Consider the following 287,004-nt stretch of genomic DNA (forward strand, 5'->3'; position numbering starts at 1 on the left):
GCGCGGAGACCGTGTCAGCAGTGCGCAATTGCGCATGCGCGCAGCTTAGAGGGAACAGTGGCAGGCACCCACAGCAACCCTATCATGCCTCCAGCCTGCTCAATTCTATACAACAGAGTGAGAAGCTCCATCACCAAGTCTGGTCGGGCCCCTGGATTGTTATCTCTCAAAGTCATTAGGACTGAAGCTGAGTCTGAGCATATGACTACCCTCCTCAGCTTGACCTCCTCCACCCACTGTAGAGCCTATACTATGGCAACTAACTCTGTTGTATACACCGACACCCCCTCAGCCAGTCGCTTGAGCTTAACAATTTTAAAATCCGGGATGAAATAAGCAGACCCTGATATTCTTGTTTTGGGATCTTGGGCCCCATTTGTATAGATCTGTAGATAATGCTTCCAGTTGCTTTTTAGTCTTTCCTTTACCAAGTCTGAGCCAACAGCACTTCCCTGTTTTTTTATGGTTTCCAGTATGCTGAAATCTATTTCTGGTGTTGGTAGGAGCCATGAAGGCACAGCTGGCCAGAGAACTTGAGGGGCCACCCCTACCTTTTCCAACTCCAGCTTCTCCACTCGTTTACCCATATTAAAAATGAGACTTTTTTTGAGCCTTTTCTTCCACTCCCCACTCCCAGGCATCATCAAGTACAGACTTTGCTGGGTGCTCTCCTTGATGTGCCTGCAGCTTAACAACATAATGCATTGCCAGTTTAGCCCACCGAATTCTATCACCAGTTCATCGGAACACCAGTTAATCTTGAACACCGGCAGAGCTGCAGTCCAGAAGAATCTCTGTGTTTGTGTCTGAACTCAGTTCAGCTGTTGTTCCTCAACCAGTGACTCAGATTGTGGTAAGTACAGCTGACAGGACGTCTGATAGTTTGTTAGTGAATTAAATCCAAAGAGGCAGAGAGCAGCAAATACCATGTTTCCTCCTTTCTAACTGCCGCACCAGAACAATCTGACTGGATGTGCTTTCTGCTTTTAATGCTTTTCTTTGAATTTGAAAACAAAACTAAATCACCTGCTCTATTTGTTTCTGGTTTCCACGTGAGAAACCATCAAAGTGAACTCCTAAACTTTGTAATTGTGGATTTTTCACATTTCTTTTTCCACTTGGTGTGGACAGTAGAGCGGTGGACAGACAGGCAGCAGAAATGAAATGGAAAAATGTCCAAGTAAAAGCAGCCAGAATGATGTGTGTAGAAAAGTGTGACTTTCTCCAAACTCAGGATCTACAGCAGGACTCTGTTCCAGAAAGCAGGTTTCTGGTTCTGAGTTTGTTGTTCTGAGATGAGGCAAACTCTGAGTTTTCTGATCCACTAATAGTTTGTGTCTGCAGAGTCGGAGGCTGCACTTCTAGGGCCGCACGTTTAGAGACTTTTATTTCTAGACGGCGCCACCTACCGCCATGGATGATCACTGAAATGCACAAGTTGTGCTTTTAAAGGAGGATTTCACTCCAAATATACTGAGAATTTAAAAGCTTTATTCAAGCAGTAGAAGTTAGAAGTAGGAGCAGCAACATTTGGATTTATTATCAGAGGTGAAATCTGACAAGGACAGAAGGAAACAGAGGAAACACAATGTGAGGAAATGTGAGCTGGTAGTTTTGGTGAAATCCTGACAAACAACAGTGATCTCAGAGCTCAGGAGGAGCAACACAGCAGGAGATCCAGAAACATGAGAACAGGGAGGAAACACTCCAGCTGTCGGCTAGTTCAGACTCAGTCGGAGGAAGAAACCTGGTTGTGGAGGCAGGTGAGAGTCACTTTCTCTCTGAGGACTATTTTCAGAGTTCACTTCTGTGGACAAAGAACCTGAATGAAGACAAATCTGAACTTGTGTGTTCCTTTGACTTTTATTATTTCCTCTTCATGTGTCTCTTTTATAATTCCATCTGTGTTATATGTTGTTGATTTTAGTCGGTAGATTGAAATGTTTTCATGACACAAATAGAAATCCTTTGTCCTGTTTTCCTCTCAGTATCCTCAGTAGAAAAACTGTAATCTAATCAAAGAGGGCGACTGCAAACATGAACCTTCTCATCATCTTGTGTTGTTTCTACTCTCAGATGGACGTCGCTTTGGATAAAAGCTTCTGCTAAATGAAACTGTAGAAATGTAGAATCATCTGCAGTTTAAACTATGTGTATAATCAGAGAATTGATCAGTAATTGATGAGAGAACAAACGTGTTTCAGCAGACAGAGAGCAGAGTCTGCAGCCTCCAGCTGTCTGTCCATGAAGAGTGACTGGTCCAGTGATGCTCCTCCAGAACATCCAACACACACAAACATCAGACAATAAAAATAAAGACATAATCACCATCCCATATATCTGTGGGATAACAGAACCCATACAACGCATAATGAAGAAACATAACATTAACACAGCAGTAAAACCACATACAAAGCTCCGGCAGCTATTAGTCCATCCAAAAAACAAAACAGAACTGGACAATAAATGCAACATCATTTATGAAATTCTGTGCAAATCATGCAAAAAAACATGCACTGGAGAAACAGGCAGATCATTCAGCACAAGAAGAAAGGAACACCAGACAGAATGTGAAAAGGAAACAACTGGACGACTCACAAGAACACAAAAAGAAAAAGCTGATCAAGAAAACAAAAAATCTGCCATCAGGGACCATTGCAAAAGAACTAACCACATCATGGACTGGGACAGGGGGAGGATTGTACCATCAGAGACCAGTAAATACAAATGATGGATTAAGGAAGTCATCGAGATCAGGAAGCGGGCGAGCTGCTCCATAAACTGGGACGATGGGGCCTACACCCTCTAATACCTGGGACTCCATCCTCCAGAGACCACCAGACGGCGGGGGGCGTGGCCTATCTGACAGATTCTGACAGACCTGTCAGATCGGCCACGTGATAAAAAAGGTCACGTCATCACACGTCAGATGACGCTCTGATGAAGACGGCAGATGCCGTCGAAACATGTCAGCAAGGTAAAACATCTTTTCTTACTGAATTGTCAGTTCAAAAGTAATGCTATCCTATAATAACAACGACAAAATGAACATAATCCAACCTTCAGTAAAGAACCTGAATCCTCAGACACAAAGGAAGAAAGTGTTTCTGCTGTAAAGTGACCTGATGGAAGATGAAGGTTTTAGGATGAAGGAACAAGTTCTATATAACATTATTAGCTTTATATGCTGATATTTTCAGAGTAAAAGAATGTTCTCCAGATGTGTAGCTGATGTTTTCGTTGGTCTTCAGTGGTTCCTGGTTGTGATGATCCAGATGTTTGAAATATTTGCTGAACACCGTGTGTCTGAGGCTGCTGCTCTGTCACAGTTTCTCCATGATTTCTACTCTGAGTTACAGTGAAGTGAGCTGAGCTGAGCTGGCCAAAGTGAATGTAAAGCAGTGAAGAACAGAGCAGCTGTCTGTGATGGAAGGTTGTTACTGTGAAGCTGCTGCACAAAGTGTTGAGTCTGTATTAACAGCAAACTGCAGGCGGATGAGTGAGAGTTTAATCAGACAGCTGATGGGAAAAGAAGTGAGTGGAGTTAATAATAAAAGGAAGCAACTTTTTATCAGCGGCTGAACTCAGAACAGTAGCCTCACTTTTACTGTTCTGTTCTGCACTGTGGAGTCAGATGTGGATATTCTCCTCCAGATGATGTAAGTGATGAATGAATGTGTTGACAGAGTGATGAAGAGGAGGAGAGTTTGTGTGGAGGAGCAGCCGTCCTGCTGTGCTTCCTGTCAGGACGTCCTGAAGGATCCAGTCTCTAGCAGCTGTGGACACTGGTTCTGCAGACAGTGCATCAGCTCATACTGGGACCAGTCTGCTCCATCAGGACACTCCTCCTCTCCCAATGTGGAGAAAGATGCAGAAGCAGAGCTGGACTGCAGACAGCCAGTCAGAGCAGCTGTGGACAAAGTAAGATCTGCTGGTGGACTGATGTGTAGAAACTGACCTTGTTGTTGTGCTGTGTTGTCCAGACATGAAAGATGTTTGTGTTTGTTGAGTCTGATTGTTTGTCTGGTCTGTGAGCAGGTATTGGTCTGCAGGAGGTTCTGCAGGAACATAAGATGAGTCTGAGGAGGAGATGTGAACATGTGACTGAAGGAAGTGATGAAGCAGAAGGTGGAACCCTCCTCAACAGGATCTACACTCTGAGCTCTACATCATAGAGGGACACAGTGGAGAGGCTGATACCTACCACGAGGTGAGGCAGCTGGAGACAGCTTCCAAGAAGAGCCTCCATGACACTCCCATCAGGTGCCAGGACATCTTTAAAGCCTTACCTGAGCAGCAGAGAGCCATCAGAGTGGTCCTGACCAACGGCGTGGCTGGCGTGGGAAAAAAAATCTCAGTGCTGAAGTTCACTCTGGACTGGGCAGAGGGCGGAGAAAACCAAGATGTCAGTGTGGTGGTGGTGCTTCCGTTCAGGGAGCTGAACTTGATCAGAGATGAGTAGCACAGTCTTCTCACGCTGCTCCATGTTTTCCATCCAACATTACAGAAGGTGATGGCAGAGCAGCTGGCTGTCTGTAAACTTTTGTTCATCTTTGATGGTCTGGATGAAAGCAGACTTTCACTGGATTTCACCAACAGGAAGGTTGTGTCTGACGTCAGCCAGAAGTCATCGCTGGACGTTCTGCTGGTGAACCTCATGGAGGGGAATCTGTTGTAAAAGTAATTTAACAATGTGAATTGTATGTATGTTGCTGCCCTCTGGTGGCGCAATTGTGAAATATAATAAAAAACGATGTGAAACGACAGGTTATGGGCCCAGAGGTCGCTGGAAAAAGGCTGCTAAACACGGATTTTGTGCATCAAAAACAGTGTTGTGGGATTCACAATGGAAGATAAACTGTTTATTGACAAGCTGAGCGGACCTGAGAACTGGGCAACTTGGAAATTTCAGTTGGAACATCTACTGAAAGCAAAAGGACTGTGGGGTATGGTACAAGAGACAGAACAGCTAGCTGCAGATGCTAATGCTAACACTCGAGCAGAGTTTGAAAGAAAGAAGGAAAAAGCATTTTCAGTGTTGGTGCTAAATGTGAGTACACCCCAGTTATACTTGATTACAAGCTGTCAGACCCCCAAGGAAGCATGGGAGACATTAAAAGCACAATTTGAAAAAGACACTGTTGCTAACAAGCTGTTTCTGAAAAAAAAGTACTTCCGATGTGAAATGAAAGAAGGAGAAAATCTTAGTGATCATTTGAAAAGAATGAAAGAGCTTACCGACCAGCTAAGTGCAATAGGTTCTGTGATTAAGGAAGAGGACCAGATTGTCACTCTCGTAGGGGCCTACCACCCAGCTATGCAACAGTTGTTACAGCTGTGGAGACAAAAAGGGACAATTTAACACTAAAGTTTGTCCAACAGGCACTGATAAACAAAGAACAAAAGCAAGAGCATGCTGACAAAAGCACAGTAACCAGTGGTGCATCAGCCATGTCATCTCCGGTGTGTGGAAATGTTCAGGATAAGTCAAAAGCAGTGGGAGTAGATAGCCCCAGCTCATGGAGATGTTACAGATGTGGGAAGGAGGGACATATCAAGCGTGACTGTCCAAGCACAAAAAGAAAGTACAAAACGTTGATGTGTGAGGATGCAGAGGACTCATATGAGGGTGCCTTTCTTGTAAGTGAGTCAAGTAAAATTGAGCTACAACAAGGAGACTGGTTGATTGACTTTGGAGCATCAAAACACATGATATGGAACAAAGATGGACTTCAACACTACCAGCATTTTTCAGAGCCACAATCTGTAAAACTTGGTGACGGCAGAGTGGTTGAGGCTCTTGGACTGGGAAACATAAAACTGAAAATGTCATTCAGAGTTAGTGATGCAGAAAATGTCACTATGTATGATGTGTTGTATGTTCCCAAACTGTATATGAATCTTTTCTCAGTGGGAGCTGCTGCCAAGAAAGGCAATACAGTGAAGTTTAAAAAATCTCGCTGTTACATACGAGGAAAAGATGGAACTCTTCATGGAAAGGGAACACAGAGAGCTGACGGTCTGTATCAGCTGGACATCGAAGAAAGCGACACAAGTTGTCATGAAGCGTCAAGTGCATCGGTTGCATCAGCGATTCTGTGGCATCAGCGCTTGGGCCATACAACAAAGCTGAAAGAACTCAAAAACCTGACAAAAGGAGTGAACTTTGCTGCTGAAGATGGGGAAACCTTCTCTGAAGCTTGTGTTGAGGGCAAAATGTCAAGAAAGCCTTGCAAGCCAGTGGGAGAAGTCAGATCAAAACGCAAGTTGCAACTAGTACATAGTGATGTCTGTGGTCCTATGCAGACTGAATCACTTGGTGGGAAAAATTACTTTGTAACTTTCATTGATGACTACTCCAGATGCTGCAAAGTGTATTTTATGAAAGAGAAAAGCGAGGTTCTGAGCAAGTTCAAGGAATTTGAAAAAACTTTCTCAAACGAGTGTGGACAGAAAGTAGCAAGACTCAGAACAGATAATGGTGGAGAATACACATCAAGAGAGTTTCAAGAATATCTGAAAGCTCAGGGCATCCATCATGAAATGACAGTACCACATACACCTCAGCAAAATGGTGTTTCAGAAAGAAAAAACAGGACTCTCGTGGAAGCTGCTAGAAGTATGCTGTTTCATGCAAGACTACCAAACACGTATTGGGCCGAAGCTGTCGCAACTGCAGCTTACATACAGAACAGATTACCCACGTCTGCTCTAAAGAAAGAGACGTCCTATCAAAGGTGGTATGGAAAATGACCGGACATAAGTCTCATGAGAGTATTTGGCTGTGCTGCTTATGCACATTTCCCAGACACAGAGAGAAAGAAGCTGGATAAAAAGGCTGTAAAGCTTCGCTTCATTGAATATGCAACTAACGCCAAAGGTTATCATTTGTAGGACGAAGAAAAGAGAAGAGTACTCATTCGTAGAGATGTTGTATTCAATGAAACAGACCTTGGATGCAAACAGGGTGAGAAAAACTCCTGTTCAGAGAATGAGGTAACACTAAACACGGATGGAAGACAAACAACTACTGAGAACACTACTGTCAGTGAGGCTGTGAGAGAAAGTCACAGGATCAGAAAACCTCCAAAAAGATACGGATATGATGAGTTTGCTGATGTAGCAACAGTTGAACATTATGCTAACATGTGTTGTGTTACTGAGCCAAGCACACTAAACGAGGCAATGTCGAGTCCAAATGCAAAGGAATGGCAGGAAGCAGCTGATCTGGAATATGAATCACTGCTGGAAAATGACACATGAGACTTAGTGGATTTACCAAAGGATTGGAAAGCAATTGGATCAAAATGGGTGTTCAAAGTCAAGCATCATAGTGATGGACGAGTAGAAAGATACAAGTGCAGACTTGTTGCCAAAGGCTACTCACAGGTTTACGGTGCTGACTATGATGAAACATTTTCACCAGTAGTACGGTTCAGCTCAATTCGTACAGTGTTATCCTTCACTGTGCAGAACAACCTAAAAGTACATCAAATAGATGTTGTGACTGCTTTCCTAAATGGGCACTTGGAAGAGGAAATCTACATGGAGCAACCAGAGGGCTACATTCAGCCAGGACAAGAACATCTGGTGTGCAAACTGAACAAATCGATATATGGACTGAAGCAGTCTCCATGCTGCTGGAGCAAAGCCTTTACAGTATTGGTTTTACACAGAGTACTTCAGACCAGTGTGTATTTGTCAGATCAGGTCAGGAGTTGGAAATATTGGCTGTGTATGTTGATGATTTGATTTTGATTACAGAGTCAACAGAAAGCATGAACAAGCTGAAAAACACTCTGAAGAAGCACTACAAGATGAAGGACATGGGTGAGCTGTCCTACATTCTGGGCATCTCAGTGATTCAAGACAAGGCAAGAAACCATGTTATACTTCATCAGAGACAGTACATTGAGAAGATCTTGCAAAAGTACGGGATGGACAGTGCCAATCCTGTTTCAACCCCAGCTGACACAAACGTGAAGTTGAACAAGAATGATGATGTCAGTAAGTCTGTAAATCCAAGTACCTATCAGTCAATGGTTGGAAGTTTACTGTTGCTGCCATGGCGACAAGACCAGACATAGCACAAGCAGTGAGTGTTGTTTCAAAGTTTAATGCAAACCCAAGCAAAATCCATGAGTGAAGAGTTTGTGCAGTAATGAAGCTTGATGACTATCAGCAGTATGTTTCCACTGTGGACTGCAGTGAAATGTGCAGAGAAACACACCTGATACTAACAGTGTGTGCAGGTGTGTGAGCTTGGAGCTCAGTGTGTTCACTCCAACACGTTAACATGAAGCTGCTGCTCTGAACACGACTGAAGTCCTGATGAGCTGCTGATCAAACTAATTGATCTCCTCTGCTCTTTATTCTTCTCTCTGCAGATGGCTGAGAGGATGAAGTGTGTCCTGATGATCCAGCGGTTAAAGCAGCAGCAGCAGCTGGTGTGTAGAGACTGACTGGACCATGTTACTGGGAGGTGGACTGGGAACCAGTGTAAAGTGTGTTGTTATCACTGTATAGTTTAGTGTTGCAGCTCCACACTGTGAATGATGGAGAAGTACAGTTAATGTTGACATGATCCGTTGCAGGTCGATGTCAAGTTGCAGAGTGTGCAGTAAGTTTCAGGATGTTTGTGTCAGTGCAGGATTATATTCCAGTTGACTTTGTATTTCCAGCTGCAGTCAAAGTTGTTGAGCTTCTCTACCTGCAACACATTGAGCTGATGAGAACAACGTGTCCTGGAAACATGTCAGCTGAAGACTTGGAGCCCAGAGTTTAATGAAGCACATTGGAGTCATTTTGATCACATCATGTTGAGGCCACAAACTGAAGATAAATCCAGTGTAGTCGTCAAAGGTCCAGAAGCAGCATGTTGAGCTCAGAGTTCATATTTAATCTGAACATCCTTTGACCTTTCTGGGCTCCTCGCTTCATTTTCTATCATTAATTTGACATCAGATCATGTTTATTTTTCTAATGTAACGTCTGGAATGAGATGAGAATCTGTCATTTCATGAAAAATCCTTCAAACCTCAGAACTGTATGTAATGAATTGTATGTAATTCTATGTTTTAGAAATATATCGAAGGTAAATTTTACCGTTTCTATTAAATAAAAGGAGATGTTTGTGAAATGTTGATAAAATTGGTGTTAAATATGTTTTAACAGTTCAATATTCTTCAGAGATGGAAACTCTCAAATCATTTAAAGTTCTAGCTTTGTAATGTTCTTTTACATGAGATGTTTAATTTCAGTCTGTTTTTATCATTTTATTCATATTTTCATGTATTTCAAGCACGTGAAAAATAAACAGTAAAATGTGTAAAAGTCCAGATAGTTTTTTCCCCAGAGTGAATGCTTGTATTGCTCTGCTCTGGTCTCTCTAAGAAGAATCACTTTTAGCTGCTGTGGAGGAATCCTTTGAGTTCTAAACACTTCTTTGATGAACCCTCAGAAAGGTTCTTCAAAGAATCGTTTTAAGGTGTTTTGGTTCCAGTTCTACTCGTTATTGTTATTAGTTATTCTGTTCCCAAACCAAGAAAATATATTGGACAGTATTGTCTAAAATTGTTTTTGTTTGGCAGTCAATAAAGCAATAATAATTATCAGTTTAAAATGGAAGCAGAAAGTCCACAAAACGGTTCTTTGAAGAACTTTTTCAGAGGTTCCTTCAGGAAGTGTTTCAAAGTGAGGTTCCTCCTCAGTGGTGATAGTGAGGAACCCCAGAAGGTTCCTGGAGGTTCTTCTTCCACTACGAATCTTTACATGAAAACTAAAGTCAGAAGAAAAGCCCACGGTGAGGCAGCCTTTAGTTGTGTTCCACGTCTCTGGAACGTTCTTCCTGATCACCTGAGGGCAGCAGAGAACGTGGATATTTGAAAAGTCCAAACTGCCTTTTAGTCTGGCTTTAAGTGATATTAGTTGTATTTTATTCTGTTTATTCTTTCAGATGTTTCACTAATTTGTCTCTTTATTTCTCTGCTACCACTGATGTCTCCTCATTGCATTTATTTCTGACAGCGTTCCTTCACTCCCTGTTTTTATCCACTCCTTCGTTTACACTCCTTGGAAACAGCTGTTCATGTGTTTTCATGTTCAGAGAACATCTGGAACACTTTATGTTCCATGATAAAAGAGGAACGTTCTCAGACTTACAGATGACTTCCAGATGTTATGGAGGCATCAGATGACAACATTTTTAGAATATTCCTAGGATCTGATTTAGTGAAAGTGGAATATTCTGCCTTTTTGTTGATTAAACACAATATAGAACGTTCTATGAAACGTTAAAGGAACCTCGGATGACAGAATGTTCTTCATAAAACGTTCCTGTAACATTACATATTAACAGAGGTGGAACCTTCTGCCTGCAATGTTTTAAGGATGTTGTCAAGGAAACGCATTAGAGAACCTATAAAACGTTCCCACAACATTCCATGAAAACAGAGGAAGAACGTTCTCGGTGCAATATTCAGTTATGAGAACGTTGGAGCATAACATTCTGACAATGTTATCAGAAAACCTTCTTAGAAGGCATGTAGTCATCCTACCTTTAAGAAGAATGTTCTGGGAACCAACAGAAACTTTCCTGCTGAAAACAGAAGTATGCAGAACGTTCCAGCTGTGGAAACAGAACATTGTTTGTGAGAACCACTGCAGAATGTAGTGAGTGTAAGAAGACAAAGTCCTGAAGCATCTGACTGCACCTCGTCACTAAGTTTGGACAGAACATTTATTGGATCAATCATTAAAATCCATCCTTCCACAGCAACACGAGCAACAGAGGCGGGAATCTTTCCACACAGCATTTAGTCTTTCTAGCAGACGGTGACCGAACGTGGAGCAGCTGCTGCTCGCTGTCCGAACATCTCCTGCGAGGCGTAGGTCATGTAGAGGAAGCCGTCCTCGTCCTGGTGGTCCTTGTACACCTGAGCCATGGTGAGCGACATGCTGGGCAGCCCGCTGTTGTTGATGAGCAGGTAGAAGGCCTGACTGGGCAGCAGCGCCATGCGTTTCCTGAGACACAAAGACAAGGAGCTGCTGTTAGCGGGAGGCATCCTGCACAACACTTTCCATCTACAGCTCCAAGCATTTCACACATTTACTGCTGGATGGAGACAGAAACCTTCATGGAAGTGGCCAAGGAGTTGTCTTCATCGTAGCAACGTCCCACAATGCATCGCTCGGCTCCACAGCTAAATACGAGGAGAAAAACTGTTCTGTTCAGAGTCAAAAGATGAACCCAGATCACATTTAAACAACCTTTAACCCTGAAAGCCCAAAACAGCTTCTGGTGTCTCATTTTAATCTAAAGTCCTGCAGCTCTGTGGAATCAGAACATCATGAAGGAGGAGAGAGAACTCAAAGATGTCTTCTGGCAGCAGGACTAGACGAGGCTCAGAATTTACAGAAAGCAACTGAAAATTAGGTTAAAATGACTAAATCTTGTCTAAAATTACAAAATAATGTGTCCAAACAGATTCAAAAGTCATCCAGAATTACTCAAAACGTACTTAATGTCAAGATTTTGTCAAAACATTTTAAAAATGTCTTCAATGATAAAAGAAAATCATCCAAAATGACTAATAGATTCTCTGAAACAACTCAAAATTAGTTTAAAATGATGGAAAAAAAAAAAAAAAACACACAAAGACAAAATGGTTCCAATGATGGATGGAAGAACTAAAATGATGAAAAAAAAAAGACACAAAACAAGAAACACTTAACTCCAAATGAGGTTAAAATAACTCTCTTCCAAAATGACAAAAAATTGACCAAACTGACTGAAAACCATCTAAAGTGGCTCAAATGTCTGAAGCGAGTTAAAACTTAGTTTACTCAAAAAAAAAGTATAAAATGACAAAAAAAAATATCATCCAAAACGACTATTAGATTCTCTGAAACAACTCAAAATGAGTTTAAAATGAAATTTGTCTTGTTTTGGTTCCTTATTTGTTTAAAAATTGTGTTTAAATGTAAAAAACAGACACAAAACACAAAAACACCACAAAATGGTTCCAAAGATAAATGAAAGCACTAAAATGACAAAAAAAGACACAAAACAAGACAAAAAAAAATAAATAAATCAACTCCAAATCACATTAAGACAACCAAATCTTGTCTAAAATGACAAATGTGTCCAAACTGACTGAAAATTTGTCTAAAGTGACTTAAAAATGTCTGAAGTTACTCAAACCTTTACTTAAAACATAAATTTGGTCAAAAAATGCGATAAAATGTCTTATAAGATAAGATAGTCCTTTATTACTCCCCAAGTCAGGGGAAATTATAATATTAAACCTGTCAAAAATGACAAAAGAAAATCATCCAAAAATGACTAAGATTCTCTGAAACAACTCAAAATTAGTTTAAACTGAAATTAGTCTTATTTTGGTTCTTTATTTGTTTAAAAGTTTAGTTTAAATGTAGAGAAAAAAAAAAGACAAAAAACCCCCACAAAATGGTTCCAAAGATGGATAGAAGACTTAAAAGGACAAAAAAGACAAAAAATGAACTCCAAATGAGGTTAAAATAACTAAATCTTGTTCCACCGCCGAGGCTGCTGGGAGAGGGGAGTCTTTGGAGCAGCTTCCTGTTTCCCTCCAACATTTCTTTAGAAACTAGACGTTCTAAAGATTTCATTTTTAAATTCCTCCTACAACTTTTAGATCTGCTGATTTTACAGGTTTCTGGTGTTTCTGTTGCTGCTCTAAAACATTTGATTTCTTATCGCTGGATGTTGATGGTTTCAAGATGTTGCTGCTGAACGTCAACAGTTGGCAGATGGTTCTGAAATGGTTCTACAGAGAACCTTCACCGGCTGAAGGACCTCCTCATCAGGAAGATGGTTCTGGGAGTAGTTCTGGGGTTCTTCAAGTCATAAAATGGTTCTCTGACAGGAAATTATCATTTTCATGACGGATTCATCAGAACACAGCAAGAACCATCCACCGGTTCTCCCAAATCCTCAACCACCATCTTGTGACGCGTCGTTCTGCCCGAACCAGAACCCAAAAGATTAGATACGTTCTAATGGAAGGAACCCAGAAATGATGCAAATTCAGGATTCCCCAAAGTCCAAACCTGTCAGAACAACTTCACGTTCCGTTTCCGGTGAAAACAGGAAATGGTAGAACTTTAAAAGTGTGACGTTTGCTGGAAGTGACCAGTGTTTGGGTCGACACCGGTACCAGAAGTCCCCGGACCTGATGTTGGCGGCCTCCGCCTTTTACCGGACCAGTTTCAGTCAGACAGTTTTTCTACGGACCGATCATCATCACAGAACAATTAATCCTATTGTTGTTTGATAAAAAATAATATTTTAAAACTGTCCTAAATGAATGAAATTACTTTATTACTAAATATGTATTTAATTTTTGTTCTGTCTCAGATTCTCCCTCTTTTTCCAAGAAGACGTTTGTGTTTTTTAATATAATTTCTTTAATTCATTTTGTCAGATAAACGGCTTCATTTAACGATTCAAGTGTAAGAAAACGGGCACAGACGGAAGTGAGGGGAGGACGACCGAGTCGTTTTTTCAAAATAAAACACGCTGCAGACTCCGCCGAAAATAAATAATGCATTTTTAAAAAAGTTTTAATCCTTTCTAAATAGTCCGGTACCAAACGAGTCACGGACCGGTTTCAAGTCGGATCGTTTTTCTACGGAACGATCACTGAGCACATAATAGGTGTTTTTTTTAATTATTTTAAAATGTGTCCTAAACGAATAAAATTACTTATTCATTGCTAAATATGTATTTTTTCCTTTCGTCTCAGCTTCTCCTTACTTCAAGCATATATATATATATATATATATATATATATATATATATATATATATATATATATATATATATATATATATATATATATATATTTGTATTTTTTTAAAATAAACGTCTTGCTAATTTTCATTTTTAAAATTAATTTATTAATAATTTGGTATTAAGTTTGGCAGATGAAAGGCTTCATTTAACGGACGACGCAAATGCAAGAAAACGAGCACAGACGGAAGTGAGGGGAAGACGATCGAGTCATTTCTCAAAATAAAACATGCTGCAGACTTCCCTGGAAATAAAATAAATAAAACGTTTTGATTGTTTCTGCGCGGACCGGTACCAAACGATTCACGGCTAGGTTTCAAGCCAGATAATTTTTCTACTGACCAGTCATCCAGCACATAACAAACATCTTTTAAAAAAATGAAACGTGTCCTAAAGGAATAAAATTAACTTTTTAAATTACTAAATATGTATCTTCTCCCTCCCCCTCCAGTCTGTCTCAGCTTCTCCCTACTTCTAAAGAAGCTCTCCAGAGACGTTTGTATCTTAGTGTTTTTAGAATTAATTTCTTATTAATTTTTTTACTAATTTTGTCAGATGAACGGACGAGTCAAGTGCAAGAAAACGAACGGAGACGGAAGAAGTGACGATAGGACGCGCGAGTCATTTTTCAAAATAAAACATGCTTCACACTCTGCCGGAAATAAAAAAAAAAAATAAGACGCTTTCATTCATTCCAAACGAGCCACGGCCCGGTACCGGCAGCTGTCCGTCTCACCTGATGACGGTGACGAACTGCGTCATGGTGAGCTCGTGGGGAACCAGGAACTTGGTCTTGTCCAGCGGAGGCAGGAACTTCTCCCGCTCGTAGCGCTCGATGATGACCTGCGGGGCGGACAGGAGCTCAGAGGGGGGCACACAGCGGCCCGCGGCCCCGGGCACCGACCCCCACACTTACCGGCACCTTGTTGGGGAACTTAGACCGGATCCCCGCCACCTCCTGCCTGCGTGTAGCTGCGCACAAACGACAGAAGAGCGGTGAGTTTCTGCGGCTCTGCGCCACTTTTCCTGCGTTTTTGCGACATTTACCGAAAGTCTTGCGCTGCTTGAAGCGTTTGTTGTTCAGCTGGCTTCTGTCGAATGGAGGCATCCTGTCGGTGTGTCCGTCTGTCGATCCGTCCTCAGATCTTTGCGCCGTGCGGAGGTTAAATAGCGGCTGTGGCGCATCAGCTGATTAGCACATGTCCACGGTCACGGCGTGGATCATCCGCGGATTTAATCAGGGAGCTCCGATTATTCTGATTCCCAGATAGATCCAAGTTTCCTCCACAGGAGTTGGAGACGAAGTTAGTTAAACAGGAAGCATAAAATAAATAAAATAGAATAAAATAAAATCTGTCCTCAGGCTTTATTCAGCCGGATCCTGAAAGATTCTGATGTCTGTCAGTCCTCAGAACCTCCCAGAACCTTTATCTCCGCTAACTTTATTCATGGTCAGAGTTCTACCTTCATACTGGGAATATTTCCAGAGTTCCAGGTCCTTGGGGTCCATAGACATCTCCTGGAGAATGTTCTAGAGTAAACCTACTGTAGAACTTTCTCCAGGAGACGTTCTCCTTTTCTGCTTCCAGTCTTTAAGTTTAGTCTCACTTAGAACATTCCAGGTCATTGAAGTCCATCCAGATTTACTACTTTTTAATGGACTTTTTCCATCATTTCTGAGCCTCAGACCTTCTTCAGTCCAGCAGATACATGGATGGCAAAACTACCCCAAAGACTGAAATTCGGCACAAAAAAATGAGCAAAATCACCACAAAAACAGCCAAAATCACCACTAAAACAGCCAAAATCACCACAAAGAGACACAAAATCACCAGAAAAAGACCCCAAATCACCACAAAAACACAAAGTCACCCCAAAACAGCCAAATCACCACAAAAGGACCCAAAAGTATCCTTAAAGGTTCAAATTTTCCACCAAAATTAGCACAATGTGACAAAATGGTCACAAAAAACATACAAAATCTCTCCAGGAAGGGTCAAAATTTCACACTTTCATTTTTTCCATAATTTCTGAGCCTCTGATAAAAACTGACACCAGATCAGTTTAAATCCATCTAGGAGTCACAGTCTGGACACTGAATCTGAAAGAACAAAAAAAATTCTCAAACCTTGGTCTAAATTAGTTTAAATTGAACTGAAATACAGAAAAAGTGTTAAAAACCGCCTGGAAAATCTTTCCAAAACGACCCCAAAGTGCTCAGAATTTATTTTAAAAAATACCTCAAAGTTTCACAGTGATTCAAAAATTAAAAATAAATTTGAAAAAGGCTCCGTTTTCCAAAATAATTCAAAACTTGAATAAAGTCTGAACCTCTGACAAACTGTGCTCTTATTTACAACCAGCTGAGAATGTGTAGTTGTGTAATGATCTTTGATTTTTTTTTATTTTGCTAAAAGCTAAACACACCTGAATGAGTCCACATGAGACTTTTTACAAGTCATCCTTTGTTTCTTTGTCCAAGCCGCTTTTCAACCGTAAAACTGTGTTTTGGCGGCCAAATGTGCACCATCAAGCTCCTGTAAAGTGTTTTTTTTTTCAGAAACAGATGACAACACATTTTTTTTTTGCTACTATTTTTATTATTATTATTAGCATTATATTATTATCATTGTTATTATTATTATTGGTATTATTGTTATTATAACTATTGCTATCATTATTATTGTTATCATTATTGCTATTAATATTATTATGTATTTTTATTATTACTGTTATTATTTTTATTATTTCTGTCACTATTGCTGTTGCTTAGAGTCCCTCGCGGTGGTTTTACTTTGAAAACCCGGAAGCTCTCCGCGGTGTTTCCGGGTAGCTTGACGGATCCTCCATCATCTGACAGCCGCTTCGGACCGGAGCTCAGAGGACCGTGCATGGACTCCGTTTCCCCGCGGAGGGGATCCTACTGACCGTTCCAGAGCCCCCCAGGTCCGGTCCGGTCCGGCCATGGACGAGCAGGTAGGCCCCGGTGTCTTCTTCAGCACCACCCCGGGATCCGGGGCCGGCAGCATCAAAGCCCCGGTACCTGGCGACGTCGGCGGCGGAGAGGCGGCCCGGGCTCAGTACAGCATACCGCGGATCTTACACTTCCTCCAGCACGAGTGGGCCCGGTTCGAGGTGGAGCGGGCCCAGTGGGAGGTGGAGCGGGCCGAGCTGCAGGTGAGCCGCCTTCTGGTCACGGAGGTTGTGTTGTTTTTGCTGGCTGCGCTGTGCCGAATCGCGCTGACTAATGTAGGGATTTAGAGTTGCCCCGCTGCTGGGTAAATATTTACAGCCGGCGAGGCAACAGATTGGACTGATTCTGACCCGGGAAGACCCGATATTTAATTCGGCTTCGGTGAAATCCGCCAGGCGAGGCGCGTTTTGGCATAGCGGCACTTTATTTGGGTGCTTTACGCTGTTTGCAGCGGTTTGAGCGGTGTGTTGCTGTGCGCTGGGAATGACGCACATTGATTAAGCGGCGTGGAGCTGTGCTGCCGCTCTGCTCCTCTCTTTAGCGCCGAATTAAAGCCCGACTGGACCCAAGTTCTGACACGGTGCCGGTCGTCGGTCCTGAGGTTTGTGCGCCAATGTCAAGCGAGACGACGTAGAATTGCGTCATGTTTAAATGGCTGTTTCGGCTGACGTTGTCTTCGCTCTTATCTAAGCAGGTTAGCAGCGACCGGTGTGTCCCTGCGGGCTGCCGTTGCTGAGCTCACCTGCGTCGTGTCACCGTCTCTGGATCCATTATTGGACAGACTGCGAAGCAGTTAGCGCCTGGCTGTGTTTTGGCGTTTTCTCCTCCAGCAGCACAAACACACCTCAGCCCTCTGTCCGATAACGGACGCACTGTGCACGTCCACGTCGTGCGTGATGTCTTTGAATCACGGAGCGCTGTCGTGTCGATGTTTTCCTCAGTTTGGACCGCAGAGCTTCCGTAGCTGTTTCCAGGAGATGGATTGAACCAAACCAGTTAAACTTGTAGGAAGCTGAAAACCTGCAGATGAAACATGATTTACACGTTTAACTCATTCTGTCAGCAGAAAAACACTCAAAATAAATCCAATTAAAAGAGCAGCTGAGGCTGTCTATAGCTGGGAAATAAAACACTAAAAACTGAACCATCGTTTTAATAAAGAAATGATTCAATTACATAAATCATAAAGTCACAAAGACCAGTAGGAATAAATGAGGTCTGTGGATCCACCGACCAGGTGAGATCTACAGACTACAGTTCATGTTAAAGCAGAGAGCATTGTAGGAGTTTAACAGCAACGGGCACCACGACAACGACTAATGAGAAGGTTCATGAGTGTATTGATTTAGCCAGTTTATTTCTTGGTCATCTCATTTTTCTAAATATGCATTTAATTTTTCTAATTATGTGTCTTGTGTCAAAGTTTTGTCTTTTCGTGTTTTGTTCTTGTCATTTTGGGTGTTGTTTTGGTCATTTTGGGTCTTGTTTTGTTCATTTTGGTTGTTTTGGGTCTTGTTTTGGTCATTTTAGGTATTGTTTTGGTCGTTTTGGGTTTCACTTTAGTCACTTTGGGTCTCATTTTGGGTCTCATTTTGGTCATTTTGGGTCTTGGTTTGGTCATTTTAGGTTTCATTTTGGTCATTTTGGGTATTGTTTTGGTCATTTTGGGTCTTGTTTAGGTCATTTTGGGTTTCATTTTGGTCATTTTGGGTCTCATTTTGGGTTTCATTTTGATCATTTTGGGTCTTGTTTTGGTTATTTTGGGTCCTGTTTTAATGATTTTATTGTCTTATTTTTGTCATTTTGTTCCTTGTTTATCTTGTTGTGTTGTGTGTCATTTTGGACTATGGACAGTTCATGTTAACAACCAGAGAGCATTGTGGGGGTTTAGCTAGCATCGGACACCATGAGAAAGACTCCTGTGACGCTTCATGATGACACAGCAGAAACGAACTGACTCTATGATGCCTTGAATAAATGATTACTGCTTGTGTCTCATGAGCTTCACGTGTTGTGTAACACGTGTCCTGAGTGATGTAAGTCATGTGACACATAATGGGTTCACCCAATGCTACCGATCAGCTAGTTATTGATTGATCAGGCTGCTGGCTGTCGGTAGAGGAAGTGACATGGATGTTGTTCAGGGGTCCGTTTCACGAAGCAGGTTTAGTGAAAACTCTGAGTTTGTTAACCCTGAAATGAGGGAAACTCAGAGTTTTCCGTTTCACAAAGGGAGGTAACTCAAACCAGAGACAGAGGGGTAACTAGCCTGTTTCACAAAGAGGGGTAACTTAAACTCTCGGTCAGTTACCATAGTAACAGACTCTATGACTCTAACCTGGTCGGGACCAGGTTTTTCTCAGTAAACCTCGAGTTTCTCTCAGTCTCCGCCCTCTTTCAGTCACATACGCCATTTCATTTCCTCATTCATTCAGTCAGCTGGCGAGTTTTTGCGAAGTCTAGTTCTGCCGTGTGTCAAAATAACGTCCTTTTATTAACGATCCAGTAGATGAAGGAGCAATATTACTGTGCAGAGAATTAAATATTCGTCGGGAGATTGTTATCAGACCGCGCATAGATGTTCTCGCATTTCTCGACAAGTATCTTTTAGAGAGGTACCGTTTCACGTCACAGTCCATAATCTACATACAACCTAATCCGTCCTTACATTTACAACATCACCAACCGCAGTCATGCTCTCACATCCCAGCAGATATTGTGTGTTGCGCTCCGGTTCTTTGCAAATGGAAGTTTTTTTTATATAATGTAGGAGATGCAGAACACTTCAGTAAGACAACTGTATGCAGGACGGTCAGAAATGTGTGTCTGGATCTGAAACGACTTTTACCATCTTTGTCGTTTTCCCTGGACATAAACCTGTCAGAGCCATCAAGGCTCTGTGTGTGTGTGTGTGTGTGTGTGTGTGTGTGCGTGCGTGCGTGCGTGCGTGCGTGCGTGCGTGCGTGTGTGTGTATATATATATATATATATATATATATATATATATATATATATATAGTAGGCAGAGTAGAAGTCTGTTAGTTTAAATAGGCTTAATTATTTAACAGAACATGATATGGATGCAGACATTTAGGCTGTGTGTGGGATAAAACCACTGCACAGTCAAACAGCCACTTAATATTTAGGCTACTTTACAATGTAAAACATGATCAAAATGAGGTAGCTCCATGAGATTATGCCGACTTCTTACCTGTTTTAAAAATGTTTTTATATTTCATCTTCAGCTGCTGCCACATGCGTTTCTCCCCTGCAGGATTGCACCTAAATGAAATAACTTAATAGGCTACTATTCAAACAGTTTTCCTGTAATATTATTGTGATTTAAACTTACGCATTGACCCAGGCAGCAATGTTCTCCCACACCGTCTCCCTCTCTTTTGCAGCTGCAGGTGTTGCACTTCTTTCTAAAAACGTGTTCACACTCGCTATATAAGCGCATTAAGATTTTCAGTTCAAACGGTGGAGTCCTCTGCTTCCCCGTTGCCATGGTGACTCGTCAAATCGGCACTCCATTGATACTGGCTTTTCAGAGTTGTGGTGCACGTGCTTAACTCCGGGTGAAACTACTCCGAGTTGATTAAACCAACTCAAATCAGCCGTTGTGAAACCGAAAACTCAGAGTTTTCTATCTCAGAGTAGATCAACTCAGAGTTCAGGGTTAAACTCAGAGTTTGTTGAACCTGCTTCGTGAAACGGACCCCAGGTGTTTTTGTGCTCGTTGGTCTGATTGGACCAGACGGTGCATAGGAGCCATGATCAGCTGTTATTGACAAGCTGCTCTCTGTGGTCCTACATAAACCAGAAAGAATTAATGATGTGGCACCGTTAAAGCCTCCCAGCCAATCACAGCGCAGCGTCCTCGGCTGTTTGAGGACGATGGTTTTCCCTCCACAGGTGTGTTCAGGTGTTCACAGGAACCTTATTTACATTTTATTAGGTACACCTGTTCACCTGCTCGTTAACTCAAGCCGCTAATCAGCCAATCACATGGCAGCAATTTATTCATGTAGACAAGGTCGACACAACCTGCTGAAGTTCAAACCAGCATCAGAATGAGGTTTCCACATATCAGCTGATCCGTGTCTTTGACTGAACAACGTCTCTGCTCCAGAAGTGAGACTGAAGCGTGTTTTCCTGCAGAAGGCTGCAGGTTGTCCTGTGATCTGGGTTTTACAGGTCACATGTTCGTGTTGGGCTGGTTTTAGCTCGAAACTTAGTCTAAAACTAGTTTACAACTAGTCCAGAACCTGTCTAAAACTAGGTCTAAAACCAGCTGAAAAACCAGTCTAGAACCAGTCCAAAACTTGTCTAAAAAACTAATCTGAAACCAGTCTAGAACCTGTCTAAGACCAGTCCAAAACCAGTCTAAAAGTAGTCTAAAACCTTTGGAATGGCTTGGGTTTGGTTAACATTTGTTTTGGGGTGGTTTTAGACTGGTTTTAGATCAGTTTTACATTGGTTTTGGACGAATTTTTGAACTGGTTTGAGACTAAGTTTAGACTGGTTTTGCTCTTGCTTTTAGACTGGTTTTGTTGTTGGTTTAGACTGGTTTTAGACTGGTTTTGGGCTGGGTTTAGCCTGGTTTAACCTGTCTGCATTGTGCAAGGATGGATTAGTTAATTGTGTATCAGGGCCAGATGACCTCTCTGGATAAACCTCCCACTAACAGGCTTCATGGACGTTACCTCTGGTCATTTACCGCCAATCTAAAAAGTGTTTTTTGCCCTGGAGGGATGTCACACTGAGGAGAAGTCATGCGTGAGCTTTGTGTTTGTTCCACGCTCACGGAGGATGTTTGCCGCTTGGCTTCCTTCCTGTCCGGCTCAACTATAAATAACAAAACGCTCCGTGAGGTGGACTCACCTCCGTTTAAAATCTGTCTGGAGCTTCAAACTGTTTCACATTCACTGATTAAATTCACTCTCTCAACTCCAAGCTGCACTTTCTGGGTGTTGTTCACTCCTGGTTCATTTGAACTCACTGTGGTTCGTTTTAAAGTCCTGCAGCTCTGTGGAACCAGAACATAATGAGGAAGGAGAGAGAACGATGGAGATGTCTTCTGGCTGTAGGACTCAGCTCAGAATTTAGCCAAACCAACTGGAAATTAGGTTAAAATAAGAAAATCTGATGTAAAATGACTTGAAGTTTGTCTAAATTGACTCAATAATAATCCAAAATTGGTGAAAATTTTGTTAAAATGTGAAATGTTTGTCAAAAAATACAAAAAAATCTTAAATGATGTGAAATTTTCCTAAAATTACAAAAAAAACCATCCAAAGTGACCAATAGATGGAAACAACTCACAATTAGTTTAAAATTAAATTTGTTGAAAATGACTCAGTTTGTTTATTAACCAAAAGCCAACTTAAAACTTTGTCTAAAACCAGTTCAAAAACCAGTCCAAAACCAGCTTTAAACTTACTCTAAAACCAGTTCATAAACCAATCCAAAACCTGGTTTTTGGAATGGCTTGGAATTGGTCAACATTTCAATGGTTTTAGACTAGTCTTAGACTGGTTCTTGACTGGTTTTAGACTAGTCTTTGACTGGTTTTAGACTAGTCTTAGGCTGGTTCTTGCCTGGTTTTAGACTAGTCTGGTGGTCAGATCTGAGAAAATTAAAATCCTCAACATCCTCATTTATGCGTTTTTCTGTTTCCAGTCTGGACGGAGCTAAAGCAGAACATTTGAGACTTTAAAGACGTGGTGTCCTCCTGCTTCATGGCCCCTGAGACACTGAATTTTCCTGACAGCGTTTAAACGTATCACACCATCCCCCGTCTCCACCAGCAGCTTATCGTCTCCTGGAGGAATAATCCCCTCACTGCTCCAGATGTAGGAGGTGAAACGTCCTCTGTCCTTCGTTCTCCATCCCCAGTCCTCCATCCCCCGTCCCTCCGTCCACTGACCCCTGTCCCTCCGTCCTCCGACCCCCGTCCTCTGTCCTTCGTCCTCGTCTCCTGTTCCCCGTCACTCAAACCCCATCTCAGAATACCTCTGTAACCTTCATGGTGCTCCAGAGAGGAGATGTGGAGGCCGATGCTCCGAGCATGATGCATTCAGGTTCTGGAGGGAAAAATCTGACAGAAACATTTTCTAATGCAGACAGTGAACTACCCACTGACAGTCTGTGGTGAGTTCACTGTCTGTAGTAACTGCAGGACAGTCTGTGGTGAGTTCACTGACTGATATAACTGTAGGACAGTCTGTGGTGAGTTCAGGTCAAATGTTTATCTATATAAATAAATAATTATTTTGTGTTTCTTTCTGGTTGTTTTTCTTCTCTTCGCAGTCGTTTCAGTTCAGTCAAGTTCTAAAAGTTCATGATTTTTTCTCCCATGATCCTTTGTTGCAGCTGAGTCACTAATGACATCATGGTTGCATCACAGAGCTCTAAATGTTTAGTTTTTTACAGAATGTGTTCCTGTAAATCGGGTAAAATGAAGTGATTTTAATGAAGTGATGTGTTTAAGGTCACATTTATTTTTGCAACGTGTCACTGATAGACAGATGGAAGTTCATCCATTTTCTCTGTTTTTATTTCCTGGCTGATGAATTTGTAGTTTTTTAGGGGATCATGGGCCTTTGGAAGCCGTCGACGGTTCAGTTAGGTTTGAATTTTTAAAAACTCCATGCAAGTCACTTTTCTTCTCAGTCATGACATCTGTTCCCACGGAAAGACAGACGGTCACACGGTTCCCATCCGTCCTGGAGACACCCGGCACATTTCCCAGGAGGCTTTGGGGCCTTGAGCGGTCGTTCGGCAGCAGTCAGCTGTCGGATTTAAAGCTGCAGACGCTAACATGTGGCTAATGGTGGTGGTTAGCGCTGCGTTCAGGGCTTAGTTCAGCTCGGCTCAAGATTGTTCCCCAAGAATCTGAGGGATTTTCTGATTCTTTGAGGTGTTTCTGAGTGTCTTTGAGATATTTGTGAGTCTCTTTAAGGTGTGTTTTAGTGTCTCTGAGGTGTTTTTGAGTCTCGTTAAGGTGTTTTCTGTCTCTTTAACGTGTTTTTTAGTGTCTCTGAGATGTTTTTGAGTCTCTTTGAGGTGTTTTCTCTCTCTTTAGGGTGTTTTTGAGTGTCGCTGAGACATTTGTGAGTTTCTTTAAGGTGTGTTTAAGGGTCTTAGAGATGTTTCTGGGTGTCTTTAAGGTGTTCTTGTGTGTCTTTAAAATGCTTTTGGGTCTGTTTGAGGTATTTTTGGCTGTCCTTGAGTTGTTTTGAGTCTCTTTAAGGTGTTTTTCATTTCTTTAAGGTGTTTTTGAGTGCAGTTGAGACGTCTGTTGGTCTCTTTGAGGTGTTTTCAGTTTCTTTAAGGTGTTTTTGAGTGCAATTGAGATGTTTGTTGGTTTCTTTGAGGTGTTTTCTGTCTTTTAATGCATTTTGGAGTGTCTTTAAGATATTTTTGAGTCTCGTTAAGGTGTCTTCTGTCTCGTTAAGGTGTTTTTGAGTGTTTTTAAGATGTTTTTGCATCTCTTTGAGGTGTTTTTGGGTCTCTTTGAGGTGTTTTTGGGCCTCTTTGAGGTGTTTTAAGTCTCTAAGATGTTTTTGCATCTCTTTAAGATGTTTTTGTGTCTCTTTAAGATGTTTTTGGGTTTGTTTGAGGTGTTTTAAGTCTCTCTAAGCTGTTGTGTCTCTTTAAGATGTTTTTGGGTCTCTTTGAGGTGTTTTTGTGTTTCTTTAAGGCGTGTTTGTGTCTCTTCACGGTCATTTTACATCCCGTGAGGATCTGTGTGCCCAGTGGAGCTGTTCAGTGATCAAGACAAATAAATTGTCCTTTCTGCTGTGTGTTTGCTATGTTGCTGCAGGCTCAGATTGCCTTCCTACAGGGCGAGAGACGAGGCCAGGAGAACCTGAAGAAGGACCTGGTTAGGCGGATCAAGATGCTGGAGTACGCCCTCAAACAGGAGAGGTGAGCTCAGACCTTCCACCGTCCTGTGGCCCTTAGCTGTTTCAGTAGTAGCAGTAATGTATTGAACAGCTTACCGTGTTGACCAGATGGTGGTGCTTGCAGCTGCACCTGAGGAGAGCAGCAACGTCTCAGATTCCTACACAAAACATTCGATGTTGTTCACATATTTCAGTCACAAATGAACCCTCTAAAGCCCAGAGTTTGGAAGGACCACAAAGAGACACAAAACTACCAAAAAAAGACACGAAGCGACCTCAAAAAGACACAAAACAAACAAAAAGACACAAAACCACCACAAAAGATGTAAAACTACCACAAAAGATGTAAAACTACCACAAAAAGATGCAAAACTACCACAAAAAGACACTAAACCACCACAAAAAGACACGTCATGACAAAACCAAAATCACAAAACCACCAAAAAAAGATGCAAAACTACCATAAAAATACCCAAAACTACCACAAAAAAAAACACTAAACCACCACAAAAAAATAGTAAAACCACCACAAGAAGACGTAAAGCCACCAAAAAAGACACACAATAACCAAAAAAGATGCAAAACCACCACAAAAAGATGTAAAACTACCACAAAACCGTTCTGTGATTTCAGCTTCTTCAGTGTGAATATTTTCTGGTTTCTTTCTTCTTCAGAAAACTGAGCATGTTTGGTAAAAACAAGACATTTGAGGAAACTCTGATCCACATTTTTTAACATTTTCTGACATTTTAGAGACCAAAGAAATGGATGGATTAATCAGCAAAGACAATAATGATCAGTTTTAGTTTAGTTTTCAGTTTTTCTCTGGAGGAAACCTGTGATATAGTTCTAGTTTAATCAAGTAAAGTCTGGAATGAAGTGTTTCTTCTTCGTTCTGATCAGATGTTTGTTGATTTGAATCACTATAATGTCATTAAAAAGCAGGAGAAGCCCAACATGTTCACTGTTTTAATGCAGTAAACAAACTAACCTGCGTCTGAAAACCTGCTGCATCAAAAGGCTCTTTCAGGTTCGAATGTGAGACACAGTTACACAACTTTGCCTGTTCAGATCTTGTGATAACCGATTTGTGTGTTTGTATTTGTCCTCAGAGCCAAATACCACAAGTTGAAATACGGGACGGAGTTGAATCAGGGAGACATCAATCCTCCGAGCTACAATTCAGGTAAGACTGACTTCTCTCTCTGTTCAGTGGACGACCACAAAAGACACTAAACGACCACAAAAAGACACTAAACGACCACAAAAGACACTAAACGACCACAAAAAGACACTGAACAACCACAAAAAGACACTGAACGACCACAAAAACACACAAAACTACCACAAAAACACACAAAACATCACATAAAGACGTTAAACCACCACAAAAGACACAAAACTACTACAAAAAGACACTAAACTACCATAAAAGAAACAAAACAACCACAAAATGATCACAAAAAGACACTAAATGACCACAAAAAGACACAAAACTACCTCAAAAGACACAAAAAGACACAAAACCATTACAAAGACACAAAACCACGAAAAATAGACACAAAACTACCATAAAATAAGCAAAAAACCACAGACACTAAATCACCACAAAAGATGCAGAATTACCACAAAATGACACAAAACCACTACAAAGATGCAAAACTACCAAAAAAATGCAAAATTACCACAAAAAGACACAAACCCCCCGGATATAGACACAACGTCAGAACAAAAAAGCACTAAAATAGATGGAAGATGACCACATAAATGCACAAAACCACCCAATAGATGAAAAATTACCAGAAAAAGAGGCAAAACCATTAAAAAGAGATGCAAAATGACCTCAGAGACGCAAAACCACCAAAAGCAGACACAAATTGACCACAAAGAGACACACAACCACTGAAATAGATGCAAAGTGACTGTATAAATCCACAAAACCACCACAAAAATATGCAAAACAACCACAGAGGCACAAAAAGGTTGAGAAGAAGAGAAGGAATACCACCACAAAAAGATGCAAAAGTGACACAAAACTGCCTAACAAAGGACAGTGAAACACCACAAAGAGATGCAAAGTCACAACAAAAGACACAACACCACTGAAATAGATGCAAAGAGATGTATAAATACACAAAACTACCACAAAAAAGTCAACAAAAATAGATGCAAAACTGTAAGAAAGAGATGCAAAATGACCGCAAAGAGACACACAACCACTAGATATAGATGCAAAGTCATGACAGAAATACACAAAACCATCAAAAAGAGACACAAAATGACCTCAGACATAGAAAACCACTGAATGCAGACATGAATTGACCACAAAGAGACACACAACCACCACAGAAAGATGCAAAATTTACACTAAACTACCTAAAACAGACAAAAAAACCCCACAAAGAGATGCAAAGTCACAACAAAAAGATACAACACTCCTGAAATAGATGCACAGTTACGTGTAACTACACAAAACCACCACAAAGGATGCACAACCAGCGAAATGGACACAAAAGGACCACAAAGACACAAAACGACCACAAAGACACATAAAATCGACAGAAGTGCAAAAAAAAAAAAAAACTGACACAAAATGACTACAGACACACAACATCCATAAAAAGACGCAAAACAACTGCAGAGACACAAAATATGCGCAAAAAGATAAAAATGACTGGACTGTGACAGACTGGGGAGGTGACATCACAGTGACATCACAGTGAAAGGAGGCGCTGCTGCTTCCTGTCAGCATTGTGTACATATTGTGTACATACTGTGTAAATATTGTGTACATACTATGTACGTATTGTGTACATACTGTGTACGTATTGTGTACATACTGTGCAGGTGTGTGTGTGTGTCTGTGTGTCCAGATGACGGCGCCGACAGAGAGCTGCCCAGTCCTCCCAGCAGCAGCCATCAGCTCAGCTGGAAACAGGGACGCCAGCTGCTGAGACAGTGAGTCAAACACAATGCATCATGGGACGGCAGGTGTGTGTCTGAGGGTGTGTGTGTGTCGCACAACAAAGGACAGTGAGACTGGAGGTTAACACTCTGAATGGAAACCACACACACTAATCTACTGGGATCACTGGAAGCACTGGGAGAGCAGAGAGTGGGAAAGACATGAGAAACAGACGGTGAGTTCACTGTCTGCAATAACTGTAGGACATTCTGTGGTGAGTTCACAGTCTGTAATAACTGTAGGACATTCTGTGGTGAGTTCACTGTCTGATATAACTGTAGGACATTCTGTGGTGTGTTCACTGTCTGATATAACTGTAGGACATTCTGTGGTGAGTTCACTGTCTGATATAACTGTAGGACATTCTCTGGTGAGTTCACTGTCTGATATAACTGTAGGACATTCTGTGGTGTGTTCACTGTCTGATATAACTGTAGGACATTCTGTGGTGAGTTCACTGTCTGATATAACTGTAGGACATTCTGTGGTGAGTTCACTGTCTGATATAACTGTAGGACATTCTGTGGTGAGTTCACCGTCTGTAATAACTGTAGGACATTCTGTGGTGAGTTCACTGTCTGATATAACTGTAGGACATTCTGTGGTGAGTTCACTGTCTGATATAACTGTAGGACATTCTGTGGTGAGTTCAATATCACAACGTGTTGGCTATGTTAACGTTCCTAGAGCGTTGTCAGAGAACATATTGGTTGTTTTAACGTTCCCAGAGCGTTGTCAGAGAACGTTGTATTGTGTTAACGTTCCTAGAGCGTTGTCAGAGAGTGTGTTGGTTGTGTTAACGTTCCTAGACCGTTGTTAGAGAACGTGTTGGTTGTTTCATTGTTCCCAGAGCGTTGTCAGAGAACATTGTGTTGCGTCCTCTGGGTGTGTTTGTGCCTCAATGAATGGAGGATTGTGTTAACGTTCCCAGAGCGTTGTGTTGCATACTCTGGGTGTGTTTGTGCCTCAATGAATGGAGGATTGTGTTAACGTTCTCAGAACGTTGTGTTGCGTACTCTGGGTGTGTTTGTGCCTCAGTGAATGGAGGATTGTGTTAACGTTCCCAGAACGTTGTGTTGCGTACTCTGGGTGTGTTTGTGCCTCATTGAATGGAGGATTGTGTGGGGATGTGGTGGAGGCTGGTACTGAGGGAGGCTCTGAACAACTCTGTCTGGACGCCGTTCAGGACAAACCTCTGATGAAACGCTGCTCTCAGGTCAGCAGGTTCCTCCGGTCTGAAGGTACAGTTCGAAGGTTTCAACTTCACTTCCACCTGCTGTAGAATTAACTTCTGACTTCTTTAAAGTCATCGTTTGTTCTATGAAGTGAGTCGTTTTCAGACGGTGATGTCGTTCCATCGTCTCAGATCCTGATCAGAGTTTATTTCATTGTTATTTGGGACCCAAAAGTCAGAATATTTTTGAGAATTTCATTAGAATCAGTGGGTGTTATATTCAGGGCTCAATTTTGGACGTATTTTTAGTCATAATGGACTTTATATGGATCCTATTGACAGCTTTCACGTCGTTTACAACATATTTCAAATCAATTTGGGAAATTTCTGAGTCATTTAGGACATGATTCAAGGTGTTCGGACAGTTTTTTAGTCATGTTTCAAGATATTTGGGAACAATTTTGAGTCTTTTTGTCGAAATTTCAAATAATTTTGGACGTATTTTTAGTCACTGGACTCTTTTTGAGTCATTTTGACAGTTTTTAAGTCGTTTACAACATATTTAACACCAGTTTGGGCAATTATTGTGTCATTAAGGACATATTTCAAGTTATTTTGGACATTTAGATCATTTTTATCATTTTTTTTTGTCATTTCGAACATGTTTCAAAGTACTGTTGAAAAGGTTCAAATCATTTTTGACCAATACTGAGTAATTTTGGACATTCTGCACCATTTTTACCTTCTTTAGGTCATTTAGGACTTGTTTCAAGATATTTTGGACAGCTTTTTAGTTATTTTGGACATTTTTTTTCGTTATATTGGTCATTTTGATCATTTTTAAGTCCTTTATATTTCAAATCAATTTTGGCAGTTTTTGAGTCATTTAGGAGATGTTTTAATTTATTTGGGAATAATTTTGAGTAATTTTGTAGAAGTTTCAAAGAATTTTGGACGTATTTTTATTCATATTGGAGTCTTTTTGAGTCATTTGGACAGTTTTTAAGTTGTTTCCGACATATTTCAATTCAATTTTTTGAGTCATTTAGGACATACAGTGACATGAAAAAGTATCTGAACCCTTTGGAATTTGTCACATTTCTGCATAAAATCACCATCAAATGTGATCTGATCTTTGTTAAAATCACACAAATGAAAAAACAGTGTCTCCTTTAACTAAAACCACCCAAACATTTACAGGTTTTCATAATTTTAATGAGGATAACATGCAAACAATGACAGAAGGGGGAGGAATAAGTAACTGAACCTTCTGCCTAAGGAGACTTTGAGAGCAATTAATACCAATTTTTACCAAATAATTTAAGTCAGGGGTGTGTCCAATCACTGAGGAGTGGCTTAAAGCTGCCCTTTATAGTGATAAAACACACACCTGGTAAGAATTGTGTCTTGATGAGAAGCATTGTCAATGTGCACCATGGCTCGCTCAAAAGAGCTCTCTGAAGACCTGTGACCAAGAATTGTTGATTTGTATAAAGCTGGGAAAGGTTACAAAACCATCTCTAAAAGTCTGGATGTTCATCAATCCAGTTAGAGAAACTGTCTACAAATGGAGAGAGTTTGGCACTGTTGCTTCTCTCCCAAGGAGTGGCCGTCCACCAAAAATGACAACAAGAGTTCAGCACAGAATGCTCAGAGAGGTAAAAAAGAACCCTAGAGTGTCTGCTAAAGACTCACAGAAATCACTGGCACAGTCCAGTATCTCTGTGCATACATCGACAATATGTAAAACACTGGCCAAGAATGGTGTTCATGGGAGGACTCCACGGAGGAAGCCACTGCTGTCTAAAAAAAAACATTGCTGCACGTTTAATGTTCGCAAAAAGGCACTAGGACACTCCACAGAACTTCTAGCAAAATATTTTGTGGACTGATGAAAGGAAAGTTGAATTGTTTGGGAGGAACACACAACATCATGTATGGAGGAAAAATGGAACAGCTCACCAACATCAACACCTCATCCCCACCGTGAAGCATGGTGGAGGGAGCATCATGGTTTGGCTGTTTTACTGCCTCAGGGCCTGGACAACTTGCAATCATTAATGGAAAAATGAATTCAAAAGTTTATCAGGATGTTTTGCAGGAAAAGCTGAGGCCGTCTGTCAGACAGTTGAAGCTAAAAATAGGATGGATGCTGCAACAGGACAATGACTCAAAACACAGAAGTAAATCAACTTCAGAATGGTTTCAGAAGAACAAAATACACATTCTGGAGCGGCCAAGTCAAAGTCCTGACTTGAACCCCATTGAGATATATATTCATGCCAGACATCCCAGGAATCTGACTGAACTGCAGCAGTTTTGTAAAGAGGAATGGTCCAAGATTGATCCTGATCGATGTGCCAGACTGATCTGCAACTACAGGAAATGTCTGGTTGAAGTTATTGCTGCCAAAGGAGGGGCAACCAGATAATAAATGCGAAGGTTCAGTTACTTATTCTTCCCCCTTCTGTCATTGTTTGCATGTTATCCTCATTAAAAATATGAAAACCTGTAAATGTTTGGGTGGTTTTAGTTAAAGCAGACACTGTTTTTTTCATTTGTGTGATTTTGACAAAGATCAGATCACATTTGATGGTGATTTTATGCAGAAATGTGAGAAATTCCAAAGGGTTCAGATACTTTTTCATGCCACTGTATTTCAAGTTATTTTGGACATTTAGAGTCATTGTTACCATTTTTGAGTCATTTAGGACGTGTTTCATTGAGTAGTTGTGGCTGCAGCAACATGTCTAATGATCTGAGCTGGTTTCTGTGTCATTCTGTGTTGCCCTTTAAGGATGCAGCTTCAGTCATATAATCGTGCTGTTGTTGGTTGGAGGGTATAGCAAGGCACGGCTACTGCTGATGGATGGAGGGTTTTATGTTCAGGAATCCACTTCATTTCTCTGATTTTAGGCTGACTGCTCATAGAAATCAGCCATGATGAGCCCAAAGCCATGTTCTCATGTTAAAGCTGCTCCATGATGAAGTTTGACAACATATGTGGCCGATTTTATCTTAAAATGAGGAAAACTTACTGGAGGTTGTTCTTGTTTAGAGACTACTTAGATTTGGTTCCAGATGATAGTTAAAGTAGGTGAGGAAACTCCTAGTCTAAGGCGCGGATGTTGGATGTGTTGGTTCTAGATTTCTGAAAAACAAATTAAGAAATTAAACTTCTTATTTTTCTTCTGGTGTTGGTCTGGTTTCTAACTGGGTTAGGGTTAGACTACATGTGGGCCAGGTTTTGAACGGTGTTTTTTAACTTGGGTTTAGACTGTTTTTTAGACTGGTTTGGACATGTTTACAGGCTGGTTTTTACTTTGTTTCTCTGGTTTCCATCATTCTAACAGTCCTACTGCCAGAAGACATCTCTGACTTCTCTCTCCTTCTTCATGATGTTCTGGTTCCTCTGGGCTGCAGGACTTTAGATTAAAAATGAACCACAGTGAGTTAAAAGAAGTTAAAAACACCCAGAATCTGCTCAAAGTTGAACCAGTTTTAAAGGTTTTTCCAGAATTTGTCCTGAGCACACAGAAAAACATTTTCCAGCAGACTTGAGGCAAATTGTGGATCTGCAATAACCACAGAAGAGGCGTTTCTTGAAGACATCAGAGATCATGTTCTGGTTCTAGTAGGACAGAATTCTGGTTCTTAAAGACCTGCGTTCTGTCAGATACCTGCAGGAGGTCGGATACACCGACACCATCCTGGATGTGAAGTCCCAGCGGGTCAGGGCGCTGCTCGGTCTGACAGGAGACTCTGGAGACAAGCCTTCGGACGGGAGGACCGAGCTGATGGTCAACGGCACCGAACCGTCCTCGCTGAAGGACAGCGGCGTGGTCAGGTAGACACCCGGCCACCTGAACCCTGACCCTAAAAGCTAACCTCAACCTTAATCTTTAACCTCATCCCCTAACCCTTACCCTTAAACCTAACCCCAACCCTAATCGTAACCCTAAACCCCAACCCTAACCTTAACCCTTAATCCCAATCCTAACCCTTAAACCTAACCCTAACCCTTAAACCTAATGCCAACCGCAATGCCAACCCTAACCCTTAAACCCAACCTTAACTCTTAGCCCTAACCCCTCAAACCTAACCCTAGTCCTTAACCCTAACCCACACCAGGGTTTTTCACGTCATCCCTCAGAAGCAACACCCTGCATCTTTCCTTCCAGTAAACCTGACATGTCCGACTCGGCCACCGTGTTGGAGGCCTTCAAGTTCATCGAGAGCGCTGCAGCGGAGTTCAGCGACGAGGACGAGGACAGCGACGGGAGGGACAAAACCATCCTGGACTTGGCGGTGGTAAGAGATCTAATTCTCAACTAACTTACCAAAGTTAAATAAATAAAGACAGCGGCAATCTGGACCTCCTGGTTCCTGCCAAATAACCGGAGGTTTAATATAACATGATAGATTAGCTTCAGTGTTGTTGGATCTGAAAAAGATTTTCTCCCTGACACCTGCTGGCAGCTTTGACAGGTTGTTTTCTTTATTTAGAATGAATGCTTTCTGAATGTGTGACGTGTCAATCTGTTGGGAAAAGTATCCCAAAATAGGCTTAAAAGTGTGAAATTCACCAAAATCACTTCATGTTTTGTCCTGAAATTCTCAATAAAATGAACAGTTTGCACCAGATGCTGAAAAAAGGAGGAAATGACAACAAGGAAAAATTCAGATAGTTTTCAGGTTGAACTGCAGGCAGTGTTTCCTCAGAGAGACTGAAACGAAAACCAATAAAATAAATGCAGCAGAAACAGAAAACAGAGGAGCAAGTTGTTGGAGATCCATCCAGCATGGAGAAACATCTACAGATGATGAGCAGGTAGAGAGAAAACATGGAGAATTACTCAAAATGTTTTCAAAACAACAAAATGAGACACAAAATGACAAAAGCAAGACTCAAGATGATAAAAACGACACAACAGACTAAAACGAGACACAAAACGAGACACAATAGACTAAAATGAGACACAAAATGACAAAAACGAGACACAAAATGATAAAAATGAGAAACAAAATTACAAAAAAACAGACACAAAACGACAAAAATGAGACAAAAAAATGGAAAAAACAAGACATAAAATGACAAAACAAGACACAAAATGACAAAAACGAGACAAAATGACAAAAGCGAGACACAAAATGATAAAAACACGACACAAAATGAAAAAATGCAACACGAAACGACAAAAACAAGGCAAAAAACAACAAAAATGAGACACAAAATGACACAAAATTGTCTGGAGAGGAAACATGGGGATATTCATGTTCAAAATGACTCAAAGTTTGTCCAAAACGACATAGACTTGAAAACTCAAAAAGACACAAAAATGAGCCACATTAAGTAAAATCTTACCCACAATGAAGTAAAAATGAACCTATAATGAGGGAAAATGAGGGACAGTTACCAAAATGAGCCCAACCTCCGGGACCCGGTGTGGATGAATCTGTGTTTTCATAAATTAAAAACCGTCTTCCTGCTGACAGTCCTGCTTTTTTCCACCCAGATGGTGAAGAAGAAACAGTTGTCCACTCCGTCCTCCACCATGTCCGACCTCAGCGATGACCCCGACACCGAGGAGGCCCTGAAGGACTTCGACTTCCTGGCGAGTCCGGAAGAGTTGGATGGGTCTCCAGAGTCCAGCAGGGAGTGGGGTGAGTCGGAATAAAGGAGTTAGTGTTAATGAAGAGCAGAGACTCCACAACGACCTTTAACTCTTTGGATAATTTAAAGTGTCAAAAATAAGCTTTTATTCTTTCAGACACGTTTCCAGTTACTTTGAAGTATTTTTCAGCCATTTTAGGCAAGTTTCATGTTTTTTTTGGCCAAATTTGAATTCCTTTTGCATCTTTTTTGGTAATTTTTTCCCCATTTTTCTGTCATTTTGGACATTTTGAGTCATTTTGACAATTTCTGAGTTATTTAAGAGACATTTAAAGTTATTTGGGAACAATATTCAGTCATTTTGTAGAAGTTTCAAAGAATTTTGGATGCATTTTTAGTCATATTGGACTCTTTGAGTCATTTTGACAGTTTTTAAGTCAACATATTTCAAATTGATTTGGACAATTTTTGAATCATTTAGGAGGCATTTCAGGTTATTTTGGACAGTTTTTTAGTCATTTCAGACATGTTTCAAGGTATCGTAGAAAAGGTTCAAATCATTTTGACAAATACTGACTAATTTTGGACATTCTGCACCATTTTGACCATTTTGAGTAATTTAGGACATGTTTCAAGATATTTTGGACCTTTTTTTTAGTCATTTTGGATGATTTTTAAATAATTTTGGACGCATTTTTTTTTGTCATATTGGTCATTTTGATCATTAGTAGTACTACTCAGTACAAGGTTTTATTCGTTTCACCACCATCTCCATTTTGTTTGCTTTGAAATGATCTTCACGTTGTCACAGTTTTTATTTTACACTTCTAAAGAGCAGATCCTCACCATACGGGACCTTCATATGCGACTCTAGAAACTGAGTTTGAATTAATGAGATTAGATTTGATGTCTTTGGTGGAAACATTTCATTCATAGAGCAGAAAATTCTGCAAAGTTCAGATAGGGGTCAGCTTGAGGTTCAACGCTTCATCGTCCAGATCGCTGTTGAGCAGGTTCTCCTCACATCGTGGAGAAGCCAGACAGACAAGGTTCCCTCTGAACCATGTTCTGGGTTCGTTTCTCACATCAGCAGCCGGTTAGATGCAGTCTGTGTTTGGCTGCAGTTATGAAACAGATTTGTCATCTCTCTTCTCTCTTTCTTTTCGAGCCCACGCCACCTCCAGCTGGCCCCCGGGCCGCCAGGAGGAGGATGGGGGTCGTTCTTTCTCTCAGCTCTCGTCTCTCAATTTATTTTTGTCACCGTTAAAACAAATCCTCTCTCTGAGGTGAGCAGCTTCTCCAGCTTTAATTACTGACATAGCGCCTGATGTCAACGCTCCACACGCCTCAGTTTATCATTTACACATTACACCTACAGATCGCATCCAGTGGGCCGGATTAGACCCTCTGGTGGGCCAGTTTTGGCCCATGGGCCACTTGTTTGACACCCCTGCTCTAAAACAAAGGGAAACATTTGGAGTTGTGGCTATTTGTAGGTTACTATGCTCTGGTTTTACTGATATCAGGAGAAGTGACACCGACAGAGCAGCAGTTCATGCAAGCAGTGCCAGCATCAGTTCTGAGGATTCTCTCTGATCTTTGGGTTTATATTGTAGTTGGGAGAAGGTCAGATTTAGATTACAGAACAATATGGAGACAACTAGTCTGCTTAGTCATGTCAGAATAGAGAATATCTAATCCTGACCAGAGCAGAGAGTTCTGGTATATCTTTCCCCTACAGCGTCTGCCTGTCTGAAGACAGTTTGGGATTACATGGAAGCACTTTAGAAAAGGGAAAGAGTCATTTTTCATTCACAATGTCTCATGTTTTTCTGTATTTTTGTTGACTTGGATTCTCTCCTATGTTGATGCTCCTCACATTTCTCTCACTGTACGTTTTTATCTACCATAGTCAATTCAATTTTCAATTCAGTTTCAATTCCATTCATTTATATGATGCCAATTCCAATTCACATTGTCTCAAGATGCTTTACAGAGCCCAAATGGCCTCAACCATACTTACCATAGAAGCAACATGACATGACACCAGAGTAAATAAAAAAAATAGAAAAATGACTGTTAACTCAAAGGCAGTGTTAATTTTGTCAACGAGAACTTAAACAAAAACTTTTCGTTGACGATCCTTTTTCCGTGACTAATTTGTGAGGAGAACGTAAATTTAAGAAGCACTGACAACAAAAATTAAAACAAAATCTCTGTTCATTATCAACTGACGAGTAAAGACGTGATGAACAAGATGAAGCTGGCCGGCCGGACAATCTAGATTACAACCATCCTCTATGCCTTGGTTGTTTTTCCTTTTAACCAGTTAATTATCTTAACGATCTTAATTATCTCAGTGTATCTTTATGATTGGCACTCCCTCACCCTCACCCCCCGCCACGCAGTGATGGTGCACGTCCAGCTCTGCCACACAGAGGCCTTGGCTCCATAGCTGGGACGCAGCAATTATGACGAGTGGATTATCAACTTCACGTGCGGCTGCTACTTGTCAAGTGGGAAGAAAAAGAAGAGAAGATTTATGGACACACTTCTGTTACCTTCCAGCCGAACGAAAGACTGAGTGTATCGTTCCTAACGAGGATGGAGAGCCTTGTGGATTTAAGTTTGGCGGAAAAAACACGACAAATTTAAAAAGACACCTGAAGGCCCGCCATCCTGTAGTATCTGACAAGGTAAATATGAAAATGGAGATTGCTACGACAGCATGTGCAGTGAGTTTTAGGATTAAATTACATGTAAATCTAAGTAACCTTAAGCCAGTGGTGAAGCTGAAACTTAATATGCGGGTGTGCTTACACTATTTGAGAATAAGCTAGCAGTTAACTTAAGCTAATGTTAACTTTTTGTCTAAGCTAGCATTAATATTTTTAGCCCGCGGCTAAAAATATTAATGCGTTAATGTGTTGCTGTAGTGGAGAGAGGTATGGAGTGAATGGAGGGAGCGGTGACGGTAAGAAAGCTGTGAATCAGATAAATAACGGGTTATTAACCCCGCCAAGGAGGTTATGTTTTAACCGGCGTTTATCTCTCTGTCTGTCTGTTAGCAAGATACCTCGAAAAGTTATGAACGTAATTTCATGAAATTTTCAGGAAATATAGATTATGGCACAATGAACAGATGATAAAATTTTGTTTACGTTCTTAACTCCATGTGTTTAGACATTGTACCAGATGTTTTTTACTTGTTCTACAACGTTATGGCCTGCACTACAAAATTCTCAGCTACCCCAGCACTAGTGTAATGGTTAATGGTTGTAATCTTATTTGAGATGACTGTGTTCTTTGCTTTAGGCCGCAACTCAGATTGCTATAGTGTACTACATAGATATGATTATGAAATAATTCAGGCAGTACAAGTAACACCTTTTTTCCTCTCGGCCCTTCAGATTCCAGAGACTCTGACTGTACCTGTACTACAGAAAATGGATAGTGAAAAGGAAAAACAACAGCCAAAACAGACAACGATTCCAAACATGTTCACTTCCGCATTAAAGTACCATCCAGATAGTAAAGAACAAAAGACAAGAGAGAGAGCTCTGGCTTTGTGGATAGGTCGTTCTGGTCTTCCAGTTCGTACAGTGGAAGACAAGGACTTCATTAAAATGATGGAAGTGGTTGACAAGAGTTTTGTGATCCCCAAAAAAACAAAACGAACAACCTCATTGAGAGTACTTACAAGGATGAAAAGGAGAAGTATAAAGAGAGACTGGCTTCTGCCTTGACATTTGGACAACCAAGGGACTTAATGCTTCCTTCCTTGCTATAAGTGCATCCTATTTTTGCACTATCCTGAACAAACCTGAGCACATACTACTAAGTCTCGAACACATCTCTCATCCACATACTGCTAGTTCTATCAGAGCATGTGTTGACAAGTGCACTGAGATGGGGGATACCAGACAACAAGATCCTTACAGTGATCACAGACAATGGGAGCAACATGGTTGCTGCACTTAGACCAGAGGAGGAAGAGGTGCCTAGCTCTGCAAAAAAGGAGGAGAGGAGCAGTGACGGAGAGCAAGAGGAGGAAAGGTAAGACATTATGGAGTTAGTCTTATCACTTCAGTTCATTGTATTGTTTCATGAGAGAACATTTGTTTTACAGTAAAATACATAGAACAGAATAAAATCAGAAATACAAGACTACTCATGCAATACTTAGTGTGGTCACAAAATATTCCTGAACAGATTTATCAGTATTAGTTAATAATTAAATAATTAATTAATTAACTAATTTAATTAAATTTTGTATATCTTTGTTAGTCAAAATACTCAGATGTTGTACTTGGAGGTATGTGTACACATTTTCCATTAAATAAATAAATACTGTCTGTTTTTCAGGTATGGAGGCGTTACGGCACAAACATGCTGCTTTGTTCACACCCTACAACTGGTTGTCAACATGATCCACAAGGACGCTTCCGTTATTCGTCTGTTGGAAAAGGTAAAAGCCATTGTGAAACAGTTTCGTAGGTCTTCAGTTGCAACGGAGAAACTTCACCACCTCTGTGGACTTGCGCTAATTCCCAGCTGTGTGACAAGATGGTCCAGCACATTTCAAATGGTTTCACGCCTTCTTCAGGTGAAGGATTCTGTGGCCCAGGTTGCAGATGAGATGGGATGGGATTGTCTCCTCCCAAGTGAATGGATCAGGATAGCTGCTGTCAGAGATCTGTTGTTGCCCTTTGCTGACCACACAAAAACACTTCAGAGTGACACAGTGTCGCTGTCTTTGATTCTGCCAGCCCTACTGGATTTGATAACTCACCTCTCCCAGTTTGCTCTGGAGTCTTGTCACAGAGACATGTGTGGACTGGCAAACAAAATGAAAGCTGACCTGGAACGAAGGTTTAGCTGCTTCCTACATCCTAGTGAGGCCAGATTCTCTCCACTTGCAGCTGCAGCCTGCTTCCTTGACCCAACTGTGGCTGGAGAAACACTCATTGAACACTCAGATGATGGAGTCCAGGAGGAACTTTTGAAAGAAGCAGAAAAATACATCTTAAGTGCCACTGCCTCCATATCAGCAACACAGAGGGTGGATGAGTTGAAGAGGGATGATGGGGAGCCATCGAGGGATGTCGAAGAGGTGCCCCCAGAACGACCACGATTTAAGTTTTTGGCCACCAAGTTGTCATCCTCCCATCAGTCAAAACAACCCAAGGCCAACTGTGCTCAACAGGAAGTGAGGAAATACAAAGATGAGCTTTTGTCTCAGCAGATCCCAGATTTTCAACATGGCTTGGACTTTTGGTTGGCACAGACCTCAGTAGCGTATGTGACTTTGAAGCCTCTGGCTCTGGATTTACTTGCGATGCCTGCATCTCAGGCTTTTGCTGAACGAGTGTTCAGCATTACGGGTGACTTGACAAGGGCCTGTCGCAACAGGGCAAGGGTCATCTTGGAGAGAAGTGCCTTTCTAAAACTAAACCGGGATAAGATAGGATAAAACCAAGACACAGATTGATAATTGTTAGGCCTCTGTGCCTCACTCATGTCCCTTTTTCCTTTCTCAATGCTTTTATATTTTTCTACACTGTTTTATATGGCGTACTTTTGAAAAAGGTTTATATAAATAGTGAAAACGGGTTTTGCACAGTTAAACGGTTTGTTATTTTGATGGCCCATTAATTTCCTTATAACAAATACTGATTAGTAAAAGTGGGCATGCAGTTAAGTTTTGATGCCTTTTAACAAACACTGAATTAAAATGGGTGTGTGATTAAATGTGCTGGCTAGGTTTTGATGCCCTTGTAAGAAAATACTAAATTAAAATGGGCATAACAGTTAAGCTGTTATGATCTTCTTTTGATGTCATAACCCTTTGAACCCGATGCAGGGTCAAAAGTCTCCCGGATTCATTCTCCATGTCATGAAGTGTGGTTATCTCTCCGGTGGAGAAATTCTTCTTCAGGCTCGCTCCATGTTATGCCATATATGGTATTTTGAGCATGTGCTAGACAGTCGGTCAGTCAGTCATGGCACATACTGTTTCAAGTCAGTGTACATTCTTGGAGGACTGCTCAGATGTAAGTTTTTCTTTTTACAGCCTGAGTAAATATTTGACTACATTTGTGACAGATAACTGTAGATAAAATGTATTTAGGTCCAGGTTACATCGAGGAGTTAGGGTTGAGCAGTTAGCCTAGCCTAGCCTAGCCTAGCCGGAGCACTCCAGCCGGTCCAGTTTAGCCATGCCATTTAGCCAAGACACAAATGTGAAACTTTGTGTGTTCATGTGCACCTGAAAACTTTATTGTGTTTTCCACTCTGTTTATACAGAGCATAGCTGGTCCCAGCTCTTCAGCTGAGAGTGCACGAGTGAGGCTTCCGGAAGCACAAGAAGAGGTGGGTGGTGGTGGTGGTAGTGACCGAGAAGCTCTGCCACAGAGTCAAGCAGAATCTGTTGGGTCCTCTGACGTTGAAGCTCAGACTCAGGCCGAGAGATTGAGTAAAATTGGATCTTACTGGCGTGAGAATCCATCCGCCCATGGCAGAAGAAGACAGGATAGCATTCTGCAGAGCCATCCAGAACCTGCATCCACAGCTGTTACACGAAAGACGCCTGGAAGATGTTGATGACTGATGACATCATTGACAAGGTTGTAAAATAGCAGTAAAGTAGCAGAGCAGCTCCCTCGCTGCGATCTATTGAAAGTCATCCCTTGATCCAAGCTTTTATGTCTGGCCGAAAGAGCGCGGGCGCTGGGCCCCCTCCAGCCCGACACGACCGCCGGCCGGGACGCCGGGGTACCAGGGGCCCAGAGGCAGAGACAGTGAGGGAGGGAGAGGGAGAGAGAGAGAGAAGGAAAGGGAGAAAAAAGAGAAATCTCTCCTCGAGTGAAAGACGGGGCCATGGAGGAAGAGAGAGAAAATCTGCCCCTGAGTGTGAGACGGGGCCGTGGAGGAAGAACTTCTCTCCAAGCGAGAGCCCGCCACATCATCACACCATGGCCGCAAAGGGGTGGGCGGGTGGGTGGGTGGGGTAGGAATACCAGGGGCACAAAGAGTGACTTAGGAAGCTAAGACTGACTCGGGACACCAGCGGCACGGAGGACTGCAGGGCTACCAGGGGCACGGAGAATGCTCAAGGGGTACCAGGGGCGTGAAGAAGCTCCGGGCGGGAGGAATACCAGGGGCACGGAGGGCTGCAGGGCTACCAGGGGCACGGAGAATGCTCCAGAGGTACCAGGGGCGCGAAGAAGCTCCGGGCGGGAGGAATACCAGGGGCACGGAGAGCTGCAGGGCTACCAGGGGCACAGAGAATGCTCCAGGGGTACCAGGGGCGCAAAGAAGCTCCGGGGTACCAGGGGCACGAATAGTGAGTTGGGATTGCTGGCTCTGCATGGCTCGTGATGAGGGGGTTAGGGTTGGAGTTAGGGTTAGGGTTAGCCCCTGGAGGGTGGGGGGGGGCTTAATTGTGGGTGAGCAGGCTGCAAGGGAGAGCTGGGTCGAGCCACGGGCCCGGCCCGGCCCCCGGCCTTCAGCCTAACCCCAACGCCCTGCTCTCTGCATGGCAGGGGGCCCAAACAACCCAAGACCCAACAACCCCCCGACCCTGGCCAACCGGCCGGCCAGCATGCCCGTGCATGGCTGCATGGCAACCCCGGCCGAGACCGGGGTGCAAAGCGTGGCTTTAGGGTGAACGGACACAGATGGGCTGGCGCCCGCCGAATGTGGCTGGAGGAATGATCATGTCGTCTGGAGAGGCAACCGCTGCCTGAGCGGGATGCGGCTGCCACCATTGTGGGGTGGGTGGGCCGCCAAACCCAGCAACGGGCTCCATGGTCGGGCAACTGGGGAAGATGGGGCATCTCGGTCTCGCCGCTGAGAACCAGACACTGTCCACGGGAGGTGCAGAGGGGGGCCACCCCGCGACCCTTCCCTCAGTCGGGTCGCAGTGTAGAGGCGGGCCTGAATGGGCTGGAGGAACCATCCACCAGTAGCACCCAGCGCTCTGGCTGAGGCCGGCAGAGGCCCTCCGATGGCAGGCCACGAATGCCAGTCGGTCGGATGCAAAGTTTGGGAAGCCGCCGGGCCAGCCCTGGCACGAGTGAAGCTGAAGGGTCGGTGTCCCTTTCTGTGTCTGTGGGTGATCAGGGTCAAACGGAGAGCCGGGTAGAGCCAGGATGTCACGGAGAGCAGGGGGCTCCTGCCGTTGTGGGAGCTCCAGCCATGAGTGGCATTTTCCATGCTGCCGAGAGCTGGGCCAGCCTTGGCACGGGTGAAGCTGAAGCGTCGGAGTCCCTTTTTTTGTCTGTGCATCAAAGGGTTAAGAAGATTGGAGTTTTACTCTTGTCGGTTGTAAGTGGTCTGTTCAGATATACAGAAAATAAATAAGATCTTGTGAAGAACATGGTTATGTATTGCACTTTTTCTGACAGGCCTGAGACATTTTTTATTATGCAAGAGTAATATGGTACATTGTTAGTTTAGATGATTAAACACATAGTTGTAGGTATGCTTACAATGGAGTTTGTACCATGACAAACATCCTTTTGCAAAATCTATTACAGTATAGCAAAATTGTCAAAAGACGAAAATAAGGCTAAAAATGAGACTAAAACTAAAACTTATTTCCATGGACTAAATTTTAACTAAAACTAAATAAAACTACAAGACTAAAATGTGACATTAACTAAATCCAGTCTTTGGTGAGTGACTAAGACTAAAATTAAATTTTAAAATTCTTGTCAAAATGAACACTGCTCAAAGGTGATGCAGGAATCCCTCGTAGATGGTTTTAAAATGACACCAGACACTAATTAGAAACCCTCTAAAATTAGATTAGATCAAACGTTTTGCAGATGATGTTCGATTGTATGTTTTTAGTATTGATCGTGAAAAGTCTTTTTTTTTCCAGTGTCGTGGCTAAAAGATACAACTATCGGTCAAAACAGGCTCATGGTTTTTTTTACTCTTCTGGATAAATGTGTTCGATACTCATGCTCGATCCAATCAGAGAGGCGTGCTCCATTTTTTCTTCTGTAAATAAGCTGAAAATAATCTGAAAAAAACACAGCCAGGACTTTTAAAAGTTCCGATTCATGTTTCTCAGCCAAAACCACTTTGAGGACTAAAGAGACGAGGGTTTATTCATTCTGTTCTGTTAAAAAATTTCAGGTTTTATTCCGATTCTTTCCCTCTTTGGTTCATTTCTCTTGTTTTCTTCTTTGCTGTTCCTCGTTTTTATGTGAACTGTAGTCACACATTCACTGCTGAGAAACACCAAATGGCACTTCTTGTTTTGTGTCAGATATTATATTTTTGGCTTTTGTTTAAGGGTTGAAAGGTAGGACATGTGTTTGGAACGTTAAACCTTCTACTGCAGTTGTCTAGATGAGTTTTCAGGTCGTCCAGCAGCTTCTTTACCCACCTTCCTCCTCCTCCTCTTCTTTCTGTTGGCCTGTAGAGAAGGAAGACCAGCCTCCTCTGGGGGACCTGGCCTGGGACGTTGACCAGGGACTCATCGCCCAGCTCAAGGAGCAGTACCGGAAGGAACGCAAGGGCAAGAAGGGGGTGAAGAGTAAGTCCTCTCTGCTGTCGTTCAATTATCTACCGACATTAATCAGCTTCAGATCCATATTTCTACTAAAATAGAGTCTTTGGTCCACATTTCACCAACTTTTGAGGCTCTAACATCAGTAGAATCTGATGGGTTAAAGTTGGACCAGACAAGGTTCCAGTTTTTACATGTTTAGACTAAATGTTGACATGGACTAACTTTAACAACATATGAGGATTATTGCACTTCAACAAATATGGTGAATTATCATCACCGTCTCTGTTCAGCATTCATTTAAAGTATATGTATGAGTTCAACATGAAGCAGTTCTGCACATAGAACACCAATGTCTAGACCTCTATGAACATCTAGACCCCATAAAACACCAACATGTAGACCTCTATGAACACCAACTTCTAGACCTCTATGAACACCTAGTACTCTATGAACACCTAGACCTCTATGAACATCAATGTCTAGACCCTATGAACATCTAGACCTCTATGTACATCTAGACCTCTGTGAACATCTAGACCCCATAAAACACCAACATGTAGACCTCTATGAAGACCAACATCTAGACCTCTATGAACACCTAGACCTCTATGAACACCTAGACCCCTATGAACATCTAGACCTCTATGAACACGAACGTCTAGACCTCTATGTACATCTAGACCTCAATGTACATCTAGACCTCTATGAACATCTAGACCTCTATGAACACCAACATCTAGACGTCTATGAACATCTCGACCTCTATGAACATCTAGACCTCTATGAACACCAACATCTAGACCTCTATGAACACCAACATCTAGACCTCCATGAACACCAACATCTAGACCTCTATGAACACCAACATATAGATGTCTATGAACATCTAGATCTCTATGAACATCTAGACCTCTATGAACACCAACATCTAGACCTCTATGAACATCTAGATCTCTATGAACATCTAGACCTCTATGAACATTTAGACCTCTATGAACATCTGGACCTCCAAAAACACCAGGTTCTGGTTCCTACCAGTGAGTCCACATTAACATTTACACTGAACATCTAAAAACTGGAACCTTGTCAAACATTCCACACATCAAATTCTACTGATGTCAAAGTTTTTCACTTTCTCCAAACTTTAAGGGTAAATAATTAAAAGTTTGTCCTCTTCTGGAGCCTTTCAATCATTTGGATCTGTTGGAACAGAATGACTTGAAACTGAAATTTGTCCAAAATGATCCAAAATAAGCTGAATCTGAAATCACTGAAAATTGTTTAAAATGACTCAGTTTGTCCAAAGCGACTGAGAACGGTTCAAAATGGCTGAAAAATGATCTGAAAGACTTAAAAAAAATAGTCCAAAACAACTTCAAATCTGTCCAAAATTATCCAAATGGACTCATTCTGGTAAATATCTAAAAACTGGAACCTTGTCTGGTCAAACTTTAACACATCAGAGTCTACTGATGTTAGAGCCTCAACAGTTGGTAAAATGTCCCCCAAAGACTGTATTTTAGTAGAAATATGGATCCATCCATAGATATACATTTACATGAACTTTATGGAGACACTAAACCAGTATTGCTTTAAAGTTGTGAACATTTTTGTGTTTTAAAATACCAGTAGTCAAGGAAAGTGTCTTGTTCTTGAGCCATTTGATTATTCAGATCGGCTGAGTCATGTCCTCACCACATTTCACGGCTGTCGGAGTTCATTTTCTGGAGACATTGAACCTTTAAATTGCTTTCTAAGTTCTTTCTGAGGGTGAAAATCTGCTCTGAAGATATTTAAATTTCTCACTACTGAGCGGAGCAGTGGTGAAATTGGCGAAGAAGAAACTCTTTATTTGGTTTCTCTGCTCTGTCTGATTTTTATTCCTCGGAGGGCTTTAAAAGGGTTTTTGTGTCACTCTCTGTAAAACCTCCCTCCTTCTTGTCTCTGTGTCCTCGTTCTTTTCTGGTTTTGTCTTTTTTGAGTAAAGCCTCAAGCCTTGTTTTCTCAAACATAAACTGAAAACCCGTCTTTACTTAAAACACGTCCTGGGTGAAGAAGATCTTAACAGGACAGTAGAAACGCCTGAAGAACCACACTGAGGAGTGAGATTTATTAATGGAATATTTCTTATTTTCTCCTCAACACTGACATCTGTTCAGGTCGTCCAGGTCATGGTGATCTTTAGTGTTTCATGAAAAATCAAAGACTGGAGGTTGAATCTCCTCGTGACATGGAGCTAAAAGTACAACCAGTAACTTCTAATTCAACATTATCTGTAAACTCAACCTGAGGAGGCAGAATTCCATCATTCTGACCAGTTCAAGCTTCATCTAAGACTCTAAAAGGGACAGGGTTGACCTGAATTAAAGATATCTGGAAGTAGAATTAAACTGTAGACATCTCAGATTGAACCTACAACCAGTAGGAAGCAGCAGGAACAAGCAGGAACCAGCAGCAACCAGCAGGAACCAGTAGGAACCAGTAGGAACCATAGATACCTGCAATGAGGAACACATGAAAGGTAAAAGTTTAGTCTCTGCAGCTCCACGAACGTCCCAAAGCAGCAGATGTTTCTGTATTTTAGTGTAAAAACTTAGTAACTGGCTTCATGAGGTGGATTGAGCTGTCTGAGTTTCAAATAGGACTGTTTGTTTCTTCAAAATCATTCAGAAACTGTCCAGGATGTCTCAACGTTTGACTAGAATGACTCCAAATTAATAATAATAATAATAATAATAATAATAATGGATTAGATTTATATAGTGCTTTTCAAGGCACTCAAAGCCGTACAATGGATCCATTATTCATTCACTCACACATTCTCACTGTGGTGGTGGTAAACTACATTTGTACCCACAGCTGCCCTGGGGCAGACCGACGGAAGCGTGGTTGACAATCCACGCCTACGGCCCCTCCGACCACCACCAACATTCCTACTCCAGTGTGAGTAGCAGCACTGGAGGCCAGGTGGGTAAACTGTCTTGCCCAAGGACACAACGGCACATGACTAGGACAGAGCGGGAATCGAACCGCCGACCCTTCGATCATTGGACGACCTGCTCTACCACCTGAGCCACAGCCGCCAAATTAATACTTAATGACTCAAAATGTGTCTTAAAATCATGCAAAATTTGTCCTAAAGGACTCTACATTTGTCTAAAATTATTCAAAACTTGTCCAGAATGACATTAAATGGATCCTAAATTACTGTCAGCTTCTCCAGAACAACAAAAACATTCTGAAATGGCTTTGTCCAGAATGGCTCTAAATTTATCCTAAATTCTTCAAAAATTGTCTAGAATGATTAAATTTGGTTAAATTAATACTTAATGACTAAAAATTTGTCTTGACATGAGTCAAAATTGGTCTAGAATCACAAAAACTTTCCAAAACATATCAAAATTTGTCCAAAATGTCTCAGAATTTGTCCAGAATGACTCTAAATGGATCCTAAATTACCCACAATTTCTGCAGAAGAACAAAAACGTTCTAAAATTTCTCCAGAATGTCTCTAAATTTGCCACAAAAAAACATTCAAAAATTGTCCAGAATGATTAAATTACATTAAATTAATACCTAATGACTTAAAATGTGTCTTAAAATCATGGAAAATTTGTCTAGATCTAGATTCACAAAAACATTCTAAAATGACTGAATTTGTCCTGAATACCAGAACGTATCTTCACATCTTCACAAGTTCTGTTGTTCCTCTGGTTCTATTGTTCCTCTGGTTCTTTAGTTCCTCTAGTTCTATTGTTGTTCCTCTGGTTCTATAGTTCCGCTGGTTCTATTGTTGTTCCTATGGTTCTATAGTTCCTCTGGTTCTATTGTTGTTCCTCTGGTTCTATAGTTCCTGTGGTTCTATAGTTCTTGTGGTTCTATAGTTCCCCTGGTTCTATAGTTCCTCTGGTTCTATTGTTGTTCCTCTGGTTCTTTAGTAACTCTGGTTTTATAGTTCCTCCGGTTCTATTGTTGCTCCTCTGGTTCTATAGTTCCTCTGGTCTATTGTTGTTGCTCTGGTTCTATAGTTCCTCTGGTTCTATTGTTGTTCCTCTGGTTGTATAGTTCCTCTGGTTGTATAGTTCCTCTGGTTCTATTGTTGTCCCTCTGGTTGTATAGTTCCTCTGGTTGTATAGTTCCTCTGGCTCTATTGTTCCTCTGGTTCTATAGTTCCCCTGGTTTTTTAGTTCCTCTGGTTCCATAGTTCCCCTGGTTCTATAGTTCCCCTGGTTCTGTAGTTCCCCTGGCTGTCCCTCTGGTTTTTTAGTTCCTCTGGTTCTATAGTTCCTCTGGTTCTATAGTTCCTCTGGTTCTATTGTTGTTCCTCTAGTTCTATAGTTCCCCTGGTTCTTCAGTTCTTCTGGTTCTATTGTTGTTCCTCTGGTTGTATAGTTCCTCTGGTTGTATAGTTCCTTTGGTTCTATAGTTCCTCTGGTTTTATAGTTCCACTGGTTGTATAGTTCCTCTGGTTCTATAGTTTCTCTGGTTCTATAGTTCCTCTGGTTCTACAGTGCTTTTTATCCTCCCGTTTCCTCATGACTTCTTCGTCTCTTCCATCCTCCAGGACCGAACCGGTCCAAGCTGCAGGACATGTTGGCCAACCTGCGTGACGCCGAGGATCTTCCCTCCGTGACGCCGACTGTGATTCCGCCCTCTCGGCCCAGCGTTTCCCGGCTTGGCGAGCAGGAAGTGGGCCGCCCCGACGATGGTAGCCGCCTGCCCTCTCAGCCCGTTGGTCCGCCTTCCTCAGCAGCTCTGAGTAAACATTGGGCTTTCCGTTTGGTTCCACAGAGGCAGCCACGTTCCTGCCGTTGGCGGGGAAGTCCTTCATCCTGGGCCGAGTGGACGAGGCAGTCTCCAACGAGCTGGGACTGGGAGAACTGGCCAGACTGACCGTCACCAACGAGGCCGACAACCTGGCCTACGACGTGAGTGGTCAACGAGGAAGTTACTGATCTCTCTTTGGACCAATCAGAATCATCGTGGCTCCATTTGGACCAGTCAGATTTTGAATCAAAAGGGTTCAAACCCTGTCCTGAATTAGATAAACATGAAACAAAATGACATAAAAGGGTTCACAGTAACTTGAAAATTGTCCAAATTTATTTTTAAAAAAATCTCTAAAATAACTCAAAAATAATTCAATTAATTTCATAACCAACTTTGATCATCAGTATTATGAGATGTATCCTAGTGTGAATGGTTTAGAGTGCTGGAAACAATCATTGGTACCTGGATGTGTTTCTGTTGTGTTTGTCCACAATGAGCCAAAAAAATTACCAAAATACCTCCAACTTATTCAGATTTTTTCAAAATCTTCCCATAATGACTGTAAAACTGTCCATACCTGAATACCTGAAACTTTTCTGAAATTTAACGAAAACTTGTCAAAGTGGTTGAAAATGACTAGAAAATTCACTAAAAACACACAAAACTGTCCACAAATGTTCTCAACATGTCTGAAAATGAGTTAAAAATAAAGCAACATTACCAAAAAGTGTCCACAGTGACTGGAAGATTGTTCAAACTGAACCAGAAATTTACCAGAATACCTCCAACATATCCAAGTTGCCTTGAAAGCTTCCTCAAATGACAACAGAATTCCTCAAAATACCCAAGATTTATCCAAAATATACTGAAAAATCATCCAAAATGACTCAAAAATAGAAGAAAATGACTCATAATTTCACTTAAATAACAAAAATCTGTTCTGAAGGATTCAAACTGTCCTGAACTAGTCAAAGATGAGCTACGATTACAACAAAGGGTTCACAATAACTTGAAATTTTTTCAAAATTATCCAAAAAACAATTACCCAATTAATTTTATAATCAACTTTGATCATCAGTATTATGGGATGTATCATAGCGTGAACAGTAAAACTGCTGCAGTTGTAGTAGGATACATCCCATAATACTGATGATCAAAGCTGGTTCTAGAGAAAATGAACAGAAATGGAATGCTCTAAGTGAGACTAAACTTAAAGACTGGAAGCAAGAAAGGAGAACATCCCCTGGAGAAAGTTCTAGAGAAGACCTACCGACAACTGGAGAAAGTTCTAGAGTAGACCTACCGACAACTGTAGAAAGTTCTAGAGTAGACCTACTGACAACTGGAGAAAGTTCTAGAGTAGACCTACCGACAACTGTAGAAAGTTCTAGAGTAGACCTACCGACAGCTGTCCAGTTGTCGGTAGGTCTACTCTAGAACTTTCTAAGGGGGACGTTCTCCTCTATAGACTTCAAGGACGTGGAACTCTGGAAATATTCCCAGTATGAAGATAGAACTCTAATCATTAATAAAGTTATGGTTCTGAGGAGGTTCTGGGGGGAACCTTTGTCCAGATTTGGTTGACTCTAGATGGAATTTAAACGGTTCCTTCCTCAGATCACCAACAACAAAGACGCTCTGAGGAAAACCTGGAACCCCAAGTTCACCCTGCGGAGCCACTTTGACTCGGTCCGGAGTTTGGCGTTCCACCCGGTGGAGCCAGTTCTGGTCACGGCCTCCGAGGATCAAACCCTCAAACTGTGGAACCTGCAGAAGATGGCGCCAGCCAAAAAGTGAGACTTTACTGTTTGATATAATCTGAAGAAGTGTTGGATCATTATTTCAGTGTTTTGTTGGTTCTTTACCCTCAGCTGGTTCCAGACTCACCCTGTGATTAATTAGGTTTAAAACATGAAACATTTTATGTACAGATGGTAGAAAAGATTGTTTTTATACTACTTTAATTTTAAGTAAAATGTACAGCAGTGTGTAATAACTTTCATGAATATTTTACAGTCTGCTTGATGATGATTGTAGGGATCAGTGGTGCCATTTCCAGTGTGACCTGATGGTGGCAGTGTTGTCTCTGTTCTAATGGGTAAACCCAGACGGGTCGCTTTAGTCGCTATAAACATGATGGAGCTCCTGGTGGCAGGTTTAGTGTTCTGCAGATACATCGGTTCTGGACCAACGTTTGTCCAAAATAACAGATATTTGTCCAAAATTTACCAGAAATGATTCAACATTTGTGAAGAATTGCACTACATTACTCCTAAATGACTCAAAATCTGCCCGGACCTGTCCAGAATGACTCTAAATGGATCCTAAATTACTTAAAGTTTGTGCAGAATAACAAAACAATTCTAAAATGATTTGAAAGTTGTCCAGAATCACTCAGAACATCTCCAAAATTGCTTTAGATTTATCCAAAATTATTCAAAAATAGTTCAAAATTAACAACTTGTCCAAAATGACTCTAAATTCATACTTAATGATTTAAAATCTGTCCAATATTATGTAAAAATTGTCTAGAATTATTCAAAACTTGTCTAGAATAACAAAAACTTGGCAAAATTACTCAAAATTTGTCCAGAATGACTCTAAATTTGTTCAAAATTATTTAAAAATTGTCCAAAATAACCAGAATGTCTCAAATTTATCCAAAATGATGTAAAATTTCTCTAGAATGACTCTGAATGTATCTGAAAGGACTCAAAATTTGTCTGAAATTATTCAAAACTTGTCCAGCATTTCTCAAAATTTCACTAGTGACTCCAAATTCATATTTAATGATTAAAAACTTGTCCAAAAAGATGTAAAATTTGTCCTAAGGACTCAAAATTTGTCCAAATAAATAACATAACTTGTCAGAAATAACGGAAACTTGTCCAGAATGATTCTAGATTAGTCCATAAAGATTCTAGATTAGTCCAAGATTATTCTAGATTAGCCCAGAATGATTCTAAATTAGCCCAGAATGATTCTAGATTAGTCCAGAATGATTCTAGATTAGTCCAGAATGATTCTAGATCAGTCCAGAATTACTCTAAATTAGTCCAGAATGATTCTAGATTAGTCCAGAAAGATTGTAGATTAGTCCACAATAGCAGAAACCCTCCAGAGTGAGTCTTTAATGGTCCTGCTGAAAGTCTTTAATGGTTCTGCTGCATATTTTCATCTTCCAGCTGCAGTCTGATGCTGTGTTTGCTCTCTGCTCTCACCTTTGTCCAGGTGTGCTGCTTTAGACGTGGAGCCCATCTACACATTCAGAGCTCACAGGTGAGTTCACCTGAGGAACATTTTCCAGCTCGGGACGGGAGCTAATCTGACGTTAGTTAATCTGGTCCACATTCTGAGTTAATGATGAGGAAACAATGTAAAGATTTCTGACTTACTCATCCGCCTCATGGCTCCAGCTGAAGGTTTGATTCTCAGAGACGTCAAATTGAAGCGTTTGGGTTTTAATGAAACTGAAATGTCCATGCAGCGGCGCTGTCCTGAGCGTCACCATGAGCTCCAGTGGTGAGCAGTGCTTCAGTGGAGGGATGGATGGAACTATTCAGAGCTGGAACACCCCCAACCCCAACATCGACCCCTACGACTCGTATGGTACGTCCCAGTTCACCTGTTGGCTTCTGAACACCAACACGGATGGAGCTTTTAGACACACGTGACCAATCTCTCAAGTTCTTTTATGGGTCATCAATTTAAGAATCTTCTGTCTGAAAAGATGAAAAAAAGTGTCCAAAATTTATCCAAATTCATGCAAGTGTTGTCTGAAATGACTCAGAAATTGGCTGAATTATGCAAACGATTTGTCCAAAATCACAGAGATTTTGTCGAAACTGACTCAAAATGTGTCCATATTGACAAAATTTGACCTGGTAGTCTCATAATTTGTCCAAAATTGCTCAAAATGTGTCAAAATTCATGACCAAAAATTTGTCCAAAATGACTCCGCAAATATCTGAATAGATGAAGAAACTGTACAGAATTTTTCCAAAATGACAAAACTTGACTTGATTTTTTCAAAATTCATGCCAGTTTTGTAAGGAAAAATGACAAAAGTCGACCAAATAGACTCCTAATTTGTTCAAAATGACTACATTTGACTAAATTCATGCAAACTTTGTCCAAAATGACTCAGCAAATGTTTGAATACATGAAAATTTTGTCCAAAATTTATTCAAAATGTGTTCAGAATGACAAAACTAGATCAAATAGACTCACCATTTGTCCAAAATGACTCAAAGTGCGTCCAGAATGGCAACACTTGACTTGATTTTTTTCAAAACTCATACCAATTTTGTAAAGAAAAATGACAAAAGTCAACCAAATTAACTCATAGTTTGTCCAAAATTACTAATTTTGACTAAATTTGTGCAAATTTTGTCCAAAATGACTGAGCAAATGTTTGAATAGATGCTGATTTTGTGCAAAATGTGTCCAAGATGACAAAGCTAGATCAAATACACTCAAAGTTTGTCCAAAATGACTCACAAAATTGTCCAAATTCATGCAAATTTTGACCAGTATTATTCAGAAATTGTCTAAATTTGTCCAAAATGAGAAAACTTGACCAGGTAGTCTCATAATTTGTACAAAATGACTCAAAATGTGTCCAGATTCAGGCAAGTTCTGTCCAAAATGACTCAGCAAATGTCTGAAAATTTGTGCAAAATTTGTGCAAAATGACAAAACTTGACCAGATAGTCTCATAATTGGTCCAAAATATGTAAAATTTTATGCCAATTTTGTCAAAAATTACTCAAAATTTGTCCAAAAAGACTCAATTTTGTTTTTCCAAAATGGCAAAACTAGACCAGGTAATCTCGCAATTTGTCCAAATTCATGCAAATTTTGTCAAAAAGGACTAAAAATCTGTTGACCAAACAGTTTTTCCAGAGCGACACTTCTGTCAGGTCCATCAGATGTACTGTGGTGTTTTCCCTTGTTGCTATAGAACCCTCCGTCCTGAGGGGGGCGCTGTGCGGTCACACCGACTCGGTGTGGGGTCTGGTCTACAGCTCGGCTCACCACCACCTCCTCTCCTGCTCGGCCGATGGGACAGTCCGGCTGTGGAACGCCGCCGACGCCTCGCCGTCTCTGGCTGTGTTCAACGATGGAGGAGGTAAGATGGAGGGAGCCATCAGTAGAACCGACTGGTTTTATTTCTCAGAGATGTTTCACTTGTTAGATGATGGATTTTAGATCATCTGCAGTCCTGGACTAAAGGTTCCATCTATAAAGTCCATGTTTATCATCAGTCGCAGCCTCCAATGACTCCTAGAACTCTGGATTTATGATGGAACCTTTGAAACATGAGTCTTTGTCACTAAAAACAATTCTGTATTTTGGTTCTTTCATAGATTTATTAAAGATCTTCTGGAAATATGACAACATCTACTGCATCAGAAATGTTAATATTTGGTCAAATTTGTCCATTTTCACCTCAGTTCAGTTCTTCTGGTTTCAATCTTATGGTTTATCTTTGACTGCTCAGGATTCTATACCAACCGTCAAGCATGGAGGTGGCAGTATCATTACACTATCAATTTAACTGACTCAAATCTGAGACAGAAAGACAACAAATGTAGTTAAACGGCAACAATTCTACAACTACATTTGTTGTCTTTCTGACTTGGTTCTTCAGGTTCTTGATGGGTCTAAGTCAGGACTTTGGGGAAACCAGTCTAGAAACTTCATTCCAGCCTGATGGAACCATTTCTTTACCACATCTGATGTGTGTTTGGGCTCATTGTCTTGTTGAAACATCCAGCTGTGTCCAAGATCAACCTTCTGCTGATGGTTTTAGGATTTCCTGAAGAACGTGGAGGTGATCCTCCTTCTTCATTATTCTATTTACTTTGTGGAAAGCTCCAGTTCCACAGAGCATGATACTGCCACCACCATGCTTGATGGTCGGTTTGGTGTTCTCCGGGCTGAAAAATATCTAAGGCCTGCCCGAGACAGTCTGAAACCAGTCCTAAAAAAAGTCAAAAACCAGCACAAAATGAGGACCAAACAAAACCTAAACTACTCCAGATGTCCCCCCAAGTCCGTCTGAACCCAGTCCTCATCCAGGACCAGATCCAGAGTCAAATAAATTATAAACCAACTTTAAATCACATCCAAAACCAGGAGAGCCGAGACTGGAACCAAACATAAACCAGTCCCAAGAAAGTCCAGAACCAGTCCAAAATCCATTCTGAAACCAGTCCAGAAGTGCTTCTAGAAAGCCCCAAAGCATGATACTGCCACCTTCATGCTTGATGGTAGGTTTGGTGTTCTTGGGGTTAAAAAACAGACCAAGATAATCTGAAACCTGTCTGAAACCAGCCCTAAAACGGTCTAAAACCAGGACCAAAATCAACTCTAATCCAGTCCAAAACAATGTTTGCAACCAGTCAGACTGAGTTGTTCCTGAAGTAGAAGACCTCTGGTGTTGCTTCATGGGTCATGTCTGGATGTGATGTTTCTGCTGTGTTCTGCCTCAGAGCTGGGAGTGCCAACCTCAGTGGACCTGGTGAGCAGCGAGCCGGCCCACATGGTGGCGTCATTCAGCACCGGACACATCGGACTCTTCAATATGGAGACGCAGCAGCTCGTCCTTAAGCTGGAGTCGGCCGGACCGCCAGGTACGACCTCAAATTACTGATAACTGGAGGCCCATGTGAGGCTGGACACACCAGGTTCTGGTTCCTACCAACATCTAGACCCCTATGAACATCTAGACCTCTATGAACACCGACATCTAGACCTCTATGAATATCTAGACCTCTATGAACATCTAGACCTCTATGAACACCAACATCTAGACCTCTATGAACATCTAGACCTCTATGAACATCTAGACGTCTATGAACACCAACATCGAGACCTCTATGAACACCAGGTTCTGGTTCCTATCAATGAGTCCACATCAATATTTAGTCTAAACATCTAAAAACTGGAACCTTGTCTGGTCAAACTTTAACACGTCAGATTCTACTGATGTTAGAGCCTCAACAGTTGGAGAAATGTGGACTAAAGACTGTATTTTAGTAGAAATATGGATCCATCCATAGATACACACTTACAGGACCTTTATGGAGACACTAGACCAGCCTGGATTGAAAACTGCACTTTTTTCCATTTTAAAAGTCCATTAATGATTCATTATTGTGATTTTGGATCATTCTAAGTCATTTTAAACCAATGTTATGTTATTTTGAACAAATTTTAGTCTCTTTTGGACACGTTTCAGGTCATTTTGGACAAATTTTGAGTCATCATGGACAGGTTTCAAGTCTGAAGGACATCTAAAAATATGTCCAAAATGACAAAACTTGACCAAACATACTCACAATTTGTCCCATATTACTCAAAATTCATGCAAAAGTTGTCTAAAATGAATCAGAAATTGTCCAAAACAACAAAACTTGACCAGATCCAAACAACAATGTCCGAACTGAAGTTAATTTTTTCTGAATTGATGAAAACGTCTCCAGATTTGTCAGTGATAAAACCTGATTTGGCAAAGACCCGACCAGTGAATTTAAAATTTGAAGAACCTTGAAGGTTTCTTACGTAGCTGCTCCATATTGTCTCTTTGTAAAGAGCCAAAGGAACTATTTTCAGCAGTGGATGAATCTGATTTGTGGTTCCACAGATGCTCCCTGCAGGATCAACAAAGTGCTGAGTCACCCCACGCTGCCCATCACCATCACCGCCCAGGAGGACCGACACATCCAGTTCTTCGACAACAACACAGGTAAGAACCAAGCGTCGCCTCGACTGCTCTCAGAGAGAAACCAGCTCACGGTCTGTTTCCTGTTTCAGGTAAACTCATCCACTCGATGGTCGCCCACCTGGACTCGGTCACGAGTCTCGCTGTGGATCCAAATGGACTGTACCTCATGTCAGGAAGTAAGTTTCTTGGTTCTCCTCAGGGTTTCCTCTGCAGCTCAGTGAGGAACCAGACAGAAACGCCAGGAGAAAGAAAACAGATGTCTTTGATTAGCTTTTAAAAATGTCAAACATCTGGAGCCATGTGAAGGAATCAGGAGTTGACATGATATGGGAATAAAAAGATGCTCTTTAGATATTTTCCATTCATGAATCCTCTACAGCAGGGCTTTCCAACATGCGGCCCCTCGGGCCAAAAGCGGTCCTCCAGAGGGTCCAATTCAGCCCTCAAAGTGTAAAAATTCCAGAGAAGACATTAACTGCAGATTGTAAATTAGTAAAACTATAAATTTAAAATCATTTCTAGACCATGACAAGTTGTTTTGATCATAAAGTAAAATACTAGATTGTTCATTGTTCTTTTGTCATTTTGCGTCTCATTTTTTGTAATATTTTGTCTTGTTATTGTTGTTTTTTGTTCCCTTTTTGTCTCGCTTGTGTTTTTTGTCTTATTTTTGTCATTTTGTATTTTGCTTTACTCGTTTTGTGTGCCATTTTGTGTTTTTTTGTCGTTTATCCATTCTTTGGTCGCTTTGTAACTCTTCTGATTTTTTTGTCTTGTTTTTGGTTTCATTTTGTGTCGTTTGTCTCACGTTTTTGACGCTTTGTGTCTCATTTTTGCAATATTTTGTCTTGTTTTTGTTGTTGTTTTTTCTTTTTTTATCTGACTTTTGTTGTTTTGATCATATAGTCAAAACTGGTCCGGTCCACTGGAGATCAAATTGGGCTGAATGTGGAACCTGAACTAAAATGAGTTTGATGCCCCTGCTCTACATTCTGTTTTCTGGTTAAATTGAAGCTTTATCTGCTGCTGTTCGTACTCTGTTAGAACCTTAAAGGTCCTGCTGGTTGTTAAACGTTGTCTCTGTCATCCTCTCAGGTCACGACTGCTCCATCCGGCTCTGGAACATGGAGACCAAAACCTGCATCCAGGAGTTCACCGCCCACCGCAAGAAGTTTGACGAGTCCATCCACGACGTGGCATTCCACCCCACCAAGTGCTATATCGGCAGCGCCGGCGCCGACGCCCTCGCCAAAGTCTTCGTATGACGGACCGGCCAGGCCTCCTGGACTCGGATTGGGCCTCCTGGACTCGGACTGGGCCTCTTAGACTCCTGGCCTCCTGGACTCGGGCTGGCCCGGTCCTCCTAACAAGCTCAGTACTGTAATTGAACCTGTCGGTCTCCTCTGCGGAAACATGAAAACGTGCCTTTTTACTTCAGAAAGACGAAAAGGAGCCGTCGGGTTCGGAGGCTGAGGAACGTTTTTCTTCTGGTTTCTTTGAATCTCCACATCGGAGGCGTTTTCTGTGACGTCCAGAGACTCTGAAGCTGAATCTCACCTGAACCTGACTCCAGGTGTTTCTTCTCCTGAAACAGTTTTGGCTCCACTCTGCTGCCGTATTTACACACGTGGACAAAATTGTTGGTACTCCTCGGTTAATGAAAGAAAAACTCACAATGGTCACAGAAATAATTTGAATCTGACAAAAGTAATAATAAATAAAAAATTCTATGAAAATTAACCAATGAAAATCAGACATTGCTTTTGAACCATGGTTTAACAGAATTATTTTAAAAGATAAACTCATGAAACAGACCTGGACAAAAATGATGGTACCCTTAACTTAATATTTTGTTGCACAACCTTTTGAGGCAATCATTGCAATCAAACCATTTGTGTAACTGTCAGTGAGACTTCTGCACCTCTCAGCAGGTATTCTGGTCCACTCCTCATCAGCAGACTGCTCCAGTTGTCTCAGGTTTGAAGGTTCCTTCTCCAGACACCATGTTTCAGCTCCTTCCACAGATGTTCTATAGGATTTAGATCAGGGCTCATAGAGGCCACTTCAGAATAGTCCAATGTTTTCCTCTTAGCCATTCTTGGCTGTTTCTAGCTGTGTGTTTTGGCTCATTATCCTGTTGCAAGACCCATGACCTGCGACTGAGACCAAGCTTTCTGACACTGGGCAGCATATTTCTCTCTAGAATACCTTGATAGTCATGAGATTTCATTGTACCTGCACAGATTCCAGACACCCTGTACCAGATGCAGCAAAGCAGCCCCAGAACATAACAGAACCTCCTCCATGTTCCACAGTAGGGACAGTGTTCTTTTCTTGATTTGCTTCATTTTTGCATCTGTGAACATAGAGCTGATGTGCCAAAAAGTTCCAGTTTTGTCTCATCTGTCCATAGGACATTCTCCCAGAAGCTTTGTGGCTTGTCAACATGCAGTTTGGCAAATTCCAGTCTGGCTTTTTTATGATTTGTTTTCAACAATGGTTTCCTCCTTGGTCGTCTCCCATGAAGTCCACTTTGGCTCAAACAATGATGGATGGTGGGATCTGACACTGATGTACCTTGACCTTGGAGTTCACCTTTAATGTCTTTAGAGGTTGTTCTGGGCTCTTTTCTTACCATTCGTATTATCCCTCTCTTCCATTTGTCATCAATTTTCCTCCTGTGGCCACGTCCAGGGAGGTTGACTACAGTCCCATGGATCTTAAATTTCTGAATAATATGTGCAACTGTAGTCACAGGAACATCAAGCTGCTTGGAGATGGTCTTATAGCCTTTACCTTTAACATGCTGGTCTATAATTTCCTTTCTAATCTCCTGAGACAACTCTCTCCTTGGCTTCCTCTGGTCCATGTTTAGTGTGGTTCACACCATGTCACCAAACAGCACAGTGACTACTGTAACCCTATAAATAGGCCGACTGACTGATTACAAGTTTGTAGACACCTGTGATGCTAATTAGAGGACACACCTTGATTGAACATGTCCCTATGGTCACATTATTTTCAGTCTTTTCTAGGGGTACCATCATTGTTGTCCAGGCCTGTTTCATGAGTTCATTTTTTAAAAATAATTCTGTTGAACCACGGTTCAAAAGCAATGTCTTATTTTCATTGGTTAATTTTCATAGAATTTTTATTTATTATTACTTTTGTCAGATTCAAATTATTTCTGTTACCATTGTGGGTTTTTCTTTCATTAACCGAGGGGTACCAACAATTTTGTCCACATGTGTATTTCTTTTGACTCGTCGCTAATACTAATTAGCTCCCGGATTGTGACATAACTCCCCCTCAGACTGAGCTTTCTCTGTTGGACGCCTGGAATCCTGTATTCCCTGTATTTACTGTAATGATTTGGTTTGGAGGGACTTTTTTAAACGTGTTTGGTGACAGACAACAGATTTTTTTTTTTTTAAAATTCTCCATTCTACTTGAAGTCTGGTCCTTCGTGGGTTTTTCTGCTGGTGTTTTAGACTTCAGCTCTTCTTTCTGCTTTTTACCAAGCTATCGTCTCAGACATGCAGCCGTCAAGTTTTAAATCCAAAAAGGAGAACAGAGGCGTGTACAGTTTCTAAGTATTAAAGCAGATCTATTTATTAATGTAAAGGAGAACCGAGGGACGGATCATTCATGGTTAGCAGCTAGCTAGCAGCTAATCACACAGAAATATGGTCAGATGCAATGAACTGTTCCTTTAGAGTTTTTATTATGATGGTCTTTATAAATGTCGAAAGTTTTAAACTTGTCAGCTGTTCACACTGAAGCAGCTTTTATTTATTTAAATGTTTAAGGAACCAGAACGCCATCTGAGGATGGATCTGTGAGGAAGGATCAGAAAGTTCAGAGACTAGGACCAGAAACCATCCTGAACTGCTTCCAGTGCAGCTCTGCTCTGCTTCCAGAGCTCCTGCAGCAACGCGACCAAACAGAGACTCTTCAGCTGGAGTTTCATTTAGTGGAAGAAGAAGAACCTGGACAGTCGATGATGTTTTACACAGAAATGAATCCAGAGATCTGCAGCGTTTGTTTCCTGAATGTGGTGACGGATGGCTGTGTTGGCTCAGAAATGACCCCAAATTGGTCCAAAGTGACAGAAATTAAACCAAAATTTGTCCATAATGACGATAAATTTATCCAAATTAATAAATACATCGTCGAAAATAATAAAAAATTGTTTGGAAGAATCCAAAATACATACAAAATAACTTTAATTGTGACAAAGCTAATAGAAAATTGTCCAAAATTACTCTCAATTTGTTGTAAATAACAAGACTTTGTCCCAAATTTGTCTGAAATTACTGGAATATGTCCAAAATGGGAAAAACTTTTCCATAATGACTAAGAATTTGTCAAAACCTTGTCCAGCCTCACTTTAAATTTGTTCAAAGTGACCAAACGATGTCTACAGTAACCAAGACTATGACTCAAGGTTTGTCCAAATTAACAGGAACTTGTCCCTAATGACTCTAAATGAGTTTGAAATGACTGTAAGGACACCAGATTTAAATCTAAAATTATAAAAACACTGTTTGAAATGAGTCTTAAATGGCCGTGAGTTTGTTCTGAATAATAAAACATTGTTTAAAGTCAACCAAATAATGTCAAAAATGACAGAAATATGTCCAAAATACTCAATTAAATTTCTAATCCTGGTAAAAAAAAAAACAATGAAACATTGTTTAAAATGACCCAAAATATGTAAGAAATGACTAAAAATTATCCAAAAATAATCCTAAATTTGTCCACAATGACCCAAGAGTTTTGTAAATTTAATTGAAATAACTCAGATTTTTGACAGAGTTTATTGCTTTCCAGGCTTTACCAGTTTTTGTTTCTATATCATGTGTTGGTGAAACCATTAACTTTTTCCATTTCCGACCTGTTTAGTGGTGAATGTGTCCTTGTTGGGTTGAGGTGCATGAACTTCGTCTTTCTGGCATTCAGGAAGAGTTTCTACCCGATGCAGAAGGTCTTCTGCTTCACTCAGAGTGTTCTCCAATAGGTCAGTGTCGTCTGCGAATGGAAGTTCTGGGAGGACTTCTTCAGGGTTCTTCTACTTTGACGACACTTTAGGTTCACAACATCGGAGGGTATTTCTCAGTCTAAGCAGATGATGAAGAGGAAGTGACTGAGAACAGCTCCAAATGAGAACAAAATGACCTAAAAATGATCCAGAAACCAACAACATGAAGCCAAAATTATGAAAATGATAAACTGATGTAGAGGGAGCCAAAATAAAGACACAAAACGAAGCGTTCTCCTCCAGATCGGTTTAAATGAGGATCAGAACGTCTGTTTTCTGTCTTCTTCAGTCTCTGAACCTTCTGATCTGAACCCTCGGACAGATTTAGCTGCAGCTGTTCCCTAAAAAACAACTTTAAAATTCTCTTCTGTGTTCAGAAACAGAATCTAATCTCTGCTGCTTGGTTCTGAAGAGCAGAACCTCCGGGATCCCAGAGCTGCTGTTGGTTTTTCAATGTTCCGATAAAAACTGAAGAACAAGAATCCACAAACAGGAGTTCTACACTCTGATGACGAAGGAGTTTTCCTCCCAGTAGCAGGAGTTAAATCTCCTGTTAATGAGAAGCTTCAGGTGTGTAGATGACTTCCTGAGTAGAGAAGCTGCTGTACATAGGTGTGATGTTTCCTTGTTTCCTTCAGGATGGTTTGGTGGCAGATTTAGTAACAATAAAGAACATGTTGAACACGGAGGATGTGAGTCTTTGTTACTTGAAACCCAACGTTGAATCTTTAGCTTCCAGTGTTTCTTTGTTTTCATTTAATTCTTCATTGTTTCTCCTGCAGGATTTTACTCCTGGCACTGTGGAGGTTTTTAAACTGCACTTATGAAAAAGAAAATACCAAAAAAAGAAAAAAAATGGCTCAGACTGAAAACAGCTACAACAGTGTCAATAAAAGTGCATAACTGATTTCAAAAACACCAACAAAAGAATAAAAACAAACTGCAAAACAGCTACAAAGCAAAGAAACAACTAGAAATGACCACAGAGTGAATATTGTGTTATTAAAAACTGTAAAGTAACTGTTAAAGGAAAAGAAACGAAAACAACCACAGTGAGACGCAATGAAAAGTGATGTTTAAACAATTTGAAAATCGTGCAAAACAACTATAATCGATACAAAAGCCCCTTTAGACACCAGACGTGACACAAAATGAAGAAAAATTGTCACCTAGTGATAACAGAGTTGACAAAATGATTTTTAAAAAAAAAAAAGATGGATAAATAAAAAAGACAAACGAAAGGATAGAAATTCATGCAAAATTACTATAAAAAGTGACCGCAGTGTCATAATTTTTTAATGACATAAAACCACACAAAATGACAACAATGACACTAATAATAATTAAATGTCTAATTAATCTAAACGGTGAACATCTGGAATCCGTTCTGCCGCTGGGTGCACTGTGGGTCTCATGCCGGATCAGAAGGAGGCGTTGGTGCTCCTTTCAGCGGGTTTTTCGACCGTCGTTTTAAAGCCGACGAAGAAGGAGAAGAAGAAGAAGAAGAAGAAGAAGAAGAAGAAGAAGAAGAAGAAGAAGAAGAAGAAGAAGAAGAAGAAGAAGAAGAAGAAGAAGAAGAAGAAGAAGAAGAAGAAGAAGAAGAAGAAGAAGAAGAAGAAGAAGAAGAAGAAGAAGAAGAAGAAGAAGAAGAAGAAGAAGTAGTGACGCCGTTGACGTCATCCCGCCTGCTCTCTGATTGGCTGGCAGGGGTGCGGGTAAATAAAGCTGCTGAACAGCTGGACCCGCACGGTTCTGTTCGGTTCGGACGTGATGATAAAACTCTCCGGTTAACGCGACACTGAGCGGAACCTCCTGTATTTACCGAAGGGCGAAGCCTCACCGGCGACAGTAAGTCAGAAAAAGCAGCGAAGCTATTGGTTGGTAAGCTAACCGACTAGAATAAACATGCTAACGTTAGCGGTGAAATGCTAACCGGAAGTTACCGGAAACTCACTTTGTATTTCAGGCTTCAGTGGTTTGGTTTCACGGCTCCGGTGCTTCAGTCGTGTTTAGTAAAGTCTCCGATGTGGCTAGCAGTGCTAACGGCAGCTCCCGTGTTTTCCCTGCAGACCTCCAGGAGCCGCGGCTCGCTCCGGTCCCAGTTCCGGTCCCGGTGCTGCCATGAGCCGGTCTGCGGTCTGACAGGGGGAGGATGGCCGCGGAGCTGTTCCCCAGCAACAAGCAGCTTCCCTCCGCCTCAGCTAGCAGCTCCACGGCGCTCCAGCAGAACCAGCAGAACCTCAACAACAACAACACGAAGAGCTGCTGCAGCTGGCAGGGCCTGTACCCGACCATCCGGGAGAGGTGAGAGGAACCCACAGACAAGAACACACTGAACCCACAGAACCCGCAGACAGGAACACACTGAACCCACAGAACCCGCAGACAAGAACACACTGAACCCACAGACAAGAACACACTGAACCCACAGAACCCGCAGACAAGAACACACTGAACCCACAGAACCCGCAGACAGGAACACACTGAACCCACAGAACCCGCAGACAAGAACACACTGAACCCACAGACAAGAACACACTGAACCCACAGAACCCACCGACAGGAACACACTGAACCCACAGACAAGAACACACTGAACCCACAGAACCCGCAGACAGGCACCTACAGGGCAGAAAGCAACCACAGAGATCACAAAATGACGCAAAACAACAGCAAAGACACACAAAATGACTACAAAGACACACAAAATGGCACAGAATGACTACAAATACATTCAAAATGACACAAAACAACTACAAAGACACGCAAAACAACTGCAAATGCACAAAATGACACAAAACAACGGCAAAGACACAAAATGACACAAAACAACTACAAAGACACAAAACAAATGCAAAGACACACAAAACTGCAAATACACACAAAATGACACAAAACAACTACAAAGACATGCAAAACAACTGCAAATACACACAAAATGACAAAAAACAACTGCAAAGACAACAAACAACTGCAAACACACACAAAATGACACAAAACAACTACAAAGATACGCAAAACAACTGCAAATACACACAAAATGAGGCAAAACAACTGCAAAGACACAAAATGACACAAAACAACTACAAAGACACGCAAAACAACTGCAAATACACACAAAATGATGCAAAACAACTGCAAAGACACACAAAATGACACAAAACAACTACAAAGATACGCAAAACAACTGCAAATACACACAAAATGAGGCAAAACAACTGCAAAGACACAAAATGACACAAAACAACTACAAAGACACGCAAAACAACTGCAAATACACACAAAATGATGCAAAACAACTGCAAAGACACACAAAATGACGCAAAACAACTGCAAAGACACACAAAATGACGCAAAACAACTGCAAATACACACAAATGACACCAAACAGCTGCAGATGCACAAAATGACACAAAACAACTACAAAGACACACAAAACAACTGCAAATACACACAAAATGACACAAAACAACTACAAAGTCGCACAAAACAACTGCAAATACACACAAAATGACACAAAACAACTGCAAAGACACACAAAATGACGCATAACAACTGCAAATACACACAAAATGACACCAAGCAGCTGCAAAGACAAACAAAACAAAGCAACTACAAAGACACACAAAATAACTGCAAATACAAACAAAATGATGCAAAACAACTACACAGACACACAAAATGACGCGTAACAACTGCAGACACACAAAATGACACAAAACAACTACACAGACACACAAAATGACGCGTAACAACTGCAGACACACAAAATGACACAAAACAACTACAAAGACACACAAAACAATGTAAAACAACTACAAAGATACACAAAACAACTACAAATACACACAAAATGACACAAAACTAAGACAAAGAGGTGCAAAATCATGTAGACAGCTACACAGTGACATTAAACAGCCAAACAGAAACACACAACAATTCAACACCAACACAAAATCAAGCAAAAGAACTATAAAGACATGTCGTACAACTATAAAGACACACAATGATGTAAAACGACACAACACAAGGATAACCAGGAAGGTTCCAGCTGCTGTTGTTCAGAACGTTTCCGCTGCTACACCATGAATTCATCTCCATGTTGGAACTCATGTTGAGAACCTGTTGGACGTTGTGTCTCCTAGGAACTCAGTCATGTTCAACAATGAGATGATGGCAGACGTTCACTTCGTGGTGGGACCTCCTGGGGGGACGCAGCGAGTCCCGGGACACAAGGTAAACCCACAACCCTGGACTCGTTACACCTCCATCTACGTCTGTGGAAGTCCTGAAAGTGTTTCTGTCCTGAAATCTGCAGTACGTTCTGGCCGTCGGCAGCTCCGTGTTCCACGCCATGTTCTACGGAGAACTGGCCGAAGACCAGGACGAGATCCGGATCCCCGATGTGGAGCCGCCGTCCTTCCTGGCCATGTTGAAGTAGGCCAGACAAAAAAAAAACATAAAGAGTTTAGTATGTTTGTTCTGCAGCACGACTAACACAAAATTTAACCCTCAGAACCCCAATCAGGTTCAGAGTTTTTAACTTCTGTCTCGTTTGAATTCACTAAAGTCCTGCAGCTCTGAGGAACCAGAACATCATGAAGAAGGAGAGAGAACAGTGGAGATGTCTTCTGGCAGTAGAACTCAGTTAGATGAAGCTCAGAATTTACAGAAATCAACTGGAAATGAGGCTAAAATGACTTAAATCTTGTCTAAAATGACAAAAATTTGTCTAAACTGTCTTAAAAGTTGTCTAAAATTACTCAAAACTTACCTAAAACATCAAAATTATGTTAAAAATGTCTTAAATGACAAAAGAAAATCATCCAAAATGACTAATAGATTCTCTAAAACAACTCAAAGTTAGTTTAAAATGAAATGGAAAAACCAGACATGAACACCACAAAGAGACTAAATGGTTCCAAAGATGGATGGAAGAACTAAAATGACAAAAAAACGGACACAAAACAAGAAGAACGAGACAAGAAATCTACTCCAAATGAAGCTAAAATAACAAAATCGTGTCTAAAATGACAAAAATTTGTCCAAACCAACTTAGAAACATCTAAAGTTCCTCAAAACTTACTTGAAACATCAACGTACTGTTTTAAAAAAAATGTCTAAAATCACAAAAAGAAATCGATCCTCCAAAACAACTGAAAAGGAGTTTAAAATGAAATTAATCTTGTTTTGGTTCCTCGTGTCCTTAAAAGTTTAGTTTTAAATGTAAAAATCTGACACAAAACAACACAAAACTCCCACAAAATGGTTCCAAAGATGGATGAAAGAACTGAAATGACTAAAAAAAAAGACATGTTTTCTGGCAGTAGGACTCAGACGAGGCTCAGAATTTACAGAAATCAACTCCAGAAGAAGTTAAAATAACTAAATCTTGTCTCAAATAACAAAAAGTTGTCCAAACTGACTTAAAACCATGTCAAAAAAAGCATAAAAATACCTTAAATGACAAAAGAAAATCATCCAAAATTACTAATAGATTCTCTGAAACAACTCAAAATTAGATTAAAATGAAATGGAAAAACCAGACATGAACACCACAAAGAGACGAAATGGTTCCAGAGATGGATGGAAGAAATAAATCATGAAAAAAAAGACAAAACAAGAAAAACGAGACAAAAAATTAGCTCCAAACCAACTTAAAACCATCTAAAGTGACTTAAAAATGTCTAAAGTTCCTCAAAACTTACTTAAAACATCAAAATTTTGTCAAAAACTACAAAATTTGTCTGAAATGCCAAAAAGAAAATCATCCAAAATTACAAATACATTCTCTAAAACAACTGAAAATTTGTTTAAAATGAAATTAGTCTTGTTTTGGTTACTTAATTGTTTAAAAGTTTAGTTTTAAATGTAAAAATCAGACACAAAATAATACAAAAATACCACAAAATGATTCTAAAGGTGGATGGAAGAACTAAAATGACAAAAATAAAAGAAAAATGAGACAAAAAATGACTTAAAAAAGACACGAAACAAGAAAAAAGAAACTAAAAATGACAAAGGCGACATAAAATGAGCAGAACCAGACAGGAAATAAAGGAACGGAGACCAAACCCAGAGCAGTGTTGTTAATTTCTCTCATTTTAACTCACTGTAGAAATCAGAAAAATCAACAATTCCTTCATTATTTATTATGGAAAACTTGGAAAAGGTCAAACGGTTTATTTTTGGTAAATAACTCGTGTAGATTAAACGTGATTCTGATAAAATGAGATGATTTTAACCTCAGGTTTGGTTTCCTGATGAGAAAACACCTCGCAGATGAACTGTTCTGCAGTTTCTGGCTGATAAATGGTTGACATGGCGATTTCAGTTGGTCTGTAAACTGGTCTGTAGACTGGTCTGTAAACTAGTCTGTAAACTGATAAATTGGTCTAGGGCTGCAGCTATCGATCAATCGAGTATATTGCATATACAGACGGTTCTCGGTTTACGACTTACGGCGTTTCATCGTTACATCAGAACTGGTTATGTGGAACTAGTTGATGAGGGGATGAATATGTCGTCACGCCGCGCTATAAGACGGCTTTGTTTGCATTCTCCGGTTGGACGCCACCTTGGATTGTGCTACATTCACTAACATTTGTCCTTCATTATGACTCCAAGCGTAAGTCAGACTCTTCTGATGCTTGGAAGAAAAGGAAAGCCATCTCCATGGAAGAGAAATTAGATAGAATAAAACACTGGGAACAGGAAGAAACACCGACCAACATCAGCATTATTAGATCAAGTTGTAAAAACAGTTCAACATATTCTGTTATCTTCTCCTAAGATGATTCATACATGAATGAAAGTCATTGGTATTCATGACTTCATGAAGAACTGATTGATATCGTGATGCACAGAACGGCTTTGTTTACATTTTCTCTGGAGTTACGACTTACAATGACAATTGACTTATGATCCGTAGGAACGGAAGTCTAATGTAAGTCAAGGATCTCCTGTATACAGCACAGATGTCCGTCCATGTTCCATCAGGATGGTTATTTCTGTTGCATAGCGCGTTTACTTCCACTTTTGATGCTGTACTGTGCATGAGATGGAGACAGACGACTCGATTCATCGATAACTGCAGCCCTAAACTGGTCTGTGAACTGGTGAACTGGTCTGTAAACTGGTGAACTGGTCTGTGAACTGGTGTGTAAACTGGTGTGTTGATCCCCTGCAGGTACATCTACTGCGACGAGATCGACCTGTGCGCTGACACGGTGCTCGCAACGCTGTACGCCGCCAAGAAGTACATCGTTCCTCACCTGGCTCGGGCCTGCGTCAACTTCCTGGAGACGAGTCTGAGCGCCAAGAATGCCTGTGTGCTGCTGTCCCAGAGCTGCCTGTTCGAGGAGCCCGACCTGACGCAGCGCTGCTGGGAGGTGATTGACGCCCAGGCCGAGCTGGCGCTGCGCTCCGAGGGCTTCTGCGACATCGATGTCCAGACGCTGGAGAGCATCCTGCGGCGGGAGACGCTCAATGCCAAAGAGATGGTGGTGTTCGAGGCAGCGCTGAGCTGGGCTGAGGTCGAGTGCCAGCGGCGGGAGCTGCCGCCAACCATCGAGAACAAGCGTCTGGCGCTGGGGAAGGCCATCTACCTGATCCGCATCCCCACCATGGCATTGGAGGACTTCGCCAACGGGGCGGCGCAGTCCGGCGTGCTCACGCTCAACGAGACTAACGACATCTTCCTGTGGTACACCGCCGCCAACAAACCCGAGCTGCTGTTCTGCAGCAAGCCAAGGAAAGGCCTGTCGCCGCAGCGCTGCCACCGCTTCCAGTCCTGCGCCTACCGGAGCAACCAGTGGCGCTACCGCGGCCGCTGCGACAGCATTCAGTTCGCCGTGGACAAGCGCGTCTTCATCGCCGGCTTTGGCCTGTATGGCTCCAGCTGCGGGTCGGCAGAGTACAGTGCCAAGATCGAGCTGAAGCGGCAGGGCATGCCCATGGCCCAGCGCATCATCAAGTACTTCTCCGACGGCTCCAGCAGCACCTTCCCCGTCTGGTTCGAGTACCCGGTGCAGATCGAGCCCGACACCTTCTACACCGCCAGTGTGGTTCTGGACGGCAACGAGCTCAGCTACTTCGGCCAGGAGGGCATGACGGAGGTGCAGTGTGGGAAGGTCACCTTCCAGTTCCAGTGCTCCTCGGACAGCACCAACGGCACCGGAGTGCAGGGAGGACAGATCCCCGAGCTTGTCTTCTACGCCTGAAGTCCAGAGACTTCAGGATGCTCCTGGACTCACTGCCCAGAACCTGAACCTGAACCTCAACCTCGACCTGGACCTGAACCTGAATCTGGTCAGAAAGTAGGTGGGTCCAACCTGTCGGACGCTCATCTCGATTTTAAAATCCGTTAATTTAATTTCTGAACAAACGGGAGGAAACGGTGTATTTGTTGGGACTATTTTCTGCTGCAGATTAATCCACAAAATCACCAGATTCAGTGTTTCCGCTAGGATTTTTTCCTGCAGTGGCGGCAGGCTCCCTGCTCCGCTCCAAGTTAAAAGTCAAAAATGTCAGATGAAAGTGAAATCTGTCAGAAAAAAAATCAGGTGTTAGTTTTAACTTGAGCTTAAATCATCACAGAAACACAGAATTATGAATTTAAATTTAAAAATGTTTGAGGAAAAATCAAAGTTGAGTTAAAAAGTTAATTTTGATGTTTTAATTCATTAGTTTCAAATTTAGTTTGATGACGTGAACATTAAAAAGTCTGATGTATGGGTTTAAAGTTAAAAATATTTGGTGTAAAATTCTAAATTTTAAGTTAAAAAGTTCAATGTTGGAGTAAAAAGTAAAACACGAGAAAACGTCAAATTTATTATTAATCATTAAAAATTCTAATTAAAGTGCATTTATTTAGACTGATGTATTTAATTGTTTAACGTATTTAAACTCACACAAACAGGAAACACATTTTTAAATTCAGGATGTCTGGATTTCTAGCGTCCCTTCAAAATAAAGCGCCATAAACCTGCTAAATGGTTTCATCACTCGGTGCTCCTGTTTGGTTTCAGATAAACCAGCATCTCAGTTTGTGGCCTTAAAGAAAATGCTTTTATTTTGTAGGAGAAGGTGTTTCCTGTGCAGCTCTGAAAACATTCCTGCTCCTCCTGAAGGACTTTAAGAACAAATGAAGCTTTTATTATGAAGCCTGTTGATGGTTTATGAGTTTTTGTATTTCCTGTTTATATCTCCTGACTTTGTACCGTTTAAATGTACCTTTGTCTTGTGTTTCACCTTTTCTGCTCCGTTGTTTTTGTAAATACGTTTCCGTGACGCACTTGTATGTCGGATCTTTTTGAAACGGAGGACGAAGTGTTTTGTATCCGATTCTATACCCAGAAAACGTCTATTTTTGTTTCCAGAATGTGCAGCGAGTCGGTGGAAATAAAAGGTTCAATCAGAGTCCAGACGCTGCTTCTGTATGTTTTACAGCCTGACACTAAAAAATAATTTTATTTAGACTGATTATTTCTGTTTTTAAAACAGCAAAACAACCAAACATTTCCTCACAAAACAGTTATTATTCTTGAATGTAAAAAAAGGAGATTTTAAGGTTAAAAAGTTAAAAAAAAAAATAAATTAAGCAAAACTTCTGAATTTGGGAATAATTTTTCACTTTAAAAAAAAAGAAAAATCTAAATTGTAAGAAAAAAAGTCAAATTTAACATTTGTCAACTTCTATAATTTGTATTTATTTAAGTTGATGAAAAGTATAATTTATTATTATTAACTTTTATAATTTATATTGATAAAATGTTCTAATTGATTTTTAAAACTAATTTTACAATTATATTTATATTCATAAAATTTTACAGTTTAAGTTTAATTTTATCATTTAGATTTATTTATATTTATAATACTTTATAATTTGATAATTTTAACTTTTATAATTTATTTTATATTGGTAAAATTTTATAATTTTTAAAACCTTTTCTACTTTTAGAAAATTTTATATTTTATCTGTAACTTTTATACTTTAATAATTCGTTTCTATTGATAAAATTTTATTAGAATTTTTACAGTTTTATAATTTGACTATTTAAATTGATAAAATTTCAGAATTTATTTTAAGTTTTATTTTATAATTTCTATTTATTTATATTGATAAAATGTTTATATTTTATTTTTATAATTTACAATTTTAAAATTTTATAATTATTTTTACCTATTTTATACTTTTAGAAGTTTTTTAACTTATAATTTATATTTATTTTTATTGATACATTTTTTGAATTTGTTATTTTTAACAGTTGTATGATTAAGATTTATTTAGATTTATAATTTATTTTTAACTTTTGTTATTTTATTATTTATATTCATATTGATTTTTTTTAATTTATTGTCTTTGTAGTATTTTATAATTTATATATATTGATTTTAAAAAATTACAATGTGTTATGTATTGTGAGTCCAAATTCCATCCATCCATCCATCCATCCATTATCTATACACCGCTTAATCCTCACTAGGGTCATGGGGGGGCTGGAGTCTATCCCAGCTGACTCAGGTGAAGGCAGGGGACACCCTAGACAGGTCACCAGTCTGTCACAGGGCTACATACAGAGACAAACAAGCACTCTCACATTCACACCTACGGGCAATTTAGAATGATCAATTAACCTCAGCATAATTTTGGACTGTGGGAGGATGAGTCCAAATTTTTTTTTTTTAAATAAGAACGTTTCTTTGGTGTACTTTGATGCTAATATTTGCTTAATCAATACATGAACAACGCTCTTTTTGTCCCTCCGCTCCTCCCGTTAAAACCTCGGAAGTCCCTCCTCTGTCCAGAGTACAAACTTCACTGCAACACTTCCGACAGCCTACCGCCGCCATGCACCGATTAAAGCTCATTTCTGGACACTTGTGTCCCGGCGGCTCCGCTGAGCTCAACCGAGACTTACAGAGGGCGGAATGCGGCTCGGCAGCAGCGGCGAGCGGCCGCGACTCTCCGGACGACGTGGTGGTGGTTCACGGACGGAGGACCGCGATAGGACGAGCGAAGAGAGGCGCTCTGAAGGTATCGAACTCACGAACTGTACCGAGTTTAACCGAAAACTGCCGATTGGACCAAAGTTCAGAAAACAACAAACAACACGAACTTTACCGAGTTTAACCGGAACCTGCCGATTGGGCCGAAGTTCAGAAAACAACAAACAGCACGAACTTTACCGAATTTAACCGAAACCTGCCGACTGGGCCAAAGTTCAGAAAACAACAAACAGGACGAACTTTACCGAATTTAACCGAAACCTGCCGACTGGGCCAAAGTTCAGAAAGCAACAGACAGCACGAAGTTTACCGAGTTTAACCGACAACTGCCGATTGGGCCGAAGTTCCGAATACAGCAAACATGACGAACTTTACCGAGTGAGTCCGAAACCTGCTGATTGGGCCAAAGTTCACAAAACAACAAACAACACGACGTTTACCGAGTTTACTAACAGACCAACAGAATATTAATATTTTGTGGTATTGCTGGAACATGGTATGACGTTTTAAAATGTTTTTCAAACTTTAGAGACACTTAATATTTTCTGATATGTTCGGGGCAATTAATTGATATTTTCTGATATTTTATTGAAGATTTAAGAACATTATGTTATATTTGTAGGGTATTTTAGTATTATTATGGGACTTTTTTGTTTTAACATTTAATTAATATTTTTTTGACAGTTTAGGAATATTTTTCACTCTTCTTTGAATATAAGGAATAATATCCAACACATAATAAAATCATGTCCCAAAAAATGTTAGAAAACGTGAGTAAAAACAAGTTAATGTCAACATACATCCAAAAGTAATTTTTAAAAATCACATTCCCCAAAACATTATTAAAATGGTCCCAAAATATTTTCAAAATGTGTGTGAAAAATGTCCTAAACATATTGGTAAAATATCCTTACAAACTTTTGGAAAATATCCAAAAAAGTGTCTCTAAAATGTGTAAAAAGAAATGTTGAAAAAGAAATCCAGTAATGGCCTCAAAATATTAATAAAATTTGAGAGACGTATTCAAAAAATGTGCAAAAACAATTTCAAAAAAAGTCCAAAAATGTGAACCAAATGTCTTTAAAAAAATTAAATGCCCAGAAATGCAAAAAATCAAACAAATATTAGAAAAATGTGAGAAATTAATAAGAAAAATATCAACCAAAGTATATTGATTTATATTCATAAGAAAATGTTAATAAAATGTCAGAAAAATGTGGCCTAAAAAGTGCCAAAATATTCATAAAAATGTTGAAAAATATGCTGAAAACTTTCACACATATGAAGAACTATTCCTAACAGATAAAGCAGCAGGACGTGGAGAAATATTCGAGTAAAAGTACCTGTAACTTGTACTGTGGATGAATGCAGGACTTTTACTTTGGCGGGGTTTGATGTTTTCAGGACACGACGCCCGACGAGCTGCTGAGCGCTGTGATGACGGCGGTTCTGACGGATGTGGGACTGTCGCCTGATAGGCTTGGTGACGTCTGCGTAGGTGTGGTCACAGCTTCATCTCACCCGATGCCATCTTTTCTGTTTACTTCCTCTTTTTCTATGTAGCGATAAACAGATAAATCTAAAATCCTTCCTGTGAGAAATCTTTGACCCAAACACGTTAACGCTGTGAAACTGACACTGATTCATGCAGAGTTGGTTGTCTGTGGAGACATCTGGACCGTTCAGAGCAAAAACGGTGGTGTTCTCCAGGTGAGCTTCCTGTGACCTCTGACCTCTGTCCAGGTAACGTGCTGCAGCCCGGCGCCGGCGCTCTCATGGCCAGAGTGGCTCACTTCCTCAGCGGCTTCCCGGAGTCAGTCCCGGTCTACACGGTGAACCGGCAGTGTTCCTCCGGCCTGCAGGCGCTCCTCAACCTGGCAGGTAACGTCATCGAGCAGCGGACCGGCCGCCGCATCCGAACCCAAACTGACTGCTGCTGCTGTTTGTTCCAGGATCCATCCAGAGCAGAACCGTGGACCTGGGCCTCGCCTGTGGGTCGGTTCCTCCTCAGACGGACACAAGTCTGGCTCATTTCAACCCTCAGAACTCCAGACTGCAGCTGATTAGTTCTGCTCCTTGTTTTAACTCACTGAAGTTCATCTAAAGTCCTGCAGCTCTGAGGAACCAGAACATCATGAAGAAGAAGAGAGAACGATGGCGATGTCTTCTGGCAGCAGGACTCCGATAAACGAGGCTCAGAATTTACAGAAATCAACTCCAAATATAACTGAATCTGATGGAAAATGACAAAAATTGGTCTAAAGTGACTTAAAAATGTCTAAAATGACTAAAAAACTCACTTAAATGTCAACATTTTGTCCAAAGATTAAAAAAAAAAAATCTTAAATGACTAACATTCTCTGAAACAACAGAAGATTAGTTTAAAATGAAATCAGTCTTGTTTTGGTTCCTTATTTGTTTAAAAGTTTAGTTTTAAATGGAAAAAAACAGGCACAAAACAACACAAAAATACCACAAAATGGTTTCATAGATGGATGAAGGAACTAAAATGATGAAAAAAGACACAAAACAAGAAAAACAGGACAAAAAAATGAATTCCAAATGAGGTTAAAATAACTAAATCTGATCTACAATGACAAAAATTTGTTCAAACCGACTTAAAAAATTTGCCTAAAATCACTCAAAACTTACATAAAGCAACACAAAATACAATACAAAAATGGTCTAAAATGACAACACAACATCTTCCAAAATGACTAACATTCTCTGAAAGAACTCAAAATTAGTTTAAAATGAAATCTGTCTTATTTTGGTTCCTTATTTTTTGAAAAGTTTAGTTTTAAATGTAAAAAACATACACAAAACACAAAAATCCCACAAAATGGTTCCAAAGATGGATGGAAGAACTAAAATGACAAAAAATGAACTCAGAGATGTCTTCTGTCAGTAGGACTCAGTCTCAGAATTTACATAAATCAACTGGAAGTCAGGTTAAAATTTCTTACTACTAAATTCAGACCAGACTGAAGTCATTGTATTTGGCCCCAAACATCTTAGAGAATTGCTTTCAAAGCATATAGTTACTCTGGATGGCATTACATTGGCCTCCAGTACTACTGTGAGGAACCTCGGTGTTATCTTTGACCAGGACATGTCCTTTAACTCACACATAAAACAAATCTGTAGGACTTCCTTTTTCCACCTGAGAAATATTGTGAAAATCAGGAACATCCTGTCTCAGAGTGATGCAGAAAAACTAGTCCATGCATTTGTTACTTCTAGACTTGACTACTGTAATTCCTTATTATCAGGTTGTCCCAATAGCTCTCTGAAACATCTACAGCTGATCCAAAATGCTGCAGCAAGAGTACTGATGGGAGTTAGCAAGAGAGATCATATTTCTCCTATATTGGTTTCTCTTCATTGGCTTCCTGTTAAATCTAGAATAGAATTCAAAATCCTTCTTCTGACATATAAAGCTCTTAACAACCAATCTCCATCATATCTTAAAGACCTGATAGTACCATATTACCCTAGCAGAACTCTTCGCTCTCAGACTGCAGGCTTACTTGTTGTTCCTAGAATCTCTAAAAGTAGAATGGGAGGCAGAGCCTTCAGTTATCAGGCACCTCTCCTGTGGAACCAGCTCCCAGTTTGGGTTCTGGAGGCAGACACCCTCTCTATTTTTAAGACCAGGCTTAAAACCTTCCTTTTCGACAAAGCTTATAGTTAGGGCTGACTGGGTGACCCTGACGGGGTGAGCTGGTGTTTTCATTTGCACAACTGACTTCCCCTCTTGACGTCCCTTTAGTTTGCCCCTAGTTATGCTGCTATAGGCCTAGGCTGCTGGGGAACCTCTCTGGATGCACTGAGCCCTTCTCTAACTACCTATGTATTTACTATATATACCATTATTGCATTACATTCACTCTGTTTCTTTCTGTGTCCTTTCTCCGAGTGTCCCTGGTCCCAGAGCTGGATGCTTCAGATGTGTGGCTGTGTTTTATGGTCCTTGTGTCCCACCCCCCCACCTCTCTGTCTCTACCCCTCTATCTGTATCCCTCTATCGCTATCTCTACCCCTCTATCTCTACCTCTCTACTTCTTCTGTCCCTCTCAACCCACCCGGCCAGCAGGCAGATGGGTCCCCCCACATTAGAGCCGGGTTCTGCTCGAGGTTTTTTTCCCTGTTAAAAGGGTGTTTTCCTTGCCACTGTCGCCTTTTGGCTTGCTCTGGGGGTCAGGCATATGGGTTCTGTAAAGCGTCTCGAGACAATTTGACTGTAATTGGCGCTATATAAATAAAATTGAATTGAATTGAATTGAATTAAAATGAGAAAATCTGATCTAAAATGACTGAACTTTGTCTAAATTGACTCAAAAATTACTGAAAATTTGCTTAAAACGTTAAATGTGTCAAAAAATTATTTTAAAAGAAGTCTTAAATGATGTGAAGTTTGCCTAAAATGACTCAAAGACACTAAATCACTAAAGTGAAACAGAAAACAACTAAAAATGAGACAGAAAGTGGCAAAAAATGGACAGAAAATGAGATGTAAAATGTCAAAAATGAGAGAAAAACATCATAAAAATAGGACACTAAATGACAAAATTGAAATACAAAAATAAACAAAATGATAAAGGTGAGACACAAAATGACATAACGCGGCACAAAGTGACAAAAAATGGACAGAAAACGAGAAAATGAGATTAAAAAAATGACCTAAAATTCATCCAAAATGACTAACATTCTCTAAAACAACTGAAGATTAGTTTAAAATGAAATTTGTCCTGTTCTGCTTCCTTATTTGTTTAAAAGTTTAGTTTTAAATGTAAAAACCAGACACAAAACAACACAAAAATACCACAAAATGGTTCCAAAGATGGATGAAAGAACTAAAATGACCAAAAAAAAACCACTCGGAGATGTTTTCTGGAAATCAGAATTCTGATTCTGATTTCCAGAAAGCATCTCAGTGTTTTTTCAGGTTGAAATGAGAAAATCTGATGTAAAATGATTGAACTTTGTCTAAATTCACTTAAAAATTGCCCAAAATTACTCAAAATGTACTTAGAACGTCAAAATGTTGTCAAAAAATATTTTCAAAAATGGCTTAAATGACAAGAAATTTGCCTTAAATTACAAAAAGATCATTTCTGAACATCGCCGTGGTTCTGTCTCTTCTTTATTCTGGTTCCTCAGAGCTGCAGGACTTTAGATGAACCTCAGTGAGTCAAAATGAACCAGGAGTTAAAATCGCTGCTCTGGGTTTGGTCTCTGTTCTTTTATTTCCTGTCTGTTTCTGCTCATTTTATGTCGTTTTTGTCATTTTTTGTCTCGTTTTTCTTTTGTATCTTTTTGTTCTTTTCTGTCTCTTTGTGGTGTTTTTGTGTTTTCTCAGTTTTTTGTCTTGTTTCTTATAAATCGTCAATAATTAAAACTAATTTTGAGTCACTTTGGACAATCTATCGGTCATTGTGGATGATTTTTTTGTAATTTTAGGTGAATTTTACATAATTTCAGACACATTTGTGTATTTTTTTGACAATCATTTGACATTTTAGCTAAATTTTGAGCAATTTCGGACAATTTTTAAGTGAATTTAGACAAAGTGCCTGAAGTGTCGATGTTCCTTGAAGCATGTTGATGTTCTTGAAGTGTGTCGATGTTCTTGAAGCGTGTTGATGTTCCTGAAGCATAGGGCTGGACGATAAATTGATTTTATCGATTATTTCGATTTTGTACTTAATGTCGATTTGTTTTAATGAAAATCGATTTTCCATCAACATCCGCCACCAACGCCTTCCCGCTGGGCTCCCGTAGTTCAGAGTGCGCCCCCCTCCCCCCCGCGCTTGATACACAAACAACATGGCGGCGAGCGGTGCAGATCTAAAGGCACGTGTCCACTAGATTTTCCCGCACGGCAACGCACCACATCTGAAAATCACACGGACGGCGGGTGGTCACTAGCGAACCACAACATGGTCACATGACAGCGCTGACCAACAGCAGGCCGCTACGTGGTCACGTGACCGAGCTTTCAGCTGGACAGTCCGGCAGACAAGTCAGATAAACACAGCGGCTCGGCCGCAAATTTTCCCTTTTATTTCAAAAACACGTCAGCGAAAAGTATTTCTGAAAGCATTTGAAGCGAGAAATAATCTGTGCAGCAGCTGAATCTGTCCTCGTTTTAGGTCACTGACGCCTAGTTTAGAAGTTTGAGGACAGTTTCACGATGCGTCGAATCTCCGCACGCCACATCCAATTTGCATAAAGTAGAAGTCAGTGTACTTTATGCAAATGAGCTGCAGCCCTCTCCAGGTAAACACACCAGATCACAGCGGAAACGCACCGCAACCGGACCAGCATACCACATGCAGCGCATTTCCAGCTGCGATCAGGTGTTTACCTGGAGAGGGCTGCAGCTCATTTGCATAGAGTAGACTGGACTACAGCGTGAGGAGATTAGGTATAGGGTAAAAAAAAAATTTTTTTAAAAATCGGATAAATCGTGAATCGGGATTTTTTTTTTTTTTAGGCCATATCGCCCAGCCCTACTGAAGCGTGTTGATGTTTCTGAAGCATGTTGATGTTCCTAAAGCGTGTTGATGTTCCTGAAGCATGTTGAGGACCTGAAGCGTGTTGAGATGGTCATTCTGTGTGCTGCAGGGTGGAGAGCATGTCGCTGCAGTCGATCGGGAATCCAGGAGATCTGACCTCCAGACTGTCGGACGTGGAGAAGGCCAGAGACTGCCTCATCCCCATGGGGTGAGTTAGAACCTCAGTCAGATCCACCTTTAAATCAGAAACACCTGGAGGATAATGACACATTATCATTAATAGAAGCAAAGTCCAACATGACGTCTTCAGATGTCTTTCAGTTTGTTATTCTGAGACAAACTAAACGCTGAAACGTCTGTTTTTATGTAGAATCACGTCGGAGAACGTCGCTGAGAGGTTCGGAGTCTCCAGAGAGAAGCAGGATGCCTTCGCTCTCAGCTCACAGCAGAAGTAATCCCTGCAGTTTATTCATTTATGAACCTTTATTCAACCAATAGGTTAACAACCTCTTTTCCATGGGAGTCCTGGTCCAGATAGACAGCAGCAAACACAAAACACACACTAAACTACACCAGCAATAAAAACTATTAAAAAAAGATGACATTTACAAGCAAGTTATGGAGAACAAGTTCACGTTGTGTCCTCCAAACATCACAGTTTGGATTTAAACGGGCTCAGTCAGATGAACTTGGTTAGTTTCCAGTCTTTTTGCAACATATTCTGATCAAAAGTAAACAAAAGCCTGTTTACCAGATTCAGTACGGATACGTGGAACAGAAAGAAACTAGTGAAGAGTGAAGATAGTCCAAGTATTGCCCGATATATAAATAAACCACTGACGGATCCTTCTGGTGGTCGAAACAGGGTTTAATCATTTGAACCTGACTCAAACTACAGACTAGAAGATAATCGGACCTTTCTGGAGGATGTAACCCTCCTGTCTCCTGCTCCAGGGCGGCCCGGGCTCAGAGTCTGGGCCGGTTCGACCAGGAGATCGTCCCCGTCACCACCAGGTTCGTGGACGCCGATGGCAAACAGCTCCAGGTGACGGTCGGCAGAGACGAAGGCGTCCGGCCGGGAACGACGCTGGAGGGACTCGCCAAGCTGAGGCCAGCCTTCACGCCGGACGGCAGCACCACGGCAGGTCAGCGCCGGACACGGCAGACCACCGGGGGTCCCAACCACCGCTAACTCTCTCACCCCTGTGTCTCAGGTAACTCCAGCCAGGTGAGTGACGGGGCGGCCGCCCTGCTGGTGGGGCGCAGGTCTGTGGTGGAGGCTCTGGGGCTGCCGGTCCTGGGGGTCCTGAGGGCCAGCGCCGTGGTGGGGGTCCCTCCTGACGTGATGGGTATTGGACCGGCCATCGCCATCCCTGCAGCTCTGGAGAAGGCTGGTAGGAGGGGGGCAGTAACTGAGTACTTTTACTCAAGTACTGGAAGTCTACTGGAGTATTTGTAGTATTTCTATTTTATGATGATTCATATTTATCAAATGAATCCAGAAATAAGCTAAAAATAATAAATAGACAGCTATTTACAAAGCTAACATTAGAGAGAAGCCAACTACACAGCTAAAGTTAGAGAGGAAAGCTAACTACACAGCTAAAGTTAGAGAGAGAAGCTAACCACTTAGCTTCTCTGAGAGAGAAGCTAGCTACACAGCTAAAGTTAGAGAGAGAAGCTAACTACACAGCTAAAGTTAGAGAAGCGCTAACTACACAGCTAAAGTTAGAGAGACGGTAACTCCACAGCTAAAGTTAGAGAGAAGCTAACTACACAGCTAAAATTCGAAAGACGCTAACTACACAGCTAAAGTTAGAGAGAGAAGCTAAGTACGCAGCTAAAGTTAGAGAGAAGCTAACTACACAGCTAAAGTTAGAGAGAGAAGCTAACTACACAGTTAAAGTTAGCGAGACGCTAACTACACAGCTAAAGTTAGAGAGACGGTAACTCCACAGCTAAAGTTAGAGAGAAGCTAACTACACAGCTAAAGTTAGCGAGACGCTAACTACACAGCTAAAGTTAGAGAGACGGTAACTCCACAGCTGAAGTTAGAGAGACGCTAACTACACAGCTAAAATTCGAAAGACGCTAACTACACAGCTAAAGTTAGAGAGAGAAGCGAAGTACGCAGCTAAAGTTAGAGAGAAGCTAACTATACAGCTAAAGTTAGAGAAGCTAAATACACAGCTAAAGTTAGAGAAGCTAACTACACAGCTAAAGTTAGAGAGACGCTAACTACACAGCTAAAATTCGAAAGACGCTAACTACACAGCTAAAGTTAGAGAGAGAAGCGAAGTACGCAGCTAAAGTTAGAGAGAAGCTAACTACACAGCTAAAGTTAGAGAAGCTAAATACACAGCTAAAGTTAGAGAAGCTAACTACACAGCTAAAGTTAGAGAGACGCTAACTACACAGCTAAAATTCGAAAGACGCTAACTACACAGCTAATGTTAGAGAGAGAAGCTAAGTACGCAGCTAAAGTTAGAGAGAAGCTAACTACACAGCTAAAGTTAGAGAGAGAAGCTAACTACACAGCTAAAGTTAGAGAGAGAAGCTAACTACACAGCTAAAGTTAGACAGAAGCTACAGCTGAAGTCATAGAAAGAAACTAAACACACAGCTAAAGCTATTGAAAAAGGCTAGCAGCACAGCTAAAGTCACAAAATACAGCTAACCACACAGCTAAAGTCATAGCAAGAAGCTAACTACAAAGCAAAAATTAGGGCAGTTTTTCAGTAAGTTAGCTGCTGAAATGACTACCAAAGTACATTAACTGAAGTACTGTAGATTTTTCAGGTACTTTATGTAAATGTTTCCATGACGCTACTTTATATTTACACTATTTTACTGCATAAATGTGACAGCTTTAAGATTTAGTTCTAAGTTCTAACTTCTTGAATTTATCATCCTTTTATTAAACAGCAAACATACGAGACAAGCCCAGAAACTGAAAACAATGTTAATAAATAATATAATAAATATGATCCGTCACTGCGACTTTTTGTTTTTGTAAAATGAGTACTTTTAATGTAAGATACTTTAATGGTACTTTACTGCTAAGGTAGTTTTGTTGTTGTGTAGTTTTATGTTTTACTATCAACAAAACTGTATGTAATCACAGTAGCTGGGTAAATGTGCTAAAGTTCAACTTTCTACTTTCCTTGAAGTGTTTTCTTCATGAATCTGATTCTCTCCTTAGGACTGACTGTGGCTGATATCGATGTGTTTGAAATCAATGAGGCCTTCGCAAGTCAGGTGACTTCAGAACCTGAAAAGACCATTTTAATCAGATGTCTTTCAGTTTGAGAACTCTTTCCCTGATTGTTAAATTAGTTGTGAGTCGTTCCAGCCAGCTCACCCAGATTTCAGACATTTTACCAGCTCACATCCTGGATTTTCTGGAAATAAATCTGGAGAAAACTTCCACCTAAACCCTGGAATCTTCCAGAATCCCACAGCTCTGCTCCAAAAACTTCTAGAGTAGTAATCTCCTTAGCATTTATTATAATAATATAGAAATATGTTTCCTATAAAAGACAACATCATGGAACCAAACTGGAATTAAAAGGGTTTAAATTCTGAAAAAAACAATATTTGTTTTTTTATTTCTTAGTTCTTTTTGTGATTGTAGCGTCTCTAACTTTAGCTGTGTAGTTAGCCTCTCTCTCTAACTTTAGCTGTGTAGTTAGCGTCTCTCTAACTTCAGCGTTGTGGTTAGCTTAGGAGGAGTGATATTAGTTTTTTTATGATCAAGACTTAATAAGATGAAAAACAGTATTAATATGCAAATATTCTTATCACAGTTTATTTGATGTGTCTTTAAGGTACTCGGGGTACGTTTTGAATTTTAAATCAGTTTTCTAAAACCGTTTTGTTGCTAATAATTGACATTTCCCAGACTGTAGAAATCCCCAAAAGTAATACTTTAAGTAAGTCCTGATAAAAAAAAAAAAAAAAACAGGATTTAAACCCTTTAAATTCCAGTCTGGTTCCATGACGTTGCCTTTTATAGGAAATATATTTCTATATTTTGGAGTTTTTGGAGCAGAGCTGAGGGATTCTGGAAGATTCCAGGGTTTAGGTGGAAGTTTTCTCCAAATTTATTTCATGAGGATCCAGGTGAGTTGTCCTGGAGCAACTCGTCAGTCAGCAGCAGTAGAGATCCTGGTTCCATGTTCTCACCTCCACCTGGCCATGGTGATAACCGGCCCTTCCTGCTGCTCAGGCGGTCTACTGCGTGGAGAAACTGGGGATCCCCATGGAGAAGGTGAACCCGAACGGCGGCGCCATCGCTCTAGGCCACCCGCTGGGCTGCACCGGCGCTCGACAGGTGGTGACGCTGCTCAACGAGCTCCGACGCCGAGGCAGGAGGTCGGTCTGAACTTCTAACACGTGCATCTCCAACCAACACGCCTGTTTAAAACATGTCCTCAGCTGCTCTGCTTGCTGTCTGCAGGGCATTCGGAGTCGTGTCCATGTGCATCGGGACGGGGATGGGAGCCGCTGCCGTCTTCGAGTACCCTGGACCGTAGCAGTGGACGGCAAACCAAGACCTGGATACTGTGATTAAACATGATCTGCCTGCTTAGAATCAGCTAGCACACCTCTGAGGACCAGGACCTGACAGCAGGGACGACCCGGCATCAATAATTAAGACCTGAAATGTTTCTGTGAGCTGCACAGCTTCAGCAGAAATACTGAGAATGGAGTCTGAGGCTTAAATCCACAAGTGCTTTCTGTCCCTGTGACTTAATTGTAGCCTAATGTATTAAAGAGTCTGCTGCCCTCTAACGCTCTGAACTACAGAACATCGTTTATCAGTCAGTATGGAGATAGGTCAACATCAACAGGATGAGGAGATCGGAGGAGCTTCAGGAGAAACCAGTTCCTAGAAACGTCTTCCAGAACCTTCCGTTGGTTTCTCCTGAAGCTTAGACCATTTTGGAGTAATTCTGGAGAATGTTTTGTCATTTTGGATTAGTTTCACGTCATTTTGGACTACTTCTTGACATCTTAAGTCAATTTTGAGCAATTTTGGGCAAATCTTCAAAACTGTAACTCGGATAAAATGACTCAAAAATGGTTTAAAATGACACAAGGTTTTCCAGAATTGTTGAAAAATGTATTCAAATTGCAAGCTTGTCCAATATGACTCAAAAACTGTCTATAATGGCATGAATCTGTGCAGAACTGTTGAAAAAACAATCTAAAACATGTTCCAAATTAACATGAGAGGACAATAAAAGTGACTTGATCAGTGAAATAAATGCATTTTCTTCTGCTTTTCACAGTTTCTGGCTGGTAAGTGGAGAGATTGGTGATTTTTTTAAAGAAATAGAGTAGAGTGAAAAAGATTGTGGAGGCTGTAAAAATGAAAAAAACGAGACGACAAAATATGACGAAAAACAAAATAAATGAGATCAAAAGTGACAAAAAGAAGACACAAAATGACAAAAATGAGACACAAAAACAACAAAAGCACTCAGAGTGCAGTACGCCGCCAAGGCTGCTCAGTTCACTAAAACATAGTTTAGACATAGTAAATTATAACGTTTTTTACACATTTTGGACAACATACTACACTATGACTCTTTTTCTAAGTTGTTTTTTGGGCCCTTTTGTTGGTTTTATACCATAGGAAAGGAGAGAGGAAGACAGGAAAGCAGGGAAGATGTGCAGTAAACAACTATGAGCTGGAATCAAACCTGCATCTCTGACGTAGTCCTGTTGATAAGTCACCCTCTCAACCAGTTGAGCTACCTGGGCACCTTTTTTCCACTTGTTGGACGACATACTAAACTATGACATTTTTTTCACATTTTGGACAACATGCTATGACGTTTTAGTGACATTTTGGACGACATACTAAACTGACGTTTTTTCCACATTTTGGACGACATACTATGACGTTTTTTCAGCATTTTGGATGACATACGAAACTGACTTTTTTCCACATTTTGGACGACACTAAACTGACGTTTTAGTGACATTTTGGATGACATGACATTTTTGGTCACATTTTGATGACATACTAAACTATGACGTTTTAGTGATATTTTGGACGACATACTAAACTATGACGTTTTAGTGATATTTTGGACGACATACTAAACTATGACGTTTTAGTGACATTTTGGACGACATACTAAACTATGACGTTTTTTCCACATTTTGGATGACATAATAAACTGATGTTTTTTCCACATTTTGGACGACACACTAAACGATGGCATTTTAGTGACATTTTGGATGACATTAAACTATGATGTTTTTTTCCACATTTTGGACAACATACACTGAGAAAAATGAATCTGATGAGGTGTAAATTTTACTTAACTGAATCTGAAATCAGCAATAAAAAAATCAAGTTTGTATGTTTACTCAAATATATCTAGTATTTAGGTCACAAATATTTGTTCAAAAAACAAGACTTTGTCTTTTTTTTTGGAACATGAATTTTTTTAACTAATGTCAGCCAATCTTTTTAAGTTCATCCACACAACAAAACACGATCTTGTTATCTTTACTGTGTTTCATTCGCCATTTCAAAACATCAAATACTACAATACCCATGATGCATCAGCGCTCCCAACTACCAACGGGCCTGCCGTGATTCAAAGGTGAGACGGTTTTGAGCGGGTAGAAGTCAAGAAGGTAAGTTGAAACGTTTTTTAAAGCGTCGGTTATGTAGTACACATGGATTCATTTCCCCCCTTTACAGGTAAAAATATAAAGTTATAATGTATATATAAAGTTGTAAGTTGACATTTAAACTGTTGTTATTAAGATGTGTGTTTGTTGTGCACTAAATTCATTATACTTTTGGATGAAAGCTAGCAACAACAGCGTGTTTCTTCTTTCATTCACTTCCCCCCTTTACAGCATGCTGTACCGGGGTGTAACATTTGGAGGCACTGCTGGGATGTGCCTCCAAATGTTGCCAGGACCAGCTTCTACCCCTGTTAGATGCCCCAGAGCACTACACAGCCCTCCCAAAAACCAGCCAGTGTTGAGATGAAGGAGGTAGATCGACGGCAGCAGGACGTTTGCAGTCTGAGGAAAGTGTATGCAATCTGAGGTATTCCTACATACCAGGAGCGCAGCTAACTACCCTCAACGGCTAAAACTACCACTTCACGTCGTTTACATCCAAGTATCTCTGCTGGAAAATGGATTAATCAGAAATGGAGAAGTTGCAGCTTGAAATAATTGGAGATTTGTGCCTGCTTTCTAGAGACATTTTAGTGGAAATATGTGACTTTTTACTCACTGCAGGCCCCACGTTTGAGTATGTTACTGGCAAAAACCGCACAGCCCTTATTACACTGATGTCTAACCACATCCAGAGAGAGGAGCTTGATGAACTGGAGGACAAAGGGATGTCTGATTTACTTCGCCTCAAGGACAAGATCACTGAGCTTCAGGGAGCAAGTAAACAAAAAAGCGAAACAGCTGAGCAGGTAAATGCACAAGAAATACTGATAATAGAGGAAAAGAATGAACAAGACAAAGAGCAAGAAAGTGTAGTGGCAGGAGTTGGGACTATGCAGCTGTCAACAACACAGAAAAGGGATGAAAGACGTGACCAAAAGAACACAGAGACTCACAAAGTGGTTTCCAGCAAAATATCAACACAGGACACACCCTATAGTCATGCACCTCCAACATGGCATAAGGACTTTAAAGTATCTGGCCAGATAGGTGAGCCCGGACAGAAAGATCGTCTCACATTTTCAAGTTTAGCTCGTCAGATTGAACATGGACTGAGTAAGGGATTTCCAGAGTCTGAGATTGTAGATGCAGTGATCCGAGCCATCTCTCCTGGCATGCAAGTTCGTAGCTATCTGGAAGGGAGACTTAATCTGACCTTACCCACATTGAGACGGATACTTCGCTCTCATTACCAGGAAAAGAGTGCAACTGAACTCTATAAACAACTAACATCTGAGGTTCAAGGCATTAAAGAGACCCCACAGAATTTCCTGATTCGTGCTTTTGACCTTAGACAGAAGATTTTGTTTGTTTCACAGGAGGCAGAGTCAGGTCTCAAGTATGATCCAGATTTAGTGCAGAACATGTTTCTTCATACTGTATCAACTGGGCTACTAAATGATAACATTAAACGTGACCTTCAACCATATCTTGAACAACGTGACATTTCTGATGAACTGTTACTTGAGAGACTTAACAGAGCCTGTGCATATGAAGCAGAAAGCCAAAACAAGAAAAAACAGTTGGGGCAACAACGACCTGTCAGCATTCATTCAGCACAGTCCAGTACAGCTCCTGTTGAGAAGCATGAGAAACCAACAGCTCAACAAAACACAAGTAAAGCTTCTCTAAGTGTCATGACCCAACTTGAAGAAATGAGATCAGAAATGGCTGTACTAAAAGATCTTAAAGCTGAAGTGTCTCATATAAGAGAGTGTATGCAGCAGCCCCAGTACATGTCCAGAGAACACAAGGCTCAAGCAGGAGAGCAGGATGGTGCAACAGCTCAACAGTTTGCTGGTCATCAAGCACAAAACCTGCCCCAGAGATACTGGTTTCCACCTGGCCCAGGACAAAGAGGTGAGACTGCCCAGTATCAGCAAAGATTTGCTCCACAGCGCAATTACGCACCACCAAACCGTGGACACATGAGGAGATGTTTTGGCTGCAGACAGCGTGGGACTGAGGACTACTGCACCCACTGTTTCAGGTGTGGCAGCAGCGAGCATTTCTCGGCTGGATGTCGAGCTAGAGGACAGAGACATTTTGCAGGTGACCCTTTAAACGAGGAAAGGTCACTCGCGAGGGACAGGGAGTGACCAGTCACACAGAACGGTCCCAGCTCTGTGCTCACTGTGGACAGAAGAGTGATGTGATAAGACTGAAGCAATGCTCATCATGTAAAAAAGAGCTTTATTGTTCAAAGTCATGTCAAGTTAACAACTGGACTGTGCACAGAGAAAAATGTAAAATACCTACATGTATGACTACACACACTCACTCAAGAAGAGAAAAACAAAAGTGGCTCCAATGGTAGGACAAAAACACATAATCCACTGCTACATCCAAGGTGAGAGGGTTCAAGCTTTGTGGGACTCTGGTTCTCAAGTGACAATAATTGATGAACAGTGGAAATATGAACATTTACAGGACACAAGACTGAGAGACATTTCTGAAATTTTGAAGAGTGCAGAGACACTAGACATAGTGGCAGCAAATGGTGAAAACATGCCATATGCAGGTTGGGTGGAGGTTACTTTCAGATTGGCCCCAGAAGAAGCACCCACCACAGAAGTTATTGTTCCAACACTTGTCATGAAGGGAAACAAGTTGTTTTGTCCCATTATTGGCTCAAATGTTATTGATCTCATCATAGACAGTGAAGCAGGACACTCCAATCCAACTGAGAGAGAACGCCTCAGTCACACAGTGAGAGCAGCATTCCCTGACCTCAAACCAAGTCAAGCACAAGCCTTCGTTGAACAAGTAAGAGTTGAACATAATAGAGAGTATGTTGTGAAGACAAAAAAAGAAATAATCAACGTACCCAAACACACATCTGTAAAAGCTGAGTGCTTTGTTAATATGTCTTCACCACCTGAAGATTTGACTCTCATCTTTGAGCCAGATGTGAATCCCTGTTGGACTGAAGGGCTTCAATTCTGTGACACTCTTGTAACAGTGGCAAAAGGTAATAAGCCCTTAATTACTGTCAGTGTGCAGAACCCCACAGACCATGACATTGTATTGGCAGGAAAAACTGTGGTCGGAACTGTCCAGCAGATTCAGGCAGTTTATCCAGCATCTATTTTAGAGGGTTGCCACTCACCTCCTCCCGCCTCAATGAATCATATCAGAGTTGATAACAACCAAACCCCTGACGATGTATGGGACCCACCTGTGAATCTGAGCCACCTCAATGAACCAGAAAAGGAAGTAGCTCAGCAAATGTTGAGAGAAGAGTCAGCTTCCTTCTCAAAAACAGACAATGATATTGGCTGCATTGAGAAACTCCAACTCAGCATAACTCTAAAAGACACTGAAACCTGTTGCACCTCAGAGGAAAATCATCTCCCAAAGCAACAGAGACAGGGAAGGATCACATCATGATGATGGTGACAGTGATGATGACTATGATGAAGGTTATTATTATATGCCTCAAGAGCAACCACTGCCCATGTATCAACCGCAGGTAAACACAGACAGTGAACATGCCAGCAGAGATTTTAGTATAACCTCGGATGATGCTGATCATAATCCACAAGACATTCCCCAGGAGCAGGTAGTTCAGGTCACAGAAGACATGCTGGATGATGAACAGATTTCAGAAATTCAAGAGGTGATGGTTCACGAGGACACACCAGATCTGGGTGCATTACAAGAGGAGACGATCTCAGAAGCTGAGATGCCAGCACAAACATTTCCTGCTCCGGCTGAAAATGACAGAGACACAGAACAAGGACATCAGCGACCAATTAGAGAGAGGCGAGCTCCAAAAATCTTCACGTATGACCAGCTGGGTAATCCTGTTTGTTATAGTACTGGACTCCCAAGCAGCACCATGTATTGGTACCCTCCGCCATCTTATGGACCAGCACAAACAGCAGGACCATGGGTGATTCCAGTACAACCTTTCCACTACCAAAGAGCTTTTGTTCCTGGTTACTGAAACAGAGACATTTGATGGACTGTTACATTCACAAATGCACTCATACACTCATGGACTTTTGAAAAACGGAGTGCCTTCATATATGCATTTCATTTCTCATGGACTGTTTAAAACACTTGAGAGTTCATGCATTCACGCATTTCATACATTCATGGACTGTTGAAAAAGCACACAAATTCATTTAAAGGAAAAAGAGAAGAAGAAGCTGCGTGAGTGCATGAACAGTTCCAAATATGGTTACAGGAAGCACATGTGTTGATCAATGAGTCAAAATGAATCATGTTAATGTGTGTGTGTGTACAATGGGTGTAATCAAACTGAAATGTAATCAGAGTGCAATCACCGAGTGTGTAGTAGAAATGTGTATCTGTGTAACCAGTGTGAGTCTAATAGTTGAGAAACTGAGCGTTCAGATAGTGTGTGTGTATATTAGAGGATGACAGTATAAAAGAGAGAGACAGAGACACTGTATTCGGAGTTCCAGGAGTCTTCCATGGGCTTAACATGGAGTTAAGTCTGCCAGAGTTCTTTGAGGACATCGTTGGATACAAAGTTTTTTCTGACTTTGTTCAAGAGAAGAGGACCAAACTCTGCTAAAAGAAGAGTTCCAGTCGGTCTGCAGTTTCACTGAGAGGAGAAGAGAGAAGGACATCCACATCACCCAAGAAGGCAACGAAGACAGCAGCTGGGAGCTGCTCTCGCCCAGAGAGACGGGAGAGTCAGGGACTTTCCACCACGGCTTGTCTACCCGGGTCATTGGGCCTTTCTCACCACTGTTCCAGCTCTTGCCACCGAGGACAACTGCACGACCAGGATTAGTTTTTGGGACCTTTTCTGCTCCCTCTGCTGAGGAAGGACACTTTTTGGACTAAAACAGACTTTGTACGGAGTTTCCAGATCCACTGAGGAGTTCGACCAGATGCAGGTTAAGACCGGACGCAGCAGCTAAGGCCAAGCTATCCATCCTCTCTGTCTCCTAAATTATACAAATTAGAGAAGAATTCTTAGAAAAGCTCAGTTTCAATAGTTTTAGTTATTATTGGTTAACTTTGATTATACACTGCCTAATCATGAGCTGTTGCTATGCCCTTGCCGAATTTATTCAATAAAACGCTATATTGCATTTAAAGAGAAGATTTATGTATTCCTTAAAACACATTTACTCAGCATTATAGTAAAAAGTTAAGTTGATTGTGTGTGCTAGATCTAAAGGTTCCTATAGATTGCTTTAGTCCTAGCAGTTACATTAAATCTTACCCCTGGGGTTTTCCATTCCTAACCTCTAAAGCCAACCTAGGAAAATCACCAAGTGCAACCAGACATAAGAGGAAAGCTGTCGTTAACAGACATGACTGATAGATAGCTCTGCTACTGAGGCTACTTAGCGGGGCTGTAGAACAGAGTAAGAGGGGTAAAACGTTTGGAAATAGACGGTAAGAACCTAGGCGAGTATTCCTCGACACCAGCTTAATCATTCTGCTGAATCCTGTTAAGTGAATCACTAATAGGCAGATAGAATCTGACCCTAGACACGGAGAGCTGGTCCTGAATTATCCTGTAGATAGGCATATCTGAAAGGCATATCTGAAAACAAGTCTGAGTGGGATCAGATATAGTTAGTAACAAATCGTCAGTGAATAAGGCCAGTTTTTGTTCTTTTCCTGCAATAGTTATCCCTAAGATAGCTGATCCATTGACCAAGTAGCTCAATATATAAAGTGAGAAGGAGTGCAGACAAATTACACCCTTGTCTCACTCCTCTTTCTAGTGCTATCGTCTCAGTGAGGTCCACATTAATCTTAATTCTCTCCACTGGTTTGTTGTATAAACCCGCAATTATTTCAATTGCAGATTTATGAAAGCCAAATTTATTTAACACTTTGAATAGGAAGGACCACCTCACCGAGTCGAAAGCCTATCCAGCATCTAAACTCATCACCAAGGTCTCTTGTTTTTCTTGTATGGCATATTGCATTACATGTAGCACTCTCCTTATGCTGTCCTGGGTCTGTCTTTGTTTAATGAATCCGGTCTGGTCTTTATGAATCAAAAGTGGTAAAATGGTTTCCAGTCTCCTTCATATTATAGATGCAAACAGTTTATAATCAATATTTACGACACTAATTGGGCGATAGTTACATCTAGTCTGTCTTTTCCTTCTTTTGAGATGATGGAGATTGTTGCTTCATTCCATGAAGGAGGGACCGTTTTTGTTTTCCATCACCCAGTTCTCAATAGAGTTGGGGTTAGATAACTCTCCATTACTTTGTACCATTCAGGGCTAAATCCATCCGTTCCTGCCATCTTTCCTTTTTTCAGTTTTTCAATTGCCAGGTGGATTTCCTCTTCAGTTACTGGTGAGAGAAGTCTCTTATTTTGCTCATCTGTCAGTGTTGGTAGATTTAGCTGTAAGAGAAAGGTATGTATGTCTTGATTGTTATCCACATGTGCTTGAGAGTAAAGCTTCAGGTAGTAGTTTTGGAAGCACTGTTTAATTTTGTCTTGTTCATTTTCAATTTTATTCTTCAAAGGATTATTCATTTTGTAAATGGTTCTCTCAGCCTGTTGTTTCTTGAGTTTATAAGAGAGAAATTTTAGAGATCATCTGCTTCATAGTACTGTTGTTTAGTAAAGATTTTTGTACATCCATGATATTAATGTCATCTATTTTTTTCTTCACTTGTTTTGTTTCAGATTTGATCTCATCTTTCATATTTTTAGAATGTTCTTGAAGTTTAGCTAATTTATTTTCTAAGTTGACCATTTTGTGAAGATTGGCCTTTTTTTGACAGGAAGAGATATTATTTTCCCTCTGATTACTGCCTTAAATGCATCCCAAAGTATTCCTAGGCTGACTTCGTCACTGCCGTTGAATTCAAGATACTCCTAGATTGCCACTCTCAAGCTTTCTTTGGTTTTCGGATGGTTTAGGATATTTGTGTTAAATCTCCAAAGAGTGGATCTTTTTCTCTTTGCAAGAAGAACTTGCACATAAACAGGGTTATGGCCAGAAACTGTACAAGGCCCAATTTCACAGTTTTGTATCCTGGAAAAATCATTTTTCAACATGAATATGTAATCTATATGGGGGTAAACGTTATGGGCATGAGAATAGTGAGTATATTCTCTTTTGGTTGGATTAATGTCTCTCCATATATCAAGGACACCTATATTCTCCATATAGCGTATCATCTTTTTCCCTATATTTCTCGAGTCACCTTTCCCATTTGAAGAGTCTAATTTTCCACTCAGTGTAATATTGAAATCCCCACCACATATTAAGGTTTCCAGAGTTTTAGTTGTAATTATTTGTAATATATGTTTATAAAAGGACCAGTCACTGCCAGGGGAGACACACACATTTAGTAAGGTTGTAAGGTTACCATCGATCTTACCCATTCTCATTATATATCTGTCTTCCTTGTCCATATATTCAGAGAGGTGTTCATAATTCGGGGCCCCAGTTATTAGAATCGCCACTCCTCTACGCCATCCTGAACTGTGTGACGAATAGAATACGTGTTTAAAGCCCATTTTATTCAGTTTTGAGTGTTCTTCATCTGAAAGATGTGTTTCCTGCATCATAGTAATTTGTGATTTATCTCTTTTGAATTTAGATAGGGCTTTCCATCTTTTGACTGGGATATGTCCATCCATCCATCCATTATCTATACACCGCTTATTCCTCACTAGGGTCGCGGGGGGTGCTGGAGCCTATCCCAGCTGACTCGGGCGAAGGCAGGGGACACCCTGGACCGGTCGCCAGTCTGTCGCAGGGCTACTGGGATATGTAAGCCGTTAATATTAATTGTTACCAATTTTACATGTTTGCCGTACATTTACATTATACATTTTAGCTGCTCTGCGTATATGGGTCGGTGTCTCGTTCCCCATGGTAAACACTGGGCATAGAACGAAAGGAACTATAACAGTAAAAGAACAACAGTAAGATAACTTAAACAATGCGAACTTCCAAGGTTGGGGCCTTTTAAACAGAGCCTGCAGAGCCTCTAAAGCAGCCCTGTTCAATTAGCGGCCCGCGGGCCACATGCGGCCCGAAAGCAACCCTCGAGACAAGTTCTTACAAAAATTCCAACATTATTGCGAACATTGAATGCAACACTTGCCGTAACCTAGCAACTAACCCACAATGCATTGTGTTGAGGAGACACGTCTGAAAAGTTAACATTAGCAGTTCTATACAGGAGAAAATAGCAGCATGTCTTTTTCTATCCTGAAACGACAAATCGGCGAGGAATACCGTCGGTTTAATCCTGCGTGGACTGACAAGTATTTATTTATTTACCACCAAGTCCGAACGCCAAACCAATGTGTTTACTCTGCAACGAGTGCGTTTCAGCGCTGAAAGATTATAATGTCCGAAGACACCACGTTGGAAAAACATGCCGCGTTTCGGACAAACTTTCCCGAGGGATGTCATGAGAGAGCGGCTATAATTCAGAGTTTGACTGCATCTTACAACCGGAGCTGTACTACAATGAAGCGGACCTGCACAGCTCAGGAAAGGGCCACGAAAAAGAGGCTGTTCACAGACTCAGAAACTGTGAAGAACTGCATGTTGGCTGTCGTGGATGAAGTTTTAACGGACAATAAAGTTAAGACGAGTGTGACATCTGCTATCAAACAGGTCTGACACGTCAAACATTCTCGCCACAGATGTCTTCGAGACATGGTAAGTGCAACAAAGCAGCGTGCTGTAGCAGACACTAAAGGTAGTTTTATGTATTTATGTGACTATTTTCTGTTCACTTATTAGAAGTTTAATATTTAAGAAAGACATTTTGTTTTGACAGTTATTTCACTTAGTTGCACTTTATTATGCACTTTGATGTCAGCTTTATTTCGTTTCAAAGGGATAGTAACTATCACTGTGCCTACTGTTTATTTTTTTGATTATATGCACTGAAGCTGTGACTGTCTCAGATGAGACCAAATATGGACAGGGACAAACTCTGTTTTTTATTATTTCAAAAGAAGAAAAATGTCTCAAGTTCTGAAAAGTTACTGTTAACCAAGTTACTTTTTAATGCACTTTGAGATGTGACCAAAACAAAAGATGGCGTTTCTAATCTGCACTTAGTTTTTATGTTCATATGCACCTTAACGTGCTTATATTTACCTATCAAAATGTGTTGAAGTTGTGTGTTTGAAATGTAAAATTTAAAGAAGCAGTATTTCAGCACAGGTTTAGTTTAAGTACTGCTTTTCTATTATGTTTATGTCCTTTTGGATGTGGCAATACGTTTATAAACATCCAGTGTCTTTGTTATCTGTTTGTGTTTATTTTAAATGGTTAACTTTGCTCAGTTTCTGCTAAAAACATCCGGCCCAGCTCATGTTCTTAGTCTGAAAATCCGGCCCCAGTGAATTTTTAATTGAATAGCCCTGCTCTAAAGGCAGTTTCCACATCAACTGAATGAAGGGGTCCCTTATTGGCTGGGGCTCTACTGTGGAATGTGATCTCCCAGAACCATGCTTATCTTAGGTGTTAGCACCCTGAAAAATATTGATAATATTGTTATGTCACAGATAAGGTAAGACATGTATAAAATTCTTAACTCAGTCAGAGTGAGACCTTAATTTCCCGAGGATGTAGCTGCAGTTCTCCTGAATGCATGGAGCTTTTCCTTGTAGCCTGGATCTTGTCCCGTGTTTACTGCGCTGCTGTCTCCTCTTCTAGTCACTCTGGTCCAGGTTAGTTACTTGACTTGCTCCCTGATTGTTTCAGGAAGTTTGATGATTTTGACAGCATAGCCTCTTCTGGACATATCCTCAGTTGCCTCCGCTGCGCTAGTGTAGATCTTGTTTCCATCTTTAAACTTCACTTTCAGTTTGGCTGGGTAGAGAGTTTGATAAGGTATTTGATTTTCATTCAAAATCTTGCGCACTTCTACGTATTCTCTTCTTTTCTTCAGGATGAGAGGAGGGTAATCATTGTCCAGAGTTATGTGTTTACCGTTCCAAGTAAATCCTCTCTTTTGCCATGCTTTGCGGAGTATCTGCTCTTTAATCCTGAAGCTCATAAACTGGACCACGATACAGCCTGCTGGAGCCTTGTTCGGAGGTGAGGCGCCCAGCGAGCGGTGGGCTTGTTCAATGTGACTGTCCACACTGTCCAGTTCTAAGCCCTCACGCAGTAGTGTTTCAACAAAAGCACACATTGATGGGGAGTTTTGGTCGGATGTTTCTGGAACACCGTAGATTCTGATATTCTCTCTTCTAGAGCGGCTCTCCTTATCCATCATTTTCTCCTCCAACTGCATGTGTAGCTGTACGAGTTCGGTCGTGGCTTCCTCCACATGTTTTGGATTCTCTCCTCGGTCTTTTCGATCCTCTCCTCGGCTTCTTCCAGTCTATTATTTACTTTGGTCAACTCTTCTTTGAGGTTTTCTAGTTGCTCCTTCTTTTCTCGTCGAAAATCCCTCAGCTCTTGTAAGATAATTTCATAGCTGGCAATGACTCGTAGTTCAGTTACGATTTAGTTACATTAGCTTCACTTATTAGCTTGAGTCGCTAATGCTAGCGCATGAATTTCACTTGAGTCTTTTGGTTCACTCACTCTTTGTCGGGTGCAGGTTGTAGTCTACTTCTCTCCCCCGTTTCTTATTCACAGTTATTTGTTTGTATCGTCTAAGTGGGGATAAATCATTAATTGCTCAGGTCCTTATGGGAGCCATCTCACAGCACAGCCATTCATGGTGATGGTCAGACCGGAAGTCCCTTTCCCATCTTCTTTTATAATTCCTTCATCTTTCAGAGCTTGGTACTGGGTTTCATGTTTTTCTCTGTTCTTTTTGATCTTTTGGTTCAACCCCACTAAGCAGCTGGGCTAGTGCCTTCTCCCGTCGCTCTTTGATGGTTTTATCTGGGCATCCTCCCTTCTCCTGACACTCCCTATCAAATTCTCCCTCCACACTCACCTCCTACCCACTTGGTAGCCAACCAGTGTGTATGGAGTTCACCCGAGCCACTGGTCCAGTCAAGATCAGTGTCCAGAAATCGGTGTAAACACCACGAGCCACTCTGTTTCACTGCTTACGTTCTCTCTGCTAGGTTTCTGCAGAGATCCACAGTATAGCTCTAATTTCCTTCTTTCTGACCTGACACACTACCAATAACCACCTCCCACACAAAGCACAGGAAATACAAACATGCAAAACATTCACAATATGTTATTTTATAGTTTTTTTGTCTTTTATTATTTATTGTCTCTTGAGTTGATCAGACTCAGGGACTCTAACCTGGGGTCTTTACTACAATCTAACGTGTAGAAGGACTCCAACCCGATCTAAATTTAGGGGTGCACTACTCCCCAGGGACTCTAACCCGTACTTTTTGACAAACGTCTTTGTCAAGGACCTTCACCAACCTCCTGCAAGAATTTTGGGGACACTACTCCCCAGTGCCTCTAACCCAGAATTTACAGCCCCCGTCAAGGTTGAGGGACTCCAACCCTGCACTTGTGTTTCATTCCCTTTTTAGGAGGGATCCTAAACCTCCAGGGACTTTTAACCCAACACAAGTCTTCCCCCACTGGCTCCTAGTCCTTTGGGGGCTCCCTAGTCGGGCCAGGGGACTCTAACCACCCGGACCTGGGGCCCTTCCCCCCAGGTCTTTCAAAGTCCCTAACCTTGATACTATATTCAATCACTTATTCTAGGACAAACATGTACTTCTTGACAACAAAAATTTTGAATTTCCAACTGCAGAACTTCATTTAAACAGGTTAGTTGTGCAGCCACTTAGGTTGTCAATCAGTCACAGATATCCAGTTTTTTCTTCTTTCGCCTTCAAACCTTTACTTTTCCGTCTTAATCACGCCGGGGTCACCAAATTGTTGGAGCTGATCCTCATTCTACCCACAGATAGACTATGTGTGAGATAGCTCCTGTGCATTCGTTGAATGAAGCGATAGGAGAAGGTATTTAGGTCTCATTCAACATGTTTATTTAACAGTAGATTGAATATAGCATACAGAGCTCTGGGTCCCAACTTCTATCCCTGACAACAACAGAGTTCTTTTCAGTTCATGAAGTCTGACACGCTGACCCAGCCTTATATCTAGTTTCACAGGTGCATAAGCATTCAGGGTGTGTCTTTCTTCTGACTGGTTGTCTTCTGCACATCTGACCCCCTCCTTTGCATATGAGCGGCCATCTTGTTGTTCTGCTTCTGATCTGGATGCTGTGCTCCGAGACCCACAGCTGTGAAGACGGTTCCTCTTTGTGGGGGAGGGTGAAACCTCAGCAGTTTTTCTTATCTGTGGAACAGAGTCTTCTAGCATAACCTTGAAACAGAGTCTTCATCATAACTTTTCACCTAGTACTTTTCCACTCTTAAACAGTAAACAGTGTAAAACATTAGGAATATAATTCTATAAAAGCAAGCAGTTAGTATAAAAACTCCATTTAGAAATATCATAGAAATCCCACATTGGCAGTGGTGCTAGATTTGAAGTAACTCCCAATTTCTGGGTTCAGATTGCCTACAAATCTGGAGTTTGTGCTAAAGATTTCTTCATGAGCAAAACGATAAATGTGTCTAATACTCAGCTGGTTGACACTTGGGCCCTATCTGTGATCAGACCAGTGATCCTGGCTGGAAGGATCCACTTGGCTATGATGCCTCTAGCTGTATCATCCAAGTTGGCTACTGTGTGACACGGAGAACTTTTGAACACCTAAAAGGACAGTTTAAGTTCTAATTTTTCTGACAAACCTGTAACTGCAAAATCAACATGTCCACATATCTGCAGTGAGACTAACTGCTGTGGCCTGTTTAGCCTCAGAATAGCCTTTTCTCTGATCTTTTCATGACGTACATCCACCATGGCTTTAAAGGCCTTTCTACCCAGAATGGTATAGGTACCTAGAGCCCAGGATGCTTCAAACTTTCTAAAGCAAGAATCATTATTACTACATCAATAAAACTCATGGTGAGAGCTGCAGGAACTGAGATTAAAAATGAACCATGGTGAAGAAAAATGAGGCAAAATAAAACACCCAGAAACTTCTTGGGCTCGGAGCGTTAAACTGATCTGATCAATGCAGAATCTGGTTCCATTTTGGATCCATAAATACATCGAAACACGGATATTAGCAAGTGCTGATTAGCCAACGTTAGCAGCTAGCATTAGCGGCGTCCTGTTTTCAGTCGCTGCAGACTGTTCTCTGGTCAAATCAACGTCAGTGGCGAATATTCACATTTAAGAAGCTACAATCACAGAATTTAGACTGTTTTTATTAAACTGCTGACCATTAACCGATGAATCATTCCAAGTTTAATCTACAGTGAAGATTAAATTGAAGCTAATTAATGCTGCTTAATATGTCCATTAAAACTTCAATCTGTAAGTTAAAGCAGCAAATATTAGTTGTGAAAACTTCCAGACTCGTGGCGTTGTGATAAGTTACTGCTGCAGTTACAGAGGGACGCTAACTACATAGCTAAAGTTAGAGAGAGAAGCTCACTACACAGCTAAGGTTAGAGACAGAAACTAACCACACAGCTAAAGTTAGTGAGAGAAGCTAACCACACAGCGAAAGTTACAGAGAAGCTAACTCCACAGCTAAAATTAGAGCGAAGCTAACTCCACAGTTAAAATTAGAGAGAAACTAACTACACAGCTAAAGTTAGAGAGAGAATCTAACCACACAGCTAAAGTTACAGAGAAGCTAACTCCACAGCTAAAATTAGAGCGAAGCTAACTCCACAGTTAAAATTAGAGAGAAACTAACTACACAGCTAAAGTTCGAGGGAAGCTAACTACACAGCTAAAGTTAGAGAGAGAATCTAACCACACAGCTAAAGTTAGGCAGAGAAGCTAACTCCACAGCTAAAATTAGAGAGAAGCTAACTCCACAGCTAAAGTTAGAGAAAGGCTAACTAACTCAATACTGCTGTTGGTCCTTCACATTAAAAGCCTTCCACTGGAAAACCATGGAGGCTTTTATTGTGAAGCGGCTACAGGTTAGCAGGTTAGCGGTGCTTGGCTGGACTGTCTTCATCACTGAAGAACACTTGATCTGTAGCTGCTTTAATCCAAGTATTCATGTGTAAAGATTAATTTACTGAATGATTGTGGAGATGTTCTGTAATCATCTGAATCAGCTAAAGTTGTATTTGGCATTGAAACACAGTCTATAAAGATTTAATAAATGCTTTATAACACACTAATGTCGCCGTGGGCAGGTTTAGTGAACAGAAATGCCTTAATATGGGCTTCATGGTGTTCATATCTTGTTTTTAAATGTGACATAAGCGACGTGCCATCAGTTCTGTCAGACTAAAGCACCAATCCCAACTAATGTTATGTTTGTAAATGAATTTAATGTAAAGAGGTCGGTGGTTTTAGCAGGAATTTGAAACACAAAGTTGTAAAAATCCAACATTTGCTCCTGATGTGAGTTAGTGGGAGTCAGTTTTTACTGCCATCATGTTGTGTTCCTGCTTCCAGGCAGCAGGAGGCCGATCCTGGTGAAACCTACCCGCCGACTGTTTCCACCAGGAGGCGTCTGTCTGTCACTTTTATTTGTGGAAACAGAGAAACTAGAGCAGCTTCTGCTTCTTCCGAGCCTGAAACTGCTCCGTTTTGCTTTTAATGGACTTGACGAGCAGCGACAGACTGGGGTCCATGGCTTTGCTCGCCGTCGGACCGTCCCGCTCGTTCTGGCGTCTCTTTCCTGCCGCTTCCTGTTGGCCGGCCGAATCGCCCTGTGTGGGCGTGGCCTTCCGAGCGGCGAGCGCGTCCTCCGTGCGGCGCTGCTCCTCCTCCCGTCGGCGCTGCTTCTCGGCCAGGATGCTCTGCGTGGCTTGGGTCCTCTTGTAGCTGGGGTGGGAGGGGTCCAGGTTGAACAGGTGGGAGGTGAACATGGCCTGGAAACGAGGGTCTTTAACGTCCACCTGAACACACACAGACGGTTACATAATCACACATTTACACAAACATTCTGCATCCTTTCAGGCTGCTTTTTTTGTGTTGTTTCTCATTTTTGTTGTTTTCTGTCTCATTTTTGTTGTTTTGTGTCTTTCCGTCTCATCCCTGCGACTCCATGTGACATACTGTGTATTTGTACATACTGTGTATTTGTACATACTCAATGTGACACACTATGTATTTGTACATACTACATGTGACATACTGTGTATTTGTACATACTACATGTTATCTTCCATGAGCTTTATAAAAATGTCTCCACCTGATTGTCTGATCTGGTTTATGTTGTTACTTTGACATAAATGTTCTTGGAAATCTCTTTCTAACTTTGCCGCATGAATAAAATGATTGTTCTTCTTATTATGGGATGGATACTGGAACACAGCCCAAGTATCCATGGGTATAAACTCCACTCCACCTGCTGTAATGATGGACAGATTATTGATGGATGAAGGATTCACCTGGAAGTCGTCGTCCTCCAGCAGCTCTTGGCCTTTCTTCAGCAGCTTCTTCCTCTTCTTCTTGCTCAGGTTCTGCTGCTCTACAATCTTGTCATAGTTGAAGTGTTTGTGTTCGGGGTCGTTGTCCTCCATCAGCAGAGTCATCTGGGCCTGGAGACAGACACACCGACAGGTGGAGGTGTGATCCAATAACATATATGGGTAACTTATCATTTAAACAAAAGGTTGTCCCATCATCTTGGAAAATGGCTACAGTCACCCCAATCTTCAAATCTGGTGACCGTTCCAATATAGCCAATTATCGGCCAATCAGTATCCTCCCAGTGGTTTCAAAGTTGCTGAGAGGTGGGTCGCAAAAATTATAAATGAACATCTAAATAAAGGCCACTCTCCTTTGCATCCAATGCAGTTTGGTTTTCATGAAAATCACTGCACAGAATTTGCAAACTGTCTGTTTATAGAAAAGACTAAATGGATGTTGGACACTGAGGCTTGCATTGGTGCAGTATTTTTAGATTTGAGAAGGGCATTTGACACTGTAAATCATGAAATTCCTCTGTCTAAATTAACTGATTTTAACTTCTCCTTGAATGCTATTTGGTGGATAAAATCTTATTTAGAATTCAGGAAACACTGTGTTAGCATTGCCGGTATCAAATCAACTTTTCTAGATGTCCCTGTTGGAATACCTCAGGGCTCAGTACTTGGCCCTCTGTTATTCTCTATGTATATTAATGACTTGCCATATTCATGTGCTAATGTGGAATTTTAAATGTATGCTGATGACACTGTTATCTTCACCAGACTGCTCAAGAACATCCTTTATTCTTATTTCAGCTCTGGTTCCTGTAAATGAATGGCTTTTTAAATCATGCCTGCCTCTGAATTCAACTAAATCTGTTTGTATGATGTTCACAAAGCAACCATCAGACATCAAACATTCAGCAGTCTTTTTGGGAGGACAGGAACTAGAAATTGTCCCTGAATTCAAATATCTTGGTGTGACTCTTGACTCCACCCTGTGTTTCAAGAGTCACATTAAAAGAATATCTAATACAGCGAAATTCAACCTGAACAATTTTAGACAAATTAGACCTTTCATAACATATGGTGCTGCTAGAATGTTTCTACATTCCATGATATTATCACATATTGAATACTGCATCACATGTTGGTCGCTGATGGGTTTAAATACATGCAAGATCATAGAATCACTCTATAAAAAATTGTTGAAGGTGTTTGATAGAAAACCAGTGTCATATCATGTCTGTGATGTCTTAGAGAAGCACATCATATTGAGCTTTGAGAATTTTAAACATTTTAAATGTGCTTGTTTGATCTACAAGGTGTTCCATGGACTCCTCCACCCCCCATGTCAGACTTTATGAAAAGAAGGGCTCACAGCAGGCTAAGGACCAAGACCTCCTCTAGAGGAGACTGTAAGATCCTACACAGAAAAACACCCTTCAGACAAAATGTTCTTTTTGTGAAGGATAGTAAAATCTGGAACAGTCTTCCACTCTCCATAAGGGAGTGTCCCACGTTAGCAGTTTTCAAATCTCACTGTAAACAGTGACTGGAAGTCAACAAGTTTGGAGACCATTGATCCTTAACTTCTTTGTGTACACTTTGTAATGTCCTTTTATTGCGACCTATTGACCTTTTATTGTGACCTGTTGTCCTTTCTTATTGTATGTTTCACTGTTATGTTTTCTTTGTGTACTTTTTGCAATGCGCTTTTATTGGAACTTATTGTTTTGTGTATCATTGTTATGCCTCTTTTTTTATCTAGGAACTGCAGATGTAAATTAGCATTGTGCTAAAATCCGGTATATTTACGTCCATTGCTGTAAAAATAGGTGTTCATTAATGTGCACTGTCCCTACCAAATAAATAAATAAATAAATAAAGCCACAGACAGGAAGCTAGTGGTGGGAGGAGCTTCTCCATCTCACCTTTTGTTTCTCCAGCTCCTCTTCCTCCTCAGCCGTCGGCTCCTCTTCCTGTTTCTTCATCTTCTGTTTCTTCTTCTTCAGTTCTGCAGAAACACCAGAAAACACTGATAATGAACCTTTCAGGTCTTCAGGCTCCATGTTTCTGTCTGGATTTACACTGTCCCTGTTTGTGACTTTGGCTTCCGTCTGAAAAATGAACCTCATCTGAGCTTTAAAATCATTTCATCAGAATGACTTCATGCTGTGTGTCATTGAAAAACTCTCCAAAAACAAAACATTTGCTCCAGTTGTCTTCTGTAAACCTAAATAATAAGAATAATTCTCCTGTTCTCAGCACAACTCAGAAACCACGACCGAGACCAACAGTCAGGAGACAAACAGGAGTTTTCAGCTGAACTGCAGGCAGTGCTTCCAAGGAGGGTTGAGCAGGACAAGTGTAATAATCAAAACACATTCTGAGTATTTTTTGGACAAATTTCTGTCATTTTAGAGAAGTTTCATGTCATTTAAGACACATTTTTGTCATCAAATCAAACGTCATTTAAATTACAACTCACTTTATATGAGATTTTGTCATTTCAGGCAAATTTCTGTCATTTTAAACTATTTTCACTACGTTTATGACACAGTTTTTATGACTTTGAACAAAGGAAGGGTTTTGGACAAATTCCGGAGAAAGTTTTGAGCCATTTTACACAATGGTTTGACATTTAAGCAAAATTTGAGTCATTTTAAACATATTTTCCATCATTCTAACTGAGTCCTGTTGTCAGAAGACATCTCTGAGTTCTCTCTCCTTCTTCGTGATGTTCTGGTTCCACAGAGCTGCAGGACTTTAAATGAACCACAGTGAAGAAAAATGAGACAGGAGGAGCTAAAAACAGAGACCAAGAAAACAAAAACACCCAGAAATTGCTGCTTGGACTTTACAAGGTGAAGTCCTTTTGTTACCTGATGTCTCCGCCCACTCACCTTTCAGCCAATCACCTGTCCCTCTTAAGCTAGCATGCTAAACAGCTGCTACCAGAATTAGCCAGTTAGCACCTGTTGGCTAACAACCAGAACAGGAAAATCATTGATTCAGCGACTGATTACCTGCAGCGCTGAGCTCCTCGGAGAAGAAGGGGTCACTGAGGTTCACATCTGGAGGAAGCTCGTCGTCGCTGAGCTGTTCCACATCGGTTCCCTGACAGAAGATCAAACATGGAGGAGATTAACGAAGGAACAGCGACGGGAATCACAACTTACAGCTGAGACTGAGAACAGAGAAGGTGCTGAGGGAGTTTCAGGTTGGTTATTTTGAATATTTCACTCATTTTATTAAGAAGAATTCTGTGCTGAAGAAATACCAACACCTAGACCTCTATGAATATCTAGACCTCTATGAACACCAGCATCTAGACGTTCTCACCACATTTCCTGACTCTGAATTCTGATTTCTGGAGATACTGGACCATGACAGTGCTTTGGTTACCTCCTCCACTATCAACATCCAATCAGTTTACGTTCCACCTGTAAAGACAGAACACACCTGTGCAGATGTTTTCAGTCTCTCACCTGCTTCCTCTCAGACTTCTTCTGCTTCTTCCTCTCCTTCTTCTTCTGCAGAAACTCCTCCCAGGGCGTCAGCTTGTCTTTGGCCTCCAGCTTCTTTTTCACCAGCTGCTCCGTCGCCTCCTTCAGGCCTGCACAAGGACAAAACACACCTTCAATCAACATATCTGAATCTAAGTCTTCTTTATGGAGCTAACAAAGAGCTGAATCAGAAGGTATTTCACATTTAGATCAACTGACATTAAACAAAAAAATCTAATATTTATACTTAAAAAGAGATCAATTAGGAACCTAAGTGCTGCTAAATGGTCAGAATTGTTAAATGACACATCCTGGTTGATTCTAATTTCAGATTTTCTGGACTATTTTTGGAGTCACTGTCGACAGTTTTTACTAACTTTGGACGAGCTTCAAGAAAATGTGGATAATTTTGAGCCATTTTGGTCACATTTCAAGTTATTCTGGATAAATTCTGAATGATTTTGGACTCATGTCAGAATATTAAGAAAATGGAACTTTGTCTGATCAGATTCTACTGATGTTAGAGCCTCAACAGTTGGAGAAATGTCGACAAAAGATTATATTTTAATAGAAATATGGATCCATCCATAGATATACACTTACAGGAACTTTATGGAGACACTAAACCAACCAAATTTATTTTGAATTTTTTTCCATTTTTAGTGGCCAATAATTCTCCATTATTGTTAATTTGATCAATTTTGAGGAAATCTGGACACATTTTGAGTAGTTTTGGACAATTTAAAGTAACATTTGCAGTGATTTTGTCCATATTTGAACCATTTTTGGACTAATTTTACATGTTTTGATGTCATTTAAGACAATTCTGAGATATTTTAGGCAATTATGAGTAACTTTACTTTCCATTAACAATTCATTATTGTCATTTTGGATCATTTTGAGTCATTTTAGACCATTTGTATGTTATTTTGGAGAGTTTTTTTTGTCTTTGTTGGATTATTTTTATCTTATTTTAGGCAAGTAATTTCAGACCAGATTGAAGAGGAGAATAAAGAAGTCATCTTTGGTGAAATGTGGACCACAGACTGTATTTTAGTAGAAATATGGATCCATCCATAGATATACACTTACAGGAACTGTATGGAGACTCTGTACCAGCCTGGATTGAAGATAGTTTCATCGTTTATATACTCCAGAAAACATTCAGAGCATGACAGCAAGCAGACAAACAGCCATTTCAGGTCTCTGATTTCAGACTAATCTCTGAATTGTAGAATAAATGAGTGTATCTTCACAATTCTTTCTAAAATCTTGTATCTGGAGTTTGGTTGCCTACAAAGACAGTGTTATCTGCAGACGTCTCCTCGTACCTGGCACCCAGGTGATCTCCATCTCCATGTCTTTATCTTCCTGCAGCTTCTTCTCTTTGTCCTGGATGCCTTTCAGCAGCTCTCTGTACTTGGAGATCTGCTCCTCGCTCTTCTTCTTCTTCTTGTCCTCCTCCTCTCTGGGTTTCTTCTCCAAGACCAGCTCTTCTGTCCAACACAAACACAACTGCCTTCATATTTCACCATGAACTGTTTCAGCTCTCAGACACATCGAGCTACGACTTGTTCTGTTACCTGACAGCAACAGAAAACTCATTTCAACAAAGTGTCTTTGACAGACAATCATTTACTCCGAGAGGTTTTTAAAAGTATGAATTGATGACTTAAATAAATGCAGCATGGCTCAGTAACAGTGAACAGAGGAGCAAGTTATTGGAGATCCATTCAGCATGGAGAAACATCTTTCTACAGCTGATGAGCAGAGTAGAGAGGAAAAGGAGAGGAATCATGCAGAATTTCTCAAAATGTGTTCAAAACGACAAAAACAAGACAAAAAACGACAAAAACAAGACACAAAACAGCAAAAACGAGACAAGATGACAAAAGCGAGACACAAAACGACAAAAAGGAGACAAAACGACAAAAACAAGATATAAAACAACAAAAACAAGACAGAAAATGACAAAAATGAGACAGAAAATGACAAAATGATAAGTATTTTCATACCCTCTGTTGTGTTGATGTGGTTTGCATCCTCCTGCCCTACAACTTCTTCTTCGCTGGAGGAGGCCAGGTAGGCGTTGAAGTCCATGTCCAGCAGCTGTTTTTTGTTGAACGTCCTGTTCAGGGTCGTCACGCGCTCGTGGTCGGTTTCATCCCACGTCAGCTGCACCTGATGGGTTCCACACAAACACTTGCTGCTCTTATTTCTGTTCAGTAACCATTGGAGGATCAAGCAGCTGTGAAAGACCCAAACTATTTCCAGACTGGAGACAGAGACGTCTATGAATACATGTGGACACACCAAGCTGCAAAGGGAGACACTGAGAGACATTACTGGTAAGAAACCATGTGTAGGACGCTCATTCAGATACAAGGAACTCCAAATGTGTCCAAAAGGAAGAAAAAGTCCAGAAATGTGATTAGAAAAACTAAATGTTTAAAAAAAAAAAAAAAAAAGACTGAAACTAGTCAAAAATGTGTTTAAAACAGTAAGTACTGTAATTAAAAAAATATACAATTTGAAATAAAATTAGATACAGTCAAAAATTACTAAAAATAGTCAAAAATGTATTTTAAAAACTAAATATTCAAAAAAATGATGAAAAGTTCTCAGAAATAAAACATTGCCTTCAAAATTATGTCAAAAAATGTGTCAAGAATTCCTCACACAATGCACTTAAAATGAAAAACTGCTCTTAAATGACTGAAATTTGTCTAAAATGAACTTTACAAAATGACAGTGATATTTATTTCCCATCACAACAGCGAACTCCAACTAGTGGCATCACCAGATAAACTCACCAACATCTGGGATTTAAGCTGTGAAGGGATTTAAAACTTTTTCCCACATTTCAGCTCCAATATTCATTAAAAACCATCAGAGACAGAAAACAACAGTTCGTATGCAAAAATCACATGTTAGCACACTCACTTTAGCTTGCTAACTTGAACTAGCTAATATTGATTCACTCACTTGGCTAACTCTACCTTGCTAATTTCAGCTTTCTAACCTTGGCTAAATCACTTTAGCTTGCTAACTTGAACTAGTTAATATTGGATCTCTCACTACAATTTGCTAACTTTAACTCATTAATTTTAGTGTGCTAACATAAGCTTACTAACCTTGGTTCACTCCCTTTAACTTGCTAACTGTGGCTTGCTAACTTTAGCTTGCTAACTACTGCTTGCTACCTTTAGGTTGCTAAATTCAACTTGCTAACCTTGGTTCAGTCACTTTCACTTGCTAACATTGGCTCACTCCCTTAAGTTGGCTAATTTGAACTCACTAACATTGACTCATTTTAGTTTGCTAACTCTGGTTTGCTAATTTGAACTAGCGAACATCAGCTCACTCACTTTGCTAACTCCACCTTGCTAACTTTAGCCTGCTAACCTTGGCTCACTCACTTTAGCTTTGTAACTTGAACTAGCTAACATTGGCTCAGTCAATTTAGCTTGCTAAGATTGGCTCATTCCCTTAAGTTGCCTCATTTAAAGTAGGTAACTTTGGTTCACTCACTTTGCTAATTCCACCTTGCTAACTTTAGCCTGCTAATCTTGGCTCAGTCACTTTAACTTGCTAACTTTAGCATGCTAGCTTTAGCTTGCTAACTTCAGATCCAATCAGTCTGAGGGGCTGAAAGTTCCACCAGCTGCAGTTAGAGACTCAGAGGAGACAAACAGCTACTACAAATAGTAATACCAACAAAGGTCAGTAGGTGGCAGTAGGTTCTCCTTTTCACTACAACATGGTGCAGTAAAAGACATGGAAAAAGGACACGGATTCATGTTTCACAATATGTTCACCATTTGCACTATTTATGTTGAAATACAACGATGTAAAAAGGTACGGTGCAAAATAAATAAATAAAACTAAATAAACATACATATGTCTGACATAGTTTATACTAGAGACCCCTGAAGGTGTGCTGTGGTATCTGGACTCCACTAGACCCCTGAAGGTGTGCTGTGGTATCTGGACTCCACTAGACCCCTGAAGGTGTGCTGTGGTATCTGGACTCCACTAGACCCCTGAAGGTGTGCTGTGATACCTGGACTCCACTAGACCCTGAAGGTGTGCTGTGGTATCTGGACTCCATTAGACCCTGAAGGTGTGCTGGGGTACCTGGACTCCATTAGACCCTGAAGGTGTGCTGGGGTATCTGGACTCCATTAGACCCTGAAGGTGTGCTGGGGTATCTGGACTCCACTAGACCCTGAAGGTGTGCTGTGGTATCTGGACTCCATTAGACCCTGAAGGTGTGCTGGGGTATCTGGACTCCACTAGACCCTGAAGGTGTGCTGTCGTATCTGGACTCCACTAGACCCTGAAGGTGTGCTGTGGTATCTGGACTCCACTAGACCCCTGGCCTTCTTCCCATAATGCATCCTGGTGCCATGTGCTCCCCAGATAAGCGGCACACCCAGACATCCACGTGAATTTTGAGTCATTTTGGACAAGCTTTAGTCATTTGGGACGTTTAGAAAAATATTTTTGACAAGATTTATGTAATTTTAAACCAATTTTGAGTCATTTTGAGAACATTGTAGTCATCAAAGACACAATTTGACTGTATTGTGGACACCTTTGAGTCATTTTAGAGTTTTTTCTGTCACTTTGGATCAATTTTGGACAAATTTAAGTCATTTTGGACATATTTCACCTAATTTCAGACACAATACAGTGTACACATTTTAGGTATGTTAGAAAAGTTCTAGTCATTTTGGACTACTTTAAGCTCATTGTTGGCAAGATTTATGTCACTGTGGATGCATTTTGAGTCTAGTTTTGTGTATTTGCAATGATGTGTGCAGCTAGAAGCAGAACGGTGCACAGCAGGACGTGTTGTTTTTGCACCTTCTTTCTTCTTTTTGCACATTTGACAAATTTTGGGTCATTCTGGACAATTTTTTATGCACTTTGGACAAGTTCTAGTCATTTTGGACAGATTTTACCAAATTTTGGACAAATTTCAGGAATTTTAGATATGTTTTGGACTAGTTTTGGTTATTTTTTGATGAGATTTGGAACATTTCGGGCATTTTTTAGTCATTTTGTTTACTTGCAGAGATGTTAAATTCCTTGGAGAGATTTCGTGCACATGAGAATGTTACGGCCACATGTTCTCTGGAACCAGGAGGATTTGAATGTCCCTCTGGACAATCACTAGAAGGTCAGCCTTCTTACCTTTGAGGTGGCGGCAGCAGACGAGGTGAACAGTTTGGGCGTGTAGGCCGACAGGTTCACATCTGTCACCACGTCTTTGGGCTCCTCGTCAAACGTCATGTCGTCAGGAATAAAACTGGTCGAAAACAACGGACATTTAAAGACCAAATAAATGGATGAATCAAATAAATGCAGCACGGCTCAGAAACAGTGAACAGAGGAGCAAGTTGTTGGAGATCCATTCAGCATGGTGAACATCTTTCTACTGATGATGAACAGAGAAGAGAGGAAAAGGAGAGGAATCATGGAGAATTACTCAAAATGTGTTCAAAATGACAAATGAGACGCAAAATGACAACGAGACAGAAAACGACAAAAACGAGACAAAACAAAAAAGAGACAGAAAATGATAAAAATGAGATACAAAGTGACAAGAATCAGACAGAAAATGACAAAATCGAGACAAAATGACAAAAATGAGACACAAAACGACAAAAACGAGACGACAAAAACGAGAGAAAATGACAGAGACACAAAATGACAAAATGAGAAACAAAATGACAAAAATGAGAAACAAAATGACAAAAATGAGAAACAAAATGACAAAAGCAAGACACAAAACAACAAAAACGAGACCCAAAATGACAAAAATGAGACACAAAACGACAAAAACGGGACACAAAATGACAAAAATGAGACACAAAATGACAAAAACGGGACACTGACGAGCATGAAACAAACGACAACAAGCAGCGAGACATCTAACAGTCGTACGGTGGAGTTGTACTTCCACCAAATTCTCATTGGTGTTAGTACGATACTGAAATAATACCAGTAAGAGAAGAGAGCAGTAAAAAGTTGATGGGGCTGCAGGTAGAGTCGCTCAGAGCTCTGTGGAGTCTTTGAATCCAGTCCAGCTGAGGTGACGCAGAGCTCCACACATTTTCCTTTTATTTGCCAGATATAACTTCAAGTGGCTCCCCTTCAGGGACCATCGGTAAGAAGACGTTCAGCTAGTTTGCCGGTGCTACCAGTGGAAAGGTTACTCTGGAGCTCTGTGACGGTGTTTGTTGTGTATTTGTTGTTCGATAAACATACCGGAGATCGAGGACGGAGCAGCTGCTCTCGTACTCGTAGCCGTCACACTCCTCGTAGATCTTGGCCGACGTCTCCACGGAGTCGCACTCCACCACGGCGTAGAAATACTTCAGACGCTTGAACTGATAGTCGCGCATCTTCTCTCTGTAAACCCTGAGAGGAAACACACAAGCAGATGAATAAGTAAACACACCTGTGACGGGAACTACGAAGCCAGTTTGATTCATCCGGGCTTCCTTAGTGTGAGTCGGTTTGATAAAAAGAGACGTTGGGTGTCACAGCAGTGGTCGTTAACGCATCATGTGACTCTCTTCTGTTGTCCAGAACAGACCAATCACGGGCCAGGATCAGACTGCAGCCAATCAGGACCAAAAGCAAAAACATGATCATGAGTTTTCTACATCACCAACTGAATACATGCAGGTTACCACGGCAACATCCAGCTAATCTGCTGTAGCTGCACGACTTTATTCAGCAGATTAATAACATACAGATCTACAGGATGGGGGATAAAACTCTAAATCTCTGAGAAAGAATCATCAGGAGAAGAACTGCTAGAAGAGAGACGCTTCTTACAGCTGATTTAAATCTGAAACTCTCAATGGAACCTCTTTAGAACAGATTAGCTCCACAGCATCAGTTACCATGGTGATCTAGCTGCGCAGAATCAGTTACCATGGTGATCTAGCTGTGCAGTATCAATTACCATGGTGATCTAGCTGTGCAGCATCAGTTACCATGGAGATCTAGCTCTGTACATCAGTTACCATGGAGATCTAGCTCAGTACATCAGATACCATGGAGCTCTGGCTGTACAGCATCAGTTACCATGGTAATCTAGCTGTTCAGCATCAGTTACCATGGTGATCTAGCAGGTCAAACACCCTTGGTGACACTGACAGCTCTGACTTTAGTCCTAACAGATCGGTACCGTCGCTGTTTCTGGACCGACAGACGTCAGCAGAAAATCAACCAGTAACACAAAATCCAACAGAAGACGACAGAATCCTGAGGAAACTCTCAACCTCAAACAGCCGAGATAAATCAGTGGAAACGTGACTCGCTCCATGATGTTGTTCTGAGTTTACCAGAGTGACGTCTGACCTCAGCATGCGTTGCCCTGTGACCTTGTTGCCGTAGTTACCTCTCCTCCTCGGTGTCGTCCTCCGAGTCGTCGGGCAGCGGTCTCAGCTCCAGCGGCCCCTGAGTCTCCTCCACCTTCAGCCTCTCCTTCCCAAACTCTGACGGGTAGATCTGGACAACAACACCCAGCATGCACCGCTGTTTATCTCTGACGGACACACGACATCCAGAACCCTGAACTGTGGAACAACAGGAGCAGCAGAACTTGGTCTCTGATGAGAGGAGCTTTGACACAGGCTGATTTAAGGTCCTCTCACTGATACCATCATAGCTGCAGTGTTTTAAGAGTCAGAGCATGAAGCTCCTCTGACTGAGGGACACTTTTGAAGTCACTGTCTGAAGCTCTGCTGCAGGCTGTAAGAAAACATCTGCTTTGGTTCTCCTGCGTTCTGTCAGTTCAGTGCAGAAATCTCATCCACCTTCTCAATTCCTAAAAGGCACGTAGTCTTTTTAAAATTATTATTATGACTTTATATATTTTAATATATTTATTTATTTTTGAAAATATTATTTTATTGGTTTTATTAACACTTTTATTTTCAGTGTACCGTTATTATTATTATTATTATTATTATTATTATTATTATTATTATTATTAATAATAATAATAATTATTATTATTATTATTATTATTTTATAATTATTTAATTATATTTTATATATTATATAATAATAATAATGATAATATATATTATCTATTATAAATTTTGATATATTTATTTTTTTATTATTTTATTGGTTTTATTAACGTTTTTGTTTTCAGTGTACTATTATTATATAACAAGTATATATTACATATTATTAATTGTATATTATAAAATTTAATATATACTGCTTTTACAGTATACATTATTATATATTATATAATAATAATAATGTATAGTAATATTAAATATTAATTTAAATGTAATATATATTATTATTATATGTTACTATATATTAAATTATAGCAATATATATTCTATAATAATAATAATACAAACTAATATATATTATCTATTTTACATTATTTTTTTTATATATATATATATATATATATACATATATATATATAAAAAAGTGGCGGACGCGATTAAAAAAATTAATCAAATTAATTACAGGCTTTGTAATTAATTAATCGCAATAATTGCAGTTTTGTCAAATAGCAATATTTGACACAATAAGTGAAGTTTTTCCAATTCAAATAAAATTGTGGTTGACAGTTGAATCAATGAATAGACATATACGTGTTTATAATTTAAAATTTATTTAAAAAAAGGAAAATGGGACATATAGAAAAAAGTGATTTTGATGACTTAAAGCCTGAATTTAGTTGTTTTTTCCACTGTATGGCACATAAAATCAGCATAAGTAGTTCAAGGAGCTTCAGAAAGTTGAAAATCCAGAGATTCATTCTGTTTTCATCTTTTCTGGGTCTGATAAATGGTGTAATTTTGATGGTTCTTTTTATAGGAATATCAATTTTTATTTATGTAATTTTTTTTATAAACAAAAAGCTTATAATTAAGTTATTAAAAGAGATATTTTTGTTGTTTAGGTTATTCCTCCTCCAAGGAGGCAGAGCCTCAACGGAGTAAAAACTTAAACCACAAAAATGTTTCATTTCTATTTATCTGCATTTTTCATCTGTCTGCTACATTCACAGATTACTGCAAATCTAAGTGCAATTATAGCGATTTTATTCAACATTTTAAGACTTTCTGTAAACTCAAGCACTGTCTAGAAAAGTGGTCTATTATGGGATGGCTACACGTTGGTAGCCGTTAGCATGACTCGTAGCTAACGTTAGCTCTGGTGCTAACAGCAACATGTTTTACATTGAGGTGATACCGTCGGCTTGAAGTGACGCAGTGATCAGAAAACTCTTTGTTGTACAATTTGCACACAACCAGGCTTTTATCCAAGCTGCCATCAGGAAGATTTTTAAAAGAAAACTTTCTGCACAGTCTCATCTCCCTTCACTGTTCACCAGTGCCTGACTTCACTCAGTGCTTCCTGTGCTTCTTCTTCATGGCTACAAACAGACTTTAGGTTCATTACCGCCACCTACTGGGCTGGAGTGTTCATCAGAGTTACCGGTGTGCCAGAAATGAGGGAACCGTGGAGGGTTCAATTAATTGCGTTATTTTTAACGTGTTATTTTCGCTGTAATTAATAAATTGAAATTAACAGCTCTAATACACACACACACACACACACACACACACACACACACACACACACACACACACACACACACACACACACACACACACACACACACACACACACACACACACACACACACACACATATATATGTAAAAATGTGTACCATTTTTGTTTTGTCATATATTATTATTTTATTACTTTCATAAACATTCCTATTTTCTGTGTTTTTTTTTCTTGTCACTAGTTTAGTGGTTTTATTAACATTTTAATTTATTTTCACTGTGCTTTTATAATCACTTCATTTCTTTTATCATCATTTTACTGGGGTTTATTGTTAATTTTATGACGCTTTTGTGTTATGATTATTTTAATATAAATTTTCCTGAAATGCAGCACAACATGGAAGAGGAAGCATAGCTGTTAATTTACATCTGAAATAGTAAAAGAAACGTTTTGTCTCTAAAAATCTAACAGTGTTCATTATTTCCAGATTGATCTCAGTGATGAAAGTGTAGCCTAACCACAAACCCGACAGCTTTACCTTCACCGACAGCACAGCTCCTCCGTGAGGCGTGAAGGAGTTGAGCAGAGCCAGCAGGTCTTTGGCCTTCATGCGGTCCCAGTCCATGTTGCAGACGGCCAGCCGGGCGGTTACCTGACACACAAACATGGTTAAAACACGTGAAGAGCGTCCGTGTGGGCCGGGCGTCCTCCTGGCGTCACCTCACCTCGTTGCTCCGCGGGACGTCTTTGCACAGCTCTCCCCAGTCATGTTCGATCTCCTCCTCCTCCCTCCTCAGGATGGCGTCCACGTCCACGTCCTCGTCCTCGTCAGAGCTGGTCTCCACGTTGCCCTTCCCTCTGGCCAGGTCCGGCTCACTGTTGCTGTCGTCCCCCGAATCCAGACCAGACTCCTCCTCCTCCTCATCCTCCTCCTCACTGCTGGCGGTGACGTCTTCATCAACAACACCGTCCTCTGCAGACTGCTGCTCCTCATTGTCTTCATCTATGGAAAATATTGATTAAAACTGAGAGCTGGACACAGAACCTAGCCTGTCCAACCTCATGATGAGGACAGATTAATAGAACAATAAAAGACATAAAACAGAAAATAAACCTCCATCATTTAAAACACGGTAAGGATTTAAATCATCAGCGTTTCAGAACAATTTCTTCTTCAGACCACCTCTGACTTGTCAGCTGTTTTTGCATTAAATAAGAAAATTTTAACAGATTTTTAAAATATTTTTAATGTGGGCAATTTTTTCAATTTCAGACCCACTTTGTCGACATAAATCTGGCTTAGAGGAGATTTGTTGTGTAGTTTGTCTAAATTCTATGTGAATTATCAAAGTCACTGGATCGTTGACAGCAGGGGTGTCCAACATGCGGCCTGCGTCCAAAAGCGGCCCTCCAGAGGGTCCAATCTGGCCCTCAAAGTGTAAAAATTCCACAGAAGACATTAACTGCAGATTGTAAATTAATAAAAGTATAAATTTAAAATAATTTTTTAATAATTTGTTTTTTGTCTCATTTTTGCCATTTTTCGTCTCATTTTTGTAATATTTTGTCTTGTTTTTGTTGTATTTTGTCTTTTTTTGTCTGACTTTTGTCGTTTGTCTCATGTTTTGTATTTTTTTCTTGTTTTTGTCGTTTTGTGTTTGCTTTTTGTTTCGTTTGTGTTTTTAGTCTTATTTTTGTCATTTTGTGTTACGCTTTATTAGTTGGTTTTTGTCTCGTTTTTGTCTTTTTGTTTTGTGTCGTTTGTCTCATGTTTTTGTCATTTTGTTTCTCGTTTTTGTCGTTTTGTGTTTCCTTTTGGTCTTTACGTCAGAATAAAGATCATCTTCTCACCCTGTTCGATGACTCGAACTCCTCGTTCAGGTTCGTTCTTCCTCTCGTCTGTCACTCCTCTCCCAACCTTCTTCTTCTTCTCCTTCTTCTTGTCCTCGGCCTCCTTCTCGTCGTCCTCAGAGTCGGACAGCTTGTAGAAGCGCTTCAGGTCCTCCGTGGACGTGTGGTTGATGGGACGGCCTCGTTTATCCACCGTGTAATTCACCTTGAAGCGCTCGTCATGAAACATGAACTGGAAGCGCTTGTCGATCTTGACTTTGCGTTCTCTCTCGGGCATCTCCCAAAACCTGGGGTCCTTCTGCACCCGCAGGAAGCGATCGTCGCCGTCCGTCTTCTTCTTGGACGACATGTCGGCGAAATCACGGCGTCACCTGCAGAATACCGACAGATGCACCATTAGGGAACCGTCTAATGTCCACACCGTGGTTTGCGTCAGGACTTTTTTCGAGACATGACAGACTTTTCAAAGCCTCCAGTTGACTTTTCAACAGCTACTGAATAAACACATCAATGTCTCTGAACGCTTAAAACAACACTCACAACCTAAAGCAAGAACCAGAATGAAATCAGTTAAAAACGGAACAATATTTGATTTTTTTAAAAAAAAAAAACTGTTTTTAGGTTTTATTAATGATGTTAACCTTATATTTTCTGTGCTTTTATGGTTATTATTTTATTGGATAAGATATTAATATTACTGAAGAAAACACAGTAAAATAATATAAACAATGTCAAAAACCTGTAGGAAGAGGAATGTAATTTTAATAAAAATCAATAAAATAATGATGACTTTTATTTTTTTATTTATTGAAGTTGTAATTAAAAGCACATTTACTGTTTATCGTATTTTTTATGGTCTTATTACTTTATTGATTATCATCGTCATTATTACAACATTTTAACTTATTACCATTGTAAATAGTTTTATTATTAATTTTACAACATTGTTAGTGACTGTAGGCTAATATTGTTTATATATTGTGTGTTTGTTATTATTGTTACTGTTTTCTGTGTGCTTTGCTCTGTATTTATATGATTTATTTTCCTTTGAACTGTCAGACCAGCTTGATTTTTAAAACTAAGTTTAGCTGCGATGCTTCCAAACATCGCCTGTTATTTAACATCTAGAAAAACTCTTTAACTTACGCTGCTTAGTAGATCTGTTTGCTAGCTCTGTAGACCGGTACCGTAGAGTAGATCTGTTACCTAGCACTGTTAACCAGTTTTAAACCGGCTCCGTGTCTGTCGGTGGGTTTAAACCGGCGGGTTTACCGGCTCCGTGTCACTCTGGTTCGCTAACGTAAAAAAAAAAAAAAAAAATGTCGGACGGTGAAGATGGACAGCAGCGGCAGGAAACCGGCCTCGGCGGAGAACAAACTTTGGTAAAAATTTACCGGGAGGTTAGTTTGAAATACAATTAAAAAGGAAACGTTACCGAAAACACCCTCCACTCTTCTTTTCCACTCAGTCCACAGTCCCCGTACACGTGTTTTCCCACAATGCACCTCTGCCGTGACATTTAAGCCTTCCATTTCCCGCTACGGCGACCGAAGTGGGACAAAAGTGGCGAAACGCGGAAAGCAAAACACAATACTATAACTGGGAAGTGTCTTCGCGAATTAAAAACATAAATAAATGAATAATAGCAGACTAAATATGGTTGAGTGGTTAAATAATAATAGATAATAAAGTGCAGGTCCGTTCGTTGTCAGCAGCTGGAGTTTGGAGCCCGACAGTTTCCGGTTCCGGCGGAAGTCAGTAACAGGAAGCACCGCGTCTCCGTGTTTGTCTGCGGAATGAGCGGCTCGGTGACGGTCAGAGTACTGCGGAGGCTGCAGGGGCTCCGGACCGGTCCTGTCAGGGGACCGGCGGGGCTCCGGGCCGTACCGGGCCGGTTCCTGTCCAGCGGCGGCGCCATGAACGTGTTCAACCGTGACATGAAGAAGAGACAGAAGCAGCGGGTCGCGGCCCTGAAGGACGGACACCAGTACGACTACCTGAGGAACGAGGTGAGGAGACCGGTAGAGACCTGATAGAGACTTGGAGGAGACCCGTAGGAGACCCGTAGGAGACCCGATAGAGACCTGGAGGAGACCTGGAGGAGACCCGGAGGAGACCCGTAGGAGACTCGATAGAGACCCGGTAGAGCCCCAGAGGAGCCCAGGGAAGAGCCCCGGAGAAGACCCGGTAGAGACCTGGAGCCCGACCAGGGTCTCTGCTGCTGGTTTTGATTAATTTGTCATTGAGATCGTTTTGAATCACTTTGTTTTCTTTTGTGTCTGTTTTCTGTCCGTTTCTGGCTGTTCTACATCTTTCTGGGATGTTTCCAATCTTCTTGTGGTACTTTTGTTAAGATTCTGAGTTGTTTTTTGTGTATTTATGAGTATATCTGAACTTGTCATGGTGCTTTTCGAGTCTTTGCAGCTTTTTTATTGTAATTTTGTGTCTCTTTGAGTCTTTTTCTATCAATGTATGCTTAGTTTTGTCTCCTCCTGGTAGTTTTTGTGGGTTTATTTTTATTCATTATGTCTCCCTGCAGTCTGCTTGTATCTGTTTATTTTATCTTTTGTCTTTCGTGTTCGTAGACATGTTTTTCATCTTTTTCTCAATGTTTTGAGTCTTGTTTTGGTACTGTTGTTCAGTTTCAGACTTATTTTTATGTCTTTTTGGTTTTATGAATCTTTGTGGTAATTTTCTGTATTTTTGTGGTTGTTTTGTGAGTCTTTGTGGTCATTTTCTGTATTTTTGTGGTTGTTTTGTGCATCATATTGGTCCTTAGGAAACTTGTAGTCGTACTTGTTGCGGTTGTTGTAGCTTTTTCTGATAATGTTGTGTGTCTTTGCAATTGTTCTGCATCTCTTTGTTCTACTTTAGGTCTGTTTTTCGTCAGTTGTGTCTCTTTGTCGATGTTTTGAGTCTTGTGTTATTTTTTCAGTATTTGCAGCTGTTTGTGTTCATTTCCTGCCTCCTTGTGGTTGTTTTTATGTCTCCTTGCAGTCATTTTGCATGTTTGCATTAATTTTGTGTCTTTGTGGTTGTTTTGTGTCTATTTGTGGTTGTTTGGTGTCTCTTTATGGTTGTTTTGTGTCTCTATGATTGTTTTGTGTCTCTTTGTGGTTGTTTTGTGTCTCTTTGTGGTTGTTTTGCATCTTTGTGGTAGTTTTATGTCCTTTTGAATCTTGCAGTAGGACTTTTTGCAGCTGTTTCTGGTGGTTGTCTGTCTTTGTGTAGCTGTTTTGTGTCTCCTTGACGTCATTGTGGATCTATTTGCTCTATTTTTTTTTAACCTCTTTTTCAAAAGTTGTGTGTCTTTAATCTTTGTCTGTATCTCTTTCTGGCTGTGTTGCGTCTTTTTGTGAATGTTGTGGTGACACTTTTGCCCATTTGTGATTCAGTTGATGTCTTTGTGGTGATTTTACTCACATCTAGTTGTTTTTGTTTTGTGTTTTTGGTCTTTTGTGTTTCTGTCTGGTTGCTTTTGCATCTTTAAATGAGTTTGTTTTGTCTCTTCGGGGTGGATTGCGTCACTTCCTGCCAATCTGGACTCTGTAGAACCAACGGCACATTAAAGGCTTCTACTGCAGAAAACAGCTTTCATTTATCTGAATTAAATCAGCAGAAGATCCACGAGAGAACCCAGCAACACTTGAAGGTTCTGTTTGTGTTGTGTTGTTCTGCAGGTCGGCAGTCGAGTGGCGGATCGAGTTTACGACATTGCCAGGTGAGTTCATGATGCCGATTTGAACCTGCTGCTGAATTTCATCCTATTTTATTCAATTTGTTCATAATTTAGCATTTTGATCAATTTAATTGATTTTTTTAACTGTAGTTTTTATTCTGGTATTTTATATTATCCTGTTTTGTATTTTTTTTAATTGTTTTTGAATCTTGTTTAGATTATTTTATAAACAAGATTTTTTATTTCATGTTTTATATTTTTAATTTATTTTATCTTGAATTTATTTTTTTATCTACTTTTTTCAGGGTATTTAGATTTATACATTTTGTCTTTTTTTTTAAAAAATCTTGTTTTTCATTCTTTATTTTCATTATTTCTATCTAAAATATCAAAATGTACTTCTCACGTCTTTTTAGTTCTTATTTCTTTTTTTGTTTTTGATATTTTATATATTTTCTAATGTTTTGATTCATTTGTTTTTATTATTCTGTTTTATGTTTTATATGATTAAAGTTTTTGAAAGCTAGTTTCCTATAATATTTATTGTTTTATGTTATCTATTTTAATATCTTTTTTGTTTTTTAATCAGTTTTTTATTTTAGGATTTATAGTTTTAATCTATTTTTAGTTTTTATCATGCTTCATTTTTTGTCTGTTTTCTTGTTTTTATTTTAGTTTTATTATTTTATGATTTATTTTTTAAAATGTAGTTTCATTTCACTCTTACAATCTGAACTGGTTCTGTCTTTTTATCGGCTGTTCAGTCGTTTATTATCGATTTTGTTTGGTTTAAATTTAAACTTTTCTGACGTTTCTCTGAGACAGAATATTTCCCTTAGTGTTTTTAAATTTTTAAATCTGTTTCCAGTCATATTTAGTGTAATTAATCACGTTTAAATACTTTAATTACAACCTAATTAAAGTGTTTATTTCAGTCAGAAATTCAGATTCTAATTGAATACAAATCTGTCATAATGTTCTGTATGATCTTTTTATTTATTTATGTATTTCTAATCAACTTTTTCAAACTGTTTTCGACCCCAGTGAAGCCAAAAAGCTAAAACTGTGACACAGGAGGAATAACAGGTTTCTGTCTCCGCAGGACATTTCCGTTGGCGTTGGACATCGGAGGTGGAAAAAGTCACATCGCAGAACATTTAAACAAGGTACAGAATGAATCGGTTAAACATCTCTGTGATGATAAAACATAAACATCTCTGTATGAAACTTCCTGACTTTTTTGAGTAATTTTATGTGTTCGTTGGTCATTTTGTGTTTTCATATGGGTTGTGTTGTGTCTTTTTTTGGGTAATTTTATGTTTTCCTTGGTGATTTTGTGTCTTTTTTTGGGTAGTTTTGTGTCTTTTTGGGTAGTTTTGTGTGTTCTTTGTTCATTTTGTGTTTTTTTTTTTGTATTTTTGTCTCTTTTGGGTATGATCTTATTTGCTCTGTCAGTCCAAATCTTCAATTTCTGAATAAAGCGACAGAAATTAAAAATGTGTTGTTTTTTAAACTCCGATTAATCAGAAAAAAAATAATCGACCAATTAATCAATTATTAAATAATCGTTAGTTGCAGCCCTAGTTTTGTGTGTTCTTTGTTCATTTTGTGTCTTTTTTGGGTAATTTTATGCGTCCCTTGGTGATTTTGTGTCTTTTTATGGGTCGTGCTGTGTCTTTTTTGGGTATTTTTGTGTGTTCTTTGGTAATTTTGTGTCTTTTTTGGGTAGTTTTGTGTGTTCTTTGGTCATTTTGTGTTTTACTTAACTGAACCTAAATCTAAGTTGTCCCCTGACTTTCTGATTATCGGGTTTATTGATTATTTATTGGTTTAATTCATTACTAAATTCTACATTTCTACTCAGAAATGAAACAAAGGATATTTCCTGACCGTCTAGAAACAACGATTTTAGATTTTCCTCCACAAGGGAAGAAAGGATTTGACACAGACTGAATATTTTAATATTTTTCATAATAAAACTTAAACATCATGTAAAAAAAAAAAAAAAAAGTAAAAAATCTAATATTTTAGGGCTTTAAGCTGCTCGATGAACCTGTAAAAGTAAGAAATAAGGTTTGGTTAAAAACTGGCTTTTATATTCCAGGATTATAAAATGCTGAGAACATTTTTCTCACATTTTAAACCACCTTAAAGCGGACACACAAAGACCTGATAGCCCTGGAATATTTTACTAAAATGATGTTTTAAATGCAGCAGGTAAATAAAAACATAAACAGCTGATCGTGTTATTGAAACTAAATGTGAAATAATTCATAAAAAACTGAACATTTTACAAAATATTAATTATTAATAATTATTTTAAAAAATGATTAAATGTTTATAAATGGTTTAAAAAATGAACTAAAAATAATGCATTTTTGTTGAAATAATACAAAATTATTGAAAATAGTGAAAATACAGATATTTAAAGAAGCTCAAATGAATTAATAAATGCTGAAATATTAAATGATAGAATAGCTAAACCTTTATAGATAGAACAGTGAAAAAAAACTTAAACTGATAGTGAAATAATTAGTTAATATATATAATAATGGAAATAAAAACCTCCAATTAAACATTTCCAAACATTGAGCTGAAAGTCAGAAACAAACGGTGGAATAATGAATAAAAACAGAAATAACTGAAGTGTGCTGACCTTAATGTGATCCTTCTTACTGTACCTGTAATACATACATAATATACATGTATGTTTCATGTATGTTATATGTAAGGTTACATGTATGCTGTAGTTGTGTTAGTGTGTGAGCAGACTGAGTAATCAGCTGTTTGTCTTCCAGGACGTGGTCCAGAGTTTGGTTCTAACTGACGTCTCCCAGCAGAATCTGGTGAGTTCTGATCCTGAAACAGATGAAGAGACGATGAAAACAGGTCGTCTCTGTCTGTAAGTGTCCTCCTGTGGACATTTACAGTGTCTTTGTGGTCGTTTTGTGTCTATTTGCAGTCATTTTGTGTCTCTTTGTGGTTGTTTTGTGTCTCTCAGTGGTCATTTTGTGTCTTTTTGAAGTCATTTGGTGTCTCTTTTAGGTTGTTTTGTGTCTTTTTAAAATCATTTTGTGTCTCTTTGTGGTTGTTTTGTGTCTCTTTGTGGATATTTTGTGTCCTTTAGGTCATTTTGTATCTTTTAAAAATCATTTTGTGTCTCTTTTAGGCCATTTAGTGTCTCTTTTAGGTTGTTTTGTGTTTTTTTTATAAGTCATTTTGTGTCTCTTTCACGTCATTTTGTGTCTCTTTGTGGTTATTTTCTGTCTTTTTGTGGCCATTTTGTGTCATTTTGTGTCTCTTTTAGGTCATTTTCTGTCTCTTTTAGGTCTTTTTGTGTCTCTTTTAAGTCATTTTCTGTCTCTAAGGTCATTTTGTGTCATTTTGTGTCGTTTTTAGGTCATTTTCTGTCTCTTTTAGGTCTTTTTGTGTGTCTTTTAAGTCATTTTCTGTCTCTAAGGTCATTTTGTGTCTCTTTAGGTCATTTTGTGTCTCTTTTAGGTCATTTTGTGTGTCTTTTAGGTCATTTTGTATCCATTTTAAGTCATTTTGTGTTTGTTTTAAATCATTCTCTGTCTCTTTTAGGTCATTTTGTGTCTATTTTAAGTCATTTTGTGTTTCTTTTAAGTCATTTTTTGTCTTTTCAAGGTCATTTTCTGTCTCTTTTACATCATTTTGTGTCTATTTTAAGTCATTTTGTGTGTTTTTTTAAGTCATTTTCTGTCTTTTCTCTTAGTGGTTATTTTCTGTCTCTTTGTGGTCATTTTCTGTCTCTTTTAGGTGATTTTGTGTTTCTTTTCGGTCATTTTCTGTCTCTTTGTCGTTATTTTCTTTCTCTTTGTGAATATTTTCTGTCTTTGTGGTTGTTTTGAGCTAAACCAAACTGTTGTGTGTCTGTGACGTTCAGAAACAGTGTCGACAGACTGAGATCCCGACTCGGTGTATCGTGGTTGACGAGGAGTTTCTGCCGTTTAAGGAAAACACCTTTGACCTGGTGCTGAGCAGCCTCAGGTGAGTTCCAGGTGTTCTCAGACACTTTAACAGGTCCATCCTCAGACTCACTCTGGGTCTTCATCTGTCCGTCTCCTGGTAGGAATTCTACATTTCTTTGTCCTTGTGTTGCGTCTTTCTTCCGTCATTCTGGTCATTTTTGGGTGTTTAATGTCTCTGTAGTAATTGTGTTCATTTTTGATTAGTTTGTGTCTTTTTTGGTGATTTTCTGCCTTTTTTGTCATTTTGTGTGTGTTTGGTAGTTTTGTCTCATTATTTGTGTCTCTTTGTCGTCGTTTTGTGTCTGTCTGGTCATTTTGTGTGTTTTTCTTGACTTGTTTTTTGTCTTTTTGTGGTCATTTTGTATTTTTGTAGATATTTTGTATTTCTTTATTGTTGTGTTTCATCTTTCTTTGGTCATTTTGTGGTAACTTTGTGTGGGTTTTTTTGATTGTTTCATGTCTCTGTAGTAATGGTGTTCATTTTTTTTGTTCATTTTGGTAGTTTTGTATCTGTGTGGTCATTTTGTGACTTTTTGTGGGTAGTGTTGTGTCTTTGTGGGTAGTTTTAGTTTTGTGTGTTTGTTCATTTTGTGTAATTTTCTGGTCAGTTTTGTGTGTTCGGTCAGTTTGTGTCTTTTTATGAGTAGTTTTGTGTCTTTTTGGGTAGTTTTGTGTGTTCTTTGTTCATTTTGTGTATTTTTTTCTATTTTTGTCTCTTTTGGGTAGCTTTGCGTGCTCTGTGGTCATTTTGTGTCTTTTTTGAGTAATTTTATGGGTTCTTTGGTCATTTTGTGTTTTTATATGGGTTGTGTTGTGTCGTTTTTTGGGTAATTTTATGTGTTCCTTGGTGATTGTGTCTTTTTTTGGTAGTTTTGTGTCTTTTTGGGTAGTTTTATGTGTTCTTTGTTCATTTTGTGTATTTTTTTTTTGTATTTTTGTCTCTTTTGGGTATGATCTCATTTGCTCTGTCAGTCCAAATCTTCAATTTCTGAAAAAAGCGACAGAAATTAAAAATGTGTTGTTTTTTTTAAATCCGATTAATCGAAAAAAAATAATCGACCGATTAATGAATTATTAAAATAATCGTTAGTTGCAGCCCTAGTTTTGTGTGTTCTTTGGTAATTTTGTGTCTTTTTTGGGTAGTTTTGTGTGTTCTTTGGTCATTTTGTGTTTTATTTAACTGAACCTAAATCTAAGTTGTCCCCTGACTTTCTGATTATCGGGTTTATTTATCGATTATTTATTGATTTAATTCATTAATAAATTCTACATTTCTGCTCAGAAATGAAACAAAGGATATCTCGTTGTCGATAATCTGATCAATAAGCCGTTCTGAGTGTCGGTTCTTTTCTTCCAGCCTTCACTGGATCAACGACCTGCCCGGAGCTATCAGACAGGTGAGCTTAGTGATTGGTTGACGGCAGCGGCTCACCTGAGTCCCACTCACCTGCCGTCTGCGCTCAGATCCAACAGGTGCTGAAGCCGGATGGCGTGTTCATCGGGGCGATGGTGGGCGGAGAGACGCTGTACGAGCTCAGATGTTCCCTCCAGCTGGCCGAGAGCGAGAGAGAAGGAGGATTCTCTGCTCACATTTCACCGTTCACCGCTGTCACCGACCTGGGAAACCTGCTGGGAGGAGCTGGATTCAGCATGCTGACCGTGGTGAGGACACACCTGTCTGTCTGTTATTAACCTGTCTGTCTGTTACTTGTCTGTCTGTCTGTCTGTCTGTCTGTCTGTTATTAACCTGTCTATCTGTAACCTGTCTGTCTGTCTGTCTGTCTGTCTGTCTGTCTGTTATTAACCTGGCTGTCTGTTAGCTGTCTGTCTGTTACCTGTCTGTCACCTGTCTGTCTGTCTGTCTGTCTGTCTGTCTGCAACCTGTCTGTCTGTCTGTAACCTGTCTGTCTGTCTGTCTGTTAGCTGTCCGTAACCTGTCTGTCTGTCTGTCTGTAAGTAACCTGTCTGTTAGCTGTCTGTAACTTGTCTGTCACCTGTCTGTCTGTCTGTAACCTGTCTGTCTGTCTGTCTGTAACCTGTCTGTCTGTCTGTTACCTGACTGTCTGTCTGTCTGTTACCGGTCTGTCTGTCTGTCTGTTACCGGTCTGTCTGTCTGTCTGTCTGTCTGTAACCTGTCTGTCTGTTACCTGTCTGTCATCTGTCTGTAACCTGTCTGTCGTCTGTCTGTCTGTCTGTAACCTGTCTGTCTGTCTGTCTGTAACCTGTCTGTCTGTCTGTCTGTCTGTCTGTCTGTCTGTCTGTCTGTCTGTTAGCTGTCCGTTAGCTGTCCGTAACCTGTCTGTCACCTGTCTGTCTGTCTGTCTGTCTGTCTGTCTGTCTGTCTGCCTGCAACCTGTCTGTCTGTTAGCTGTCCGTAACCTGTCTGTCTGTCTGTCTGTCTGTCTGTAAGTAACCTGTCTGTTAGCTGTCTGTAACTTGTCTGTCACCTGTCTGTCTGTCTGTAACCTGTCTGTCTGTCTGTCTGTCTGTAACCTGTCTGTAACCTGTCTGTCTGTTACCTGTCTGTCTGTCTGTCTGTTACCGGTCTGTCTGTCTGTCTGTCTGTTACCTGTCTGTCTGTCTGTCTGTCTGTCTGTAACCTGTCTGTCTGTCATCTGTCTGTAACCTGTCTGTCTGTCTGTAACCTGTCTGTCTGTCTGTAACCTGTCTGTCACCTGTCTGTCTGTCTGTAACCTGTCTGTCTGTCTGTAAATTGTCTTTTAGCTGTATCTTGTATCTTTGTGTGTTTCGCGGACATTTATTACTTTATTTTATTTTCCTTAAAGCAGCAAAAATCTATGCTCACTTTATTTTATTCTATTTCTGCACATTTAGAATCTGTTTTATTGAGTTTTTAATTTAGTTTTTATTATTTTATTTGTCTTATTCAGATGTTGTCTGATTTTTTTAACTTTGCGTCTTTATTCATAAATTCATCAGTCGTGTGTTGTTGGACCCAGGACTGACATCAGAGCTCAGCAGAACAATAGAATAAAGTTTCTGTGTGAATTTAACGGCTGAATGAACTAAAACATTTTGTCTGTTTCAGGATGTCGATGAGGTTCAGGTTCACTATCCAGGAATGATGGAAGTCATGACTGATCTCCAAGGTGTGAAACATGTTCTACCTGATTACATGTTCTACCTGATCACATGTTCTACCTGTTCTCCCTGAGCTGTGTTGTTGGCGCTGCTTTGGTTCTGTAGGGATGGGAGAGAGTAACTGTGCCTGGAACAGAAGGTCGCTGCTGCACAGAGACACCATGTTAGCTGCTGCTGCTGTTTATAGAGGTGAGAGAAAAACAATCAGTCAGACGACAACGTCACACAGTCACATATATACAAAATGACCACAAAGAGACAGAATACTGCCTGTTTGAACCGTTTCAGAGATGTACGGGAACCAGGACGGCTCAGTTCCTGCCACCTTCGAGATCCTCTACATGATTGGCTGGAAGCCTCACGAGTCTCAGGTAAGAAGAACTGTTGTTTCTGCTCATCTCCAATATCTGTGTGAACATTAAGGTAGAATCAGCCTCAGATGTTGTTAAATTTTAAAATGAATCAACATGAAGCAGCTCTGAACATCTAAACCAATATCTAGACCTCTATGAAGACCAACATCTAGACCTCTATGAACACCTAGACCTCTATGAACACCAACATCTAGACCTCTATGAACACCTAGACCTCTATGAACACCAACATATAGACCTCTATGAACATCTAGACCTCTATGAAAACCAACATCTTGACCTCTATGAACATCTAGACCTCTATGAACTCCAGGTTCTGGTTCCTACCAATGAGTCCACATCAACATTTAGTCTAAACATGTAAAAACTGGAACCTTCTCTGGTCAAACTTTAACACATCAGATTCTACTGATGTTAGAGCCTCAACAGTTGGAGAAATGTGGACTAAAGACTGTATTTTAGTCAAAATATGGATCCATCCATAGATACACACTTACAGAAGCTTTATGGAGACACTAGACCAGCCTGGATTGGACATTTAGCATTTTTTAAACCTGTTTCTTCTGTTGGATCCATTCAGAGATTCTGATCTGATGAAACTCTTCTGTCTGGTCTCACCACATTTCCTGGCAGGTAGTTTTATTTCTGGAGATATTAAACCTTTAAAACAGTTTCACATGTTTTATTTTGAGGGTAAAAATGACAAATTCTATAAAATACTATAAAAACAGAATACAGTTTTGATTCCCAAAAACTAAATCTTTGAACAGACTCAGCGACTTGTTTTCTGAATTCTGTCTGATTCTGTTGTTTTTGATCTTTTCAGGCCAAACCAGCGAAGCGAGGCTCAGCCACGGCGTCATTTGGAGATTTATCGAAGATCAGCCGACCGACCAATGCAGGCCGGTCATAGAGCCACGCTGTACAAAGGACATTTATTCAATCCTGTTTCAAAGCAGGAAGCTGGAATCATCGACTGTTAGACTGAAAGATTAAAACTCTTTCACCCAGGAAATGAGACTGAAAACTGATTACACGAGGACCTTTATGGAGACAGTTATTCAAGATGAGTTAAAAATTGCCCCAGTTGACTCCAAATTTTAGGATCTCCATCGTGGAGGTCGGAACAAATCCGACATCATGAAGCAACTTTTCCTCTCTACTCTGCTCCTCGGCTGTAGATGTTTCACCATGCTGGATGGATCTCCAACAATGAGCTCTGTTCACTGTTTTTGAGCCATGCTGTGTTTATTTTATTGGTTTTCCTCTCAGTCTCTCTGGGGAAACACTGCCTGCAGTTCAGCCTGAAAACTCCAGATATTTTCCACTTTATTTATTTATCTATATATCAATCTGTCAATAAATCAATCAGAATTTGGTGCGAATTGTGTGTTTTTGCAGACTTTACACATGAGACAAGTGATTTTGGTCACAGCCGAGTCGGCCCTGGAGAATCAGAACCATAAGGAAGAAGGTTATTATCATTATTGAATACATTTGAGCCATTTTGAATAATAGTTAAAAAGTTTTTTTTTTATATTGGATACTTTTTTTGTCAATGTAGACACTTTTTGAGTCGTTTTGGACAAGTTACAAGAAATTTGGGTTGTTTATAATAATATTAACCTGGCTAATAAATAAAACAGTGAAGCTGCTGCCATGGATTTCCAGATTTTATTTTATTTTTAATCTTAAAGCATTTTGAGCTGCATGGAAGTTGTACAAATATAGGAATAAAGCATTATTACCAACGTGACTAAAGCCTGAGGTTGAGAGACTACTGTATTCTTTATTATACAAATGAACAAGACTAATTTAAACATTAAAAGCAGTTTACCATCGTAGAAAATAGTATATTTGACTTTAAAAAATCGACGTAAATGTTTCATTTGCAGAGACCTGCTTTGTTTTTAGATTTATTTTTTTAATCATTATTGTGTATTTTCGTGTAACTTCATTTATTATATTCATTGGTTGTTATTTTAGTTACATAAACACTCATTTAAATGTCCGGATTGTAGTTTGGTCACGTCTCAATAAAAATTAATTTGAAGAGGGTTGGGCGACCACGTGACCGCGTTGTCATGACAGCGCCTCTTGTTGTTAGCCGCAGCTAGCTTTCGCTGTTAGCTCCCCGAGTTCACCGGGAGGTTGCTCGGTGTCCAACCATGGTGAGAACACGTTAGTTTAACCGGTAACCGTTGGTCCCTGTGCCGCTGTGGTGAGAAGTGGGAATGTTACTGTACCTCTATGGGATGAAGTTAGCATGTTAGCTTAGCAGCAATAATGTTAATGTACCTCTATGGGGTGAAGTTAGCATGTTAGCTTAGCAGCGGGAATGTTACTGTACCTCTATGGGGTGAAGTTAGCATGTTAGCTCAGCAGCAGCCAGGTAGCGGCTTCGTGCGGAGGCAGTTAGTCGGGTTAGCTCACAGAAAGCGGCTCTAATAATGTCGTTGTGATTTCTGTTCCAGCCACCGAAGACCAAAACCAAGAAGTCCGGGAAGGGGAAGTCCTCCTCGGTGGTGGACGGCCTGTCCACGGAGGAGATGTCCAAAGATCAGGTCGGATGCTAACAGCTAGATTCTGATTGGACAGAGCTTTACTCAGTTTGTTCCATATTTTAATGAAGCCAGAACCCAGTTTACCATCTAGACCAGTGGTTCTTAACCTTGTTGGAGGTACTGAACCCCACCAGTTTCATATGCGCATTCACCGAACCCTTCTTTATTGAAAAATAAAATATGATTTTTTTTCAAATTCAAGACATAGTTATATGTTTTACTGGTGCACAAAATGAACCGTGCATTAACATCACTTGTGCTCTTGTATTCCCCATCTCCATGCAGCTTAAGGAAGTGTTCCTTTAGTTTTGCTGGTGCTAGACTACAATTGCTTAACTTGGCATTGCAAATCATGCAGATAGGACGCTGATTCCCATCACGTTCCGTTATACATGTGAATCCATGTTGTACATATTCGTCCGACCACTTTCTTTTTTTGCTCAACATAGTTAGTATGGATTAAAATATTAAGAAAGAAATCACACGACGTACCATCACGACAGTCACAAGTCGACTACTGAGCTCACCAAATTCCCTGCAGCATAGATTGACCAAGCAATGTAGCGTGATCACCTGCAGCCAGTGATGGCCAAGCAGGGGGTGTCATCACGAATCATATGAGTCGACTGTGTGTTTTGACCTCCGTCGAGACTGACTCACCGAACCCCTAGGGTTCGATCGAACCCAGGTTAAGAACCACTGATCTAGAATCTATATTCTTTTGGGGAAATACTAAAATAAAAAGAAAAACCGAGCTATAGATTTTACCTGTCCTTTAGAGGCTAAAGATAGAAAACTTTTAGATTATAAACTGGATATTTAAAGTGGTATCTCTGAACTAAGAAAGTAGATTTTTAATATATTTTTAATTTCCAGACTCAGAAACAGTGAACCGTCATAAACTTACTGAAGTTAAACTTCATCACCTCCTAAAAATATTAATGTTCTCACAGTTTAACTGCAGACTTTAGTCCTAAAGTTTAACACAGAATTTATTTTAATCCGATCAAACACAATGATCAGGGGGGTTAGCATGTTAGCTTAACAGCAGGTGTATTACTGTACCACTGTGGAGTCAGGTTAGCATGGTAGCTTAGCATCAGCTATATTACTGTACCACTGTGGAGTCAAGTTAGCATGTTAGCTTAGCAGCAGGTGTATTACTGTACCACTGTAGAGTAAGGTTAGCATGTTAGCTCAGTAACAGGTGTATTACTGCATTGATGTGGAGTCAAGTTAGCATGTCAGCTTAGCAGCAGGTGTAATACTGTACCACTGTGGAGTGGTTAGCATGTTAGCTTAGCTGCAGGTGTATTACTGTACCACTGTGGAGTCAGGTTAGCATGTTAGCTTAGCATCAGTTGTATTTCTGTACCACTATGGAGTCAGGTTAGCATGTTAGCTTAGCATCAGCTGTATGTTGCATTGGTCCTGCAGCTGGAGGAACACATCATCCGTCTCCGGGAGGAGCTGGACCGAGAGCGGGAAGAAAGGAGCTTCTTCCAGCTGGAGCGGGACAAGATCCAGGCTCTGTGGGAGATCTCCAAGAGGAACCTGGAGGAGACCAGGGCCGAGCTGAGGAACCGACACAGGGAGAAGGAGGAGGCTGAGGAGTGCCACCGAGTGGAGATCACAGTGAGCTGCACACCCAGACACCAAACCTTATTCTAACCTAAAACTAACCTTAATGCAACCTAAAACTAACCTTAATGTAACCTAAAACTAACCTTATTCTAACATTAAACTAACCTAAATATAACCTAAAACTAACCTTAATGTAACCTAAAACTATCCTTATTCTAACTTAAAACTAACCTAAATGTAACCTAAAACTAACCTTAATGTAACCTGAAACTACCTTACTATAACCTAAAACTAACCTTAATGTAACCTAAAACTAACCTTACTATAACCTAAAACTAACCTTAATGTAACCTAAAACTAACTTTAGTTTAACCCAAATCTAATCCTAACCTCACTTTAAGCTAACTTTATGCTAACTCTAAGCTAACTTTACACTGACTTTAAGCTAGCTTTACGTTGACTTTAAGCTAACTTTACACTGACTTTTAGTTAACTTTAAGCTGACTTTAAGCTGACTTTAAGATGACTTTAAGCTGACGTTAAGCTAACTTTACACTGACTTTAAGCTAACTTTATGCTAACTTTAAGCTAACTTTAACCTGCCCTGACCGACTGGTTTATGGCTGTTTCTTCAGGTCTACAAGCAGAAGCTGAAGCACGTTCTGTCAGAGCACCACAACACGACGACCGAGCAGAAGCTGGAGGGTGTGACCTCGTCCTCGCTGGTCCAGAACCGGCACCGGGAGGCGGAGTTCGTGCTGCGCAGAGACGTTCAGGGCCTGCAGGCAGAACTCAGAGAGAAGAAGCTCCACGGCGAGAACTCCATCAAGGAGCTGAAACTGGTGAGATGTTCTCCGAGAACCACCATCACGTTTCATTTCTCCTCCTGAACACTGTGGAAACACTCTCTTCTTCTCCACAGAAACACCAGGTGGTGCTCATGGAGCTGACCAACCAGTACGACCGCAGGATCCGAGGTGAGAACCACAGAACTTGCAGGAAACCAGGCAAAGGTGTTAGCTGGAAAACATTTATTAGAAGATGACTTACAGCGAGTGCTCACATAGATGTTACTCATAAATGTTCTCATAAACACATTGTGTTCCTGACCGTTACTCATGAGCGTTCCTCACAAATATTCCTGAATGTTCCTTATAACATTCTTCACAAACGTTCCTCATAAACATACCTTATAAATGTTCCTCACACATTGTGTTCCTAAACGTTCCTCATAAAAATTTCTCACACATTGTGTTCCTGAACGTTCTTCATAAATGTTCCTCATAAACGTTCCTCATAAGTTTCTCACACATTGTGTTCCTGAACGTTCCTCATAAACGTTCTTCATACACGTTCGTCACACATTGTGTTCCTGAGCATTACTCATGAATGTTCCTCATAAATATTCCTCAAAAATTACTCATAAAAGTTCCTCACACATTGTGGTCCTGAATGTTCCTCAAACGTTCCTCATGAACGTTCCATATAAACATTCTTCACAGTCTTTTCCTGAACGTTCCTCATGAACAATCCTCATAAAAGTTCCTCACACATTGTGTTCCTGAACGTTCCTCATGAACGTTCCTAACACATTGTGTTCCTGAATGTTCCTAATAAATGTTCCTCACACATAGAGTTCCTAAACGTTCCTCATAAATGTTCCTCACACACATTGTGTTCCTGAACGTTACTCATGAACGTTCCTCATAAACGTTCCTCATAAATGTTCCTCATAAATGTTCCTCATAAACGTTCTTCACACAATGAGTTCCTGAACGTTCTTCATAAACGTTCCTCCTGATTGTCCTCATAAACGCTCTTCACACATTGAGTTCCTGAACGTTCCTCATAAACGTTCCTCACACATTGTGTTCCTGAACGTTCCTCATAAATGTTCCTCACACATTGTGTTCCTGAACATTCCTTATCAACATTCCTCAGAAACGTTCCTCATAAACATTGCTCATGTAACGCGTTCCTGAATGTTCCGTCCTCAGACATGGAGCTGAAGTTCCACCACCAGATGCAGTCTCTGATGGAGGCGGAGGGGAAGCGTCGTCGGGCCGAGGTTCTGGAGCTGGAGGACCAGATGAAGAGTCGCGTGGTGATTCTGCTGGAGGACCAGGACCGGGCTCTGCGGGGAACAGAGGAGTTCTACGCTTCTGTCCAGAACAAGCTGCTGCTGGACCAGAAGCTGCTGAAGGTGAGACGTTGGAGGGAACAGAATGTGGCCACGGTTCCACCGGGCTGCTCACATCATGTTCTGTCTGCTGGTTCTGCAGGAGGAGCTGGCTGAGCTGCAGAAGAAGCAGAACCGAGCAGACAGAGAACTTTCAGCGGCTCAGCAGGAGAACCGACGTCTGACCGAGGATCTGCAGGAGGCGGAGCAGAAGCTGCCAGAACTTCAGAGACGGCTGCAGGAACACAACGAGGCCAAGGCCAGGATGGAGGTAGGTTCTCCACCAGACTAAAGATCTGTACTGAACAGAACCTCAGAGAAGAACCTGAAGATCAGATCTACTTTGTGGATCTGTCATCGGGGAAATTCACAGATGAAGAGAGAAGCAGAAGAATTACAAGAAGAATGACAGAATTTAAAAATAAAGCTAGAAAAACAAAAAAGTTCTAATGGTGAGAAAAGGATCATCTGAAGAAAAGAGAAAATATCTGAAAAATCTAATTAAATATTTTACCAACATATGAAAAATATTAGTGAAGAAAATCTCCAGAAAAATAAATAAAACTGTCCAAGAATATATTATATATTCTATTATTTTATTATTATAAATAATAATAATAATAATAATAATAATAATAATAATAATAATAATAATAAAAAACATTTTCAAAAAGTTTTACTAAAATGTCAGAGAAAAAATATAATTAAAAAAACATTCCAAAAGAAATCACAAAATGATCCTAAAATGTCTAGAACACATAAATTAAATGTCCATAAATGTCTGGATTTGTTCTTTTAAGCTAAATTATCTGGGAAAAAAAGAAAACCAAATGGCCTCAAAATATCACAGAAATATAAACAAAAAGTAATATAAAAAATAACTCCCCTCCTCCCCCTCCCCCCCTCAAAATAAAAAAACAAGAAATTCATGAACTGGCCCAAAAATAAATGAAAATTAAAGAGTCAAAATATGCCTAAAATAACAAAAACTGTTCCTGACGTAACATCAGTAAAAAAAAAAAAACAAAAATATTAATAAAATGTGCAGAAAAAAAATTACAGTGTCATAAAAATAAAGCAATATTCGTTTAAAAAAAAAAGTTACTAAAATGTTGGTTTTCCCTCCAAAAAAAAAAATCTCCAAAAAAAATTCCCAAAATGTGATGAATTAAAATAAATAAATAAAATAAGATGTAAAATGTCTGATAAATATTAATAAATACAAACAAATTACCCCATACTGAGAATATTTTTTATATTATTCTTGCTGAAAAAATTCTTTAATTATTGAAAGGACATGAGAATAAAAAGATGTTTGGTTCAGACGTTCCTGACCCTGGTTCTGGTTCTGCTGGACAGGTGAGCCGGGCTCAGGTGAAGCTGATGGCGAAGGAGCTCAGAGATCTGACAGTGGAACACGAGCTGCTGCTGCAGGCCTTCCAGAAGGTCAGCTGCTTCTGGTACCTCGACCTGTCACCTGAAGCTGTAGTCCAGACGGTTCTGATGTGTTCTGGTGTGTTCAGGTGGAGCAGGAGCGTGACGAGCTGCTGACCCGGCAGACGGAGGCAGTTCTGGACCTGCAGCAGAGCAGTGGACTGAAGGAGACGCTGCTGCAGAAGAAGCTGGAGGTGCTGACAGAAACTCTGCAGAAGAAAGAGGTCCAGCTCTGCTCTGCTCTGACAGCGACCAGCATGGAGGCAGGAAACAGCGCCACCAACAGGCTGGAGGTACCGACACACACTAACCATACCAAAGAGACACAAAACGACCACAAAGAGACAGAAAACAACCACAGAGACACAAAACAACCACAGAGACACAAAACGACCACAAAGAGACACAAAACACAGTTTCAGTCTCTAACTGTGTTATTTTGTTTGTAGGAAATCCTGCAGCATCATCAGGTGTCGGTCGGTTCGCTGCAGCAGGATTTGGCTCAGGACTGTCAGGTGAGTTATCGGTCAGTAATCGTCAGAACGTCGAGTCGCTGCAGGTCACCTGCTGACATCTCACCTGCCGACGTCTCACCTGCTGACGTCTCACCTGCTGACGTCTCACCTGCAGGGATACAACGAGCTGCTGCTCACCTGTAGGGAGAGGCTGAAGGCTCTGGGCATCTCTCTGCATGACTTCCCCTTCAGGCCGGCCGAGCAGATCCTGAACCGACCCAAACCCTGAGCTGGAGCTGAGGGACGACTGTACGGGCTCCTGGAGACATCTGGAGACACCTGGAGACTCCTGGAGACGAGCTGCACAACCTCATGTGTGTAGTTTGGTCTACTGCTGCTCAGACTTGTTTTTACATCATGAAAAGTTTATTTAGATTTAAAACAAAATGTGCAAAAAAACTGAAAACATGTCTGGAGAATATAAATGTTTGTGAATAAAAGCTGTTTAAATTTTTCACAGTTTCATCTTTTATTCTGTTAAACCTGAAAATGGGTGAAAACGCAGTTTGTCAAAGGAAGAGTTTGACGTTTTAGGAAGCACAATGAGCACGATTCTCTCTAGGTCAGAAGAACTGAGGAACTCTGGTTGATTTTTTTTTTGAACAAGGTCTTTTTATTTATTTTAACAATTATATAAACAAACAGAACAAAGTAATACAAACTGTAATAAAATAATGAAATTCAAGACCCCTCCACCCCCATCTTCCCAGTGCTGGACCGCTGGTGTTCCTTGGTTGCATACATTCATTTCGAGAAGGACAGTCCATTGATGTCCCACAGCACTGTGCAAGTGCTGAAGCTACACGGACATGTCAGTGGCTGACATGCCTTCAACAAAGGAGATGAACGGTTGCCAGGTCAAATGGAATTGATTGGTGGAACCCCTGATAGTGTATCTGATTTTTTCAAGGTGGACATGATACATAACTTCCTTAATCCATTGGCCATATGTAGGAGGGTGAGCGTCTTTCCATTTGAACAAAATGAGCCGTCTAGCCAGCAGACAGCAAAAGGCCATCATATTTAGCTGATGCCCTGTGAAGATTGCCTCAGCTGGAGCCACGCCAAACAATGAAATCAATGGGGATGGATCCACCGTTCTCGCACAAATCCTAGAAAATGTCTGAAAGACGGTTTGCCAGAAGCTGAGAAGGCTAGGACATGTCCAGAACATATGCAAAAGTGTGGCCGGAGCTTGTTTGCAGCGATCGCATGTTAGGTTGAAATCTGTTTTTATTTTCGATATTCTGGTTTTAGTCCAGTGGAGCCGATGTACGATTTTAAACTGGATCACGGTGTGTTTGAGGCAGATGGATGACAAGTATATTCTCTGAATGATTTTTTGCCAGATGGCTTCAGAGATTCTCTCACCTAAATCTGTTTTCCATTTATCCTTAAGAGAGTCCAGATCTGTAAGGTTGTATGAATTGAGCAACTTATAGACTCCACTCATAGTTTGCTTTTTATCAGCTTGAAGTTTGAAAATGGAATCAAGTATGGATGCATCAGGACGGAATAGGAAGGTAGCAGAATTAGTGACAACAAAGTCTCTGAGCTGTATATATCTATAGAAATGTGATTTATGAATACTGAATTTACGCGATAGCTGCTCGAATGAGGCAAATGTATTATCAACATAGAGGTCATACAGTGTACGAATCCCCTTGGTGTACCATGCATTAAAGGCTTCGTCCATAACTGATGGAAAAACGTGGTTTTTGACTATCGGTGCGACGTGAGAGGCCGCTGGTGTTGAAAGTACGCCTGAACTGATTCCAGATTTTAACCAAATGGATGATAGTGGGATTCGAAGTGAAAGTTGAAATGGGCTGTTTGAATGGTAGGTTGGAGCATAACAGAGCTTCCAAACATGTAGATTTAACAGATGATCTCTCCAAACCTGTCCATTCAGGATCTTTGATGTCACTCCTCATCCAGTACAACAAGGTTCTAATATTGGCCGCCCAGTAATAATGTATGAAATTTGGTAGCGCCATGCCTCCAACCATGCGAGGTCGCTGCAAAATGTTTTCCTTTTTTCTGGGGCGTTTCTTATTCCATACGAAGGATGATATCTGGCTGTTCAGATTGGAAAAGAAGGATTTTGTTAAAAATATGGGAAGACTCTGAAATAGATAGAGAAACTTAGGGAGTGTGTTCATCTTGATAATGTTGATTCTACCTCCAAGAGAGAGAGGTAGGAGGTCCCAGCGTTCAAGGTCCCATTTCAGGTTACGTAAGAGGGGATGATAGTTAGCTTTATAGAGATCTTTGAAGTTGTGTGACACCCATATGCCCAGATAGCTGAACTTTTTAGAGCTGATTTTGAAGGGAGTTGTAGTGAGATAGTCATCAATTACTGAGGAGACTGGCACAAGTTCATTTTTTTGAAGGGTGACTTTGTATCCAGATATCTTCCCGAATCTGGCCAATAGATTCAACAAGTTAGGAAGGCTTGAGGGGGGCTCCGATATAAATAATAACATATCGTCTGCTTATAGAGAGACTTTATGTTCCGAGCCCACCCGGCAAATCCCCCTGCTAGTGGAATTCTGTCTTAGGGCAATTGTAAGTTGTTTGATTGCGATTGCAAATAAAAGTGGTGAAAGAGGGCACCCCTGTCTTGTGCCTCGTCTTAGCTCGAAGTAGGCAGATAGATTATTATTGGTGCGAACGGCTGCTACTGGAAGCGTATATAAGATTTTTATCCAAGATATAAATTTAGGACCAAATTTGAATGCTTCAAGAGTTTTAAAGAGGTACTCCCATTCCGCCCAATCAAATGCTTTTTCAGCATCAAGTGAAACTATCACCTCACTGTCCCCAGGAATGGATGGATTGGCACTATATAAAATGTTGAACAGACGTCTGATATTGAAGAAAGAATAACGGCTTTTTATGAATCCTGTCTGGTCGGGTGAAATAATGGAGGACATAGCAGCTTCAAGGCGATGTGCCAGCAGTTTGGCAAGGATCTGAGCATCTGTGTTCAGAAGTGAAATAGGACGATACGAGCCACAGTTAAGAGGGTTCTTGTTTTTTTTAAGTAGCAGAGAAATTACCGCTTGACGCATGGTTGGAGGCAGGGCTCCGAGGGAAAGAGATTTTTCAAATGCCAGTAACAACAGGGGCGAGAGTTGGTTTGCGAATTTTTTAAAAAATTCGGTAGGAAAACCGTCAGGCCCTGGAGATTTTCCACTTTGCATGGCTTTAATCGCTGCAGTTATTTCTGCAGCCGTGATGTCCTTCTCCAGTTCGTTCAGAAGCTCTGCATTTATAGTAGGAATATTCAGGGGTCTAAAGAAGTCGTCGACGGCACAAGGATCGGTGGGGGAGTCTGAGGTATGTAGCGACTGATAAAAATTTTTGAAACAGGAATTAATTTCCCCATTATCCGTGTGTTTTAGACCATGCTCATCATTAACTGCGGATATAGTCTGATTGGCAGTTCTTTGGCGCAGCTGATGTGCTAGGGCTCGTCCAGCCCTCTCCCCATGTTCATAATGGCTGCATCTCGATTTGGAGATCAGATATTCAGCCTGTCGCGTGGACAGGAGGTTAAATTCAGTCTGTAGTTCTAGGCGTTTTTTAAACACATCTGCATTAGGGGAATAGCTGCATAGAATGTCAATCTCCAATATCTTTTCTGTTAATATTCTAAGACGTTCAGTCCTCTCCTTTCTTTTATTTGCACAATATGAAATAGTCTGGCCCCTCAGGTATGCCTTTAGGGATTCCCACGCAGTGGATGGTGACATCCCTTGTGTTTCATTAATATCAAGAAACATATCAATTTCAGATGATAGATGTTTAACAAATTCTTCTTCTGAGAGAAGAAGAGAATTGAGTCTCCATGGACTGTAGTTAGAGTGCATGATAGGGATGTGGATTTTCATACTCAGAGGGGCGTGGTCAGAGACAACTATTGCTCCGTATTCACATTCGTTAATTAGATGCAAGATCCTTTTATTGAGGAAAAAGTGATCTATACGCGTGTATGTTTTATGAACCTGGGAGAAGAAGGAATACATCCTGGAAGTAGGATTGCGAAAGCGCCACACATCAGCCACGCCATATGTCGTAAGGAAGCGTTGAATCGAACGTGCCAAGTTAGACAGGGGTGTCCTCCTTGAAATACTCTGATCTAAGACAGGAGAAAGTATAAAATTTATATCGCCACTGAGAATGAGATAATGTGTTGTCATGTCAGGTAACTGAGAGAAGAAGTTATTGAAAAAAGTAGGTTCATCCCAATTGGGGGCATAAATATATGCTAATATGACCGGAAGTGAATACAGTTTACCAGTTACAGTGACATATCGTCCGGCTGAGTCAGTCTGCATAGCTGACGCTGTAAACGGAATATTTTTATTAATCATGATTGCCACCCCTCTTGCTTTTGAATGAAAATTGGATTGATATATTTGACCTGACGATCCTCTGTTAAGGTGGGAACTATCCATTAGGCGTATATGAGTTTCCTGTAGAAATGCAATGTCTGTCTTAAGTTGTTTTAGATGTGAGAAGATTTTTTTGAATTTCACGGGGTGATTCAAAGACTTGACATTCCAGCTCACCAAGTTAACCGGGCAACCGTCACATCCTCCTAATCCATTCCCACTTACCATAAGGTGTGTTCAAAGATGAATGCATCATACATGGAACCCATACAAGTGGGGAAAACGAAGAGAAAAAAAGCATAGTAACAGCAAAATGTGAAAGCACAGCACAATGTTCCCAATAAGGAAACCAGCGTCCCGTCCAGCGTCGCATCCCCGTCCCCCAACCCCCGGCCCCTATCCCACTCACCTACACAAACATGGTCAGAACAGTGCCCCTCGAAAAAAGAACCACACATTTAGTGCTTGTATAGGGGAGCTACAAAGCTAACCACACGGACCCCCGCTAGGTCCTTTACAAAGATAATGATAATAATAATGATGATAATAATAATAAAGAGATAATAATAATAACAATAATAATAATGATAATAATAATAACAATTAAGACAATGCTAATAATAGTTACAATAATAGTAATAATAGGTAAAGAAAGAGGAAGAGAATAAATAAAAAAAAATTTAAAAATAATAATAATAATTAAAAATAAAATAAATAAAATAATAATAAATAAATAAATAAATAAATAAATAAATAAAAGTTAAAAGAAAGAGAGAAAAAAGAAAAAAACATTGTACAGAACAAGGCAGAATTGCGGCGATTAATTTACATTAATTACACTGTTTAGAGAAGACTTCAGAACTTAGAAATTTGAAACCGATGAACTACCATATAACCCACCAAGCTTTGGGATAACCTGAGCACACACAGGTGGAAGGATTTATCAGTCTTACTGTCTCTCTCCATCCGAGGATGTGATAATGTTCTCTTTCACGTAGGCCATGGCTTTGGTTGGATCGGTAAACTCCATGTCCTCCCCCCTGTGTGTCACTCAGAGACAAGCTGGGAACAAAATCCCAAACCGGACACCCTGACGGTCGCGGAGTAATTTCCTCACGTCTGTGAAGGCTGCTCGGGCTTTGGCGACGCTTGCAGTGTAGTCGGGAAAGATGGCGATTGGATCCCCGTTGAAACGAAGCGGTCCCTGGGTGCGAGCCCGGCGTAGTATCTCAATACAGTCCTTGTAGTAATGCAGCTTAACAACGATGACACGGGGTCTACCTCCCGGTTTCTTGGACCCCAGGCCACGATGAGACCGGTCGACCAGCGGCTCTTTATCCATCCGTAACACTTCGGCCAGCAGTTTAGCCACCGATGTCGTGGAGCTGGAGTCGGGTGCTTCGGGGACACCAATTATTCTTATGTTACACCTTCTCATCCTCCCCTCCATATCCTCACACTTCTCTTTCAGTCCAACCATTTCTGCCCTCAGCTCGCTTACTGTATTTTTCAAAGCAGTCACCTCGTTCGACCACACCGACAGGCCATCCTCCACCTCTTTGATAGTTCCCCTCACTTGGTCGATCTCCGCGCCGAGTGCAGCCGTATTGTTCATTATTTCGGATTTTACTGCTTGCAACTCGCCTTTGATGAAGTCAAAATCTTCAGCGAGGGCGTTTTTCAATTCCGACTTAATCACCTCTGAAATGTCCGCTTTGAGTGCGAGAAGAATTTCCGTCTTCAAATCTGTGGCGTCCATCTCGATGGGGTCCAGCGGAGGCACGCCCTCTTTACCTGCACTTGCGGCGGCATGTTGGTCCAAGGAGGCGTTGGGCCTGCTAGCGGGGTTTCCAGTGTACTTGAACTTCTGTAATTTGGCAGCCATTCTTGCACGTCAGCTTGTCCGTATGGTGTTCAGTGGGTTTTCGAAGATAATTCACCGTCGAGTGAAATGGGATGCACAATATAAAAATAACTTAAAAGTAAAGGTCCAGCGGGAGCTCACTCACTACATGTCTACTCCATTGCAGCCCCAGGCCACGCCCCCTGGTTGATTTTTTACAGAACGACTCACATGACCAGTTTAACATTCAGAGGTTTATTTAAAACTTCTTTGATTCAGTGTCAGTGAATGTAAATGTTCAGTTAACTCAGAATAAATGAAGAAAAACTGAAGATCTCGACATGTGAGGAGGAGAAAGGACTCTAGCAGATGATTTAAAGAGTTCCTTTTCCTTTATTTAACGGTCTGCGGGTTCAGACCAGATGTCTGCAGCAGTGTTCAGTCGGACATCACGGCGTCCGTTCGGTTTCCTGTCAACTCCGGTTCTAGTCCAGGTGTGACGCCGGTGAGTTCACACTGAACTGAGGAGACTCTTCTGGGAGGAAAAGGTTCCGGTCAGCCAGTTCCATGACTGCTGTGCTCGAAGACGCCCTTCTTGAAGAACGGGGAGAACTCGCAGACATCCCGTTTGGACAGACGGACGTCTCGGTCGGTTCTGAGAGGACAGCTGGAGGACGACAGCATCACCCGGAACAGGTTCCTCAGGTACCGCTGCAGAGAACAGACAGAACACTGAACTCATCTGAGGGCTGAAGGAACAGGAACGCCCTCAAATCATCACATCTGGAGAACAACTTCTGCTGCTCCAGCTCTGGTTTACCTGCAGCTTTATAGCAGCTAATATGGATATTTATCATCTGGGAGATCTTATACCTTTTACCAATTTTATAGATAATTTAAAAAAAAAATGTTGACTGTTAGCAGAAATTTGAAATTTGAAGCTGACTGACGTAGATAAAATGAGGCTAATGCCGCTAACATTAGCTTTGATTGTAGTAGTAGTAATGTGGCTAACATTAGCTTTGATGGTAGTAGCAGTAATGTGGCTAACATTAGCTTTGATAGTAGTAGTAGTAGTAATATGGCTAACATTAGCGTTGATGGTAGTTGTAGTAATGTGGTGAACATTAGCTTTGATAGTAGTAGCAGTAGTAATGTGGCTAACGTTAGCTTTGATGGTAGTATTGGTAATGTGGCTAACATTAGCTTTGATAGTAGTAGCAGTAGTAATGTGGCTAACGTTAGCTTTGACAGTAGTAGCAGTAAAGTGGCTAACATTAGCTTTGATGGTAGTATTGGTAACGTGGCTAACATTAGTTTTGATAGTAGTAGCAGTAGTAGTGTGGCTAATATTAGCTTTGATAGTAGTAGCAGTAATGTGGCTAACATTAGCTTTGATTGTAGTAGCAGTAGTAATGTGGCTAACATTAACTTTGATAGTAGTAACAGTAGTAATGTGGCTAACATTAGCTTTGATAGTAGTAGCAGTAATGTGGCTAACATTAGCTTTGATGGTAGTAGCAGTAATGTGGCTAACATTAGCTTTGATTGTAGTTTGATTGTAGTTTTCGTCCTTCAGAGTTGTTCTGTTGGGCCTCTTGGATGTTTCTCCCTGCTGACGTCTGACGTTACGGTGAGCGTATTGCGTCACTTCCTGTTGTAGCGCTGTGTTGTGTTCTGTGACTGTTGTAGCTTATCCACTCCATCTAATTTGATATTCATTAAATCTGTGTGTAGCGGTAATATTTGAATCGTAACATACACTCGTTTTCTTCACGCACCCTCTCAGTACTTAATTCTAAGTTAATCTGTTATCTCTGTCCGCTAGCCTAGCACTTAGCAGTTAGCATGGCTTCTCCCTCTTCCTCTCCTTCTCTTTCCTGCTCAGTGTGTCACATGTTTAGTTACTCCTCTGCCTCCTTTAGTGATAATGATACCTGTAATAAATGCAGTCTGTTTGTAGCTTTAGAGGCGAGGCTCTCTGAATTGGAAGCGCGGCTCCGCACCATGGAAAACACCCCGCTAGCTGTTAGCCAGGCTCCCTTAGCCGGTGCGGACCGCAATAATATAGCTGCTAGTGTAGCTTCTGCTAGCCGTACCCTAGCAGCTCCCGAGCAGCCGGGAAGTCAGGGTAGCTGGGTGACAGTTCGTAGGAAACGTAGTCCTAAGCTCAAGCCCGCTGTCCCGGCACACCACAAACCGCTTCACGTTTCTAATCGTTTTTCCCCACTCAATGACACACCCGCTGAGAAACCAACTCTGATCATTGGCAGCTCCGTAGTCAGAAACGTGAAGCTAGCGACACCAGCGACCATAGTAAAATGCCTCCCAGGAGCCAGAGCGGGCGACATAGAAGCAAATTTGAAACTGCTGGCTAAAGATAATCGTAAATACAGTAAGATTGTTATTCATGTCGGCGGTAATGACACCCGGTTACGCCAATCGGAGGTCACCAAAGTTAGTGTGGCATCGGTGTGTAACTTTGCCAAAACCATGTCGGACTCCGTAGTTTTCTCTGGACCCCTGCCTGATCTGACAAGCGATGATATGTTTAGCCGTATGGCAACGTTTCGCCGCTGGTCGTCTACGTGGTGTACTGCAAACGACGTTGGCTTTATAGACAATTGGAGCTCTTTCTGGGGAAAACCTGGTCTGATTAGGAGAGACGGCATCCATCCCACGTTGGCTGGTGCAGCTCTCATTTCTAGAAATATGGCTGATTTTATTAGAACTCCTAAAGCATGACAACCCAGAGTTCAGACCAGGATGCAGAGTTGTAGTCTTCCACACCTCTCTGCAGTTTCCTCTCAGCTGTCACCCTCCAGTAAATCACTTAGCTTTATTGAGACTGTGTCTGTCCCCCGACCACCAAAATTCAATAAATTAAGCAAATCAAAACTAAACAAAAGACATAGTAACCATAAAAATCTAATTAAAATTAATACCACTATTTCAACTGAGCGAAGAAACAGGACAATTAAATGTGGTCTGTTAAATATTAGATCTCTCTCGTCTAAATCTCTGTTAGTAAATGATTTGATAACTGATAACCAGATTGATTTGTTCTGTTTGACTGAAACCTGGTTGCAGCAGGAAGAATATGTTAGTCTAAATGAATCAACTCCTACTAGTCATACTAACTGTCATGTTCCTCGAATCATGGGCCGAGGAGGAGGAGTGGCAGCAATTTACCTCTCTAGCTTAAAAATGAACCAGAGACCTAAACCTAGTTACAGTTCATTTGAAAATCTTACTCTCAGTCTCTCTCATCCAGATTTAAAAGCTCAGAAACCAGTTTTATTTGTTGTTGTATATCGTCCTCCTGTTCCTTACTCTGAGTTTTTATCTCAATTCTCAGACTTTTTATCTGATTTAGTGCTCAGCTCAGACAAAGTCATTATTGTGGGTGACTTCAACATTCATGTTGATGTGGACAGTGACAGCCTTACGACTGCTTTTAATTCAATATTAGACTCAATTGGGTTTTCTCAACATGTAAATAAACCAACTCATAGTTTTAATCATACCCTTGACCTCGTTCTGACTTATGGCATAGAAATCAAACAGTTAACAGTATTTCCCCGGAACCCTCTTCTTTCTGACCATTTTATGATAACATTTCAATTTACAACAATAGATTGTATAGGAGTTAAGAATAAATATCATTACAGTAGATGTCTGTCTCACAATTCGGTGACTAAATTTAAGGAAATAATACCCTCTCTATTTAGTCCAGCACCACTTACTGATATAATGGAAGGGAAATATTATAATTTTACCCCCACAGAAGTGGATTATATTGTTAATAATGCTGCAGCCTCACTGCGTACAACACTCGATAGTGTTGCACCTGTAAAAAAGAAAGTTCTATCTCAGAGAGGACCTGCTCCTTGGTATAATTCCCAGCTGCGGACTTTAAAGCAGGCGTCCCGAAAGCTGGAAAGGAAGTGGTACTCCACTAATTTAGAGGAAGTTTATGTAGCTTGGAAAAAAAGTCTAGTAATTTATAAAAAAGCTCTTCGTAATGCCAGGACAACATATTATTCATCTTTAATAGAGGAAAACAAGAACAACCCCAGGTTTCTCTTCAGCACTGTAGCCAGGCTGACAAAGAGTCAGAGCTCTGTTGAAACTTGTATTCCTTTAGCTTTGAGCAGTAACAACTTCATGAGCTTCTTTACAAATAAAATTATTACGATTAGAGAAAAAATTAATCTGGCCCTTCCTGCAAATGTCACAGATGTATCATCGAGTACAGATACTTTAGAATTGGCTGTAAGACCAGATGGATATTTAGAATTTTTCACCCCCATACATCTCTCTGAACTCATTTCAATAGTTTCTTCATCCAAACCATCAACATGTCTTTTAGATCCTATCCCAACTAGACTGTTCAAGGAGGCTTTACCTTTAATTAATTCCTCAATGTTAGATCTGATTAATCTCTCTCTAGTAACAGGTTATGTACCACAGGCTTTTAAGGTTGCTGTAATCAAACCTTTACTTAAAAAGCCCACTCTAGATCCAGATGTTTTAGCCAACTATAGACCAATTTCCAACCTCCCATTTCCCTCCAAAATTCTGGAAAGAACAGTTGCAAATCAATTATGTGAACATTTACAAAGGAATAGCTTGTTTGAAGAGTTTCAGTCAGGCTTCAGAGTGCATCATAGCACAGAAACAGCTCTGGTGAAAGTTACTAATGACCTTCTCATAGCGTCAGATAATGGACTGGTCTCTATACTTATTTTATTGGACCTTAGTGCAGCATTCGATACAATCGACCACAAACTTTTATTACAGCGACTAGAACATTCTATTGGCATTAAAGGGACAGCACTGGACTGGTTTAAATCCTACTTATCAGACAGGTTCCAGTTTGTGCATGTCAACAATGACTCTTCTGAGCATACTAGGGTTAATCATGGAGTTCCTCAGGGTTCTGTCTTAGGACCAATACTGTTCACATTATACATGCTTCCCTTAGGCAACATTATTAGGAAGCACTGTATTAATTTCCATTGTTATGCTGACGACACTCAATTGCATTTATCTATGAAGCCAAATGAAACTAATCAGCTAGCTAGACTGCAAGATTGTCTGAAGGACATAAAGACCTGGATGACCTATAATTTCTTACTACTAAATTCAGACAAGACTGAAGTCATTGTATTTGGCCCCAAACATCTTAGAGAATTGCTTTCAAAGCATATAGTTACTCTGGATGGCATTACATTGGCCTCCAGTACTACTGTGAGGAACCTCGGTGTTATCTTTGACCAGGACATGTCCTTTAACTCGCACATAAAACAAATCTGTAGGACTTCCTTTTTCCACCTGAGAAATATTGTGAAAATCAGGAACATCCTGTCTCAGAGTGATGCAGAAAAACTAGTCCATGCATTTGTTACTTCTAGGCTTGACTACTGTAATTCCTTATTATCAGGTTGTCCCAATAGCTCTCTGAAACATCTACAGCTGATCCAAAACGCTGCAGCCAGAGTACTGACGGGAGTTAGCAAGAGAGATCATATTTCTCCTATATTGGTTTCTCTTCATTGGCTCCCTGTTAAATCTAGAATAGAATTCAAAATCCTTCTTCTGACATATAAAGCTCTTAACAACCAATCTCCATCATATCTTAAAGATCTGATAGTACCATATTACCCTAGCAGAACTCTTCGCTCTCAGACTGCAGGCTTACTTGTTGTTCCTAGAATCTCTAAAAGTAGAATGGGAGGCAGAGCCTTCAGTTATCAGTTACCTCTCCTGTGGAACCAGCTCCCAGTTTGGGTTCGGGAGGCGGACACCCTCTCTACTTTTAAGACCAGGCTTAAAACCTTCCTTTTCGACAAAGCTTATAGTTAGGGCTGACTGGGTGACCCTGACGGGGTGAGCTGGTGTTTTCATTTGCACAACTGACTTCCCCTCTTGACGTCCCTTTAGTTTGCCCCTAGTTATGCTGCTATAGGCCTAGGCTGCTGGGGAACCTCTCTGGATGCAATGAGCCCTTCTCTAACTACCTATGTATTTACTATATATACCATTATTGCATTACATTCACTCTGTTTCTTTCTGTGTCCTTTCTCCGAGTGTCCCTGGTCCCAGAGCTGGATGCTGGATGCTTCAGATGTGTGGCTGTGTTTTATGGTCCTTGTGTCCCACCCCCCACCTCTCTATCTCTACCCCTCTATCTGTATCCCTCTATCGCTACCTCTACCCCTCTATCTCTACCTCTCTACTTCTTCTGTCCCTCTCAACCCGCCCGGCCAGCAGGCAGATGGGTCCCCCCACATTAGAGCCGGGTTCTGCTCGAGGTTTTTTTCCCTGTTAAAAGGGTGTTTTCCTTGCCACTGTCGCCTTTTGGCTTGCTCTGGGGGTCAGGCATATGGGTTCTGTAAAGCGTCTCGAGACAATTTGACTGTAATTGGCGCTATATAAATAAAATTGAATTGAATTGAATTGAATTGTAGTATTGGTAACGTGGCTAACATTAGTTTTGATAGTAGTAGCAGTAGTAATGTGGCTAACATTAGCTTTGATAGTCGTAGCAGTAATGTGGCTAACGTTAGCTTTGACAGTAGTAGCAGTAAAGTGCTAACATTAGCTTTGATGGTAGTATTGGTAACGTGGCTAACATTAGTTTTGATAGTAGTAGCAGTAGTAGTGTGGCTAATATTAGCTTTGATAGTAGTAGCAGTAATGTGGCTAACATTAGCTTTGATTGTAGTAGCAGTAGTAATGTGGCTAACATTAACTTTGATAGTAGTAACAGTAGTAATGTGGCTAACATTAGCTTTGATAGTAGTAGCAGTAATGTGGCTAACATTAGCTTTGATGGTAGTAGCAGTAATGTGGCTAACATTAGCTTTGATTGTAGTAGCAGTAGTAATGTGGCTAACATTAGCTTTGATTGTAGTAGCAGTAGTAATGTGGCTAACATTAGCTTTAATAGTACTAGCAGTAGTAATGTGGCTAACATTAGCTTTAATAGTACTAGCAGTAGTAATGTGGCTAACATTAGCTTTGATAGTAGTAGCAGTAACGTGGCTAACATCAGCTTTGATGGTAGTAGTAGTAATGTGGCTAACATTAGCTTTGATGGTGGTAGCAGTAATGATGCTAACTTTGGCTCTGATGGTGGTAGTAGTAGTAATGATGCTAACATTAGCTCTGATGGTAGTAGTAATGATGCTAATGTTAGCTTTGATGGTGGTAGTAGTAGTAATGATGCTAACATTAGCTTTGACTGTAGCAGTTAGGGTTGCCACCTTTCAGAAATGAAAATAAAGGATGCCCATCATGGCTCCTCGGGGCCACGGTTCAGTAAAGTTGGAAAGATATTCACATATTCAAACTTTTGGCATCAATAACTCATTAAATATACTTTGTCAGAACATAAACTATGCCTCTTTTCCGTCATTGTAAGGTAGACGATGTGCTACAAGGCCAGTTTTATCAAGAGTAGCTGTCTTTCAAGTTAAAGGAATAACATTGGTGTCAACAGGAGCCAGTTGATGGCTGCAGTGATTTTGGTGACACTACAGTGTATAACAGTGAAGTTATTGAATATTTGTGTCTCTCTTTGCTGTTGCAGCAGTTTTGCAATTTGCAGACCGTACCTGTTCACAGCCGCCTGCACACAGACACCAATGTTATTTCTGCAGCTTGAAAGACAGCTACTTTAGATAAAACTGGGCTTGTAGAACATTGTCTACCTTACAACGATGGGAAAGAGGCATTATTTATGTTTTGACAAAGTATATTTAATGAGTTATTGATGCTGGAAGTCCGAATCTGTGAATATCTTTCCAACTTTACCGAACCCAGGGCCACTACCACCCAAGGCGTGGTATGTTTAATTTTGAAAAAGACATTTAGCCATACTTAAAGCTTCAAGTGCTTTATTAACATGAAACTAAGAATTTTGTATTGTTTTATGATCGCAGGTTCTGTCTGAACAGAAGTGGCATCATTTTAAACAGTGAAACCAGACTAATAAAATGTCATGACCAACCAGTGTGCAATACTGGATTCTGCACAAACAGAAACAACTAAATGCAGAATACTGTACAAAGAAATTCTCTACAGACATTTTTCCCATCTAAATCTTATCTTAACACAATTAATGTGTTAACTTATTTATGTGTGTAAGCATGTATTTATTGATTTAGTTGTTTAGTACTGTTAGCATATCAGAGTTCTGAGTGAGTTTTTCTTTAGATAGGCAAAGCCCATTTATTGATTACATATAGGCTAGTAAATAAAAACTAAAAAGCATTTAAAATAATAATAAACAACTTAGGCCACATCAGCATGATTATAAGCATCCTCTGGCAAATTCACATACTGTAGGAAATCTAGCTGATCACATCATGATGTCCCTTACCATATGGACTTCAGGAGATGATTGGCGAATGATAAACTGTGATCTGCTGGATGGGTCCTGTCTATTCTCATGTTTCTTACATGTTGGTCCCCTGATGCATGATGCCTCAGCTTGTCCATGAGCAACAGAAAACACAGCTTGACCTGTACCTATTGCCAGGGCTTCGACTCTTCCCACCCACGTCTGTACTTTTGCAAACATTTTTGCTTCTTTGGACGTGGTGGACTTTCAGGTGTAGATATTTTTAAACGTGCAGGTGCAGCACCGCCTGTAACCAGGCAACCAGAGACAGGACCATAGGACCGGGTACACAGAGAAGTCAGAGATCTATCTGCTGGACCTCGCAACGCGTCCTCATTATATAGGTCTAAGGAAGATGAAATTGGCTGCCCTTAATATTTTGTGCTTTTATTTTGTTCATTATATGGTTTGATGAGTGTGTGACAGACGTGTCTGGGACATTTATGAAAATATGGATCAATTTGCGTCCCGTATTGATTCAACACGGGACGCAACAATTTATTGTCAAATAAAGGATGATTCCGTATTTTAAGGGACGGGTAGCAACCCTAGTAGCTGTAGTAATGATGCTAACATTAGCTTTGATGGTGGTAATAGTAATGATGCTAACATTAGCTTTGATGGTAGTAGTAATGATGCTAACATTTGCTTTGACGGTGGTAGTGTGGCTCTGCTGCTTTTTCATTTTAACTTGACTTTCAAAAATTATACTTCAACAGACATCATTTGGTTTTTCAGAACACCAGATAATGAAGTTGTCATGACAATGATGTGGGAGTTACTGAAGGAGCAGCAGGTGTTCAGGTGTCCTACCTCCAGGTGAGTCTGGCGTTCGGCCACCATCCGCTCGTCCCGGTTTCCAAACAGCTTCTTGGGAGGGAACTCGAGAGCTGCCAGCTGGAAGCAACGCGACAGAAACATCAGAACGTTCCACAAACGGCCATCTGGTTGAATCATGAACATTCTCGTCGTCACCCCACCTCCGGATACTTCAACTTCAGGCTCCGGTGCATCTCCCGGAAGCGACTGTAGCGTCTGAATACCGTCCACGAGTCCTCCATCACTGTGATCTGGTGGACGACAGACGGAACATTACACAATAACAGATCTGTCTTCATGATGTTCTGGTTCCACAGAGCTGCAGGACTTTAAACATGAACCACAGTGAAGAACAATGAAACTGGCTATAATAAAGTAAAACTGATGCTCAAAGCTAGGCTAGATTTTTTGAGTTCTTGTGATCATTTTGTATGTTGTATGTTTATGGTGATTTTCCATCTTTATGTGGTGATTTTGTGTCTTTATGCTAATTTCACCTCTTTGTAGTAATTTTGTGTTTCTCTTGTGGTTTTTCATCATTTCTTGGTTATTCTGCAATTTTTTGTGTTGACTTTGCATGTTTTTGTGTTGATTTTCTGTCTACCTGTATAGATTTTGAGTGTTTTTGTTGGGATCTTTCATCTTCTTGTGGTCATTTTTCGCTTTTGATGGTAATTTTGTAGGATGGGACGACGGGGACGGGATCTAGTTGTAGAGGTCTGAAGAGTAGCTATGGAGGTCTGGAATTAGTCGTGAAAAACGTTAGGACTAGTTGTAGATGTCTGAGGACTAGTTGTAGATGTATGAGGACTAGTTGTAGAGGTCTGAAAACTAGTTTTAAAGATCTGACGATTACTTGAAGAGGTCTAGACGTAAAAATTTCAAGAGTTGTAGAGGATGGGATTTAGTTGTCAAGGTCTGAAGACTAGTTGTAAAAAACAATGTTCAGACGGTGACACCTGGATGGATGTAAAACTGATCTGGTGTCAGTTTTTCCCAGAACTCTGATGTGTTTCTCCTCCTAAATGTCATGGTTCTATCTCTGCTGGACTGATGAAGTTCTGAGGCTGAAATGATGGAAAGTGATAAATCTGGACCCACATCTATGGACTTAAAGTACCTGGAACTCTGGATATATTCACAGTATGAAGGTAGAACTCTGACCACTAATAAGTTACTGGAGATACAGAATCAGATGTTTCTGGGGGAAACTTGTTTGATTTCACCTGAATTTGGATGCAGATTTTTCTCATCTTACTCATCCAGATCAGAGGATAATGAACTATACAAACAATAACAGAACATCATGAACGACTTGAACTCACCTTCACCTCAAACTCAAAGTGCTCGTCCTTGCCCTGCCCGCGGAGAACGTAGCGAGGGATGCTAACTTTAACGGGCTCCTGGACGCCGTCGCAGCTCGTTGCAGGATTACGAGACACCAAGCGCTGCAGATGTGGTCGGAGAAAAGGCAGGAAACCAGAGGAAAAAGAGGTGGAGAGCAAAAGGTTGACTCAGAGAAAAATCACCATCACTGTGGAAAATCAGTTTCCAAACCTGGGACCAAAAATTTAATCAAAAAAAAGACAATAAGAACAAGTTCAATCTTTATTATTCCATTTATTATTCTGTGGCAACACATTCCCACTGTATAAAACTGTCAAATATCATTCCTCTAAGTACATACTGATCACATTTTATTGATAATTATTTCCTCTCATGATAAACTTCAGATCTGTAACAAGATGACACAAGCCTTCCCTCGCTACAGAAATAACAGGACAAACAGACAAATTAATTTCATTACAGTGAATTCGTTACCATGGCCGAGTCTGATCTCGCTCACAAGGATTTTATAGCAAATTACCCAAAATGCATAGCAGGCCGATTTTAAAAAGGTTTTAAAATACTTAAAAATATTTGTATTTGTCTCTATTTTAGTTTGGTTCCATGAAGAATCACCTTTCAGACGATACCTCTGAATTTATTCAACATCCTAAAATAAATACATGAACCGAGGCGAAGCTGCCTTCAGACACACAGATGTTTAATTAAGATCTGAGCTTCTGTCGTGCAGCCAAAACATAACTTCCAGGAATTGCTGCTGACGTTCGCGGCACCGGTTGGATCAGCTGAGCCCCGTCTGAGCACCACCTTCCTTTTCTGAGGCTTGTGGTTTGTAAAGACGATTTCCACCACCAGGCAGCCGCCATCCTGCTTCACCAGCAGGTATCGGATGTCTGAGCGCTGGCGGAGTTCCAGTCCCTGAAACTGGGGTCGGGCTGGGACCAGACTGGACCCCCTTGGCACCGGATGGAAGACGCCGTCTTCCCGGAGAAGAGCCACGTGAGTGTCCGTCAGGAGGAACTGGATGATGGCGCCGGGAAGCACATGGGGGGCGTTCTTGACCTTCACGCTGGCGTAGAACAGAGGACGAATGTTAGCCAGCGATGGTTTGTCGGGAGCTTCCATGTTACCGTGGACGATGTAGAGCAGATCTGCGAGGACACGCTTGAATCTGGAGGTGACAGAAAGGCCGCTGTCCAGGAAGATGTCGGGAACATTCGACGTCCAATCCAAAGAGAGGACCATGAGGTCATCAGAGAGCAACGGGTGACCTTCAAGGACAGTTTCAGGTGACAGAGCCTTGAGTAGAGCCTTGCAGAACTCTTGGGTTAGATCTTTGCTGTGGGTGAAGACAGCTAATACGGTGTCTTCAGTGGAGCCGATTAGGCGAACATGTTGTCCAGCCAAACTGATCTGGACCTCCTTGATTTCCAAGAGTTTAAAATGGTGAAACACAGTCAAGGTCTCTGTAGAATCTGTGTCAGCTGAAACTACAACTACATCCTTTTCAGACAAAAGCAAACAGCCAGGTTTTGGGATGGGACGTTTACGGTTAGCCGTTCTGAGCCAGAAGATACCCAGAGGCCTACTGCCTTGCATTTGAGGAAACTGAGATTCCAAATGTTCCTGCATCTCCTGAGAGGAAGACGTCTGCAGCTGAGATAAAGCAGACGGCAGCTCGACCAGCTTCTGATGAAACACTTCAGGACTCGTGTTTCTGACCAAGGACACGGATCCTTCAGGACATCCGGAGATGTCCAGGATCACAGATATGCTGCACTTCTGAGGAACAGGAAGGTCCACCAAAGGGACTTTGCTTTCGGCACTGATTTCAGGTTCTGGCTGTGGCTGAAGCTGCAGTTGGTGAATCAGTGGCAGCTCTTTGGACACCATGGTCACGTACTGAGAGAGGACAACCTTCATTTCAGCTAACTGAACATTTCGAATGATGTCTCGTGTCCCCTGCAGCCGTCGACCAGCGTCTTTATAGGCTTCAGACAGCTTGTCGGCCAAGAATCCGAAAACGTAGCTCCGGCTGGCCGACGCTTCCTCGGTTTCAGTGTCCATCTCTTGTTCAATTTGACCATTAATTGACTCTTTTTTGCAATCACTCACAGAGCTCTGCGACTTTGATGACTGATCACAAGAAAATTCTGCACCTTCTGCTCTCCCTGGGTCACAATTTTGGGGTTTGACTTTGTCCTGTGAGTGTCCAACACCCAGCACATCCTCCTTTTTATCGTCATCTGGAACACAGCAGGTAGGATCTGTTCTTTTATCAGAGATCTTTTCATCCTCATCAGATCTTTTGGTGTTTGCTGAAGTGACATGAAACTGATGTTGTCCGATGTCACCTTGGTCATCTTCTCCCAGTGGAACATTCTCTTCTCCTTGACAGGATTTGTTGTCGTCACCATCTGTGTAAGGAACCTCATCTGTTTCAGCCGTGGATTCTAGTTTATCTTCTCTGTTAAGCTTCACGAAGCTGCTCGCTGGTTCTTCCAACATGTTTTCCTGGACGTTAGGAGCAGAGCTTGTCTCAGACTCGGGGAAAGGCAGGAAGCCAGACTGGAAGGCTCTCTGTGTGCACAAGGGGGGAGTCCATGACTACATCACCAAAAAGGACGTGAAGGCTCTTTGAATTACATCTGAAGTCCATCATTCACCCCACTGAGAATTACAGCTCCTCCAGTCACCAGGTGCTCAGGTGAGTAGTAAGTGATTCGAAATTAAGTGCAAAGAGGTTTGACATGCAAATTAGGTTGACAAGTGCACAATTTTTTTTTTTACTTTAAACTCCAGTCAAACATAGGCAACATATCATTTGAAAACAGTTTAAAATACTATACTCTTTCTGATGACAACAACAAAGTCTGGACATTAAAAAAAGCATCTGTATGAAAATAAAACTCATGAAAACTACCACCCATGAGCAGAAAATCTTCACTCATGCAATGAGATAACCCTGGAGGCGGGGACTGGCTGATAACTCCACCGTTTTCATTGGTCATTGTCAGCAATTGAAAGTAACGTGGGTCACATGACCACACTGGTGCAGAAATGCATCATCACAAGGATGGTTTTCTGCTCATAGATATGTTCTATGAGCTTATATCAGGATCATGGCCCTGGTTTTCATGTACGCAGGTTTAAGATTGATTAAATTCAATACAGATGCTTTTGTTTTTTAGGTGAAAGTGGAGTTTGAGCAAGAAACGTCTGTAAACACCTCTACAACTAGTCCTCAAACCTCTACACCTAGTCCTCAAACCTCTACAACTAGTCCTCAAACCTCTACAACTAGTCCTCAGACCTCTACAACTAGTCCTCAAACTTCTACAACTAGTCCTCAAACCTTGAACTAGTCCTCAAACCTCTACAACTAGTCCTCAAACCTCTACAACTACTCCTCAAACCTCTACAACTAGTCCTCAGACCTCTAACTAGTTCTCAGACTTCTACAACTAGTCCTCAAACCTCTACAACTTATCCTCAAACCTCTACAACTAGTCCTCAAACTTCTACAACTAGTCCTCAAACCTCTACAACTAGTCCTCAAACCTCTACAACTTATTCCCCCACCTCTACAACTAGTCCTCAAACCTCTACAACTTATCCTCAACCCTCTACAACTAGTCCTCAAACCTCTACAACTAGTCCTCAAACCTTGAACTAGTCCTCAAACCTCTACAACTAGTCCTCAAACCTCTACAACTAGTCCTCAAGCCTCTACAACTAGTCCTCAGACCTCTAACTAGTCCTCAAACCTCTACAACTTATCCTCAAACCTCTACAACTAGTCCTCAGACCTCTAACTAGTCCTCAAACCCCTAACTAGTCCTCAAACCTCTACAACTTATCCTCCCACCTCTACAACTAGTCCTCAGAACTCTACCGGTTTTCAGACCTCTACAACTAGTCCTCACACTTCTACAACCCAATCCTTTCCTCAAAACCTTTACAATTATGTCTAGACCTCTGTAATTATTCCTCAGACTTCTAAAAACAATTCTCAGATCTCTATAACTAGTCCTAAGACTTTATCAACTAATTCCAGACCTCTGCAGCTACTCCTCAGACCTCTACAACTAGAACCCATCCTCTACAGCAAGTCTTCAAATCTTTATAACTAGGTCTAGATCATTCAGACCTTAGACTTTGGAGCTAGTTTGCGGACCTCTACAGCTAGCCCTCAGACCTTTACAACTAGTCCTCAGATCTCTACAACCAATTCTCAGATCTCTACAACTAGTCCTCAGACCTCTACAACTAGACCCCGTCCTCTGCAGCAAATCTTCAAACCTTTATAACTAGGTCTAGACCGTTCAACTAATCCTTAGACCTTGAAGCTAGTTTGCGGACCTCTACAACTAGTCCTCAGACCTTTACAACTAGTCCTCAGACCTTTACAACTAGTCCTCAGACCTCTAAAACTAGTCCTGAGATTTCTAAAACCAGTTCTCAGACCTCTACAACTACCGTATTTTCCGCACTATAAGGCGCACTTAAAAGCCTTTAATTTTCTCAAAAACCGACGGTGCGCTTTTTAACCCGGTGCGCCTTATGTGTGCACTGAGTTCCACCTAACCCGCTCCGCTTGATTGACTGTCGGACCATTTCCCACCGACACAGGGACGTAATCGGTACACTACATACGCTGGCAGCGATAAACCAATTACAGAACATTACGTAAAGGTACGTACAGTACCTAAGCTTACCTCCGCCACGCCTCTGGTAGGTAGGTATACTGTACTACCAGTATGCTGCAAAACAACATTTGTTTGGCTAAGGACCTCAGAAAATGGCATCAGTGAAGAGGCATGCTTACGAGGCCCAATTCAAACTACAGGCTATCAGTTACGCGGTTGTAAATGGGAATAGAGCAGCCGCAAGAGAATTCAAAATCAATGAATCTATGCTTCGGAAGTGGAGGAAGCAGGAGAATGAGTTAAGAAGACAAAACAGAGTTTCTGCGACTCCATGCGTGCCCATATCACCGCTACTGTGAAAAACCAAGTGAAGCAAATGAATTCAGAGCTTGTCATCATTCCGGGAGGATTAACAAAAGAACTCCAACCACTGGACATTGGTGTAAACAGGGCGTTCAAAGTGAAGTTGCGAGCGTCGTGGGAGCGATGGATGAGAGACGGCGAACACACCTTTACTAAGACTGGGAGGCAGCGCCGGGCGAGTTACGCCACCATATGTGAATGGATTGTGGATGCCTGGGCTAAGGTATCTGCTTTAACTGTCGTCCGAGCTTTCGCGAAAGCCGGCATCATTGTTGAACAGCCACCCGGCAACGAGACTGACTCCGACAATGATGAGAGGGAACCCGGCATGTTTGATGGCGAAATTGCCCAGCTGTTCAATTCAGATACAGAAGATGAGGACTTTGATGGATTTGTGCCAGAAGATTGATCAAAAAATAATGTGAGTGTATTTTTAAATACGTAATAGAATAAAGTTCAACCAAACTCACTGTTTTGCTCCCATTACTTTGTTTGAGCATGCGCCTTATGTATGGCTTAAGTACAGAAATAGACCCCGTAATTAAGACTGCGCCTTATAATCCGGTGCGCCTTATGGCGTGGAAAATACGGTAGATACCATCCTCTACAAGTTTTCAAACTTTTATAATTAGATCTAGACCTTTCAACAAATCCTCAGATCTTTAAGACTAGTTTACAGACCTCTACAACTAGTCCTCAAACATCTACAACTAGTCCTCAGACATCTACAATTAGTCCTCAGACATCTACAACTAGTCCTCAGACCTTCTCTGACATGGTACCAGTTAATTTGGATGACTAATAAACGTTCAGTCAATGTCAGACCTGTCAGTCTCCATCGGGCAATTTAAACTTTTGTTTCACACCACAATAAACAAAACCAGTGAGACCAAACTGGAGAGACTGGAATTAAAAACAAGGTGCATGAAACCCATTCTTCATTTCCTTTAAAATTAATGTTGTTGCACGAATCATGCTCAGATTTTCATAACGTAATTAAGACCATGCATTTTTCTTACATAATGCAGAGATACAGAACCACTGGGATTGTAAAACTGTTCCACAATCACACCTTTCTAGTGATTAAATATTAAAACCACAACCCCAACCTGGTCTCACCTCATATTTCAGCCTCCTCAGATTCATGTTTTGCTGCTTTTCATCGTCCTGAAAACAATAAAAATAAAACAACAGCCGATGATCTTCAAATATTAAGAGGGTTGACGAAAAGTTGTAAACTGTTCTTGATGCCAACAGGAAAAGGGGAGCAGATTAAACGAAAACCAGGAAAAATCACAACCAGGTAGAGAAGAATCGAATTAAAGGAACCACCAATGAAACCATATTTGGGAAGTCATGCAGGTTGCAGAGCAGGGAGAGTCTCATTGTGAAGAAATATCCTGGTCTTACCTCATCTGTTAACCTAACAGAGCTACAGTCGCTAAACTCCTCCTCCTCCTGCAGAGTTAAAGAGCTAAATATCAGTTCTACAAAGAGAAATGCTCACATTGAATTACTGCTGGACTTCTGCTGTTATCTTTACTTTTAGAGCCAAAATATAAACATCACAGTGGAAGACGACCTGCAGGAAAGTTTAATCCCACAGGAGATCTAGTGTAATAAAACAGCTGCTCCTCAGTAAAACTCCACATTAGATAAAATGATGGAGGTTGTGGGAGAGTTTCTTACTCTGAGCGATTCACAGGACAGAGACAGATCCATGTTGCTGCTGCCATTCAGAAGATTCAGCTTTCGTAACCGTCTCTGGACTTCCTCTTCGATATACGCATTTATCCTGTTAAAAAGAAGGACAACGACCAAACCAGTGAGAACAGACAGACAGCCGGTTTATCCAAACTAGGGCTGCAGCTATCGATTATTTTAATAATCCAGTATTCTAATGATAATTCTGGCGATTAATCAAGCATTAATCGGATTCCGCGCTAGCCATGCGCATTACAGCATCAAAAGAGGAAGTGAGCGCGCTGTGCAACAGAAATAATCGTCCTGGTGGAACATGGGAGGACATCTGTGGAGTATTATACATATATAGTTTAGTACAGGGTATTGTAAAGGTTACCCACAGGTTACCAGGAGTACCAGTTGGTTACCAGCATGTTAACAGGTTACCAGGAGGTAACCAGCAGGTTACCAGGAGATTACCAGGAGGTTACCAGCAGGTTACCAGGAGGTTATCGGCAGGGTACCAGGTTATCAACGTGTCTGTACCTGTCATCGGACAGCGGCAGCAGCGTGTTCAGGCTCTGGATGTGGTTGACCGGAGAGCTGTTGTGACCAGACTTGTCGTCATTGCTGATGGAGTGAGTTCGGTTGTTTTCTTCTCCTTCGCTGATCCTCTGTCGCAGCTTCTGGATCTCCTGCTCCACCCTGAAGAGAAAACACAACAGCAGCAGCACAACCAAAACAAAACAATTAAAAAAATAATAAGATGAATTGATCTTATGGTCAATCTTCTCCACCAGATTTAACCTGAAGTTTACATGCTACAGCTAACGTTTAAGTGCTAATTTTTACATGTTGAAGATAAGGATCGAATGTTACTATGAATTGTATGTGTTGCAGCTGAGTTTAAATGCTAACGTTACCTTAAAATGACCCAGCTGAAGTTTAACTTTTCATGTTAAACGGTTACACTAAGACAGTTGGTTACTGCGGTTCTGACCTCTGCTGGTCCAGTTCAGCCCCAGTCCTCTGGTTCCTGCACACTGAGCTCTTCAGTCTCGGCTCCTCGGAGTCCGTCTCCAGCGAGACGCTGCGCCTCAGAGCCGAGTGCCTCCTCTCCAGCCGGGCCACCGCCTGCTCCATCGCCTCCCTCTGCTGCTTCTCCTTGGACTCCAGGATCTCCTTCTCCTTCCGGCGGACCTTCTCCTCCTGTCGCGCCACATTGGCCGTGAACTCGTAGGTCTCCTGGAGCTGCTGGAGCTGCTGGGCACTGTGCCAGTGGAGGTTCAGCTTCTCCTCCTTGTCCTCCAGCTCCTTCTCCACCTGGTACAGAATGTTGTCCAGCCCCGGTGGGCTGTCGCAGTTCCCGTTGCTGCCGCGCTCCAGCATCTCCACGGCCCGCTGCTTCTCCTCGACCAGCGCCGGGAGGAGGTCTTTGGCCAGGTCGGCCAGTTGTCGCTCCTTGAACTGCAGTCGGTGTTCGGCCTGTTTGACCAGCTGCTCCTCCTGGCAGACGACGGAGGCATCCTGCACCCCTTTCTCCTGCATGTCTTTCAGCTGCTGCTGCCGTTCTTTGAGGCCGTGGGTGAGCAGCAGCAGCTCGTTACGCTCAGCAGCCACCTCCTTCTCCAGACGCTCCCTCTGCTGCCGAAGCTCCTCCTCCCGCTGGCCCAGCTCCTTCACCTGAGCCGCCTTGAAGTCCGTGTATCGAGTCTGGGCGGATCTCGCCTCCTCGCCGGTGTCCTCCATGTCCAGCCGCTCTGCAGCCTCTTTGGCCCGGAGGAGTGCTTCTCTGATCTCGGCCAGCGCTCGCCGCTCCTCCTCCAGGCGGTGGGCGTCTTCCCGGGTCAGCAGGACGGCGGCCGCCTCGTGTTTGTCCCTCAGCTGCTCCTCCAGCCTCCCCACCAGGCTGAGTTGCTCCCGTTCCTGCTCCTCCAGCCGCCGCCGCTCGGCCTCCAGACGAATCTTCTGCTCCTCGCGCTCCCTCTTCAGCCTCTCCAGCTCGCGGTAGATCTCCGTCTGCTCCTCGGCCTCCTGTTGCCGCCGCTGCTCCTCGTCCTCCTCTGCTACGCCATCCTGCTGCTGTTTCCATCGCCCTCTGAGCTGGAGATCCACGCCCTGGATCTCGGAGCGCCTCTCCTCCTCGAAGCGCTCCTTCTCGGCCAGGAAATCCCGCAGGCGGCTCTCGATGTCCTGGCTGCGGCGACGGAGGCTCTCCTCCTGATGGAGGATGCGCTGCTGCACCTCCTCGGACTCCTTGCGCTGACTCTCCACCTCCTGCTGGAGGCGCTCCAGCTCAGCCTTCTCACTCTGTTGCTTCGCCTCCATCTCCTTAATCAGCCTCCTGCAGAAAGAAAACAGGTCACATGGTACAACCAACACATGAACACCAACATCTAGACCACTATGAACACTAACATCTAGAACCCCTATGAACACCAACATCTAGAACCCCTATGAACACCAACATCTAGAACCCCTATGGACACCAACATCTAGAACCCCTATGGACACCAACATCTAGAACCCCTATGGACACCAACATCTAGAACCCCTATGAACACCAACATCTAGAACCCCTATGGACACCAACATCTAGAACCCCTATGAACACCAACATCTAGACCCCTATGGACACCAACATCTAGACCCCTATGAACACCAACATCTAGAACCCCTATGAACACCAACATCTAGACCTCTATGAAGACCAACATCTAGACCAGTGGTTCCCAACCTGGGGGGCGCCAGAGATCTGAAGGGGGACGTGAAGCTTTGTCTGCTCTGAGGCTGTGATGTTATAAATAATTTATTTTTACATTCTGGATAAAAACAGAGTAACAGACTCACTGTGTCATCACAAGTCTACCTATAAAAGTTTTTAAAACACATTTATTTGGTCTTTCTTTAAAAATCCTTTGCTCTTCGATGTCCACACCTCCTTGACCTTTCAACTTCTCTCCACACTTTCTTCAGGTTGGCTTCGAGTTCATCCCGATTCATTAGTTTGTGTGCAGTTAGAAAATTACTGACCGAAACGGTGTTGGAAAACGCAAAACGGGTGAAGATTCATCAGTACCTAAAAACTTCGGCTATACCTCGAGAGTTACCTTAAATTAGGTTTTCTGAAAGGACAAGACAAAATTATGTTATTTGTGGTGAAATGCTCGCAAATGACAGCATGAAGCCAGCGAATTACGGCGACGTCAGGAAACAAAACACAGCTCGGTAAAGTTGGAAAGATATTCTCAAATTCGGACCTCCGGCATCAATAACTCATTAAATATACGTTGTCTAAACATAAACGATGCCTCTTTTCCATTGTTGTAAGGTAGACAATGTGCTAGAAGCCCAGTTTAATCAAAAGTAGCTGTCTTTCGAGCTGCAGAAATGACACTGGTGTCTATGAGCAGCCGACTGTGCGACGAGTGAACAGGGACCGTCTGCAAAATGCAAAGTTGCTGCAAACAGCGAAGAGACACAAATATTCAATAAATTTACTGCAGCCAGCAACTGACTCCTGGTCATACTACAACTCTTGGTTTGATATAATTTTTTTTTTTTTCATAATTTGAATCAATCAATCTTTATTGGTCATTGCACACTTTCATATACAACGAAATTTCATTTGAGCTGCCCTGCCAATGACAGCTCCGGCTGCTGCGCAGTGCTGCGTGCACCTTTCTTGAGGAAAAAAAGAAAAAGGACATGTTGGGATATGGGTAGGGATTGCAGAGGGTAAATGAAAAAAATGCTCATTGTACAAAATGAAACCTCCAATGTTGGGAAATTCCATTTGAGAAGGAACCTAAAAAAACAAACCCGCAAACAGGCAAAGCATGACGTTGGACAAGGATAGTTGGGATAAGGATGTGGGGTGGAGGAGGGGGGAGCACCGCAGTTAACTGGTTCCTGTGCAGCAAATTACTGCACGGATTCCTGGCTCCTGTGTATAGTGAGGAAAGCTTGTGGGGGGGGGGTTATGGACATGTGTGCGAATGTTTAGCTCAGTCCTCAGTTCATGAGTCCGAATGTCTGTGTATGCGTGTAGCCCATCTTCTTCCATCTCAGACCTCCGGTGTCTCAGTTCGCGAGGGTGGGAGCGATAACACAGCAAGGTTGCTATGGAGACGTCCTCAGTTGGCCCGGTCCAAAAGTCAACAGGTGTCCTTGGGAAAGTGGGGGGGGTTTAGGAGAGCTATCTCTTGGCCATGGAACTTCCAGAGGAGTTTTTTGTTGTTCCAGGGGCGCCAGAATGCAATCAGTTATCTTCATGTTTGGGCGGGAGAGGAATAATTTCACCTTCCCCCTACTGCTCTCAACAATTTTAGACCTCAGCTGTAGCGATTCTCACCCTGATGGCTTCCAATCTGCGACTCAAATCAACAGTCACACCAAGCAAATTGTTCATCTTACGATTGAGTTCGTCATACCGAGAATCGGCAGCCGTGATCCGGTCGTTTGCACAGACCAGCAGAGTTTGGACGTCGTTTCTGTGTGCGGTCTTCCTGATTTTCCAGAAGCTCAGGCCAATGAACAAGCCAATTATCAGCAGGCCTATCATCATAAATCTGAATATATAAACATCTTCCACATCCTCCACGGATAGGGGTGCCAGGCACATGATCCCCTTCCACTTCCCCCAGGCGTCGATCATGTAACCAGAGGCAAAACTCCCATCCGGGCAGGTAGGCTCCCCTAGGCCTGTGCTCTTTGTGGCAACAATCTTGTCAATTGCGTTGAGAGACCAGTTAATCAAGTCCATGATCGGTGTTTTGAAGGTCCAGTGCCAAGCGATCGCTCCAAGTCAGACAGACGAGACGAGACGAAGAAATGCAGCAAGCAAGGAAACATGAGGGTATGGGGAGGAACAGAGATAGCGGAGCGAGGAAAAGTGCGACCGCCTCCTACGAGAGCTGAGAGCAGAAGGATTTTTTAATAGTTAAAAAAAAAAAAAAAATCAATAACTCTTATGCACTGTAGTGTCACCAAATTTACTGCAGCCATAAACTCTCTCCTCCTCGTCATAGTACAACTCTTGGTTTGATATAAAATTTTTATTTTTTAAAAAAAATAATTTTAGGGAATTTCCTATTACTAATACAACTCAATAACTTCCCTCTTATGTTTTGTAGTGTACTTATGGGGTGTTTTTTTTTTGGGGGGGGGGGGCAGCTTATAGGGGGGACTGATCTATGAACATCTAGACCTCTATGAAGACCAACATCTAGACCTCTATAAACACCAACATCTAGACCTCTATGAAGACCAACATCTAGACCTATATGAAGATCAACATCTAGACCTCTATAAACACCAACATCTAGAACCCCTATGAACACCAACATCTAGACCTCTATGAACATCTAGACCTCTATGAACATCTAGACCTCTATGAAGACCAACATCTAGACCTCTATGAAGACCAACATCTAGACCTCTATGAAGACCAACATCTAGACCTCTATGAAGACCAACATCTAGACCTCAATGAACACCAGGTTCTGGTTCCTACCAATGAGTCCATGTCAACATTTAGTCTAAATACCTAACAGATACAGGCGAGATGTTTGTTTTGAAGGTAAAAAATACAGAACGTCTGTCTTGAAAATTTGGGAAGTTCTTAAAATTCGGCTAGATATTTTACAAAATTTAGATTTAGGTCAAAATTAACAAATAAATAAACAATCTGAGCTTGTGCAGCAAAGTTGTGTTTAGTAAAAGTGTGTTGTGTGATTTCAGAGTTGGACTACATTTTGACTCCTGGTACCTTTTCAGCTCCAGTTTCTCCAACTCCTCCCTCTGCTGCCTCTCAAACTCCAACCTGGAAACACACACACACACATCAGCTGATTTATTAAAGGGAAAATACACACAAACACAAACACACACCAGTTAATTTATTATAGAGAAAACACACACACACACAGAGTAACACAACAGACACACACAGTGGGGGGGTAAACAGGAAGTAGCGGTTGTAAATGAAATGTCAGGACTCTTCTTCTATTGTCGGACAGAAAACAGAAGCAGTGAACTGATGAGGAACTAAACAGGAAATGAGGGTTCAGGTGAGACTGGACACGTCTTTGGGTCAGAACGGGACAGGTAGAACAGGAAGTGAGTCTACCTGAGGAAGACGGGGCCCTTCTCAGTGAAGAGACTGTCGACAAGGACAGGAAATAGTTAAAGTTTATCCCACATGACAGGAAGGTGGCTGTTCACCAACACAACACACCAAAACTGCGCAATGGATAACGCGTCTGACTACGGATCAGAAGATTCTAGGTTCGACTCCTGGCTGGCTCGTCTCCTTTGGGGCAGTGGTGGCGCAACGGTTAAGACTCTGGACTACTAATCGGAAGGTCAGAGGTTCAAACCCCGATGTGGCCACTGTTGGGCCCTTGAGCAAGGCCCTTAACCCTTCCTGCTCCAGGGGCGCTGTACCGCGGTTGACCCTGCGCTCTGACCCCCCGAGTTGGGGAGATATGCGAAAATCAGAATTTCCCCTCGTGGGATTAATAAGGGATAATAAAGCTCAGAGCACAGTTCATCCTCTGGAGAACCTTCAACACAGCAGATACACCCTCAGAGAGTCAGACATGGAGAAGGTTCATCCTCTGGGGAGCAGGAATGTGCTCAGTAAACGCCCCATAACATAAGTATATCTGAGCAGGACAGATGCATTTTGGAATAATTCTGAATTACTTCAATCATTCTGGACACGTTTAAGTTGTTTTGGACAAATTTTGTAAACAGTTTTGATCAAAATCGGATTCAGGACAAACATTTTCTAAGTATAAGTACCATTTTTAAGTTTTGTTGGAATATTATTTTGACATTTTTTATAAAATTTTGAATAAGTTTAGATGAATGTTGAGTCATTTTGGACTATTTGAAAAAAAAAGGATGAATTCTGAGTCATTTTGGGAAGAAAAATTGTCACACTAGAGTAATTTGTAGTCATTTTGGACAGGTGTGAATCAAATTTTGAGTTGTTATGAAAAAACCAATACATAATTTTATAGATATATAAATACAAATATAAAAGTTATGTTGGATGATTTTAATCATTTTGGACAGATTTTAGAAAATTTTTGACAGGTTTTTGGTATTTTGGAAAAAAGACACCTTTATATCACATGAAGAATCATGAGATTTTCAATTCCTGATGGTCTTTGAATGCATTGTGTAGACGAGGCTGGTGTTTTAGACAGAATTGAATCTCACACATGATGCATTCGTGGACCGTTGAAAGAAAAAAGTCTGCTGTTTCTGTGTTTTCAGCTTCTAGATGATAAATTTTATAAACCTGCCAGCAGGTTTTAGTTTTCAGAAGGTTAACCAATCAGCATGGAGATCTGCATGGCAGTTTTTCAGAGCTGCTGGAGGAACTTTGAACTTTCCAGTTATGATCTAACAGGCTGATTCACTGTCTGTGGGACGTTTCAGCGTTCAGTCTGATGCAGAGGGAAGATGCAGCCAATCACCACATGCAGGTGGTTCGTGGTGTGTTCAAGGACTCACCCTGGGTTGTAGAGCATCACGGTGGACAGGTTCTCACAGGACTTGGACAGATCGGTCATAGACAGGCTGAAGGTGGAGAGCAGGCCGCTCTGAGGAGGAAACACAAAAACACAACCTATTCACAAATCGAGGGACACCTTCAGGACATCCACAACCACACGGACACCTTCAGAACATCCACAACCAGATCAACACCTTCAGAGCATCCACAACCAGACAGACACAATCAGGACATCCACAACCAGACGGACATCTTCGGAACATCCACAACCAGACGGACACCTTCAGGACATCCACAACCAGATGGACACCTTCAGAACATCCATAACCAGACGGACACCTTCAGGACATCGACAACCAGACGGACATCTTCAGAACATCCACAACCAGACGGACACCTTCAGGACATCGACAACCAGACGGACACCTTCAGAATACCCACAACCAGATGGACACCTTGAGGACATCCACAACCAGACGGACACCTTTAGAACATTCACAACCAGACGGACACCTTCAGGACATCCACAACCAGACGGACACCTTCAGGACATCCACAACCAGACGGACACCTTCAGGACATCCACAACCAGACGGATGGACTCACCTTCCGTTTCTCCCTCAGCTTGGCCGCCTCCTTCGGGTGGTTGAAGCGAAACATGTTGGTCCTGCCGAGCAGAATAACGGCACCTGGAGGAGACGTAACAGTCATAACAAATGAAGCTTTCTGGACACATTTTCAATATTAATATATAAGTTGTTGTCATTTCAGATGTTTTTAGGACTTTTTCAACAACTTTTAACTTATTCTGCACAAGATTTGAGTCATTTTGGACAAGTTTTGGATCATTTTGGACAAATCGAGTCACTTATTTCTTATTTTGAACAATTTTCTAACTTTGTGGACAAGTTTGAAAGTTTTGAGTCATTTTCAACAGTTGTGGAGACATTTTGAGACATTTTCAATATTAATATATATGTTGTTGTCATTTTAGATGTTTTTAGGTCTTTTTCAACAACTTTTAACTTATTCTGCACAAGATTGGAATTGTTTTAGACAATGTTTTTATCTTTTTGGACATGTCTAACTCACTTTGGACAAGTTTTGGACCATTTTAAACAAATCTTGAGTCATTTTGGACACATTTTTATCATTATGGATACATTTTTGAGTAATTTTGGAAAATTTGTCACTTTTTTAATGTTATTTTGGCCAGTTTTCTAACTTTGTGGACAAGTTCGAACTCCTACAAACATTTGAAGTCATTTTGGATGATTAATTTGTCACTGTGGACACATTTTGAACCATTTCGGATAATATGAGAGTTATTTGTGATCCCTTTGGACATATTATGAATTCTTCTGGTTCATTTATGAGTCACTTTGAACAATTTTCTATCTCTGTGGACAAGTTTGAACTCCTTCTGCATGGTCGAGGAGTCACTTTGGACATGTTTTGATGTTCTATGACAAATCTGTGTCTTTTTTTGGTGTCATGTAGCAAACATAAAGACACTAAGAGTACTAATGAACACACAGACAATACTCACCTTGGTTGAGCTGCGACGGCTCCGTCACTTGGACTCCGTTCACCGAACACTGTGCTCCACCCAGCGGTACCAGAGTCACATTCCCGTTCTGGTTCTCAAACATGCAGTGTTCACTCTCCAGGTCCAAACCGTGAAGAACTGCAGGAGAACAACAACAACACACATAGAGACCGTCAGGACGCAAACACTGCATCAGGCAACACCCCTTTGGATCAACAGTTTAAAAACACAAGGGAAAGACAAAAAAAAACACTGAACCACCACAAATAGGCACAAAACTACCACAAAAAGACACAAAACAAACACAAAGAGACACAAAACCACCACAAAGAGACACAAAACTACCACAAAAAGACGCAAACAGACCACCAAAACACACAAAACTACCACAAAGTCGCACAAAACAATCACAAACTGACACAAAACCCCCACAAAGAGACAAACTGACCACAAAACCGCCACACAGAGACAAAAATAAACACAAATAGACGGACTCACTGATGTCCTGCTCTGTGGAGGCGTCCTCTCGACCCACGTAGGTCCGACCCTCCTGAGAAGAAACACGAACACATTACCATCGAAACATTCACTCTTCTTCTGGCAAATATCAGCTGAAGGATTTAGATCAGACAGGACTCAGGAAACACGTTGCTGCATCTTCTCATTTCACCAACCGTTGAGGCTCTAACATCAGTAGAACCTGATGTGTTAAAGTTGGACCAGACATGGTTCCAGTTTTTAGATATTTAAACAGAATGCCAATATGAGTCCCATCTGGATCATTTTGGAGAGATTTGAAGTTATTTTGGACTATTTTTGAGTCTTTTGGGCCATTTTTCAGTGATTTTAAACCATTTGGAGACAAACTTTGAGTCATATTAAACAATTTTCAGTAATTTAACACGAATTTCAATTTTTTTTGGATCATTCTGGACAAATTTGAGTCACTTTGGACCAGTTTCAAGTTATTCTGGATTGAGACAAAAGTTGTTCCAGCAGATCTATTTGAAAAGGTTCCAGAAGAGGACAAACTTTTAATTATTTACCCTTAAAGTTTGGAGAAAGTGAAAAACTTTGACATCAGTAGAATCTGGTGTGTGAAATATTTGACAAGCTTCCAGTTTTTAGATGTTTAGACTAAATGTTGATGTGGACTCATTGGTAGGAAACAGAATCTGGTGTTCATAGAGGTCTAGTTGTTGGTGTTCATAGGGGTCTAAATGTTCATAGAGGTCTAAGTTGTTGGTGTTCATAGAGGTCTAAATGTTCATAGAGGTCTAGATGTGGGTGTTCATAGAGGTCTAAATGTTCATAGAGGTCTAAGTTGTTGGTGTTCATAGAGATCTAGATTTTGGTGTTCGTAGAGGCTCAGTCGAACCTTTAGATGGTACAGGATGATGCCAGTGCTGAGGAGGTCGTCGTCTATGCCGATGAGGTGAGGCAGCTCGGAGTCCAACACCACGCCGATCCCCTCCTTCCTCAGAGCCAGAGTCTCCTCCTGCAAAACGTTTTCACACTTCAGCTTCACAGAGCAGAGAGTCGGAGGATTCAGAACAAACCAAGGAACTGGATGGATGATACTGATGAGCTTACCTTCAGGATGTTCTGAGTCTCGTTCCATTTGTTGGTCCACTCTTTAGTCAGCTCCAGGACCTGCAAACACAAACCAACACAAACCTTTCAATAAATAAATAGTCTAAATAAATGTCAGTCTAGTTTGGTGCTTTCATTCTGACTTTCTAAACTGTTTTTAGCACATTTAGATGCTTTAAGGAAGAACGATGTGACTCACTCTGGCTTCATTCTGGTGCAGCTTCTCCTCCATACTCAGAGCTGTGGGCGAATCCAGCAGAGCGATCTGACAAAAAACACAACAAAGATATCAATGAAATGTAATACAATAAAAATTAAAGACTTTTTCCACCAAGTGTGAAATATTTTATTTGTTGCATTCATTTGAACCCTCTGAACTCTAAAGTGGTTTTGATGAAATATCCGTTTTAAGCTCAGATTTGGTTATTTTTTTCCTGATGGAACCACATGTAACACCAGTAAAAGCTGAAAATCTGATGATTTTTCTTCTGTTTTCAGTGTCTGGCTGATAAATGGTGACATTTTGGTGATTTTTTAAAAAAAACAGTAGAGTTTAACCTCTCTTTTTCCAGTGTTTTAACATCTGTAGACACTTGGAAGCATGTTGGACATGTGGAGGAAACAGAGAGGGAACATTAACCCACAGTGAGGAAAAACAAGACAACGGTGAGGAAAAACAAGACAACGGTGAGGAAAAACAAATCCACGGTGAGGAAAAACAAAAGTGGAGCAAAAAAAAAAAAAACAACAAAAAAAACAAATTTTAAAAAAAAAAAAAAAATCCAGAAACTGCTCAGGGTTCAGAGGGTTACCTGCTGTATATGATTCACTGTTGGTTTGTTGAAAGGTAATGCAGTAAAATTCATTTTACATTACTGTAAAGCCTGTTTGCTTGAGTTCTACTGCTTCCTCCCTCCGTCAGATTACCTGATTGCCCTGAACCAGCAGAGCCTTCAGCCGGGCGATCTCCGCCCGCAGTTCCCTGATCAGCCTGACGTTGGCGTCCTCGTTGATGGTGGGCTTGTTGATGATGTTCTTGGCTCGGTTGGCGTAGCGCAGAGTGCTGAGCGTCTCGCCATAGTTCACATCAGCGGGGGAGACGGCTGAAACAAGAGAGATGATTATTAACCAACCTGACACTCGATAACCAGATCACAGCAGTGCGTGGCACTCACTGGCGATCATGATGGTCTTTGAGTTTCCACCCAGACTGTCCTTCAGCAGCCACGTCAGCACCGAGTCTCTGTAGGGGACGAACACCGACTTCTTCTTCAGGTTGGTGTTCACGCCGTCCTGCGTCATGTCGGCTGAAAGGAGGAATAGTCGGGATCAAACCCACAGAAAAACAACAGGAAGCTGAACCAATAAACTCATCAACATTTCTGACCCAGAGCCGAGATGACGTTTCCCAGCGTGACCAGAGACTTGTTGATATTTCCTCCTTCCTTCAGCCGGACGCCGGTGGCTCCGGTGGCGTCGGCTCGCTCGCTGCCGGCCAGATCGACCAGGTGGATCTTACTGACCGTTTCACTCGGCATCTCAGCATCGAACTTCGCCTGGAAGAAGACAAATTTACATCCGTCAGCTAATGATCAGTGTAATTAACTCTCAGAAACCCAAAACACGTGAAAAATGAACCCACAGTGAGGAAAAATGAGTCAAAGTTTAAATAAAGGTTAAATGAATCAATTTAAGGAGGCGCTCAAACGTCCGATCAAACGTCTCAAACCAAAGATTTCACTTTACTAACAGGTATAACAAAGAAAAACATCAAAGCCTTAAATCTGAGATGTTCTACGGAAGGAGGTCTAAGATAGATTTTTAGTTATCATTGAAGATATAAAAAAGACATTTTGGGGGCTACAGACAGTCATATACATGGCAGTCTTGAGTTTCCAATAAGTCCTACAGCTCTGAACTATACATTCATTTCTTGGGATTATGTGTTGATAAGTCAGTCAGTAAATATTTTATTTAATTAATTTATTAATTGATAGTCAAATACAAATACAGGACGTCCTCGACCTATGGCATTTCATCGTCACATCTGAACTGGTTACGTGGAACTAGATGGTGAGTGGAGCGGATAAATATGTTGTCATGCGGTGCTATCAGACAGCTTTGTTTCCATTCTCTGGTTGTGCGCCACCTTGGATTGTGCTACATTCACTAACTTTTTGTCCTTCATTATGGCTCCCAGCGTAAGTCAGACTCTTCTGATGCTTGGAAGAAAAGGAAAGCCGTCTCCATGGTAGTGAAATTAGATAGAATAAAATGCTGGGAACAGGAAGAAACACTGACCAACATCGGCCGGTTGCTTGACTTAAGTCGCACGACTGTCTCGACGATCATTGCTGATAAAAAAGCTCATACTTGAACATGTGATGAAATGATTCATACATGCATGAAAGTCGTTGGTATTCATGACTTTTCTGAAGAACTGATCGATATCATGATGTACGTAATGGCTTTGTTTACATTTTCGCCGGAGTTCCAACTTACAATGAAAATCGACTTAGGTGGCGCCGTAGGAATGGAACTCCGACGTCAGTCAAGGAACTCCTGTATACATTTATTTCTTGGGATTACGTGCCGATAGATCAATCAGTAGATATTCTATTTTACTAATTTACTCATTGGTAATCCAATCCAGACATGCTGAACTGATAAGACAGAAGACTGTTCAATAACTTGTTTAATATTTTGGATTTTATTGGCCAATTGCGAAAAAGTGTTTTTTTTTTTGCGGTTAAATTAATAATTCTGTTTATTTTTTCTGCTTGTGGGTAAAAATAATGAATGATGATGAACCAGTTAAGGAGTTTGTTGAAGCTCTGCGGCTGACCTGAGTGAAGTTGATGGTGAAGATGGCGTGGGAGCGGCTGCTGACATCGTTCATGCCGGTGCTGGCAGTGGTTCGGTTGATGTTTCCGGCCTCCATCAGCTCCTCCACATCGCTGTAGTGCTGCACCAGGTGTTTGGACAGATCTGACGGCAGGAGGAACTGATTCAGAGATCTAGAAACACAGCAGGAACCTGAACCGAGGCGGAAACAGCTCCAAGAAATCCATTTTAAAGAAAAATAAAACAAATAAAACAAAACAAAACCGAAAACCTAGCAGCAATGTGCTAGACATCCTCTAGAGCATGCCCAACAATGCATGCCCAACAAAGAAGACAAAGAGCAAGAAAATGAAGACAAAAAAGACAAAGAAGAGCAAGAAGAAGAACACGAGGAAGAAGATGAAGAAGACAAAGGAGAAGAGGACGAATAAGAAGAGGACGAAGAAGAAAAAGACAACAAAGAGCAAGAAGATGAAGAAGAGGACAAAGAAGAAGATGAAGATAAAGATGAAGTAGAAGATGAAGAAGAAGAAAATGAAGAAGACAGAAGAAGATGAAGAAGAGGAGGAAGAAGAAGATGAAGAAGAGAAGGAAGAAGAGAAAGAAGAAAAAGAAGAAGAGAAAGAAGAAGAAGAGGAAGAAGAAGAGGAAGAAGAAGAAGAAGAATTATACAGATTCAAGTGGATAAGTCAGGGATGAGAAAACTCCATCAAAGCTTCAGTGTGAATAAATGACCTCCTAAACCGACATCTAGCTTTGTTCTCTACCTTCAACGTAGGGTCCGTCCTTCGGATGCTCCCGGACTCTCAGGTTGTAGGTCTGCGTGGATTTCCTCCTCAGAAGGTCTCTCACTCTCTCGTTGTAGATCTCCAGGTAGCTGCAGACACAACCAAAACCATCAGTTCTTCAGTTCTTCAAGTTTACGTTTCTGACACACAACTCCTCCACATTGGTGTGTTCACAGCAGGACTATTATGGACTGTTGGACAGATGGTTCAGAATTTTGTTTTCACTCAAACTCTCACAGTTCCAGCCTTTGATCTTTCTCACCTGACTTCTGTGCGAAATGAAGCTTCGTCCCATCGTGTGGCATCAGAGATCCGACTGAACAGACCTTCACAGATCCTCGGGATCAGACCGGCATCGCCCTGAAACAATGACAACAACAACCTGCATTCAATAAGAAAACAACAAAAACAGCCTGCCGTCAGTAAGAAAACAACAACAACCTGCCATCAGAAAGAAACAATAGCCTGCCTTCAGTAAGAAAACAACAACATCAACAGCAACCTGCATTCAGTAAGAAAACATCAACAACAACCTGCCTTCAGTAAGAAAACAACAACCTACCTTCAGTAAGAAAACAACAACTTGACTTCAGTAAGGTAACAACAACAGCCTGCATTCAGTAAAAACAACAACAACAACCTGCATTCAGTAAGGAAACAACAACAACAACCGGCCTTCAGTAAGTAAACAACAACCACCTGCATTCAGTAAGGAAACACCAACAGCCTGCATTCAGTACGAAAACAACAACAACAACCTGCATTCAGTAAGGAAACAACAATAACCTGCATTAAGTAAGAAAAGAACAACAACCTGCATTCAGTAAGCAAAGAACAACAACCTGCATTCAGTAACGAAACAAAAACAACAACCTGCATTCAGTAATGAAACAACAACAACAACCTGCATTCAGTAATGAAACAACAACAACAACCTGCATTCAGTAATGAAACAACAACAACAACCTGCATTCAGTAATGAAACAACAACAACAACAACAACCTGCATTCAGTAACAAAACAACAACAACAAGCTGCATTCAGTAAGAAAACAACAATCTGCATTCAGTAAGGAAAAAACAACAACAACCTGCTTTCAGTAAGGAAACAACAACAACAACCTGACTTCAGTACGGAAACAACAACAACAACCTGCCTTCAGTAAGGAAACAACAACAACAACCTGCCTTCAGTACGGAAACAACAACAACCTGCCTTCAGTAAGGAAACAACAACAACAACCTGACTTCAGTACGGAAACAACAACAACAACCTGCCTTCAGTAAGGAAACAACAACAAACTGCATTCAGTAAGAAAAAACAAAAACCTACCTTCAGTAAGGAAACAACAACAACAACAACCTGCCTTTAGTAAGGAAACAACAACAACCTGCATTCAGTAAAGAAACAACAACAAGCTATCTTCAGTAAGGAAAACAACAACAATCTGCCTTCAGTAAGAAAACAACAACAACCTGCATTCCGTAAGAAAACAACAACAACCTGCTTTCAGTACGGAAACAATAACAACAACGACTTGCATTCAGTAAGGAAAGAAGAACAACCTGCATTCAGTATGAAAAAAACAACAACAACCTGCATTCAGTAAGGAAACAAGAAAAACCTGCATTCAGTAAGAAAACAACAACCTGCATTCAGTAAGGAAACAACAACAACCTGCTTTCCGTAAGGAAACAATAACAAAAACCTGCATTCAGTAATGAAACAACAACAACAACCTGCATTCAGTAATGAAACAACAACAACAACCTGCATTCAGTAAGGAAACAACAACAAAAACCTGCCTTCAGTAAGAAAACAACAACCTGCATTCAGTAAGGAAACAACAACAACCTGCCTTCAGGAAGGAAACGACAACAACAACCAGACTTCAATAATGAAAAAACAACAACAACCTGCCTTCGGTAAGCAAAGAACAACAACCTGCATTCAGTAACGAAACAACAACAACCTACATTCAGTAACAAAACAACAACAACAACAACCTGCATTCAGTAGGAAAACAACAACAACCTGCATTCAGTAAGGAAACAACAACATCAACATCTGGACTATTGGCAGGTAAAACAAAGGAAACAGCATGATCTTAGAACTGGATAAGACTGAAACCTCACATGGAGTCGTCTTTGTTCACCAAAACTCCAGATTAGAAACCGACACCCAACTTCAAACTTGCTCCATTTGTTCTGGTAACTTTTAAAAACATCAAGATTTTAATGTCTTGCACCCAAAACATTCAGCTGCACCCAGTTTTAAACTACTTTTGTTTATGGGAAGAAAAACTCAACATTCAAAGTCCTGATGAGTGCGATACAAAACCACCACAAAGACACACAAATCTCCAAAAAGAGACTTGAAGTCACCACAAAAATATGTAGAACTCACAATTAAGAGTAAAGCTCACTATAAAAAGACACAAAAGCATCAAAAAACTCAAATAATCACAACAAAAGACAGAAAATCACCCCAAACACACAAAACCAGCCACAAAAAAGTCACCACAAAACACCAAATCAACAAAAAGACACACAAAATCACCACAAAGAAACAAAATCAACAAAACACCCACAAAAAGTCACAACAAAACACAAAATCACCAAAAAGACACACAAAATGACGACAAACCATTAGCAACAAAAGTCACTATAAAAAGACACAAAACCCCAAAAAAGAGACTCAATCACCACAAAAACATGCAAAATTCACAATTAAGAGTAAAATTCACTATAAAAAGACACAAAAGCACCAAAAAAACCCCACAAAATCACCACAAAAAACACAGTTACCACAAAAAACTATTAAAAAACCACCACAAACTCTCCAAAAATAGACACAGAATCACCACAAAAACATGCAGAACTCGTAATTACGAGTAAAACTCACTACAAAAGACACAAAACCAGCACAAAAAACACAAAATGATGACAAAAAGATACAAAATCACCAAAAAGAGATTACGAGAAAGCTCTTAATCACCATTAAGAGCAAAAGTCACTATAAAAATGTCCAAAAAAACCCTCACAAAATGCACAAAACCACCACAAAAAAACACAAAGTCACCACAAAAAATGTGCAAAATCACCACTAGACTAAAATTCACTGCAAAGACACAAAAGACCCCACAAAATCACCACAACATCAACACAAAAACATGCAAAACTCACAATTAAGAGTAAAACTCACTATAAAAAGACACAAAGCCACCAAAAGACCCCACATAATCACCACAAAAACATGCAAAACTCACAATTAAGAGTAAAACTCACTATAAAAAGACACAAAGCCACCAAAAAACCCACAAAATCACCACAAAAAACGCAAAATCACCAAAAAAGACATAAAATTACCACAAACACAAAAAAAACACCAAAACGAGATACAGTCACCATAAAAACATGCAAAATCACCATTAAGAGTAAAATTTGCTATAAAAAGACGCAAAAAAAGCAAAATCACCACAAACAGGTGTGAAACTACCACAAAACCTGCAAAAAAATCTCTTAAAAACACACAAACTCCCACAAAGGGGCAAAAAATGCACACCAAAATAAGCTAAATCGCCACAAAAATACACAAAATAAACATAAATATACAGAAAAATCACTGAAAAGACACAAAATGATCAAAAAGACACATAAAATCACAACAAATAGATATGAAACTACCACAAAAACATACAAAATCAACACAAAACACACAAAAACACAATCACCATAAAATACACGTCAGTAGAAAACAACCAGGTTAGTTGTTTAATTTATTTATTTATTGAGCTGAAGTCACTCAGAGCTCCATGAACATTTACTTCATCTACATATTGATTTATTTTTCCTGTAGCTGATTGATTGGTTGAAGAGCAGCTTTGACTTCAGTCCTCCAACATGTGGTTTTGTCGATTACTAACATGGAAACTAGCATGAGACGCTACCGAAGGACTTTCCAGCCTTCAGAGGGTTGGACTTGGACTCATTATCTGTGAACCGTTATCATCTGAAAACGACAGGTCAGTCAAACCGTCACCGACTTCACTGCTGCAGCTGACCAATAATCTGATCACACTCAGCTCTCTGGGTCAAAGTTACACGTCTCACTGGAGTTTACATCACTGTCACAGAAAGACTCAAAATCTTCACAAAAGACTCAAAATATCCACCAAAAGACTCAAAATATCCACCAAAAGACTCAAAATATACACAAAAAACTCAAAATATCCACAAAAAGACTCAAAATATCCACAAAAAGACTAAAAATTGCCACAAAAAGGATCAAAATCACCACAAAAAGACTCAAAATTGCCACAAAAGACTAAAAATCGCCAAAATAAGACTCAAAAGGCCAAAAGAGGACTCAAAATCACCACAGAAAGACTCAAAATTGACACCAAAAACTCAATTTAACCACAAAAGACTCAAAATCACCCCAGAAAGAGTAAAAATTGTCACCAAAAGATGGAAGATTGCCAAGATAAGACTCAAAATGGTCAAAATAGGACTCAAAACCACCTCCAAAAGATGCAACATCGGAACAAGAGGATGTAGAATTACCACAAGTACATGCAAGTTAACCAAAAAAAAAGATGCAACATCACCACAAAATACTCACAAAGCCAAAATAGACTAAAAAAATCACTCAAAATCAACACAAGATACAAAATCACAACAAAAAGACTCAAAATCACCAAAATAAGACTCAAAATTTTCACAAGTAGATGCAAATTAGCAAAAAAAAAAAAGATGCAAAATCACCACAAAAAGTTGCAAAACCACCAAAAAAGAGATGCAAAATCACCACAAAAGGTGTCTCACCGGGGTTCCCATCATGGTGTAGGACTTCCCCGAGCCGGTCTGACCGTAGGCAAACACGCAGGCGTTGTAGCCCTCGAAGGCCGCCTTCAGCACATCAGAGCCCAGATCTTTGAAAACCTGCGAGTAAAACAGGAAGATGAAAGTTTTATTTCTGTTACGCTGATCAGAAACTTCACATCAGACGATCAGAGTCGGTATCGTTCTGACAACGAGTCACATCTGAGTAAACGGTCAACAATCTGAGGTTCATCCCACCGGACGACCAGCCCACTGGTCATTCCTTTACCTTTTCCTGAGAGACGAAGGCAGAGCTCTTACAGTCTGTCGAGTCGTATGAGAAGTCGTACGTGAAGGTTTTGGTTCGATCCCTCGTCACGTCTCCTGCAACGCCATCGGGGAGCTGAACCAATCAGAACACAGGATTTAATTAAACTCAAGATGAGGCTGATCAATATAGAAGTGAACTAAATTAAATCTAATTCCTGACCTCTACAGCTAGTTTTAAACCTCTACAACTAGTTCCTGTCTTCTGCGACTAGTCCTCAGACCTCAACAAGTAGTCCTCACACATCTACATCTAAGTTCCTGTCCTCTAACATTAGTTTCAGACCACTACAACTATTTCCAAAACTCTGCAACTAGTTTTAGAAATCTACAACTAGTCCTCAGACCTCTACAACTAGTTTCCATCTTCTATAACCAGTCCTTACACCTCTGCAGCCAGTTCTAAACCTCTAAAACTAGTTCTTACACCTCTACAGCTAGTCCTCAGACTTCAAATCCTCTACAACTAGTCCTCACACCTCTACACCTAGGTAAAGACCTCAACAAAGAGTTCCTGTCCTCTACAACTAATCTCGGAATGTCTACAACTAGTTTTGAACTTTACAACTAGTCCTCACATCTCTACAACTAGTCACCAGATGACTACAACTAGTTCCAATCCAATCCATTCCAATTCATTTAGACTTCAGACCTCTCTAACTCATCCTTAGACCTCTACAACTAGTCCTCCGGCTTCTACAACTAGACTGCAGACTTCTCCAACTTTTCCTCATACTTCTAGAACTAGTTCTAATCCTTGACAACTAGTCCATGGACCTCTAACAACTTGTTTGACATGTTGTTAGTTAGTTTGGAGTGGACTACCAGTAAACGTTTAGTAAAGGTTAAATATGTCAGACAGTCTGCATCAGGTTGGACCAGTTAAAGTTAAAGAGAAGATATTGGTCCAGGATTGGTTGGTCAATCTGAGAGGAGATCCACCAAATGATCCACCAGAACAACTGCAGAACACCTAGAGGACACCTACAGAACACCTGCAGAACACCTGGAGGACACCGGGAGGACACCTGGAGAACACCAAGAGGACACCTACAGAACACCTGCAGAACACATGGAGAACACCGGGAGGACACCGGGAGGACACCTGGAGGACACCTAGAAGACAACTAGAGAACACCTAAAGAACACCCAGAGAACACTGGGAGAACAACTAGAGAAAACCTAGAGGACACCTAGAGGACACCGGGAGAACAACTAGAGAACACCTAGAGGACACCTAGAGGACACCGGGAGAACAACTAGAGAACACCTAGAGGACACTGGGAGAACAACTAGAGAACACCTAGAGGACACCGGGAGAACAACTAGAGAACACCTAGAAAACACTGGGAGAACAACTAGAGAACACCTAGAGGACACCGGGAGAACAACTAGAGAACACCTAGAGGACACCTAGAGGACACCGGGAGAACAACTAGAGAACACCTAGAGGACACTGGGAGAACAACTAGAGAACACCTAGAGGACACCTAGAGGACACCGGGAGAACAACTAGAGAACACCTAGAGGACACCTAGACTCTAGGTGTCCTCTAGGTCCTAGAGAACACCTGGAGAACACAGCCTGAGGGAAGTAATAACAGACAAAAGTACCTTGAGGTTGGTGATGGAGGTTTTGGTTCCTTCCATCTTGATGATGGTTTTTGCAGTCAGGTCCTTCTCCCTGTGAAACACCAGGAATGAATGTTTTTAGTCTTCAGTCTGACTGACGCAGAACTCATCCTTCTGGACAGACATTGAATAAACTCCTTCTGAGATCATGGATCACACTTTTACCCCAAACACATCCTGAAACCACATCTGTGCGACTCCTTCAGGAATGAAACTAAAGAATGAACATCCTGAATCTGAATTTACAGAATCTTCAAGCAGGTTTCATCCCTGTGAAGACTCGGCATCCACAGATGAATCATTTCCACCTTAACTGTTAAAAATGTCTCCACACACAGAAAAACATGTATTTATATTCTGTCTCTACACTTTTCAATGACCGTCATAGAAAACCTTTGAATTGCGACAGAATCAGTGAAAATATATTCTGGTTGCTAAGAGCTACTGGATTCTACGTAGCTGAATGAAGAATAAAGTGCACAAGGTATTGTTTTAAATGTATATTTCACCCAAAATACTACTTTCTGTCCAAGTACTAGCAGTTTTTAGGGTTTAATCCACCAAAAATACAACTTTCTGTTCAAGTACTTGTAGTTTTATAAGATTTGTTCCAGGCAAAATACCACTTTCCTTGTATTTATAGTTATACCACCCAAAATACTACTTTCTGTCCAAGTACCCGCAGGTTTAAAGGTTTATTCCACCCCAAATAGAACTTTTAAGCTCACGAGTCACGGTTTAAAAGGTTTTTCCACTCAAAGCTGTACATAGTTCACTCTATTTTGTTGGTGTGTGCTCTCTTCTTAGCAGTAAACATGTGGTCAACAGGTTATCTGGCCCAGAAACCAGTTGATCAAAAACAGGATCACAGAGTTTAATGAGCATCCTGGATTCTCTGCTGCAGATGATCAGGATTCAGGGCTGCAGCCTCCCCAGATCAGCCTCAGATCTGCCCCTGGAAGGGACTAATGTGGTGGGTTAGTCTACTAGTTAGTTAGTTAGCTAGTTAGTTAATCTGCTGTAATCTCTGCAGTCTCAGACTCATCCAGGTGAGGACAGCCTGTGTTTAAAACACTTAAAACACCTGCTGTTGTTGCTCATCAACCATGAAAACCACAAACCCACCCAGACAGAGAGTGCAGATGTGATATGAGTCCCTTTCAGGCCCGTGGAGCCGCAGCGAGCAGCCGTTATCCCGCTGCTGTGGACTTTAGCACAAATCTGTCTGAGCCGTTAGCATCACACAGTCACATTAAAGTCGTTAAACAAGACGTTAGCCGTCAAAACACCGCGTCACTGTCCGCAACTCACCGCCTGTTCATGGGCCGGACCCGCACAGCCACCCGGACCGATGCCATGGCACATACCGCTGCGGTGCGTCCGGTCCCGGTCAGTTAGCTTCACAGCGAGCGGCGCTGCTTTATGGCAGCTGGTTAGCCGGCGGGCTAACGGGCTAGCGGCGGGATAAAAGGGGGAAAAGTCGCGGAGATAAGCGGCAGGCTGACAACTCACAGACGGAACAAACCACACAGATACCGAGCGGGAAAAGGGGAGGGCCGCCGGCGGTATCAGGGTCCGCTGATACCGCGTCGCTGTCTCGGTGTGAACCGGCTCAGATACCCAGTGACCGGTCAGCAGCCTGTTAGCCTGTTAGCCTGTTAGCTCTCAGGTGACAAACAGAAGCAGACATAAACATTACGTGTACGGAAGTCATGAGAACTTTAAGATGTTTACCATACATATTTATACTAATTTAAATAATAAATCCAAGACCGTACAATATTGTCATTTATGGTGATTAATCTAACTAATTTCAATATTAAAGCTAAGACACTGCAGTATTATTAATCATGGAGATTACGCTGACAAATATAACACTAAAGTTATGCCCCTATAAAATATACATGAAAACTTAATAAATCCAAGGGTTCCTATGAGCAAACTTTGTTTTTATTTTGTGTTTTATATGTTTTTATAATTATTATCACTAGTATCTTTTTGTTTTACTTTATTCTATTTGTGTAAACAAAGCTTGATGAATGAATGAGTGAAACGCCGCCTGCAGTTCTCCTCCCGGCCTCCTCGGGGCGGCAGCGGCCAGAGCTGCTTCAACAGGCAGCCCGGCGGCAGCAGTTAGTGTTTCCTGTTGTTTCCTGTAGTTCGTGACCGGGGAGCAGGTGAGGTTAATTTTCCTCTAATTTCTTCTAACTCTCACCTGAGTGCAATCAGACTGAGCACCTGACAGCGACTCGGTAAATAAAAGAGCTGTGATGTTTTATTGAGAAACTTTCTGCTGTTAAAAGCTACAAAAAGCCTGAAAGCTAATAGCTTGCAGCTAGCCAACGTGAAGGTAACGTATGCTAATGTTAGCAGCTAACTGGAAAAAAAACAGTCCTAGTTTTATTACTGTTTTAACAACATATGAGTTTATGGTGCCTTTTTACTGACCAGGGCGCAATATACACCGGTGGAGGAGTACTCAGGTGTTTTACTGAAGTACAGAAGTATTTAGGTCTTTTACTGAAGTGTACGAGTATTAGCAGCAAACTGTGCTTAATGGTGTAAAAAGAAAAGTACTCTGTCTGTAAAATGGCCCAATTGAAAGTGACGTTTATCACTGATTTATCACTGCTACATTTAAATAAAAGTATTCAAAGCTGAAAGTTGTTTTTATAAGATAAGCAACATAAAAAAAAAACATTAGTCGAGACGTTAAACCTGAGCTCCTGTCCTTTTGTCCAGACACCATCATGGATATCCGACCAAACCACACCATTTACATCAACAACATCAACGACAAAGTCAAGAAAGAAGGTGAATTAGTTTGTTTTTTACTCTCTTTCCACAGATTGAAGGATCCATTTCTGATAAAAAGTCAACATGAATGAAGCTACATGATCAAAATAAACTGTTCTCAAATAAAAAAGATGTTTTCTAATCTATTATGTGGTTTACCTTCACTTTATACCCGACCCTAATATTCTGTGTTGTCTTATTGTTGTCTTTGATGAATATCCATGTTGCTGGAACAACTGAAGTTCCCTCTAGGGATTAATAAAGTTCAGTCTAAGTCTCTCTACTCTCCATTAAATTCATCCTCTTGTTCGTCCTGCAGAGTTGAAGCGTTCGCTCTATGCGCTCTTCTCCCAGTTCGGGCAGATCATCGACATCGTGGCCATGAAGACGATGAAGATGAGGGGGCAGGCCTTCGTCGTCTTCAAGGAGCTGGCCGCCGCCACCAATGCGCTGAGGCAGCTGCAGGGCTTCCCCTTCTACAACAAACCCATGGTAGGACCCGTCCCGGCCGGTCCAGGGCCGCCATCCACAGCTTCACCTCACTAACGTCCTGCTGTCTTTCAGAGGATCCAGTACGCCAAGACCGACTCCGAGGTCATCGCCAAGGTGAAGGGAACGTACGGCGACAAGGAGAAGAAGAAGGACAAGAAGAAGAAGGCTCAGGAGCCAGCAGCGAACCTCACCAAGAAACCAGCTTTGGTGAGTTTCAGTTTACAGACATCCAGCATCAGGTTGTTTCATATAAATTCTTACAGTTCAGTGACCTGACGACCAAATGGAGCCAAAAAGCTAAACTCTGAAGCTGTTTTCTGGTTTTGGAATGGGTTTGTTCTACATTAAACCAACTAGATCTGAACAAAATTCCCCCCAGAACCTCCTCAGAACTTCCTCAGAACCATCTGGTTCTTCTTCTCCAGTCACTTTATTAATGATCAGAGTTCTACCTTCATACTGTAAATATATCCAGAGTTCCAGGTCCTTGAAGTCCACGGAGGAGAACATCCCCTGTAGAAAGTTATAGAGTAGACCTACCGACAACTGGACAGTTGTCAGTAGTTCTACTCTAGAACTTTCTCCAGGGGACGTTCTCCTTTCCTGCTTCCAGTCTTTAAGTTTAATCTCACTGAGAACATTCAGAACTGGAGATTTAAAGCCTTGAAGTCCATAGAGGTGCGTCCAAAAAGACCAGAAAATTGTAGCTGAAGTTCATCAAAAATGCTTCATAAACTTTCCCTAAATCACTCAAAACTTGACCAAAATGAGACAAACCTTTCCAAAACGATTCAAAACCTGCCTTTAATCAGTAAAAAAATAAACCAAAATGACCCAAAAATGTCCAAAATCATTTAATCAAAGTTCTACCTTCATACTGGGAATATTTCCAGAGTTCCTTGAAGTTCTAGTGTAGATTTTGAAGTTCTAGAGTAGACCTACCGACAGCTGAACAGTGCACGCATGCTGGAGTCATACTGTACTCGTACTGAGATGATCTTCATCAGCTGTTCCTAAAGTTTCTCAGCCGAAGGTAAACTTTAGCTGTTTTCTGATCGTCATCTTGTTCCTTGCAGGGTTCAGCTCCACCTGTCCACTCACCTGCAGTCCAGGTAAGACCCGCTTTATCTGCTGCTTCCTGTTTAAGATGTTAGATATCTGTGTGGAATTATGTACCAACCAGAAACTGTAGCTCTGGTTTGTGCAGAAGATAATAAAGTGCTTGTTTTTTGTCTTCACTCTGCTGTCAAATAAAAAGACAAAAACACCAGGAAATAAAATGATTCAGTGATGCTGCACTAATCCAGAGGTCCAGACTTTATATTCACGACAATATTTGTCATGATAATAATAAAAAAACTTTCTTTTCTTCATAAAAATAAGAAATTAAACTAGAAGATAGAACTGTAAAACTGTTTCCGTCTAAATGAAGCCTTGTTTTCTCAGATTCTGGTTTATTCGACTGTTTGCTGATGATGTTCAGCTGTGTTTTCAGGTTCCAGACAATCCGCCCAACTACATCCTGTTCCTCAGTAACCTCCCCGAGGAGACCAACGAGATGATGTTGTCCATGTTGTTCAACCAGTGAGTCCGTCCTTTTTAATATTCCTGAATGTTCCAGACGTCTGTCACATAAAACATTAGCTCAGCTGACTAAGTCTGAACAAAGTTACTGGAAATTTATCCACAATTTCTTAAAATGTCTCCAGAGTACCGAGTTATTAAATAACTTGTAAATTATCCAGAATGACTCACAATCGGTCTAAATGAATATCTGATGAAGTCATTTAATCAGCTTTGAGTCATTTTGACATTTTTAAAGGTATTTTGGACAATTTTTTTAAATGTTTAATAATTTTTAGTCATAATGGAGAAACTCAGATGTTTACTTGCATCATGTTCCAATGATTTGGGACATTTTAAGTCATTTTGGATAATTTTTACATTTGTTTTGACCAATATTTGTATTTATATTGTCCTATTTTTTTATGCACTTATGACAAATCTTTTATCATATAGACAATTTCTGAGTAATTTTGGACAAATATTGAATAATTTTGGGAAATTTATTAATGATTATTTGTTTATTTATTGTCATTTTTAGCACTTTTTTTTTTTTTTTTTAAACAATTTTGCACTGTTAGAACGTTAATTGATTATCAGTAATTGATCGGTATCAGATGCCCTCCCTCAGTGTTCCTGGTTTCTGCAGGTTTCCCGGGTTTAAAGAGGTCCGGCTGGTTCCGGGGAAACACGATATTTCCTTTGTGGAGTTTGAGAGCGACGCCCAGGCAGGAGTAGCTAAAGATGCCCTGCAGGGCTTCAGGATCACCGCCACCTGCGCCATGAAGATCACCTATGCCAAGAAGTAGTCCGCTGGACCAGGACCAGACTGGAGACCAGAACCAGACTGGACCCCAGTCTGGACCCCACAAGCCAGACTGGACCCAATAAACCGGTCTGGACCCCAGTCTGGACACTAGAACTCAGTCTGGACCCCATAAATCAGACTGGACCCCATAAACCAGACTGGACCCCATAAACCAGACTGGATTGAACCCACTCTTCTGGACTTTTTCTACTGTTTGTTTATTAAATAGTTTTTTGTTTGTTGGTCTGATTTGTAAAATAAAATGTTTTTACTGAGTTTTTTTCCTCTCGTGTTTTTACAGACTCAACATGGAACATGGTAATAATGATAATAATAATCATCAATAATAAACATGACGTTTTGACAACTCTGGTCATTTTGGATGATTTTAGAAACATTTTGACCAGTTTTTGAATATTCTATTTTTTTTTTATTTTTCCTTTACAACAATTCTTTTGTCACATGAAACAACTTCTGAGCAATTTTGAAAAAATATTGAATAATTTTGGGCAATTTATTAATAATTATTCATTTGTAATTTTTAGCACATTTTTAATATATTTCCACAGTTTTGAATAATTCTGAGCAAGTCTTTAATTATTGTAATGTCTCACTTTTGAGGCATTTTAAAAAATATATATTTTGGACTTTCTTTTTTTTTTTAACTCCAAATAGAGTAAATCAGATGTTTACCGAATCATTTGTCAATAATTTTGGACACATTTTGAGTCATTTTGGATGATTTTTAAGATAATTTTAGACCCTTTTCAATTAGTTTTGATACATTTTGGGCAATTTTCTTCTATTTTTAATTCATACAGGACAATTCTCTAAACATTTTGGACTGTTTTTAAGTAATTGTGGAGGATTTCAAGTAATTTTGAACAAATATTTATTGTTTTCCCAAAATTTTTGACAAAATCTGATTAAATTTTTTTGACAATGTAGATCATTCATGATATTTTTTTTTTAAATATTTGAGACAATTTCTAGATTTTGGACAATTTTGAGTAATTCTGAGCAAGTCTTCAATTATTTTGGACAGTTTTTAGTCATTTCAATCAGCTTTTGAGTAATTTTTGATATTTTTAAAGATATTTTGGAGAATTTTGAAATGTTTTTAAAATAATTTTCAATAATGTTCACCTGCATCATTTTCCCATGATTTTGGACACTAAGTCATTTTAGATGATTCTTAAAATAATTTTTACATTAGTTTTGACAGATATTTATTAATTTTGAATGATTTTAAAACATTTTTGTCAATGTTTGAATATTCTCTTATGATTTTTTTTTTATCCACTTCTCACAATTCTTTTATCATATAAAACAACTTCTGAGTATTTTGGACTAATATTTAATATTTTCTGTCAATTTATTAATGATTCCATACAAAATGTGGATATTTTTGACAAAACTTAGGTCATTTTTGATCTACTTTCTCTAATATTTGGGTCAATTTCAAAATATTTTTTGAAATTTTTGAATTATTTAGGAAACTTTTTAAGTAATTTCAGACTTTTGAGTCAGTTTGAGTGAATTTCTGGACAAAGTTTGTTTTCAATTTTAAGAATTTTAAACAATTTCATTCACTTTGGACTTTTTTGTAATTTTGGAGGAAATTTGAGGTTCACTGCTTCATCTAATAATCATCTGGAGACATTTAGAGTCTTTTTGGACGTTTGTTGATCGACGGCCAGAAACTCAGCTCCTATACCAGCAGCTCCTGATCATTTAACTCACGTTGTGTGTGTGTGTGTGTGTGTGTGTGTGTGTGTGTGTGTGTGTGTGTGTGTGTGTGTCTATTAATGTGCATGTAGCTCTGTCAGCTCAGATTTCCTCGGATCGGCGGGAGCGCGCACAGCGGGGCGGAACATGACGCGTCGTGAACGCGCTCCCGCTCGTCTCGCGGTCCAGCGGAGCAGAGCGCGCAGAGGAGCTGCAGCTTCAGGTGAGTTTTGATCCGATTTGATCAGATTTTTATGAGATTTTATTATTTTTTTAATCAGATTTTATTAGATTCTATTAGTTCTGATCAGATTTTATCAGGTTTTTCCACATTAAACAGTTTAATTAATGTTGAATCAGTTAACCTGAACCTTTTACTATTTTACTTACCTGCAGAAAAAAAAATTACTGTTATTTTACAGTTTTACTCTGTGTACTTCAGTTACAAATAACAAATAGAATGTTTTTAAAATGACCAAAGCTGTGAATAATTTCCACAGTTCAGAGCTTTCAGGTATTTTCAGGTATTTTAAGGTGACTTTACTGCAGTTTCTGTACTGAGGGTTTTTTTTTTTTATCGTGTTAGAATGTCGAACTTTAAACCAATTTTCGTGTAATTCTTCAGGTTTCAGTTAGAATACTGTTTATTATTTATTATCAGGAATTTTCTAAAGGTTAATTTTTCTTAAGTGAGGATGAATAAAAACATCTGGATTAAAGTGCTCGATCTCTTTATAAAACTCAGATTCCTGCAAATAAAACATAAACTCTAAAATCAAAATAAAATAAACTGAATCAGTTCAATACTTTGATTAACGCAGTTGACAGATTTGATTTATTTTCACTGCAGTGATTAAATTAATGATGGTTTTCTGTTGGTTTTTTTTATTTTCATGACGTGAACTTTTATCTGAATTTTTATACTATTCATCAGCAGGTTGATTTACCTGAATATTAAATATTCTGTTTACTCATTTAAGAAGCTGTGAGATCAAATATTTTTGCTTTATTTTGTTGGACAAAAGAACTGAAACTGATCTTTAAAAATATTTTTTTCCTTAATCCATCTGAGCTTTGATTAACTATTTTTGCAGCTGTAAAATATAAAAAAAAACAAAACAAAGAGACTAAATGTCCAGCAGATGGAGACAAACAGCAGCGTTCAGTCTTTATTATTATCTATAAATGTTTTTAACTAAATCTGTGGAAGGTCATTTATGCCATAAAATAAATGAACCTGATGCACCTTAAGAAATAAAAGTTTAGATTCTCTTCCGTTATTGATTAGTTTGTAACAGAAATGATCATATTTTATGTATTTATGATCGAATAAAACCTGCAGTTTAGTTTAAAAATGAGTTGATCTGGTCGGGGATCTGTAGCCTTCAGCTGAGGAACCTGAAGGAACCGGAAGGAACCTGAAGGAACATTAAGAACGATTAAAGAATGTTAAAAAAAAAACAAAAAAAACAAGATGTGATAGAGGCAGTATGAGCTGCAGGGTTAGGGTTTTTTTTTTAGTGTTACTCCTATAAACGGATATGAAAGTAAGCAGGAAGGATACCGTTGCCATGGATACAGAGATTTTGTTGATATTCTTCTGTTAGCATGGTTAGCTTCTGTAGCATGATTTTAGGTAATAAATCTAAAGTAAACAGATAAAATGCTGGCTACTAGCCAAGGAAAGCTAGTCACTAGGTTGGTTGTAGCTAATGTAACCTAATGACTTTAGTTGCTATCCCAGTAATGCTAGCTGTGAGCCTTGCCATGGTACCCTCGGGATGCTAGTCACCATCTTTGCCATGCTAGTTGTTGGTTTAGCAGTGCTGATGATTAGCCTCAGAATGCTAGATGGTAGCCTTAGTTGGTAGCCCAGAGATACTTGTAACTAGCTCTGAATTGCTAGTCACTAGCCAAGAAATGCTACTCTTTAGGTGAGGGTGGTAGTCTATGGATGATGCAAACATAGGAATGCTGGTGACAAGAATGCTAACATCAGTAACCCAGGAATGGTTGTAGTTAACAAGAAGAACTTTTGATGCTACACAAGGCATGCTAGTTGCTAACCTTGCCATGGTAGCTAGTGGTTTCCAGTTGCAAGCCTGAGAATGCTCGTTGCTAGTATTCTATGGTAGCTGTTAGTCTAGGAATGCTTCTCACTACTCGAGGGCTTCCAGTTGGAAACTTTGCCATACGAGTTACTAGCTTTGGGATGCTAGTCTCTGTTTTAAGGATGTTTATACCTAGCCTCAGGATGCTAGTTGCTCGTCTAAGGATACTAGCCATTTGTCTAGGTATGCTAGTTGCTAACTTTTTAGTTTGTGCCTAGCCTGTAAATGTTAGTAACTAGCTTTGGGATGCTAGTTACAAGCCTGATAATGTTAGCGGTTAGTCCAGGGAATACTATGTGTTAGCTTTTAGATGCTATTGATAGTAATGCTAGTAATGCTAGTCAGAAGCCTAGAGATGCTAGTTGTTAGCCTGTTGTTAGCATTGTCGTCGTTGTTTGCTGCTGTAACTGTTGTGCTACATAAAAAGTGACTATTTCAAATCATCCTGCTGTTGAGCGTCGACCTGCTGTTTAAAACAGAAATAAAAAATACAAATAAATATCATAATCATTCTGATAATTCTGAAAAGTCAGATTATCTAAAAAAATGAAACATTATTTACATTGAAACATAAAAATGTTCTCACAGCAACAACAGACTAAACAGCTCAAAACTGAACCCTGTTTTCTTCTGTTTAATCAGATCAGTTAAGAATCTTTTTAAATATTTAAATAAATGATTGGATTTTTATCAGTTGAACGTGATTGTTTTTCCTGTCAATCAGATTTTATTTGCTCTGTGTGACTGTCAGATGATATGATGATTCTAGTTTAAACTGGGTGACTTTATTCCTCCTCTCTGTCCCATCAGCCAGACTCAGTTTGATAAAAAGATTTTGTGTCAACTCTGACAGTTTTTAGACCCGAGACTCAACATTCCCCAACCTGAAGATGAATCTGACAGATCCTCTCCAGCAGCTCTGTAACCCAGCAGCTCAAACATCTGAAGTCCAGAAGAGACGTCTCTAAACTTTAAAGATGATCTGGACTCATAAAATATACAGTGAAAAGGTCACAATAACACCAATAAAGTATATTTAAAAGTCTTTATATAAGCTTGTATATAAGCTTATATAAGAATAATTCAATAACAGAAAATACAAAACTGTTCATCAAAATGGCGCCGTGTGAGTGGCAGCCAGTTACAGCAGCTCCTGATAACTTTAGGTCTTTTTAGATAGTTCTTGTAGTTCTCTTCTCTCTTTTTATTTGTTTTCTTCAAGTAGGTGTGACGCTTTTGTACGGGACAGACATGGATGTGCAAATAGCGTTTCCCCTACTTTGTTTACTCCTGCTTTTGGAACTTTTTAAATCCACATCTGGTGACCCATTCAGCCACGGCATTGTTTACAGTCAGGAACAGCTGTTGGCGCTGAGCCAGGCCAGGCTGCATCCTGGGAGAAACCAGACATCCCAGGAGGAGGAGAGGATGCCGGGCAGGACTGAAGTGTAGGGAGAAGAGGAGACGCTACAAGCCGTCCGTTCCATCCATAATAATGGGGAATGTGAGGTCTCTCCCGAATAAGATGGAAGAACTGACGGCGCTGACCAGGCTGCAGTGGGAGTTTAGGGAGAGCAGCCTCATGATGTTCACGGAGTCATGGCTGAACGAACTCACTCCGGACTCACTTTTAACTCTGGACGGATTCCATCTGGTCAGAGCGGACCGGAACGTGAGGGAGAGTGGTAAGAGAAAGGGTTGGAGCTTCATGATGTATGTGAATGAGAGATGGTGTAATGCTGGACACATTAGCGTTAAAGAGCAGCTCTGCACTAAGGATGTAGAATTACTGGTGGTCAGTCTGCGTCCGTTCTATCTGCCCCGGGAGTATTCACATGTAATAGCCATTACTGTGTACATCCCTCCCTCTGCTGATGTGGCTGCAGCCTGTGAACTCATCCACAGTGTAGTGTCCCAGCTGCAAACATCTCACCCTCAGTCTCTTATTATCATCTCAGGAGACTTTAATCATGCATCGCTCTCTGCCACTCTCCCCACGTTCACCCAGTACGTGACCTGCCATACCAGAGACAATAAAACCCTGGACCTGCTGTATGCAAACATCAAGACCCCCCCCCCCGAATCAACTTCTGTGTAGAGAACATCGTACCAACCAGGAAAGTACGGTGTTTCTCTAACAGCAAACCCTGAGTGTCCCTGGAACTGAAGGCCCTGCTGAAGGAGAAGAGGAGGGTTTTTGGATCTGGGGACAAAGAGGAGCTGAGGAGGGTGAAGAAGGAGATAAAGAAGAAGATCAAGGCGGACAAGGCTACAGGACCAAGATGGAATCTCACCTGCAGGACAATAACACAAGGGAGGTCTGGAGAGACCTGAGCTCCATCTCTGGTTCCAGCAGAAGCCATGAGAGGAGCTGCAGCAGGAGACCAGGAGTGGATCAATGAGATGAATCTGTTCCTTAACAGATCTGACTCTGCTTCCACTCCTCCCTCCTCTCATCAAAGAACCGACCAGCCAGCTCCTTCTTCACACCTCAGCTCTCTACCACCAACACCACCAACAGCACCCCTCCTCCCATCCCCGTCTTCTACCACCTCCAGACTCCACATACAGCCCCATCACCCCTCCTCGTCTCACCCCCCTCCACCACCATCACTCCTCCTCATCTCACCCCCCTCCACCACCATCACTCCTCCCCCTGCCACCCTCCTCCACCACTCCCTGCCTCTCCATAACAGCTCATCAGGTGAGAAGTGAGCTTAAAAAGATCAAAACCAGGAAAGCTGCAGGTCCTGATGGAATCAGCTCCAGACTCCTTAGAGACTGTGCAGAGCAGCTCTGTCAGGTGCTGCTGCACATCTTTAACCTGAGCCTGAGTCTGGAGAGGGTTCCTCTGTTATGGAAGACTTCCTGCCTGGTTCCTGTCTCTAAGACCAGGAACCCCAGGGAGCCTAACCACTTCAGACCTGTGGCCCTCACTTCTCACCTGATGAAGACCATGGAGAGGATCGTCCTCAAGAACCTCCGTCCCCAGGTGAGCCAGTATCTGGATCCACTGCAGTTCGCCTACCAACCGAACATTGGAGTGGATGATGCAGTGGTCTACCTGCTGCACAGATCACTGACTCATCTGGAGAAACCCAGCAGCACTGTGAGGGTCATGTTCTTTGACTTCTCCAGTGCTTTCAACACCATCCAGCCTTCTCTGCTCAGGATGAAGCTAGAAGGAGCAGGAGTAGACTGTCACCTGGCTGCTTGGACCATCGACTACCTCACCAACAGACCACAGTACGTGAAGCTTCAGGACTGTGTGTCTGATGTGGTAGTCAGCAGCATGGAGGTCCACAGGGGACAGTCTGTCCTCCTTTCTCTTCACCCTGGACACATCGGACTTCCACTACAACTCTGGGAGCTGTCACCTCCAGAAGTTCTCCGATGATACAGCCAATGTTGGGTGTGTATCTGAGAGGGACAAGCAGGAGTACAGGACGGTCATCTCTGACTTTGTTGACTGGTGTGAGCTAAACCATCTGCAGCTCAATGCCAGTAAGATGAAGGAGATGATCGTGGACTTCAGCAGGAGGAGGACATCCCAGACTGCACCGGTGAACATCCAGGGTTTGGACATTGAGATGGTGGACACATACAAATACCTGTGTGTTCACCTCAACAATAACCTGGACTGGACACACAATACAGAGGTTCTGTACAAGAAGGACCAAAGTGGTCTCCACCTGCTGAGGAGACTGAGGTCCTTTGGAGTGTGCAGGACTCTGCTCAGGACATTCTATGACTCTGTGGTAGCGTCTGCTATCTTCTATGCAGTGGTCTGCTGGGGAGCAGGGAGCACTGAAAGGGACAGAAAGAGACTAAACAGAAGGTCAGGAGGGCTGGTTCTGTCCTGGACTGTTCCCTGGACTCCATAGAGGAGGTGGGTGAGAGGAGGATGTTGGCAAAGCTCACATCCATCATGGACCATCCCTCTCACCCACTGCATGACACTGTGGGGTCTTTAAGCAGCTCCTTCAGCAGCAGACTGAGACATCCACCCTGCAAGAAGGAACGCTATCACAGGTCCTTCATTCCATCTGTTGTAAGACTGAACAACATCAGCATCACTGGCTGATGTTAACATAAACTGGACTCATATCATTACCACCCCAAACCATACAATTTGCAGACATTATTGCACTGCTACATCTTTGCACTTTTTAAACTTTATATTTTTTAAGCCACTTTATACTGTCATTGTCTTACAGTGTGTCAATACTGTACTATTTCATCCTCATTTCTCATCCCTGTACATATTGTAAATATTATTACTACTGTTCTATTATTACTTTATTCATATCACTACGTCTATTGCTACATAAGCTGCTGTAACAATGTGAATTTCCACTGGCGTGGGGAGAAATAAAGGACTATCTTATTTTATTTGTCTTAAAAATCTGATTAAAATGGCATCTTTATTTTTAAACAACCGTTTATAATATACAACAGGAATATCACCTCACAGTAATCTGATTACTTCTAACAGAGCACTCTCTGATATCAGATTACAATCTACAGTCTAAATTCAGGCTCCACAGCAGGTACTCAGTGGAACTAAAGTGAGGTCATTTGGTTCCTCCAGTCAAAAAAATAGTCCAAAATGACTCAAAATCTGTCCAAAATTACAAAAAATGGTCCAAAATGACTCAAAATTTATCCAAAATTACAAAAATTGTTCAAAACAACTAAAGAATTGGCCAAAATGACTCAAAATTGGTCCAAAATGACAAAAATTTGACCAAAATGACTAAAAAATTGGTTCAAAATGATTAAAATTTGTCCAAAACAACTAAAAATTTGTCCAAAATGACAAAAAACAGTCCACAACAACAAAAAAATGGTCCAAAATGACAAGAAAATTAGTCCAAAATGACTAAGAATTGGTCCAAAAAGACAACACCTGTCCAAAATTACTGTAAAAATGGTTAAAATGACTCAGAATTGGTTGGAAATGACTAAAGATCTAAATTCAGGCTCCACAGCAGGAAGTCACTGGAACTAAAGTGAGGTTCTTTGGTTCCTCCAGTCCTTCTTATGTCCTCCTTTATTTCTGATGACTCAGTCCTCCACAGCATGGAGGAAAGTCCACTCATTTCTGCTCATATCTTCTCACATTCTTGTCTGTTTTATTCAGCTGCTCTTTGCTGGAGGGGTTGTGTTGCTCTGCCTTTCTCTGGAAAATACCACAAAGCTTCTACTGGCTTCAGGACTCCCTTTGACCTTTAAAATATTGGTCCACAATGACTAAAAATTGGTCTAAAACAACTAGCAATTGGTCCAAAATGACAATGCAAGTCCAAAATGACTCGAAATTGGTCCAAAATGACTCAAAAATTGACCCAAAATGACAAAAAAGGTCCAAACTGACTAAAAAATTGGTCCAGAATGACTCAATATTCATCCAAAATGACAATAAAATGGTCCAAAATGACAATAAAATGGTCCAAAATGACTCAAAATTTGTCCGAAACAACTAAAAAATTGGTCCAAAATGACAAAAAATAGTCCATAATGACTAAGAAAAATTGTCCAAAATGACTAAAATTGTCTAAAATGACTCAAAATTAGTCCAAAATGACAAAAATAGTGCAAAACAACTAAAAAATTTGTCCAGAATTACTGAAAATTGTCCAGAATTATTAAAAATTGTCCAAAATGACTGAAAAATAGTACAGAACAATAAAAAAAATGCACCAAAAAAACAAAATCTGTCCACAATTACTTGGCTCAGAATTGGTCAGAAATGACTAAATTCAGGCTCCACAGCAGGAAGTCACTGGAACTACATCTATCCATGTATCTATCTGGAACTGCTGATCTGACAATGAAGGTCCTCTAATCTTCCACTTTAACTAAAAGCAGAATCTTTTCCTAAACTGAGTTCTACCATCATCATGATTACTGTTACCACGGCAACCTTCAGCTTCCTCTAAGCAATCCTAGGAGAACTTAGAAGTAGCTCTGATTGGCTCAAATATGGTTTTAATCTCTCCCTGGGTGATGAAATATTAACTCTTGTCATGTGTTTCCCTGCAGACACGACGATCCGAGCATGTTGTCGTGATCCAGGATGGACGACCCGATCAACAGCAGCTTCCTAGACTACGAGGTTCCCGTGGAGGAGATTCCCGACACCACGCAGGGCCCAGCCTTCTTCGGGGCCACCATCATCATCGCCGTGGTCCTGGTGGTCATCATGCTGGTGTGCGGCGTCGGAAATTGCCTGTTCATCGCTAGCCTGGCCCGCTACAAGCAGCTGAGGAACCTGACCAACCTGCTGATTGCCAACCTGGCGGTGTCGGACGTGCTGGTGGCGGCAGTGTGCTGTCCCTTCCTGCTCGACTACTACGTGGTGAAGCAGCTGTCCTGGGACCACGGCCTGCTGCTCTGCGCCGCCACCAACTACCTTCGCACCGTGTCGCTCTACGTGTCCACTAACTCTCTGCTGGCCATCGCCGTGGACAGGTGGGTTCACCTGAAGCTTCCGTCCTTCAAGGTGCCTTTGTTTTTGAATGTTTAAACATGATTTGGTCTAAAATTGGTCCCAAGACAAGAAATCAATGGAAGATCAACCAACTAGAACCTCCTCAGAATCATCTGGTTCTGGATCTCCAGTAAATTTATCAATGATCAGAGTTCTACCTTCATAATGGGAATATTTCCAGAGTTCCAGGTCCTTGAAGTCCATAGAGGTGGTCCAAATATTAATCAGTGATCTGTCCAGTTGTCTAGGTAGAGTAGGTCTACTCCAGAACTTTCTACAGGGGACGTTCTCCTCTATGGACTTTTGTTTCTGTTCATTGTATCTATAACCAGCTTTGATCATCAGTATTATGGGATGCATCATAGTGCGAACAGTTTAAAAGTGCATTCTGGGTAAACGTTGCCCTTTTATTTCTGATTCAACTACAGCAAAAAAATTTGTAATATTATGGTCAGATGTTGTAAAAGATAAATGCAGATACATAGAACCAATAAGATTAGTTTGTTTACAGTTAACATGTAAATGAACCATTTTTCTGTGATTTTACTTCTTAAACAGGAAAAATCTGTAAAAGAACAGTTTAAAAAATGTCGCATTTTGTCAATCCTAAAGGAACCAGAGAACCCAGAAATGAAAGAAGGACTCTAGTTTCCCTGAGTTCAAAGACAATACTCTGCTGTTAGAAGTGATCAGATTACTGTGGAGCCTGTAAATACTCTACTGTCCTGGGTTTCTGTGTGCAGGTACATGGCAATCCTTTACCCTTTGAGGCCTCGGATGAAGCACCAGACGGTGTACTGCATGATCCTGGCGGTCTGGATCGTCCCCGTCTTCATCTCAATCCCATCCGCCTACATGGCCTCAGAGACAACGTATCCTCACCCGGAAGGTCACAGCCAAAAGACGTTCTGCGCTCAGATCTGGCCTGTGGACCAGCAGCTCTACTACCGCTCCTACTTCCTGCTCATCTTCGCTCTGGAGTTCGTGGCGCCCGTCAGCGCCATGGCAGTCTGCTATGCCCACATCTCCAGGGAGTTGTGGTTCAAGGATGTCCCCGGTTTCCAGACGGAGCAGATCCGGAAGCGGCTGCAGAGGCGGCGCCGGACGGTGGTGGTTCTGATCCTGGTTCTGGTGGCCTACGTCCTCTGCTGGGCTCCATACTACAGCTTCACCCTGCTGAGGGACTTCTACCCCACCCTGATCTCCAGGGACAGGAACTCCCTGGTGGCCTTCTACATCATCGAGTGCATCACCATGAGCAATGGTGTCATCAACACGCTCAGCTTCGTTAGCATCCGCAGCAACACCAGGCGCCTGAAGAAGGCGGGAAAGTTCCCACCGAGGCTGGTGACGTTTGTCGCCGCCACCAAGTCGGCGGACAAAGGGGAGGCTCGGACATCCTCCCTCAGAGTGACCGAGGACGTGGACGGAACCCATTTCAGGTAGAACCAAAGGAGGGATGAGAACCTGACAGAACCAACCACAGATCAGATTACTGGACAGAAAGTTAGAACCTCCGAATGAAATGCTCTGATCAACAGTATTCACCTCTTTGGAAGGTTCCCCTTCAGTACTTCACAACACTAATAGGGTCCTTTGGTCAAAACACCAAATGAAGACTCTTTGATGTCAAAGTGAAAACAGATTTCTACAAAGTGATGTTAAATAATTCAAATATAAAATAAGTTGATTGCATAAGTACCCCCCTCTTTAAAGTGACTAACTCAGAGCAGCCAGTTGGTTCTAGAAGTCATTAATGGATGATCTGAGGTCAGTGGTTGTAGAATAAAGACTCCTGGATCTGGAAGGACCAGTCTCTGGTGGATCAGAACTCCTGGATAGAAGTACACCATGAAGACTAAAGAACCAAGAAACTCTGAGAAAAGGTTGTTGGAAAGCATCATTGATACATCATCAGCCTGGAAATGTAAAAACAGAAGGATCACTGGATTTCCTACTTTCTGACCGTCTTTGAATGCACCCTGTGTACCTTTCAAGGCCTTTTCCATGGACCTGGTTCTGTTTGAGTTTAGGAACCTCATGTTGACCTGCTACAACCCTGACAGGTCGGTTGGTCGCCAGCTGGTGTTTCCGATTTAAAACGGACAAAAATCTGTGAACAAAAAGCTTCAATATTTTATTTGTCTTTCTTCCTGGTGTTCTGTGGAAGATCCAGAACCAGGTCACGTAGATCTGCTGGACACCACGATGTCCAACATCCTGCTTGGTTCTGGTTCTGTTGTTGTTCTACAGCTGCGCCTCAGAATTTTTTATCAAAACGTTAAAGACCTAAAAGTGAATAAAATTTTGGTTTTAACCTCAGAATTCTTTTTAAACCAGAGTTTCTGTCGCTGCAGCTTCAACGTTTATGGAACAAAAGTTTAGTTTCACCTAAAATCACATCAGATAAACCAGAAGTTAACAGAACATTTCAGCTTCTTTGTCTACAAGACAGAATTAGTGTAATCAGCTGCCAGAACATTTTCTGTTATTAGATAAATGTAATCAGTTTTTACACTTTAATGTTAACATACAGTAAATAACAGAAAACGTATTTATATGTTCAGAACTTCAGAACAAAGACTTCATCATTTTATTTCTACTTTTACTGTCAGCAGCAAACACCCTGGACTGGACTTTGTGTCGGACTGGTTTTAAACTGGTGTTTAAACTGGTCTCGTCCTAGTTTTGGGCTTGGTGCTTGAAGTATTTTTAAGAAGTCATGTTTTTTGTTTTTTTGTTTTTTTTGGCTTGTTTTTGGCTGGTTCTGGGCTTTCGGAACGACTCGGTCTAAAACCATTCAGAACAGATCTAAAACCAGTTTAACACCAATCTGAAATTGGTCCAGAACTGAGGCTGAAAATGTTCATCATTCGTATTTCCCTGAGAAATGCTGAACTGAACATTAAATGAAACAATATTAGATGCAGTTTGTTCCTTCAGGCGGGCCAATCGATCAATGAGCTAACTGACAGAGATTTATTGGCAGCCAGTGGATAACCAGGACGGGTTCTACTGCAGACGAAGGTGGTTTAGCTCCGACAGAAACGAGGAGACTCATGAGGTCTCATTGTGATATTTAGACACACAAAGTTCAGCTGGTGGCGTCACGACAAACACACAACAGCACAACACATTTTAAAGAGGCGCGAATACGTGATCAGGGCACTGTGGAGACACAAAAACAACACAAAGAGACACAAAAACAACACAAACAAACAACACAAAGACACATAGAAACACAAAAACACCACAAAGAAACACAAACACAACACTGAAGGTGCATGTCCACTAGATGAGATTTTCCCGCACGGCAACACTCCGCATCTAAAAATCGCACGGATGGCGGGCGGTCACTAGCGGACCACATGGTCACATGACAGCGCTCGAGCAACAGCGGGCCACTACGTGGTCACATGACCGAGCTTTCAGCTTGACGCTCCGACAGCCGAGTCGGATAAACACAGCGGCTCGGCCGCAAACTTTCCCCTTTATTTCAAAAACACTTCAGCAAAAAGTTTTTCTGAAAACATTTGAGGAGAGAAATAAGCTGTGCAATAGCTGAATCTGCCCTCGTTTTATGTCACCGAGGGCTAGTTTAGAAGTTTGAGGACAGTTTCACGATGCGTGGAATCTCCGCACAGCGCATCCAATTCGCATAAAGTAGAAGTCCAGTCTACTTTATGCAAATGAGCTGCGGCCCTCTCCGGGTAAACACACCGGATCACAGCTGGAAACGCCCCGCAACCAGCATGCCACATGCGCCGCATTTCCAGCTGCGATCAGGTGTGTTTACCTGGAGCAGGCCGCAGCTCATTTGCATAGAGTAGACTCAACCCTGGCATGCAGAGATTCCACGCATTGTGAAACTGTCCTCAAACATCTAAACTAGCCATCGGTGAAATAAAACGAGGACCGATTCAGCTTATTTCTAGCCTCAAATGCTTTCAGAAATACTTTTTGCTTAAGTGTTTCTGTAATAACAGACACAATTTGTGGCCGAGCCGCCGTGTTGGTCCGGCTTGAAATCCAGGAGCAAACCTGCCTTCGAGTCTGTTGCATCGTGGCCAAAATAACTTTGCACAACATCTCAAGTTTAGTTCAGTTGTTTTTACTGAAGCTCGTGCACAACCACCAAGCACATATCTTTTAGGTACCGCTTCTTCTGTGGTTCTCTCACAACATTCAGTAGGTAACATTACGCTCGTGCGCCCTCTACTGGAGAAACCGTATAACAACAATATAACATTGTAATAATTACTGTCCACAGTATACTTGTACATTTAACTTGGAACAAGCCTTGGTATAACATTTAAAACAATAATATTAAATCTCAGTATACCACAGAGTCGATGCATTTGTCCATTCAGGGGCAGACAAGGTGCTTAAAGAAGGTCGGCAGGTGTTGAACACAGTTCGCCATTGGAGGAGACACTTATAACAGCTGCATCTGCGCATGCATTAGTGTTTCTGAAATAAAAGGGAAAGTTTGCGGCCGAGCCGCTGTGTTTATCCGACTCATCTGCCGGACTGTCAAGCTGAAAGCGCTGTCACGTGACAATGTTGTGGTCTGCTAGTGACCGCCCGCCGTCCGTGCGATTTTCAGATGCGGTGCGTTGCCGTGCGAAAAATCGCATCTAGTGGACATGCGCCTAAAGACACAAAGAAACACAGAAACACCAGAAACAGACGCAAAAACAACATAAGAAACATAAAAACACCACGAAAGACACAAAAACAACACAGACACAAAAACACATAAAGACACACAAAAACACCACAGAGACACAAAACCAACAGACACAAAAACACCAAAAACAGACACAAAAACAACACAAAAAGACACAAAAACAACACAAAAAGACACAAAAACAATGCAGAGGCCCAAAAACAACACAGAGACACAAAAACACCATAAAGAAACACAGAAACAACACAAAGAGACACAAAAACACGTAAAGAAACACAAACGGACACAAAAACAACAACAAAGACACACAAAAACACCACAATTCAATCATTCTGAATTTGTGGTTGAAGACGTCTGGTCGGCTTCAGACAGAAACATGAACTGAAACAGAATCATTTGTGTTTATATTGGATTCATCAGACTGAATTCAAGCTCCATCTCATAAATTCAACTTCAAATCACAATTCAAATTCAACTTTAACCCTATTATTCAAGTTAAAGAACACAGATTATAATAATGGGATTCTATTTTCCTGTTTTCTGGCACTGATGATTATCTCTATAATGGATTTTGTCTCTAAAATGACACTAAACAGTGAAAAGTTCAATAATCATCTTCAGATTTCTGAGTCTGTGTGACCAAACAAAAAATCCAGTTTGTTGATTAAAAACAGAAAATATTTGACATGTACTGAGAAAGTGCTTCAGATTTCTTAAAACATATGAAAGGACATTTTATCATATTAAAATAGTTTACCAATAATCTTTTGTCCATCAGTTAATCGACAGACATTTGGTTCAACGTTCTGCCGCCTCTGGAAAACATCAGCAGGACACTGGTCTGTTTTACTGGATGTATTCAAAGCACAAGAGCAGATTTGCAGACAGATACAATTCAGATAAAATACAAACAGAACAAACGTTTTCATTCATCGTCACAAAGATCATGTTTAAAGTCCCCGAACACAAGCTCACCTGCCAACGTTTCTTCATATAAAAGGCACAAAAAGTCTGAATTGTTACTTTATCATGATCGGAGAAACTGATCGGTTCTGGTTCTGTCGAGATCAACGCTCAAATCAGAGACAGATTTACCACTTTTAGACGGTCTAATCAGTGATCCTAAGAGTTGTCCGTAGGTCTACTCTAGAACTTTCTCCACTTGTCGGTAGGTCTACTCTAGAACTTTCTCTAGTTGTCGGTAGGTCTACTCTAGAACTTTCTACAGTTGTCGGTAGGTCTATTCTAGAACTTTCTCCAGGGGATGTTCTCCTTTCCTGCTTCCAGTCTTTAAGGTTAGTCTCACTTAGAACATTCAGCTCTGAAGACTTACAGAAATGTACACAGAAATTGTTCAAAAATAGTATTTAAATAAAACTAAACTTATGAGAAATCACACAAATTTGTTTAAAACATTTTCAGATCTGTCCAAAATAAGTCCAAATGTGTTCATAACGACAAGAAAATGTTTAAAATTCCTCAAAGATTGTCCAAAATGACTTGAATATCATCCTAAATGGTGGTAATGTTTCCCAGAACTCAGATGTGTTTCTAAGTGAGACTAAACGTCCCCTGGAGGAAGTTCTAGAGTAGACCTACTGACAACTGGAGAAAGTTCTAGAGTAGACCTACTGACAACTGGAAAGATCACTTATTAATATCTTGGACCACCTCTATGGACTGCAAGGACCTGGAACTCTGGATATAGCCCCACTCTGAAGGAAGAACTCTGATCATTAATAAATTCACTGGAGATACAGAACCAGGCACTGGCTGATTATCCCTGAATTTTCCCCATATTTGAGGCTGTTTGGATCCAGACGTCTGACTTGTTGGTGTTTCCACTCAAAGCTGTAAATGAAGCTTCAGATCTTTGAACCCGACATGAATCTACTTCCTCCTCTTCAGGAAAGTCGCAGCTTCTCTCCGCAGCCGTTTGACGTCCTCCCTGCCGTCGTCGTCTGAGTCTGGAGGGACGTAGTCTGAGTCGTCACTGACGTCCTCGCTGTCGTCGTTGATGAAGCTGTCGTCGTACTCTTCGCCTTCGTCCTCTTCGTCGTCGTCAAGAGTGTTTTTGGCGACGCAACGTTTAGCTCGAACTGCAGAGACGATCACAGAAGCAGTAGAATTATTTCATCCTCACGCCGTTTGAGTGAAAGCTCTTCAATGAAAGCTTCAGTAGAACCAGACCCAAACCACAGTAGAACCAACCTAAAAACCAGAGTAGAACCAGACCAAAACCAGAGTAGAACCAGACCAAAACCAGAGTAGAACCAACCTAACAACCAGAGCAGAACAAGACCAAAACCAGAGTAGAATCAGATCAAAACCACAGTAGAACCAACCTAATAACCAGAGTAGAACCAACCTAACAACTAGAGTAGAACCAACCTAACAGCCAGAGTAGAACCAACCGAACAACCAGAGTAGAACCAACCTAACAACCAGAGCAGAACAAGACCAAAACCACAGCAGAACCAGCCTAACAACCAGAGTAGAACCAACCTAACAACCACAGTAGAACCAACCTAATGATCAGAGTAGAACCAACCTAAGAGCCAGAGTAGAACCAGACCAAAACCAGAGTTTAACCAACCTAAGACCCAGAGTAGAACCAGACCAAAACCAGAGTAGAACCAGATGAAAACCACAGTAAAACCAACCTAAGAACCAGAGTAGAACCAGATGAAAACCACAGTAAAACCAACCTAAGAACCAGAGTACAACCAACCTAAGAACCAGAGTAGAACCAGACCAAAACCAGAGAAGAACCAACCTAAGAACCAGAGTAGAACCAGACCAAAACCAGTCTGAAATCAGTATAAAAACAGTTAAGGAACAGGTCTGAAATGAGTTTTTTAAAAGACAGTTTACAAAAAGTCTTAAACCAGGTCAGAAACTAATCTAAGACCAAGTTATAAGTCTATAAATCTAAAACATAAAAATGTAAAATTATGGTAAAACCAAACCAAAACCAGTCGAACACCAGGTCCAAAACCAGCTGAAAACTACACCATAACCAGTCTAAAACTACTCTAAAACCCAGTATAAAGTCTGGAACCAGTGTAGAACCAGTCTGAACCCATTCAAACCAGACCAACATCAGTCTAAACCGGGTCCAGTGTGACTGAACCTCACTGAGACGGTGGAACCTCAGAGGAACCATGATGAGTTCTCCACATTCTAAAGGATTCATTTAATCTGAAGAAGAGTTTTTCCTACATTTTGAAGAAGCTCTGATCTCCTGACATCATGAAAACATTATTATTATTATCATCATTATTTTAATAACTACAATCACGACTATCTTCACTGTGTGTCTGATGTGGACTCTCCACTGGTGAATCTTCGCACCTGGTCTCCTGGTGTGTTTATATTCTTTCCTGTGTAGAGGGTTCTTCCTGCAAAACAAACAGAGGAAATCAGGTCATGTTCATGGATGGATGGATGGATGGATGGATGATGATTGACGGATGGATGGATGGATGGATGATGATGATTGATTGATGGATGGATGGATGGATGGATGGATGGATGGATGGATAGATAATATATGGATGATGGATGGATGGTGCTAGGAGATATGTGACCTGTAGCAGTCGGTCCCGTAGGGACATTCTGGTCGGTCCTCCTCCTCTTCATCCTCTTCCTCGTAGTCGGTGTCTCCAGGGTGACTGCACTCCTGGAAGTGAAGCGGGTTCTTCCTGGAAACCAAACATGGAGGTGATGAGAGTTCATCTGCAGCAGTGAAACCTCAGAGGTTCTGTTGGGGTTTAATTAGAATCATTAAGGAACCAGCTCATCACCACTGAGCCATGTACCTGTAGCAGTCCTTCCCGTACGGACACACCGTCCTGACTGGGCGTTTGGATGGAGCCTGGATGGACGCCGAGCAGCCATTCGATTCCACGGACTCGGCTTCTTTAGCTGTGAGTTTGCTTTTTGGCTTCTTGTCCGTCTCAGATTCACTGATTTCAGACGCCCGTGTCGAAGTGTTTCCTTTTCCTGATACCACCGGGAAGTCATCAGACTCACCGCTGATTTCAGACCTGCTGGGTTCTTCTGACAGAACATCCTGACGGTCAAAGATACCAGGTTTATTCTAAAACAGAAGAACACCACACACAGGAAACAAAACCACCACAAAAACACTCAAAACGACCACAGAGACACAAAACAACCACAAAGTGACACAAAACAACCACAAAGAGACACAAAACAACCACAAAGAGACACAAAACAACCACAAAGTGACACAAATAAAGCTCAACCTTTTCAGTCTGACGTTTTTCTTCTCTGTTGCTCATCTTCCTCATCCTCTTCCTCGGTCTTTCCTCTTCCTCCTCACTAAGCTCCGCCTCCACAGGTGAGGATGATATCGTGGGCGTGGCCTGTGCTGTTGCTGCTCGTTTACTGCTGACTGACACTGCAGGCGATTTACCTCCTTTCACAGCCGACGGAGCTGAACACAGAGAAACATGTTTAACTAGGAAACAAACACTGACCCCTACAGGCAGAGAGAGGAACTACAGAAACACTGACCCCTACAGGTAGAGACAGGAACTACAGAAACACTGACCCCTACAGGCACAGACAGGAACTACAGAAACGCTGACCCCTACAGGCACAGACAGGAACTACAAATGCTACCTTTCTGGGAGGACGAAGGCCTCGGAGCTGCTACAGCTGCCATCATCCATGTAGGTAAAACTCTCCTCCTGGTTACAGACGGAGTAGCGTCTCTCTGATCATCCTCCATTAATCGAGCTGAGTCTTCCTGTAGGAAACAAAAGAGAAAGCTGCTTCATGATTGGCTGTGTGCATGTTTGTTCTAGCCTGTGATTGGCTGCTCACCTCCATACAGGGATTCATGCCAAATGTGCTAAATTAAACATCCTAAAGATGCAGCTAATATTTATTCAATTTCAAACATTTAGCTTAATTTACTTGTGTTATCCAAACCAAAAAAATATTAAAATTGAGAAATTATGAAATTTACAAATGCATGAAGAAAGGAAAGATTCTAAAACTGTTGATGCAGCAAAAATCAGCCTATTTACCGAAAATGTAAAAAATGAATATTTTATTGATGGAAACAGTTTATTCATCAACGTCTCTCATTTAGTTTCTCTTTGAGGTCAGTATGCGTCTTTTTGTACTAGTTTCTAAATATTTTTTGTGGTGCTTTCTGTCTCTTTCTGGTCATTTTGCTTTTTTTGCCAAGTTGTGTCTCTTAGTGGAGGTTTTGTGTTTTGGTTTATCTTCAGACATTCATGCTGCATCTAGAAACATCATCTCCTCAACAGGTTTCATGCAGCCCCATATCATTACACCTCTGTTCTTCACTGTCAGCACTACGCATTCACTGTGGTAGTCCTGGTGGGGTTCACACCAAACATCCCAACTAAAGGCGCTTTTCCACTAGCACCTTCTCGGCTCGACTCAGTTTAGGTCGTTTTCCATTACAATTGAGTACCACCTCATCGTACGTGGAGTCATTAAAGCACAGCAGCCCAGCCATGGAGTTAGCGTTGATGGCTAACTAGCTAGCGTATTGTCTGCATACAGGAGACAATGACGTCACTTTCAAAATATACTTGGTTGTTTAAAGTGAGCTTGCCACCAATGGGATAAGTCATGTAAAAGTTTCTTGAAGTCACAAAACACTCACCGGTTTTCGTGAAGGAGTCGCTCTAGTGTGACATCACTCCCAGTCCAATCAGTGGCATGAACTGTGTAGACGTCACATTATCGGCTAAACTCAGCTCGCTGGGAACCCCGTCCAAAGAGGTACTAAAATAATACCTGGTGCCAGGTACTACGTCCTAATGGAAAACCTCACAAACCCAGTAGAGTCGAGCTGAGTAGGTGCTAGTGGAAAAGCGCCATAATCGAGGCTCAGCAAACCTGTTTCGGACTGCTGCTGGGACTGTTGGTCTCCTCGACGTTTGATGGAGCTGCTGGTGTCGGAACCTCCTCAGGTGGACTCTCGTTCAGTTCCTCCTCTTCAAACATCTGGCTGTTTCTGCGGGAAACAACACACAGAAACGTGAAGCTTCTGAAAGTCTGCTTCACTTTACTTCAAACTTTCCTGAGTGCTGCCACTGGAATGTGGACGTGAATTCTACATGAGGTTTGGCTGGTTTGAACAGTGGGAACATTTGCTGGAGTGTCCTCTCCGGCCCGTTTGATCTAAACCTCAAACAAGCATCACGATAAAGCAGTGGAAAGCATCTCAGAGATCAAAGATGACCGAGACCCAACAAAAACTCAAGTTCTGCCTAATGCTGGCTTTTAATTGAGCCATCAGGTAGCAGTGAAACCCACACAGTTGTGTCTGCAAAGATCAAAGCTGGGACATTAATTAAACTGAGGACTTGGTTAAATTATTCATGGGGACGTCATGAGTGAGACTGATCTCTTGATCTTGATGCGTTAACATGGAGAGCAGAGCATTTGAGGCAGTGAGTACCTGGGAGTGCGTTCCTCTCTGCCCACCGCCACCACCTCGTAGATGAACCGACCCGGCAGCAGCGAGAACAAGTCTCCGTGATGGAGGAGGTGCCAGGAGTCTTTCTGCAGAGGCCGAGGATCATCGCTCAGGGACGACTGAACGAAGCAGGGATTCAGGTGTATCTGTAGAAACCAAAAAACCAAAACCACGGGAGGGTAAAAGTTAGAGGTCATGGCAGCGTGGTCGTTTTGCACCTTTATGTGGTCATTTTGTGTCTCTTTATGGTTGCTTTTTGTCCCTTTTTTGTCATTTTGTGTTTTGCTTTATTCTCAGACCTTCATCTAGAAACGTCTTCAACACCTTCTGACCTCATGCAGTCCCAGATCATCACACTCCCATCTCCGTGCTTCACTGTCAGGACTATTCAGCCACTGTGGTAGTCCTGGTCAGGTTCTCGCCAAACATCTGGACTCCATCTGAGCCCAACTCATTGATCTTCATCTGACCAAAGAATGTTCTCCAACATCCATCAGGTTTCTTCTCATGTTCTTCAGCAAACTTTCATGTGGAAGTTTAGTTCTGAGCAGCAACCAGGTTTAGTTCTGGTCCTCCGTCCATAGAGGCTGATGTTCTGAAGGTTCCTTCACCCACTGTCTGAGCTTCACACTAACTCTGGTTTCCATTGAGAATCCCTGAGCCAAGTCTGAAGCAGCTGCTGTCTGTTTTTACAGCTGGATAAAGAAAGTAGTTCACTGTCTCTGGAGACATTTTAGGAGCTCTGATTAGTGGTACTATGACTCCTGCTAGACCTCCTGATTAGTGGTACTATGACTCCTTCTAGACCTGATTAGTGGTACTATGACTCCTTCTAGACCTGATTAGTGGTACTATGACTCCTTCTAGACCTCCTGATTAGTGGTACTATGACTCCTTCTACACCTCCTGATTAGTGGTACTATGACTCCTTCTAGACCTCCTGATTAGTGGTACTGTGACTCCTTCTAGACCTTGCTTTACTGGTTTTTAGTTGCTCACTGATCTTCCTGGATTATTTTCCATCTTTGTCGAGTCTCTCAGTCAGATCTTTCACTTCGTTCATACAGTTGGGCTGATTGGAAATCACAGCTGGACTAAAAACAATGCAGTTTCTGAGGTGACCCAGTTCAGAATCCCTTCATCTCCATGGCGTTGTTCTGGGGTTGTTTGATGCAGCATCACTTCAACCACTGAGGTTCCACTTCAGTCAGTTTCTCTCCATCAGAAGCTTCTCTGTTAAAGAACTGACCATCGATAGCTGTGGATGGTTTTCCTTCACATTCTGACGCTCTGCAGGAGGAAACCTTAAGCTAAAGGACAGATCTCCAATGAGGCAGGAATGAAGATTAACTCCTGGTGGCGCTGCAGAGCCTCTGGCTGCATCATTGATTCCACATCTGACTGTAAATGGATGAGAAGCTGTGAAACGTTCATTACTCTCCTGGAAAGAACCTCTAAGTCATTTAAACAAACGATGATTTATGTCTTTAACCCTGCAGACCTTTGTCCTGCTGATGAATATCTGTGGAGCTGCACAGAGGGAACGTACACTTCAGGACCCACGGCGATGCTTCATGGGCTGAAAGATGCTTTTCATCGTCTTAAAAATGAAAACATCTTATAAAACGCTACCTCCATTTTAAAAAGGTTAATGAGCTTTGAGAGATGACAAAACAGGAAACAAAATGATAAAAATGAGACACACAAGGACACAAAACGCCCCAAAAAAGACACAAAAGGACAAAACAAAGAACAAACAAAACTCAAGTAATTTTAAATAAAGTTGTATCATTTCTTGTCTGGTTTTTCTTTTTTTGTTGTCATTTTAGTCCTTTCATCCATCTTTGGAACCATTTTGTGGTATTTTTGTGTTGTTTTGTGTCTGTTTTTTACATTTAAAACTGAACTCATAAACAAATAAGGAACCAAAACAAGCAAACTAATTTCATTCTAAACAAATTTTCAGTTGTTTCAGAGAATCTATTAGTCATTTAGGATGAATTTATTTTGTCATTTTAGACAAATTTCATGTCATTTTAGACATTTGTTTTACTTTTTGCCACCATTTTGTCATTTTACATAAGTTTTGTGCAATTTTAGACAGCTTTAAAGTCAATTTAGACAAAGTTCAGTCACTGTAGATCAGATTTTCTCTGGGCTGCAGGAATTTAGATTAAAAATGAACCTCAGTGACTTAAAATGAGACAGAAGGTAACAATGCTGCTCTGGGTTTTGTCTACGTTCTTTTATTTCCTGTCTGTTTCTGCTCATTTTGTGTGCCGTTGCCATTTTTTGTCTCATTTTTCTTGTTTTGTCTCAGTTTTTTGTCATTTCATGTTCTTTGGCTTCTCCAGTGCTTTCAACACCATCCAGCCTTCTCTGCTCAGGATGAAGCTAGAAGGAGCAGGAGTAGACTGTCACCTGGCTGCTTGGACCATCGACTACCTCACCAACAGACCACAGTATGTGAGGCTTCAGGACTGTGTGTCTGATGTGGTAGTCAGCAGCATGGAGGTCCACAGGGGACAGTTTGTCCTTTCTCTTCACCCTGGACACATCGGACTTCCACTACAACTCTGGGAGCTGTCACCTCCAGAAGTTCTCCGATGATACAGCCATTGTTGGGTGTGTATCTGAGAGGGACAAGCAGGAGTACAGGACGGTCATCTCTGACTTTGTTGACTGGTGTGAGCTAAACCATCTGCAGCTGAACGCCGGTAAGATGAAGGAGATGATCATCAACTTCCGCAGGAGGAGGACATCCCAGACTGCACCGGTGAACATCCAGGGTTTGGACATTGACATGGTGGACACATACAAATACCTGTGTGTTCACCTCAACAATAAACTGGACTGGACACACAATACAGAGGTCCTGTACAAGAAGGGCCAAAGTCGTCTCCACCTGCTGAGGAGACTGAGGTCCTTTGGAGTGTGCAGGACTCTGCTCCGGACATTTTATGACTCTGTGGTAGCGTCTGCTATCTTCTATGCAGTGGTCTGCTGGGGAGCAGGGAGCACTGAAAGGGACAGAAAGAGACTAAACAGAAGGTCAGGAGGAGGTTCTGTCCTGGACTGTTCCCTGGACTCCATAGAGGAGGTGGGTGAGAGGAGGATGTTGGCAAAGCTCACATCCATCATGGACCATCCCTCTCACCCACTGCATGACACTGTGGGGTCTTTAAGCAGCTCCTTCAGCAGCAGACTGAGACATCCACCCTGCAAGAAGGAACGCTATCACAGGTGCTTCATCTGTTGTAAGACTGAACAACATCAGCATCACTGGCTGATGTTAACATAAACTGGACTTTATCATATCAGCCTAAACCTTGGTTAAATCTGCACAATTCCTTGCACTGCTGGCATTTTATGCACTTTCACATTCATTCCACAAGCCACTTTTTGCTGATGTCATTTATTTATAGTTAGTAATACTCTATTTATTCATTTTTCATCCTTCATTCTTGTATATATTGTATATATTATTGTTATTTTAATTATTATCTTTACTGTATATTGCTGCTGTAACATGGAAAATTTCCCCTGACATGGGGACTAATAAAGGATTATCTTATCTTATCTTTGGAACCACTTTGTGGTATTTTTGTGTTGTTTTGCGTATGTTTTTTACATTTAAAACTAAACTTTTAAACAAATAAGGAACAAAAACAAGCAAACAAATTTCATTTTAAACTAATTTGGAGTTGTTTAAATCTATGTGTCATTTTGGATGATTTTTTTTTGTAATTTTAGGCAAATTTCACATCATTTAAGAGATTTTTTTGTATTTTTTGACAAACATTTTAACCAAATTTTAAATCATTTTGGATAATTTTTAGGTCAATTTAGACAAAGTTCAAGTCATTTTAGATCAGATTTTCTCTGGGGTGAAGGACTTTAGATAAAAAAATTAACCACAGACAGTTCAAATGAGACAGAAGTTAAAACTCTGCTCTGGGTTTTCCTGTCTGGTTTTGTTCATTTTGTGTCGATTTTGTCATTTTTTTCCTCTCATTTCTCTCTTTTTTTAGTCATTTTAGTTCTTCCATCCATCTTTGGAACCATTTTGTGATGTTTTGTGTCTGTTTTTTTTTTTTTTACATTTAAAACTAAACTTTTAAACAAATATGGAACCAAAACAAGAGTGATTTCATCTTAAACTAATGTTGAGTTGTTTCAAAGAATCTATTAGTCATTTTGGTTGATTTTTTTTTTTTTGTAATTTTGGGAAAATTTCACATCATTTAAGACTGTTTAAAATTGTTTGTATTTTTGACAAACATTTGACATTTTAACCACATTTTCAGTCATTTTGGACAATTCTTAGGTCAATTTACACAAAGTTCAAGTCATTTTAAACAAAGTTTTGTCATGTCAGATTAGATTTTGTTATTTTGGCCAAATGTGGAGTTGATTTATGTAAATTCTGAGTCCTGGTGTTGACATTTAAAGCTTCTTTGACAGTGAGAGGCATTTATAAAAAGCAGAACATACCGGTTTGAGCCTCAGCTGTCCGTTCAGGTTCTCCAGCAGTCCGTGTTGTCTGGAAACTCTCTTATCGCTGACCTGAGACGACACACAACGGAGCCATCATTCTAATCAAATAAATGGATAAATGTGTGGAAAAGTACAGATATAAAAATGGACAGAATGGCTCAACAAGTTTTCTGACACCAGCAGGAGCTAAATCATGTTACTAAACTAAATTAAAATCTGCCAAATGCAAATCAAATCACAATTTTCCCCAAACTGACCCCTGCACGATAATCTACAGGACCAGAATTCATTCAAAATTTTGCCATTTTTAGACTTTTTTTTCCAGCTATAATCCTCATTTCTTTCTGTTGGGGACTTCTCTGGAAAACACAAGCATACTCATTCATCTGCACAAAAACTTTCTCTACCAGACTTCATTCGGATTTTAGTCATTTTTAGACTCACACACATGGGGGAACCTTATTGTTTTCTGTCAGGACCTAATGTTTCTGTACCAACATCTACAGCACCAGACTTCAGGGAAACGTTACCAAATTTTAGACCTGATTTTATTAATGTCCCTGCGTGTAACTGATCACTTATTATCAGTCGATAACAGATGGACCGGGTGGACTCACTCCCAGGAACGGACCGCGGCCCACGACCGTCTTCCCGGGCGGCAGGTGGACGTGATCCCCGCCGTCCACCGGGACCAGGTCGAAGCCGGACATGATGGTTCCGTCCAGGTGGTTCTGGCACCTTAGGCAGAATTAACTGGTCCGAGTCGTGTTTCCCTGGGACAGGAAGTTCTGCTACCCCCGGGGCAGGTTTAGGAGGAGCCGAGCGGTGTTTAACTGCCCCCCTGTCTACCCGCCGGGGGTTCAAATCAGGTCGGTTCTGCGTGGAAGTGGAAGCAGCAGGACAGAAAACAACCACAACTTCTGCTCCCACGATCCTACACTTCCGGGATGCAGCGGAGTCTGCGCAGTAGGCTTCTCGCAGAACTCCATTCTAAATGCGACCGTTTTTAGAAAAGTTCTTGTTTATTTGCAAAGTTTTGTACGTATGAAATAAACCGAGGGGGATTAAAACTAAATAGAGGCTGATCTTAAATTCGGATACATGTAAGATAAAGAAATGCTTTGTTTTACACCACTGTACGTCACTGTTTTCATTGTCTTTGTGTTTGGTTTGATTCACTTTGCGTCTCTTTCTGGTTGTTTTCAGACAGTTGCCATCTCTGTAGTCTTTTTTATATTATTTTATCGTTTCCTTATTGTTACATAAATAAAAATAGAAATGCAAATAAACTTATTTGGACGAGATTTGTGTTACATACTGTATTTATATCCGAATCTGTTTTTTAAAAACTATTTATACAAATGATTTATTTTAAATCATTACGGTATTTCATTAAAAGTAGCGCCGAATTAATGAGACGTATCCATTAATCAAGAAAAAAAAATAATGTTTAATGTTTCACTGTTAAATCACTTCACACGTTTTGGATTTTTCCGTAAATTTGCAGATTATTGAACGGAGTTTGGCATGATGTCTATTAAAATATATAGAAAAATTAAAAATCCGCATTAAAATCTGTACGTGATCACACAACACTTTTAAATCTCTCGGTGCAAAAAAATTAAAAAATACTAACTTTAAAGGAATTTTGATGAGCGTGTTTTTAAATGTATGAATTTAACGGTCGTGTGAGCCTAGTGCGCATGTCAGCGACACCACGTGACGCCGTGTGTGTAAACAACTGTTGGGACATTTAAACGGTCAGCTGTCAGAGAAGTGGAGCGACCAACCGACGGTAAGACACCGGTATTCAGACCGCTCCCCCCGCCGGCTTCTCTTCTGAACCGCCGGTACACGTTCACCGTTGCTGTTTCTCCGGTAAAAACGGCGTTTGGTGTGAAAATGGGAGAAACTGAAGCGTGTTTGGGCCGCTGTTAGCCTGCTAGCCGAGCTGCTGCTAGCGGGGCGGAGGCGACAGAACGTGTTTCATTAATAATTCACTGGGATGCGAACAAATTCAGCCTCAGTCCGAGAAAAACAGACAGAAACATTCAGTCTTTTTGTGGTCGTTTTGTGTATTGTTGTAGTCATTATGTGTGTTATTGTAGTTTTATGTGTGTTATTGTTGTCATTTTCTGTCTTTGTGGTCATTTTTTTGTCTCTTTTTGGTCATGTTGTGTCTCATTGTGGTCATTTTGTGCATTATTGTGGTAATTTTCTAGTTCTTTGTCGCCGTTTTGTGTTGTTTTTGTTGTCATTTTTTGTATCTTTATGGTCTTTTGTGTATTATTGTGGTCATTCTGTGTTGTTTCTGTCATTTTGTGCTAATTCTGTGTCTCTTTGTGGTCATTTTGTATTTTGTGGTCATTTTGGGTCTCTGTGGTTGGTTTGTGAAACTTTATGGTTATTTTGTGTCATTTCTAAATTTTTGTGGTCATTTTCTGCTGTCTTGTAGTCATTTTGTATGTTTTGTGATAACTTTGTGTTGTTTCTGGCTCGTTGTTGACTGTTTACATCATGTTCGGGTCTCTTTTAGTTTGTGTTATTTCTGTTTGTTTTCAGTGTGTGTCCCTTTCTGATCGCGTTGTGCGACTTTTGCAACCTTTAAATAAATTGGTGTCTCTTTGCAGTCTTGTATCAGTATGTGGCGTTTTACATCAGTTTTTGTTCAGGTTTTATTCATTCAGTCTTTTTTTCATCAAGTTGTGTGTCTTTCTGGTTGTTTTTGTGTCTGGTTGTGTTAATGTTTCATCAATTTCTGTTTATTTTTTATCTGTTTGTGTGTCTTTACTGCGGTTTTGCATCCAGTTGTCATCCTTTTGTGGTTGTTTTGTATCTGTTTGTGTTTATTGTGCATCCTTTTCTACTCAGTTTTTGTGGTTTTGCAGTAATTTTGTCCTTCTGCATCCTGTAGTGGCTGATTTTTGTTCGTTTGTGTCTAGTTTTTATCAGAACTCAGATGTGTTTTCCTTAAAATTTCTCCACAATGATTCGAAAAATAGTTCAACAGGGCAAAAAGACATTGAAAATCACTTAAAATCTGACTCAAAAATGACAACCAAAAACTCAAAAATTACTTAAAATTTGTCCAAGTTATGAAAAATTGGTCCAAAAAGATTTTACCTCTGTGTAGTTATTCTAACTTGACAAAAATGACAAGAAATGCATAAAATGACTAAAGTATGCCCTAAATTGACTCAAACAATGGTCCAAAATCACAAAAAGATGTTGAAAATGATTTAAAGGTATTGAAATATGTCCAAAAATTGCTTCATATTACTTCAGAATGACCTGAAATTATCCGGTGTTCAATGTCATGTGTCTGTCTGCTGGACTGATGAAGTTCTGAGGCTCAGAAATGATGGAAAAAGTCCATTAAAAAGTGATAGATCTGGACCCACCTCTCTGGACTTCAAGGACCTGGACTGTTCTAAGTGAGACTAAACTTAAAGACTGGAAGCAGGAACAGAGAACGTCCTCTGGAGAAAGTTCTAGAGTAGACCTACCGACAACTGGAGAAAGTTCTAGAGTAGACCTACTGATAACTGGAGAAAGCTGTAGAGTAGACCTACCAACAACTGTAGAAAGTTCTAGAGTAGACCTTCTGACAACTGGAGACAGTTCTAGAGTAGACCTAGGTAGGTAGACTCTAGAACTTTCTCCAGGGGACGTTCTCTATGGGCTTCAAGTACCTGGAATTCTGGATATATTCACAGTATGAAGGTGGAACTCAGATCATTAATAAAGTGAATCTATTGTAGATAAAATAAAGGTTCCCTGAAGGTTAGAGTTTGCTACTGTGGCATCACCAGATTGTTGGATGTTTCCTCTGATTTGACTTCCTGTGTTTTTTAGCTGCTCCGATATGCAATATGAACTCTTCAAGGTCCTCGCTGGCGTTTCTCCTCCGTGAAGGCCGACCCACCGTGACGCTGGGCACCAACCGTCCTCAGAACTTCGCGGAGACGCTGCCGATGGAGATGAGCGTGAGGATCTTCGGTGAGCTGGACGCGGAGAGTCTGTGCAGCGCCTCGAGGACCTGCAGACTTTGGCATCACATCATCGAGCAGAGCGAACAGCTGTGGAGGAGGCAGTGTCTGCTGGTCCGAGCCATCTGCAGGAGGGAGGTGGACAGAGACCGAAGGGATGGACTGTCCTGGAAGGTAGAAGACCACAGCTGTCAACTACAGTTTATAACATTTGGATGATGTTCATTTTGTTGTTGACTATCATAGGATAACGTTATTTCTTTTACACCGACAAATCAAAGATAAGATGGTTTTACCTTAGCTGACATGTTTCAACAGCAACTGCAGTCTTCTTCAGAGCGTGACCCGACGTGTGCTGACGTGTCCTTTTTTATCAGGTGACCAGTCTGACAGATCTGACAGAACTGTCAGATAGGCCACACCCCCTGCTGCCTGGTGGTCTCTGGAGGATGGAGTCCCAGGTATTAGAGGGTGTAGTCCCCCTCGTCCCGGTTCATGGAGCAGCTCGCCCGCTTCCTGATCTCGATGGCCTCCTTGAGCCATCGTTTATGTTTGTTGGTCTCTGATGTTACAATCCTCCCCCTGTCCCAGTCCATGATGTGGTTATTTCTTTTGCAGTGATCCGTGATGGCTGATTTTTTGTTTTCTTGTTTGGCTTTTTCTTTTTGTGTTCTTGTGAGTCATCCAGTTGTTTCCTTTTTGCATTCTGTCTGACAGAATGCGAAACAAGAACAAGAACACAAAAAGAAAAAGCCGAGAAAGAAAACAAAAAATCAGCCGTCACGGATCACTGCAAAAGATATAACCACATCATGGACTGGGACGGGGGGGGATTTTAACATCGGAGACCAACAAACATAAACGATGGATCAAGGAGGCCATCGAGATCAGGAAGCAGGCGAGCTGCTCCATGAACCGGGACGAGGGGGACTACACCCTCTAATACCTGGGATTCCATCCTCCAGAGACCACCGGACGGCGGGGGGTGTGGGCTATCTGACAGATTCTGACAGATCTGTAAGACTGGTCACCTGATAAAAAGGACACGTCAGCACACGTCGGATGACGCTCTGAAGAAGACTGCAGTTGCTGTTGAAACATGTCAGTTAAGGTAAAACCATCTTATCTTTGATTTGTCAGTGTAAAAGAAATAACGTTAACCTACAGTTTATAACGCTGGGAAAGTCCATGTTTATCATCAGTCTGTAGCTTACAGTGACTCCTAGAACTCTGGATTTATGATGGAATGGTTGAAACATGAATCTTTGTCACAACAACAATCACGTTTTGGTTTCTTCATAGGTTTATTAAAGGTTTTCTGGAAATATGACTAAATCTGCTGAATCAGAAATGTTAATATTTGGTTAAATTTGTCCATTTTCACCTCAGTATGGTTCTTCTGGTTTATCTTTGACTCCTCTGGACACTATACCAACCGTCAAGCATGGAGGTGGCAGTATCATTGTACTATCAAGAGGTCATGAAACTAAGGAAACTAGATTAAAATAGAGTTCTCTTCACCCAAACTGATATTTCAAGTTTCTTTTCGTATATTTATGATCCAGTAGATTCTATCAGATTTCCAGAAGACCTCTAAGAAATCTATGAAAGAACCAAAATGATTGTTGTTGTGACAAAGTTTCATGTTTTAATAATTCCATCATATATCCAGAGTTCTTGGATTCATTGGAGACTAAAGACTGATGATTAAAATGGACTTACAGATGGATGGAGATGTTAGTTAATAACCTGAAGTAGCTTCTCACTGCAGAGGTGAAGTTTATAGAAGCATCTTTAAACCTCTTGAAGGAAGTTTCTAGAAACATCTTTAACCCTGTAGAAGGAAGTTTCTAGAAACATCTTAAACCCTGTAGAAGGAAGTTTCTAAAAGCATATTTAACCCTCTAGAAGGAAGTTTCTAGATGCTTCTTTATCCCTCTAGAAGGAAGTTTCTAGAAACATCTTTGATCCTCTAGAAGGAAGATTCTAGAAGTATCTTTAACCTTCCAGAAGGAAGTTTCTTGACAAATCTTTAACCCTCTAGAATGAAGTTTGTAGATGCTTCTTTAACCCTCTAGAAAGGTCTGTAACTCTGAAAATATTCATAGTATGAAGGTAAAATGTTGCTTCCTTAGATATACTGAAGCAGTAAAGTTAAATACACTAAAGTTCTGGGTTTCAGGGGGAACCGACTGATTAACTCTGGAACATGTTCTCCTGCAGGTCACTCTGGTCAGGAACTACAGCCGCTGCTGTCTGAAGCGTGATTGGCTGAGAGGATGTTTCAGCAGGGTGAGGTCGGCTGACGAGCTGAGCAGCAGGAAGATGACGCCGCTGGACGCCGAGACGTGGGGAGAAATCCTGCAGACCGAGTTGGACAGATGATAGCTGGAGAACCTGGAGCACTTCTCAGTGCCTCAGTTTTAACCCTAATACAGACCTGATCAAAATCTTAAGACCATTTGAAAAATAGCTAGAATTTACCTTTTGCACATTTGGATCTTAATGAGGTTTTAAATAGAGCTACAATATGCAAAAGCAAGAAGTGAGACAAAAAGCACTTTGAAAAAGTAATTTATTGAAAACAACAAGTAAACTGAAATAGGCTGTTTATCAGCTGATCAAAAGTTTAAGACCACAGGCTATAAAAGCCCAAATCTGCTCAAAATTTTCATCTTCTGTCAGGCATTCACACGGTCATGCCCTCCTGATGGCTAAAGCTAAGAAGCTTTCTCTTCTTGAACGTGGTCGGATCATCGAGCTGCATAAGCAAGGCCTCTCGCAGCGTGCCATTGCTGCTGAGGTTGGACGCAGTAAGACAGTCATTCTAAATTTTTTGAAAGATCCTGAGCATTATGGAACAAAAAAGTCAAGTGGTAGACCCAAAAAAATTACACCTGCGCTGAGCCGGAGGATCCGATTGGCTGTCCGTCAAGACACAGGGTGGTCCTCGACCCGGATTAAGGCCCTTACTGGTGCCGACTGCAGCGCAATAACCATCAGACGGCATCTGTAGGAAAAGGTTTTCAAAAACAAAAAACTAATTCAAAGACCTCGTCTCCTACAACGCCACAAAACTGCCCGTTTAGACTTTGCCAGGGAGCATCAAACATGGGACATTGAAAGGTGTAAAAAAGTTCTATTCTCTGATGAGAAAAAATTTCACCTTGACGGTCCAGATGGCTTCCAACATTACTGGCATGACAAGGAGATCCCACCTGAGATGTTTTCTACCCGGCACAGTGGAGGGGGTTCCATCATGATCTGGGTGCTTTTTCATTCAGTGGAACACTGGAGCTTCAGGTGGTACAGGGTCGTCAAACGGCGGCTGGTTACGTGCAGATGTTGCAGCAGGCATCCCTCATGACTGAGGGCCCTCGTCTGTGTGGTAACAGCTGGGTTTTTCAACAGGACAACGCTGCAGTTCACAATGCTCGCTTGACCAAGGACTTCTTCAGGGAGAATAACATCACTCTTTTGGACCATCCCACATGTTCCCCTGATTTAAATCCCATAGAGAACATTTGGGGATGGATGGCAAGGGAAGTTTATAAAAATGGCCATCAGTTCCAGACAGTTGATGCCCTTCGTGAAGCCATCTTCACCACTTGGAGCAATGTTCCCACCAGCCTCCTGGAAACACTCGCATCAAGCGTGTCCAAACCAATTTTTGAAGTGATTAACAAGAACGGTGGAGCTACTCATTACTGAGTCCTACTGAGAATTTTTTTTGTTCTGGTTTGGAGAGTTTTTTGTAATTTTTTGAGCGATGGTCTTAAACTTTTGATCAGCTGATAAACAGCCTATTTCAGTTTACTTGTTGTTTTCAATAAATTACTTTTTCAAAGTGCTTTTTGTCTCACTCCCCCTTCTTGCTTTTGCATATTGTAGCTCTACTTAAAACCTCATTAAGATCCAAATGTGCAAAAGGTAAATTCTAACTATTTTTCAACTGGTCTTAAGATTTTGATCAGGTCTGTATATACTTTTATAAACTCACACCACTGTACATATTTAATTTTTTATTAAGAAACAAAAGGATCATGCAGAATGAAATGACTGAACTGAAATGTTTGTTTTGATGTAAATGTGGCTCAGATGCAATAAATCTCATGTTTGTGAGGCTCAGCTGCTGTTTTTATCGTCAGAATCAGGTCATTTATTGTTTGTTTTCTCAAGAAGAGCTGCAACACTTAGTTATTAACTATTATTCTCCAAATGTGATAATTAATCACTAATTAAACAAATTTTTTAATAAAAACAGTTTATATCATATAATCGCAGCCCTTTCAATGTGAATATTTTCTGGTTTCTTTCCTCCATCACAGTAAACTGAAGATCTTTGGACAAAACAAGACATTAGAGGAAACTCTGATCCACTTTTTTAGATATTTTCTGTCATTTCAGAAAAAATAATGTGGATATCTGATGTGGACATTATTCACAGGTTTGGCTTGTTTTTTAATGACATGAAGATAAATACATTTTTTTCTGTGATTATTCTAGGTATAATTTGTAATTCAACAAAACTGAAAATCTGTAAAATAATTTAACAATTTATTAACTGCTTTTCAAACCTTAATATACATCATAGAATAAATATCTGTAAAAAAAAGTTTTTTGCTGATACTTTAAACAAACAAACAAACAAACAAACAAAAAAAAAACTGGCATTTCAGAGTAAAAAAATTTAAAAGAACCAAATTCCATTTAGGAAAAAAATATAATTTTGACATAGACATTATAACAATATATATTTTATATGTATATCTGACTTGAAAAAATTATTTAATTGTTTTTACAGATAATGTAAACATTTTTTCAGAGATTTTACTCGATCCTATTTGTAATCAACAAAACTGAAAATTGGTAGAATAATTTAACATTTTATCAACTATTTCAAAATTCTTAATAAACATCATTTTAAATAAATATCTGTAAAATAAAGCTTATTGCAGATGTTAAAAAATAAAACGTAAAAAATGCAAAAGTTTGAATTGGACATTATTCACAGTTTTGGCCAATTTTTTTCCTTTTAAACAGATAACATGTAAATTTAATTTTTTATGAGATCTTATTAGAGAAAGATAAGTAAAGTAATTAACATTTTATTAAATATTTTCAAATCCTTAATATACATAATTTAGAATAAATATCTATAAAATAGAGTTTGTTGCTGATTTAAAAAAAATACTTTCAAAAAAGAAATTACAGTTTAGGAAAAGTGAACATTATTCACACGTTGTTTTTTTTGTTTTTTCCACCGATAACGTAAATATATTTTCAGATATCATACTAGATATTATTTATAATTTAACAAGCATAGAAGTCAGTAAAATATTAATCTATTTATAAATAGGTATAAATGGTACAGAAGCAGCTCCATTGTTTACGTCCTCCAGGCTGCTGTTCCTGCTGCCACCGCTGGGGGCGAAGCTCCTCTCAGCATCCGGCCTCAGCATCTCACCCAGCACCGACACCGACACCGACAGCAGCTCAGCCCGGACATGGACGACGTCCCGCCGATCATCACCGTGTCCATCGCCCTACGGATCCAGCCCAATGACGGGCCCGTGTTCTTCAAGGTAGACGGGACCCGCTTCGGCCAGAACCGGACCATCAAGCTGCTCACTGGCTCCAAGTACCGGATCGAGGTGGTGCTGCGGCCCGGTACCGTGGAGGCCACGTAAGACCCGTTTAAAGGCGGCTGTTCGCTGCATTCTGTCGTCCCGGTTCCGCTCCCGGAGCTGCAGCAGCTGCAGGCCGCAGCAGCAGCTCCGAGGCGTGGATCAGGTGTCGGTGATGAAACATTCACCGATTACCGGAAAAAGGAGCAAAATCCTCCGTTTTTACCGCCGCGCGTTCATCAGAAACCTGTCATTTATAGAATATTTCCTCTTTGTTTCACAGATGCGTCGTTAAAACACGGGAAAATACCGAGAAACGGACAAAACTGGTCCGTTACCGTCCACGTTAATGTCAGATATTCACATGTATTTATTCTACTGAGCTGAGATCTTCAGGCTGATCTTTGAAGGCTGAAGATGAGGAAATCTGTGGAGTAAATATCTCTAAATGTCTGAGGACCTGAGTCTGAAGACAGAACCTGAGAAATAATGAAGAACCTCCCTGTAGTCTGATGTGTAGATCTGATGCTGGAATGGAACCAGACCAACCAGCTGGTGGTCCAGAGATGGTCTAAAGATGGTCCAAAGATGGTCTAAAGATGGTCCAAAGATGGTCTAAAGATGGTCCAAAGATGGTCTAAAGATGGTCCAAAGATGGTCCGGACAAAACCAGTTCCTGTCCGTTCTGAGCTTCCACCAACCATCAAACCTTTATTTACACCTCAAGAGGCCGATTCTGTTTCATTTTCTGTCTTTTGTTATTATTTTGTATCTTTTTTGTTTTGTGTGCCTTTGTTGTTATTTTGTGTCTTTGTGGGTGTTTTGTTGTAATTTTGTGTCTCTGTTGTAATTTTGCATCTTTTTGTGGTCATTTTGTGTCTCTTGTGGTCATTTTGTGTCTCCTGTGGTCATTTTGTGTTTCTTTGTGGTCATTTTGTGTCTCTTGTGGTCATTTTGTGTCTCTTGTGGTTGTTTTGTGTCTCTGTGGTTATTTTGCGTGTTTTTGTTGTCATTTTGTGTCTCTTGTGGTTATTTTGTGTCTCTTTGTGGTCATTTAGTGTCTTTTTGTGGTCATTTTGTGTCTCTTTGTTGTCATTTTGTGTCTCTTTGTGGTCATTTTGTGTCCCTTTGTTGTCATTTTGTGTTTCTTGTGGTCATTTTGTGTCTCTTGTGGTTGTTTTGTGTCTCTTTGTGCTTATTTTGTGTGACTTTGTGGTCATATTGTGTCTCTTTGTTGTCATTTTGTGTCTCTTTGTGGTCCTTTTGTTTTTCTTTGTGGTCATTTTGTGTCTCTTTGTTGTCATTTTGTGTTTCTTGTGGTCATTTTGTGTCTCTTGTGGTTGTTTTGTGTCTCTTTGTGCTTATTTTGTGTCTCTTTGTGGTCATATTGTGTCTCTTTGTTGTCATTTTGTGTCTCTTTGTGGTCATTTTGTGTCTGTTGTCATTTTGCATCTCTGTTTTCATTTTGTGTCTCTTTGTGGTCATTTAGTGTCTTTTTGTGGTCATTTTGTGTCCCTTTGTGGTCATTTTGTGTCTCTTTGTGGTCATTTTGTGTCTCTTGTGGTCATTTTGTATCTGTTTGTGGTCATTTTGTGTCCCTTTGCGGTCATTTTGTCTCTCTTTGTTGTCATTTTGTGTCTCTTTGTGGTCATTTAGTGTCTTTTTGTGGTCATTTTGTGTCTCTTTGTGGTCATTTTGTGTCTCTTTGTGGTCATTTTGTGTCTCTTGTGGTCATTTTGTATCTGTTTGTGGTTGTTTGGTGTCTTCCATTATAAAGTGATGTTCCATCAAACATAAAAACTTAATTCACCTTCAGAAGAAGACATTTTCCCTGTGACTGGCTTTAATAATGTAGTTTGGTGCCAGTGAGGATCTTTATGACAAAAAATATATTCAGATGGAGTTTTCTGTATTTATGGCCAATATTATGACAGTCAATAGCAGGTCTGATGGTCAAACAGCTCCTGAGAACTGCGCAGGAAGAACGTTACACCTTTGGTCATGTATTAAGTTAGAAGAACATTTTATAGGTAACATCTGAAGAACATTTTTTGAATGTTGGTTTGAGAATGTTCTTCTTTTGTTGTCACTGAGGAAGCATTTTATGGTAGAACGTTCGATATGTTCTACAAAACATCCTGAGAACTTTGCAAGAAGAACGTTCCACCTTTGGTCATATGTTAGAAGAACGTTTTATAAACATCATCTGAAGCCTCGATAACATCTGGAGAACATTTTTTTGAATGTTGCTTTGAGAACCTTCCTGCTGTGACATCATAGAACATCATCTGTGTTCCTGTCCACATCTGCTGGATGTTAAAACATTAAAATAACTTTACAGGAACATTACTGGCAATGAAAACATTTCAAGAGGTTCTTTAAACATTTGATTAAAACATGTTCTTTCGATATGATTAGAACTTCTAGGAATGTTTACATTCAGTTAATGTGAGGTTTTTCCTTCGTCCTGCAGCAACATGAACATTGGCGGTGTGGTTTTTCCTCTGGAGCAGCAGTCCAGAGACGCCAACTCGGTGGTTTATCACGGCCTCTACGACACTGAAGGAGTTCCGCATACGAAAAGCGGCGACCGGCAGCCAGTGCAGGTCAGCATTGAGGTAAGATGCTCCGAAAACACAAATGAATGAGGAGATTAGATTAGTAAAGATGTTTGATTTCCAGGCTTATTTTTAGTGTTATTTAAATAGTTCCTCCTTAGACAGTTTAACCACCACAAACCCTTAAATAGTTCCTCCTTAGACAGTTTAACCACCACAAACCCTTAAATAGTTCCTCTTTAGACAGTTTAACCACCACAAACCCTTAAATAATCCCTCCATAGACAGTTTAACCACCACAAACCCTTAAATAATCCCTCCATAGACAGTTTAACCACCACAAACCCATTTATCATCATTGATCAGGATCAGGGGGTTAATGCAGCTGTGCATGAAGTTTGATGTTTCAGATCATTGATTGAACAGTTTTGTTGACGTCGGTTCCCTGTCTGTGCAGTTTAACAAGGCGGGAACCTTTGAGACGGTCTGGCAGGCCAAATACTACAACTACTACAAGAGGGAGCACTGCCAGTTCGGCAACAAATTCAGCAACATCGAGTACGAGTGCAAACCCAACGAGACGCGAACCCTGATGTGGATCAACAAGGAAGCGTTCAACTGAGCAGCCACTTCCTGTATCTCCAGCAGACAGAGACCAGCGGTTTGCTCTGCTGGCTTCAGTCAGGTTTCTGCTTTAAAGCTGCTGCTAACTCACCAATTCCATGTTCCAGCAGGTTTTCTCTAAAGGATCACTACTCAGTCTTCCTCCCAGAAATGATCATCGAAGACTTTGAAGTGTTGCAGCTTTAAAGCAGAGCTAAAGGAGGTTTTCTGAACTCAGCTGAAGTTTAATGAACATTTCAAATCTGTGTGTCCACTACAGGGAAGTGTTTTTTTTTTTTTTTTTAAAGCTTTTAAAATCAAAAACAACAAAAAACAGAGTTTAGATTTAAAATAAAGTTTGGTAAGAACTCATGAAAACCTAAAATAAAAATAGAACCAAACCAACAAGGCGACAGACTGAAAGAAAACATTTAATCATGTAAAAGTACAAAATGCAAACTCAAACTGAGGAATTTAAAGAGAAAGAGAACTCAGAGATGTCTTCTGTCAGTAGGACTCAGACAAGGCTCAGAATTCACATAAATCAACAACAAATGACATTAAAATAACAAAATCTGACCTAAAATGTCAAAACATCACATTTAAAATGACTGAACTTTGTCTAAATTGACCTCAAAGTTGTCCAGAATGACTCAAAATTTGCTTAAAATGTCAAATGTTTGTCAAAAAATACAAAAATGTGTCTTAAATGATGTGAAATTTGCCTAAAACGCAAGACGAAAATCATCCAAAATTACTAATAGATTCTCTAAAACAACTCAAAATTAGTTTAGAATGAAATTTGTCTTGTTTTAGTTATTTATTTAAAATTGTTGTTTTAAATGTAAAAAACAGACACAAAACAACACAAAAAGATCACAAAATGGTTCCAAAGATGGATGAAAGAACTAAAATGACAAAAAACAGTTAGAGAAATTAGACAAAGATGACACAAAATTAGCAGAAACAGACAGGAAATAAAAGAACGGAGACAAAGCCCAGAGCAGCATTTTTAACTTCTGTTTCATTTTAACTCACTGAGGTTTAATTTCAAGTCCTGCAGCTCTGAGGTACCAGAATATCATGAAGAAGAGAAGAGAGAGAAAGATGGAGATGTCTCAGAATTTACATAACTAGAAATTCGGTTAAAATGTCCATTGTCTAAATGGACTCAAAATTGTCTAAAATAACTCAAAATTTGCTTAAAATGTCAAAAACCCAAAGTTGGAATGACGTAAATCAGAAAAAAATAAGCGTTTCTTTGATTATTTATTTAGAAAAACCTGGTATCAACACTGGATAGATGTATGTAGATATTTAACTATATTTTTGGCTTCTGTCTCCGTTGTGTTTACACTGCCTGCAGTTCACATGAAAACTCACAGCTCAGTCACCCATGGCTCCAAATCTTTACTTTTTTTATGAGTAATGGTTTAACCAAAGGCTTAATTTTTGCCATTTGTTTAAAAATGCACATGTAGAATAAAGTGATTTAAATGAATATGCCAATTTGATATGGTTAATTTTCCTGATTGAATCACACACGATGCATTCAGGCACAAAAAAGATCAAAATCTGAAATTTTGGCTCATCTATTTGGGTCATTTTTAAAATAAATAAGGTGCATTTGAAAGCCACCGGTGAGTTTCGGGTTCAGACGCTTCGTTCTGATTCAGCAGAAACCCTGAACTGGATGCACAGACATGGAACTTGTTCCAGTGAGTCAGAAGAAGCCTTGAAAAGGACGAGACCAGGATGGAAGAGAGTCCTCATCCTGTTCTGGGTCTTCACAGGAAAAATCTCCTGCAAACACGAAAGGACATTTTGTTCAGCAGAACATCTGAGTTTAGTAGCAGAAACACGTTTTTTTTTAAATTATCAAACCTGAAATAAATGTCAGCTTTACGTTTGTGCTTCAGTTCAAACCGAACAAAACAGGAAACAGGGACTATTTTCAGCAGCGGATGAATCTCTGCTGGGCCTCGGTGTTTCTGATCTTCTGCTTCCGTTGCATGGCCTCGTTCTTTTATTGCCAAATCTGATCGGTCGTTCGTTCTGTCGCTCACAAAGCGTCTTGCCGCTTGAACTCTGCTGTTCTGTTTGGTGTTGAACTGACGAGTGTGAAGTGTGTTTGTGATTAAACCTGCGTGTCCAACCCAAGCTGCACGGCTGTTTTATACCACTGATAATGAAACAATAATGAAACTTTATTCAGCGTCTCTCACCACATACAACATGCTTCCATCTGAGTCATTTTACACAGTTTTCTGACTGAATTTTGAACATTTTATCTGTTTTCAGGCCTGAGAATTTCTATATTTTCACGTTCAAAAACAAACAAAAAACCCCCCAAAACTGTAAAGAAATTTCAATGGTTCAATATCTGCAGAAATAAAACTCACACTGACTCCTATTTTAATGTGAAAGCATCAATCTGAACATTATGAACTACAATAATGGAGTCTTCTGTTTTTATCTTCTGATAAAAACTGATAATCAGCTTCACTGGTAAAGTTTCTCTGATGTGAAAATATGATTAATCGGATTAAAACCCGTGCAGCTGACAGACTGGGGTGAACCAGGAGGCCTCCGACTGTAGATCCAGTGCATTTTTTTCTAAATAAAACAGAGTGATCCCTCTTGTCTATAAGTCAAAGTGAACACCTCTACAGAACACATCTATGTGATTAACTAGATTATGTAGATCTGATAGAGAAAAGTGAACCAGTGGCCGCTGAGGGTCTGGGGCCCTACCTTGTCCGGTTGGTAAAGTCCCATACGGGGCCGTCTGAGGCCTCTTGTTGCAGATCCAGTGCAGTTTTGTCAGTGGAACAGAGTGATCCTCCTGTTATAGACGAGCTCTGCCGCACGCCGCAGCTACCGCTGCCGGACAGCCGGTGTCCGGTAAATCCGGCCGTGTCACCGCCTTAAGCTCGTCTCCCAGCAGCTGAACACCTTCCGGCGGCAACATGGTGAGAAACCTCCGCTGGTCCGTTTGTTTAAACTGTTAAATCAAATGTCCTTCTGTTGCCGCGTCGCTGCTGCGGCTGCTGTGTAGCGGTGAAGCGGTATAGCGGCTAGCGGTATAGCTGCTAATGGTATAGCTTCTAGCAGTATAGCGGCTAACAGTATAGCGTCTGACGGCTAGCGGTATAGCGGCTGGTGTCATAGCGGCTAACGGTATAGCGTCTAGTTGTATAGCGGTATAGCTGCTAATGGTATAGCTTCTAGCACAGGGGTCACCAACACGGTGCCCGCGGGCACCAAGTCGCCCGCAAGGACCACATGAGTCGCCCGCAGGCCTGTTCTAAAAATAGCACAAATCACAAGTGAGCTGCGTCTAAGATGTAATTTTTTCTGCCCCTATTTTTTAAAATCACACTTGCATTTATATAGATTTTAAAATGACAATGTCTTAAAAATAAAAAAAATAAAAATAAAAAAACGTTTATTTACGTAAAGTTAAGGTGAACTCTGACCTAGTTGAAAGGTCAGTATTGTGCGCATGACAAAACCTTCGGGCTTGTGGAGCGTAAGCTAGTGAAAATGGTGAGAGGAGTGCAGTTTCCTACCCCAAAAACATGGCAAAAAAAAGACAGAAAATTTATCATTTTCAAAGTGAATGGGAGGAAGAGTTCTTTTTTACTACCGTGAAAGGAAGCTGCGTGCGTTTCATTTGTGGGGCGACTGTGGCGACGCCAAAGCAGCACAATGTGGAGCGACACTTCACTACGCGTCATGAAAGCTACAATGCTAACTATCCACCGGGAAGCATTCTACGGTCAGAGAAGGCCCGTGAGCTAAAGGCAGCTTTGGATAAGCGGCAGTCTTTTTTTACGAAGCCGGCGAAAAAATCCCGAAAAGCAACCGAAGCCTCATTTAGAGCTACACATTTTCTGGTAAAGAAGAAAAAGGTCTTTTCAGACGGAGAAGTTTTCAAAGAAGCAATGATGATAGTTGCTAAAACTGTACTCAAAGATGAGAAAAAACGGAAACGATCTAATTTCCACTCTCTCCGATGTCCAATTGGGGGCATCTACGATTGCTAGACGACTGTCGGCTATGTCTGGTAACTTGGCCGATCAGCTGGACCGGGATCTGAACAAGTGCAGGTGGTTTAGCATCCAGTGCGACGAGTCTGTTGACAACAGTAGTACAGCACAGCTGTTGGTCTTCATCCGGATGGCGTTTGAAGATTTCTCCACAAAAGAAGAACTCCTGACATTATTGCCCCTCAAGACAACTACAAGGGGAGTTGACATTTACAACGCTCTGAAAGAGTTTTTCGTGCAGAAAAAGGTACCATTGGAGAAGCTGGTAGCGGTAACTACAGACGGGGCTCCTGCTATGACCGGCCGACATACAGGTTTCATCGCTCACTGAAAAGGTGACCCAGACTTACCAAAATTTCTGCATTACCACTGCATCATTCACCAGCAAGCGTTATGTGCAAAAGTGATCGGCTTTGAGCATGTAATGACTCCCGTTGTGAAAATCATTAACAGCATCCGCTCCAAAGCGAAACAGCACAGGACATTCAAGGTGCTATTGGAGGAGATGTCAGCTGAATATGGTGACCTGCTGCTGCACACAGAAATCCGATGGCTCAGCAGAGGACGAGTGTTACTTCGTTTTTTGTCACTTTTGGGTGAAATCAAAGAGTTCCTGCAGTCTAAAGGGAAAGACGTTTCGCTGCTGGAGGATACAGAGTGGACACTTGACCTTGCGTTTTTAACAGACATTACTGGGAAACTAAACCACTTGAACTGTGAGCTGCAAGGCAAGGGTAAGACTGTTGCTGAATGTTAAGTGGTTTAAATGCATTTAAAGCAAAGATGAACATTTTCTGTATGCATTTACAGAAAAAAAAGGTGCTGCACTTTCCCTCTCTGCAGCTGGTGCTGAAAGACAATGCTTCTGCATCTGAGACATTTGACAGAGTTGCAGAAAAGTACTGTGAAGTCATACACAGACTTCTACAAGAGTTTGATAACAGGTTTTGTGACCTTGATCAGCTTGAGCCATGTGTGTCATTCATTTACAATCCTTTCATGAACATGGACACAACATGCATTGCTGAGCAACTCAGTGCAACGTTCAACTTGGATGCTGAACAGGTGGAGATTGAAATTGTAACATTACAAAATGACCTCCACCTCAAAGCCTACCAGGCTGCACCAAACTTTTGGTGCCTTGTTGACAGAGAAAAGTACAGTGGCGTGTGCACAGCGGCTATGAAGGTCACTAGCCTGTTTGGTTCAACCTATCTGTGTGAGTCTGCATTTTCTGATATGAACTTTATCAAGAACAAACACAGAACACGCCTCACTGATGCACATCTGCAAGATTCACTCAGTTACAGTGTCAAGTTACACACCTGACTACGATACACTGGTAAACAACATACAATGCCAGTCTTCTCACTAAAAAAGAAACGAATACCAGATTCTGTCAGTGGCAACATGGTAGTGTCATAGAAAAGGTGAATTAAAATGTTGAAAAATTGTGTTTAATTCAAGGCTGCAAACCATCAGTTAATCACCTGGTTGAATCTGAGGATCATTTTGTTGTTGTTTGGTTCTGTGTGACGTGTAAATTGCACTGTACTATATTGCTTTCTGATACTGCAGCATATGGACAATCCTATTCAAATCAGGAGATGCACTCAGAGTGTGAACTGTGAAACTGCTGCCCACTCTCAGTGCTGTTTAGCTTCTTCTCATGAAAGGACAGTGCTGGTTATTACTCAAGCATGATTCTTGGCAAGAACTGTATGGATATAATTCCAGTGAAGAATATAAAATGTAACAGATTTTGAGCAGAATTGCAGCAGATTTGTTCAGTTAAAAATGTGATAAGATTTATTTAATATGAAAGTGGATTTTTCTTAAATGTTGCATAACTTTTTCAAACATGGTTCAACGTAGTTCATGAATTGTTAAAAAGGTTTAATTTTTTATGGTTAAAAGGGACTGGTGAAAATGACATTTTTTTTAAATGAAATATAGAAGTGATCATCTGAACAATTGCTGAGATTAATAAAAATAAAGTGTTGAATATTGATCTTATTTGTTACCCACTCTAAGTTATTGATAATTAACTATTTATTTATGTGTGTGTGTGTGTGTGTGTGTGTGTGTGTGTGTGTGTGTGTGTGTGTGTGTGTGTGTGTGTGTGTGTGTGTGTGTGTGTATATATATATATATATATATACATGCAATTTGTTATTTTAGAGAAGTGTGTCAAGCTGGTAGCCCTTCACATGACTCGGTACCCATGAAGTAGCTCTTGGTTTCAAAAAGGTTGGTGACCCCTGGTGTAGGCCAACACCTGAGCTGAACAAACACTGCAACCTTCCTCTCTTCAGTTCTGTCAACTTCTACTTTAATATGGAACCTTCATCAATAAAAACTAGTGATGGGCAAATGATTCCGAGGCTTCGGAGCTTGTGTCACTCTTCCTGAAGCAGAGTGATTCAAAACACCGTGTTTGAGCTCCTATCAAAACTCCACTGTCATGTAACTGATGACTTTGGAAGCTTCGGACGTCATCGCTGCTTCACTTCGCACTTCATCGCTTCAAAATGTTTCAAAGCGTTTCATCGGCTCATACAGTTTCAATGCGTTCATTGGCTCAGAGTTTCAATGCGTCCCGAGCCAATGACAGACACAGGTCGGACAGTTTTGAATGGTTTGGTGCTATACAAGCTGTATAAGATGCATCATTAGTCTTCAAAGATGTTGGGTTGTGAGGAGATACACATTTGGAGAGAGAAGCTGGTGTAGTTTGGCGATATTGATGGCAAGTACAAGCAATAAACGGTGTTCAAAAGTTTGGGATCATTTTGATCTCATGCTGGCTGTAAGTATCTATGCATCCCAGCGTCATCCGTTTTCCTGTGAAAGGATATTTTCAAAAGCTGGGGAGCTGGTGAGTCAGAAGAGGAGCAGACTGAAGCCTGCCACACTAGAAAAAATTGTATTTCTGAATAAAAACCTGTGAAGAAAAAAAAAACCTTTGTCACCTTGCCTCTGTGAATAAACATTCCTGATGGATCATAAAAGTCCCCAAATGACAGACAAACCATTAGCTTTAAAGGTTTCCCTTAAAAACACTGGAGTAAAATGCCAAACAAAAAAACAAGATGTTTCTGAGTTCATCCAAACACCATGATCTGCTGCAAAGCAGGAAGGATCTCTGATCCTGCTATGGACTTTTAGTCCAGTTTTTAAATAAAGCTTAAAGCTCTAAATGAACCTGAACCAGCATTTAACGCTTCATATTCTGTCATTTAGATTTATTCTCTCTTTAATCTGGAATGTATTTTTGAGTTTGGGTGAGTTTGCCTGTGTATTAGTTTTTGTTTTTTTGAAATTAAAAAACAATGTTTTGCTCCTTTTAACAAAGAACTTAGTTGTACTTCTAAGTGTCTAACAAGTATAATTTCTTTTATTGTTTAATGATGATATAATCATTGCTTAGTATAAATGAACAAAACACATGAACGACCACACAGTCTTTTCTGAACTTTTACTGCTGACATGGGATTGAAACGGTGTCGATGCTTCAGTCATGCTCTTGAGAGGTTGCCATGGCTTCAGTTGTTCACCAGATGTCACTGTCACTGAAGCCTTGGAGCTTTGAATCTTTTTCGGCACAACTGTGTGGAAAGCCTCACTGCTTCATGAGGCTTCACCTGCCCATCACTAATAAAAACAGGAGCCTCACTGATAAAATATTTGTGTTTCCAGACAGAAGCAGAAAATGTCAACATGTTACCATGAACAAGCTCAGTAACGTCCAACACACCTGACAGCCATCAGGCTGCATTCACACTGACGTTGATCTGGTTGGAAACGGACACATTTACAGGCTTTTCCTGACCTTTAGGAGTGACTTTTAAAGTTCCTCATGACGATGGACCAGGTCAGCTGAACCGGTGAAACAAACACACCTTGTTGTGCTTTGTTTGGGCCTCCCAGTCCTGAAGATGAGAGAAACAGGCTGGGATGCATTCAAGGACCACAAAAAGTTGGAAAAAACAAAACTCCTCCTCTGGAAAATGTTTATCTCCACATCTCTGGAAGACTCATGTCTCTGTTTCCAAGGTTCAAGCAGACTTCTCGAACAATGTTTTTTTGTTTGTTTTTTGGCGGGTTTATTTTGTCTGCATTTGATTGATAGTTTTTCTACCAAACTAACTGTCTGGACCAATGAGGGAGGAGAGGTGCAGCTGATCCTCATTAGATCCTGATTAGATCCTGATCAGATGCTGATTAGATGCCCAGTGAAGCTTTAACTGGCAGAGACCTTGACTAAAATTAATTACCAAACACCGTTCATTAACGTTCTGTTTGTTCTGTCTCTGTTTACTCCTCATTTTATCATCCACTGTAAATTAAATTGTAACTTTTACTGTGACTTCAGGAACATTATTATCTATTATATCTACATCAGATTCAAAGATGTGTCAGTAGTGATGTTTATGAAAACAGAGCAGCAACTTCTACAGTGTTGGATCACAACAGAAAGAGGTTCTGTGTGGAATTTACAGGATGGAACAGGAGCTTTATTACTTCAGTTAATCATTTAGAATTATTTACTTTAATTAAGCAACAAAAGCACTGGAACAACTTCTCTTTCTACAAAACTACAATAAAACACAAGAAGGCTTACAGAATGATAAAACTGTAGGTCAATGTGTTTACAGAATGTCAGAGAAACAGAAAAATATGAATCAATGGTGTAAATGATAAGAAAAAGTAAATTTTTTCTTTTTTTTAAATCCATCATAAATAAATAATATTTCACATAACACAAAAATTCTTCGGTCAGAGGTTCGATCTTACTGGAAAACGTTCATCTATTTGTTTGAGGAGGATAAATTTGTGCTCTTTACATTTCTGACAAAGCTGACAAAAACTCATGTCCATACATGAAATAAAATCAGCTTTACAAAGAAATGTATTTCATAGATCTCCCTTTAGCTACAGGTTTAAAAACTTACACAGGCTGCAAAAACATTGGAAAGCTTCTGAAGAAGGGAGCTTGTTGAAGAACAAACCCAGTGGAGAAATGACAGAAGAAGAAGAAAGCTGCTGCAGAAACGGCTGCTTCCAGAGCAGTCAGAGAATATGAGCAATAATGACAAGAAGTTGTTGCATTTAAAGTTTGTCAACTGAAAGAATTTCATGTTTAAAAACCACAGTTCTGGTGACATTAATGTTTACTGGTGTTGGAGTTTTACTGTAAGAAAAGTCTCATGAAATATGAGAAATGTGTTAATAATGCCTGAAGAGACTTGAAAAAAAATATTTTTGTTTGAGAACAATGATTTTGTCCAACTTGGGATCAAAAGTTTTAGAAATGAGGTGACGCTTGGACCGTTTGCCTGAAATTCAGACAACCAGCTGCTGTGTGGAATCAGTCATTGATCATAATTCAGGAGGCTCACACTCCACATTATTTCATCACTGTGAAATGTGTTCACACTCCGAGTCAAACTCAGAGCTGTTCTGCTGTTTTTACAGTGGAGGAAAGCAGCAGAACGGCTCTCTGTTCTGAAGTGTTTTTGTGTTTCCTTAATTTATTCCTTTGCCTCATCGGACATTTTTATTCCAACACACTAGTTTTCCTGCTCTGTGTAGAAACAATAGAGGTAAAACCAGACTGCTGGGCAGAAACAACCAGATACCACATGTCATTACCACACAGTCAACATCTCTTTGCATCACATTCAGCACAGCCCAAGCCAGATTCCAAGCAAACCTCAACACCAGTACTCCCAGTATGACCATAATGGTGTAGAATGCCCTCTGCTTTGATTGGTCAACCCTCTCCCTGCCCCCACCCTGTTTCCCTGGACCTGGACGAATCAGAACACAGAGAACAGAAACACTGCAGAAGGAGACGATACTTAAAGATGGTATCAAGATGCAGAAATACACAATGATTAAAACATTCTCTTTCATCAACAGACCTGTTCCTGCAAAGCAAAGCAGCCAGACACAGCCAATGATGATGTTTCTGATTCTGATCCCTCTCTCTTTTCTCAGGCTCAGGTAGGTGATGGGATGAACCACAGCCAGGTAGCGCTCCACACAGGTCAGGACATGGAAGAACATCTGTCCGTACCAGGTGACATACAGAAGAAAATACCCCACCAGAAATACCTTTATCTGATCACTGCAGATACCACAAATCAATAAGATACCCCCAAAGACACCAATCAGCTCCATGGTGACCATGTTGTAGGTGAAGCTGTCAGAGTGACTCATGGTTGCTGCTGAGGCGGTGGAGCGATTTTTCCTCCATTGGTGGAGACCATGGTAGATGATGAAGATGCAGAGAGGGAGGAGGAGGAGGATGTAGGTGGAACGATATGCGATATAGATGAAGGAGCTTGGTCTGGTAACATAACACTTCATTAATAGAGAGATGAAGCTGTTTGAGGAGAGGTTTGGATGAAGAAGGGAGTCATTGGCGGATGGTGAGTTTACTGACATCTGGAAGAGAAAAAGATATGACAATTAGATAATTCAAAGAACACCACCATTCTGAGTGTCTGTTTCTGAGTTCCCTCCCTCTGTGTGTCCTCTGTGGAGTATCTGATCTGAAATATCCTGTCCTGACTGTATATCAGCCCCACTCCACCTCTCTCTGTCTCCATACATTGAATTTAAATACGTTTAATTTGCAATAAAAGGAAAAAACAAAAAACACTGATAATGACCCACCCCCCGATGAATCGTCAGCTTATCACGGTGGAGGGGTTTGAGTGTCCCTGTGATCCTGAGAGCTATATTGTCCAGGGCAAAAGCTCCTGGTAGGGTCTCCCAAGGCAAATTGGTCCTAGGGGAGGGACCAGACAAAGAGCGATTCAGTAAACCCTGATGACAGCACTTAAGAGGAAAGTCGCTACCTCACCCGGACCAGGGAAACCGGGGCCTCTCCCTGGAGCCAGGTCTTGGAGGGGGGAGCTCGTCAGAGAGCACCTGGTGGCTGAGCCTTGGGGCCCCATTGGGCTCGGTCGGGCACAGCCTGAAACAGTAACACAGGGTCGCCGCCCAGTGGGCCCCCCACCCGCCAGCCACCCACCCGCCAGGCAGGAAATCGGGGATGGGTGCTATGTCAACCAGGCAGTAGGCAGGAGTGGGTGTCTAGGCGCACCACCCCCTGGTGGCGTAGACTAGCTCTGGGGATGTGGAACGTCACCTCACTGGCGGGGAAGGAACCCGAGCTGGTGCGGTAGGTGGAGCGATACCGGCTAGATATAGTTGGGCTCACCTCCACACACAGCAAGGGTTCTGGAACCAGAATCCTGGAGAGGGGTTGGACTCTCTCCTTTTCCAGAGTTGCCCAGGGTGAGAGGCGCTGGGCGGGTGTGGGGATACTCATGAGCCACCGGCTGACTGCCGCTTTATTGGAGTTCTCCCCAGAGAATGAGAGGGTCGCCTCTCTGTGACTTCGTGTTGCAGAGGGGATTACTCTGACTGTTGTTTGTGCTTATGCACCGAACAGCAGTTCGGAGTACTCGGCCTTCTTGGAGTCTTTGGGTGGTGTCCTGGAAGGGGTACCACCTGGGAACTCCATAGTTCTCCTGGGGGACTTCAACGCTCACGTGGGCTATGACGGAGAAACCTGGAGGGAGTGATTGGGAGGAACGGCCCAATCTGAACCCGAGTGGTGCTTTGTTATTGGACTTCTTTGCTAGTCATGGATTGGCCATAACAAACACCATGTTCGAGCATAAGGTTGCTCATAAGTGTACTTGGTACCAGAGCACCTTAGGCCAAAGGTTGATGATCGACTTCATAGTTGTATCATCAGACCTGCGGCTGTATGTTTTGGACATTCGGGTGAAGAGAAGAGCAGAGCTGTCAACTGATCACCACCTGGTGGTGAGTTGGATCCAATGGCGGGGATGGCTGCCGGACAGACCTGGTAAACCCAAACGTGTAGTGCGGGTGAACTGGGAACATCTGGCAGAGGACCCTGTCCGTGGAGTTTTCAGTTCCCACTTCCGGAAGAGTTTCTCCTGCACCCCGGGGGAGGTTGGGGACATGGAATCTGAGTGGGCCATGTTCAAAGCCTCCATTGCAGAGGCGGCTGTTCGGAGCTGTGGCCTGAAGGTCACTTGTGTCTGTCGTGGCGGCAACCCAAAAACCCGCTGGTGAACACCAGAAGCTGTCGGGCTGAAGAAGGAGACCTTTCGGGCTTGGCTTCTCTGGGGTCTCCTGAAGCAGCTGACGGGTATCGGTTAGCTAAAAGGGAGGCAGCTGTGGCAGTCGCGGAAGCTAAAACTCAGGTATGGGAGGAGTTTGGGGAGGCTATGGAGAAGGACTTTCGGTTGGCCTCAAGGAGGTTCTGGCAAACCGTCCAACACTTCAGGAAGGGGAGGCATGGCTTTGCTCAGACTATGTACAGTCGGGGTGTAGAACTGTTGACCCGTACTGGGGACATTTGCAGAGGTTGCCGAGGTAGTTTATTTTGGTGGCAAGGTTGCCAGGTGTGGACGAGATCCACCCTGAGATGCTGAAGGCTCTGGACATTGTTGGACTGTCTTGGCTGACACGTCTCTACAATGTGGCATGGGCGTCGGGTATGGTACCTGTGGAGTGGCAGACCGGGGTGGTGATCCCCATTTTCAAAAAGGGGTACTGGAGAGTGTGTTCCAACTACTGGGGTATCACACTTCTCAGCCTCCCTGGCAAAGTTTTCTCTCGGGTGCTGGAAGGGAGGCTCCGATCAATTGTCGAACCTCAGATTCAGGAGGAGCAACGTGGATTCCGTACCGGTCATGGAACAGGATCAGCTCTTCGTGCATGACAGTCCAACAAGAAAACTAAACCACACATCTTCTTTTCTCAATCATCATTTATCTGCAGGCTCATATTTGAATGAAATAACAAGGACAGCCGCTCTGGGCTCAGTCACTTTATTTGATTTGAATACACATCTGTCTCTGATTATGTAAAAGTTATTTGAACTCTTACAAAGTCTTATGAGTATTTTTATGCTGTTTAATTTCTACTTTTAGTTCAGTAAAGGATCTAAATCCTTCTTCCAACACTGATATGGACTAAAGTAAAAGTTTCATTTCCAACATTTGCACACGACACAAACCATTTTTCTGAAAAACCCGGTTACATGCCGTCAATTTATTTTCTTTCTGCTGTCGTCTGTCACATTTTTCATTAGGAAGCTGAAATACTGGAACTCTTTACACACAAGTTACGACACGTCTGATCTGGAGGAAGAACCTCTTCTATTTAAAAGGAAATATACCAAACGTGATGACAGGAAAATAACTGGAAATAAATGTCTAATGTTCCAGAGATTATTCATCTCCTGTCAGTCACAGATCCTTCTATTATCTTCTGACATTAATCAATAACATCATTTATTTTCATCTCCAAACAACTTGAACTAAAACCTGATCATAGGTTTAAAGGACACCCACCTTGTCAGCAGTGTTTCTTTCTGACCTTCCTCCTGCTGCGTTACAGAGTCACAGCCTGCTGGAAACTGAGATCTGATCCACATATACACAACTTTAAAACATCAGTGTGTGAAACAGGTGGAGGTTTTACATGTTCAGTCGATTCACACTTTGTCATTATTTTTATACGGTTCATTTCTGTAGGCAAATGTTCTCCCGGTTCTCTCCTTTTCCAGGGAGGCCAGAGCCCAAACTGAGGACCAGCACACAGAGCCTTGTTCAACAATATGTCAGCGATTAATGATCTGTTAGTTAAGTGGAACATTTATCAGAATTCAAATGACTTTTATATAATCACAGACAGGTGTGTATTCAAATCAGATAAAGTGACTGAGCCCAGAGCGGCTGTCCTTGTCATTTCATTCAAATATGAGTCTGCAGATAAATGATGATTGAGAAAAGAACATGTGTGGTTTAGTTTTCTTGTTGGACTGTCATGTAAATAATCATCAAGAGCAGAGTTAATACTTTATATGAAAATTAACTTCTCACTAAAGAATTATAATCATTTCATTTTCTTCAGTCAGATCATAACTTCGTATTATCTGGAAGAATTGTGAAACTGAAAAGATGAATAAAAACTAATAATAAGTAAGAATGTATTTTGTATCTACAGATATACAGTCATAAATCAAAGTTTATATTAACATGTAAAGACAATCTATTTCATGGCAGTACTGAGTTTCCAATGACTCCTACAACTGAATTTTCTGTGATGGAATCATTGAAACACATGAATCTTTGTCACAAAAAATCCACCATGCCTTTGCTTCTTTCATAGATTTATTAAAGGTTTTCGGAATACTTGAGTTTTCAGTTTTGGTGAAAACAGTTTAAATAAAATTTTCTTCGTGGCCTCTGAACTTCTTGTGAGTGATCACAGTTGATTCCAGCAGCTGATTTCTGAGCCAATTTAAATAAAACTCATTAAATTCACTCATTAGACCCAGACACTCCAGTGGGAAAGTGTGAGAAGCTCAGCAAAGACCTGAAAAAAGCAAATAACTGACTTGAACAAGTCAGAAAGTAACTTGTAGCGATTTCAAAGCAGCTAAAGATCCCTAAATCATCTGCACGAACAGCTGTTTGTCAGTATAAAGTTCATGGTCCAGTTGTGTTACTGTCACCATCAGGAAGAAAACACAAACTATGACCTGCTGACGAGTAACAATTGATGAGGATGGTCAAGAGTCAACTGATAATCACCAAAAAGCAGATCTGTAATGAATTAGAAGCTCCTGGGACACAGCTGTCAGTGTTACAGATGAGCATCGCCATGGGCTGAGAGGCTGCCATGCAAGAAGGAAGTTCTTCCTGTAGAAGTGGAATCTTAAAGCTGGACTGAAGTTTGCTGCTGATCACTTGGATCAACAAAAGACCTTCTGGAGGAAAGGTCTGTGGAGATGAAACTATCACTGAGCTATGTGGCTACACTGAGCAGAAATATGTTTGGAGGCGAGAAGGTGAGGTATTTAACCACAAGAACACAAAACCTACCATCAAGCATGGTGGTGGTTGTATTATGTTCTGGGGCTGTTTTGGTGCCAGTGGAACTGGCAAAAAAATGGAATAAAGAAGAAGAAAGTTTACCTCAACATTCTTCGGGACAAAACTAAAATGCTCAGTTAGAAGGTTGGATCTTGACCAGTTGGATGTTCCAACAAGACAATGACCCAAAACACTCATGAAGAAATGGTCAAATGAGGCTATAATTAAGGACTCCATCATCAGACCAATATTTGTAAAGGTCAATGGACAAGCAGAGCAGTCAGTGTGGATGAGATTTTTTTTCTGTTTTTCTTTAAAAGAAGAAGTAAATGTAATGAGTTTGGTTTCATAACACTACTGAATACTGGTTATATTGTCAAGCAAACATGATGTGACCCATTTACATGTAGCAATACACTAAATGAAACATATTCATAGAGGGACTTTAAAACCAGTAACAAGTTTGAATGGTTTGATTTGAATATTTCTCTGCACAGCAACTCTGATTTTCCTTAGTTTAAATATGCTATTAATCATAGTATGATAGTTATTGTAAAGCACCATATTTCATCAAACCATAGTCACAGGTGTGAGTGAAATAACACAACCATGTACACAAAAATAGTCACAGAGCACATGGATAATGACTGTGTGATTTGAGTCCAATCCCTCCCCAGTATTTTGGTTCCACAACCTTTGCTGTGCATGGAGGTGAGCCCAGCTATATCTAGTCGGTATCACTCCACCTCCCACTCCAGCTCAGGTTCCTTACCCACCAGTGAGGCGACGTTCCACGTCCTCAAAGCTAGTCTACACCACCAGGGAGTAGTGTGCCCAGGCGCCTGCTCCTGCCTACTGGATGGATGGATGGATGGGTGGATGGATGGATGGGTGTTTGATTTGAATACACAAATCCTTGTCAGCACAACATTGGACTTCTGTCTACTGTTGGATCAGTGGACCGAGAAAATATTCAATGGCTAATGTGATGTTATGATCCTGCTCCAGCCCCTGCACTTCTTCTCCCTTCTTCCTCTTTTTTCCTCCTTTCTCCCTTGGTTCCTGATCTGTTTCTCTTTTGACCTGTCCCTTTGGCTCCCTCTGTCTGTCGTCTCTTTCCCTCTTGTCTCTCTCATCCCTGTGTCTTGCTCTCCCTGCTCACCTGTCTGCACTCAGCTGATTACTACAGGTGACTCACATTGCAGTAATCAGCTCACCTGCCTACAATATCACCTGTTCACTATTTAAACCTTGCTCATTGTCTCAGTCCCTGTCGGATCGTAGATACTGTTCCCCACCAAGCCTGCCACCTCCGGACTGCTTCAGCCCCATGGACTCTGCTGCTTCCCCCTCCTGGATTTCCCCTCCGCTTGGACTCTGTTGTGTTCCTGTTTGTCTGTTCATGGATTTTCCCCAGCCTGTTTTCCCCTCAGTTGTCAGTTTCCCCATATTGTGAGTACCCCTCTTTAGCTTAGTTTTGTTAAGTCAGTTCAGTTTTGTAGACTTCCGTTTTTGTATTCATAGAGTTTACTTGTAGAGTTTAGTAGTTTTGGTTTGGTTCTTTCCCTCCAGTTCAGTTCTGTATTTATGTATTAGTTAGTTATATGGTTAAATAAATCTCTTTCAGTTATTCATTTGTTTGACAGTTTCTGTGAGTCTGCGCTTGGGTTCTCCGGCTTCCCCCCGTAACAGATGTATTGTAAAGATGTTGGCACAATGTTAGAACTGCTAGTTTGTAAGTTATCTGTATCAAATGTGTTGAATTCTATGAGTGGAACAAGTGATAGTCAATGAAGTCAATGAACGTATGAATGAAAATATATGATCTAAAAATACTCTAATCAAAGAAAAGGGAAATTACTGCCACTGATAATGATTAATTTGAATCAAAACGATCAATAGTCCACAGTTTGATGAATCACTTTTCATAAAAAAAATAGAAATGTTTTGGTTTGTTATTTTTTCAATTCAGTATCTGAGAGCAAAGCAAAAACAGCAAAAATTTGAACTCGGGGAAACAATTGTATGAATCAAGAAGAGCAGCACAGAGGATCCCCTCGTTTCACAGGAATGAAAATAAATAATTGTTAGATTTCATCTGTTTATCCTTGTTTATACTGCGATATACTGTATTTACTGTCACGCCCTCTGGCACTACATAGTGGCAGGTATCTCCCTTCCTCTCTTTCCTCAGGTGGTGGGTGGGGGTGCAGCTGTGGCCAGATGTTTCCAATCCAGTCAGATGGAACTGGTGTGCCGGCAGGTGGGGGTGATAAGGATTTCCACCTCTACTCCCATAGAAGCAGACTCTGTTCATCACTTGTCACCAGACAGTCTTAAAGCCACAGTCAGTATAAACCCACTGTCCTGTTCTATTTTGTTTTGTTCTGTTCCTCTGCTCTGGCTCCTACTAACCTCTCTCTAGTGCTTTTGCCCTGTTATCTGGATTCCTGCCTGCTTGCACTACCCCTGATTCTCCTGTCACCTAACCCTGATCAGCTCATTCTGTACCCTGGTTCCTCCACTCCTGCCACCCTCGTCTGTCTGGACCCCTTTCCATTTTGGATTGAGGCCTGGTTGTAGCACCTGCCCACCACCACCCAAACGCCACCTTACCCCTGCCACCCTCCTATGGACCTCCCCCTCTGCGGTTGCCATCCGCTAAGTTCCTGTTCAATCTCGGTGCCAGACCTGTTGTTAGCGTAGAGTTGCCCCTGGTTAATTCTAGCCTTGCTGAACTGTTATTTATACTGCGTTTGGTTACTTCAGGGTGTGTTCAGTCTCTGCCATCCTGCCTGAGTTTTACCTTACATGGGTTAGTGAGGTTCATTCTGTTAGTTATAAGTACTCTGGTTGTTGGTATCTGCCGGACCACTAGAGGACTATTGGTTCTTCGTACTCGTAGCTACTTCCTTTTCATTTGTAGTTCTTTAATGGAACTTGTAGTTTTGTTTGTTCTGCCTTGCATTGTAAGTTGTTTATAATTGTCTATGCCTGTTGTCGTGTCTCTTGCATGTACTTGAGCCTCTGATTAAGGGATCCGTAACATATACATAAAATATTTATTTTCTTTGCTTTGATTGTATTAATTACAACTTATAGAGAGCTTGATTGTGTTTCTGTAGGACTCAGTTCCTGTTTTATTTAGTCATTGTTGTATTGTTTTAATTTCCTTCAACTCATTTTGTTCTGTAAAGTACCTTGTGTTGGATTTCATTTGTATCAAACATTGTAAACAAACAAAGCCTAAAAACTGGAACTAAACTGATTATACCTGGACTTTCCAATCAGCCTTATTGTGTGAACATAGTTACGAATAGCAGAACTTTCTGAAGTTTGACCCAATGGACTGAGTCCATCTGCATGTCTGCATCATGGCTTCACATGGAAAAGAATTACCAGATAACGGGAACAATAAAATCTGACTTTGAGACAGTAATCCAAAGATGTAGAACAAGCCACAGTACCATTACTTCCAGTTGCAGTCTTTTCTCTCCTAAAACAATCTAATTGAAAATGCACTGAATGCACAATCTAGTCTGAGCAAACGGATGGACAAGTGCTTCAGACGTGGCATGTGAAAAAAATCAGTGAAAATCTGAGTTTTGTGAAAGCTGACAAAATGTGAAAGAATGTGAATAATGTCAGCCTCTAAGGAAAGTATCAAACAAAAAAAACCCAAACTTGCTCTTGGCATAAAATTTACTTACGAATACAAAAAAAATCCTGAATATTGGGACCCCATTCTGTGGTCAGATGAGAATAGGATGAATACGTTTGGGTCAGATATCATGCAGTGATTGGTCAGGACTACCACAGTGAATGCACAGTCCCGACAGTGAAGCATGAAGGTGGAGTAGGATTATCTGGACCTGACACATGCAGATGCACCATGAATGTCTGTGAATATACCAAAATACCGACTGAGAGATGTCTTCCAACATAGTAACATCCAAAGCACATTTAGTGAGGTGATGAGGAGCAGGAAGAACCGGTGACCAGAGATATTAGAGAGGAGCAGGAAGAACCGGTGAGTAGGCCACTTTCATCACCAAGTTCACCTTCAGTTCTGTCCGCATGAAGACTGAAAATGAAGTGAAACCTCCATCCTCACAGCTCCATCAGGGAGACTCAGTGGAAGATCTGCTGTGTAGGACTAGATGTTGACATCCCTTCTTGCATACATGAGACACCTCAGACTCTGGGATGGTCCAGTGGGTGAGAGCATCCTCTGGGTTATCCAGTGGGCGCCCTCCTTCATCTGTGTTTCGCTGATTGGCCCACGACATCTCCAGAGGGTTCAGCAGTGAATCCCAGGTTCACCCTCTAGATGCCATCTACTCACCTGAAAACCCAGGTGGAGTGCTTTCTCTTCATCCACACCACTGACTTCCCTTTTCAGCAGCTCTGAGAGGTGTCTGACTGCCTGCCTGTCGGCCTTCCCGTGTACTCCCATCTCCTGGAGAAGCCTGAATGTGAAGGTGGCTACGAAGTCTCTGCAGCCTACTCCGACTGGTCGGACCCTCACCTTCCTGCCTTGCTGCTTTTCATCAAGCTCCATAGACTTCAGCTTCTTGTGCTCCTCGTCTACTGAGCTCTCCCAGGGCACTGTGAGCTCCATGATGTAGGCGTGTCTAAGTGAAGCTGATCATAGTCTGGTCGCAGGTTGATGGATACGATCTCAGCTGGGAAGCAGAGGTTGTGGTCCAGGTCCACCATCATCCTCCAATCACACGCGGGTAAGAGTCAGGGTTAACCCTAACTCTAATATCCTATTTAATATCCTACTTTTAATTTATTTGACTAGTATGACCAAACATATAGAATATTAAGAGATTAAGCTGTCCATAAGAAAGTTTTATCTTGTCTTGTTTGTCTCTTTCCATGGACAACATTTATGCCAATGAGGGACTTGCTCATCTGTTTTTCAGAGTTAGATTGTGTGAGTAGTGGACTGTACATGGCACCATGTCAGAAGGATGACAAATGCAGCTCTGATTAGTGGTACTTTGTCTCCTTGAATACCTCCTGATTACTGCTGCAAATATGTATCCACTGAATTTTTAATTGATTACATGTTTTTAAACTTGCATGTCAGTTATTACAGGTGAATATTCATTAGTTTTATTTGGTTTCTGCTTTTGATCTTGTATTTTCAATGCAGTCTTCAAGTATTTGTTTTTGATTTTTCATTGAGAGGAAATATTACATTTCCTAACTTGGAAGTAATGAAATCGTTGATACAGTGCTGTTTCATTTGATAGTGATTTTGCAAACTGAGTGTGTTTAGTTTAGTTGTGTAGTGAGCATCAGTCACAGTAGTTTATCTTATTAGTCCATCAGGATGAACAGAAGACAGAATTCAAATAGTTTTTTTAGGGTATCCAAAGGATTCACTGTGTGCTCAGAGTGATTCTGTGTGCATGGTTGTATAATTTTATTGACGTCTGTGACTTTCGTTTCGGTGATTCTTTACAGTGACAGTCATACTGTTGTTGGTTTATTTTCATGGAAGACTGATGTTGGTGTGCACAAATCTGTTTATATATTAACAGATAAATAAAATCATTAAGACATGTTTGATCATTGTTTAATCCAAAGAATTTATTGAATCAGAAGCGACAGAAAAACGACACATTTAGCGATTAGAAAGACAAAACAGAAAACTGCCATGTGATCATCACGACTTCAAAACAATGATGAAACTACAAAGACAGAAAAGGAGTAAATTATACGTCAGGATGCATTTCATGTGTACAGATATGAATTCAGTCAGGATTTGGAAAGATGTACCATGTTTGATTTGTCTGGTTTGGGAGGACAGTCTTGGTGAACATTAAACCTTCTAAATATCAGAACCGGTGTTGGTGCTGTTTAACTGCTCTGCACTAATACCACAAAAGGAGGTGTAAGGCGCTCCTTCCGTCTGATGGCCTACAGGTCACCCTTGGGCAAGGTGCAGCACCTGTTTAGCCTCCCGACCAGGGTTACGTGAAACCATGACTTGCAGGTGGATGGATGATTGTACAAGCAGATTCAGTTTAAAGTGAATATATGGTTGTATAATCGCAACACTGGTCAGAGGAATCCATAGATTAGTGGCCAGGGATACGAATCCAGTATGGACACTGCAGCTGAAGAAGGCAGCGAAAGACCACTTCAGTATTTATTCCTAGTACAATCATGAACTCCAGTCAAATTAGGAAATGGCAAGCAACATTTTTTGGACACATTTTAAGGAAAAAGACCCTGGAATATGTCGTGGAAAAATGAATGGGAAGAGAGGACGAGGCAGACAGAGAATGAAAATGATAGATGACTGACATCATGGCTACACATGGAATGAGCAACAGCCACAATTCAGAGGGCGAAAGATCGGAGAAGCTGGAGAGAAATGATCGCCTACACTGAATGGCATGGCACTGGATTGACTGAAATATCAGAATGTTAGCATTATGATCAGGTCATGCCAATGTTAGCAGTTTGCTCACATCTCTGTTGTTTCCTCACAGGGTTGCCGGACATTCTTAAGTCCCTTCATTTAGTGAATATAATGAATTTTCTTTTAACATTAAATAAAATAACTTCCTTTAAAGTGATTTAAAAGATTGTCTCTAAACTCTGCAGCTCTATCAACATTTTAAGATGTCTTTAGCTTTGTTTTGTCTGTACAGCTCCTTTATCATCTGAAGCCCCAGCAGACTCACAAACTTAGCAACAAGCTGGTGAACAAAGTCTGACATCTAGAGACAGACATTTTTCTAAGCGCACAATAAAGAACAAACCAAAGACTGTTGAAATCTGAAATTTTCAGTGACCTTTGCACATAAAAACTTTGAAAGCTACTTTAATGCTGGCTCTGTCTCTCAGCTCATTGTAGAATGTGTATACATATATAGATTATTTTTCTCATTTTTTTGTGTCACATTTCCCTCATTAACATCATGGAAACATGCATTAGAGCTGACCTGTATGCTATATATGGTCCATGACAGACTGTTGCATTTATCATTATATCTGTCTCATGTCATGTTTCTTTGCAACATGAAAAACAAACTACAGAAGCTTCATAACTGCACCACAGGGTTCCTTCTTAACTTATTGGATGTTTTTTCTCCAACACATTAATTTTCCTGCTCTGAGGAGAAACAGCAACAGTAGCACCAGACTGCTGGGAACATTAAACCAGAAACCAAATGTCAGTATCACACAATCATCTCTTCTTCCAGACACAGAGAGTACAGCCCAAACCACATCAACACCAGTACTCCCAGTATGACCATAATGGTGTAGAATGCCCTCTGCTTTGATTGGTCAACCCTCTCTCTGGCCCTGCCTTGTTCCCCTGGACCTGGACGAATCAGAACACAGAGAACAGAAACACTGCAGAAGAAGACAACCGCTAAAGATGGTATCAGGATGCAGAAATCAACCATCATCACAACAATTTCCATCATCATGCAACCCATTATTAAAAAGCAAAGCAGCCAGACACAGCCAATGATGATGTTTCTGATTCTGATCCCTCTCTCTTTTCTCAGGCTCAGGTAGATGATGGGATGAACCGCAGCCAGGTAGCGCTCCACACAGGTCAGGACATGGAAGAACGTCTCTCCAGAAGTTGAAACTCATAAGAAAGTAACCCACCAGAAATATCTTCACATCAGTGTAGATACCACAGCAGCAGAGGACAGATCCAAAGACACCAATCAGCTCCATGTCGTAGGTGAAGCTGTCAGAGTGACTCATGGTTGCTGCTGAGGAGGTGGAGCGATTTGTCCTCCATTGATGGAGACCATGGTAGATGATGAAGATGCAGAGAGGGAGGAAGAGCAGGATGTAGGCGATCATGTATGATCATGAAGGAGCCTGGTCTGGTGCTGAGACAATGCATGTATAAAGGAAAGAGGGCATCACTGCAGGATGAGGAGGAGTTTACCGACATCTGGGAGAGAAGAAGACATGATAATCAAATTAATTAAATGCATCAATCACATCTGTCATTGTGTTTTAGAAGAATGATTCCTCCTCTGCCACAGGGAATTTTCAAGACCATGAAAACATATTTCATTTACACTGTGCTGTCCTTCGCCTCTTCCTCAATCTCCACATTCCTCGCTGACAAAACTGTATCCCTTAAACAGTCCTGGCTCTGTGGAGTGTAAATGATGCATATAATAATATATATTATAATATTAAACCATTTTTAATCACATCATAACCAGATTTTTACCATGTTGTTGATTTAAATGAATTTCATGAACCACAGAAAACATTACACATCACTCAATCCTGCAGAATATTGACCCAGACTAGCTGTAGTTGTGTATCAGAACCACTAGATGTCAGTAAACAACCAAATTTCAGTCTGCATCAAAGTCATGGAGACACACCTTGGTCACATGACTTGAAGGTATTATTTTAGCATTAGCTGTAACTTTAATACAGACTGAGTCACTCAGTGCTTCACTGTCCAGCATCAATACAGACTATAGGCTGGTTTGGCTTCATACAATGATCATTATGAGGAAAATAATCAGTGTTTGAATTCTAACAGCACTGATTCAACACATATTCAGTCAGAAAGTAAACTCCCACAGACCTCCTGCAGTTCTACCAGTTGACATGTCATTCAACACGATGCTGCTCAGCTCCTTGTTCAGTTGGGAGCAGGGCTGCTTCATTGGTCAGGAATGGAGATGGACACACACACCTGCTGAGTCATTAAAGTGATGCACACACTAATAAATCAATAATTAAAGTCCAATGAATAGTATATATAATTCCAAAACGTGCTATTCTGCATAATGAAAATGAGAAAAGAGTATTTTACAGTGCAGTATTACTACTTTTACCTCAGTAACTCAGTGTGAGCACTGAACCTTGTCCCAAAGCTGCACTTTTGCCGTGTACCAGGCGGCAATTGTGAATAGCCCTGACCTAAAACCTTTTATTCCTGTTGCCATTAATTTATTCATGTTGTTTTTTTAATTCTATTTAAAAAAAAACAAAGAACAAAAAACCCTTTTAAATCTCCCTTCAGCCCTGTTTGAAAACATAAAAGTTCTCTTAAGCATTCACACAACAAGTAATAAGAAATGATAAAGCCTCACTCTTTCCCAGACTTTCCCCCTTTTTCACTCGTGTACTTTGGGATTTAACTCAGCCAACATACTTCACACAGCCATTGTTTTTATGGTTTACACATGGACAAAATTGTTGCTACCCCTCAGTTAATGAAAGAAAAACCCACAATGGTCACAGAAATTATTTGAATGTGACAAAAGTAATAATAAATAAAAAATCTATGAAAATTAACCAATGAAAATCAGACATGGCTTTTGAACCGTGGTTCAGCTAGAATTAGAATGGCTTCATTGTTATCATACATGGCATGACGAAAATATAAATGGCTTCCGCTGGATGGTGCACACAACAAGCAATAAGAGATAAAATATCAACATTATATAATAGAACCAAATGTACATATATAACAAAACAATATTAAAAATGACATGTGCAAAGGAGGCCAGATACATACAATATGAGAGATAAATGAAATGGAATGAGAACCAGTAGAGTATGAATATGTTAGGAAGTTGTATGAAAGCAGCAAAAAGTGACAACTGAATTATTTTAAAAAATAAACTCATGAAACAGGCCTGGACAAAAATGATGGTACCCTTAACTTAATATTTTGTTGCACAACCTTTTGAGGCAATCACTGCAATCAAACCATTTGTGTAACTGTCAGTGAGACTTCTGCACCTCTCAGCAGGTATTCTGGTCCACTCCTCATCAGCAGACTGCTCCAGTTGTCTCAGCTTTGAAGGTTCCTTCTCCAGACGCCATGTTTCAGCTCCTTCCACAGATGTTCAATAGGATTTAGATCAGGGCTCATAGAGGCCACTTCAGAATAGTCCAATGTTTTCCTCTTAGCCATTCTTGGCTGTTTCTAGCTGTGTGTTTTGGCTCATTATCCTGTTGCAAGACCCATGACCTGCGACTGAGACCAAGCTTTCTGACACTGGGCAGCACATTTCTCTCTAGAATACCTTGATAGTCATGAGATTTCATTGTACCTGCACAGATTCCAGACACCCTGTACCAGATGCAGCAAAGCAGCCCCAGAACATAACAGAACCTCCTCCATGTTCCACAGTAGGGACAGTGTTCTTTTCTTCATATGCTTCATTTCTGCATCTGTGAACATAGAGCTGATGTGCCAAAAAGTTCCAGTTTTGTCTCGTCTGTCCATAGGACATTCTCCCAGAAGCTTTGTGGCTTGTCAACATGCAGTTTGGCAAATTCCAGTCTGGCTTTTTTATGATTTGTTTTCAACAATGGTGTCCTCCTTGGTCGTCTCCCATGAAGTCCACTTTGGCTCAAACAATGACGGATGGTGTGATCTGACACTGATGTACCTTGACCTTGGAGTTCACCTTTAATGTCTTTAGAGGTTGTTCTGGGCTCTTTTCTTACCATTCCTATTATCCGTCTCTTCCATTTGTCATCAATTTTCCTCCTGAGGCCACATCCAGGGAGGTTGGCTACAGTCCCATGGATCTTAAATTTCTGAATAATATGTGCAACTGTAGTCACAGGAACATCAAGCTGCTTGGAGATGGTCTTCTAGCCTTTACCTTTAACATGCTGGTCTATAATTTTCTTTCTAATCTCCTGAGACAACTCTCTCCTTGGCTTCCTCTGGTCCATGTTTAGTGTGGTACACACCATGTCACCAAACAGCACAGTGACTACTGTAACCCTATAAATAGGCCGACTGACTGATTACAAGTTTGTAGACACCTGTGATGCTAATTAGAGGACACACCTTGATTGAACATGTCCCTATGGTCACATTATTTTCAGTCTTTTCTAGGGGAACCATCATTTTTGTCCAGGCCTGTTTCATGACTTTATTTTAAAAAATAATTCTGTTGAACCACGGTTCAAAAACAACGTCTGATTTTCATTGGTTAATTTTCATCAAATTTTTATTTGTTATTATTTTTGTCAGATTCATAGATAGGACTGAAGTAGACATAGATAGATAGATAGATAGATAGATAGATAGATAGATAGATAGATAGATAGATAGATAGATAGATAGATAGATAGATAGATAGATAGATAGATAGATAGATAGATAGATAGCTAGATAGATGCACCACCGTTCAACAGTTTGGGGTCATCCAGACAATCTCATGTTTTCCATGAAAACTCCCACTTTTATCCATGTGCTAACATAACTGCACAAGGGTTTTCTAATCATCAATGAGCCTTTCAACACCATTAGCTAACACAATGTAGCATTAGAACACAGGAGTGATGGTTGTTGGAAATGTTCCTCTGTACCTCTATGGAGATATTCCATTAAAAATCAGCTGTTTCCAGCTACAATAGTCATTTACCACATTATCAATGTCTGCACTGGATTTATCATTCATTTAATGTGATCTTCAGTGGAAAAAAATGCTTTTCTTTCAACAATAAGGACATTTCTAAATGACTCCAGACCTTTGAATGGTAGTGTATATAGATGAACCAAGTAAAGCATAGGTCCAGTTCAGGCTAAGCTCACACACACACACACACACACACACACACACACACACACACACACACACACACACACACACACACACACACACACACACACACAGAGAGAGAGAGAGAGAGAGAGAGAGATGGAATTTCATGCTGCTCAGGGTTTTCATATTTTGACCGGGCTGAAATGGAAGCATCATCAGTCATATCAATCAACACCTGTCAGTGTGTTTTCCATAGAGGCCAGCTGACAGACACTCACAAACTGTTCACCTTTCCATACAGACATGACAACATAATGTGTAAAACCATTCATACAGCTGCTATTTGCTGTCAGAGGGTAATGATAAAGGATGTACATATAAAACAACAAACTAAGAAAGCAGGTAAAACATTCAGAATTTTCTCCATATTTTAAAGTCTAATGATTTAGACTAACCTGGCTCCTACCTATATTGTGTATAATTTAAACTCAGATTTCTGCATTAGTTGGTTTAAATTTTAATTCCAGTTGAGGTAGTTTCAGGACATTGGCTTGATAACTTAATTTTTCATTATCTCGGGTTCAGGATTCCAAGTCCCATTTCTTCTCTAAAGCTTTAGATGCTCCAGTGATTGGACCTACACTCTTCCATAAGTAGGTCAGAAATCACACAAATGGGAATCAATGAGTTTTTGTGTAATTTTGGTTATAAATGATCATTTGTATTATTGTTTGTACTATATTTGGTTCACACAAAAGTATTTCATGTTTGAAATGTGTTTATTTTTCACTTTCTAACAGATTTTGAACCTTTGATAACTGGATGGATGAAGTAGGGGCACCAGTCTCAGAGGCGTGGGGCTGGAGATCTGGCTGGAGAAGCCTGTTTCCTGGATTCAAGTGTCACTTCCTTGGCCATAATGCAGGCTGCTGAGATCTGTGAGAAGCTCCACCAGAGCAGAGAAGAAATTCAGCAGTTGGATGTTGATGTCAGTTCCTTCTTCACAGGGGTTGAAGAAAGGGAAGGAGAGTCTTTTAGTCGATTCATTACACTCACAGGAAGGGGAAAAAGGGCTACTGTGTTAGTTGCTAGCATGGCTGCAGGTTAACTCTGTCAAAACTTTTGCTTGGACCACAGAACGTATTAAAAAAAAAGATAAAAAATGGATATTCAGTCCATGCTTTTGTTATGGGGAGTCAGAAAGCGCAGACAGAGAAAACACGTAAGACCACTGGGTTCAAAATAACATGAATGTTCAGTGAAACAATGGTTAAGGGGAATAAGGAAGGAGAACTGACGTAGATAGAGAAAGACTAAACTACACCCAAAGGCGAGCAGGTTGAGGAATTACACTGGATAACATCAAAATATGGAAGCTGATCAAACTATAGAAGCTGATCAATATATAGAAGCTGGTGAAACTATAGAAGCTGATCAAGGACAAAAGACTAATGTTCACAGAACTAAAGAAAACAGTACAGACTAATCTCACAGAAGCGATAATCATCGAAGACCAACCGGGACCAGGTAACATCGGATGAGGAAAGCCAAAGACAGGAATGGATACAGAATCGGATAATATTCACACAGCACTTAGCGACTGACTGCGCACTACACACGACACAGAAAACACCAGCATGGCGTGACTCAGAAACAGTAGACTTACACTGGCAGCATGTGCAAAACTTCAAGTCTTAAGAGTTTCAGATTATACAACGTCTACACACAAGATAACAGCCCGAGAATACAAAGCTACCTGACTTAGATGACATCTTTAACTGGGAGAGGAGGAGGTGTGTCGGCAGGAATGGCATCTCCAGTGGAGAAGGGAACCAGATGGTTTGAGCTGTGGCTTCAGGAGCTGCAGGTTGGAACTGAAGAGGGGAACTAGACAGAAGGACATCAAATTAGTACAAGCAAGGCAACAAGACAGGAGCAGAATATTGGCCTGAGTTGACTAACAGGTTGTTCAACAGTCTAGTGGTGATTTGAGCACATCTTTTACGGTGGAACTTGATTAAAAGTCAGCTGTACGACTGCTGCATACTCAAAGCACAGATATGATACCATTACTGCTCTTATGTAATAGTGGGCAAACAAATACATATAGCTAAATGTTTTCTATCCATCCATCCATTATTTATACACCGCTTTATCCTCTGTGGGCTTCCAGTAGGGCCATGGACAGGTCTATCACATGGATCCTAACTCTACAACATGGACAGGTCTATCACATGGATCCTAACTCTACTACATGGACAAGTCTATCACATGGATCCTAACTCTACTACATGGACAAGTCTATCACATGGATCCTAACTCTACAACATGGACAGGTCTATCACATGGATCCTAACTCTACTACATGGACAGGTCTATCACATGGATCCTAACTCTACAACATGGACAGGTCTATCACATGGATCCTAACTCTACTACATGGACAGGTCTATCACATGGATCCTACCTCTACTACATGGACAGGTCTATCACATGGATCCTAACTCTACTACATGGACAGGTCTATCACATGGATCCTACCTCTGCTACATGGACAGGTCTATCACATGGATCCTAGCTCTGCTACATGGACAGGTCTATCACATGGATCCTAGCTCTACTACATGGACAGGTCTATCACATGGATCCTAGCTCTACTACATGGACAGGTCTATCACATGGATCCTAGCTCTACTACATGGACAGTTCTATCACATGGATCCTAGCTCTACTACATGGACAGTTCTATCACATGGATCCTAACCCTAACCCACCACACAGAGAGGGACAGTGTTTTCTGAAATGTCAAATTGCTCATTTTGCTGCAGTCATTGCAGGAAATGACCAACCCTTCACAGAAATGCTTCACTAATTTTACAGTGGTGGAAAAAAGTTTTCAGACACCTTTAAATTAAACAATCTCAAATATCAGGAAATATTTGTATAAAAATCTTTTTAGTGTTTCTAGAGGTGTGGCTGCATTAGACAGACACAAAGAAAAACAAATTGCACTTTATTGTTTATTGTTTGCAAGAAAAACTAACAAAATTTAATTCTTGACGGTTTCAATCTGTCAGTTTTCAACATTGTCAATAATAAAGTCAATAAATAACAGAGAATGTGCTCAGAACTGAACAAAAAATAAAGCATCCCATCATCAGATTAATATTTAGTAGTCCTGCCATTAGCAGCAGTAGAGCTCTAATCCTGGCTGGATGTTCTCCACCAGCCTTTCACTCTGTTGAGGGATCATCTGGTCCCATTCTTCTGGAATTACTGCATTTAATTCTTCCAAATTCTTTGGTTTATTTTGAAACAGACCTTTAGATAATCCGCCACAGACTTTCAATCATGTCCAGGGATTGATCTGGTGTTACGGCAGGTGTAGAGGCTCAGATGCGGGAAATGAACAAGCAGGAAATGGTACCGTTACAATGCTTTTATTTACACACGAGAAAACTTATGACTACAAATCCCAACAAGGAACAGGAACAAGCAAAGTACCTACTCAAGCGGGGAACAGATTGAGACCGCCTCTAGTGGCTCGGCGAACTATAATTAATACAAAAAAACAGAAATTAAGTAAACCCACTGCTAGTAACACCAGGGCAGGAATACAACGCAACACCTAAACACAAAAAAAACCAAATACCTGGTCTACCGTAACCTGTACAGAAAGCCCGGACTCAACGTACACACATTAATTCTCAATCACAAACTCGTAGTCTGGTGACGCTAGGGCTAAAGACTTAGCTGACAAACTGAAGGAATGCTCGACTTGGGCAGGGGTTCCTCTCAATCCACTCCTCCAGCGAATGCTCCAGTCCCAACACACACAGCATGGAGGAAGGCGTCCGGCAATAGCGCAGATGGTTCCGCGTCTTGGAAACGGAGAGTTCTTTCGGCTCAGATGGGTTTTATCCCTCCAGAGGGCAAAGCGAAATCCACGGAGGAATGAAGGCCAGAAAAACCAGGATGGAACCAGCAAAGTCCGATGATCACAAGCAGGCGTGAGTCAGCTTTGTTGGACGAGGACAGTCCGGCATCAAACGACGAGTGGCGACGGTTCTTAAAGCTGCCGGAATCAAGCTGCTGGCTCCACCTGCACACGACCTGCTGATTATTAATGCGCCACACCTGCCACCAGACCAGAACTGCCACCAACCTAGAGGAGAGAGAGAGAAAGCAGAGCCGGAGGAGGAGAGAGCACTGCCACAGCCCACAGCATTAAGCTGTGGGTATGACAGTACCCCCCCCTCTACGGGCACCTCCAGGTGCCCTACGACGCTGATCAGGATGCCGACGATAGAAGTCCTTAATCAAGGTAGCATCCAAAATCTGTCTCCTAGGAATCCAACTTCTCTCTTCTGGACCATAACTGATTGGGAGAATCAACCAAGAACTGGACCCCACGACCTCTTGGGCGAACATCCACCAACCGTCGCACAGTATATGCAGGAGCATCGTCGATGACCCTGGGTGGTGGAGGGGGACGGACAGGGGGGGCAGAGAGAGAAGAGAGAGAGAGAGAGAGAGAATTTCATGCTGCTCAGGGTTTTCATATTTTGACCGGGCTGAAATGGAAGCATCATCAGTCATATCAATCAACACCTGTCAGTGTGGTTTCCATAGAGGCCAGCTGACAGACACTCACAAACTGTTCACCTTTCCATACAGACATGACAACATAATGTGTAAAACCATTCATACAGCTGCTATTTGCTGTCAGAGGGTAATGATAAAGGATGTACATATAAAACAACAAACTAAGAAAGCAGGTAAAACATTCAGAATTTTCTCCATATTTTAAAGTCTAATGATTTAGACTAACCTGGCTCCTACCTATATTGTGTATAATTTAAACTCAGATTTCTGCATTAGTTGGTTTAAATTTTAATTCCAGTTGAGGTAGTTTCAGGACATTGGCTTGATAACTTAATTTTTCATTATCTCGGGTTCAGGATTCCAAGTCCCATTTCTTCTCTAAAGCTTTAGATGCTCCAGTGATTGGACCTACACTCTTCCATAAGTAGGTCAGAAATCACACAAATGGGAATCAATGTGTTTTTGTGTAATTTTGGTTATAAATGATCATTTGTATTATTGTTTGTACTATATTTGGTTCACACAAAAGTATTTCATGTTTGAAATGTGTTTATTTTTCACTTTCTAACAGATTTTGAACCTTTGATAACTGGATGGATGAAGTAGGGCCACCAGTCTCAGAGGCGTGGGGCTGGAGATCTGGCTGGAGAAGCCTATTTCCTGGATTCAAGTGTCACTTCCTTGGCCATAATGCAGGCTGCTGAGATCTGTGAGAAGCTCCACCAGAGCAGAGAAGAAATTCAGCAGTTGGATGTTGATGTCAGTTCCTTCTTCACAGGGGTTGAAGAAAGGGAAGGAGAGTCTTTTAGTCGATTCATTACACTCACAGGAAAGGGAAAAAGGGCTACTGTGTTAGTTGCTAGCATGGCTGCAGGTTAACTCTGTCAAAACTTTTGCTTGGACCACAAAACGTATTAAAAAAAAGATAAAAAATGGATATTCAGTCCATGCTTTTGTTATGGGGAGTCAGAAAGCGCAGACAGAGAAAACACGTAAGACCACTGGGTTCAAAATAACATGAATGTTCAGTGAAACAATGGTTAAGGGGAATAAGGAAGGAGAACTGACGTAGATAGAGAAAGACTAAACTACACCCAAAGGCGAGCAGGTTGAGGAATTACACTGGATAACATCAAAATATGGAAGCTGATCAAACTATAGAAGCTGATCAATATATAGAAGCTGATGAAACTATAGAAGCTGATCAAGGACAAAAGACTAATGTTCACAGAACTAAAGAAAACAGTACAGACTAATCTCACAGAAGCGATAATCATCGAAGACCAACCGGGACCAGGTAACATCGGATGAGGAAAGCCAAAGACAGGAATGGATACAGAATCGGATAATATTCACACAGCACTTAGCGACTGACTGCGCACTACACACATGACACAGAAAACACCAGCATGGCGTGACTCAGAAACAGTAGACTTACACTGGCAGCATGTGCAAAACTTCAAGTCTTAAGAGTTTCAGATTATACAACGTCTACACACAAGATAACAGCCCGAGAATACAAAGCTACCTGACTTAGACGACATCTTTAACTGGGAGAGGAGGAGGTGTGTCGGCAGGAATGGCGTCTCCAGTGGAGAAGGGAACCAGATGGTTTGAGCTGTGACTTCAGGAGCTGCAGGTTGGAACTGACGAGGGGAACTAGACAGAAGGACATCAAATTAGTACAAGCAAGGCAACAAGACAGGAGCAGAATATTGGCCTGAGTTGACTAACAGGTTGTTCAACAGTCTAGTGGTGATTTGAGCACATCTTTTACGGTGGAACTTGATTAAAAGTCAGCTGTACGACTGCTGCATACTCAAAGCACAGATATGATACCATTACTGCTCTTATGTAATAGTGGGCAAACAAATACATATAGCTAAATGTTTTCTATCCATCCATCCATTATTTATACACCGCTTTATCCTCTGTGGGCTTCCAGTAGGGCCATGGACAGGTCTATCACATGGATCCTAACTCTACTACATGGACAAGTCTATCACATGGATCCTACCTCTACTACATGGACAGGTCTATCACATGGATCCTAGCTCTACTACATGGACAGGTCTATCACATGGATCCTAGCTCTACTACATGGACAGGTCTATCACATGGATCCTAGCTCTACTACATGGACAGTTCTATCACATGGATCCTAACCCTAACCCACCACACAGAGAGGGACAGTGTTTTCTGAAATGTCAAATTGCTCATTTTGCTGCAGTCATTGCAGGAAATGACCAACCCTTCACAGAAATGCTTCACTAATTTTACAGTGGTGGAAAAAAGTTTTCAGACACCTTTAAATTAAACAATCTCAAATATCAGGAAATATTTGTATAAAAATCTTTTTAGTGTTTCTAGAGGTGTGGCTGCATTAGACAGACACAAAGAAAAACAAATTGCACTTTATTGTTTATTGTTTGCAAGAAAAACTAACAAAATTAAATTCTTGACGGTTTCAATCTGTCAGTTTTCAACATTGTCAATAATAAAGTCAATAAATAACAGAGAATGTGCTCAGAACTGAACAAAAAATAAAGCATCCCATCATCAGATTAATATTTAGTAGTCCTGCCATTAGCAGCAGTAGAGCTCTAATCCTGGCTGGATGTTCTCCACCAGCCTTTCACTCTGTTGAGGGATCATCTGGTCCCATTCTTCTGGAATTACTGCATTTAATTCTTCCAAATTCTTTGGTTTATTTTGAAACAGACCTTTAGATAATCCGCCACAGACTTTCAGAGGATTTTCAGAGAACTCTCCACCACAGGCTTAATTTGAGACACATGAAAGGAAGGATGTGTCTTCATCGAAGCAGGTAAGTTTAAACGTACCACACAGGGATTGATAATCCGCTCCACCGTGAATGGTCCCACAAATCTCGGGGCCAGCTTCTTTGATTCCACCTTCAAAGGAATATCCTTTGCACGCAACCAGACCTTCTGGCCCGGCATGTAGGTTGGAGACGGCCTACGATGGCGATTGGCCTGGTCGGACATCCTCTGTGCTGCCTGAAGGAGGGCCCGTCTAGCCTTTTTCCATGTACTCCGAAACCTCTTCATCATCGCCTGCACAGAAGGGATTGCAATTTCCTGCTCCTGGGAGGGAAATAAGGGTGGTTGATAACCCAGAGAACATTGAAATGGCGACAACCCCGATGAAGCATTAGACATGGAATTGTGAGCATACTCAATCCATGGCAATCTTTCAGACCAGGACGACTGATTCTCAGAAGCCAAACAACGTAAAAATACCTCCAGCGACTGATTGGTCCGTTCAGACTGACCATTAGACTGTGGATGGAACCCAGATGTCAGACTCACTGTAGCCCCCAGAGCAGAACAAAACGCCTTCCAAACTTCCGACGTGAACTGAGGACCCCGATCAGAAACTATATCTGCCGGAATCCCATGGAGTCTGAATACATGGTTCACCATAACCTCCGCAGTCTCTTTAGCAGAAGGAAGTCTAGGCAAGGGCACAAAGTGAGCGGTCTTTGAAAAACGGTCCACAATAGTCATAATAGTGGTATTACCTCGTGAAGGTGGAAGCCCCGTAACAAAAGCCACCGCTACATGAGACCACGGCCTACTGGGAACTGGGAGTGGCAGCAGCAGCCCTGAGCTCGGGTGATTGGAGGTTTTATTCCTGGCACAGACGGTACAAGCCTTCACAAACTCTCTGGCATCTTTATCCATTGTAGGCCACCAAAAACCTCTGCCGTAATATCTCCAATGTGCGGTTGCCCCCAGGATGACAGGCGATACTTGACGAGTGACCCCACTGTAACACCTGTGAGCGGACAGAATCGGGCACAAAAAGACGATCAGGAGGACCGTTACCTGGATCAGGGTGCAAGCGTAACGCTCGACGAACCTTCGACTCCACCTGCCAGGTAAGTGAAGCCACCACACAGCATCTTGGCAGAATACTCTCAGGGAACTTAACTTCCTCAGAGGTGGAAAACTGTCGAGAGAGAGCATCAGGTTTAACATTACGAGAACCAGGGCGGTAGGTCAGAGTAAAATTGAACCGCGCAAAAAACAGAGTCCAACGAGCCTGACGCGAATTGAGCCTCTTAGCTGAACGAATGTATTCCAGATTTTTATGATCCGTCCAGACAACAAAGGGCAACTCAGATCCCTCTAACCAATGTCTCCATTCTTCTAAAGCCATCTTCACCGCCAACAGCTCACGGTTGCCAACATCATAATTTCTTTCAGCAGGTGAGAGACGTTTAGAGAAGAAGGCACAAGGGTGTAGTTTCTGGTCAGAGGGAAAACGTTGAGAGAGGACCGCACCTACCCCAGAGTCCGATGCATCCACCTCCACAATAAACTGAAGGGATGGATCTGGTTGAATCAGAACGGGGGCTGAGGTAAATCTCCGTTTCAGCTCCGAAAAGGCGGCTTCAGCTTCAGGAGTCCACTGAAAAGATCTTAAAGTGGAAGTCAGAGCAGTCAGAGGAGCAGCAACTTTACTGTAGTTTCTGATAAATCTGCGATAAAAATTAGCAAATCCCAAAAAACGCTGTAGCTGTTTGCGATTTTCAGGGGTGGGCCAGTCCCGTACCACCGTCAGTTTATCAGGATCCATCTTCACCTGGCCTGGAGAGATCACATACCCCAAAAAAGAAGTAGTAGATACATGGAACTCACATTTTTCTGCTTTAACGTACAACTGGTTCTTCAAAAGCCGCTCTAGCACCAGCCGTACGTGTCTCACATGGTCCTCAAGATTCTTGGAAAAAATCAGAATATCGTCAAGGTACACAAAAACAAATCTGCCAAGCATATCACGTAAAACATCATTAATGAGGTTTTGGAATACAGCTGGAGCATTAGTCAAGCCAAAAGGCATAACCAGATATTCAAAATGCCCCAATGGAGTGTTGAAAGCAGTCTTCCATTCATCTCCCTGCCGTATTCTGATCAGATGGTATGCATTCCGGAGGTCTAATTTAGTGAACACCTGAGCTCCCTGAAGGGGCGCGAATGCTGAATTAATCAAAGGTAGTGGATAAGAATTCTTAATAGTGATGTCATTCAACCCTCGGAAATCAATACAAGGTCTAAGTGTCTTATCCTTCTTATCCACAAAGAAAAATCCAGCTCCCAAAGGTGACGAAGATGGTCTGATTATCCCAGCAGCTAACGACTCCCGAATATATGCCTCCATAGCAACCTGCTCGGGCTTAGACAGGTTGTAGAGGCGGCTCTTGGGAAGCGTTGCCCCCTGACGAAGTTCAATAGAGCAGTCGTAGGGGCGATGAGGAGGCAAAGACAGAGCTCATGTCTTACTAAACACCAAGGCCAAATCATGATATTGTGCAGGAACTAGATCTAATCTAACCTGGTCAGGGGGAGAGGCTGAGTCCAATGCTGCAGGGGTCAGGGCTGACTGGAGGCAATTCTGATGGCAATCTAAACCCCAAGCTGCAATCTCCCCCTTCCTCCAGTCCAGGTGGGGATTATGAAGCCGCAACCAGGAAAAACCTAGAACTAAGGGAGGTTCAGAATGGTCAATAATGCAAAAAGACATTTTCTCACAATGATTACCTGCAATAACTAACTGCACAGGTTCAGTCTTAAGAGTCACTTGAGCTAACCGTAGACCATTCAAAGCTCGAGCAATCAGAGGTTGTTCCAGAGATACAGTTGGTATTCCTAGTTGATGGGCCAGAGTGGAATCCATGAAACACTCCTCTGCTCCTGAGTCCACCAGCGCAGACATGGAAAGGGTCTCAGATTTCCAACACAGGGTAGTCGGTAGCTGGAAACGGGTCGGGGAAGTAGTCAAGGTCCGGCTCACCAGAATCTCCCCTCCTACTGATGAGCCGAATCTTTTGGTTGCCGCCGAGGACAGACAGTGATGTAGTGACCCAACTCCCCACAATACAGGCAAAGGTGCGAGACTCTACGATGTTTCCTCTCCTCCGCCGATAACTTGGCTCGGCCCAGCTGCATGGGTTCAGGCTCAGCGGCCGATGGGGGTGACTCAGGAGCACGGGACCTGGAAACAGAAACCTCAACCGACGATCGAGACTGCTTCTCCCGACGACGTTCTCTAAGACGATTATCCAACCGGATGGCCAAATCGATACACTGCTCCAAGGTGGCCAATTCCTCTCTCAGCGCCAACTCATCCTTCAGGGTGTCTTGTAACCCTTTGTAAAAAACTCCTCGTAGCGCCCCATCGTTCCAGTCAGTTTCGGACGCCAAGGTTCGAAAATCCACTGCATAGTCAGCCACGCTTCTAGAGCCCTGGGAAATAGACAGCAGTCGATCAGCAGCATCTCGACCCCGAACTGGATGGTCGAAGATCTTTCTCATCTCTGCCGTAAAAGAAGCGTAGGAATTACAGACAGCTCCTTGTTGTTCCCACAAGCTAGTACCCCAGTCCCTAGCGGCACCAGACAAAAGACTAACTAGAAACGCTACCTTGGCTCTTTCCGACGCGTACGAACGAGGCTGTAAATCAAACACCAGAGATACCTGGGTTAAAAAAGCCCGACACGACCCAAAATCGCCACTATAACGCTCGGGTACCGGAACATGAGGTTCCTTAGCGGGACTAGCCGGATTCAACACGGGTGCTGGCGCAACCAACGGCACCGGAGGGGAAGAACGATTAGCTAACTGAGTAACTCTATCTGTTAAGGTAGACAGCTGATTATAAAATGCGGTGTTACTGGTCATAAGGCTGCGTAACATCTCGTCATGGTGTTCTAACGCAGAACTCAGATTAGCCATTACTTGCTCTAAAGTTACCCCAGTTGCTCCATCGACCACCAATTCATCTCCCGCTGAGCTCATGTTGGCCGGACTGTACTGTTACAGCAGGTGTAGAGGCTCAGATGCGGGAAATCAACAAGCAGGAAATGGTACCGTTACAATGCTTTTATTTACACACAAGAAAACTTATGACTACAAATCCCAACAAGGAACAGGAACAAGCAAAGTACCTACTCAAGCGGGGAACAGATTGAGACCGCCTGTAGTGGCTCGGCGAACTATAACTAATACAAAAAAACAGAAATTAAGTAAACCCACTGCTAGTAACACCAGGGCAGGAATACAATGCAACACCTAAACACAAAAAAAAAACAAATACCTGGTCTACCGTAACCTGTACAGAAAGCCCGGACTCAACGTACACACATTAATTCTCAATCACAAACTCGTAGTCTGGTGACGCTAGGGCTAAAGACTTAGCTGACAAACTGAAGGAATGCTCGACTTGGGCAGGGGTTCCTCTCAATCCACTCCTCCAGCGAATGCTCCAGTCCCAACACACACAGCATGGAGGAAGGCGTCCGGCAATAGCGCAGATGGTTCCGCGTCTTGGAAGGAACGGAGAGTTCTTTCGGCTCAGATGGGTTTTATCCCTCCAGAGGGCAAAGCGAAATCCACGGAGGAATGAAGGCCAGAAAAACCAGGATGGAACCAGCAAAGTCCGATGATCACAAGCAGGCGTGAGTCAGCTTTGTTGGACGAGGACAGTCCGGCATCAAACGACGAGTGGCGACGGTTCTTAAAGCTGCCGGAATCAAGCTGCTGGCTCCACCTGCACACGACCTGCTGATTATTAATGCGCCACACCTGCCACCAGACCAGAGCTGCCACCAACCTAGAGGAGAGAGAGAGAAAGCAGAGCTGGAGGAGGAGAGAGCACTGCCACAGCCCACAGCATTAAGCTGTGGGTATGACATCTGGCCCCTCTAAGACCTGGATACTGAGCTCCTGCAGCCAAGTTCTACTGGTCCTGGATGAGTTCTACTGATCCTGGATGAGTTCTATTGGTCCTGAATGAGTTCTACTGGTCCCGGATGAGTTCTACTGGTCCTGGATGAGTTCTACTGGTCCTGGATGAGTTCTACTGGTCCTGGATGTGTTCAAGGAGCATCATCTGGTAGAACATCCAGTTTGACCTCGATGGAACAGAGCAGAAGGGAGCATGTGGGTTTGGAGAATGGAACACTACCAGGCAGAGTGCAATGGGATGACCAACACCAGCAGCACTCATGCATCCCCAAACCATAATATCGCCTCCACCATGCTTGACAGTAGGTCTTGTCCATGCTGGAGATGATGCTTCTCTTGGCCTTCTGTGTACCCTCACATTAGCAGGAGGAAGATAAAGCTGGAAACTGGACTCATCTGACCACAGAATCTTCTTCCAGTTCCTGTATGTCCAGTTCTTGGGGCTAACTTCTGTCTCTGATTGGTCAGGTTCTTCTTCACAGCCCTTCAGCCATGAGCTAAAGTCTGGTGGAACACTGGACACCAGTTTGGTTTGACCACTGCTGCTGAAGCTCCTGTGAGGTCATTCGGTGGGTTTCCTGTGGATCAGGATGAGGTCATTTCTTGCTGAAGAAACCCTTGGACATCCAGATCTTGGTTTGTCCTCCAAGCTGTTGGTTGGTCTGTATTTCTGCAGAGTGGATCCAACTGCTGAAGAACTGCATCTGTACTTCCTGGATATCTGGCGACAGCTGAACTCTCCCTGGCTGAGAATCTGGATCTTCAGGTTGGTTTCCTGTGTTAGGTTCCTTCTTTTATCCATTTCTGTCTCTAGAGAGCTTTTAAATGTGCTAGTTTTATATAAACATGAAGCACGGCAACAAAAACTGTGTCTTTTAATAAAAAGCATGACCTTCATTGGTGGTTCACTGGAACCAAAATGATCCAATACTCACCATTTCTGATGTATTTTTACGGAACCAATCAGTCTTAAGTTTTTAATGTCATTTTTAGGATGTGTTTAATGTAATGGCTGTGACAGGACTAAAAGAAATCACACTGAAGACCTAAGAGTGACTCTTAATGCAGTTTTTCTCAAATCCATGGGGCGTCCCAAAACCTTTTTCCACCACTGTACACATGAATCTATTTATTCATTGTATTTATTTAATCATTTATTTGATCAGGGACCATGCAATTAACATGGAACACATCTGATGTATTACATATAGAGTGTATAGCATTAAGCTAATTTTCAACTCCTGCCCCTGGTTGGGCTTTTCAGTAAAAGTAGTCAGAGAACCAACACTACCAATGAAAACAGCACAGACAACATTATAAATCTATAGAAGACAGAGATTTAGGATATCTGTCTCTCGAGTCCCCCAACTTTGTGGAAGAAAAATACTAAAAAAGTGTGTTTCTGTATAAGAAGTGTCTACTACTGTCATCTGTTCCTCTTTGGTAGTGCATATCCCAGTGATATTTATATTTTATTTCTTTATATAGATTTCACATTGTAAACATCCATGCCTCTCACTGAAACATAGGCAGCAAAATGCAGATTTAAGATTCTAAGATTCTAGTAGCACTTAAAGCCACCAGAACTGGAAGTGTTTTATTTTGTTTGTACTGCTTATTCTGATCACCTCAGGATGTTCCTTCCTTCTCCTCTCACTCCCCAAAAATACACATTACTCATACCTTATTCTCATGTGTTGCTTGATCTTCTTACATCATTCCTGTTCCCTCTCACCGTCCCCCTGCACTTTATGGACTTCACAATTCCCCTCTGAATCAGCAGCCTGGAGTAACTGGAGACTCTGAAGCTATGACTTGCAACCCAGTAATTCCTACTATCCTGTGAGCAAGGGCTATCCCTGGATGCTGCCCCAACTGACTGCTGAAATTAAGTGTTACAAATAGCTTAGTACTATTGAAACTATATAGAGGTTCAGATAAAGTATGCTCAGTGACTTACAGATGAACATATTACTCTGTAATATAATATAATACAATATAATATAGTATAATATAATATAACAGCTTTAACGTGTCCGTTCCATCTCCCACCACAGAGCTACTCAGTTTAACTCATGTAGATGCTTTTCATCTGTGTGTGAAATACTTTTCTAGGTATGCATATATGGCAGTAAATGGGGCGTAACAAGGATTCCTGACACTGGTTCAGTGTGACACAAGGAGAGGGGTAATGCTGTATATGTGTCTCTGTGAAATGTCAGAGAGGGAGGAAGGTCACAGAGCTTCTAACTGTTTCACACAGACAAGTCTTCAACACACAAAACACTAGTTCAGTTTACAGTCTCTGAAAGGCTAATGTTGTGGACTATTCCTTTGGATCTTTCATCCTTCACTTTAAACTAGAGTCGCTACAACTTTAAGGGATCCAGGTTTCCAGAGCGGTCAAGAGATGCACAAGACCAAGAAGAAGAAGCAAACTCTGAGGACCACTGACCTCCCTAAAGCAGCTCATCAGTGAGTAACCGGGTTGGGTCTGGGACAGTCTGGTTTAAATTAGAAAATAAAGTTAGTAAAATGAGACAAGCTCATGTTTACAAGGTTTGAGGAGAAGTTAGTATTTCTTCTTATGAAGATATGATGACAATAAGAGGTCATTTCTAATCAGATGAAATACCTTATATGCTCTTGTGGATTTTGGAAACAGTTTGGAAACTTAAAAATAGCTGAGAAGTTGGATGTGTTGATCTTTTCAGAGTGTCACGATGGATATTTTTCTAGTTTTCAGATAACTCTAGAAGTGTAATTACCAGTGAAACTACTGTATTTATTAATTTCTAACAGTAGCACTGTTGCATGCAGTTATTTATGAATGCTACTTGTGCTCAGATTTTTTTTAAAAGTCAGGGGAAAAAAGCTTAAGTTTGATTTAGGGATATGACATAACTTGATTAATCGGTGGATATAAAATTAAAACTCTACATGCTACATTGTTGGTATTGACCAGGCAGTTTAAAATATATTGAAAACACTGGGACATAAATATAATTTCAATAATCTCACTGATCAAACTAAACTAACTGCAGGCTAAACTGATTATGAAGTAGTGCTTCAGTAGTTTATTAAAGTTTAATGGTATAATCAGAGCCATGCACTCAGAAGTGTTCCAGTAAAACAGGACATACAGGACTTACGTTGCTGACATATGTTGCACAGTTTGGACACTTACACTTATTTCAAATCTTTTTTTTTTAAACACCAAGAAGTATTATAGAGAGAAACCCAACAATTTCCTTTTGAGGATCATTTGACAAAAGTGTGGAGAAAGGGGAGGAAATACCTTGTTAACAGAATGAAACCTCCAGCAGAACCAGGCTGAGGGTGGGTAGCTGTCTGCCTCAACCAGACGGGGTGAGGGAAGAGCAGAGAGAGAAAAGAGACAATAAGATGATAATAAGATCATAAACAGTGGGCAGGTTGGTGAGGTCAGAAGCATTCGGGTCTGGAACCACAGATATCTGTAGAGAGGACAAAGCACAAAGTCGGTGGAGGTCTGATGCAGAAATCACGCTGCTTCTTGGTCAAACAAGCCTTTCAGAGCCTGGAGGGGTTTTTGTCTTATTGTCCTGTTGAAACGCTAATGATGGTGTGTCACTGCAAAATGTGGTCACTTTGTTGGTTAAGGGCTGCCATAAATTCTGAATAAAAAGTTGTCCAACAATGCAATGTCAATTCCACAAGTTTCTTCTCCTCAGCAGCTCTTCAGAAATTCCATCAAGTGTTAAATGCTTATGTCAAACTTTAACAAGGTCTGTAACTAAATAATAAAAACCCAAGGCTTTAAAGACTGATCTACTGGTACAGAAAGATACTTTCATGTGTTTCATTGAGCATCCAGAGAATCAAGAGAACCCCCTACCTGACCAGTGAATCATGAACTGTTCTGTTCAATAACAACAGCTTAGAAAAGAAAAGAAAAATATATCTACACTACTGTTCAAGAGTTTGGATCACCTAGAAATGTCCTTATTTTAGAAAGAAGAAGTGAGAAGAGAGTTTTTCCAATGAAGATCACATGAAATGAATGACAAATCCAGTGTAGACATTGTTAACGTGATAAATAACTATTCTAGTTGGAAACAGCTGATTTTTAATGGAATATCTCCATAGAGGTACAGAGGAACATTTCCAGCAACCATCACTCCTGTGTTCTAATGCTACATTGTGTTAGCTAATGGTGTTGAAAGGCTCATTGATGATTAGAAAACCCTTGTGCAGTTATGTTAGCACATGGAGAAAAGTGGGAGTTTTCATGGAGAACATGAAATTGTCTGGATGACCCCAAACTTTTAGGGTATCTAAGTCAGCACAGTTGTGGACACAACATTTGTCCACACAGCAGTTATAGAGAAGATTAATTACCGATAATTAACTAGTGCTTTAGTTAGCTATTTAATGGGTGTGTACAGAATGTCTTCAGGTGTGATACACAGATACTGAAGTTATTTTACTGGCAGCAAACTGAAGCTTGTATTTCCACTGTATCATTCAACAACTGTTTGTTTTTGGAGGGGCGTTAGTTTTTATTTAGTGTGGACAACTGTAATCCTAAAGGCTCATTCCATAAGCCTGGCTGTCAGCATGCCACACAAACACACACAGACATGGATAGGATTTCACTTAGAAGCATTTATCACTCAGAAACTGTTGTGCTTATGTCAACCCTAATTACAGAATAAAGTCCGCTGATATTCCAGCCTTATCTGACTCACAGATATGAACAGTGGTAGAGTCTCTCTTCTCTCTCTGTCAACAGGCAACAGCAAATTACTTGGGAGTTTGCTATTCTATTTCTAATTTCACCTGATTTTTAGGATTCTGTGCAGACTTTCTAGCCAGATAAACACACAGAAAGTTAGTAATACAGAGAGGGTTGGACTGGAAGAGTTACAGACACAAGCCAGGCCTAACCCTAACCCTAACCATACCAATAGAAACATAAGATACAGAGAGGGAGGCAGAAGAACAGAGCTGGGGTTAGGGTTAGGGTTAGGGAGCAGAGCAGACCGAGGCAGAGGAAGGTGGGTTAACCTGGTGAAGGCCTGGACTAGATGGTTCAGAGGATTCAGGGGCAGGAAGCAGGCTGGAAGCAATGTAGACAAACAGAAGTTAGCATCACAACCACAGAAATCTACAGAATGTGTAGATATCTGAAAGGAGACCGGCTGTTACAGGGTCTGATGATGGAAACAAGGAGTGCAGTGAGTTACAGGTGGGCTGACCTCTCCACTCCTGAAACATCCACTCACAGGGAAAAAGAAGGGAAAGGGAGAGATGCTGCCAACTAGGGAGAAGCAGAGGACATAACATCTGCTGTACAGCCCATAGATGATGACAACAGAACAGTTAAAATCCATCCTGCAGTGTCAGTTAGCATATAAGACTACAGTCCTCCTAGCTTAAATCCAGTATATTTCACTGCTTAAAAATAGATAAATTAGAGATAAAGCTGGTTTCATTGATGTGAAGCACTGTCTAGCAGACCTCCTACTCCAGCATTCATTTTCATTCTTTCTTGTGGCGTGTGGTTGTGAACGTCACCTTTTCGACGTTATCTTCTGTATCTACTGGGATGCATGGGCATGGAATGATACATTAGTTTATGGTGAACACAAGCCTTTTCTTAGGGCCCTCTCTCTTCTTTCTGTAAATGTGATGGTTATTTAACAGGTCTCATTGGTTATGAGCCTTACTCATGAAGGACATGCACGGATTACAGAACTCAGAACAAAGTAAAAATCCTCTATATTCAGTATTTAACAATGATTCCCATCAAGGTGAAAGATTAGACTTTTTTTTTTTAATAAAAAGAGTCATTAAAAATCCCGCAAAAACTGTACCTAGCAAAGTAACAGTCCTCAGTAAAGACAAAAATATAATAATATACACAATTAAAATAATAACAACACAGTTTCTATAGGTTACTGTACATACTGCAGTGTATTTGGGGACAGGCTTATACTGGTTTGCTGATTCATCCAAATCTTCCAAAAGTACAGAAATTAAAACAATTTAAAAGTGAAAAATGTGTATCTGGCTTCATGGTGTTAAACTGAACTGATATAAACATTTTTGAAACCTTTACCTGAAACATCTCTCTGGATTAAAAAGATCTGTTCTTACTGGATAATCCACATCAAGTAAACAGAATATGCAGTGTTCACTTTCACTACTTTTTAGAAACAGCCCTTTTTTTCCTACTGCATACTCCAGCCGTATTAAACAAGGACTCTCCCTCCTCCAGACCTTCTACAATCCCAATAAAATGTGATCATGAAAGCATCCCTTCAGGATGGATATAAATCCGGAGATTCTAACAATCTCTGATATCAGTGCAGTCTAATAGAGATGTGGAGCAAAATGAATAAGGAAACATTCAACCAATGATTAGCAGTGATGTGTAGTCCTTGTTCTCAACAGTTAAATAGGTTAGACAACACACAATCTGTGTAGGAAAACATGTTTCTTAAAGACATCAAATATTCTGCTGTTTGCCATAAGATAAATCCAAACTGTCACGCAGTTTAGACCTCTGAGGAACTCAAGAAACAGCGACTTTCTTTATCGATGGCGATGTCCCAACAACAAGAAGAGCATTATTAGTGTTAGCATATTGTTCAGTTAATGTGGCTAAGTCTACCGTTAGCTTTGATCAAACAGCCAAAGGCCAGAGAAGGCAGAAAATTGAAACTGATCAAACAACATCTGGCTGGGTTGCTGTTTTCATCTCGTCTTTGGTGTTTCTCTGCAACCTGAACTTCTCCAGGGTTTATATCTATTTGCTTTTCTCCGACCCGCTGGGCTCACATATTTGGTTTTTAACAAAGCTGTTATTTACAGGTTTTTCTGTTTTGTTGACAGGCAGCAGAATAAATATGAAATGGTGACTGAAATGCAGCCCATTAGGACTGCAGGTAATCAGGGTTAGAATTAGATTAATAGGGTTAGGTTAGGTTAGGGTCAGGGTCAGGGTTAGATTAATAGGGTTAGAGTTAGATTAATAAGGTTAGGTTCGAGTTAGATTAATGGGGTTAGGATTAGATTAATAGGGTTAGATTAATAGGGTTAGGATTAGATTAATAGGGTTAGGTTTAGAAGAAACTGTCACGGGGGTGGTGGTGAACCCAGGTCGAGAACACACAAACTCACGGCAGGATCAAGCAGAAATTAAATTTATTTTGTACAACTTATGTATGTCAACAGAACTAAGGGGGAGTGAGTGACAGAAACTAAGGACTAAATCAACGTGAAACTAGAACCCGGAAACACTTTAACTAAGGAACTCACTAGAAACTGAAAAAGGGGCAGACAGGCTACCGGAGACTGGCGGTCCAGGTTTTGTTCTCCGCTGGGGTGGATGAGCGGCAGAGAGTGGTTTTAGCAGTCCTGGAGATCCAGAGGCAGGGGCAGCGAGGACAGGCTGAGGCAGGCAGGGACGAGACACCTCCTCCTCCAGAGGTGAATGCCAGTTCAGAGTTTGGTGGTGGACAGGAGTGACAGGGGAGCCCGGGCAGCGTGACCAGCGGAGACTAACAGCTTGGAGCTGGAGCAACAATCTGGCAGGGTGTTGAGTGTGGAGCTGGCTTTTATGGAGTGAGATGGAGAACAGGTGTGCTGCATCACGGCTGCCCACAGTTCTGATTACACTGATTGGTTATTGCAGGCAGCTGCTGTAGGGAGTGAGTGGAGACCAGGTGAGGAGGAGGAGGTGATCAGGGGGGCGTTGAGGCAGGGACTGAGGAGGGAGCCTTGACAGAAACATCACGCCATAGGAGGCATGATGGAAAGCACTGGCACAGGTTTTATCTTATTATTTTTTGTTTCTTTTTTGGTGAATATTAGACTTTTAGATAGGCTGTTACTCATTTTAAGAAAGAATAAAACTAATTTAAAAATACTAATAAAATATACACAATGAGCTAAAATATTTAAATGAAGTTAAAACACTAAATTACAATCCATTTAAAAAAAATAGGGTTAGATTAATAGGGTTCGATTAATAGGGTTAGATTAATAGGGTTAGGGTTAGATGAATAGAGTTAGGGTTAGATTAATCAGTTTAATCAGAGCTGCCAGAATACTGATTTTAGAACCACAAACTCAACAACTGTGATTATTTACATGTAAAATGATCAACTAGGGACTCCTCGTCTCACACACTGTCAACTGTTGTAGTCAACAGAGAGAATCTTCTTCCTGAAGGAGGTCAGCTGCCTTTAAAGCTACAGACACTTCCTGTTTAGAACAGGGTTAGAGTTAACAGGGCTATAGTCAGGCATTATACAGACATGGTAAAACAATCTATGTTTGCAGAATTTTAAGGTGAAAAACTGAAAGACACTTTCTGGGGACCTGCAATGCTTTCATTCATTCTGCTGACAACAACATGGAGCTAAATTTGTCATGTTTCTTCTAACCCAGGGATGCCCAACATGGGGCCCGTGGGCCAAAAGCGGTCCTCCAGAGGGTCCAATCTGGCCCTCAAAGTGTAAAAATTCCAGAGAAGACATTAACTGCAGATTGTAAATTAGTAAAACTATAAATTTAAAATCATTTCTAGACCATGACAAGTTGTTGTGATCAGAAAGTAGAATACTAGATTGTTCATTGTTCTTTTGTCATTTTGTGTCTGATTTTTGTAATATTTTGTTGGTTTTTTTTGTCTTGTTTTTGTCGTTTTGTTTCTCGTTTTTGTCGTTTTGGGTTTTTCGTCTCGCTTGTGTTTTTAGTCTACTTTTTGGTTGTTTTGTTTCTTGCTTTTGTCATTTTTGGTCTTGTGTCATTTGTGTAATTTTTTTGTCTCATTTTTTTCATTTGTCCATTTTGTTGTCGCTTTGTACCTTTTTTGTCAAATTTTTGGTCTCTTTTGTTTTGTTTCATGTTGTTTGTCTTAATTTTTTGTTGTTTTGTGTCCCGTTTTTGTCATTTTGTATCTCATTTTTGTATTATTTTGTCTTGTTTTTGTTGTGTCTTTTTTAAAGCAAAATCCTCTCTGGTTCAGTTCCAGGTGACTAAATGTTGTGTTCCTTTGTAGACACTCGGTGATCCGGAAGTTGTAATGTGGAAATGATAAACTGAGGTTGAATGTTGATGAAACTAGTTTTTCTTCATAAATTTCAGGTTGTTCATGATGTTTAGTATAAAAATAATTCCTTAAATGTTAACATTTTTGCACTAAACCAAAGGAACCATTAGGAGTTGTGGTTATTTCTAGGTTATTCTGCTGTGGTTTTACTGGTCCGGTCCACTGGAGATCAGACTGGACTGGATGTGGAACCTGGACTAGGATGAGTTTGACTCTCCTGATCTAAATTGTCAGATTTAACAGGTGTTTACTGTATAGTATAATGTATTTAGTATCTTTAGTTTAACTTTAAGAAGTCTGTTTTGCTCCTGTGGCAGAAGGAACTGACTGATGTCCGGTTTACCCCCAGCTGTCACCTTTATGTTTGTTCTGAGACTTTTTCAATTCTTACATCTTTCAAAGAGTCCTGTGTTTCTTTAGCTTGGTGTTGGAGGTGGATGCTTAGCCTCTAATCCTGACTATGGCTCCCACCCTTCAGTTTATTATCCTATTGGCCTGAAACCCTATTTAACATGGTTTAGTCTGATTATATGTTTGTCTCATAGCTTTCTCCACTTTCGCTCAGCAGTGTTTGAACATTATTCTGTTCAGGGTTATGAATGAAGCCATGTCCTCCAGTTGACTTTTGAAGACTGAAAATCTGACAGCAGAATGAATAAATGGACAACCACACTGTGAAATAATAATATTATGTGAGTGGAGGGTTTTTGGTAGAACCATTATGTAAACAGTCAGCCAACAGTAAGCTTTAATCTTTACTAACATGACTTTTTAGCATCCAAAGCCATTGTCAGATCTTGCCTCTGATTTCTGTCTGAAGATATTTATAGGCTGTAGAAGAATGAATGGGGTATTTCTGGTCCCCATAGTAAGAGGAGAGGGGTCACTATAACCCTGCTGCTACAAATCACAGACAGTTTTGTGATGAGAGCCTCTCAGCACCGTCCTGCTCAGATGTTCTAGATGTTTGATCATGAGACAGAGAATATACCCGGCATTTCACAGAGAGAGGAAGACACTCAGAGAGTACCTGAGCATGTTGTTTCTTTAGAAGGTCAAGAAACCTAAAACAAGTCACAGAACAGAAACACAGGAAGACCATCACCTCCATAGTCATCCCTTTGACTTCCTGTTACAGAGTTAAATACAGTGGATGAGCGCTCCTTTTCCTCACTGTTAGACTTTCCTCCTACACGTCAGGAATTAGTCCCTGGATGTGTTTCCATATAAATGTCAAGAGATTAAATGTCAGTCATTTGGCAACGAACCAACTTTAAAAAGAAAAAAGATAGTGAATAGGTTGGAGGATGTGGCCAGAAGGTGCCGGTGTAGACTCTGTCATGGCTGGAATAAACAGAGAAGAAGAAGAATCCATCAGTCTCTTGAATTCAATGTTTGAAAGTCAGAAGTGAGTCAGAAAAAGTGTTTCTGTCACAGACGAACATTTTCAGAAAAGGCAAAAACAATCTCAACTCGCAAAAATAATTGTCTTTTAAAAATTTGCTGTTTCTATTAACTTTTTCTAAATAGATGTTTTAGATTGTGCAGAAACTACTTTAAGGGAAACACAGTTACCTCCAGTTTAGTTACAATAGAACCTCAGTGACTACAGTTTATTTCGGCCACAACAAGGGATAAAAACATATTATTGCCTTATTTGTAAGCATGCTCTTCAACAGCTTGATGACAGATATTTATTTGTTCATTTCTTTGTTTGTTTTTGAACATGAAATATTTTGTGGGTGTTTGTTTCCCTTAGCCTTTAACCCTCCTGTTGTCCTCATTTATGGGCACCAAAAAAAATATATAATTTCTTTGTCTGAAAAAAATCCAAAAATTGAGGAAAAAAATTCCCCAGATTTCAAAACATTTGCAAAACCTTCAGGAAAAAATCCCAATAATTCCTTAAAAGTTTCCCTTAAAAGTTTTATTTTAAAAAATCCCCCAAATCTGGCAAGAAAATTCTTGTAAATATTTTCAAAAAAATTGTAAAAATCTTCCCAAAAAATCCTAAAAATATCTAAAGTGATTACATATATATCAGTCAAACTTCTGATGTTTTCTTTAAGAACATTCACATAAAAATTTTTATGTTAATGTTCTCAAGAAACATTTTAACATTTCTTTTTTCCCACCAAGAAATGTTCAAAGATTTCCCAAAAATGTTGAAAGTGTGGACATCAGAAATTTCACTGTGAAAATATATTTGTTTCCCCACATTTTCAAACTTTAAACCGGGTCAATTTTGACCCGCAGGACGACTCGAGGGTTAAATGAGGTAAATCAGAAAAAACAAGCTTCATCTCGCTCTTAGAAAATGCCCATCTTAGAAATAATGTGGTTCCTGGGAGCTGATGCATTTCTGGATTGTTGAAGTGATTTTATCCAGGGTTAGGGTTAGCCGGGTTAACCCTAACCCGGGTTAAACTGGTCTGGAACCAGCGAAATTCGCTGGATTTTGGTTGATTTTGGTTGATTTTGGTAGATTTTTTTCTGAATGTTCTTAAAGAAAATATTAGAACTTTTACTGATATATAGAAAAATCACTTTAGATATTTTTAGGATTTTTTTCAGAAGATTTTTAGCAATTTTTTGAAAATATTTACAATTTTTATTTTATTTTTTTATTATTTCTTACCAAATCTGGGGATTTTTTTTAAATTAAACTTTTAGAGGAAACTTGTAAGGAAATTTTGGAATTTTATTCCTGAAGATTTTGCAAATTTTTATAAATTTGGGGATTTTTTTTCTGAATTTTTGGATTTTTTTAAGACAAAGGAACAATATTTTTGTGGTGCCTGTAAATGAGGACAACAGGAGGGTTGAAAATACTTGCTAATGAGTGGTACTGTTTGAAATAATTGACATATATGTGATATTGCTCAATGGTGTATTCACTCCCATGTTAGACTGAACATGTTAAAGAAATCACTGATAAATGCCGAAAAATGCATTGTCCAACGTGTAAATTGTGTCGTTTCTCTATAAGTCTAAATTGTGTTTTTAGTCTGTAAATATGTCTACAATACAGTGCAACTTATGAATTTCAAGATTATGTCGATGAACATCAGGAATAAATTAATTCCCTTTATGATCATTTCATTTCTAAAACACATTTCTCTATTTCCTCCTTCTTTGGCTCCATGTGGATCCTAACCATCGCTACAGTCCACTACCCAGACCAACACCTGATCTATGTGATCTCATTAAGTCATTCATACGACTCAACACAGGAATGTGATCTGGGTGTAAAAACAAGTATCAGGTGGAGTGGGAACATGAGGGCTAATCCACAGCATGTGGTCCATCCTGAACATGATTACATTTATTCAGGTATTTACAGCGTCTGTGGTCTGAGTCTGTCAGACGCATCATTAATGAGAAAACAGTTCTGGAATACAGGTTCTAAAGGCCAACCGGCTCCACCACATATGATGCAGAAACAAGAGAAATCAAACACATAAACGTCATCATGCTGTACGGCTCAGATTACAGAAGCGCACTGTACACACACACACACACACACACACGCACACACACACACGCACAGCTCAGTGACCAGTTGCTAATAAAGTTCAACCCCTGACATTCATCTTACGAGGGTCCAGCAGAGCGACTCATTGCAGAAACAGATGACCATCTACAGCCGTCTGATTACATTCTGTCCTTACACCTCCTCTTTTCTCATATAGCATCATCAGTTTAACTCTACATGGGTAGTTGATACATTGTGGTTTAGTCTAAATGCTGGCATCAGTTCATCCCAGCTGACTGAGGATGAAGGTAGGGAACACCTGGACAGGTAACAGTCTATCACAGGTTCACCTGGACAGGTAACAGTCCAACAAAACCCACAAACTTCTAGCTGTGGGGCGACAGTGCTAACCACTGCTCCACTGTGCAGCTCCAGCCTGGAACTCACCATCCAAAAAGGACGAGTAATCCAGATGGAACACAAAGAAGTAAATCATTTCTGACATAAATATATATCCTGTACTGTTTCTAATTGAAGCAGATTACTAACTATAATGGCAGTGACCCTGCTGACTTGTTTGTACTAAAGGTCGCTCTTCCATGAGTTGTGTCCTTCCATTGAAGCAGCATTCAAATCATCTCATCAGAGGCTTGTTTAACTAAACCTGCAGCCATTTTTACTTGTTCTAAAAGCTGCTATGCTCAAATTTCCTGCAGAACATTTCTTACTCTAAAGGATTCATTCTGAAGCAGGATATTGAGCCCAAACACATTTCAAAGCTTTGAATAACTACCTGAAGCCCAAAAGAAGATCAAGCAGCTGACTGCAATGGACTTTCTTCCAGTCCTCAGTCTGACTGAACGTCTATGGGATTCCGAAGACTGAGGAACCAAAATAATCCTGACATCATAAAAACTCAGTGGATCATCGGTGCATTGTGCTGGAGTGCTGCTAAAGCAAACGGGCAAACAAATTCTAAAACATTCTTACATTCAAAGACATTTTCAGAGATTCAACTTTACATTAAATTATATTTGTTAAGGTGGTATTGGTATTATTATTTTCAATTAATGTTTTCATGAAATTGTAAACAAAAGCATAATATAAAAATCACCTCAAGTGATCTTAGAATTCTGGACCCCAATAGCTGCACATTTAGCTGCACATAGATCCATCACTGATAACTGCTGTTCATTGCAGTGAGTGTAGTGTAGTGTAGTGTAGTGTAGTGTAGTTATCAATCAACAGCCAATAGTACCAAAGTTCATTACAGTATAGGACTGGAGTCAAGGCAGTGCTTTCCAGAGGAACTATCTGATCAGATGGTGAGTTTCTGAGGGTTGTATGGGGATATACAACAATACAATAATACATTTCAGTTTTGTCTGAATTCAGACATAGAACTTACAGGTCATCCATGTCTTTATGTCCTTCAGACATCCTTGAATAAACTAACTTCATCTGGCTTCAGAGATAAATGCAGCTGCGTGTTTCCTAACCTTTTTAAATATTAAGGGGAGGGTGTGTTTTATACTTATAGAGGTTCATAGCTGGATAAAACACATTAACAAATGCGAGTGGATTTCTAATTGAAGGCTCAGCAACATTAAAACTCAGCAGGAGTATGTAACCTGTTAAAAAAAGACATGATGGTCTAAATAAAACATCCCTGAGCAGTCTAGTGGGGCATGTATTCCATGAAAAATATGGATTGTAGTGTGTGTAAACAAATTATTATGAACATCAGTCAATCAAAATAAACAAAGTGTAATTTAAGTTTAAGTTTTCATCATTGCTGTTTCTGTGCTGTTTACTGTAAATCCTGACTGAAAATTTGTACATAAACTTTTTCTGTGCAAATGTTCACGTAACTGATTCGCAACAACTTTTACAATTCCAGTCATTTTAGACATAGAGGGGAGGGTGCTTATAGGTTTACAGCTGGCTACAAACATCTGGACAGGTGTGAGTGGACTTTGAAGTAAAAGTTCAGCAACGTTAAAAGCCTCTGTTATCCAGCCTCATGATGAAGATAGACCTGCCAAATGTGAAATGGACATTATTTTAGGGGGAAACATCCTTGACCAGTCTAGTTGTGGTGGTGATAGTTTAGATGGAGCAGTTGGTGAAGTTAGTGCAGAGATCTATCAGAGGAAAGCATATTTATATGTATGTACGTCTGTATATATATGTGTGTGTGTGTGTGTGTGTGTGTGTGTGCAATGTGGGTTCTGTAAAGCGTCTGCAGACAATCTGAATTGTAATTGGTGCTTTATAAATAAAATTTATTTAAATTCTTATTTCACATTTGAATATAAATGAGGGCTTATCGTTGTGTAAGGGGTGTGATTATTTTTTCTGTAATATTTACTAAATACTAACAGAATGTCGTTGGTAAAGACGTTAATAAAGTCATTACTGAGCTAAAGGAATACTAAACAGAATGCTAAACGAAGCTTTAGCTCGACTACACTGCTGAAAATACACCCAGTTTTATTCATTTTACTCTAGTAATGATCATAATCGGTGGTTCTGGTTTCAGAGAGCATTTACTGAAGGAGATAAGTAAATCCAGGTGTCATTTGATTTGAATACCTGACTGCAACCTATGGCTCTGACTGTCAATGACAACAAGAGTTCCAGTATAACATAAACCATCTGAGGACCAGCTTTGTCTCATCCACTCTTGTGTCTAAGTGTCATAATACAGTTTTTTCAGTCGCTTTGGTACATTTCTCGAATCATCCTCCACATTTGAAAAACAGTAAGTGCAGTTCTCAGAACAATTAGTACAAACAGCAAAACACCATGGATTACCTGCAAAAGCCAGTCTCTTGTTCAAAATCCTCAGTTCAGTTCTCTCAGAAGTAAACATCTGTGTCAGTGAACATGTCAGTGGATCAGAATCACCAGTCCTGGTGTCATTGTGTGGATCAGACAGTCACATTGCTGAGTCATGTTGTCATTATAGCAGTGTATCTGGAGGGATGTTCTGATGGAAACTATGGGTAAAGTTTTGATGACAAACTGTACATGCAGTGCTGCAGGAATTCCAGTGCAGTCTTCCTACATCTCCTGACGTTCCTGTCTGTTGGGACACAAATTCTCATCCTCATCATGAAGATCTTCTCCTGCATCTTTGAGTGATTTCAGAAAACTCTAACCCTTCACACATTTCCTTTCTTAGAGAAATTCTAGATTCACCTGGGAGAAATTTACCAATTCATGACAGATTTAGAAAAAAAAGTCTAATGGAAATGTATAGAAACATCCTTGACATATTCTGACAACTTGTTCAACCATTTTCCATGTAAAGACTGATGTGATGAACTAATGTCTAAATGTTGTGGAGGTGAGACTATTCAACAGAGACCCATTAGAATACATTTAGATCAACCGGACAGAAGCAGCTGATAATGTAGGAAACAGCAGAGAACTGAACAGAATCATTTGCATGGATGAACCAAAGCATTTGCAACTTGTTCAGAGAAATGAGAAACTGCTTTTTGATGAGCACAAGTGAAACAATGATGTGAAGATTGAACAAGTAGTTTTGAGAATTTCAGTTCTGATCTGAGAAATGAACCAAAGCGACTGAGAAAAACTGTAAAAGCTGTGGGACTGGGAGGACGATGGACAGGAAGGAGAGGTGGAAGTTTAGGAGAGCTCAGTTTGATAAATGTTTTTCTCACCTCCTTCATCACACTAGTTGAAAGGAGAGAGGAGCACTGTGGATGACAAAGTGATTTAATAGCAGTGTGTGTGTGTGTGTGTGTGTGTGTGTGTGTGTGTGTGTGTGTGTGTGTGTGTGTGTGTCCACAGTCATGCTGTATCTTCTGCCTGCATGCATTATTTCATTCAAACACCATTAAAACCTCATAAAGGACCATAAACCACTCCACAGACAGTGGGGCTAAGACAACCCTTACCTGTGCTTTAGGTAGCAAATTTATACAATTTACGTGACTCAGCATTAAGAGTATTTAAATCTGGAATTTGTGTTGTTGGTTTACCATCAAGAATCAAAAAGCTTAAAGAAATAAATAAATGTTCTGTGTGTTCTGGATGTAGACAGCTATGACGGAGGGAAGGATTCCTCACTAAACTGATGTATAACTGGATATTATATTTCCTGTTTGGAAGAAAAATTTAAGTAATGACAATAAAATGGAACTACTCAAGGCAACGTGTGCAGTCCAATATAATTGAACAGAATCATTCATCACCTTTGAACAAGGACAACCTGCTTTAAGTTGATGACTCTGCATAAAGGAAGGGTACAAGTATTTAAAATAGGGGGAGAAGTGGACATATAAATGGGGATTTAAACTGATATGCTTCTCAAGGCATCATAAACTGGTACTCTTGATGTCATATGGAAGATATGTTGCCATGTCCAGACCAAGAATGCATTAAATATTCACAAGACTCTTAATAAATCAGCCTTGGACTATGGCTGCATGTCATACATATGTGCAGCAGAGACAAACATAAAGAACAAGCTCAGGACCGTCAAACCTGTAGTGGAGAGTTCAGATCATCCCCAGTGTCTGCAGTGCTGGAAGAAATGGAAAATAAGTCAACCTTACGATGGTAGATTTGTAAGGACACAGTAGATCACATTCTGTGTGAGTGTTGGGACAGCAGTAGATCTCATTTCAATAGTTTTAAGTGGCTTGGGGATGTTGAAGCATTAAATCTAGGAGATCCCTGCAAATTAATCATCCAACAATAGATATAGATTTACCTCAAAAAATCAAGACAAGCCCAAGGTGGTACCAAAACGGACAACAGTACAACATTATCTGGAGAGGCTATTCATGTTCACAGATGGTTCAAAAGATGTGAAAACTGGATGCACAGGTTTAGCCTTTATTACAATACAAGTCAAGACAATACAAGACAAGACAAGACAAGACAAGACAAGACAAGGCAAGACAAGAGCTTTATTAATCCCCGAAGGGAAATTCAATTGTCTGGGTTCTCATCTGTTTACTTTAGAATTAAATAGTCTGATTGCTGATGATTAGAAAGATTTTCTGAATCTTTCAGTCCTGCAGTGCAGGGATAGGAGTCGTCCACTGATGTTTTGTTGCTCATTGAGGCAGATGTGAAGTGGATGATCCAGTTTTGTCAGAATGGCCTCCATCTTGCTCAGTGCATGTCTCTCCATCTCATCCTCCAATGAGTTCAGTCTGATTCCAACCACAGAGCCAGCTTTTTTAATCAGTTTGTTCAGACACCTTGCATCCTTGTTTTTTATACTGCCTCCCCAGCAGACTGCAGCATAAAACAGGACACTTGCTACCACAGACTGATAAAACATCTGCAGCATCTTACTGCAGATGACTAATGATCGAAGTCTTCTGAGGCTAAAAAGTCGGCTCTGGCCCTTTTTGTAGATGAAGTCTATGTTTTTAGACCAGTCCAACTTATTATCAAGGTGGACGCCTAAATATTTATACGATGTCACCACCTCGATGTCCACGCCACTAGTGTTCACTGGATGATAAGGGGGTTTGGATCTGCAGAAATCTATGATCATTTCCTTTGTCTTTGAGGCGTTGAGTAGCAGGCAGTTGTTGTGACTCCAGTCACTGAAGGCACTTATCAGATCCTGTATTCAGCTTCATGTCCATTTCTGATACATGCTACGATAGCAGTGTGATCAGAGTATTTCTGAATGTGGCAGGACTCTGCTGTATTTGAAGTCTGATGTATGCAGTGTGAACAGGAATGGAGCCAGGACTGTTCCTTGTGGAGCCCCAGTACTGTTCATTAATGTCCCAGAAACACAGTTCCCCAGCCTGACAAACTGTGGCCTTCCTGTCAGGTAATCTATGATCCAAGAAACAAAGGATCCACTCCCATCTCTGTGAGCTTGTCTTTGAGTATGGTGGGTTGGATGGAGTTGAATGCATTTGAAAAATCATTATTATATTATCATTATTGTCAAACAGCTTAAGATCGCTGCCAAAAGGAGAACACCAGATCATCTGTCAATGTATTCATTCTAGTTGTAGATATAACACGAGCTCTTCATTGGGTGGAAGATAAACAAGTCAGGTCAAGACAGTTGTGGAGAATATATGGACAAAGTCTGACGAGAATAAGAAAGACTCATTTACAGCAGACGGAGTTATGGTTGCAGGAATCTAAAAATGGGCAGGCAAAGGGTAGGGGGGAGAAACAGTCCTAACCTGCCTGAGGTTAGGACACACAGGGTTCAGTATACAAGGATAGGGAAGCATCTAACCAGAAACAAACATATACTGCCTGAAAGAAACTAACCCAGTGAAGAGCAAAGAGATCTAGAGACACTGCTGAAGGAAAACATCAGTCACACTGAGGTCACACAATGTCTTGTTATTTTTATTCCCTTTTATCAAATCACTGGTCATTCAGTCTTCTCATGTGTTTATGAGTGTCATGCTGCCATGTTAAATCCTTGATTGTTCATATCCAGTGTAACCCCTACAGACACACTGGAATGGACGTGACATATGTTTGGATTTAGACCAATAAAAATCTGTGATGTCGTTATTTGAATAATGTTTTGTTACTGATTGGTTCCGAATAATCCAATCACAGTTAAGTCATGATGGGTAACTAGACCTAAGAGCTGCAGACATCAGACATGAAAGCATGGATCTGATGAGGAGGAGGAAGCACCTTTTTTCATCATAAATATTAATTTATGTTAATTGTAGTCTAATCAGTTTGCACGCAGCATAATTCTAGCAATTGAAACTGATGATATTTTAAGTTATTCTGAATATATTTCATAACTGTAAAGTACAGGATTTTTTTAAAGTTCAGACTTCATTCCAATGGGCATCAGGCGTTGGGTGATGTTAACCAACACTTCATTATTTGGTGTCATTATGCAAAGTTATGGAACCTCTGTGAGCATTTCATAGCTAAACTCTGATAGTTTATCTACTTATATACATTTCTTCATTCGTGTATTCATTTATTTTTTATTTGAAGTGCGGTTTGACATGGTTGACCATATGCCAAACAAGAAAAGCCCTCAGGGAGAGCAGTCCTCCTCCAAGGCTGTCCATTCCCCCATATGTCAGAAATGCAGCATTTGTTTATGCTTCTTGTTTTTATAAAAATGACAATAAAGAACCTTTCAACCTTAGTTATTGATGATCAGAAATCACGTCAACATAGAATGTGTCCATTTAATAAAGATGTACCCACAAGCACAATGACCTGTGCACAAAAACAAACAAACAAACAAAAAAAAAAAACACAGAGAGTTAAACTGACCAGAGATACAAAACTGATTGTTGCTTGTTCACGGTCCGGCATCGAGTGATGACTGAGATCTGCTTGTATGGCCCAGGAGTAGATGATTAACCACGTCTACCTGCTTGCTCCAGATCAGCTGATTACTGATGTAGAACACCTGCCGCCGCCTCCTGCTCCAGCTACACCTGGTGAACATACTCAGGAAGGGAGGGAGAGAGTACTGCCACTATCTGGACACATCTATCAATCTATCTATCTATCTATCTATCTATCTGTCTGTCTGTCTGTCTGTCTGTCTGTCTGTCTGTCTGTCTGTCTATCTATCTATCTATAGTCTATCTATCTATCTATCTATCTATCTATCTATCTATCTATCTATCTATCTATAGTCTATCTATCTATCTATCTATCTATCTATCTATCTATCTATCTATCTATCTATCTATCTATCTATCTATCTATCTATCTATCTATCTATCGTCTATCTATCTATCTATCTATAGTCCATCTATAGTCTATCTATCTATCTATCTATCTATCTATCTATCTGTCTGTCTGTCTGTCTGTCTGTCTGTCTGTCTATCTATCTATCTATCTATAGTCTATCTATCTATCTATCTATCTATCTATCTATCTATCTATCTATCTATCTATCTATCTATAGTCTATCTATCTATCTATCTATCTATCTATCTATCTATCTATCTATCTATCTATCTATCTATCTATCTATCTATCTATCTATCTATCTATCTATCTATCGTCTATCTATCTATCTATCTATAGTCCATCTATAGTCTATCTATCTATCTATCTATCTATCTATCTATCTATCTGTCTGTCTATCTGTCTATCTGTCTATCTATCTATCTGTCTGTCTGTCTGTCTGTCTGTCTGTCTGTCTGTCTGTCTGTCTAAAAAGCAACTGGATAAAACATTTTTTGTTCAGCAGAAACAAATCAGATGTGAAGGAGATAGTTATCCTCTTTTTATATGATTTATGAAAAGTCTGAACCGATTACTAAAGCTTGGTGTTTTAACTGTTGATAAAGCTCATAGGATAAATAATAATTTTCATAAGATATTAATATAATAACATAAGATGCCATCCACCCATAGCGTTTAACCCTCCAGTCCGGCAGGTGGCGGTAATGATGTGTTCTATTCCTGGACAGTTTGGGTGGAGTGATTCCTACTGCTGCGGGAGAACAGCTCATAGATGGAACAGCTTTATCTTCGGACAGGAATCAGGACTTTCCAGTAACAACGAAGACTCCAGGGGACTACCTGTGAAAGGTATTTAGTGAAGGTGTTATTAAATGGAAGCAGTGAGCATTAAAGTAGCGGAACTGTGGCTATGCTATCCGTTAGCTCCCCTCAGCTAGCAGGGGATAAAATGGCGGTCTGTGAGGGGGACGTAGGACGGTCTGTCTGAACAAATACAGGATTTATTTCACCCTAAAGCTGTTTTAGGGTTAGTGAATCCACACGCTGTACGTTTGCTGGTTTGTAAGGATTGTTCAGCGGGTTCTGGAGCTGTCCAGGCCCTGGGCGGCATCAGGACCGGGTTTAGAGGCATCATGTCGGTTTATGGGGTTCTGTTTGAGAAGCAGCAGCGTAGTGGAGTAACAGGAGTTCTGGAGAAAAGCACAGTGAGATTAAAGCTTCAGAGCTCTGGGGTGTTTAATGTTGTCTAATGTTGACAGATCTGTCTATCTATAGTCTGTCTGTCTGTCTATCTATCTCTCTATATCTATCTGTTTATAGTCTATCTATCTGTCTATAATCTATCTACCTGTCTGTCTAGAGTCTGTCTATCTGTCTATCTATCTATCTGTCTATAGTCTATCTCTCTATGTCTATAATCTATCTATCTGTCTGTCTGTCTGTCTGTCTGTCTGTCTGTCTGTCTGTCTGTCTGTCTGTCTGTCTGTCTATCTATCTATCTATCTATCTATCTATCTATCTATCTATCTATCTATCTATCTATCTATCTATCTATCTATCTATCTATCTATCTATCTCTGTACAGTTTCAGGTGTTAGATTTGACTTCATGTGTTGTTAGTCTGTTCCGGCTTCAGGCTAAAATGAACCACAGCTTGTTGCATCTGAAATCCCATCATGGAGACCAGTTCAGTAGGGATTGGAGACCATCACCAGTACATACTGGTCCACCACCAGTAGAACTGGTCCAGTGAGAAGAAGGGCTGCTGTAGTCATGTCAGAAGTCAACACTGTCTGATAACAGCCAGAAATGCTGAAGCTTCGTCTTTTGAAAAGCACGCTTGTGTGTTTGTGAAATCTATCTGCCAGATTTTTTCATAGCTTTAGTGTCACATTCCAATAAATATTAAGGCTAAAGACTTTGCCTCCTTTTCTCGTTAGTTTTGTTAATGTTGTGTCAATTGGCACTTTATGTTTTAGGTTAAGTGTTGCTTAACTTTGAATGATGTCCTCATTCGATATATGTTGAGATGATTAGCAGTAAAATCATCTCATTGTCTCTAATAAATAGTTGTGCTTAGCATGTAAGCTCACCTTTAGCTCAACAATATTTGGTTAAAGTTGTTTGGATTGATCAGTTCAAAGGAAATGTGCACGTGTATGGTACGACATCAATCAAAGGTTAGACATAGTCAATCACTACTAAATGTGAGTGAATCTGATGCTATTGCTTGAATTAAATTATCTTAAAAAGCTGATTGGTAGAAACGACTTTCTATTCAGTCCAAATTGGGTCCAAGTGTGCAAACGATAAGAGATTAGATCGATATTAGAAATCAGTGCGACGTTTATGACATCAGCTGTCATCATATCTTAGACCTAAACCTCTAGAGTCGACCCATCATCAGTGGACCTGCTGTCTTCTGGACGTCTTGTGTCACATATTTAACATGTCAAAGGGATGTGTGGGAAGATCTTTAGCTGTCATAAATGGTCAACACTTATAAAGCTTTGTTTTACTCAGTTACAGTGTTTTGCCATTCGTGCATTCACACACACACCAATGGCTGCAGAGCTGCATGCATCGGCAGCATCAGTGTCTATGAAGACCAGTTCATGCTTTCCATGTACACATCTCAAGGTTCTGGCTGAAGTAGATTTTATCCTAAATCCTCCAGGGTTTGGGCCGTCCACTCTACAATTGCAGCAAAATAAGTGGTGTTGAAAACATGTTTGGTATAAAGAGAGGCTGTACACCATTATAATTCATCATTAACAGAAGGGAGGTCGTTGCTTCCAGACTTTGAAGGTGCTTGGATTTGTTTATGGAGCCCAGATGCAGTTAGAAGTTCTGAAATATCCAGGAACCCTACAACATGTTTGCTCACTGATCTACAGCCTGATCCGTACGGAGCTGCTACATCCTGGAAAAACTGCTTTGTGTGTTTTTCTGTGCGCCATATGAGGAGCAGTGCAAACCAGTTTTTGTGCACTGTTTATTTATTGGCCTGTGCACATGGACACAGAAAGCATGAACTGGTCGTGACACACTGACTCCCACTGAGCCAGTTAATGTTTACCATCATGTATTTAAATTTACTAACCTTGTTCAGATACTAGGAGAATAATTCTCTGCTTGGTGGTTTTAGATCTGTTCAGGACACAGGTGACCTGAGTGTTATTTATAATTCTAAACATTGCATTATAAAAGGTGCTTGTGGAATTACTTTGTTCTGTTGGGAACATGTTGGTA

At 40.9% G+C, this 287,004-nt stretch overlaps 15 protein-coding genes across 38 annotated transcripts in view; 11 read left to right on the forward strand and 4 right to left on the reverse strand.

The window, feature by feature from the left end:
- Positions 1 to 10,720: 10,720 nt before the first annotated feature.
- map1lc3c (microtubule-associated protein 1 light chain 3 gamma) lies at positions 10,721 to 17,768 on the reverse strand. Of its 3 annotated transcripts, XM_023261998.3 has the most exons (5): positions 14,879 to 15,936; positions 14,748 to 14,803; positions 14,568 to 14,674; positions 11,132 to 11,201; positions 10,721 to 11,022 (listed from the first exon to the last, which is right to left on the reverse strand). In XM_023261998.3, exons 1-5 carry the CDS (start codon positions 14,937 to 14,939, stop codon positions 10,747 to 10,749), a joined length of 570 nt encoding a protein of 189 aa, XP_023117766.1. In that variant the 5' UTR covers positions 14,940 to 15,936; the 3' UTR covers positions 10,721 to 10,746. The 3 variants fall into 3 exon arrangements, with proteins under 3 accessions (XP_023117766.1, XP_023117767.1, XP_035800221.1); XM_023261999.3 differs by lacking the exon at positions 11,132 to 11,201 and having other exon boundaries at positions 14,879 to 15,154; XM_035944328.2 differs by lacking the exons at positions 14,568 to 14,674; positions 14,748 to 14,803; positions 14,879 to 15,936 and adding an exon at positions 17,548 to 17,768.
- On the forward strand, positions 14,539 to 62,225 carry LOC111563079 (striatin-like). 3 transcript variants are annotated; one of them, XM_023261975.3, is made up of 19 exons: positions 14,539 to 14,827; positions 16,605 to 17,008; positions 24,634 to 24,737; positions 25,828 to 25,901; positions 27,589 to 27,673; positions 32,531 to 32,701; positions 33,036 to 33,165; positions 34,371 to 34,518; positions 43,905 to 44,018; positions 48,559 to 48,702; positions 48,786 to 48,922; positions 50,382 to 50,557; positions 51,996 to 52,043; positions 52,252 to 52,373; positions 53,728 to 53,895; positions 55,262 to 55,402; positions 56,416 to 56,517; positions 56,586 to 56,672; positions 57,592 to 62,225. In XM_023261975.3, the coding sequence occupies exons 2-19, from the start codon at positions 16,796 to 16,798 to the stop codon at positions 57,759 to 57,761; spliced, it is 2,334 nt and encodes a 777-aa protein (XP_023117743.1). In that variant the 5' UTR covers positions 14,539 to 14,827; positions 16,605 to 16,795; the 3' UTR covers positions 57,762 to 62,225. The 3 variants fall into 3 exon arrangements, with proteins under 3 accessions (XP_023117743.1, XP_054865541.1, XP_023117744.1); XM_055009566.1 differs by lacking the exon at positions 16,605 to 17,008 and having other exon boundaries at positions 14,540 to 14,827; XM_023261976.3 differs by lacking the exons at positions 14,539 to 14,827; positions 16,605 to 17,008; positions 24,634 to 24,737; positions 25,828 to 25,901; positions 27,589 to 27,673 and adding an exon at positions 27,703 to 27,855.
- Positions 34,525 to 40,768, forward strand: LOC118469729 (uncharacterized). Its single transcript, XM_035944326.2, has 2 exons — positions 34,525 to 38,524; positions 38,834 to 40,768. Exons 1-2 carry the CDS (start codon positions 38,433 to 38,435, stop codon positions 39,939 to 39,941), a joined length of 1,200 nt encoding a protein of 399 aa, XP_035800219.1. The 5' UTR covers positions 34,525 to 38,432; the 3' UTR covers positions 39,942 to 40,768.
- Positions 62,226 to 63,139: 914 nt separating the features above from the next.
- On the forward strand, positions 63,140 to 70,957 carry btbd3a (BTB (POZ) domain containing 3a). The gene is made up of 5 exons (XM_023261997.3): positions 63,140 to 63,385; positions 63,607 to 63,841; positions 65,683 to 65,773; positions 65,856 to 65,974; positions 68,727 to 70,957. Exons 2-5 carry the CDS (start codon positions 63,690 to 63,692, stop codon positions 69,757 to 69,759), a joined length of 1,395 nt encoding a protein of 464 aa, XP_023117765.1. The 5' UTR covers positions 63,140 to 63,385; positions 63,607 to 63,689; the 3' UTR covers positions 69,760 to 70,957.
- A 1,375-nt stretch (positions 70,958 to 72,332) lies between these two features.
- Positions 72,333 to 84,338, forward strand: acaa1 (acetyl-CoA acyltransferase 1). Of its 3 annotated transcripts, none has more exons than XM_055010104.1 (11): positions 72,333 to 72,575; positions 73,952 to 74,045; positions 74,291 to 74,428; positions 74,500 to 74,542; positions 79,178 to 79,276; positions 79,439 to 79,519; positions 80,023 to 80,213; positions 80,283 to 80,462; positions 82,271 to 82,326; positions 83,191 to 83,442; positions 83,528 to 84,338. In XM_055010104.1, exons 1-11 carry the CDS (start codon positions 72,390 to 72,392, stop codon positions 83,639 to 83,641), a joined length of 1,434 nt encoding a protein of 477 aa, XP_054866079.1. In that variant the 5' UTR covers positions 72,333 to 72,389; the 3' UTR covers positions 83,642 to 84,338. The 3 variants fall into 3 exon arrangements, with proteins under 3 accessions (XP_054866079.1, XP_023117770.1, XP_054866080.1); XM_023262002.3 differs by having other exon boundaries at positions 72,335 to 72,575; positions 83,297 to 83,442; XM_055010105.1 differs by lacking the exon at positions 72,333 to 72,575 and adding an exon at positions 72,600 to 72,925.
- A 13,338-nt stretch (positions 84,339 to 97,676) lies between these two features.
- esf1 (ESF1, nucleolar pre-rRNA processing protein, homolog (S. cerevisiae)) lies at positions 97,677 to 125,367 on the reverse strand. 5 transcript variants are annotated; one of them, XM_055010061.1, is made up of 14 exons: positions 125,221 to 125,367; positions 116,103 to 116,473; positions 114,977 to 115,254; positions 114,790 to 114,903; positions 112,100 to 112,209; positions 110,956 to 111,108; positions 109,879 to 109,993; positions 106,695 to 106,860; positions 106,011 to 106,175; positions 104,662 to 104,789; positions 104,200 to 104,290; positions 103,105 to 103,187; positions 101,150 to 101,299; positions 97,677 to 100,654 (listed from the first exon to the last, which is right to left on the reverse strand). In XM_055010061.1, exons 2-14 carry the CDS (start codon positions 116,449 to 116,451, stop codon positions 100,301 to 100,303), a joined length of 2,256 nt encoding a protein of 751 aa, XP_054866036.1. In that variant the 5' UTR covers positions 116,452 to 116,473; positions 125,221 to 125,367; the 3' UTR covers positions 97,677 to 100,300. The 5 variants fall into 5 exon arrangements, with proteins under 5 accessions (XP_054866036.1, XP_023117750.2, XP_023117746.2 ...); XM_023261982.3 differs by lacking the exon at positions 125,221 to 125,367 and adding an exon at positions 117,538 to 117,687 and having other exon boundaries at positions 106,011 to 106,172; XM_023261978.3 differs by lacking the exon at positions 125,221 to 125,367 and adding an exon at positions 117,538 to 117,687.
- ndufaf5 (NADH:ubiquinone oxidoreductase complex assembly factor 5) lies at positions 117,846 to 128,907 on the forward strand. The gene is made up of 11 exons (XM_035944306.2): positions 117,846 to 118,111; positions 119,783 to 119,823; positions 120,884 to 120,947; positions 122,580 to 122,627; positions 123,689 to 123,792; positions 125,131 to 125,170; positions 125,238 to 125,435; positions 126,823 to 126,883; positions 126,981 to 127,064; positions 127,164 to 127,246; positions 128,076 to 128,907. Exons 1-11 carry the CDS (start codon positions 117,899 to 117,901, stop codon positions 128,160 to 128,162), a joined length of 1,023 nt encoding a protein of 340 aa, XP_035800199.2. The 5' UTR covers positions 117,846 to 117,898; the 3' UTR covers positions 128,163 to 128,907.
- A 411-nt stretch (positions 128,908 to 129,318) lies between these two features.
- Positions 129,319 to 135,980, forward strand: LOC111563088 (dynein regulatory complex subunit 4-like). Of its 2 annotated transcripts, none has more exons than XM_023262000.3 (11): positions 129,319 to 129,420; positions 129,724 to 129,813; positions 131,251 to 131,448; positions 132,033 to 132,239; positions 132,320 to 132,374; positions 133,395 to 133,600; positions 133,680 to 133,847; positions 134,936 to 135,022; positions 135,100 to 135,303; positions 135,460 to 135,525; positions 135,641 to 135,980. In XM_023262000.3, the coding sequence occupies exons 1-11, from the start codon at positions 129,418 to 129,420 to the stop codon at positions 135,752 to 135,754; spliced, it is 1,398 nt and encodes a 465-aa protein (XP_023117768.2). In that variant the 5' UTR covers positions 129,319 to 129,417; the 3' UTR covers positions 135,755 to 135,980. The 2 variants fall into 2 exon arrangements, with proteins under 2 accessions (XP_023117768.2, XP_023117769.2); XM_023262001.3 differs by having other exon boundaries at positions 129,413 to 129,470.
- Positions 135,981 to 142,007: 6,027 nt separating this feature from the next.
- kif16ba (kinesin family member 16Ba) lies at positions 142,008 to 181,793 on the reverse strand. 10 transcript variants are annotated; one of them, XM_055010056.1, is made up of 28 exons: positions 181,434 to 181,792; positions 180,105 to 180,174; positions 178,454 to 178,567; positions 178,168 to 178,284; positions 173,604 to 173,701; positions 173,321 to 173,430; positions 172,555 to 172,697; positions 171,097 to 171,265; positions 170,885 to 171,016; positions 170,637 to 170,812; positions 169,909 to 169,974; positions 169,710 to 169,769; positions 169,495 to 169,614; positions 168,615 to 168,666; positions 168,117 to 168,254; positions 167,174 to 167,256; positions 166,567 to 166,655; positions 165,170 to 165,202; positions 164,810 to 164,863; positions 160,040 to 161,383; positions 159,586 to 159,744; positions 159,046 to 159,151; positions 158,767 to 158,814; positions 158,476 to 158,523; positions 152,323 to 152,445; positions 151,159 to 151,248; positions 150,992 to 151,075; positions 142,008 to 142,479 (listed from the first exon to the last, which is right to left on the reverse strand). In XM_055010056.1, exons 1-28 carry the CDS (start codon positions 181,478 to 181,480, stop codon positions 142,324 to 142,326), a joined length of 4,029 nt encoding a protein of 1,342 aa, XP_054866031.1. In that variant the 5' UTR covers positions 181,481 to 181,792; the 3' UTR covers positions 142,008 to 142,323. The 10 variants fall into 10 exon arrangements, with proteins under 10 accessions (XP_054866031.1, XP_054866032.1, XP_054866033.1 ...); XM_055010057.1 differs by lacking the exon at positions 158,767 to 158,814; XM_055010058.1 differs by lacking the exon at positions 152,323 to 152,445.
- A 429-nt stretch (positions 181,794 to 182,222) lies between these two features.
- On the forward strand, positions 182,223 to 186,057 carry snrpb2 (small nuclear ribonucleoprotein polypeptide B2). Of its 3 annotated transcripts, none has more exons than XM_023261973.3 (7): positions 182,223 to 182,299; positions 182,865 to 182,936; positions 183,238 to 183,410; positions 183,483 to 183,617; positions 184,487 to 184,522; positions 184,906 to 184,994; positions 185,623 to 186,057. In XM_023261973.3, the coding sequence occupies exons 2-7, from the start codon at positions 182,873 to 182,875 to the stop codon at positions 185,780 to 185,782; spliced, it is 657 nt and encodes a 218-aa protein (XP_023117741.1). In that variant the 5' UTR covers positions 182,223 to 182,299; positions 182,865 to 182,872; the 3' UTR covers positions 185,783 to 186,057. The 3 variants fall into 3 exon arrangements, with proteins under 3 accessions (XP_023117741.1, XP_023117742.1, XP_023117740.1); XM_023261974.3 differs by having other exon boundaries at positions 182,298 to 182,374; XM_023261972.3 differs by lacking the exon at positions 182,223 to 182,299 and adding an exon at positions 182,333 to 182,472.
- Positions 186,058 to 187,606: 1,549 nt separating this feature from the next.
- On the forward strand, positions 187,607 to 198,447 carry prokr1a (prokineticin receptor 1a). Its single transcript, XM_023262004.3, has 3 exons — positions 187,607 to 187,732; positions 195,666 to 196,094; positions 196,857 to 198,447. Exons 2-3 carry the CDS (start codon positions 195,700 to 195,702, stop codon positions 197,557 to 197,559), a joined length of 1,098 nt encoding a protein of 365 aa, XP_023117772.2. The 5' UTR covers positions 187,607 to 187,732; positions 195,666 to 195,699; the 3' UTR covers positions 197,560 to 198,447.
- A 3,196-nt stretch (positions 198,448 to 201,643) lies between these two features.
- Positions 201,644 to 212,735, reverse strand: aplf (aprataxin and PNKP like factor). 2 transcript variants are annotated; one of them, XM_055009494.1, is made up of 10 exons: positions 212,408 to 212,735; positions 211,788 to 211,859; positions 207,276 to 207,439; positions 206,711 to 206,828; positions 205,454 to 205,580; positions 205,075 to 205,265; positions 204,625 to 204,905; positions 204,394 to 204,507; positions 204,158 to 204,204; positions 201,644 to 202,902 (listed from the first exon to the last, which is right to left on the reverse strand). In XM_055009494.1, exons 1-10 carry the CDS (start codon positions 212,498 to 212,500, stop codon positions 202,694 to 202,696), a joined length of 1,416 nt encoding a protein of 471 aa, XP_054865469.1. In that variant the 5' UTR covers positions 212,501 to 212,735; the 3' UTR covers positions 201,644 to 202,693. The 2 variants fall into 2 exon arrangements, with proteins under 2 accessions (XP_054865469.1, XP_023117753.2); XM_023261985.3 differs by having other exon boundaries at positions 204,625 to 204,878; positions 212,408 to 212,734.
- Positions 212,736 to 213,500: 765 nt separating this feature from the next.
- On the forward strand, positions 213,501 to 219,907 carry LOC111563090 (F-box only protein 48). The gene is made up of 3 exons (XM_023262003.3): positions 213,501 to 213,585; positions 215,646 to 215,953; positions 218,003 to 219,907. The coding sequence occupies exons 2-3, from the start codon at positions 215,663 to 215,665 to the stop codon at positions 218,162 to 218,164; spliced, it is 453 nt and encodes a 150-aa protein (XP_023117771.2). The 5' UTR covers positions 213,501 to 213,585; positions 215,646 to 215,662; the 3' UTR covers positions 218,165 to 219,907.
- Positions 219,908 to 221,201: 1,294 nt separating this feature from the next.
- Positions 221,202 to 226,727, forward strand: cnrip1a (cannabinoid receptor interacting protein 1a). The gene is made up of 3 exons (XM_023261995.3): positions 221,202 to 221,465; positions 223,880 to 224,024; positions 224,422 to 226,727. The coding sequence occupies exons 1-3, from the start codon at positions 221,287 to 221,289 to the stop codon at positions 224,584 to 224,586; spliced, it is 489 nt and encodes a 162-aa protein (XP_023117763.2). The 5' UTR covers positions 221,202 to 221,286; the 3' UTR covers positions 224,587 to 226,727.
- Positions 226,728 to 284,941: 58,214 nt separating this feature from the next.
- Positions 284,942 to 287,004, forward strand: part of LOC111563084 (zinc finger protein 638-like) — a 25,151-nt gene continuing 23,088 nt past the window's right edge. Inside the window, exon 1 of the mRNA XM_055009872.1 lies at positions 284,942 to 284,957. The gene's annotated coding sequence lies outside the window, so the exon portion shown is untranslated. The remainder of the gene's footprint in view (positions 284,958 to 287,004) is intronic.

The sequence above is a fragment of the Amphiprion ocellaris genome, chromosome 4 (assembly GCF_022539595.1).
Source record: "Amphiprion ocellaris isolate individual 3 ecotype Okinawa chromosome 4, ASM2253959v1, whole genome shotgun sequence".
Taxonomy (NCBI): domain Eukaryota; kingdom Metazoa; phylum Chordata; class Actinopteri; family Pomacentridae; genus Amphiprion; species Amphiprion ocellaris.

Coding starts and splice junctions, on each gene's coding strand:
- LOC111563090 (XM_023262003.3), top strand. CDS start 215,663: ATGAACTCTTCAAGGTCCTCGCTGGCGTTTCTCCTCCGTGAAGGCCGA. Junction 215,954..218,002: donor GGGATGGACTGTCCTGGAAG/GTAGAAGACCAC, acceptor GTTCTCCTGCAG/GTCACTCTGGTCAGGAACTA.
- ndufaf5 (XM_035944306.2), top strand. CDS start 117,899: ATGAGCGGCTCGGTGACGGTCAGAGTACTGCGGAGGCTGCAGGGGCTC. Junction 118,112..119,782: donor ACGACTACCTGAGGAACGAG/GTGAGGAGACCG, acceptor GTTGTTCTGCAG/GTCGGCAGTCGAGTGGCGGA. Junction 123,793..125,130: donor CTGGTGCTGAGCAGCCTCAG/GTGAGTTCCAGG, acceptor CTTTTCTTCCAG/CCTTCACTGGATCAACGACC.
- LOC118469729 (XM_035944326.2), top strand. CDS start 38,433: ATGGTTGCTGCACTTAGACCAGAGGAGGAAGAGGTGCCTAGCTCTGCA. Junction 38,525..38,833: donor GGAGAGCAAGAGGAGGAAAG/GTAAGACATTAT, acceptor TCTGTTTTTCAG/GTATGGAGGCGTTACGGCAC.
- kif16ba (XM_035944318.2), bottom strand. CDS start 181,480: ATGGCATCGGTCCGGGTGGCTGTGCGGGTCCGGCCCATGAACAGGCG. Junction 169,975..170,636: donor TGCTGGTTCAGGGCAATCAG/GTAATCTGACGG, acceptor GTTTTTTGTCAG/ATCGCTCTGCTGGATTCGCC. Junction 168,255..168,614: donor CTCCACAGAGCAGGACATCA/GTGAGTCCGTCT, acceptor GTTCTCCTGCAG/TTCTTCACGGTTTGGACCTG.
- btbd3a (XM_023261997.3), top strand. CDS start 63,690: ATGGCCGCGGAGCTGTTCCCCAGCAACAAGCAGCTTCCCTCCGCCTCA. Junction 65,774..65,855: donor AGCGAGTCCCGGGACACAAG/GTAAACCCACAA, acceptor TGAAATCTGCAG/TACGTTCTGGCCGTCGGCAG. Junction 65,975..68,726: donor TCCTTCCTGGCCATGTTGAA/GTAGGCCAGACA, acceptor GATCCCCTGCAG/GTACATCTACTGCGACGAGA.
- esf1 (XM_055010061.1), bottom strand. CDS start 116,451: ATGTCGTCCAAGAAGAAGACGGACGGCGACGATCGCTTCCTGCGGGTG. Junction 114,904..114,976: donor ACGTCCCGCGGAGCAACGAG/GTGAGGTGACGC, acceptor TTTGTGTGTCAG/GTAACCGCCCGGCTGGCCGT. Junction 106,176..106,694: donor CCACATCAACACAACAGAGG/GTATGAAAATAC, acceptor TGTGTTGGACAG/AAGAGCTGGTCTTGGAGAAG.
- aplf (XM_055009494.1), bottom strand. CDS start 212,500: ATGTCCGGCTTCGACCTGGTCCCGGTGGACGGCGGGGATCACGTCCAC. Junction 207,440..211,787: donor GACAGCTGAGGCTCAAACCG/GTATGTTCTGCT, acceptor TGGTTTCTACAG/ATACACCTGAATCCCTGCTT. Junction 204,508..204,624: donor TACGGGAAGGACTGCTACAG/GTACATGGCTCA, acceptor TTTGGTTTCCAG/GAAGAACCCGCTTCACTTCC.
- LOC111563088 (XM_023262000.3), top strand. Junction 133,848..134,935: donor AGGCCAAGGCCAGGATGGAG/GTAGGTTCTCCA, acceptor TCTGCTGGACAG/GTGAGCCGGGCTCAGGTGAA. Junction 135,023..135,099: donor TGCTGCAGGCCTTCCAGAAG/GTCAGCTGCTTC, acceptor TGGTGTGTTCAG/GTGGAGCAGGAGCGTGACGA.
- snrpb2 (XM_023261973.3), top strand. CDS start 182,873: ATGGATATCCGACCAAACCACACCATTTACATCAACAACATCAACGAC. Junction 182,937..183,237: donor CGACAAAGTCAAGAAAGAAG/GTGAATTAGTTT, acceptor TTCGTCCTGCAG/AGTTGAAGCGTTCGCTCTAT. Junction 184,523..184,905: donor TCCACTCACCTGCAGTCCAG/GTAAGACCCGCT, acceptor CTGTGTTTTCAG/GTTCCAGACAATCCGCCCAA.
- cnrip1a (XM_023261995.3), top strand. CDS start 221,287: ATGGACGACGTCCCGCCGATCATCACCGTGTCCATCGCCCTACGGATC. Junction 221,466..223,879: donor CCCGGTACCGTGGAGGCCAC/GTAAGACCCGTT, acceptor TTCGTCCTGCAG/CAACATGAACATTGGCGGTG. Junction 224,025..224,421: donor CAGTGCAGGTCAGCATTGAG/GTAAGATGCTCC, acceptor CTGTCTGTGCAG/TTTAACAAGGCGGGAACCTT.
- LOC111563079 (XM_023261975.3), top strand. CDS start 16,796: ATGGACGAGCAGGTAGGCCCCGGTGTCTTCTTCAGCACCACCCCGGGA. Junction 17,009..24,633: donor TGGAGCGGGCCGAGCTGCAG/GTGAGCCGCCTT, acceptor ATGTTGCTGCAG/GCTCAGATTGCCTTCCTACA. Junction 56,518..56,585: donor GTTCTTCGACAACAACACAG/GTAAGAACCAAG, acceptor TTCCTGTTTCAG/GTAAACTCATCCACTCGATG.
- map1lc3c (XM_023261998.3), bottom strand. CDS start 14,939: ATGCCTCCATTCGACAGAAGCCAGCTGAACAACAAACGCTTCAAGCAG. Junction 14,804..14,878: donor CAAGCAGCGCAAGACTTTCG/GTAAATGTCGCA, acceptor GTTTGTGCGCAG/CTACACGCAGGCAGGAGGTG. Junction 14,675..14,747: donor AGTTCCCCAACAAGGTGCCG/GTAAGTGTGGGG, acceptor TCCGCCCCGCAG/GTCATCATCGAGCGCTACGA.
- prokr1a (XM_023262004.3), top strand. CDS start 195,700: ATGGACGACCCGATCAACAGCAGCTTCCTAGACTACGAGGTTCCCGTG. Junction 196,095..196,856: donor CTGGCCATCGCCGTGGACAG/GTGGGTTCACCT, acceptor TTCTGTGTGCAG/GTACATGGCAATCCTTTACC.
- acaa1 (XM_055010104.1), top strand. CDS start 72,390: ATGCACCGATTAAAGCTCATTTCTGGACACTTGTGTCCCGGCGGCTCC. Junction 79,277..79,438: donor GACTGCCTCATCCCCATGGG/GTGAGTTAGAAC, acceptor GTTTTTATGTAG/AATCACGTCGGAGAACGTCG. Junction 80,214..80,282: donor GGACGGCAGCACCACGGCAG/GTCAGCGCCGGA, acceptor CCTGTGTCTCAG/GTAACTCCAGCCAGGTGAGT.